The 288,358-nt window shown below is 44.1% G+C and overlaps 2 protein-coding genes and 1 long non-coding RNA gene across 4 annotated transcripts; 1 reads left to right on the top strand and 2 right to left on the bottom strand.

The window, feature by feature from the left end:
* Positions 1 to 16,813: 16,813 nt before the first annotated feature.
* POU4F2 (POU class 4 homeobox 2) lies at positions 16,814 to 18,967 on the bottom strand. Its single transcript, XM_028521962.2, has 2 exons — positions 18,421 to 18,967; positions 16,814 to 17,991 (listed from the first exon to the last, which is right to left on the bottom strand). The coding sequence occupies exons 1-2, from the start codon at positions 18,703 to 18,705 to the stop codon at positions 17,050 to 17,052; spliced, it is 1,227 nt and encodes a 408-aa protein (XP_028377763.1). The 5' UTR covers positions 18,706 to 18,967; the 3' UTR covers positions 16,814 to 17,049.
* A 69,802-nt stretch (positions 18,968 to 88,769) lies between these two features.
* On the top strand, positions 88,770 to 284,231 carry SLC10A7 (solute carrier family 10 member 7). Of its 2 annotated transcripts, XM_028521974.2 has the most exons (12): positions 88,866 to 89,230; positions 95,804 to 95,886; positions 102,043 to 102,179; positions 106,319 to 106,394; positions 148,548 to 148,586; positions 228,858 to 228,893; positions 242,546 to 242,629; positions 250,157 to 250,322; positions 251,524 to 251,575; positions 259,003 to 259,076; positions 279,277 to 279,422; positions 281,743 to 284,231. In XM_028521974.2, exons 1-12 carry the CDS (start codon positions 89,131 to 89,133, stop codon positions 281,770 to 281,772), a joined length of 1,023 nt encoding a protein of 340 aa, XP_028377775.1. In that variant the 5' UTR covers positions 88,866 to 89,130; the 3' UTR covers positions 281,773 to 284,231. The 2 variants fall into 2 exon arrangements, with proteins under 2 accessions (XP_035887752.1, XP_028377775.1); XM_036031859.1 differs by lacking the exons at positions 102,043 to 102,179; positions 148,548 to 148,586; positions 228,858 to 228,893; ... (4 more) ...; positions 279,277 to 279,422; positions 281,743 to 284,231 and having other exon boundaries at positions 88,770 to 89,230; positions 106,319 to 106,393.
* Positions 193,621 to 210,153, bottom strand: LOC118501930. The gene is made up of 3 exons (XR_004904582.1): positions 210,143 to 210,153; positions 200,648 to 200,654; positions 193,621 to 194,455 (listed from the first exon to the last, which is right to left on the bottom strand). It is a non-coding gene; the product is annotated as an uncharacterized LOC118501930 (long non-coding RNA).
* Positions 284,232 to 288,358: the final 4,127 nt, after the last annotated feature.

Below are 288,358 nucleotides of genomic sequence, written 5' to 3'. Positions count from 1 at the left end.
AACGCACAGGGTGAAGTACTTGTTGCTCTGTGGTCCAGTATAAACATACAGATACAGATAAAGCTAAAAAGTTTCATGAAACAAAGCTTGTTTTCACATGTGGTCTACAGTGATTTTTTTTTCATTCATTTTTTAAAAATATATCTTGTTATGCTGGTCAAGGCCTACTAAATGAAGTTTGTTACCCACGAATGAGTCACAAGCTGACATTCAAAGTGTCTGTGACGAAGGGTTTGTGCACACAGGAAAGGCTCTTTGCAATGTTGAGAAGAAAGCAGGAAGAACTTCTCCCCTCCTGCAAAGGCAGTCCCAGCCCACGTGACCTCTGCCTCCTTCTCCTCATTTCTAGTCATTTCTAGTCACACACTGCCTCATCGGGAGGGAGTCACAACCAGAATGTGGCTGCACCACTCACGTACTTAAAATTGAGCCTTCTCCAAGGCATTGGCCCCGCCCCTGTCTTCTACCGCCACCAGCGGCAGGGCGCCTGCACCAATGTGAGTGAAGACCTCTATCAAAAGTATGACTAGGCCAAATTCCAGGCCAGATGTACATTTCAGGGCCTGAGGCTCCACGTAAACGGAGAGTTCACCCATTTGTTCAGTATATTTCTTCCTAAGCACAAGCTTTAGGCCCAATTCGGTTTTCCGAGGTCAGTCCCTTTACACATTGATCAGACTTCAGTTACTGGAGACCAAAAAGCATGTAGCATGCAGAGTAGGCGACCACTTTCCCTAAATTCTACAGTGACCCCTCACCAACACCCACTGATGTTAATAAAGGTTGCATCCAGAAGACAGATCTTTCTCTTTCATCACGCCTACCTGCAATACTTATTTTCATGATGTATAGAGCTAATGAAAGCCAAAAACAAACAAACAAACAAACAAAAAACCCCAAAACCACCCTGGCTATAGATTTGACCTAAGATTCTAAGAGGAATAGTTCCTGTCATTGCTAGCTTCATATTCCATAGACATTCCCAAGGTTTGTGGGTTTTTTTTAAATATTTTATTTATTTATTTTTTAGAGAGGGAAGGGAGGGAGATAGAGAGAGAGAGAGAAACATCAATGTGCGGTTGCTGGGGGTTATGGCCTGCAACCTAGGAATGTACCCTGGCTGGGAATCGAACCTGGGACACTTTAGTTCCCAGCCCGCGCTCAATCCACTGAGCTATGCCAGCCAGGGATTGTGTTTTTTTTTTTTTAAGGAAAAGATGGTTGTTTAAAAATGAAATGTTAGCTCAAACAAAATAATGATCAGTTTGAGTCAGGCATGGAACGGGTTAAGAAATGCACCCAGTGCATTCTATTGGTACAAATAATAAATATATATTTATTGATCACACACTAGAAATGAAAACCAACACTGATAAACATGTATTTCTCATTTTGCCCTGCTCATTTACAGGCCCCCCTTTAAAAACCTGGAGGAATGGTTCTCTTCCCCCCACCAACAGGCATCACTAATGTTGATAATCCGGGGAGTACCAGAGGAATCCCTCAGTGACGTATGTGTCCCCGTGTTTCACAAGCACCTGCTAACCCCCCCAGTGCCGACATCACAGGGGAGATTAGAGCTGCCTCCCAGCCTTGCCTGGCCCACTTTGGGGTTTTTTTTGTTTGTTTGATGTGTACTGATCTGAAGATCACTGATGCTAAAAAAAAAAAGAAAGAAAGAAAAGAAAAAAAAGAAGCTTTTGATGCTCTGAGGCTAAAATAGAAAGGCGAAGCATGGTCATTTCTGTCTAGTCGTAACCACATCCACTCCCTATGGTAGCCGTATTTCTAGAATTGACATTTTCCTATAAAAAAAAGGAAACATCAAACCCCCAAAAGTCCGAAGTTTAGGACAGTGGCCGCTCTAAGGACAAATAAGAGGGGCTTTCAGATCATGAAAGTTATCTATGGGGTGTTAGAGATTCAGGGACCTGTCGTGAGTTTTGAATCAGGTCTGATGGCGTTCTTTAATGTCAAAGCTAGTGCTTAATGTAAGTACAAGAGCATTTACATTTTTAAACTTCCAAACAGCAAGCTGAGACCAGGCTGCTCTGCCTGTTTAAATGGTTGGGAAGGAAATAAGGCTCATTTATGAATTATTATATTGGTTCTCTGGCCTGCTGGTAGTTGATAGGTCAGGGCTGGAAAGAAGAAATGCTACTGTTACATCTTTCTGTCAAAAGGCACCGTGAGTTGCTTTCTCTGGTCTGCCTGGGGTACCTTGTAAAAAATGCAAGCTGAAAAGCTGGATTCCTGGGGTGGCCTCGGATGGGAGGTCAAATGAAGCCCAATGGTGCACTCTCAGCGTGTGGTTCACGGGAGGCAGAGGGCACTGGGGACTCCCGGGGACTCGGGCCTCACTGCCTTGGGCTTCTCGGGCTTTTAGTACGAGGCTGTGCAGCCAGCGGAGGTGCCAAGGGCGGGCCCCGGCTTCTTCAGCCAACGTGCGCCTTGAAGGCACCTCGGGTTGAGGGTGGTGCAGGGTGGTCTCTTTACTCTGGTTTAGGGGCGGGGGAAGGGCGACAAAGGCCTGAAGGCCCCTGGAAGGTTGGGAGGAAGAAGTGGCACTGGGGGCGGGGACAGCAGTGCCCTGAGAGGCCCAGGACCCGGGAGGGGCCCCGAGAGGACCCATTGCCCGCCTGGTGACTGCCTGGGGGGTGGGGGCGAGCCTGTGGCTCCGGAGGCTCCGGACGCCTGAGACCGCAGCCGCGCTGCGACTCCCGAATGCAATTTTGACCTGTGTGTCCCGGGCCTGTGGCCTAAGGCCACACAGCCGGGAGGGAAGAGGCGGAAAGAGAAAAAGGGATGGGGTGGGGGAGGGGATCGGAGCGAGGAAGCGGTGTCATTTCCACCAACTGGGCTCTTTCCTGACCCAGCCGCTCATCTGTCACCGCTGTCTCATTCCTGTTATTTACATCTGTCTTTAGCATTCTAATTACTCGCTTTATTACTTTAGCCTGGAGGAATCCTGTAAAAAACAACGGAGATGAAGATCCTACCACACAATAAAACTGCCCAAAATCCCCACTGCACATTATACAGAGCACTTGAGAATATTTGTGCTGTTATATGACCTCAATATGTCCTTAGATTGATCTTATTATATCTTTCTTTCTCCCTTCTCTTTCTCCGCCTGTGTAATGAACTCTTTAAGGTGTGGAGTGCAAGAATAAACTGTCCAGAGAATGATGAAAATAAGATTGTCCTTTGAGCTGGAGGTAAAGGGGGAGGGGTTCGAATTGACTTTGAGTATTTGCACCGCCTGGACCCACACCAGTTCCTGAACTCTTGGTTTTATTTTTTATTTTACTTCAATCTGATCAAGTAGAGCCATCTGCACACACAAGCTTCTGAGGCTGAAAGAATCTTAGAAATTTAGAGGAGAGAATAAAATGCCTAATGTCTTTAATTATCTTGCATTCATCTCCAAGTGCCCAGAAGGCCTCAAGAGGGGAAGTGAATGTAGAGTAGGGAGAGAAATGGGGTTCAAAATTCATGGTGGTTTCAATGTTTTTCTTAGAATGTGAGATTTAGAAGTGCAGGGGGAGCGCACAAAAATCTTCCTGAAACCTCAATAGCAGGACTCACAGACAGGCCCAGGAACTCAGAGCAGAAGGAGGCTGATACAACCTCTGAGAAAGTCCAGGACAAAACGCAGCTTTCTAACTGTTATTTATTCCTGCCCGTGGAATTATTGTTGCACTCAGTTGCAATTTTCTGGCTGTGCTAATGGTTTCCTTTATTATGTTACACTAACATAATCTCCTCCAGAAAGAAAATGACAAAATATATGGATTTTTAGATAAATAACTGAGGTAATTTATTGGCCTTTATGCTCTTCTGATGGGGTGGTTGATAGATAATGTAATAATATGTACATAATTAAGCGGGTCTACTGTACCTCCGTCAAAATCTGGTCAAGGGCAGGATCCCTGTCTTTAGGCCTGAGGTTTTCTCAATGGATATTTACCTCTTCCACCCTGTGGAATAAAGGGCCTACCTAAGAAAGGAAATAGCTAGGCACTAAGTAAGGGGTGGAGGCGCAACCAAAAATTAAAGCAAAGAAAACAGGTAAATTCTCTCGTAAAGATCCCTAGATTAGGGCTCATTTATCTATACTTCCCATCCCTTCCCATGAGGTCCAGGGAGTCACAATAAATATGACTTGACAAGGAAAAAAAAAAGGAAACATTGAAGACAAGCCCAGGCCTTCCCAGAGAAACGAATGACTTCCACCCAGGCCAAGGAGTGGGCCTTCACAAACAGCTGGGCAGGACCCAAGCACGACCTGCTGTCAAGGAAGCTCAAAGGCTTCTGGGACATCGGTCCTAGCAAACTGAGTCACCAAATGCCCCCTTGCCCCGTCTTCTGGAGGTTGCCCATTCAAGGCATGGTGTACTTGCTCTTCCAAACTCATCTAAATTACATCAATAACAGAGGGCACTCTTTAATGAGCTCTCAACTTTAAAGACTTGAAGGATATTAACAAGCCGCTTGACAAATGGTGCTTAGAAGCACATTAAAGACGCTGCTAATGGAGCGCATAATGACGGCTAATTTTCGATCAGATATAAATTAGAGCCCCAACAGTTATTTGCCTTAAGGACTTTATGTAAATGATTCTGTTCTGTATAAACTGAAAAGCGAAGAGAGCCCTGCCATTTTGGCAATCCTTGCGGATATGATTAATAGATCTGCAGCAGAACCGGGCAGAGACAGCGGATGGCATTTCCCTCTGCAAATCCGTGTGTTTGGGTAGTAAATATGGTATCTTCCACCGTCGGTGTGTGCTTTCTTCTTCAACCGGAAGAGTAAAAATGTCCTTGGCCTCTCCTCCACAGGCTTAAAGAGGTTCACAGAAGAAGGGCACCCAGGCTCAACTCCCTTAGATCTGTATCTCGCAGCCACCCACATACATAGGACAACCACAACTCCATCCCTCACTAGGACCCAAATCTGCCTGGCGCACTCCCTCACCACCTATCCCTGCATCACCCTCAAAGACACGGATGCCACTGGGATCTATGCTCTACTGACCACTCTCTAGTAAAGGGGGAAAGATTTATACAACCTGAAGAGCAACCAGAGTGTTGTTGACCACTCTTTAGAATCCTCTCACTGAGAAATAGCTTGAGCTCTCATTCCTAGCTTTGTCTGCAACTCGGGTTCTGCTAGAGAGTGTTCCAAAGGGGAAGGGACTGGGAGAAGGAAAGGGAGAAGGAGGAGGGGAAGAAGAAAGATGATGGTAGTTAGTGGCGAGTGGAGAAGAAGAGTAGAAAAGAATGAGAGCAGGAGTTGAGGTAGGAAAGGTTAGAGGAATTCTAATACCTACCCAATTTAAAGTGGAGGAGACACTTTAAATTGCTTTTTCCCCCCCTCTATGCCTACCACTTAAGTGCTAAGTCTCAAGTTATGAGCATGTATGAAAGGGTTTGGAGATTGATTCTTAAGAGTGATTCTCTTCCAACCTGCTCTGATGGTTCCTGGGAAGCCTGGAAGAGGAGTCACCCTGAGATGGTGTTACCTGTTTCCGGTTTCTGCTTTATCACTTCTCGTGGAACCCGCTGGGGCAAATGCCCTGGGTGACAGATTGCTTAGAGCTGCACCTGGATGTTGCTTCAGACGCAGCATCCTCTCCTGGATAAGGGGAAAGAGTTTGTGGAAGAGTCAGTTTTCAAAACCTGAAAAACCACCCCACTCTAGCTTGTCAGTGGCTTATTAGGAGTTACAGACAAACAACAATTCAGCCTTTCTGCTGCAGGAAAGCCAAGCATTACCGAATCTCAGGGCGGTGTTCTCTACCTCACACATGCAAGATAAACATGGATTTGGGGGGATCATTTTTTACAAGCAATTCATGGGCAGTGTTCAAGTTGGTGCAGAAATCCTGCCTCAATAAGAGAGCTGTTTCTGCCGGAGACACCACCTTCTAGGATTTCCTTGTCCGAGACATTGGAGAGATGAGAGGAATGAGAAGAGGGGGGGAGGAATGGAAGAGTGAGGGGCTGAGCATTAAAGAGATTTCTCCCAGGCTGATGGAATCATTTTCTCCTTCAGTAACTGATACCTACTGGCCAGGATTTCAATGCTGAAGAGTAAGAAGCTTCTTGCCACTATTACTGAGTCATGAAGTAATGTTAAATTGGGGTACAAGAAATCCTATTGTTCTCATCTTCATTAATTTTGTCTACAACTCCCTCCGACCCTCCTCCCCAATCACACGCACTTCTGGTGCCAAAGGGACACCCGGGAAACAGCTGGACTTGTCTTCCACCCGCCAGGCCAGCGGAGGACGCCATAGCAGTGGGAGCACGTAGAAAGAGCAGCCCCAGCTCTCGTTGTGTTTGACCACAGAATCCTGCCCCGTCTGCTTTCCACTGGCTCTTCCTTTATGCTCCGTGCTGATGCCAGAATCGGATGGTAAAAACTACTATTGAAAAATAAAAACTTAGAGTTACGTTATGAACAAAATAACAAAACTGGAGAATTCTGGTCTCAGCTGGTTTTCAAAGGAAGCATTTTAAGGGGGCACTTCAGAGAAGGAGAAGCAGTATTCACCGTATCTCCAGTAAGAGAGCTTCAGTTGGTTGCCCTTCCACTTTTTCCCCCCACCCAGAGTGTATGGCTCACACCACCTTCAGGGAAGTTTGCGGCTGTGATCACAGCGCATGGGCGCCTGTCACCAAGACTCTTTAGCAGGTATCCAGGTGCTTCTCACAACAGACTGAGAATACCTGGCGACATGGGGCTGGGCTGGCTCCCCTCGGGGAGCCCTTCCTGTTTCCTCATAGCTCCTCTTTCTCTTACACATCCACACTGCCTAAGACACGGAGAGGGCAGGCGTGGTCACTCTGCATTTCCTCCTCTCCCTGGGGAAAGGTAGCGGCCGCTCTCCTATTAACCACCCGTCTCCCCATCACACTCCCCCCTTTTCCTCGTTCACCTCTCAAACTCTGAATGAATCCCAGGGGGTAGGGTAAGTCTTACTGAAAAGGAAAGCAGCATGAGAAAAAAAAATCAATGAAATGACTTAGGAAATGGAAGGATGGGCCCCTCTGACAATACTGTAATTAAAAGCTCTCAGGGCTGCAAAGTGAAAAGTTGATGAAAAAAAAAGTGCAAGTTGCCAATCTAGTCTGACCTAAGCCATTTAGGATTCCTTTACAGAAGTTAGAGGCTCGCTAGAAAGCTGTGAGCCCTCCCCTCCCCCAAAAGGACATTTCTCTCAGAAGGATCCCAGGTCCCAGCTGAGCAGCCAGCGTCTGGGTTCTCTTCCCTACTCACCCCACCCCCAAAGTCCCCGCAGGTGGAGAGGAGAACTGTTGCCTTCCTTCTGGTTCTGGGTGAAGAAGTGATCACTTCCAGGTACTGAGATGGAAAGTCAGCCAGCTGTGGCCTTGTGAGTCAGAACCTCAGAGTTGCTATCGAAGTGGGACTTAAAACCAATAGCCAGGCCACCCCCTCTGGAAGTTACCAGGAAGTGTGGGAGTCACAGAGCCTGAAGCACTGTATCCTGATTCCCCCGGGGACCCCTGGATCTAATTCTGGCCCCTCATCCTTGCTGCAGGCCTGGGCCCCAGGTCTCTCTGGGAGTCAGACTGCTTCCACCCATGTGTGGGCGCTGTGGGAAGACAGGAAGGACACCTGTGGCAAACAGAGGTGAGAAGGCAGTCAGGTGCATCGGGACAACATAGAATGAAGGTGAGTCTCATGCACCCTTCCAGGTGAGTCAGCCGTCTTGGCTGGACACAGGAGAGATTTCCAGTGAGTTTGAAAAGTTTCACCATGGCATCCCAGCCCCAGGAACTGGCTCTGAGCATGTGTCTGTGTGCCTTTGCGTGTGCTACCCACGTGACAAGATGCGAGGAAAATGGCAGAATGAGTTAGAGGATCTCTGCTTCTCTCCCACTGGTGATGGCTTCAGGTTGAGCCCACGAGCACGGGGGCAGCTGTAGCCCGAGGTGCGCCTCCTCCACGCTGTCCAGCAGTTGGGTTCAGGCCGGTTCTTAGCACACCTGTTTAAAACACAGACCTTGCTTTCGCTACATTGAGGGCCCTCTGCTCTCAGATGGCCAGCTATCTCCGCAAAGGGAAAGAGCCTCACCTCCCACCCCCAGTGCAAGGAACAGAAAGCCCACGGGTTTACAACTAGGAAAGCAAGAGACTAGGGTTGGAGCAGAAAAGATGGCTGTTCTGGGCAAGTTGTGGACTTTCTCGGGAAATCTCACCCTTCCACATCTTGGCCCCAGACTGCTGTGGAAGTTGGAGCAAAGGTGACTGTTTTTTCCAAAGGGATGCCCTCCCTCCCCGAACGAACCCCGAACTCATCATCTCACAAACCCAGACCTACTCTGTCTCCTGCAGTCAGGGAATCTCCACCCGGTTCGACCAAAACGCACAGAGATGCACACTGCCATTGCGCAGAGCCTCAGGGCCCCCCTGGGAAAGCAGTGGCCCTGTGTGGGTTGACCCTCCGTCTCCTGGTGAGCACTCCAACCTCAGGGTCGCTGGGCCTCTTCAAGGATGCAAACACCGTCCCTGTCACTCAGGCACAGGGTGTTGGTTTAAGCCTTTCCATCACTTACAACCCCATCAGGAACTTGTTCTTTCAAATCAATCCCTTTGATTTAACAGGACTTCTTGGCGTCCTACAAGAATTTCAGAAGCCAGCTGACATCTTTCAAAAAAAATCGGATACATACTTTTCATTTTCTTGTCGCCTCGCGTTACTCAGGGAAACCCAGAAGCTACAAGACAACACTCCCTCCCCCGCAAAGGGGGAAAAAACACTTAACTAATCTACACAAATAAGACTTTGAATAAGCTTCCAGGGTCCCGAAAATGGGAAGCTTAGGGGAAATAAGAAGGTGGAAATACTGTATTTCTGAAAATTTATAACAGAAATTTAAGAACCACGACCCAGACACCACGGGAGGGCAAGTGGGCGCAGGCTTCTGTTAGCTACAGCAAAGTCTGGGGGTGGGGGAGGGCTCTTGCTTTCCGCCGAATGACAGCTGGAGTAATGGCCGCAGACCCGGAGTGGGGGCGGAGGTGGGGGCGGGCGAGGCTGGGGTGGGGGTGGGGGCCAGTAATTACCAGCCTGGCTCACCCGCCTCCCGACTTGAGAGAGCACGCATTCTTCTCGCGCCTCCAGCTGCGCGTCCGTCTTGCCGCTCGGCCTCGGGGCATCTCGGAGCCTGAACGAGGGCGGGATGGAGTGTGCTGGAGAACTTTAAATCGAGGTTCCTAAAAGGATTCTGAACTAGAATGTCCCCAGGGTCCCAACCTTGCAGGGCTGTGGAGCAAAGGCAGGCTGGGCCGAGACTGCTGCACGCCCAGCAGCCCCCCAACCACTGGGCCCGCATTAGGGACTTGCCATAAAGGCGCGGGGGGCGGGGGGCGATGCCGAAGGGGGTGGCAGCCCGGGAAACGGTGATCCGTCAGATCTGGCTGCGCCGGACGGAAATGCTTCCGCGAGGGCTGAAGGGAAAGCCAGGCCAGGTCCCAGCGTACTCCCTCCAACTCCCCTCCTGGCCTACGGAAACGCAAACGCTCAGAAGGCGCACAGGTTCCCTTGGGCCCCAGAACCCTGAAGTTAAGTGTTCGCCAAGGGACCCACGCTGGGAAGGACAGGGACAAGGGGCGAGGGATAGGGGCTAGGTTCTCCACCTCCTCCCACCGCCTCCCGCCTCCCTCCTCCCTCCCGCAGGCTGGAAGCCTCACGTAGACTGGGATTTTTTCAGAATAATTGATGGGTCCAGTTCTCCAGAGCTTTCCCAGGGAGAGCGCGGCAGACCGCGCTAGAATTTAAATAGACGTGATTAGTAAAATGCAAGGGGGCGACGCGCCCGGGCCTCTCTTTCTCGCGGGTTTCTGGCTGCGTGCCTGGCGAGGCGCCTGCTTCCCCAGGCTCCAGGGGCCACGCGGGTCCAGCGCAAGCTCGTCCAGCCAGCGCGGATGCGCGGGTCTGCTCCCCACCCCCACCCTCAACCCTATGGACTCCAACCCTCACCCCTCCCCACTAGCCTCTCACCAGCGTGCACCCCACTCTGGAGGACCGGAGAGTTGGGGCTGGCAGGCGACCCAAAGCCGGAGGGTGCAAAGTGCTGTTAAGCTAGAAGGCGGGTGCAAGAATCTGGTGGTGGCGCAAAGCATCAGCCTTGAAAATCAAGGAAAGCCTCTCAGTGATACTGTCCCCGCGCCCTGCTTCTCACGCTGTTCCCTTTCCGTACCTCCGCCCTCACCCGCGGTCCCCTCTCCCGGCTGCCGACCCAGTGCAGCCAGAGCCTCGGAGATCACTGCGCCCCTTCACTTACCCAAAGTGCTAAGAAGGCTCCCTGCACAAAGAAGTGACCTAGGCTGGGGAAAAGCCTCGCCTTTGCGCTCTCTAGCATCCCTATCTCATTGATTTGTTCCTGGAAAGGGGGCTGTGCATTCTTATAACGTCTACAGCCAATTAATATTGCATTAACTCTATTTAAAAAAAAAAGCACCAGAATATTGCGCCCTATCAAAGCCATCTATTATTCACAGAAATGTAATTGGAGACCTCAGATATGTGCGTTATGGGCCAGTGGAGGAACACAGAGTCACGACAATATTTCAGAAAGGAAGGGGATCGGGGATCGGAGGGTATCTAATATTTAATTTCAAGTCTGTGGTTTTCTAATTCGAGATTAAAAGCAGTCACGTCTTTGAAGCCAGACAGTTGGTATAAATGTACAGTTAAAATATTCTATTCCACGGTCCCTAGACAGAGCGCTCTGCTCGTCCCAGGCTTCATTAAATTTTTATTATCATCCCAGACTAGAGCAGGGAATGAGCGGAAAGACTGTCCATCTAATTGCAATTGATAAAAAAAAAAAAAAGCTTTTAGATCCCCCCCCCTCATTTTAATATATTAACAGCCGTTTTCTTCCTCTGTCCAGTTTTTCCCAGCCCTGTGATACACATAATCACTTTATCACACAGATGCATTTTCTGCTTTCCAACAGGCACGGGGCAGGGCTTCTCCTCTGCCCTTTGAGAGGGCCTGGGGGTGGGGGGAGGTTGTGGGAGGGGAGGCTAGGTACTGCTGGAGCCTGGCTTCACAAAGTAAAGCTATATGAAAAAAAAAAAAAGGAAAATGTGACATCGGTTCTTGAAGCATCTGGCGAAAGACCAACAAGAGACAACATTTGCACTGAGCTGGCTCCTCCTGTAGCAAGATGAAAGCATATTGTTACCCAAACAAAACAAACAGATTATTAGACCAGGCTGCAACTTTTTGAGAGTCTCTCCACTGTGGGGGATGAAAGCAGAGTAATATTTTCATTTCACTTCTTTCTTTCTCACTGCCCCCCCCATCACAGCCCCTCCCCCCCCATAAAGTGTGCTCTTTTTGAGCCTTCATGTGCTGCTAATCTGTCACACCAAAGAACTACTGACTATAGCCGTGTGTGTGTGTGTGTGTGTGTGTGTGTGTGTGTGTGTGTTCAGGGAGCCTGTCTCAACAAGGGCGCTTTACATTTTTTTTTTGAAACTGGTGTAAATAAAGCTTTTCATCTCCAGGCATTGAAAGTACAGAATAAAACCCACAGTTTGCTTTCCGAGCAGCTTCCTATTATCACATCGCTACTTAATTTTATTTCTATTCTCTCCAAGTTAAATAGAAAGACTGGCTCACGAGGGAGCTGCCATGTGCCTACAGACTGGGGATGTCAAGCAGAGAGACTCACTGTGCAAAGTTAATTTCAATTCCCGAGGAGGATTTCACATTCCGGCTGGCTCTGACCCACAGTAATTAGCTGAGATAACTAATGATTACTTACTTATTCCTTGTAATTATCTGGATTTAATAATTTGCTGTGTAATTTATTAATTCGCTCATAATAGCCTTTCAGTACTGGGAATGGCTCCCTTAAAGGGGCAAAGCAGGAAAAATTTAGTGATTTTTTTTCCCCATTGCCATAAATCTGTCTCCTGACAAATGTAGACTTCAGGAGCATTTCTATCATCATAATCATCAGAAACCTTTGTCTTCCTTTTGTCCTATCGGGATACCAATCCAACTTTTTTTTTCCCCCTTCTGTTGTAGCCCCTCCCTACAAGGCCAACTGAAATGTTACGTGCAGTTTTGAGTTCTAATGCAGACCATTTACCTAGAGATAGAAATTGCTTTCACCAAACAGTTGAAAAGATTAATTTCTAAACTTACTAGCATGGCTTTCCTAGAAAATTGTGAGCTTCTTTTCTTGTAAATAACATGCTTATTAAAATCAAGTAAAAATTTTAATGCTCTTTTCACCATCTCAAGAGCCTCCCCAATAGATACATCAAAAGTAATTGATTCATTTTAAGTTTGAAATAAAGCATTTTACCCCCCCCCCCCCCCCGCAAATTCTAATTCCCTTGGCAAAGAGAAGTCTCAGTGTGGCCTTGATAGAGAAAAGACTTAGTTATGTTTTGTTATTTATTTTAAAATATATTTTATAGAAACACAGGAGAGTAGTACTCTGAATGTAAATCTTACTTCATTTGCTTTTTCCTATTTCCATATTTCCCAAGCTATGAGTCAATGAAACTAAACCTGATAAAAGAGTTGGCCAACTGACTTAATGTCTAGAAAACCACATTTTCTAGGTCCTATTATAATCCAACTGGTGTGGAGAGTACTTAGATATTAACCAGGACTTACACGATGTTTGCTGTCTGTCATTTATTATTCCATTCTGATTGAGATTTAGGTAATCACACTGAACACAGAGATTGGATCATTTGCCTTCAGAGAAGTTTAAAAAATGAATTTCATAGTTCTGACTTGTCAAGTTGTAGATGACTGGGTACGTTGCTAAGTCAATATATAAAATATCTCTTACCAATAAAACAGTAATTGTGGACCTCAAGGAAATAAAATCAGAAAATGAGTCATGAATGCCAGCTCTTCGTCATGATTGATTTGACAAAAAGGTCTTCAGCCTCAATTTGCTACTTATCCATTTGAGTATTTTGAAAGTCAATACCAAATAGCTATTTCTCAACAATTTGTGTGTGATTCATTCTACTCTTACCTTCAATTTCTTCTTTAAGATCAATCCTCTTCTCTGCAAATGTCTTTGGTTTGTTTTGGTATGCCCCTGTAACTCTCATTAATAAAAACTTTCAGAATATCTTTATTCACAAAATTCTGCTTTCCCCGCAAAACAAACACATTTAAGCAGGCTCAAGTGGTGACTATAATCTCCATCTTGTAGGCAAGAAAGGGGATTTTTTTGCCCTTATAACAACATAGAGAAGGTGCACATAAAATGTGATAGTTTTAAAAGTCCAGGAACATGGGAGACAAAGAACACTTGGTGAGTGAAGGAGAAAAACACAGGCCTCCACACTCAACTGTGCAAGTACATGGATGGTTGCTATTGTGTTACTTTCCTCGAGAAATCTTGGGCAAATATACCTACAGGCAAGCTATTATGTGCTTCAAAGGGCACCAAAGAGGACACCTATTTTATTTCTGTTCAATATATTTCTCAATTTACACCACTTCCGTGGGATTTCTCTCTTTATTTGAAGATGTCACATGTGTAGAGAGAAAGCGAGCACACCTGTCTTCCCCCTAACTGACTCCCCTCTCTCTTAATGCACACACATATCCTAGACTGACACATCACAGCCACATATGGGAAGGAGGAGGTGTTGCTTACTGAAGATAATTTTTATCCTGGGTCAGCAAACCTGACTTGCTACATACTCAATTCATTTAATCCATTTTCCCCACCCTGGAAAAAGTCAGCAAGCAGGAAGTTCTCCAGGTGGCTAGACCTGCCTGGTCAAACGTGCAGGAGGAGGGCTGAGTCATGTGGTTGCTGTCCGTGGTGCTGAAATCAGTACTCAGCATGGAGAAATTGGGGGCTGGCTGTTGGAAAAAGACTTTCAGGAAAACTGACTCGAAGAATACGGGGGTGGGGGGGATGAAAACAAAGACCTTCAACTTCCAAAACGAGGGGATAAAATTAAATCATCAATGTCACTATATATGAATTCACAATTGTTTCTTTTAAATCCCTACAACTTTCAGTTATCTTAGGCATCTACCCAATGTATCCCATTATTTTCAAATAGACACGTGGGTTTTGTTTCTTCAAGTGTCTTGTTATTTCACTTATAGGAAGAGAAATATTCTACCCATTATCCATCCAACTTTTACAACTCTTCCTGTTACATTTGAAAATCACAATCAATTTTCCAACAACATTTAACCTAAACTTCAATCACTGTAACAATTTTCATTGACTCATAGGATATTCCCCTAAGCTCATCCTCAAAATAAGAAACATCACCAGAAAGTTCCACATTAAAAGGGCCAGAGCTCAGGTGAGCAGAATTACCCCTGGAGGATGATCTGGTCCCTTCCTCTTGTTGGATCTATAGATTAACATGATGTTCTCATCACTAATAATGCAAATATCTAAATCAGAGCTTTTCTGAAAAAAAAAAAAAACAACAACAACAACTTGAAACCCTGATATATTGCTCAATTGTTGTAGGAAGTCTAAAAATTATTAAAATGGATAAGAAAATACCTTTAAACTAGGATGAAAAAAGTCTGTGTGTCAAATGTACAAAATTTGTTTGTGTCAGACCGCCATTACATAGACTTCCAGCAACTGTGCTATCTGCGTGAGTCATAGAAAGAGGGCGATAATTTGCTCCTTCTAACCATCCAGGATTTCTTCCTCAATCCCACCCCACCGATTCTGCCTATTATTTGAGAATGTGAGTTTTCTTAAAGGTGAGGGTGAAGAGATAAACAGATAGAAAGATGGAGAGATAGATAGATAGATAGATAGATAGATAGATAGATACTTTACTTCCTGCTCTGGCTTTGGGGCACTGCTTCCCATGTGTGATGACTGACCTGAGAACTGTGGTGGGCCAGTCCCTAGGCCTCAGCCAGGGTGTCCCACACCCCAACTACGTCTTGACTCTTGCCACACCCAGTCTCCCAGTGCCACTGAAAACTGACCTAAGTTTCTTACTTCCTTTTACCCATGCAATACCTCTGAGCACAAAGATTCCCTTTGCAGTATTATTGCATATCTGGGGAAAGGACTGCAAGGGAGGCATTTAGAGCCAAATATCACAATCTCAACTGGGCAGAGAAAGCAAAGCATCTGGTGAGATGAGCCCTGGCTACCAGAAAGACATTAAAAACCTTGTTCTTTTATATTGTCCTAGAGAAACCCCACTACTAAATCCAAGTCAGACTTTGATTTAAAAAGAAAAAAAAAAACTCCATAATAAACCATCAAAATGTGTTCCTGCTGTTAAAAAAAAAACCATCAAAATAATTCCAATGTAAGTGATTTAAAACAGCATCATATTCAAAAGCTATTTGATTTTAATAGCATATTTTAATGAAAAAGCAGCATACTTTGCCAATAAAACATTAAAATCATCTCTTCAATGAAAGACAATCAACAACACCAAAAATAATACATTACCATAGTAAATAAGCCATCTATTAACAAAAACAAGAAACCAGGTCATATACAGAACTCAAGACTTCAGAGAGCCTCAAATGGAACAGCAATACAGCAAAATTTGTAAGAATATATCTATATGTGCATCATTTTGAATGAAATATTTACAATAGATAAGGTACCAGTCACCGTGTACCTAAATTTTTTGTTCCAAAAGAATTCTACCAAACAATGTGAATTTACAAGCAGTGCACTGTCTTTCTTATAGTTCAAATTAGTTTTTCTACAAACAAACCTCTAAAAGGAAAAACCGAAGGAATCCTGTAAATGTTAAAATGTAGTCAACAAAGCAATTGAAAACTAGAAGACTGAAGTACCTTGGTGGAATCTTAGAATCTGGAAGAACAAACACCAAGTGGCAAATGCATCTAAAGCCAGAAAATGATGCATTATAGTCATGCTTCCAACTGCTTCATTTCTCTTCCATTAGAGGTGTGTGTGTGTGTGTGTGTGTGTGTAAAAGGGTGAGAGCGGGTGTGTATCAGGGACAATGTGGGAATCCCCATTAAATATGTAACAAAGTAAACAATACTTTGGACAGTGAATCAGGTCTACACGATTAAGACATCCATTACTGCGTGTCGACTCACAAATCAGAACACTACCAGGAAAAACAAAGAAAAAAGTCTTCATTCAAAGTGAGAATATACAAATGGGCCAAAAGAAACACAGGGTAAGAGGGGAGCTGTAAAAATTCAGTAAACTCATCAAACATAACATTTTTAACGCCACTAGTTCATACATTTCCCCCGTTTTTATCAATAAAGAAGTTTAATTAATTAGAATGTGCACAAATTAAGTTGCTAGAGAGATAAATTAATAATTTACAGAGGGTTGTTCGGCAATAATCTAATAATAGCTTTTAAGATCAGTGAACACAGCAGGCGAAACTCCTTTCTTAAGCATGAACACTTCAGAGAAGGAAGAAGGGGGTAAGAACCACAATAAAAATATATATATAATATACAGTGTAAATGCAGAAAATCTGCCATCTTCTTTTAAAATTCAAAATACTTTAGAGATGTCTCTATCACATTAAGCATCAACTCTAGTTTAAAGTTTCAGTCCTGAATCAATTTCTATTTCTGAAAAATAGCTGCAAAGTGTACTTTTAAGCTTGAACAAGGATGATGTCTTTAGGAATAAAAACGAATCTTACTTGATCATTCTGGGGGCCTTTCAGAAGGCTGTCTCGTCTGCCTTCCTCCTAACAGCCAGCTCCGGACTTCTCTGAAGAAGCAGAGGTGCTTTTTCCGGGGCGGGGTGGGGTTAATAGGGACAACTTGGCTACGACTTGATAAATCCCTTCTTTTATTTTTCTTTCCTTGGAGGAGTCGTGTCACGTTCTCATTTGGGCTCGGGGCGCATTTCCTCGCTCTTTCGCTCTTCGGTCCCTACTTTCTCTGGATTCACATTTACTGGAATTATTTCTGGTCGCCAAAAGTGGAAAGAAAAGAGGCAAGGAAAAGGGGGGGGGGGGGGGGGGGGGGATGAGGAGGGGGCTGTCCCTGGAGAGGCCAAAGGTCTCCTAAATGCCCGCGGAATATTTCATTCTTTTCTGTTTCTGCCTTTGGTTGCAGAACCAGACGCGCACCACGTTTTTCTTAAGGTCCAGCTTCTCCGCGATGGCCGCAATCTTCTCCGAGGAGGGCCGAGGCTGGATGGCGAAGTAGGCTTCCAGCGAGCGCTTCTCGGGAGCCGCGATAGACGTGCGCTTGCGCTTCTTTTCCGCGCCGTTGAAGAGCTCGGGCTTGGTGAGCTTCTCGCGGTGGGACTTCTCGGCCTCCTCGAGCCAGGCTTGCAAGATAGGTTTGAGCGCGATCATATTGTTGTGCGACAACGTAAGGGACTCGAACCTGCAGATGGTGCTCTGGCTAAGCGAGCCCACGCCGGGGATCTTGAGGTTGGCCAGCGCAGAGCCCACATCGGCCTGGGTCACTCCCAGCTTGATGCGTCGCTGCTTGAAGCGCTCCGCGAATGCTTCCAGGTCCCGGGGGTCGGCGTCCACGTCGCTCATGCAGCCCATGTGTGAGGGCAGCCCGTGCGCGTGGGCCATGCTGAGGGCTGCCTGGTGCATGGGGTTCATGGTAGCCATGTGCGGCGCGTGAGCTGGCGTGGATACCACGGCACCGTCGGGGCCCGCCATGGCACCCAGGGCCAGCCCGGGGCTCAGGTGCTCCAGCAGCTCTCCCTCAAGCGCCTGATGCGGCTGGTGGTGGTGGTGGTGGTGGTGATGGTGGTGGTGGTGCGTGCCCGCGAGCGCCGACGGGTGCGAGATGGGCACCGACGACGAGGAGGCAGCTGACGTGCACGGGATGGTGTTCATAGTGTGGTAGGTGGCGTCCGGCTTGAAGGGGCTGTGGTGGGGCGGATGGTGGTGATGGCTCTTGCTCTGGGAGACGATGTCCACGGCCGCCAGAGCCTCAGCGCGGGCCAGCAGACTCTCATCCAGCCCGCCGAATATATTGCTCTGCAATTGCAAGTAAAAGGCACACATTACGCTCAGCAGGGAATTGTGCGCGCTCTCTCCGGAAGCCCTGGCCCTTCGCTCCACACCGCGGCCGCGCCTACCACATTCCCAGAATGTTAAAATAATAATAATTAATAGTACTAATAATAATCCTGAAAATAACAGGTGCGGAGGAGCCACCCAGAGAAACCGAGAGCACACGAGGAGGAGGAAAGTGAGCCTGCAAACAACACACAACACGCGCACAGGCAACATCCCAGGTCATAAAATTAATATGAAAGGGAAGACCCGCTGAATACATAAGAGAGAGGGGGGGAAATTGGTTGGAGGTGTGGGGTGATTTGCTGTGCAGACATGAAAAAAACATCAAGCAGATAAAGGGGGCTGTCAAAATGTGCCTTTAAGCGGTGATTATGCAGAAATACGCACCGGTGGGGTTGGAAGACACGCTCTTCGCATCGCCTCGGAGCCCCCGCCGCTGCCGCCGCTGCTACCACTGCTGCTGGAGCTACTGCTCCGGCCTCCACCGCCCCCACCACCGCTGCCGCCGCCGCCAGCGTTGCTGGAGCTGCTCGGAGAGCTGGCCGGGGGCGCTGCGGGAGCGGAGGAGCCTGGCGAGGCGCTGTGCAGGGCCGAGTACTTGGGCTCCACGTGCAGGCTGCCGCCGTGCGGCATGCTGAATGCCTGCTTGCTGTTCAGGGACATCATCATCATCTTCCCGACACTCCTGGGCGCTTCTCCGAAAGCGCACGCACTGACGCCGGCTGCCGGGACTCTCCGGAGAAGTGCTGGGCGGGAGCCGCAGCCGGGAAGGGCTGTGAAAAGTTGCGCTCAACCGCTGCAGCTCAGCTCCGCGCGCCTTGCACCGACTGCGCGTTCCTCCGCTGGCTGCGGCGTAAGTCTGAGAGGATGCTGTGCTCCGCTTGGCGCTGGCAGCAGACCTGGGCGCCCGAAACTGCCCCCGCGCCTCGCGGCCGCCGAGTTATACTCCCCTCTCCCCGCGCCTGCCCCCGCACCCCCGCCCGCCCTCCCTTCCTCCCTCCCTCCCTCCCGCGCGCCTCCTCCCTCCCCTGCCAGGAAACGTCGGTCTCTCCAGCTCGGATTCTAGCGTAGCCCCTTCTCCTTTTTTGCTCCCTCTAGTCTGGGGCCCTTTCCAATCTCCAGATACGCGCCTCTCGCTCCCGCGCGGCGCCCTCCACCTCCCCTTCCTGCCCCCTGCCTACGCTCAGGTGCCAACGCCCCTTCCCGGCTCCCCGAAGCCCTCACTTACCTTAATGCTCCCACTCCACCCCACCCCCCTGGCCAGGTCTACACTCCACTCGCGGGGCAGCTCCTACTTAGGAGCCAGCCTGCAACCCCTTCAGCTCCCCTCTCTCCGCCCCCGCCTCGGTGGGAAAAGAAACTCCTAAATAAAGTTGCGCGACCGAGGCAGCCTCCGGTGAGGTTTTCCCTCGACAACTAGGAACGCCTCTTACCTGGCTGCCTCCCCCGCCCCCTGTTTACCGCTGTGTTCCAAGCCTCCCACTCGTCCCGCCCCACCCCGCAGCTCAGGTGACCCGGATCCCAGGCTCCCCGCCACCGCGGTGGACGCCAACGCTGACGCTTCCCAGGTTTTTCCGAGCTGCTCTGCGCTGCGGTCCTGTGCGCTGGGCGGTTGGTGATGTGCTCTGCGCCCCCTCGGCCCGGCGGGTGCCTGGTGCCGAAGAGACATGGGGTCGACAGGGCTGCAGGGCTTTCTCTCACTCGGTTTCTCGAAGCTCTCAGCGGATTGGACAGCCGCGGAGCCGGCCCGGGTCGCCTGTGCGCATGCGACTCCCCCCCCCCCCCCCCCCCCCCTGTCCCCTTGTACTCCCTCCGCACCACCACAGACACACACTCCTCTCCACCCTCTGTTCTCTTCACCCGCATCGTTCTCCTTCTCCTCCCTGTATCCAGTTCCGTGTGAGTTGGGCCTTGGACAGATCCACGGACAAACCCCGCTACTGGATTTATTATTCTTCATTAGCTACAATCAAAGGAGGAAGGGGCAACTGACAGAAGGAGAGGCAGGGCCAGAGATCACAGAGCGCATGTGCTACTGAACACCCCCCCCCCCCATACACACACGCCCTGGGGTTGGCACAAGTCCCACGTATCTTCGTTCCCACAGCCACTCGGCGCAGAGACAGCCTATTTTTAGCCAATACTTTGCTCGCACTTTTGTCCCAGTGGGGACCACTTTTCTTAGAAGTGGACACACAGAGTTCCAGTTGTAAAAGAAGGGGATAACCTCGCCTGCGCACACACAGTCTTCCTCTCCTCCCTGCTGCGGTGTCATCTACTCCCCTCAGCGCTGGGGGCTGCCGTCACCTTTCCAGAGTGAGGAACGAACGGGGTGCAGGTGAGGGTGAGAAGGCCCCGAGACCCAAACGCTGGAGCCCGCGGGTGGCCCCACCCGGACGGGGGTAGCTGGGAGCAGGTGCAGACACCGGGTGCCTGGGGAAGGCGAGCAGGTGCGAGAGCAGGCGGCAGGCCTGAGAGGCGCTGGCGCTCGCTGGGACAAAACAAAGTGGGAAGGAGCATGGCGAAGGAGGGTCCTCGAGTGGTCAGCACCCGGAAGCCCCCAGGTAGCAGCAAGAAGGGGCCGCCGGTTCACCCCTGACCTCAGCGGGGACCGAGGGCAGGTTCAAGTTGGGAGCGTAGTACGCGCTAAGTCGCCAGAGTACTGGGAGGACCGCAGCAAACTGCGTGCGGCGGGCTCTGTCCATGGTGCTTAACACCCATGCGCTGTCCTGCGCTGTCCTGCGCTACTCCCGGGTTTGCCTATCTCCTCCCTTCTGTGGAGGAACAAGTAAATAGTGGCCCAAGGGGGTTCCTGCCAGTAGTGCTGAGAAGCCTGGACACGGAAATGGAGAGAGGGTGTTGACGTGAATAAATGTGGCTTGGGCCGGACGGTTGTGGTAAATGCTTAGGTGTTTAATTTCTGTATCAACAACAGCCAGGGTAATTTTCAAGGAAATACAAAAAAATGACATTGTACAGCTTTCCCTGTCTCCAGCTTCAAGAAATGAAATAAATCAAAGTTAAAAGCTTGAGTATCATTTAATTATAGTGCGAATAGCGCTTTGAAAGAAGTAGAGCAACATCTCTAAACAAATTATGACTGGGCCAGGAAGGAATTATTAGATTGAAATTTCATTTAGGCTCGGGAGACACCGCGCTTCACTGTGTAACCTGCTATGCCTCATCTGATTTGTATGCTTAATTCAGCTTGACGAATTTATTAGTTTTCATAATAGTGAAAAAATTGAGCAGCACTATGGGCTAATGCATTGCGTGCACTATAAATTGTATGTCATCGCGGAAAGGCTGGAGTCTATAGAAATCTTTTATTAATGCCGGTGTAGGAGAAAGGATTTTTGTGCAAGCCCTGGAGAGGTTCACACCAAACTGTGTGGTGGCTGTGTCTCACTGGTCCATTCACATATCATCATACTAATTAGACTACTTCATCAGTGATATAATTTCAAACTTCAAATTATGTTCTAATTAACAAGGGGTGTCCAATTTGCTTAATCTTCAAAAGGCTTTGGATGGTCTAATTAGTGTAAACGGTTGAGCATCTCTAAAACCTAATAAAATCCGTTAAAAGATTTTGGGTATGTTTTTCCTATCAGTTCTGTGTAAGGGCAACAAGGGTGATGAGAGTGGCAGGGTGGCAGCAACTGGGAGACAAATGTCTATGTTGACCTAACCTCCCCAGGTTCCAGTACTAAGTGAGCCCCAGGAGAGACTCTGGGTATCGCATTCCTAAAGAGTTTGTTTATGTGTTTAAATAAAGACATAAGAATATTAAGGAGACTCAACACCAAAAAAAAATCCAACATTAAAAAATGGACAAAAGACCTGAATAGGCACTTCTCCAAAGAGGATCCAGAGATGGCCAATGAGCATATGAAGAGATGCACAACATCATTAAGTCGTCAGAGAAATGTAAATTAAAATCACAATGAGATATCACCTCACACCTGTCAGAATCACTATCATCAATAAATCAACAAACAACAAGTGCTGGAGAGAGTGTGGAGGAAAGGGAACCCTAGTGCACTGTTGGTGGGGATGCAGACTGGGGTAGCCATTGTGGAAAGCAGTATGGAGTTGCCTCAAAAATTAACTATGACACTGCCCGATGACCCAGGGATTCCACATCTGGGAATATATCTAAAGAAACCCCAAACACTGGTTTGAAAGAATATATGCACCGTCAAGTTTATTGCAGTGCTATTTACAATAGCCAACAGTTGGAAGCAGCCCAAGTGTCCACCAGTAGATGAGTGGATAAAAAAACTGTGGTACATTTACACAATGGAATACTACTTAGCCATAAAAAGGACGGACTCTTAACTTTTGGGACAGCATGGAAGGATCTGGAGAGTATTACGCTATGTGAAATGAGTTAATCAGAGAAAGATAAGTACCATATGATTTCACCTATGGATGGAATGTAATAAACAAAATAAACTTAGAAACAAAATACAAAAAGACTCATAGATACAGAGAACAGACTCACAGCTGTTAGAAGGGTGAGGGTTGGGGGCTGGGTGAACAAGGTGAAGGGAGTAAATAAAAAGCACCTTTAAAAAAACTATCAGGGAGAAAAACCACAGGGGGAAAAATTCTTCTCTTTCATTAGGTGCCTAATTAGATGTAAAGTGAAAAGCAACCCTGAGGAGTTTCCGGAGCATTATTGTGGCAACAGTCTGCTGAACTTGGACTGCAAAATCAACTATTTGGGGGTGTTTCGAACCTCTTCCTGTCCCCTCCTCCTTTATTGAGCTTAATTACTTGCAATAGTTGTTTTAATGTATGTTGTCACCTGGGAGTATTGAGAAATGCATATCGTTAATATGAATTAATCTTGACTTTAATAGCGACTGACAACTGATCTCCAAAATGCTAAACACTTGTCACCACTTCATATGGTAAATAAGGTTGTATAATAAATTCATGAAATAAAGAGGGCACTGTTAAAATAACTGGAAAAAAAACTTTGTTTGATGTGGAGTTTATTGACTGAAACTATTTTAAGCAGGACAACTTCCAAAAGAATATTTTCTCGATGGCTAAAATCTACAGAGCCTTAAATTAATTTCATTATAACTTTTTAAAATCTCGCAGATACTTCTCAGTGATATCTCTAATCCCAGACAGGAAAAAAAAGAAGCCCTTTATGCTCGCAATCACGTTGAGATGAAATTAACCTGTAGTTACAGAGCAGTCCAAGAGTTTATTCCCTTTCCCTAGAAAATATGTATATATTTTAAGAGTCTCAGAGTTAGATATCCCCTTTTCTCAGTTAAAGTGAAAAATGAACAGCAGTAATTGTGTTGCCTTAGTGGGAAAACGCAATTCTTCATCACCACGGCTCGCAATCTTGCAATAGTTCCTTTCAGAAGTGTCCAGACTAAGAACGTCTTTGCGGTGATATCAATAAAACCCATTTCGAATTTGCCCACAGGCATTGCTGCAAAGTGCTCCAGCAAGTGTGGACGCTGCTCATGGAGGAAGAAAGGCTCCACCCCCACCCCCACCCCCACCGCGGCCGTAGTAGAGGCCATCACGAGAATTGGAAAGTTGGGAGTAAATCCAAGGGGTGGAAGGAAATGGCCCAATATCCAAAATCGGCTTCATATGACCTCAACATCCACTGTTATGCCCAAGCACCTGTCCGTGCTGGCACCTCTGGACACCGACGGATCTACCTAATCTGCAGAAAACAAAGAAGTGACTTTTAAAAGCAGAGAAATGAAAAATGGATCAACTGTGTCACCACATGGAGGAACGCCTTTCTTCTTGCCAAGCCCCTTTGTTTGACAATAGCTTCTGTCCCATCCGCTGCCAGATGCGGACAGATGTCACCAGCTTCCCTCCAGGCGGGTGATGAGTCGCTGGAGTCTCCACCCAAACTCCTGGCAGCAGGATCCCTGCTGCAGCCGCCCCCTCACCCCGAAATCCAGCGGCCCACAGCCATCCCCAGGGGACAGATCATTGTCTTGTCTCTTCCCCTAGGTCTGGGTCCTAATTTACTATTAAAATTTTAAGCAGTGCATTCATATTTTACCGGACCTAATGTGTTTTATTAAATTTTAATCCAGTAAGGGCAGTGCGATTTCTTTGTATTTCAAACACAATTGAGTTGGACTGCAAGGGAGATTTCTTAAAGGACAGATCTGACCCTATTCGTGCACCATTTCGATCTCTGGTAGACAGGGCTTGGGGGTGGACAGAGGGAAAGGGTAGGTCCCCACCTCAACAGCGCCCCCGCCCCCCACACAGGCACAACTCGTCTCCTCGAGGATTCTTAATCGAATCAGACCCCCTGAGCTCTCTCTGGACTTGTAGCTTGGGGCTGAAGTGTAGGAGGTGATTAAACTCCTCCATGGCCTCACCTGTTCCAGGGAAGGGGGAAAAAAGGAGGGAATTATCCCCCAAATTGAGACTTCTGGGAACGCTCAGAGCTGGCCGCAAAGCAACATGCAGGGAAGGAGAGGTCTCCCGGGTTTCTTACGGCCTGTGAGGGGGCTCGTTCCAGGAGCGATAGGCGTGCATTGTGCTCCAACGTCTTTCCTCTTCCAAGCGGTCCACCAACGCTTCTTCTGTGTTTGTCTCTAATGTCCCCTCTCCACTGGCTCTCTCTGAGCCCCAGGTCTCTCCCCCTTCGCCCAAAGATGCCCAGCACCGTCTCTGCCCGATGGCACAGCCTCCTCTCAGTGCCTTCCTGGCTAACTCTCCCTCTCAACCTCCCACTGCAAGCAGCCAGCCGGCGCCTCCGGAAACCTCGGCCTCCGGCAGTTTCAGGCCCTTCTAGATCGAAATTCGGGCTTGCAATCTCCATCCCTTCTACCAAGGCCAGGCGGGGCGAACCCCGGGAAGCAAAAGCAAGGGCTGTTGGCGCTCTGGGGGCAGGGCGGGGGGGCACGCTTTGGGGAATGGGGACAGACTTGCGCCAGGGCCGAGGTTCTGTCTTCGCCGGAGAAGCCCCGTGGCTCTCTCTAGGTAATTCTGGGCTGAGGAAAGGGGTCCGGCCGGGGACAGGGGCTGAGCGGAGTCACGGTAGGAAGGAAAGCAACGGTTCCCTCTTTTCGCAGACGGAGGAAAGGAGCAGCGTTCAATTTCAAATAAAGCAGACTGGGAGGAGGGGAACGCAGGACGCAGCCAGCCCAGGCCGGCTGCATGCCCGCGGGGCTCCTGGACGCCCTCACGATCCCCCCTGGTGGCTTTGCCGTAGCTGTGTGTGGCGAGGAGCCCGCACGCGGGGCACAGCTGATTGGACCCACTGGAGTCGACCAACCTTGGGAGCAAACACAGCAGGCGCCGAGAAATTAAAATCTGCCGCAGGGAAGGACTCGGTCCTCGGTACCCAACTCCGCAAGCCCCAGAGCGCAGGGGTGCGGGGGCGGGGAGCAGATTCACACACTGACGCACTGGGCACACTCACAGACGCGCTCACAGACCCACGCACGCAGGCACACACGTGCTAACACTCACGCACACTCACTCGGAGGCTCCCCACCCTGCTCCCCACCGTGGCTCCGCGCGCCGCTCTGGGGGGCGGGGACAGACCTCACTGCTCCATTCACAAGCACTTACCCCTGTGTTTACCTGCCGCGACGGAACTGTTGTTTTTCGTGGCAGTAAATTCCCCTGGTCAGTGTGTTTACCTCTCCCCAAAGTTAAGTCCAGTCACGCCATCAAACTTAAGGCCTCGGAACAATCAATGAAGACTTTGCAATCCATGGCGCCTCGCGCTTCCTGGAACTAAAATAAATGCAAGAAATCGAAACTTAATTACTTGAAAGAAATCCAGAAATCCCTCTGCATAATGCATCCAGTCCTTTCCAGGAGCGTCTGTGTTCAGTGCAGTGTTTGTTAACTCTGTACTTTTGGCTGAGATCTGGCCCCCTGCCTGCGCTCCTTGGGAGTCGCCGCGCCCCACCTCGGCGGGGAGTGTTGCCCCGCACTAGGCTCCCCTCCTCCCGCTGCTCACCGCCGACGTAGTGGCATTTCTCTTCAAAAGTCGCCAACGGTAATGGCGCAAAAATCCCTGGGGCTGAGTGTTGTGTGTAGGTAAAAAAAAAAAAAAAAAAAAAAAAAAAAAACCTCACCGGCTCCCTCTTCTTTTAGCTCACTGGGGCTATTATTATTTGCATTATTTGAATGGGTGTGAGTTGCGTAGTACTGGATCTGACACCAGGCCCCTTAGTCCAGCAAGCAGGGACCATTTCTCCGAGGGAGAGGTGCACCATCAACAAGCGCCATTCTGCTGGTGATGGAAAATCGATGACTTCTCCCGCTTCTCTCCAGGGAAGTTCTTTCTGCCCCCAAGTGTCATCTTCCTAAGGCCCAGTACTAGGATATTTGTTCTGCCTACACTGTTCTTCAAGGCATTTAGCTGGACCACAAACCCTGGACACGAGTTCCTTCCTCTGATATCTGTTCCTTTGGAACTCACTCATTGCCCCCTCCTTTGCTCGCTAATTCATTAAGAATCTTCATATCTATAAAGTGCCAAGAGACCTTCATCTGGCACCACTAAATAAAACAGATGTTCCGCATTCAGCTTAGAGTTGCTGGTTAAGGTCAAATAACTTGTGTATATATACATCGTGACTCCAATGTTGGGTACCTCTGGGAGTTTAGAAATTTGGTGAGGAGTGGTGTGGTGGCGTGGCCAGTGAATCTGCAGCCCACGATAGTCCCTGAATCTATTAGCATGGTCAGGGTGACTCCAGAAAGACAAGCTTTCTCCTAGACACCTTATAGAAATCTGAAGTAATGTTATGAAAGAATGAAAAATACATTGGGGAACAGCTTGGCAACTGAAGTACATTTTGATTTAACTTACATTAACAGAAACGTAATGTAAAAGTGAAAGGATCTAACAAAACCATTAATAATTAAAAAATAATTACAGATAGTCTGTCCTTACTATTCATAACCACTCAACACTTTAGACAAAGAAAACGGACTATTCTTAATGGAAATGAGATGTGAGCAGACTGCTAATGAGAAGTTAACCAAGAGCGGAGCGTCGGTGAGAGGAGTGAGTTTGCTGGTTTTGCACTGTGTGGTTGTGAAAGGAGAGGGTTCCCAGGCTCCCGCCACCTGCATACTTTAACTGTCTCTGAGTTGGTTTGGACCTTACTCTTCCAGCAGCATATACACCAAGTGTCAAGAGTTTATACAACAGAAATCTCCTGAGCAATAACAATACCGACCTTATTGAATTCTGAAGATCAGGGGCACCAGCTGGCTTGTCTATTAACCAACCATCCTCACTGACAAATATTTATAGGTGCCTAGGAGATTCATGCCTCTGTAATAGATTTTGGTTGGACAATCTCTTCCCACAAGGGTTTCACCAAACAATGACCCTCTAAAGACAATGGTTTGTTCCCTTTCCCTATTTGTGGTCATTAAAAAAAAAGATTCATCATTCTTTATGGATTCAGTGTCAACTGTTTTTCTATACCCTTCACCAAAGGAGTTGCATCTCAGTATAAAAAAGGTGTAAGGGTATTTTTCCATCACCTAAATTGCATTTGTTTTCTTTCCAGGATGCATTTTTCAATGTCCGAAGTCATTAGAGAAGTACTCTATGCACAACCATGCAGTAAACCTGCGATCATATACTAGGCCTTCACAGGGGGTGTTGGAAGGGAGACACAGTCACTCCATTCTGATTTCCACTGCACAGTCTTCTTCATTTTGTTTCAGAGACACGTGGAGCTGCCCCTAGAGCGCTCTGCTGGTGTTGGGAGGCACTGGGAGGAAGTCAAAGTGGCCTGGTGCAAAGCAGACGTCACTGCCTCTTTTCAGAAATAAAGGGAAGTCTTACAAAAGGAGAGATCTGCAGACAAACAGCTGGAATTCGATGAAGTCATGGCTGAGGCATCTGCTGGGAAGCCACCAGGAAGTGGAGACCTACTGCCTGTGTCAAATCTTGTGCATCTGAGGAATTTGAAGCCTCCTTCCTTTCCTCCCCACCCTTAGATGAACTAGGAACAACACAGCATGACTTTTGTAGGAAACGACTACAATAAAAAATAAGGGAAATGCTAATAGATTGACTGCAAAGCTTATAAATACTTTTCAGCTGCACAAATATGAGTTGCATGCAAAGAAACATGTTAGATTCCTTGTAGATATCCACTCAATTCTTTTTAATGCAGCAGAAGAACAACAGTGACAACAAACTTACTCTAAACCTTTATATTTTTTTGAAATTTTACATATGGCCTATGATTTGCCTGTAAATCTCATATATACAAAGATGTGCATGTCAGTCATCAAAGTAGAATATTTGTACCCCAATATATGTTTTCATCTCCCTCTTTCTTTCTCTCTTTTATATGTATAGACAGATGGTCCAGACAGCACACGTTCAGCTAACATGTGCTATGGAAGATGCTAGAGCTTTGTGCCTCAACTATTTTTTCCTAATATGCACCTGCTGTTAAACTGACCAAGCGTCATGACCAGCATGCTTCATTCTAAAACATTAAGATCTCTCTTCTTCAAAACATAAATCCTATACTTTGTGATACCATGTGCTCATTGTACTTCTTCTTTGCCTTTCAAGGTAAGGCTGTAATAGGCATGATCATCACTGGGCTTATCTGGAATATTTATTTCTCTTTTTTTCATAGGATTGAATTATTTTATTGCTAAATTAATTTTTTAATTTCAATTTTTTAAAGATTTTATTTATGTATTTTTAGAGAGGGAAGGGAGGGAGAGAGAGAGAGAGAGAGAAACATCAATGTGCGGTTGCTGGGGGCTGTGGCCTGCAACTCAGGCATGTGCCCTGACTGGGAATCGAACCTGGAATGCTTTGGTTCACAGCCTGCACTCAATCCACTGAGCTACGCCAGCCAGGGCTCAAATTTTTAAATTACAAAATATTTCAGGATTATAAAAACTATACACATACATACACAGTCAGAATATCAAAAATACAGAATAACACAACAACATGTATTTGTCAGTAATGAATGGGTAAAGATGAGGTGGAATGTATACCATGGAATATTATTCAGCTATTAAAAAGGAAACCTTCCCATTTGCAACAACATGGATGGACCGTGAGGGCACCATGCCACATTAAATAAGTCAGACAAGAAGAAATACTGTATGATCTCCTTTATAAATGAGATCTAAAATAGCTGGAAAAAAGGAATTCTGTATTAACGATGTCTTTTTATTCTATATTTTTGATGTTTTGACATCTTGGGGTCTTGACTGGGGAGAACCTGACCATCCTAGAGTCAGCTAATTCCAAGAGATAGAAAACAACTTGCCTGGAAGTGCTGTTTCCATGTGCACCCCAAGTAACCCAGAGCCCCCATGCCCAGCAATCTCCTTTATGGACCTCTCACACTCCGGGCCACTCACCCCTGCCCCAGTGACCCCAGGGCCAGGTGCCAGACAACCAGGGCCAGTCCCTGTGCCCCAGAAGAGGCTGCAGTCATTCCAACTAGCCTACCTTAAGCCTTCTTTTCTGCTTCGCCGGTGGTTTTCCTGTGGAAACCACAATGAGCAATCCCCCTCATCCTCTGTGTCTCCTGACTGACCCTGGGGCCTTGCCTTGGCCACCAGGTGGCCCCCATAGCAAGGTGTGCCCCTTGCCCTTGGGAATAGAGAACAAAGTTATCATTTCAACGGCAGTGGTGTCCTGACTCGTTGGTCTTGCTATCCCTGAATAATAATAAACTTTTGTCTTATTAAAATATTTTAGTTATTTATTTTTAGACAGAGGGGAAGGGAAGCAGAAAGAGGGGAGAGAAACATCAATGTGTGGTTGCGTCTCACATGCCCCCTACTGGGGACCTGGCCCACAACCCAGGCATGTGCTCTGACTGGGAATTGAACTAGCAACTGTTTTGTTCGCAAGCCCGTGCTCAGTGCACTGAGAAACACCAGCCAGGGCTAAACTTTTACTTTAAAACAGACTCCTTCACTCATTATTTTCACTCGAACTCTCAATGGGGCGTTCATTGTCCGGCATTTTTCAGTCATCCATGCTGCTTGTTCCTCCTCCATTCCTGCAGTTAATTAAGAACTGATCATCATGGTTTTCTCCTGCTCCGCCGGGACAAATTTTAGATGTAGGGCACCTGACTCCAGCTGAGGTTCCCTTTCTCTGCCATGGGGATGGGAAGCTGGAAGGGGTGCCCCGCTGTGCGGACTTCCACTGGATGTTTCACTTTCTACTGGAACCTCCACCCCTTGACTATGGATCAGGTTGTTACTGATTGGGTGAAGAAGGTGTGGGTGGGCTAAGCAGGGAGTGGCCCACTCCAGGGAGGTGTGACAAAAGTCACTGTGACATGGGCGAGCTGAAGGGTGTCTGTCCCTGAGTCCGCTGACCACCCTGACTACTGGACTTCAGAGCCAGGTAGGGAAAGAACCAGCGGGAAACTGTTGTTCGCCTTTGTCTTATGCAAACAGAACGTGTTATGCAATCCTTGGGCCTATTTTCCCAGCTGAAGTCCACACGCTGTTTCTTGGTGAGGCAGGTTCTCCAGATATAATGGAACCAGTCCACAGTGTATGTCCCACGGACCTGTGTTCAGTGTTGCTCTCATGAGCTGGGGCGTTTGAGCAGGTGTGTTGATGAGAAGCTGAGTCGTTTTCTTTCTCTTTTTGTTTCCCCTCCTCGGTCTCCTCCCCCTCCTCCTTCCTCCTTCAGATCTAAACTCTCCCTTTATGTAAACCTCCTCTCAAGACTTTTGAACGCACGAAGTGTTCTATCAGTTTAATCTCCTTGACAAAACTTCTATTGGAATGTCTGACATGCTTCAGGCTGAGCTAGGTGACAGCTCTCATCCTGGCATCTCCTTCGCCATCATCCTAAGGATGCCCTTTGAAGTTAAGTCCCGTTTCCCAGAATCTACATCTGCTCTTCAGGTTGACACCCCATGCCTCCTGAGAAAGAGTGTGATGAGGCGGATCTTTTGAAAACCGCCGAGCCTAAGAATGTCTCTATGCTATTCTTATACTTAAATGGTTATTTGATCAGTTATAGATTTCTAGGTTGGAACAGTTTTCCCTGAGAGCGTTCTGAAGAGATTGTCCCCTTGTCTTCTAGTATTCGGTGTTTCTTTTGAAAAGATCGAGACAATTCTCATTCTTGATTTTTGCAGGAAACCTGTTTGTTTGTTGTTGTCTTAATCCCTGGAAGCTTATAAGGTAGCATATTTTTGTTTACTTTGCTGAGCATTTTCAATCTGAAATTCATAACTTTCATTCTGGAAAATGTTCTTGCACTATTCCTTTGAGGATTTATGGGTTTTTTCCTCCCATATTCCCATCTTCTGAAATGCCTGTTGTTTTAAGATTGGGCCATCTGGATCAATTCTCTGATTTACTATTTCTCTATTGTTTTTCTTTTAGTCTTTTGGTTCTTTTGTGATGTTGTCATAAATTTTATATTTCAACCCTTCTATTTAGTTTTTTTCATTTCTCCTATCATTAAAATCAATCCTAACAGATCTTTTTAGTCTCCAAATTATAGGAAAATCTTTTTTTTTATTATAGTATCTTTTTAGTTTTATCTTTGAGTTCTGTTCAGTAATTTCTAGTACTACTAAAGGTTTCTTCTCAATTTCTTTCTTGCTCAAAGTATTTGGAGAAAACTTTTTCTCCAAAGCTTTCTTTTTAATATGACTGTTTTGGTCTCTGCCCCTTGTATGGGATACTGTTTGGTTAACTGGGTAAAAAGTTGATTGGAGGGGAGTGGAGGAATTTTTTAAAAAGTTGATTGAAAGCTCCATGCACCTGAGTTTGCCTTCAGTGCTTTGGATTCCTATTTGGGTTGACCTGGCCGAGCTGTGTCCTTGGCAGTGAAACTAGTGGCAGCTGTGTTGTCATTTTCGTTCCTCACCTGGTCGACTGATTCCCAGACAGGAATCTCTCACACAGAAGCTGGTCCCTTGGGTAACATCCAAAAGGCTGGAATGTTGGACAGATGCTCCACTTCTTCCCCTCCTCAGTGAGAAGCCAGAATTTGGGTCTTTTTCTTACTTAGTCTGTGCCCACTTGGGGAAAAGTTGACGGCCAGTGAGTGCGTGCTGGTCCAAACCATAATCTTTGTTCTCCGTGGCTCCCAACCTGGTTATTTTCCACTAGGACTCAGGCAAGACAGAAGCAGTCCCTCAGGCAGCCCCTCAAAATGTTAGAAGGTTGACTCATGGACCAGTTCTTCCCTGATTCTGTGGTGCCGAAGTTGGGGAGAGGTTGTGGTGAGCTGGTGCCATGCATTTCTCTGCCTGCTCTGATGCAGCTGGACTCCTGCTCGATTGGGGTGCAGGAGCCTCTCAGCTGGCCTCTGAGTTTTTTTCCAGAGGGAATTGATCCATGCATTGTTGTTGAAATGGTGTGTCCGTGTGGGAAGAAAGAAGGCTGGACTTTCTATTCCACCATCTTTCTGACGTTAGCCCATATCTTCTCCTTGTTATCTGAGGAAACAGGCCATGTAGGTTTAGAGCCCACACTAATGTCCTAATTCCAATTTAATTACCTCTCTGACCCTATCTGTCATGTTCTGAGGTGCTGGGGTTATGATTTCGCCATATGCATTTTGAGGGGATATATGTAATTCAGCCAATAACAATGCTACCATGTGGGTAAACCTCTACAACCTGATGCTAAGTGAAGGAATTTAAACAGAAAAGGTTACATGTTGTATGAGTCTATCATGGAGACACAATAGATTGGTTGTTGCCAGAGGCTGGGAGGCAGTAACGGTGCGTGACTGCTGAATAAGTATACAGGCTCCTTTGGGGTGAGCAAATGTTTTGAAACTACATAGGGGTGACAATTGCACAACATTGTGAAACTACTAAATGCTACTCAGTTGTGCACTTGAAAATGGTTAATTTTATGTTATGTGAATTTCATGCATTTAAATGAATGTGGGCATTCGATGGTATGTAAAAATGTGTATTTGTGTGTTTATGTGACTATAAACATAAAGCCATGTGGCAAAAGAATAACAACCAGTAAGGTACATGGATGTTCCTTCACCTTTTCTGTAGATTTAAAGTTTTTCCAGTGAAAACTTAGAAAAACTGAGAAAAGAGCATTTTTAAAGGCATTCTCATCATTTTAAGCTTATCACTTCTAAAGGCAAAGGGTGATGGCTCGTCGACATAAAAGATGTTAAGTCAATTCTTAAAAAAACAAGTGGAAGTGCATGATTAAAGAAAAACATGGGTATATTCTGCAGACTTTCTCTCTCATTAAACTCTCCCCAGTAGAATGCAGAGGCTGTTAGTGATAATGCCCAATCTTCATACAATGAGAGTATCTCTCAATACAATGTTTCCTGGACCATGGTACATGGGAAATGTTTATAGTCACACTAAGCTAAAAACAAGATTCTAAATAAAATAATGCATAGAAAGAGTGTTCCAAATAATAACAAAAGAGTGTGTGTCTCAGATAAAGTGGGTGCTAAGAGAGGTTATCGTCACATCACACTCAATGTGACTCACTCCTTGCTGTTGTGTTGTCCTGACCTGATTTCCTCGGGTCTTCTACATTTTGGCCAAAGCCAAGGTTAATGTTCTACAATGAGTCCTCCAAAAGTTGAGAAAGTGAAGTAAATCTTGGAGAAGGAAGCAGTGGAGGAAAAGTAGGGTCTCGTACCAAACAACTGTTGACAATTTGCGGTCAACAGGAAGCAATGTTTCATACCCTAACATGATGGTTTGCTGCTGACACATCTGCCTTTTACTGATTTTAGCTGCATTTCAGGAAATGCAGCTAAATTAGTTGAGAGTTCTGGCTTGATGTATAATACAACCATTCCCATTTCAAATAATTAAATATAGAGTCCCAATCCACAGTTTTACATGCAGCTGATTTTTAGGAGTGGATAACAACATTAAGCAGTAGATAAATGAAGTGAGAGAATGTTAGTGTGGCTAGCACACGGAAATGGCAAAAACCCTGAAGACGGTAGGCAAAAGATTGGTATTTGAGGCACATCTAGAGCACTAACCCTTCCTTTGTCATCGTTTACTCCTCCCTTTTTCTTTAGAACAAAATACCTCACCACAAATAACTTTAGTCATGGCTTATTCCTATACCTGTCCTTTCTTCCATCCACCCTTCCACCTGCCCATCCATCTGTCTTTGCAGCAAGTCAACATGGTCGCTGTTGAGAATCCAAGACCCTCTGCCCACTTCTTTATATCTTGATTTTTCTTCCTACACTCCTGTCTGTTTCAACCCTTCCTGTTTAATAAACATTAGTGTGTCCATATGCCTTGGGAACCAGTTATACAGAAATAAATAATAGCAGTTTCCTTGCCATCAAACAACACATGGCCAATGGCAGTATTACTAAAAGTGTGGACCCTGAATTTGTATTTGGCCCTTGATGAGTAAAGGACCTTGGAATGTACCATGAATCAACACCACTAAGCTTGAGTTCAACCTAAATTTCTTTCTGAGCAAGATTTTCTCACTAAAGGAAGAAACGTGTTCAATCACTTTCTGGTACAAATTCCTTATCTCAATGCAAACTGTCACCACTGCTCTGAGCACTAGTCTAGAGTCTGCTTGGAAGTAGATTTTATGACAAATGTCAAATCCAAGAAGGTCTATCTGCATGGTGTGCTGAGTTGAAAAGCTCCACCTAGGCTCAGAGGTAGAAAAAGCTAAGATTGATTACTAGTGTCTGCCATGGGCTCAGCAGCAGAGAATGATGGCATGGTGCAGGAATTTATGGATAGTTACATACTTTATATCAGATCCTTAGCATATGTCACTTTTTAGTCCTGCTTTCACTCTCGTTCCCCCTTGTGACCACCTGTCTGATTCAACTTCAGCGTGAGCAGCACTCTGGGTAATTCACTCAGCCTAGGCCTTGCCTGTGACTTCCTGCAGTGGGCTACTGTTCAGTGTAGCCTGGCTCTCTGGTCTCTGCCCTTACCCCTGTCTCTGAGTCTGGTATATTTCTATCCTCATATTTCATTGGTTTCTCCTGGCCCCCATTGACTAGTCTAGCCCACATGCTCAATCATGTCTACAGCCATTTCTATAGACACCTTGATCTCTTTGCTCCCTAACCTTTCCCATATGAAACTACCCGTTTTTCTCTACCTTTGCCTATAGACTGCTGATATCCCTGGAGATAGTAAGAAGAACGGGCTAGATTTCTCTTTAAATTATAATTTGCTATATACTTACACTATCTATCTGTAATATATTACATATTATATATCATAATACATATATTAATATTACATATATGTATATATCTTCAATAGCTTGGCATCCAACATCCCATGCAACCTCCTTCAGTTGTCTCTTTCTGGTCCACTGCAGTCTGTGAAGCTGAAAGCTACATTTCCTAGACCTTCTTAGAGTTCAAGTGCTGGCTGTGAATAAGAGGCAGAGGTGGATCATTTATTCACTATTGGTGTGAATCTAAGAGGACTGGTTCTTCTTTAGGGGCAACAGTTGGGGGCCACTAAGCTGATGTGTTTCTGAACTTTATCATCCCACCTGTGCCCTTCTCATTCCCCTCCTTCCACTTGTGGAAGAGCTCACAGCTTCTCTAGCAAGCTGGTTCTGCACTGTGGGTCCAGGAGTGACTGCTGCAGTTCAGCCCAGAGTCTGCTACTTCAGCCCTCCCAAAGATTTGTAGGCATCCACCTGTATTAAATCTCTTTCTGCCTAAAATAGATGAAGTAGTTTCCATTACTTGCAGCTAACCCTGACTGATACTCCAGCCTTAACATTATTTTCTTTGCTGCTCCCATATCCTTTTCACTCATCTTTAATTCACTCGCTATCTCATCCCCTACAGAATTTATTGCAAACATTCTCCACTTCTGCCATCATGACTTTGAGCAAATAACCTCACCTCACAGTTTACTAAGAAAATAATGGACTATCACACATTCCCTTAAGTTTTCTGCCACTTAGCCATTTTTTTCCTGTATTTTCACCCCACATCTCCTCCTTTGATTCCATAAGGGTTAACCTCTTCTTTCAAGTTCATCCTTTAATGTGCTCATGATTTCTTACCCTCTTACCTTCTTCAAAACTTTGGTATATCAATTTACTCTTTTTCTTCAGATTTTCCTCTCCAGTCTATCTCTTCTTACCCTACAAATATATTCAATATGCTTTGGGCATAAAATTTATTAAGAAAAACTTTCTTTAAATTTCTTTTCTCCAATATCTCTTCCTTTCACCATTAAATTTCAGAAATGGTAGTTGCATTTTACTGCTTCTACATTCCCATCACACAACCACTACTTAGCTCTGGAAAGATTACTTCTATCCTTAACTCTCTATAGATGGTATTCCCTCTCAGGATATAACTGACCTTTTAGTTTACACATTCAGTGGTTCTTTTCCCAAAAGCATGGGCTTCAAACTTGGAATTTTGTGTTGACTCTGTAAGTTGTTGATTCCAATTCTCATTTTGCCCCTCTGAAAAATGTGGATAATAGTAGCATATTCTTCCCCCAGATTACTGAATGGATGAAATGGCATATTGTATGTAAAAGGCTTAGCATATTTTTGTATGTAATGAGCCTTAATAAATATTTAATGATAATACAACAATATCAGTGGTAAGCTCTGCAGCAATTCTCTCGTTCTTGAAATGGATTGGCTAAAAGCAACCTGACAGTCTTTAGTAAAAATGACCATACAAATACCCTCTAGCCCACCAAATATGCTGCTGGGTTGTACTTCAAAGAATTTATTTTACAGATCCAAAAGGTGATATATTTGAAGATCTTTCTATCAGTGCTGTTTACAATTACAGAGAGGTAGAGGCAGCAGAAAGAAGCAGTGACTCTTATGGCAATATAAAAAGGACTTAAAAACTGATTGAAAATTAAGCCATGTCTGCAATATAATGCCATTTATATATACATGAGCAAAAAATAGCTCCTTATTTTTCTTCAAAGAGATAACTATATCCAAAGACATAGTCAACTCATTCAAGTAAGTTCCACTGGATGGTAGGACTATAACTGGGAAATACATTGATGGAGACATATCAAGGGCCCTAAAAGAGTTCACTTCTTCCCATGAATCTTACTTCCAGGAATGTCTCTTAAGGAAATAATAAAAAATGTACACAACGATGAAAGGGAGCTTTTATAAGAGTGAAAACAGGAGGCATCTAAATGTCCAATGACAGAGAAATAGTTTAATGAACTGTTGTACAACCATATTATTAAATAGTATTCAGCCACCATAATCATGTTTTTAGAGAATTTTTAATGACATGGTAAAATATGCTATTTATGAAAAAACAAACATAACACAAAACAAAAACTCTTTTTGTTTAAAAGAAGTGTATAGGTGCACAGAAAGCACTGATAAAAAGTATTTCATTTTAGGTATTGCCTTGTGAGATGCAGTGCATCTCACGTTGTCTGCAATGAGCTTTAATTTTCCAAGTTGTCTATGATGAGCTTTTATTCCTTGTATCACCAGAATTATATGTATGTATAAACTCAGATATAGTTATAGATAAAACTTTTCCAGGTTGCATACTTCTTCATATAAGATTCATTGTATCTCTTATTTAAATGCAATAACTTAGTGATCCATTAGCTGAACCATCGGCTGAACTCATTCACTGTCACTAACTGTAGAGAATATTTATACATTGAAAATGTTATATAATTGACTTGAGAAAGATATATTTTTGCCATCTAAATTTTGTGGCACATCTCTGAAATGGGGAAAATCTCACATAGAGTAGCCAGTCTTAACCATCACACACTTAGCTGGGGAGCCCAGAGAATGATCCTCTAAACATGGCCTAAATCATTTCTACTGTCATCCACATTGCTTCTCTTTGCCTAGAGCTGAACCAACAGGTTCCCCAGGGAGCCGTGAGACAGGACAAGAAGGGGTATATTATCAGACTCCTTGTTTTCACCCTTTCCAATACTTTACTAGTGAAAAGTATGCCTATTTGATTAGTTTAATGGTGGGGGGGAATGCTTTATTAGGAAAGTTAAAACAGCATCTCTATTCCCAGAAGCAGGATCCATTGTACTGTCTACCTTGGGTTTCCTAGATGATATGTATTTGCAGACCATTTGTAAACTAGTTGCTGTTATTTTTACTTGAAAAGATAGCACACAGTGATGGCTGGATCTATGCTGAAGATGGTGGGGTAACTTCAATCTTTGATCACGTCATTAGCTGCAAACACGTACCAAAGTTTGATAAACATGAAGAAAAGAAAACCCCATAGCTATATGGTGAGGAAGGAAGATCAGTGGTCCCATCCTACATCCTAGTAACAGGGAGAGAGCAAAGTAGTTACCCACAGGTACCCAGGAGGTCAGCTTCTGGTTCTTTGATTGGAAAATTGGCTTCAATTACCCGCATATCACATCACATCTCATGGCAAACATTCAAGTGCAAACTGGTGTTATTATGTGGGTTTAAACTCTCAACCAATAGTGAATACTTAGTGAACCGTACACATAAGGTTGGCTGGTTGTTGGTTTTAATCTAAGGCAGGAGTAACGTAATCTATATTTTTCTCCTTTTTGTCTCTTAGTATCCTTTCTTTAAGAATTCACTACAAGTTGCTAGTCTAAGTTCAAATACTTCTTCATTTGGAACTCATCATGGAAGATCCTGAAGGCCCAGAAATTCTCCTTCCTGATGCTACTCAGAACCAAATGGTCACAGGGAATCTCTGGTGAAAAGAAAATGCAGGGCTGACTAACCCTATTGCAAAAATGAATTTGTAATGAAATTTGGTGAGTTAACACAATGGTTTTCCCAAGTTATTGATTTAATTAAGTAAATTATTAGTTCTACATGGTTGGTCCACCAACATCATTTTATATTGATTCTAGAAAGGCAGCTGTTCAAATGGAAACCAAATACGTTAAGGGCAGATAAAATACAAAACAAAATTCAGGCACCGGTGAAATTTAATTTCATTATCATACATTTAGCTTAATGGTGAACTGAGTTTCTTGGTTCATCTCAATTGTTTCCCCAGCAAGGCTTTACTGAGTGCATGGCTAGCTTGAGAGAAAATACGTTTATGCCTGGACACTGTGAAGGTAGCCTGCTATGCTCAGGTTCGGGGAGGGGGGCAGGTTCCTAAAGAATCACTCAGGGCTATGTACAGAGACACAAGAAAAGAAGGATATCTTGTCCTTGGCTGGGTACTTGCTAAGCTTCAGAATTTTTAGGCCCCAATTGGAAGTTATGGTGAGGGGGATTTTGGAAAACTTTCTGATGGTGGTTGGGGTACTTGAACATTAAGACCAGTGACTGTTCTTATCTGGCAGCTTCAGAAGGTGGGATGCTTGTTGGAGGGGCCTGTGGGGGTAGTTTGTGGGAGAATATTGATGGTATGTCTGAATCTAACTTCTTAAGGTTCTCCAAAATCCTCAGTTGGGCAGCCCTTTGCTCCCATGGCAACAACAAGAAAAATTACAAAAATGGAAATTTGAAAATATTGGAGCACTATGGAGGCAATGAAATTTGGAAGAATGAAAAATTCCAGATAAGAACATGGCCCTTCCTAGCTGAACTACCTTTTACTGAGGAGGAACCTGAGGCCCAGGGGTGCCAACTAACCTTCCCCAAGTCTTGCAGTGAGTGAACAGCAAAACTGGCCAGTTTAGCTACGGGGCTAACGTTATGATTGAGCAGGCTAGTAACAACTACTGTGCAGTCCACAGGAAAACACTAGCACGTGATGGGAAGGATCTTGCCCCTGAAGGCCAGAGGTCAGGACCATCAGGATGTGAAGCAGCCTAACCAAGCTCCAGCTTCCAGCAAGAATCCTTGGCCCTTGGCTCTATCATTGATATCGCACTAATCAAGGCTGTTGACTAGCCATGTCTAGCTGTAGCTCAGAACCCATTTTCCTTGATCAAATGTCAATTTTTTCAGTTTTCAAGAAAGGCCATTTCTTGGAAATCTGTTGTCTCTTGAGTTGGATTTTAAGACAATCCAGTCAACTGTGTGTACCATGTCTACAATCTTACAGGCAGGTGTGGGTCAACTGCTTACAGCCCGTCCAGCCCCTAAATGTCTTACAGCTATTGGCCCAGATCAACCTGACCTAGGAATTTTGTAAAGATGCAGCCTATGCTTCTACTAGCAAAATTTTCTGTGTGTATGTTTCTAAGAAAATAACAACTACATAATTGTTTCTTGCTCAAATTTCAGGGCTAACATCTTTACTAGCTAGTATGTATTGTTTAGATGTTTATCAAAGATCCATATACAAATGGTCATTTTTAGAAGTTTTTAATGTTTTATATTTCTCAATAATTTTATAGAAAAAAATGGTATCACTGAGATGTACAAGTTGCAAATAACTATAGGTATGAATGCCAGCTTGATCTTAATTTTTTTCCAGAAAAAAAGCAGATGAAAGAAAACATTTAAATTAACCATTAATGATAGCATAATGCAGTGAATTTTTACTTGAGATTTAAATGTTGGATTAGTATTTTATGTATCATCATTTCAACTGAAATATATTGCCTGACACACATGAAGAATTTAGACATGATAAAATGTGTTCTAGTAGAAGTTCCACCATGCAAAGTCTAGGGTAGAGACTATTTCCAGGGTCCATTTTACCAACACACTTAAATATGTTCAGCAGTACCTTTATGTTTTTATTTATTTCTTCCTGAAAGGTATTTTGGCTCTTAAACAGGTGCTGTATTTTCCATTATTAAAATGTAAATAAATAAAATATAAATGTAAAATACTAGTGCTATATTTTACCATAGTATTTTGAAAAGAAATAATTCTGAAAACAAGTACGATAGCATCAGAATAGCAGTGTAGAGAAACACGTTTTCCCTTAAATCTCCCCTCTTTTTGTGCAAGAATGGAACCTCCAAGTAGACCACTTAGGTGCTGTGAAACCATTAAGTGGCTGAAGCTTCATCACAGTGAACACACGCACAAGGGGAGTCTGGTGCCAGTTGGCACTAGATGTTTAGGTGCAAGTTTAACATTTCCTTCCCCTTCCAGATAGGTTGTTAGAAAGTCCCAGGTGGTGAATTCGTTTTAATTTTGCTTGTTTTCCATCTTCACTCCTCTGGCAACTTCAGTCTCCTGCCAAATAACCGTTCCTGCCATTTGGCCCGGTTGTTTTCTGGCAACACAACAAGGGAGTGGAAACCACTGGAGGTGTTCTTCCTAAGACCAAACATGTGGGGTTGTCGCCATCGGCAGCTTGCGATTCCTCTCCGCTGATGCAGGCTCTCAAAGGGGTTTCGGGGGGCGCACACCGTGCTCACTGAAGATCCCCCTATAAACCCATTTTCAGGAAGAAAATGGCCTGAATGCCTCTTTAAAAGAACTGTCTGGGTCCTCTGCCTGTTGTCAATCTTTCTCCTGATCGCTCCATTGCCTCTGGTTCCCAGGGACCCCCCACCCCCCGCTGCCATTCCATCTGACCCTCCTTCCAACCAGCTCTCAAGACAGGCTCCGACACATTCATTCCCATTAAGGTGTAATGGACTTACCACTGTATTTAGTAGTATCGAGAGTCACCTTTTAGGGGGAAATCTACATTTTGATAGAGTTCCTTAAAATGACTCTCTAGCTGCAGGGTGTCCAACATTAGCAAGGAGACAGTGGAGACGTGGAGAAGTGGCCCTGAAATCACATATGCAAGTTGGCACTCATTCTTCTTCGTTGTTAGGTTGGGCATGACAAAAAGAAGCTCAGCTGCTTAGGCCTGCTACATAAAAACCAGCAGAGAGCTGACCTACTGTCCATTGGACTTAAGCCCGTGGACAGGCAATATGTGAAATTGAAGACAATGTCGAAGAATTGTCTCAACACACTTGCAAAAGAAAGTATGTTTATGGGGGAGGGGTTATAAGGGGACTAAACAGTAATGGAAAAATACAATAAAGATTAAATTAAAATATATTTAAAGTACCTAAGTATCTCATGCAAATAAGATTTATGACAGACAACACTTGCAAAAGGAAATATTTATTTAAATGTTTTCCATGTTGGCTTTACTCATTCAATTACTCTTTGCCATTTTAATGCATGAACAATGGAGCTGAGAGAAAAAAAAGGGCTTTAAAATGTTGAAAAAATAGGAGGAATATACTGGAATTCTTTGTTTAAAAAAGTGCTTTTACTCTTGTGCAGCTTGAAATGGCAGCGGTTAGTTTCTTAGGGTGATGCAATCACTTGCACAGGGAGAAAACATATCATTTTAGATCAAATCAGCATTTGATTTGATCAGCAAATTCCTAATTTGAAGAAAAAAAAATAGCTTCAGGGCCTGGGAGGGCTGGAGTAGTGAACCTCGCATGTAAAATGTGAGCCTTTGATTAGGAATTTAAATAATTATTAGCTTATACCATGTGATGCTTCTCTTTTTTTCCTCACTCGCTCTATATCTGCAGGGTATTTTATACAATTTAACTATGGGGAAGAGGGCAAGCGTGACACGGGGCCCTGGTCCTTGCTTACCTCTAGATAACTCCAGATGCCTTGCTTACATGCAGGTACCTGTGGCCAGAAGGTAAGAAAAGTCATAAGTGGCAGCAGTAGACAGAATACAGCAACATTTTGAAGATTCTAAGATATCTTGTTTCTGGTTCCTTCTTTCTAAAATGACAACTAATTATACATTCAAAAACTAAATATGGATATATTCCATTTTAGGTAATCGTGCTTTCATGCGAAAATTACTACTGGGATTGTGCAGACTTTTTTCCTAGACTTTTTATTTATGGAATTATTTTTAATCAAGTAATTCTTATTCCTCTCCAGTGATATAAAGCAATGCTGCTATCTCCATTTCTTAGTAAAAGAAAATCAGAGTATATTTTGTCTCAACATTGTTTTGAGAACCAAAACACTGAAATTTGATGGTGGGACTTTTCTGATGTCAGAAATATATTCTATACTTAAGTTTGAAGAAACTCTGCCTAGCTATGGAGACATACAATGTAAGGTAGGAAGTTTGGTAGGAAAATTGTTCAGAAAAATCCATTATGTCCCTTCAGTCTGTTCCCTTTCCTGAGAGTCCAACTACCTCAGGTGCACAGTTGACTGTGCACAATCGATGCACAGGTGCACAATCGATGAGATGGAGTGGAGGGTTAGAGAGCCATTCTACATGGAGGATGGCTGTCTCTGCATATCTAAGGTCTCAATTGTCCAACCAGACCTCCCAGCTCAGCTCACTAACACCTGAAGGAGTTGAGTTTGCTCAGTTCTTCCCTGAGACGACAGATGGGTAAAATGACTGCACCCCTATGGACGAGCGGTCATCTGAACAAAGCATGGGCAGTGATGCCCAGTGAGGATGGCAGTTTACCTCCAAGCCCTGGTCTTGCCGGAATGGTGATTTCTGGACCGGCACCAGTCGGGGTCTCCTTCAGGGCTCATTGTCCTGGTTCTGTGTCTCAGACTCACCATTTATTCCCCCATTTCCTCCAACCCAATGTGGCCACTTTCAAATCCGAGTATTTCTTCAGTAACGGTAGAGAATTTGCCTCACTTTGTCTGCCACATTCTAAGTTCCTTTCTGAGAGTAGAGGCTTTCTGTTTCTCGGCAGAGTTTTTCCCTTCTCTGTTTTCTCATCCTGGCCCTGATTTTCATTGTCTAAATGCATACAATGAAGCCGCACAAGAGGAAGACTCTCTTGGTTTATGCTTTCTCCATGATTTTTTCCTCTTCTCATATGTTTCCTGAATCTTAGAGAGGATTTTACAGTCTGTGATGGATATAGAAAGGAAGAGAAAGAAATCTTTAAAATCAGAACTGTGTGGAACACGTTTCCTATCATTCAGAATATTGGGTTCTTCCCGTGGACGTTCAAAGTCTGCAATGCTGAGGAAGAGCTTCCTCAATGAAGAGAATTTGGTAGGTCTATGTATAGAAATGATAATTAGTAACACAATCCATGTTCTTTAGGAAAAAATCTTGTATTTCACAAGTAGCATGCATATTTAGGGGGTTCAACTTCAGATGCATAACATGGAGGGTTTTGGCGTGTAGATGCTTTTTAAAGACCAAGATCATTTCCTTATGTTTTAAGACAGTGTGTGGCCTGCACTGGAGGGAAGATAAAAATGAAGGTTTTAAAGTATTATATGTTCTTCATGCCAATCATTCAATTGTGCACACCAGAGTTGTCTTAAAATCAGTCATCAACCAACAGCATCGTGAAGTATGTCAAGAGAGCAGTATAGAGATTGGGCTATAGAAAGGTTGTTAAAGGGCCAGCCACCACCATTTCTGGCCATGCCTGGGTTAAAACAAGGAAACCTATCGAGCAATAGGTGCTGCATGGCACGCAGCACCAGGGCACCTTCCGGGAGTATTAGGAAAGCCAGTCGATCACCTAAGGGAATCCTCACCTGAGCAGGATGGGAGAGCTGTCCCTGCGCTTCCTGGTGCCCCGGTGCACTGACTTGCAGGCCCAGAACGCTTCCTCTCAGCCTCTACGTGAGGCTCGTCTGCTCTGCTCTGCACCCATCTGGTACTGTCTGCTTTGGGTTTTGTAATTTTTAACTTCATGAGCAGCCAATGATGATGACTAGGTCTTGCATGGGAGAAGTTTAGACTAATTCTGAGTTTTAGACTTCTTATGTGTTCATTAACTAAAGGATATTAATGGTGTTCTTCAAGTCTTATTTGTTTGCTAATTTTTCATCATTTTACCTGTCAGTCATTAGGAGAGAGGTGTTGAAATCTTTCATTATAACTGTGTATTTATCAGTTTCTCCTCCAGTTTCATACATTTTAGAAATCTATCTTGAGGTCAATTTATTATTGGAGTCACATATTTGACAACTGTTGTATGTTTCATTATTATGGAATGAACGTCTTATCATTATATAATGACATCTCTTATCCTTAAAAATGATTTTTAAGATAAAGTCTGTTTTGTGTGATATTAATATAGAGATGCTAGCTTTCCTCTGGTTTCACTTTTAGTTTCTAAAAATTGATTTTAATTTTTTTCTGTTTCTTTGTTTTCTCATTTCATTATTTACTCCATTTCTATTCTTTTAGGCATAATCCTTGAAATTTTACCCTGGTTATTTAACAACTTGAAAAAGCTTAAAGTTAATCAATATATTAACCCCTCTTCTAGAAAATAGAAGCAACTTAGAACAAATTTATTCCAATTTTCCCCTCCCAAAATTATACCGATTTGTTTTTACCATGGTAATTGTGGCCCCCATGTGGAGAAGGGAGGATAGGAAGGGCAAACATGGATATGTAGAAACCAGCTGGGAGGCCTTGGCTCCGGCCCAGTGGCAGCAGGGACAGCAGTTCAGGTGGGTGGACTGGGTGCAGGGTGACAATTAGGTGCCGTTGCTTCCCAGCGCAGGATAGGACAGAGTGCCATCGTCTATAATGCAGCTGGTTTCAACATGTGTTACAATAAAGGATAGCTAATGTTAATTGAGGGCCTGCATGGGCCAGGGCCCTGCAGTGGCACTGAACATGGATTTCTTCTTTAAGTCTCACAAACGTCCTGTGAGATAGGTTTGCTGCTGTACCCAGAGAGAGACCCAAGGTTGCCCACTAAGTGCTCGGCCACCCTGACACACGAGGGAGGTAAGAGGTCCGCCCACGGTGTGGACCGCTGAGCTAACGAGCCATAGAAAACCATCCCCTTAAGAACCAGCGACCTCAAATCACCTGCTTTTTTCAAAGTAGAAGTCAATATCCATGTTTTTCCCTTGAAACTACAAAGTATGTTGGAGAATTGGAATAACTGTGATAATAGAGATTCTTGTTAATTCCTCTTTTCTACTGTATTCAAGTTGAAAATAAATATTTGATTTTTCTCTGAATATACTTTACTGTTGCATAAAGTATGTACCTCTATCTGTCTATCTATCTATCTATCTAGTATCTATTTTGTATTTCATGATCACCTCTAAGTTAATAGTTTTTAAAAACCATCTTTTACATTAAAAAGATGTAAAAGGCTGTCTGTCTCACAGTAAAAAGTATTTGGTCAACAAATATTGTTTAGAAGTGATAAAAGTTTAATAAGATGTTGATTATAGGTAGTCCCAATGCATAAAGTAGTGTTCAAAAATTTATATAAAATCTCATTTGCATTTCCATGTAAGACAAAAATTATAGCCAGCATTTATAAAGTACTTACTATGTATTGGGTACTTTACAAATATAATTTGTTAGTTCTAGAGAATACTGCAAAGTATGTAAATTACTCCCATTTTACAGATGAGGAAACTGAAGCTGAAAGAAGTTAAGTCATTTGCTGAAAGCCGTACAGCTCATAAATAGCATAGGAGATTTGGGACTTTAACCCAGGGCACCTCCAAGTCTTGGCCTCATCACACCATTCTTGGCAAGCTCAAGAAGTGTAGCGCACAATGCAATATACAGATGCTCTATCATAGAACCATACACTTGAAACCTACATAATCTTATATCACCCAATACATTTAATTAAAAAATCTATTGAAGTCATAAATGCAGCTTCAATATCACTCCGGAGAAATCAGGGTTGGCCTATTCCCTCTGTGCTTTCCCAAACCCTGAGTACTGATTGGGCTATGAATCTTTTTCAGTCCAGAGCCCAATTCCCTGTGAGATTGGAGCAGCCCCCAAGCTAGAATCTCTCAAACCCCAGATGAGATGTAAAGCAGGATCAGGGCTGTGAACTGGCATCTGGCAGCCAGCTATGGGTCAAGAGAAGGCTCCAGTAACATCTGGAAGAAGTGAGAAGCCTGGTCCAGGGGTTTACATCTCGGGTGTGGGAGGTGGAGGCAGGGACTTAGGTCCCCGAAGACCTGTGACAGGTACTGGCTGAAAAGGACTCCGTTTACAATTGCCATAAGAAGGATGTTGGGGAGATATTCTGTGTCAGAAGAACACAGCAGTTTCCCTTCGATTCCAGTTTTAGGTTGGGGAATTATCTGTATGTTTTTCCTTTCCTTCTCCTTCTCAAGATAGCCTATTGGGAAATACATGTATTTTAGCAAAATGAAAAATAAACAAATTTGGTAAAATTATTTATAACTAGGCCTCCCTTCCTCATAGCAATAAGATTTTGTTTCTACTATTCTTGTGGCCCTAGATTGTACAGAGAGACAAGGTCTAATGTACATATGTATTTTTTTAAAAGAAATTTATCTATTCACTTATAGAGGGGAAGGGAGAGAGAAAGAGAGGGAGAGAAACATCAATGTGCAGCTGCCTCTTGCACACCCCCTACTGGGGACCTGGCCTGCTACCCAGGCACATGCCCCGACCAGGAATTGAACCAGTGACCCTTTGGTTCACAGGCTGGTACCCAATCCACTGAGCCACACCAGCCAGGACTGCATTTGTAGTTTCTATCATGACCCCGACATAATAGGTGTTCCATAAGCATATGATGAAGGTAATTGAGTTGAATTCTTGACAACCAACACGATAAAATCAGAAACACACTTTCCTAATAGACTGGATTGAAAATGTTTGGAGACAGAATTACACAGGTAGACAGCACTGTAATACATTAGCAAGGCTGTGTCTGCTGGGTTTTCAAGCAAAATGTTTCCAACAACTTTTAAAAATCATCAATAATTTTACCATCTTTCTGCTAAAGTATTGGTTGCTGTGGCCTACTTAGCTCAGCAAGGTTTGGTCTCTTACTTTAGCTTTCAGTCTTCTTTCTTATTGTGGCTTCTGCTCCAACCTGTCAGCAGACTCCATGGCTTTACTCCTGCTGTCCACATCCTCCATTAACCGCGATGAAATCCGAGGTGAGCTTGTGGATCTTGCACAGGTGAACAGGGACCTCTGATTTCAGCCACAGAATGGCCTTGAGTTGAAAGAACTTCATCACAGCAATGAATTTCAAAATTCTGGGTATGAATTTGCAGTTGGTGTGAAATGAAACAGAAATCTGATTTAGGACCTCACAAAGCATCTATTTTGGTGGGGCCAGTGTACTTCAAGTCCTGTGCTTGGCCATGTAGGTCCCGAAATGGGATTTTTTTCAGTTTACCCCAATGTAATCATCAGGTATAGGGGTCCTAAGTCACACTAGCCAAGCAGAGAGGAGCGGATGCATTCATTTAAGAAATCTATTACAGGGGCTAGAACATTCGCTAAGAGAGACTACTCTGCTTTCACAGGACTATCTACATGGGAAGTCGGGTTATAACAAAGGGCTATCTAGTGAGTGTGACATCGGAGCTAGGAATATTCTTAATGGTTAGTCGTGAGTTGTGATAGGTTAATTTATCCACTTTGAATAGAATTAATTTGATTCCGTAATTGTCTGTTGAGCATCCTCCAAAGCCCTGCGAGGAGAACCCAGCAACGGTGGCAGCCTGTGTGCGCAGCCGCTTCCCCAGACAGCTGGGGGATGAGGACAGGTGCTCCGTCCCCAACTCTCGCTCTCTGGCCTCCTGCTGCCACACCACTGAAGGTCCCTTCCTGGGGCCGCTCAGGGTGCAACGTTAGGCTAAACCTTTCTGGATTGCATTCCAGGCATGTCTTCATGTGATGTGTGTCCATGTCACCCAAGCAGAACGCATATCCCCAAATCTCCTTATGCACGCCTTTCAGTCTTTTAGATTTCTACTATAGGTGGTAATTTTATGGGTTATGTTGATTTACTCCTTTAAAATCAAATGATTATTCTTGAAAATCAACTTTCAGCATATGTAATACAGGCACATAGTATAAAATTCAATAATACAAAAGAATGTACAGTAAAAATCTCCACTTACCTTCCACCTCTCATTTTATTTAAACCTCCTTTCAAGTTTTTTATTCCAGTTGCAGAAGCCTGGGGAGGGTGCTTAGAAAACACATTCTAAATTAGATTCTTCTCATGCATGTTCTCCCAGCACCCCACGTTTCCCTACCACTAGCACTTAATTTCTTGTTTCCTTGGTTCCTCTATTACAGATTGCCAGCTCCTTGAGGAATGGAATAGTCCGCTTTATTTCCAGCACCTAGCACAGTGACTATGCCTTAGTATATGGAACAATAGATATTTGTTGAATGAATGAATATTATTGGTGGTAACTGACATTGACTAAGTGTTGACAATAAAATGGAATAAGACATTGTATTAAGATCATTATTTGTTGTGGTATATGGATATGAGTCAGTGCCCCACCCATATTCCCCTTGCCCTTACTATTCCAGTGCACACAGGCCCAACCTGTAAATGCATTTCTTTGCCTGAGGGCTTTCTCTGACCACCAGAGTCCAAAATGCAACAGAATTAATGAACCCTTCCCACCACCACCAGTAACCCTCAACCAATGAGTGATGGGAAGTAGGATGTAAATACCCAGTTTCTTTCCCCCTAGACTGGGATAATTCTGAGGTATGCCTCTTACATATGCTCCCAGGATTTCAAAGCGAGATTAAACCTCATTTACCTGTAATGGTAAATTGTTTGAAAAAGTGCTAGCTGACACCAGTGTCCTAAAATTAACACTGTTGTCCCTAATTGGCCTAACTTCCGTCATGTGACCACCTGCACGGTCACTATCCTTGCTCTGATTGGCCAGACTTGGGTCACATGTCCATCTTTGGCCTTTAGGGTTGGAATAAATTTCACCAGAATCACAAGGATTGAGAATGAGGACGAAAAGAAAATCGGAGGCCCTTTTTAGGAAATATTGCGATGAGAGGCGGAACAGCCGAAGAACAACTGTGTTCCATCACAGACAGAGGCCTGAGACTCACTGGGAAGAAAAAACTTTTTTCATTAAGATTTATAGCTGGTCTGAATTATTTATCAGACCTTCTAAGGAAAATAATATTTCTCTATTTTAAACTTCCTGAGAGCCTAAAATGAAAGATTCTCGTGATAAGTAAGATAGATATTTTTCTTTTGGGGGGTGGGGGCATGATATTAATATCTACCCCCAGTAAGTCCACAGGTCAAGCATTTGGCTTTGACAAACATATCAAAATATTATTCACCTCTGCAAACACATCTGAATTTTTTAAAAAATAATATTTGAGGGGTTTTCATAAAGAGATAACTATGTTGAGCATCTGGCCATAGAAAGTCTGAGGTGTCAGAAATTCAACACACTTGAAGTTTCTCGCATGAAAACACCTAAACCCTTTGAGCTTTCCTCCCTAAAGTATCACTTATTTGCTATCAGTTAATTCCTCAAACTCACAGGATTAACCTTCTCACTGGACATTCTTGTTGTTTTACTCTCCTACCTTCTACTGTCCCAGGAATGCTAAATTTACCAATACAACATTTTTAAAAGATTTTATTTATTTATTTTTTAGAGAGGGGAAGGGAGAGAGAAAGAGAGAAAAACATCAATGTGTGGTTGCCTCTCACATGGCCCCCACTGGGGACCTGGCCCGCAACCCAGGCATGTGCCCTGACTGGGAATCGAACCTGTGACCCTTTGGTTTGCAGCCCATGCTCAATCCACTGAGCTACACCAGTCAGGGTCCAATACAACATTTTAAAATATAAGAATAATAATATCCCCCATCTTCAATTTAGAGTCTAATTGGTTATGGAATCTCTGGCTCTGTGGGATGGATGGGGAGCTCGGTTTTCCCTCAACACGGGCTGTTTGGTCCGGCGTCTCTGCAGTCAAGATGCCTGACAGGGGTCTGCCCTCTGAACACATGCCCCAGGTGTCTTTCTCTCAAGTGTCGCAAAGGGGAACCCCATCTACGCTGTCCCTGTAAAGCTCAGAGAGCAGACAGTTCAGGCCTGCCAGACTCCTGTTGCATCAGTGTGAAGGAGAATTGCTTTTTAACAGAAAGAAAACACTTTGTGGGGCTAGTCATTGTTGGAATGAAATTCCAGCCTGGCATCTGTTCCAGATTCACCTGCAGCTGTCACTTATACCTCCACAGGGGCAGCTGGTGGCATGGCACAACACGAGATGCGTGAGAGGAGGAGCCAGGAGAATGGAACCTCTCCCTGGCCCCCGCCCCAGCTGAGTTACGTTGGGGGTCACACAATCACTCTCTCTACAGCAGTGTTCTTGACTTGGCTTGCATGCGAGAATCACTTGGGAGCTTTAAAAATCCTAACATCCAATCTACGCCTGAGACCTCTAAGAATCTCTATGAGTGAGCCCCAGCCATTAATAGTTTCAAGGCTCCAAGGTGATTACGTTGTGCAGTTAAGGACACAAACCCCTGCCTAGAAGGCTAGAATTTTTGCCTCACCACTGGTGGGAGTTACAAAGGACAGAAAAGGCTGACAGGAAGGACAGGAGCATCTGGGAAAAGGCATGGGTGCAGCGCAGAACGAAGGGGCTACATTTTCTGATATAGAGGACACAGACATTTGGGAAAACACTGGAGTTAAGAAACATTGACCTCTGGGGAAAATATGGGAAAATGATGCCACAATTGGAAAAAACCTTAGATGTGTTTCAACCATCTACAGGAATAGTCTACATGAAGCTTGAATCCAGTCTCTACTCTAACACCAACAGTGCGAGGTCCGCCATCAGCACCTTCCTCAGAAAGGTCTTCCTGGTATCAGTCTAACACATCTCCCTTCCTGATAAATTATATCCATGTTTCCAGTTCTGCCCTTTAAAACAATTCAGAATAAATCCAATTCTCTTCAACCTAACAGCCCTTTGAACAAAAGACAGTAATTTTCTGCCCAGACTCACATATACTCTACGTTCCAATTAATGCAAATGTAATATGCAACTCACAGTTATAAAAAGCCTTTCAGATCTATTATGTCATTTGGTCCCCGCTCTGTCTCTGCAAAGTAGGCATTCATTTATCGTTTCCATTTTACAGACCATAAATGTGAGGTTCAGAGAAGTTGATGCTTGACCGAAATCATACCAGTAAGTGCCAGAGTCACAACTGGAACCCAGGCCTTCTTACTAAATCTGTGCCCTTTTTACCATGTTTGTTACAGACCCCGTACTTTTGTTAATGCACCTAAGATGCCATTAGGTTTTTTAATAGCACCTTTATTGAGGTATAACTCATAAATCTTGAAATTTGCCCTTTTAAAATGTACAGGTCAGTAGTTTTTAGTATATTCGTAGAATTAGGCATCTGTTGCAGCAATCTGATTTTCGAACATCTTCATCACTCCAAAAGGAAACCCCATGTCCCATTAGCAGTCACTGTCCGTCACCTCCACCCTCCAACCTCTGGGAAGATGTGTTAAAATGTATCATCTTAACCATTTTTCAGTGTACAGTGCAGTGGCATCAAGCACATTTACGATGTTGTACAGCCATCATCCCCATCCACCTCCAGAACTTTTTCATCACTCTGAACTGAAACTCTGTCCTCATTAAATCATACCTCTCCATTCGCTCCACCTGCAGCCCTTGGCAATGACCATTCCACTTCCTGTCTCTACGAACGTGGCTGTTCTGGGTCCCGCACGTCAGTGGAGTCATACTTTATTCATCCTTTGTCTTCTGGAGTATGACAGTTGTTATGACAGTTTCACAATTCTAGAACAATGCCAAGTTTATCCATGTTGTAGCAGTTGTCAGAACTTCTTTCCTTTTAAGGCTGAGTAATGTTCATGTATATATTACATTTATTTATATAACATTTTTTAAATGTATTAATCTGTCAGTGGACACTTGGGTTGCTTCCATATTTTGCCTGCTGTGAATAATGCTGCTACCATCCGTGTATAAATGTCACAAGCATCTCTGAGATCCTGCTTTCAGTGCTTTGAGGAATATGCCCCAAAGTAGGACCCCTGGGTCACACGGTGCTTCTGTCTTTAATTTTTTTCAGGAAAAAGCACACTCCTGCCCTTCACTGTTGTAAGCAGTCCCAGGAACTCACTGCACACGAAAGCTTCAACCCTCCCTACCACTCGCATGGAGCTGGCCAAGGCTCCCTGCCCATCCACTCCAGGCTCCCAAACAAGGAGGCGAGGTACCGGAACCCCCCACTGCATTTCATAAACAATCAAGAAATAAAATGTCTCGTTAAAAAAAAAACTCAGTGATGCAAACTGATTTTGTTCTGTTTATTGTCCATTGAGAAAAAAATCTGAAACTTCAGTACTTCATTTTTAATAACCCTGCGAGTCCAACCTTCCTCGCTGCCCATGGGTGTTGAGAGATAAGCCCATGTATGGAGCGGTGGCTTCTGCATGTGGCCCAAACAGTACGTTAGGCACTGAATTTTATCCAGGGAGGATTCAATTTGCATCCCCTAATGGTTTAGTTGCAGTCATGCCTCAAGGCATAGGAATACACTGGATTTTGTATCGCTTTATTTTTCTGACTCAGGAGGGAAAAGGCAGATTGAAGCAGTTTACGGTTTCTGATTTGGAAAGGAGAGAAGTATTGCCCTTTCTCCCTTACCCTCAAGTGCTTTCTTTTTTCCCTCCTAAATGTCACTCTCCCTGGGGAAAAAAAAAGATATTCATAGCATTAAATTCCTCAACTTATCACTAACATTTTCTTTGCAGAAGCAATGGATAGAAAACTGCCAGGCGGAGAATCCAAGATGGTGGTGTAGTCAGTGGAAGCCACACTCACCACCTCCCAGGACCAAACTGCAATTACAGTTCATATATAGAGCCATCAACCTGAATAACCAACTGAAGACTAGCTGAAGAAAAGTCTTATAACCAAGGCATTACAGAAGCCATATCGTGACTGGTAGGGAGGGCAGAGATGTAAAAAGGGCTGGCCCCACCCCACAGGCAGCAGCTGAGATTCTAGAGGGATATCTCAGCTCAGCCACAAGCCAAGCTCCCCAACCCAGACCACCAGAGGCAGGAGGAGGTGCCCACATACTATCTGGCTACGAAAGTCTGCAAGGCTTCTGTCCATCAGGGAGAGACACGCACAAAATCTCATTCTCAGCCACTCTCCCTGGGCTCCGGCAGACGGAGGGCTGAGCAGACCAGTTCTGTGAGGAGAGACTGGGGTTTGTGGCTCTGGCGAGAGAGCTGAAGGGACAGGTGCCAGGACCCCTGTGCTCAGTCCCTCTCCCACACCCCAGATGCCATCTAACTTAGGTGGAACACCCCCTATATATGGTATGAGCCTGGGGGAAAGCAATAGCCCCACCCTCTGGACTTCCTTGCTGCCCCATCCTGTGCAGCTTGCACCCTGCCGAAGAGTCAGGTGCCTGGGCCAGGGTGTGAGGGTCTATGCAGACTCATGGGATGTCAGTGGCTGAGTGGTGTGGCTTCAGGATGGGGCCATTCCCCAAGTTTCCTGTGAATCTGACTGGTGCCTCCTCTTCATGGGAGATCCACTGGCCCCACTCTCTGGGCTCTCTCTGGTGGCCCCACCTCCTAATTCTTGGAGGCTCCACCCTGCTGAGGTCTGGGCAGAATCCAGGACAGATTGAGTTGTGAGGCTCTGGGGTGGGGGGCAATTACCTCATATTTCTCCAAGCCTAGCTGGCACCCCCACCCCTTATGGGAGATCCTCTAGCTCCATCCTCCTGATGCCCAGTGGGCCTGTCCTGCTGACATCAGAATCTAGGACAGACTGCCTTGTGTGCCTCTAGAATGAGGGCCATTTTCCTCTCACATGTCTTACCAGTGCAGAGCCCTCCTTTCACATGTCCAAATCTTGGTTGCTTTGGGCCTAATAAATTTGGCTGGCCTAACCCTGATGATTCCCTGAGACCCCGCCCTACTATAAAGGTGTGCAAGCATCTAGCTGGTGGCAGCTAGACTTGGCACACCCTGGGACATTTGCTGAGGAGCCTCAGACCCAGCACTGGCACCACGTATGAACCTGTATCAGTCTGGTGAACAGCACTCACCCCTACCTGGTGACTCACTGAGTAACCTACCCCACGAAACTCACATACTGGAAGAAGCTCTTTCACTGACTGAGCTTAACAAGCAGCAGGCAGCCAGAGGCAAGCAAATCTCAGGATCCCTTGAAACTTTTCCTGACCTGTGCCTGGGCCGGGTATAGGTCAAAGGCAGTCTTGGTGCATGGCTTGGTCCTTCATGCACATCCAGGCCCAGCAGAGGCAGCCACAAGTTGTAGATCACTTCATAGCTCCAAACCGGTTGCCCAGGGCCAGTCACAGGCAGTATCTGACATTGGTCTGTACCAGAGTCCCTCCCAAGAGGCCCCAAAGCCAATACACTCCGTGGACAGCTTCAGACAACATCAAAGCAGGATCCAACTAGCTTAACAAGTGGGCCTTGTAGGTGATAGTGATGAGAAGCCTTTGAAGTTCCTGCTGTAAGTTTTTTAAGGTAATGCTGGCCACTATCCTGAGAATAGATTGCAGAGGTAAAAAAATGATGATGAGAGATGAGTGGTTTGGGCCAAAGAGATGGTAAAGCAGGTGGTTAGAAGTGGCCTTTTCTAGATATATTTTATAGGTAGAGCTACCAAGTTCTGTGAATGGACTTGTGTGAGTTTGGAAAATAAAGGAGTCAAAGATGACACCAGAGTGACTGACCTGAGCAAATGCCGGGGAGGGAATTGTCGGAGGCTGAGGTGGCAAAGGCTGCAGGACAAGGTGAGTTTGGAAGACCTATCAGGAATCCAGTTTCACAGATGTTTAGATCAAAATGCCTGTCACACATGTATCTAGTTAGAATGTCGAGTATCTGTCAGGTATGTGATTCTGGGTGGGTTTTGGACATTAAGTGCTGATTGGTATAAATGGTTTTGTTTTTGTAAATCACTGTTTGTGATACAAAGAAAAGGTTGGAGGTGTTCTATGCCAGTCATAACAACCCATGAAGTACTCCGGGGTGTTAGAAGCTCACACAATTACTGACAATGAGTGAGGCCAGGACAAATTTTCAGGACATCCAGAAACATAGGAATCAGGGAAGCACATTGATGATCTGGGGTGAGTGCTACACATTTTATTTTATTTTTTAAAGGTTTTTTTAAAATTTATTTTTTAGAGAGAGGGAAGGGAGGGAGAAAGAGAGGAACAGAAACATCAATGTACAAGAGGTTGCCTCTCGCAGGCCCCCTACTGGAGACCTGGCCCACAACCCAGGCATGTGCCCTGGCTGGGAATTGAACCAGTGAAAGGTCATAGGCCAGCACTCAATCCATTGAGTCACACCAGCCAGGGCAGAGTTCCAGGAATTTTAAACAAATCCTGTCCATGACTTTGTACACTGTGATAAGCCTGCAGGCTTGAACTGCTAGTGTAGAAACAGCTCCAGAGAGTGAGTGGTGCCCTCAGTGGGTGCTAGGAGCAGCTACCACCAAAGAGCAGGCTTGGGAAGCAACAGCTCACTCAAATATCCGAGAGAAAACAGTTGTATGACCACAGCATGCTGAAGATCTCCATTATTTTAGAATGAATCATCCTTCAGTAAAAAATAGGTTGGGGGCTGCTCTCTATGTAAGAGCTGGGAAGATGTGGCCCTCTGTTGTAAGTCTTTTTAAAAAAATATTCTATTTAATTGTTTTTAGAGAGAAAGGAAGGAAGGGAGAAAGAGAGGGAGAGAAACACTGGTGTGAGAGAAACATCAGTCAGTTGCCTCTGGCACGTGTCCCGGTTGGGGCCTGGCCAGCAGCCCAGGCGCGTGGACCAAGAGTCAGACCTGCAGCCCTTCTCTCTGTGGAGCGATGCCCAACACACTGAGACACACTGGTCAGGGCCTGTGGTTCTCAATTAAGAGAAGAAATAACCATTTTCTCTAGCAAATTTCCTACAGTTTGGCTTATAAATCTGACCTTTGAATATTTTACAAACTTTAAAGTAATATCCTGGCCCTCAAATGCCTAACCAGGATGGTGTGTCCACGAGAAACTCAGAATATATACATTTTTCCCAGGGCTAGTATTATTAACTTTTGAGCATATTAGCCCAAATAGAAGATGTGGCAGCGATGATCATATGGCCTTTTTAAATTGCAAATAAGTACCGAGCAAATCAACTTTATGTGATAGTGAAAGATATTTTTCTTAACACTACTGATTTCATTATAAAGGGGTTTTTGTGTTGTTTTTTTTTTATTTGCCCTCAAGAATTGTTTCATCAAGGTGTAACTGTACTAATATTAAAGAAGCATTTCAACCATTTAATAAAACCATGTCAAAAATACATGCTATATTTTTCTGAAAATTTAAAAAATCCTCATTACTAGCAACCACTTAACCACCCTTAACTATTCGGCTCAATCAATTAAATTAATCCCATGAAATAAAATGTGCCACAGAGATGACATATGAAATCATTTTTATTCATGGTTAGAGACTCTGAAGATGCTTTTGACAAGCCCTTAAAAATCTAGTGGGTGATGTCGGAAACTCCCGTGCACAAGGGCTCATTCAGTTTTAGGGGAGAAGCCTTCTGATGTGATGACTCAGTTCTTCGAGGAGAAGACGAGAAGGGCAAACCCCCAAGCTACACAAAGGCTGCTAGTGTTGCCCCCTGCTCATTGCCGGAATTTTCTAGCTCCAAACCACCCAGAAATATGAATATGCAAAGCTCACAGACTCTGATCGGCGGGCTGCCTCTCTCAGCTTCTTCCTGCGGAGGAACTCGCGGGTGCCTCTGGCGTTCTAAGCTCTGTGTTCTGTATCCCCAGAGCAGGCAGGAAAAGAGAGAGCTAGGGGGCGCGATTTTTGTTTGTTTTTATAGTGAACACTGAATTTGCCTTTCACAGACTAGCTCTGTGTTTTCAGATAACTATCAGAGCTGAACCCTGGACTTGTCACACATTTGCCCACCAGGATTTGCGCAAGGAGAAACCCCAGGGGCTGGACATGCTCAGTGATCTTGAGTGGTCTGCAAGTTCTTGCAGTGTTCACCTCTTTCTCTGTTCCTGATTTTTTTTTTCATCCAGAAAATAAAAAGCCACATCACCATCATTTGCACTTTATGTATTTCCATACTTGTCTCTATGCTCAAGTTTCTTTAAAAGTCCCAGTTCTTTCTGACAATTAATGCTGGCTTGTCCATTCTAAGAAACATTTATTTTGCATAAGGATGATTAATCCAAAAACAGAAATCTAAGTCTACCAGCCTCCTTTACATTTTATCTAGTGGCGGAAGCTGTCACCCTCATACCTGATTAGTAACTTTTCCTTCCTTGCCCCACTGGGCCAAACAGCAACCAAACTATCCTGGGCCAACAGTACCACCTACTGGCCATGGTGGTAAATTATCTAATGAAATGGCTTTAGCGCATGTACCAGCCACAGCCTTCCACTTTCTCTGTACTGGAAACTCAGTAAATTGTTTTGGAAATTTCTCTTCAGTTGCAAATTGCATGCATCCATGCTATCTCAGTCACCAAAAGAAGCCCCAACACCACTCATCATTTTAAGTCGCATGCCCATACAGCCCTGCTCATCCCGTTGTAGGACCCAATCCATATTCTCCCCCAAACACAAGCCCTTCCACTACACTCTTTGGAACTCATCGACATCAGCAAAATTCCTATGTCCTCAAAATCTTCTCCACACTAACCCCACCTCTTTGTTCTAGAAGGAACCCCTTCTTCCTGCAGCTGTGGCACTTGCTGCCAGTTCAAGGTGGTCCCCCGTTCCTTCTCCCAGAACATTCCCTTAAAGCTCAGCCATTGGTCATGCACGGCTCCACATGTCAGTCACCTACAGACTCTGCACTCACTTCTCGTCATTCCTTGAAGAGTCTCATGTTCATTCTGTCACTCTCTCCATCACTACTCTTCTCATAATTTGGGGGGACTTCCATATCATGGAGAAGGTCTTCGTGATAATGTCACCTCTTGGGCTCTGGATGTCCTCTTCTCCCATGATCTTGCCCTTGACTTCACTCCACTCCAACTACCTGTTCTTACCGCCATGCCCTAGATGTGATCATCCTCAGTAACTGAACCTCCTTCGAAAATCCAGACGTCCCACATTCCCACCCCTACCTCCCATCTTTCCATCTTAACTTCGTCATTTTTCAGCACCAGTGGAAACACCTACCCGTTGAGCTTAGTAGTTGTCCCTCACTTCCCCAAACCATAATTTACCTCTCTCCTCAATTAAGACTCAATGGTTCAACTTGATCATCTTTGCCATGGCTACATCCCAATTCCCATGTTCTCTCCCACTATCAGCTTGTTCCTAGTTCAGTCCAAATTTTTACCTACCCACTTCTGGTCGCTGAACTATTGAAGGTGGCTGAGTGAAAACACATGCTTATGCTGACAGGTCTTACTTCAATCCCTGACTATTAATCTCAAGTGAATTCTTATTTCTTCATTCTTTTCTGTTTGGTTGTTTCTTTCTTCCTTCTGGTCCACTCCATTGATTTGAGTCCCAGTTTTCTTCCCATCACTATTGGTTCCCTGTACATTTTCCTTTATTTCACTTTGCGTAGCCTTCATTTTTTCATCTAATTTGTGACCAAATTCAACCAGTTCTGTGAGCATCCTGATCACCAGTGCTTTGAACTGTGCATCTGATAGGTTGGCTAGCTCTTCATCGCTTAGTTGTATTTGTTCTGGAAAGCTTTCATTTAGAATGGAAGAGCAGATAAAGCGCTTCTCAGATACGGTCAAGTTAAAGGAGTTCATCATCACCAACACCTTATTATATGAAATGTTAAAGGGACTTATCTAAGAAAAAGAAGATAAAAGACACGTAATGTAAAATGACAGCAAACTCACAATTATTAACAACCACACCTAAAACAAAAACAAACTAAGCAAACAACTAGAACAGGAATAGAACCACAGAAATGGAGATCACATGGAGGGTTAGCAACAGGGAAGTGGGAGGAGGAGAGAGCGGGAAAAGTACAGAGAATCAGTAGCATAGATGGTAGGTAGAAAATAGACGGGGGATGGTAATAATAGTATGGGAAATGTAGAAGCTAAAGAACTTATGACACATGGACATGAACTAAAGAGGGGGAATGTGGGTGGGACAGGGTGTGCAGGGTGGAGGGGAGTGAAGGGGGGGAATGGGACAACTGTAATAGCATAGTCAATAAAATATATTTTTAGAAAATCTCAAGTGGACTCTTACTGTTGCCAGGGAATTCTCCTGCCTTCGATAAGTTGCTTTCCTCTGGTACTCTCCTAGACAACTATTCTGCACCTTTTTTTTCTCCTCAAACCTGCAGCACTTCATCCTTTACTGTCACTCTTACTTTTAATGACCTTGCTCTTCTTTTTACTAAGAAAATAGGGGTCATTAGAAGGAACTCCATATGCTCCCACAAACTTCACTTCTTCCCTGCCCCCTCCCACCTTCTCTCTGTTACACAGCGTAAATTGCCTCTGCGTCTACATAAGGACAACCCCTTCACGTACACAATGGATGTCCTCTTCCACCCAAGACCAACCTTCCCAAAGACGTTTGTCTTCTCTGCCTCATTGGTATTTCCTTCCTCAATTGGATCACTTTCATCTTTAAAGATGAAACCCAACCTTGAACACACATGCCCCTCCCGATGCTCCCCTGTCCCTCCGCTCCCCTTCATGGCAAAAATCTTCAAAACGGTGAGCTACATGTACTTTCTGAGTTTCTTCTAATATTTCCTGATTGAATTCCAATGAGGCTGGCGTGCTCTGCCACTCAAAGATCCATGCTGATTTCCACGTTGCCAAGCTAATGGTTATTCCTCAGTTCTCATCATCCTCTACTATCAGGAGCGTTTGGGTCAGTCGATCACACCCTCCTTCTTAAAATATTTTCTTTACTTGGCCCATTTTGTCTTCCTATTTCTCTGGTCATTCCCCCTGGAGGAAATCCTTGCTGGTTCCTCCTCACATTCCAGACCTCCAAACTTGAGAGTGCCAAAGTGTTCAATCCTCAGATCTTTTCTCTGTCATTCAATTCACTCGTCACATCTCATGTCATCCTTTCTCTAACTTAAATAGCAACTATCTGTAGATAACTCCAAATGTATGTCTCTTCAGGCCTCTCCCTTGAATTGTAGGCTCATATGTTCAACTCCCTACTTGGCATCGTCATATGAGAGTCTAACAGACCTCTCAAATTTGACATATCCTAGGCTGAACTCATGGGCGCACACCCTCAGATAGGTTCCTCTCCCTGGGTTTGCTAGTAAAAGTAAATGGAACTCCATTCTCCGAGCTTCTCGAGCCCAACATCTGGAGTCATCCTTGCTCTCTCTCCCTTTACTTTTGTTATGGACATTTTTCAACACACACAAAAGCAGGGTGAACCTGGACTCCATGGTTCTGGCTCACACTCCACATGTAATCCATCAACAAATTCTACTTGTTCTACCTTCAAAGAATATACAGACCACTTCTCAGCACCCCATAGTTATGTCTGCAAGAGCCTCCTAACTCTTCTGCTCCCATCTGCCCTTGCCTCTATACTTTCAACACAAAAACCAGATCACTCTTTTGAAATTCATGCAAGATCCTGTCACTACTCTGCTCAAAACACTTTTCATCTTCAGAGGAAACTCCAAAGTTCTTGAGATAGCTGTGCCCTACCACCTATCTCATCGCTTCCCTGCTCATGCCTTCCTTCTACTACTGGCCTGGCCTACTTTCTCCTCTAAGTTGCTGTCCCTGCTCTGGCCCCAGGGCCTTTGCACTTCCCATCCCTCTGTCCGGAATGCTGCTCCCTTCAGTGCTCCGAACCTCTGCTCAGATGTAATCTTGTCAGCAAGTCCTTCCCTGAGCATTCTACCTTGTGGCATCTTTTTCTCTCTTTATCCTGCCACCGTCACTTGTATCTCTTACTTGGCTTTATTTCTCTTCATGTTTCTCATCTTCTCTGACAAGGCTTACGTGTTTCATAGTTCTTCCCTCTAGAATATAAACTCCGTGAGAGTAGAGACTTTATTGTATTGTTTCCCACCTAATCTTTTGAACAGTACACAGTGCATGATAGGAACTAAATAGATGTTTGCCATACAAATCTCCCTTTTCTTTCTCTAACCCTTACACTTCCATCTCTCCTCTCCTGGTCTTCTGTCTTTCAGTGTTTTGTTTTGTTTTGTTTTTTAACATTCCTGAGTTCTAAAGTAACATCATCCAGGGCCAAAAATAAAATAAAATAAAATAAAAAACCACACACACATTCAGGACCGAATTACACAACAAACGTGTGAAGCGCCTGGGTATAGAAATGCAGGTCTGATGAAGCGTGTTTCCCCCATCCAAGATTGTTCAAATCCAAATAGAAACATTCGAACAATGCATTTCTAAGGCTGCTTTGGCCTGCAGGCCCCATGTTTGCCATCCTTGAAAGATTCCGTAACTTTTGAAATTAAATTTGACAAAATCCAAATACATAGTAGTCACTTTCAGAATTTCCTCAGGTTTCTCTCCAACACTTCACCCACATTAAACTAAACTTCCTTTTCCTCCAGTTCTCACATGTGAGGTTCAACCATTTTCTTGCATTTTTACTAATAAAATAAAACTGCTTTTCTACTATTCTCATGTGAATTTTAGTGTTTAGTATATAGTATTTTATAGGCCCATAACGAGGCCTCAGATTCCTAACACAATCATGTAGAGACTCTTCTTAAGGGAAGCAAATGGGATGGGTGAACCGTGACCAGGGTCCATTTCCCCTGAGCAAGGGAGCCCAAAATCTGTGTGCCACTCTCTGGAAGGCAGCTCACAAGAAAGGCAACCAAATCATGTCTGAAAGTCCTCTGCTGAAGGCTCTTTTATGTAAAGAAAAAAAACCTCCCTCATCTCTTTCTATATTGCTATAGGAATGCAGAACTATTAGTGCCACGGTGTCCCCAGACGGGCTGAGAAGGCTGTGCTGGATGTGCGCACGGGTCGGGATTTCTGCCCTGATTAACTATTAAAGACTCAGAACCCAGCCCCTGCCCCACCTCTTCACCTGCTCTCTACGATCAACACCCAGCTATGCAAACAAGTCATGAATCACCCTCTATTGTTCCTCCAAGGCTGAGGCCTCTCTCTGTCGTGCACCCCTCCCACCAGGGGAGAATGCCCTCCACAGGCCCAGGGTGGCTCAGGGTGGGACCATCCGCTTCCTCCTCAGCACCGCATTGGACGAGGAATAAAGGACAGGGCTCAACTTGTTGGGAGACTTTTCCGTTCCCCTGAAACCTTTAAAACGCTTGCAGACTCCACACTGCCTGCTTCATTTACTAACTAGTACCTTCAACACCCCAGCCACCTTTGTTTGCATTTTGGCCTTTGATTTTGAACGCTGTCTTCATTGAAAAATGAGGTCCAAAGCAGCCAATTAATAAAGAAGTGAACTTCTGGAACGCCATTCAAGTATAAATCGGGAGTACTGTTTCTTCTCAGGCAGGGCCAGTTAGACACACGAAAGTTGTAGTCAGGCGGAGTTGCTACAAATGAAGGAGAGGGTAGCGGAGCCCTCCTCTGGAGGCCAGCCGAGTGGGCAGCACCTCCGCCCCCCACTCAGTGCTTATGGAACACGTGGGGGCTTTCTTTTCCTTCATAAGCACAGTTTGATGTTTGATGCCAGAGACAGAGACATTTTGCAGGAGGAGCCAGATAACTCGAGTGGGTCATGGAGATGATTATACAAGCACGTCACTCCAGAATGCTCCCTGCAAGAATGGGGTTTGGATGCCAAGTCCTAGTGAGGAACGAGGCCCAGCTGCGAACCGTGCTGGCAAGGAGTTCGGGAGTTCGCTTGCTTTGGGCTCCGGCGGCTGCTGGCTCAGCTGGGAGACTGTCTACTTCCTAGCGGGGTCCTAAGACGCAAAGGGGTGAGTCAAACTCTATGGCTAACAGGAAATTGTGTGTTCTCAGAGGTCAGATTTGCTGAAACTTTTGAATAAGGTACAAAAGGGCAGAAGGACCGAAGACACTGGTGAAACCAGGCCCCTGTCCCCTGAAGCCAATGACTGAGTGGAAAAATAATTTCATATCCTCATGCCTGGGTCTGAAGTGCAGAAAGCAATAGACAGCAGCAAAAATGTGGGACATAAATTTAATAAAGTTTTATGAGATGGAGCACCACGAGCTTCCCTAATTACACCTTATCTGCACGTTGGGGTTGTTCTCATCCTTCTGAGACCAGCCTATCCTTGATTTCTGAACTTCCCGCCATTCTTTTTATTGGCAAACAATTATTTCCGCTAAAACCAGTGGACAAAGCTCATAAAGTGACATTGTTTTGCCCTCACTCTGCGTCATTGCAAGATGTGAAGAATAAGTGGGCACTTTTGGAGGGGACAGAAATTGCCCAAGCATTACTCACCGTGGTTGATTGTGCCTCTGATTATATAATTTTAAACTAGATTTTCTGCATGAAGATTGGGAAAATATCCCTTGTAATGGGAGAAAACCATGTTTGCTTTTGGAGACATGATACCGAATAGATTTTGGATGAAAACACTAACACCTAGGACCAAAGGAAGATGCCCTCACAGCTGCTTAAATACATTCTCTCTGGTCAGGAAGCCACCTACACTCGATCAGACTATTTCATGAGATCACCTGAAAGGGACTTGCCAGCATCCTCAGCTAAAACTGCTGTCTGCAACTGTACCTGCAGGAAGAACAAGGTTATGATGCAAGTTACTGCAAACTTTCACTATAAAAGTATACATCAAGTTTCCTCCTTCAATAGCCTTCTCAGCTGGGGAAAAGTCAGCCAGTTGCACCCCGAGCACTGTGTACTGGGGAAGTACCAGTGCCAAGTAGAATTTCATGATTTAAGGCAACACCCACATGAAAACAGTCTTGGTGACAAACTTTCACACATCACTTGCTTTATTATATTGGGCTAACTTTTAACTAAGATGATAGATGACAGACAGATAGACAGACAGACAGACATAGATTTAGGAGAAAGTTGAGAATAATAAGCTCCAGTCCCTTAAAAAATAGTTGTGATTTGTGGGAGGGGATGGGACAGATAATACCGTTGGGTGCAGTTTGCTGTCTCTTTAAGATAAAAGGCCCTCAGCTATGAGTAGAGTGATATATCATACCGCAGTCTTTCAAGTCACTATTTCTCAAGAGATCAGTGCATTCCACCTGCTAGGAGTCCATAAGAAACTCCCCATGGTGCTGGCGATAGCCTCGGATGATTTCCTTTGAAAAAGTAAGGATGATTCTGACCTACGGACCACCAGATGCTGTATGAGGTGCAGTTGTTGTAATGGGAGCCCAAGCACTTCGGAGCTGCTTGTCCAAGAGGAATTCATAGCGGGGCCCCTGTGAGACTGGTTTGCTTTCATTATCCCATTGTTTTTCATGAAAAAACAAGCTTCCCAGGGTTTTGCCTTCGTGAAGAAGGCGGGAAGCTGTGCAGTGGGGGAAGTGGAGGTAAAACAAGGGGGTAAACAGAAGAAAAGAGTCCGAAGAAAGGGACTCTACTCATTACCATTATAATTTTCCCCAAAATTAAAAAAATTGAATATAAACATAAACATGGGCAGACTATTTGCTGTGGGCCATGCTAAATAGAACCTAAATAAAAGGGTGCCAAGCGTTGATTGAATCCGTATCTGTCAGCACCACGATACAGGCTTTCTTCATTCCCAAAAGCAGAATAGGAAGCTCAAAGAAGCTACCCAGTGTTCAGGAATATTTTACTTACTATTTTAAAATACCTTTGTTTATGCCTAGAGGTGCCATTAAATTACCAGCCAGACATTAATACGCAGCTCACTGGGGACTGGCGTGTTCCCGGCGATCACTGCTGGGCATTTCACTAGGGGCGCGCTCGCTGCTCAGCTTAGACACAGCTACTGGGCAGGGATTAAAAAAATAGTCTGTGCTTTCTTTCTACCCCAAGACTGTTTTCCTGGAATACTTGAGGAGGAATAGCTATTAATGAGCTGGATCAAATAACCACAATAGCAGGCTCTTAAAACTGTTTGAGACATCTTTAGACAATTTTGTCTCTGTGATTATAGTGGAAGACAATTTAATTTTTTTTTTATTTGGAGCCGTGGCTGAAAATAGGGTGGCTGATGCTGAAGAGTGGGTTTTGACCTTTTCCACACTAGGTTCAAGGCTTGGCGCGAGAGGGAAATGTTCAGTGACCGCTGTACCTGGGGGTCACCCAGGGTCACCTGGGTGGGGGGTCACCTGCAGGAGACACCAGTTTCCACCTGTGCAAACCAGGCCAATTACTATGTGTTTCAGAAAATCAATCAGAACATTGCATGAAACGAGAGTCTGAATGTGTTTGGTACGTTAACACTAATTATACAATAATAATTAGATGATAAATAATTCATCACGTATCAGTACAACGTGTTCACGGCATTACGTTTCTTTGATGGGTGATCTCGATTTTTTTCCCCCAGCACTTAAAAAATAAGAATGCGACCAAGAAGCTAAGACTGAAAGCTCTGAATTCTTTTTTCTTTAGGTTCATAATGTGAATTGGCACATAGGAATTCTATTCAATGATTTAAAATGCATTTTCATACTATTTTTAGGTGCTGGAAGCAAATATCGTAGCAGCAGGATAAAAATAAAAAAGCAATGCCGTGGAAATGGGGCTGTTTTTCTCTGCTAAATGGAACACAGAGAGCATTCCCGATTTCACAGACTGGGGGAACTCCGAGACCTGCCTCCGTGGCTCTCAGGGCTGCGGCCCTCCTGCCCACTGTGTGGCTGCCTGGCAGAGCTTTCAAAACACGCTCTGGGAGGCCTGTTTCACTTATTTTTTAAATGCAGATAACGAGATCCAAGAGCCAGGTAAAACTTGAGTCATGACTGAATTTTGTTTTAGCATGGCTAATAGCATAATGAGTCTACAGTAATTTCCCCCGATGTAGCGTAGGGAGTATAAGCACTAAATATAAACATTGGATAAAACACAAAAGGGCGTGGGCACTGAACATATTTTGAGAATGGGATTCTAGACTTATCTATTAAGATTAAAACCACACAAATACCCTGTCCTAGCAATTTTATAAAATTTTATAAAAATGAAAATACCAGCCCATAAGGTTGCATGTGCAAGGGTGTTTGCAGTAGCTTTGCTTACAATGGCAAAAAAAAAAATTAAAAAACACTCAAACCAGACACAAATGGATGCTCATCACCAGGGATGTGGATAAGTAAACTGTGGTTCATCCATGCCACAGGTGGCAAATACAAGGCCCGAGGGCCGAATCCAGCCCTCCACTTTGTTTTATCCAGCCTGGCACCTTATTTCTATCGAGCAGCAGCGCCGAACTCCCTGCCCCTAGTTAAGGAGTAGTTACATGTATACAGTCCGAAAATTACATTCAGTCCTTTGAAGGCAACTGCAAGGCTGATGTGGCCCCTGGTGACAATGAATTTGATACTCCTGGTCTACACAACAGGATGTTTGCTGAAGAAAACGTGTCAGTTTCTTATTGGTTGATTTGGACTGATTTTTTACACTATGTGTTCAAGTGAGAAAAAAGTTTTCCAACATTTTTTCATGGTAGTGGTGAGGAGAAATGGATAAAAGAGGGGGAAAAAAGAGGTAAGTGGTTTAACAAAATGTTTTTTAAAATATTCTCAATAAAATACATGTATATTGTGATCCCTTTATTCAAAATTTTATATGTGTATGTAAAATTTTAAACCTCCATACATAAGCCTGCAGAGATGCATTAAAGAATAGATACTAAGTGTTAAGAGTTGGTTATCTCAGGTGATTTTTAGTTTCTTACTTAATTTTTTCTGTTCTGGATGACTAGAATATAGCATATTTAATTTGTGTAATGAGATAAAAAGAGACAAAGAGTTGTCAGTAAAATAGCAACTTCAGTATTATAAAAACATTTTGAAAAGCTTTAAAAATCTGTAAAAATACAGAACACATAAACAGGTTTTTGCAAGTTCAAAAACTAATATATATTTTCAAATATGTTTATTCTCCAGCCAACTAGTACAATTTTTTTTTAATTTGACAGATTTTCTAAAATTTCCATAAAGGATTTATATTATGTCCATCTACTATAACCCAAATGTAAAAAGTAGACCATTTGCAAACTCTAATTGTATCCAACAGCCCTTCACACCAACTAGAATATCTGTCTCAATTGGATGTTCAGGCTTTGAAGTGTTAGGTTTTGATAAAGGAAGTCAGAATGTACAGCACAAGCTGTTCCACCGTGGGCAGAAGTGAAGTCCGTTTCCTTCCAAGGGCTGGAAGAAGCAGGAAAGCCCAAAGTCTCCAATAACCACCCCCTGCCCCAAAAGTCATCTAGAGATACGGACGCATCACAACACCGCGGACTGGTCTCAGGTTGAGTACCGCGGAATGTGTCTCTTGCTTGCCATCCATGGAAATCGCAATGTCTACTGTAGCAGAGGAAAAATATCTTGTCCTTTACCCCTTATGTTCCCAGCCCTGGTCCCTGTGACAAGGGACAGAGCACGGAGAGAAGCATGCAAATTTATTTAATACGCGTTTTACGCGACACAGGAGCTTCATAGCAGTTAAGCCCCTGCGTTCTCACGCTGGGTCTGACGAAGAGAGGAGGGTCCGGGAAAACGAGGTGAGACAAATGACCACGACAATGACCGAAGACACCACCAGAAAGGGTCTGAGCCAAGTGCCTGCTGCTCGAGATTCCTCTCGGTGTCCGCCTGTCCTTGGAATTATTGATGCTCTCTTTTAGGGAGACACCGCTCGTGTGAGGGTTGTATGACCTTCAGAGAAAGGTCAGAGGGCCCTTCCTGCGCCTCTCATTTCTCGAATTCCTTCCGCTTGAAGTATTTAATATGTCAAGGTGTGGAGTTTGGGGTGGCCTGCGTCCTGAAGGAACCCTGTCACTGCCGTTTTCTGATCATGGAGGTTGTGCACTGAGGTAGGTACTTTCTACACATCATCTACTTTATTTAATTTTTTAAAAGATTTAATTTATTTTACTTTTAGAGAGGGAAGGGAAGGAGAAAGAGAGAGAGAGGGAGAGAGAAACATCAATGCACGGTTGCTGGGGGCCGTGGCCTGCAACCTAGGCATGTACCCTGACTGGGAATCGAACCTGCGATGCCTGGTTCTCAGCCCGAGCTCCATCCACTGAGCTACTTTATTTAATTTTTAAAAAATTTTATTTATTTATTTTTAGAGAGAGGGGAGGGGGGGAGAGAGAGAGAGAGAGGGAGAGAAATGTCCATGTGGAAGAGATACATTGATTGGTAGCCTCTCATAGTCCCTAAGTGGGGACCTGGCCTGCAACCCAAGCATGTGCCCTGACTGGGAATTGAACTGGCGACCTTTCTGTTCGCAGGCCGGTGCTCAATCCACTGAGCCACACCAGCCAGGGCCTTGAGCTACTTCAATGTTTCCATGACAGGTAGGCATGTTATCTCTGCACGGCTTCCTTTCTCACTTCACTCAGGACTCAAATGGTTACCCTCAGCTCCCCAGTTACCCTCACTAAGTCAGTAAACCCGGTCCTGGGCCAGGAGCAGGGCCGTGGTGGTTTTGGCCCAGAGCTCGGTCCAGAACTTCTTAGATGCTCAGTAAATATTTGTTAAATACATGAATTATTCCCCCCTGTCAAATAAGGCCATAAACCTCCACTTCTTTGTTTCCTTTGCTTTTTCATTTATTAACTCAACAAATATTTATTAAGCACCAACTATATTCCAGGTCTCGTCCAGGCTTTCAGAATATGCCAGTGAACAAAAGACTAAATTCCTGCTTCCTTGGAGCTTACCTTTTAATCATTAAAATCTTAAGTACTTCCCCCCCACCCACATAGTTTCACTGGTTGCTATAAAAGTCATGTAAATGTAAATACTGCTAATTTCCTTCTGTGGAAATGTATGCATGCTTCTTTCAGAAATTACAGAAATCAGGCAAAACCTTTACATTTCATTTTTTGGTAAATATTCAATTCTGTGTACCTGAGTAGATGGCTGAAGAAGTCCAATGAACTTATTGTAAACTAATGACAGAAATGACTATTTAATAAAGCCATTGTTCTTATATAAGATCGTGATTTAAAAAATCAAGGCAGAATTAGTTTTGAACCCAGTTTTTCCTATTCCTCAGTTGCATCAATAGATTTGAGCACTTAAAATATGGTGTTACAAGCCTAAAATACCTTATCCCATGTCATTCCTTCTAAGGGAAAAAAAAATGCTCTGCAACTGCCTGTGCACTAGCTCTAAGCAGACCTCAGGTGACTTGATTTGTCTGTTTGTTCTTAACCCAGTGCTGATCCTGAGTGAATGGGTTCTGAGTCGGAAACCACGTGAGCTTCCTTCTCAGTACAATGGGGGTAACAACACCTCTGTTGGTGCTCCGAACTGTGAGAAATGAATCCCTGTGGGTTTAATAATTGAAAACTGCCACATAGAACTGTGTATACAGTCTAATTTTTACTTGGTACAATTTTAAGAATAGAAAAATGGAGCCTCTTAGGATTTGACACGTATGTAAATAGTTATAGAATGAGAAAAATTAAATTTGGCGATAATATCCAAATACACTCCACCATAATGAAGTGAACGTAAGACTCTAAGAATAGCCAATTTCAAGGCTGCATTGGTCTTAAAGAACAAGAGGAACTCAGGAATTCACTTCGCGGCCATATCAAATGTATAGTTCTTCTAGAATGCCAAAAGACAAGCTCAAGCTGCTAGGAAATTCCAGTTCTTTTGGTATTTTCCCCTTGATAATTTAAGTGGGTAGATTAACATCAATACAAAAAGTAAAGTGTTGTTCAATGGAGGTAAAGAGAAGATTAGGCTACGATAGCACAAGATTAAAAGTGACCTTGGCATTTGTGGAGTACTACTCTGCATCTCCCAGCTGGGCTTTTTCCTGTTTCCCATACCAAGGGCTCTGCTGGACCCCACAGCTGTCTTGGGTGCCGGTCCAGCACCCCTTGCCCACCCATCTGTTGACGTGCTGGCAAATTCTCTTTGGCTTCTTTGCACGGGGCTTTCCACAGACTGCACACCAGGTGTGTGCTGGGGCGGGAGACCCCAGGGGCATCAGGGGTTCTTCCTAAAGGAGGAAACCTAAAGTGGGTCCCGACAGAGGAGCAGAAATTGTGCGGAAGAGCAAACCTACAGGGGGAAAAGACAACTTGCATCTATAAAAACAGGAAGGGATCCAGGTGACAGAGGCCTCGTGTTCCACGTCCAGGAGTTTGGATTCGGTCTAGCAGACCTAGAGCGCCTTGGATGGTTTCAAGTAGAGCAGTTCCAGATGGAGATTTGGATTCTCCCTGAATAAGATAACTCCCCAGATTTGAGAAGGGCCAGCGGTGACGTTGGGTGGGTAAACAAGGAGCCCTGTGGGGAGGCTCCGAGATAGTTCCGTGTTTTACCATTGACCTCAGCAGCTACAGGCAGATCAGCAAATTCATTTCCACAACATGCATCGGAGAAGCCTTTCAGCTTTGAGAATAGCCTGTTATCATGCAGCAAAGGACAGGAAGTGAGAGAGAACATTTTCAGTCTCCTTTCCAACTCGGTCAGAATCCCAGCAAGTGACATGGTGTGGTGCCCAGGGCAGGGATGCAGGCAAGTGCGGAGCTGGCTCTAGTGGTGCCTGGCCGACTGAGATGAAGGGGCTGGAGTGCAAACCCCTGTGGCGATGGGACAAGGGCCTGGAGGGTTGGAAGTGGGTGGTGAGGAAGAGTCCTGGACGGCCTCCGGGTTGGTGATGTGGGGTGAATGGGAAGGCAGTGCTATTGGGAATGCTTAGGTTGGCGTTTCTCCAATTAAAGCTTTCCTTAGGAAGTGAGAGCAAGGGGAAGCAAGAGCATGAAAGCACACAATGTGAACTTCTGAATCAGCATTGAGATCTAGCCGTTCATTGAAAGGTTTATTGGCTAGTAAGGTTCTCATGCTGGTCTCTCTTCTGTTTGGGGACCCTTCCTTGGGTATTTCTCTTCCTGAGGCTTCAGGACTTCTCATTCTCGGGGAGAGTTAGGCTCAGGATAGGGCCCCTCAGATTGGTAGGAATATGTGTAATTGATCAGCTGATATGATTCCCAGATTAGAGAGTGAAAGCTCTATAGGAGATCCCATGTTCTCCTCTAAAGCTTTCAGGACCGTAGAGCTGATTGGCTGGTGAATTGAAAAAGGCGGTTAGAGCAGGGATATATGTTAAACTACCTTTTCAAAGTTGAAGTTTATATATACCTTATATATGTGGGTGTATGTTTGTGTAAATGGATATACACACCAAACATATAAATGTCTGTTCACTTTTATTTTTTCTTTTCTTTTATTGTTGTTCAAATATACTTGTCTCCATTTTCCTGCCACCATTTTCCCCTGCCCAACCCACCCCCACCTCCCACCCTCAATCCTACCCCCTTTGGCTTGTCCATGAGTCCTTTAAACATGTTTCTTGACGACTCTTCCCCTATTTTTCCTCATTATCCCCCTCTTCCCCCTCCTTTCTGGTTACTGTCAGTTTGTTCTTTATTTCAATGTCTCTGGTTGTATTTTGCTCACTTGTTTGTTTTATTGATTAGGTTCCACTTATAGGTGAGATCATGTGGTATTGGTCTTTCACCACCTGGCTTATTTCACTTAGCATAATGTCTATTCATTTTTACAACCTTTTGATGTAAGGCTAATTTCTCCAAATTTACATAATCTTTTCTGAATAATCACAGCCACACACAGCATCTACAATTTTCAGTTTCCATTTTTTTGAGGTCAATAAGAATCGTGAAATAATCTCAGTGTGGAACCCTAGATTTTTATAATTTTTCCTGATAGTTTTGTGGTGTCTCACCCACATACAGAGGACAGTAATTTTTAAGCAGTGTTTCCAAAGCATTCTAGTTAGTCTTCATAAAACAATACACCTCTTTCTTTTGTATTCATGTTTTATTAGTCTAGGTAACATTACACTAAATAATATAGTTTAAATACCAAGAACAAAGGATGAAAACTGGTTTGGGGACAAGTACAACTGACTCTTGGTAAGAGAATTTCTGCTATATTCTTGAGTAGCTTCTCATTAGCATACAAGAACAACTCCCGAGCAGCTTTGAACAGGAATTTAGGAATTAGAAAGGCCTGGGTTAAATGCACACTCTGTCATTTACTTTCTAGCTGCATCAGTGGTTTACCCAGTAAGTTGTTCATTCTTCCTGAGCCCTGGTGTCTTTGAGAGCAGCCTGGTAGTCATAACTCCCAAATGTCAGGTTTCAGCGACTGGCGCAGATGAGCCAGTGTCAGAGAGCCCGCGGTACCCGGCACGCGTTTGGTCCGTGCTCATTTCCTCACTTCCTGGGGAAACAGAGAGATGCATTTCCATCATCAGAGCCTCTGCCAACTCTTTTTGTCAATGTAAGGCCTAGTTGTCCAAACTTCTAAAATAGTCGAATCAAGCTGATTTGATCCAGGAAATAAAGGCTCTTAGGACATGCTTAATGGGTTATCCCAGTCAGTGGAAAGTTCCACAGAATAAAAATCAATGGGTCTCTGATCTAGAACACAGGTGAATATTTAAAGGCAAGTAACGGGGTTAATATTCACGGGTTCACCTATGAGGTTGCTCCATTCCTCCCCTCCACACCCTTCTGCAGTGACGATAATTTCTGGTAACTGGGGAACAAGAGAAAGAGGGGGACAGAGAGGAAGGAGCTTCAACACCACAGGCTTATTCTGTAGCTTTCTCTTTCTCTAGCCCATGTGAAAGGGTATTCTCTTGGGGTGATAAAATTGTGCCCCCCGACCCTTGGCCAGAGCCTGAATATTCATGTACCACCTCAACAGGCCTGTCTCTGGGTCCAGTGTGAGTTCTATTCTGATCCTCCCAACACCCTCTGTGTTGGGCTTTGCCTGTTTTCATTCCAATGCTGGGGCTGGTGATGATGGAGGAGGGTAATATGGGCTATTTTCCCTCACAGAGATATTATAAGGATAAATGAAATGATATTCATACAGCACTTTAGGGTGTTCTTATAAAATGCACCTTTGTAAATATGAAGTATTCTAAAAGGCCAGTGACTGCAACTTCTATTTAAAATAAAAATTGCTGACAATGATTGCAGCCCTAGAAAGTAAACGCATCAGCTTGAAATTGAAGTGCACTTTGCCACGTCGCAGGATGCTGATCGCATATCTGGGCCTTTACTGCAAATAAGGCAAAATGTTCGCAGGGATCGCTGCGCACAGCTCATCCTGCTCTGCTCTGTGGCATCTAAACTCAACGGCCTGGGTGCATGTTCTTTGTGGTCCAGGGACATCTGAAAGTGTGGCTCAGTCTTACAGCGTCAAAGGGCACTGCAGCCTGTCTCGAGACAGCGAAGATGAGCGGCCTCTTGAGCATATTGATCTGCAGCAGGATCCAAGCCTGCTCTTGTGATTAGCTCCAGTCCCTTGGGCCACATTAAAGCCATCTCATTGGGATTACTCCCAAACCAGATCACAGTGGCTCTGGAAAAGCTTCAACCTGATGACTGGAGGGATTCTGTCTCATCCCTCAGGTGGCCATGGTCTGAGAACGGGGACATGTTTCTGGAACATGTTTGGAGCTGTGTATACACAAACGTATATCACCCACTGAGAGCATACTAGGGGATGTTCTAACCCTAGGACAGGGCACTGATGTGTTTTACACTCTATGCAGCAGACGATGGCCAGGACTACCAGAGATCCCACGTGCGGTGCACACTGGGTGCAGAGCGCAGTGACTGGTGGTGGTGAAGCCCTTGTGTTTTGACAGAGCACCAAGCCAGCAAGTGCAGGAGGGAGAAGTGGCAAGAAAACGAGTCTAGGGGAGTACTGCCCTGCTAGATAGCCGGGCAGCTGTGCAAGGGAGCCCTAGCTGTGGAGTCGCATGGAATAAAGCTTCACAGACTCAGCACTGGAAACACAGATGTTTCAGTAAGAGGCAGAGGTTGGTGATGTTAACCCCCTGAATCAAAACAGCCATGGCCACAGAAGCTGCAGGGCCCTTGTCCCCTCGCTCTCCGCTGTGCGGTTTTCCTTAGGCCCCGTGTGCCTTCCCGATCTAACTGTGTCGTGGGCTCTCTTTAAAAGTTTACAGAAGAAAAATGCAACCTAAAAATAACTGGTGATTTTACTATTAGTTGAGGATATGCCTACAAATGCACTGAATAATATCTCAGGAATAATGTGCTTGTTTTTACTTTTAGTTTTTTTAAATCTTCACCTGAGGACATTTTGTTTTCATTGCTTTTTTGCAGAGGGGGGGGACAGAAACATTGATGGTAGAAAGGAGCATTGATTTGCTGTCTCCTGCACAAGCCTGGACAGGGATCATATGTACCTAGACTGGGGATCCCACCCACAACCCAGGTATGTGCCTTGATAAGAAATTGAACTCCCAGCCTTTAGGTTATGGAACAATGCTCCAGCCAACAGAGCCACACTAACCAGGGCTGTGCTGGTTTTTAAAATTTTGAATTGCAAACTTGGAGATTTGGTATTCTTTTTGGATCTATTCCTAGGCAACTTCAGAGAAGGTGCTAACATTTTGGTGCTTCTACATCTATGGTTTTAAAATGAGAAAAATTGTAGGTATTTGCCCTGTCCGAAGATTCTAGAAAAGCACTAGATGTCTTGCCATCATTGTATGTTTTTTGCTAAAAGAAAAAAAAAAAACTGAGACTTTCATCCTATTCTATTCCTAACTCTACTCCACAAATTTAATGTTTAAGGTTATTGTTAACTTTTCTCCTCATTTAGAACAGGAAGAAGGACAAGGGGAGAGAATCAACATTTCCTGACCATTAACTCTACTGCTAGGTGCTTTACCTGTATCTAACTCTCATGACAACCCGATGAAGTAGGTATTATTAACCATGGCATGTTTCATCAGGGAGCGGAAGGGTCATTTGCTTCTCAATGAGATAGCATAAGGTTTTTATGGAATTCTTAAAACTAACAACAAAATCATGACTTCCCTGTCATTTCTGAGAATTCAGTTTTGCTAGATATTAACCCTGCTCTTCACCTTTTCTGTCCTATCAGTGGAGAAGCAGACCTGTAACTGTGGTTAGGTCATTTACTCAAATGGTGGACTCCAGGTTCGAAGCCTCCAGGTTTTCGCTTTCTTGCATTCTTGAGTGTTTTAAAGTAAGGCGTGTCAGACCGATGTCAGAAGTGCATTCATCTTCTAAGTAGTAAACTCCTTAGCCTTCGCAATACATCTTTAGGTGGGTGACTAAAATGCTCATGAGAAAGTCATAAAGCGTGCAAGTGGAATCATTTAAAACATGTTTATCCTGTCCTTCCTTATTTTTTTGAGAGTGTTTGTTTTCAGGAAATTCAACAACTAGGAATAATACTACGACATGTGGTAGACCTCAGCCGTTTGCAATGTGGTACCAAGTGAGGGGACATAGAATTTCAAGAAAAGGGGAGACAAACAGACTTGGCAAAAATACCTTTTTATTGCTTTTGCCTATGTTCTTCTAGAAAGCAATACAAAAACAGATTTATCTTGTTTTTTGGTTAGTTTATTTCCTAAAGTCTCAGGGTTTATGCTTTACTGCTTGGGTTCGGTCCTTGGGGAGTTTAGGCAGGTTTCCTGTAGCATCTGCTTCCAGGATAGGGGCCCCAGCTGTGAAGAGATCAAAATGTCTGTCAGACTTCCCAGCTCTTCACAAAGTTAACTCCGTGAAGAAATGACACATAACCAGAGGAAACTAGCATCTTATTCTTAAAAAAAAAATCTGGTCATCCTATAAGCCGATCAGAGCAAAGAACCAGATATTGCTTTTTTAAAAAGACGTTTCAGTTTAAAACACAGCATTGACAAATCCAGCCTCAAAACCCTCTGGGGTTTGTCTACCAAGCACTGATATATCACAGAAACATTTGTTTTATAAGTAATGTTCATGGTATTCTCAGAGCTCTGTGTTTCCTGTTTAACGCGGCTCCCATGTATCAGTGACTAATGACCAATAAACAGAGCCCCTTGCCTTTACGCTGGCTGCCAGTCAGTGTTTGTGGAGCAGCCCCATTCGTCTCCTTTGAAAGCCGCTGGGACAATGCTGCTGGTGCCCACCAGAAGAAGAGATGCAAAACAAATATTATCTGCTGCTCGCGTAAAGAGAAAGAAGTGAACTTGTGAGGAGCATGTGCTACTACAGCCACAAAGTGGCATTTACATATAAGTACTATTATGACCTAAGTAGTGTCCCCAAGTATCTGACAGCATGGCTCACCTTTGTGTACCAGCTTCTGTCTCTAGCAGATTTGATACTCTCCAGTGTGGGTCCAGGACAGACTCTGGGAATAGGGTGACAGAGGTCACTTTCAGGAAAACAAGTGTGAAGGCATTTAAGAATGGAGAAATGAAGGCATGATAAGGACATTTAATTACTGAAAGTACAGGGCAAAAGGAAGCTGACACACAATTCAGAGAAAAATACATCAGAAACACGAAATGATTAAAATGCTCAAAATTGTTTTTATTACTTGGTTTGCCACGAGAGGAAGGAGGGAATGTATTAGTGGCATTTTCCTCTTTTCTAATCTTAATCTGAAGATAGATCTGAGTTATCAAAGTACTGTTACATTACATTCATTTAACCAGCACGTGTTTCCTTAAGGATTGACTTTAGTGCACTGTCTGGGTAGTTCAGTTGGTTACAGCGTTGTCCTGATAGTCCAAGGCCATGGTTTCCATCCCTGGTCAGAACACACATGAGAATCAACCAATGAATGCATAAATAAGTGGAACAACAAAAACAATGTCTCTCTCTCTCTCTCTCTCAAATCAATTAATTTTTTAAAATTAAAAAAAAAATTGACTTAATCTTTCAGAAGAAGCCTTGAAGACTTATCGTCCAATTGCTTAAGACAACTCTAAATCTCTAAAGATTTGACACTTTCTTCCCTCAAACTGAGTTCTGTCCCTAATAATACTCACCTCTCAGACAACTTTTCTGGGAGGGGAGGTCCCCGTGTGGTGTGCTGAGAGAGAGCTCTGTGATTCAGAACCAGGACTGCTTGTCCCAGCTTTGACACCGCGTGGCGTGCGATTTTTTAGGAGACACCCAATGGGCTCTCGTTGTTATCATGGGCATGTTGGAGTAGAATTCTTTTAAAGTTCACCTTCCATTTTAAATTTCTGAAACTCCACACGGACCAGTCCAAACGGAATTTATTCTCTACCAGTCATTTTCAGCTAAGCGCTCGTGGCGGAAACGTGAACAACCTTCATCTGAAAGTGGATGACTTGACCAGGAAAGTGTCCCCGATCCCCTTATCCGAATTACTCCTGCCTGCCTGGGTACATCGGCTCACGCTGCCTTCCCTCTGCACTATTTTAAAATGGGCCCAGGCCTCTTTAACTTTTCTTATTTCCCTGAGCCATACATCTGTCTGCTGAACCTTTGTTCAACGTGTGTGCCTTTGCTCTTCTGCTGGCTCCATGTCCTCTCCACTTCCCCTGCGTTCCAGAAAGGGACACGAACTGGGTCGTGACCACCTCTGGGTACCCAGGACAGAACTTTCTAGATGGAGATGCTAAGTTCCACTGAGACACGTCTTTGGCTTCAGGTCTTTAGATTGCATTTTCAGGAAAGTGCTGCTTGCTTAGGGTTGATAGAGGCAAATGTACTAGAGAAATTTAATAATAAATTCCCATAGCAAAGCAGGCAAGCTGCACCCAGTAGACAGATCCAGGTAACAAGTTATTTTAAGGTGACAAGGATTTAAAGTAAAAAAGGAAGGCTAAAAACCTTAATTTTTTCTTATGTAAGGTAGTATAATATACATTGAGAGAGGACAGCAAACATTTTTCCCAGGGGCAAACCTCTGTAACAGCCAGAAAATAAGTGTGTTTGTCTTTCCTAGGTGAGGTGATCACAGTTTCAGCTACTTGGCTCTACTGTTCAGCAAAAACAGCCATCAGTGATACCAAACAAGTGGGCATAGCTGTGGCTGGGTTTCAGTAAAACTTTATTGACAAAAACAGAATTTGTTTTCACTTACAAAACCAAGGGCTTTAGTTTTCCCACCTCTGGAACAGGACACATACTAGGCTGGTAATTTGGAGGTGTGAATTCAAGAGCTTTGAGTTTTATAAACTGTGTGGATTAAGAAATGGCATTGGACCCAGTTACTTAGATTTTTCTTTCTAGGGGAACACAACTGCAGCGGCCCTTGAAGCAGAAGAAAGTGATACTTCTCGTTGGGAATGGCGGTGGTACTTGTTTTCTTCCTCGTGGTTCAAGCGTTTCAGCCCAAGGACCCAAGGCCACTTAGAATTCAGGAGACAACCTCATGATTGATGCTAGCAGATGCAGGGTTTCCACAATTAATATTTATAGTGGCCTGGATGGTATGGCTCTAACGTGTCTTCAGATACACTTTCTGGCTAGACTGTTCTTTCTTCAAATATGCACAAACTGAATTTATCAAGACAAGTAGGCCAATCAGAACAGCAAACTCCAGGTTTTGTTTTCTACTTAATCGGTCACCTGATCATGGAACCTGCCAAGGCACGAAGGTGCATGGGGTGCAGTCAGCTGTGACAGCCAGGTGGGGATGGGGGCTTTGAGGTGCAACAAAGCCTATGAGTTTTGAAGGTGTGTGAAGGTCGTAGTGATACATGTGTTCCAAGAACTTGTTGTAGAGGGTAGCTGTGAAAACACCACTAGGATGGCAGCTGCACATAACCAGCATATGAGTGTTTCAATGACCGGTCAGGTCCTCAGCTGTGTTTAGAAATTCTTCATGGTCTCACGTGTTGCCTGAAATGTTTTGGAAGGAAAAATGAAGAGTTGCTCAAGGAGACAGATGAGGAGAAGGAAGTGATGAAAAGTAGTATTTTATTTGACATCGATAACCTCACAGTAAATTAGAAAACTAAAAGCAAAACAAAATGATTCATCTATCACCAAGGATTTTGTTTCTGCTATGTGTAGTCTCAGAAGATTTTATGAATTAGAGCAATCAGTTGGATATTAGTCGAGCTTAGCAATTCACTTTTTGGATCACTCTTTAGATCAAGAGATTGCTGCTTACCTTCTAGTTTTCAAAAATGCATAGCATGTTAACTAAGATTAGGTTTGGCTACAAGTAATAGAAAACTCAAAGTAGCAGTGGGCAACAAGATGGAAGCTCGCTTCTCTCTCACACACACACAGTCTAGAGGCAGGGCATCGAGAGCTGGTGAGGCAGCTCCAGGATGCGCTGCTAGTCTTGGTGGAAAATGGCTGCTGGGATCTAGGCCTTTGTGTCTGTGTGCCAGCCAGCAAGAAGAAGAAGGGTATAAAGAGGTGACTGCCCCTTCCTGTAAGGATCTGTCTAGAAATCAGGCACTTCCTACTAGAATCCATTCCTGGAACTGAGGCACACGCTCACTCGCTAGCTGCAAGGGAAGCTGTGATCTTTACTCGGCCGCCATGTGCCCTACCACTAGGACACAGGGAGAACGTGGCCAGGGGGAGGCTGTCAGCAGCTCTGACTACCCGTTCTAATCACACAGCCCTGAAATCGGTCGGTCCAGTCTCTCTGAAACGGGCAGCTTTGGGGAGCTCCCCAAACCTAGTGCAAGGTATCCATGGCCCCAGATCACAGACCTAAAGCTCCCCCGATGCCCTTCAGATCTTTGCTCTTCCTTGCATTGGATTTAGAACTCCAGCTGATGCCTGGCCTTAGAGGACAGTCAGAGATGGAGCTGTGGGTACTTTTCCAGGAGGAGACAAATATGCCTTCTGGGGCTTCTAATGTGTGTGGCATTTTTCTTGGGAGTGGGAAGTGGGCAGCCGTGCTGCAAATTATCTTTGACCTGCCCTAGGGGGGTGCAGGCAGCTACCTTTTCCCTGGAAACCATCATTAAAAAAATTACACGGGCAATTATTACATACTAATTGTTTCTAATAATGTGAGGTAAAATTATATGCTTAATTTATTTTAAACAAAAAATTGATACTATTCGTGCTATTTCCCCTGCCTACCTGCTTTTGACTTTCCCTTTTATCTCATTCTTTCTCCATGAGTGGTGTCAAGCTTGTCTTTGTTTTTAGCTTAGCTAGTTTTTCCGAGTGCTTCTGTGACACTGTTATACATAGAGTTGGCTTTATTTCTTTTACTCTTTCTACCCTTCATCACTTATTAATGATACAGATTGTGTGATGAAGGGTTGTCAACATTACCATTTGTCTATATTTGCAGGTATAATAACTGCATTGAAGTGGATTTGTCACCTAATAGCCTTAAATGATCCCTCTCTCCCGGGCTGCATTTCCCTCCATTATTTACTGTGCCTCCCAATAGCTTATCATCCACTGCTGTCTACTCTTCTCTTTGTCCTTAATTTCCCGAGACAGATTTCCACTTAAGAGACTGAGAAACTGTTAGATGGAGAGTTGCCACAGACCACGGGAACGTAAGGTCTCCTACAAAGAGACGTGTTTGCCCACCCTGGATTAAAGAAAGAAAGTAGCACTACCCCCTCCCCTGCACCGCCCCACCCCCCCTCTCACAAACCCTGTTGCCCAGTTGTTGTCAATGTGAAGAGGGAATAATCGCATTTGAATCAAGGGAATCTGCATGCATAACTCTCATTAACTCAAATACAGTAGAAGCTAAGTGCCTAAATTCCTGTGCAGAGACAAGAAAAGTGGTTATATTTCCTAATCTAATGTAAGACGTGGCCTCCTATATTTGAGTGAGAATTTTCATAACCGCTTAATATTAGTGTGTGAGTTGTTCTGGGGAGAACCAATATCAAGGCAGAAAGTAGCTCTCTATCTCCGTAAAGCATTTTAGCAACGTGGAGAGAAGCAGACGACCAGATATTTCTTCTGGAAATGAGCTAGCTAGCTACAGTATGTTTACAAATTATGTGTTTATTGGTAGGATACTGTTGTAATTGCCAAGGCCACTATATATCTTTATCTTTGCTCTATTTTGAATACAGGAGAATAAGTCAACATTTCCTTTCATGGCAATATTTTAGAGCTAACAATATTCACTGGTATAAAAAGCATTCTTTGATCAAAACAGTTGTTCTTAATATGTCTGTTCAAGGATTACATGACATGGCAATGATCATGTACTTAAGTGTCTTTGCACTTAATTCGTAATTACTTCAAGTAACTAAAAAGAATATGAATGGTCTATTTAACTTCTGAAGACAAGAATATAAGTAATATCACATGGCCTATATAATTTCCACAAATTATCCACCCAGTGAGAAATAAGTTACCTGGGTTTGATTATTGAACCAAACACTACCACCTAAAATGTTTCTGTGCATACCCAGGTCACTTTTGATTTAACGTGTCTAAATGGAGTTTTGAATGTCTAGCCTCCTTGTAAGCACATGGAAGACAAGACATTCTTGATGGAGGGTGTGGGAGTTGATTGAATTAGCAGCATCCACAGGACACAAATGTGTTGGTAAGGTTTGGGTAAATTATTACAGCATAAGTAGCGAACTAGAAACATGTGGCAACACTTACTTGTTTGATTGTGAACCTAAGAATTATTAGAGACTAAATTTTAAACTTTGGTTTTTTTTATCTATCACTCACTTCATGTTATCAGGTATTTGTTAGGTGCAGAGACTCATGTGCCTGCTACGCACTCTGTTACTCACGCCCATGCTCACATCACCGTGGGAGATATTGTGCTGTGTCAACGCTGGACACTCATGCATACGTGGCCCACACATGTGCTTGGGCTGTATCCACACTCAGGATACATGCTACCAAACAAGTGAATTGACAGCATGATGGAAAACTGAAACAAATAAATTGACCCAGGAATATTTTAACTTGTGACACAGAACAACTACCAACACAGAACAAACATGGCCAACAGTAATTCCGTCACCAACACCTGTTTATGTTTTTAAATGAAAGACTCCTCAATTTCTTTCTTTGTTTTTTTTTTTTAGATTTTTCTTTATTTATTTTTAGAGAGGGATGGGAGGAAGAGAGAGAGAGAGAAACATCAATGTGTGGTTGCTGGGGGTCATGGCCTGCAACCCAGGCATGTGCCCTGACTGGAAATCGAACCTGCGACACTTTGGTTCGCAGCCCGCGCTCAATCCACTAAGCTATGCCAGCCAGGGCTCCAACACCCATTTTTAAGCATGCCCTCATGCCAGGCTAAATATAATATTTCACATAGGCCTTGGGGGCACACAGCTCTCTGAGGCACTTTTTTACCATGTCACAGAGAGGTGACATGACTTGCCAAAAGTAAACGGCTAGGAAATGACACTGCCGAAATTTGAAAGCAGTTGCATAGTTGTTGACTTACTTGAATAAATGAGACAATCAGAAAACAATTTAAAGCTCTCATTTCTCAACCCTACCTGATCATTCTGGGTTTACCACCAAGCCCTGATTAGGCAGTAAGGAGAAATCTGAATGCACAAACACATCAGGTTTATTTATTATTCGAGTCCTTTTGAATGGGTAGGGAAGTGACTCATTGGACAGTCTCAGCTCATGAGGGCGGGGTCATGGCTAGAACACAGGCTTTCCTGACTCCTGGTCCCAGTGTAGCTTCCATCCACTACCTCTTCCCTTCCGTCCTGCGACAGCTCTTCCAGTGCAACAGGCACCATCTTCTGGGGTCCCCTCCAACCATCGAGACCGAGAGTACAGTTCAAGGATCATAGAGCACACCTTCCGTATCCCCCATCCTAAGCTACATCTTGCTGTCTTTCTTCTCTCTGCATTGCAAGTCTGGTTCCACATCAGCTCTTCAAGTCAATGAACATTTATCAAGAATTTATTTTATCTCCTGGTACTATCCTGGTTGGTGTGGATGGCGGTAATGAAAAAACCCACAGTTCTTATTCTAGAGAATCTTCCAATCTAGCATAGTGAAGTATGCACACAAATAACTTTGTGGTAATTACAGCCAAGGAGGAAACACTGAAGAGGAAAAGATTATTATTTCTGGCTCAAGGGGACAGAAGAAGCTTTCATAAATGATGTGAGGTTTTATGTGGGTCAAAATATGAGAAAGGTGGTATCACAATATTTTTGACACTGGCCATGTTTCTGATACATTTACTCATCATAACAGCCCATAAGAGGTAATAACCCCCAGCCCCCATTTCAGATGTGGGAACTGAGACTGTATCCGGTGACTTTCCCAGAGCCACATGAACATTGCAATGAGTAGCAGAGTCAGGATTTTAGCTTGACGAGTCTAATGCTTGGAAATAAACTCACTAGGGTACAATGCCCGGGTACCTCAGCCCGGTGTTCTGTGGTCACGCTTACCTAGGCTTGAAGCCTAATTCTGCCACTTACTAATCATGGGGAAAACTTTTACCTTATCTTCCTTCATCTGCATTTCTGTAAAATGAGGAAAATAACACTTATTGTGGTCTGAATGGCCAGCTACACTTGGGGAGTTGCTGAGAGAGAAGACCACCTGGCTGGCCACTAAGAAGACGCTGGGCTCACTGCCGCTCAGGGGCTGCTTCCCTGCCAGCATCCCAGAGCCAGGCAAACTTGGGTTGACTCTCCCACAAGCACAAAACCTACGGGGTCCAGGCACCACCCTGGGAAGACCTCAAATATTGCTGGGCTACTGCTGACTTGGAAGATGAAGGGAGCAGAAAACCAAGGCATGGAGGCCGCCCCTAGAAGCAGGGAAAGGAAAGGAAATAGATTCGCTCTGGAGACCTAGAAAGAATGCAGACCTGTTCACATGGTTTTAGCCCAGTGAGACCCATTTTGGATTTCTGAGCCCCAGAACTGTAAGAAGACAACTTGTGTTGTTTTAATGCCACTAAGCAGAGATAATCTGTTATAGCAACAACAGGAAACTCACACGCATGCTGGGATCATTCCCACCCTAGGGCATTTATGCAGGCTGCTCACCACTGGTACCCTCTGGTCATCTCTGATATATTAGCATCGTGGATATATCCCCCATCATGAGGTCCAGATGGGGTCTCTGTTTCAATTGCACCCCTTTAGAAAGACTTTCCCAGACCACTCAAAGGAGCCTCCTTGTTACTTGATCATGTGACCTGTTTTATTTTTATCATGACAATTATCCCTTCTTGTTACTTTCCTTTTTATGCCATCATTGTACTACACAAAGAAGGCTGGTCTTGTCACTCATTTCTCCTGGTAGCCCTAGTATCTAGAAGAATGCCCAGCACAAAGCAGGAGTTCAATGTATGTTTGTTGAGTAATTAACTGAGCGTTGGTTCCCAGCGAGGCAATGCACATACACTGTCCCACTGAATCTTTTCAACAGCCTGATGAGATAGAATTCCTACTGCCATTGTGCTAAACATAAAGTTCACGAAAGCAATCACAAGGTGTACTGTGTTCTTGGAAGATAGTAAACATTCATAAATATGGGAAGCAAATGAGCCACATTCAAAGAGATTGAGTCACCAACATAAGGAGCACAACTTAGAAGTAAGTAAATATTTGCTACATTAATGCCTGTGGTTTTCCTCATCTAGTGCTGAAGAATCCCGGAGCTCCAGCATCTCTGTCCCCATGAGCTCAAGCCTCCATTCACCTGCCTTCTGGACACCTCTGTCACACGCCCCGCTGGCCTGGGACACAAGGGGTAAACTGAATGTGTTGTCTCCTTCCCAAATCTACTTTGCAAAGATCCCCCTGGCTGAGCCCGTGGCACTAGCACCTCGGACACGTTCTGGGAGTCATTTGGGCTGCTTCACCATTGCCCTAAAGATGACTCATCTATTTTTGGTTCTTCCTATTTTACAGTTCTTGTACTAATTGCCTTTCTTGCTCCGTTGACTTAATACTTCTTCCTGGACTATTTGTTCCTCTGTTTCCGAAGTAATCTTTCCAGAAAAACAAGATGTGTCATCACTAGCTCGTTTAGAATCCTTCAGCCGCGTCCTCCCACCCTCTAAGCCCTTTACAACAAAGTGGAAGGTCACACACAATCTGTTCCCTGCCTGGGTCTCCTCCCTCCCCACATCCCTGCCCCTTCACCGACTGGTGTAGCTAACCTGGCCTTTGAATTCCACCGTGTCAAGCTTTTCTCTGCCGAGCAATAACTTTTTCCCACCTGCCTGTCATCTTGTACATCTCAGGGAGACCACCTGGAACCTAGATTATTTGCAACACCCCATTCTTTCCCTATTCCAGTTTGTAACCACACACTTGTTTACATCCGTCTCCTCTGCAAGACTGTAAGCTCCTGAGGGCAAGGTTTTGGTGTCTTTTTTTTTGGTCACAACTGAATGAGCAGCAGGGAGACATGACTGGCACGCAGTGGAGGCACATTAAATATTTGTTCGACAAGCAAATATAATCTTTATTAAATAAACTCTTCCTGTGTCTTTTGAAGAAGCATGCTGGCACAGCGTGTTTGGGATGATGTCGGGTGCAGTGGCATGGGTGACAGAGAAAATATGAGGTGAAGAGGCAAGGGAAAGGACAAAATGACAGGAAAAAATGAGACAGAAGTGATAGAATCATTAAAGAAAGGGAGTAATGGAAAAAGGAGAAGGTGGGCAGGGCCTGGTGGTGGGTTGAATGGTGGCCACACCAATGACAGGCCTGCTCCAATCTTGGGAAGCTGTGAATGGTCTTGTGTAAGACTCCCAGGGTTGCCTTTCCAAAGTACCACAGACCAGATGGCTTGAAACAGAACTTTATTATCCCAAAATTCTGAAATCAGGGTGTCAGCAGCATTGGCTCCTTTTGGAGGCCCCGACGGAGAATCTGCTCCATGCCTCCCTCCCAGCTTCTGGCACTTGTTTCCGGGTTGAACCCTTGGCGTACTCGGGCCTGTAGACACATCACTCGAATCTCGGCTTCCAGGTTCACAGGACTTTCCCCTCTTTTGTCTCTTTTGTGAATCTTCACATGGCCAATCCCTGTATTTAGGGCCCATCCTAATCCAGTGTTACGTCATCTTAACTAATTACACCTGCACGACTTGATTTCCAAATAAGGTCACATTCGGAGGTTCCAGGTAGACACAAATACCTGGGGGACTATAATTAATACAGTAGTTTCCTAATTTGGAAGGACATTTGCACATAAATTAAGGAGCTTTTAAAATGAGATAATTCTGGGTTATCTGAGTGGGCCCTAAATCCAATGACAAATGTCTTCACGAGATACACACAGAGAAAGAGAAGACTGGACGGACAAGAAGAGGAGGCACTATGAAGACAGAAGCAGAGACTGGAGTGACGTGGTCATAAGCCAAGGAAATCCAGTATTGCTGAAGAACCACAAGAAGCTGGAAGAAGCAGGAAAGGATTCTCTCCCTAGAGTCTCCAGAGGAAGGTGGCCTTGCTGACACCTTGACTTTGGACTTCTGGCTTTCAGAACTATGAGAGAATAAATTTTTGTTATGTGAAGGCTAACGGTGTTCATTACAGCAGCCATGGGAAAGTAATACAAGCCTCAGGGTAACAGAATTCACAGTGCCCTGTATTGTTTTCCTTTGAGTGCCATTAAAAAAACAAACAAATAAAAAAACTTTTCCATGAGTTAGATTTTGCTCTAAACAGAGCAAAGAGTACTTGCTTGGTAAATGGGAATTTGTGAACAGCCATAAAGTTAAGCTAGCTCAATTTCTGGAAGCATAACGTTTAATGATCTTTTAATACAAGGGCATACCTTCAATCACTGAGATTTATGGCTCTTTAAACCTAGTAGGAAATTACTCTAGGAAACTAATTGTGTTTTAAACTATCTTTTCATGTATCTCCACTTATCTTGTGACTGCCCCATAATTAACATCAAATTTTATCACACCTCATGTGCTTTCTCTTTTTAAATTATTTAATGTTACCGTGTTTCCCTATTAAGCTTTTTATCTTGGTATTCACTTTTTGCTATTCTGCGTTTTGTATAATTAGATAACACTGCGTGCTGTGCAACCTTCACCTGGTAACACAACTCATGAGTTGGCTTAGTTTCTGCACAAGTCATGTCATCAAGATAAAAGCTAAATTAATAGAGAAAAATACCGGATGATCTCATTCAATCTTTGAATGAATTCAGAATTAAAGTCTGGCATCACTGAACGATCCCAGAAGCCCCCTCCCAACCTTAAGTTCCATCCATTGTTAACTATTGAACTATTTTTAAAGACTAGACTACTAAAATGTCACGCAGTATTCTATCTGTTTATTTGGGTGAGTATTGGGGAGGCGTTGATGATCCTGCAAGCTCTAGGGGTAGGAAGTCCGGTCGCGAAACTATCAATGTCTCTTGGTTGCCAGAAAACACCCGAAGGGAGAAACTAGGGTTTGGATCGACTCTAACACGTGGGCAATGGAAGGCAGGGGACCCCCTCTATTTGGCCTGCCCCTCACCACTTTTGCCTTGGGGTCCCTGACCCCTTTCGCCAGTTGTCCTACTGCCCCAGAAGAAGATTTGGTCCCCACCTCTTGCAATCCTCCCCAGTCCCCGCAGGTGTAGGCAAGGGTGCTCCAGGCAGAGCGCCGGCCGCAGGCGCCCGCCTTAGCAGGCTGCAGCGGACGTTGGAAGACTGGGGTCCTGAGGACTTGAGCATCGGATCGGCGTCCAATTTTCACCCCGTCGGGGCTACGGAACCCCCTCCGCCCCGCAATGAGGGAACCGCTTTTCTTAGTGGATTTGGGAGCACGTCTAACTCCAGCTGCTGTGGCCAGGAACTAAGTGACTAGGAGTGGCCTCCCCTCCCCCCTGCACACGTCACCGCCGGCGTCGGGGAAGCTCTGTCAAGCACCGAAGAAACGCGCACGTGAAAAAAACCTGCACCCCGCCGCACCTGCGGACAGAGATGTTTCAACCACGCTTACGGCTATCCCTTCTTGCCGTCTCGTGGCGACGCCAAAGAGAACCTCTCCGTAAATGATCTCCAGGGTCGCGGGCGGCTGCACCTAAAGGTTTGTCGGAGAGGGACCCTTAATAAGGGTAGATGGCGGTGGCGCCTCACTTTCCCCCCCCGCAACAGTCATCCCTAAGGTCCGGCAGGTCCTGAAGTGGCGAGTTTGTCAGCCCCACCCGGCGGCTAGCCTTCTTTTCTCCAACGCCTGCGCTGGCCAGCCTGGCCCAGTTAATTGTCCGCTTCAGAGCATTAGCGCTTGGGAGCGGCCGCCGGAGTGGCTCCGATCTTGTGCGCGTCTATTAGGAGGCGCACGGTAGTGATGGCGGCGCTCAGTGAGGCTTTCCTGTCACTTGATACTACTACTCCCAGCCCTCCTAGAAGCCGCCGGAGCAAACCCCTGGTCTTTCGTTTACAAGTAGCAATTTGACTTGCTCTGCTGCATGTCAAGAGAGACCGTGGAAAGTGTGGAGACGCCCCGGGAATTAAGCGATCGCGGCTTAAAAAGAAAAAAAGCCAAACAAACAAACAAAACCCACCCACCCTAACAAACATGAGGCTGCTGGAGAGAATGAGGAAAGAATGGTTCATGATTGGAATAGTGCTGGCGATCGCCGGAGCTAAGCTGGAGCCGTCCATAGGGGTGAACGGCGGTAAGTCTGCACCTCCGCACGCTCCACCCCGATTCCCACTTGAGAACTAATTTGCGAGTCTTGGAAAGGAGGGGAGACCGTAGCTGGGAAGTGTCTGTCTCTCTCGGGCACGCTGACCAGCTCAGGGTGTCCTTTGGCCCTTTCGCTGATGCCTTAATTTGCCAACCCCAGAGGTTGGTTTGTAACTAGGAACGGGTCAAGCGACTTTGAACGCAGGTTTCTTTTTTCGCGAACAGCCAGCAAGTATCCTTAGTGTCAAGGAGTGAGGTTACTGAGAATGAAATGAAACTTAATTTCTCTTCCCTTCAAAGTAGCATCCTACCCCAGGGGATGCTAGGTTGCCAGGAGTTCCTTTTCTCTCTTGGAGTGGACACTGCTATGTTGTCCTCGTCCATTTCCACCCCGCGTTTAAGAAAAAGTTGGGTGAGAAAACGAACAAGGGACACCCCTCCCTCCTCCAGCTCAGATTTTGCGGCCCCCACGTGGGAGAGTGATGATTCGCCGCGGTCGCTACTGCCCTAGAAACTCCCCAGCTGGCTGACACGTTGCACATTTTCATTACAGGACACTACTTCCGTGTGCTGCCGGGACTCAGTTGCTACACTTCGCAGCAGTCCCAACAGATACAGGCTGTGTGAGAGACACCGTGCTGTGTGTGTTTTGGCAAGGAAATGTAGGCGGACTAAAATCACACTCAGAGCCTGAATAGAGGAAGCCTTGTAACGTGGGGATGGCCATTGGTGGGCAGGACTGGAAACGTCATTAGGCTTTTATAGCTCCCCTCCCCCAGACAATCGTGTCCTACTTTTCATAAACATTCATTGAGTTTCTTTAATGTATTGTCTTTTTCACCTTGTCTGTCAGTCTCCACGCTTATTGACAGGTTTAATACATCAGGGGTACAACAGGGACAGATAAAGGAGAGAAGTGAGCACAGGTGATCTTTTTCATGTGAGGAAGCGCTGTGGAGGATATTTGAAGTTATTTGTGCCTTGTTGTTAAAACATGATGGGAGTGAATGCAACAGTCGCTCAGGAGGACAGTGGTTGTTCCTTCTACCCTCTCCCTGCTACACCTCCACTGACAGGCTGCTTCAGGGAACATTTAAAAGGAATTACTTGAACTAAGATTGTGGGAATTACACCGTTTTTGTTTATTTTATTTTATTTTATTTTTCTATATTCAGCTTAGTACAAAATGTGTGGGGTTTATAATTGAGAATAAAGATGTTACTCGTGGTGGTTTCTCCCCCTGAAGGCACCGTTTCTTCTTTGACATAGCTTCCCAGTGAGCTCTGGGGAAACTTGGGAATGTTGGTATTTCAGGTTCTGTCAAACAAGCCCCCCCTCGCCCACCCCAGCAGCTAGTTGGGTAGTGAGAATAAAGTTACAGTGTCTTTGAGGCGATGTGGAATGCACACTTTACTAGCTTCACTAGTGCACTGTATAGCTTCTGGCGTTAGTTCTTTTCATTTGCTCTGTTAAGGTGAAGTTACAGGTGATATGTAATCTTTAAGTTGAGACCTGCAGGGCCTGGGTTTGGTAAAATACCTGTTACATGACATTTCCGGGGTGCCCCGTGGGAAGAAGGGGTGTTGAATGCTGAATCATTTCCCCAGGGCTCCCAGTGGAGTGTGTGAGGCGGATTGTCATCTTATTTCTTCCCTTGGACTCCACTTCTTGAAGTTTTGGTACATTACTGTACCTTAGAAATACTGTTTCCCATTTTCACTAGTCCTCATGCTGTGGATCTAGGATAATTCATTTCTTTGTTTAATTTTTATAAGAGTAGAACGTTAAGGGCCAAAAGGGATTTTTTTAAAAGTATTTTCACCTGACAGGCTGCTTTTACAGCTGAAGGTACTGAGACCAGAGGGCAGGTGACTGACCCGGGGTCACGTTAGCTGGGGGAGTCGGGGGAGAGGAAGGACTGGAGACCAGGACCCCCCCTCATTTCATACCAGTTGCAAAATCCATACACCTTTCCTTGGTGAAAAATGATGAAAAATGAATGACTATTAACAAGAAGGGCTCTCTGTAGTAGATATTTTCTGTGCCCCGATTTTTGGCCCAAAGGAGCAGAGCAGAATCTGCCAACGTCAGACAACGGTAAACTCATGATTTCTTTGGTAGCTAGCTGTCCATCTGTACAAACAAAAGCTAGGCAGGCAATTCTTCGGAATTTCTTAGACAGGCTGTCAGGCTAAGTGCTTGATGTTTCTGTTGAGCTTTGCACTGACCTTAACACCTCTTAAATAAAAACAAAACTCGAGAAATTGCCAAGCCACACATTCGTTCTACTACTTCATCCAACAGAAATCTAGGAACAAGGAAAGGAGTGGTTGCCGAAAATGTTTCTGTCCTAGGCTGCTCTTTAGAATGGTCTAAAGCACCTTTTTGCTTGCTTCTCACTTTTAGTCAGAGTTTCCATTTATGAGCTCTGTACATTGAGATTGTGATTTTTAACACATTCACATCGGCTGAACAGATTTCAGTAGAACAATTTTCTAGACATTCTTTTGAATAGGAAGAGTTTTGGTACTCTTCCGCTCGTTAAGATGCTCCCTTCACCTTTCCTTGAATCAGGGCCTCAATGACTATGCTCTTTATTTTTAAGTGTAAGACTTCTACACTTAAAGTATCACAACTATGAGCTGACCTCCTTTTTAAAAAAAATCTTCACAGCCAGTTGGTGAGTGGTGCGTGGCAGGAAATTTGCAGATGTGGGAACCCTTAAACTAGAGAAGTTGAATGACTTTCCAGATGGGAAAGAGTACAATAGGTCCTAGCCTAGATGATTTGATTCTTAGTTCACTTTTCTTTTTCCTCCCTTACATTTCACTTTTCTATAAACAAAAGAAGGTTGGAACTAAAGAGCCAGAGTAGATGTAAATGTACATATGTTCTGAGATGCCGTTAATCTCTTCCACCGAGACTCAGGGGAGCCCTGCGTTGGGCACACCTTAGAGTTTCCGTGTTTTCAACACTGTCATTTATTCTTGGTAAGAGAAAGGTTTACTTCATTGGCAGTAGAGTAACTCCTTCATGTCTACCTGCATCTTAACTTAAATTGTTGCCATGAACAATACATTAACCCTAAAAAGGAAACGGCTTCATCTTTCCAGTGGAAAAAAAATAACCAGAAACATGCTATCAGTCTAAGAATATCGGCATGAATATCTTAGATTAGGTTCAGAAGTGAAATTTACTTTGGTGATGAGTAGATCTTATGAGATAATAATAGTTCATTGCATTCTTAAGCATTTCAAATCATTTTCTTTTCCCTTCATTAAAAAGCACGAGTTCTGGAGACCCAAAATTGCTTCACTTTTTTTTTTTTTGGCCAACTTTTCTTTTGACTGTGCTACCTCATTTCACTTGCACTGATAAACACTTGTTGCTTTTGTTTAGAGGAAAAGTTAAAACTTACATTTCTACTTTAGCTTTACAGCCATTTTCAGATCTAAGTCTGGTTATTTTGGTGAGCTGGAGGATATAATCAGTACCTTGGAGCAGACCAGGTATCATTTTAAAATGGTAGTTTCAACTCTCACCTCTGTGCAAATATTTACCAAGCTTTTACTGCAGCCCTGGGCGACCTCTAATTTTGCATTCAAACGTTGAGCTGTCTGTTGGCACCTCTGTGGTCCTGTCTCAAATGGGCCTTAGGTTTCTCCAAATCAGAATGATTTCCTCCTTTCCCTTTTAACGGTATCTTGTAGGTAGCCCTGGAATACCCACCATGTCCTTTCACGGTGTAGAGTTATTTAGAGATGCATCTAATTTTAAAAAACAGTATAACCTGTTTTTACAATTTAAAACACTGAAAGTCAAGAATCATTTCACTGATTTATGCCAATTCGTTGATCATTGTCATGTGTATTTATGTGTGTATGTGAGTTGTGGGAAGAGTTCTGTAAAAAGTCGGTTGTTGGCCAACTAAGGTAGGTGCTCTAGCTGCCCCAGAGAAACACGGAATCTAAGCAAATGCCATATGCTTGCTAGGGAGACGCACCTGTGGCCGTGTCCCCTAGTTGTCACTTGTGAACACATTGCTCACTCTGACCCATCCTAGATGGAAATTCTGGAGGAGCCACCATGGGCAGAACAAGAATAAGGTCTGATAAAAAAAAAAAATAGGAGATTGGAGGAAAATAAAAATGATACGAGTTTTAAGAAACTGCATTTAAAATTCCCGGGAGGCACCTATTTTCAAAACAAGCCAGACTCCTTGACTCTAAAATCTGTTTCGGAATCACCTTCCTCAGTTGTTGGGGACACATTATTTCTAAGTGTGAGCTGCTGAGAAGAGTGAGCTTCTGTTCACTCACAAGTGTAATGATAACGTGCCTCCTCTTAAGTGTGTGAGCAGCCTTTACTGCCCCGATACGAGATGCTGTTTACACTCACTTTCTCCCTTTCACTCCCTTTTCTCAAATCTCAGCAAAATGATCTATAAGTTCCAGGTAGATGAAAGAATTCATAGCATTGTTTGAGGAGAGAATTGTCATATTTTATTAACAGTTGTACTACAAATGCCTAAAATATCATAGTCGCTCAATAAATATTCGTTGACAGAATGAATGTTGGTTATTCCTGCGCTTGGAACTCATTAATCTCCGTAGGTGTGGTGGGGAGTTGGGGAAGGGAGGAGCCGTGACTGCGGTGCTGTTGTTTTGCTTAACGGTGTGTCAGTGTTTTAGGACTGCCACAACTAATGGCCACAAACTGGGTGGCTTAAAACAGACACTTGTTTAGCCGCAGTTCTGGAGGCTGAAGTCTGATCAGACGCCAGCAGCGTCACGCTTCCACTGGAGGCTCCAGAGAAGAGCCTTTCCTTGTTTGCTGTGGCCGGTGGTGGCTGCCAGCTCTCCGTGTTCCTCGGTAACAGGGCTCCAGGCTCTGCCTCTGTCTTCACGTGGCCATCATCTCTCTGTGCGCGACAGAGTCCAAGTTTCCCTCTTTTTATAAGAATACCAGTCATGGAGCCCTGGCTGGTGTGGCTCAGTGGATTCAGTGCTGGCCTGCAAACCAAAGGGTCGCCAGTTCGATTCCCGGGCAGTGCACATGCCTGGGTTGCAGGCCAGTTCCCCAAAAGGGGACGTGGGAGAAGCAACCACACGTTGTTGTTTCTCTCCCTCTCCTTCCCCATCCCTTTCTCTAAAAATAAATAAAATCTTAAAACAAGAAAAAAAGAATACCAGTCATTGGATTAGGGCCCATGGTAATCAAATACAACCTCATCTTAATTTGATCCCCCATATTTTGCTATGTATAATGTGCACTCACATTTAACACTCATTATACACGGGATTCATTGTTATGTCCATGGTGTATAATCATTACACCCATGTATAATGCACATCCTTATTTTTTCCCTCAAAAACTTGGGCAAAAAAAGTGCACATTATACATGGCAAAATACGGTACATCTGTAAAGACCCCACTTCCAAATAAGGTCACATTCACAGGTTCTGGGCGGATACAAATTTTGGAGGGGACACTACTCAGCCCAGCACAAGAGGCCTGGATGGAATGTCAGCTATGAGAGAATCTCGGATTTCAAACTGTTCTCAGGGTTTCTCAGCCACAGCACTACTGCTGGCTGGAGGCCTGCCCTGAGCCTCCCACGGTGCGGAGCAGGGTTCCCGATCTCTGTCCACTAGATGCCAGTCATACCTCCTGGTGCCTGAGTTAACTCAACCGAGAAATGTCTAAATGTCGCCCGATGTCGGCTGCCCCTGCCAGAGAATCACTTGTATGCAGGTATAAAGCGGTATTTTCTCAGACTATGTCTTTTAAAAGAATGTTATCCATTGGTTAGCACATTAGGTCTTTAAGCCAATTGTGTACAAACCACAAAAATGAATAAAGGTTAGGGCCTCCCCGATCATACTCACAACGTTAAAGCCCCTAGGATGATGCCAGCCCAGCTTCGGAGAGGATTTTTCTGGAGGGCAAAGATCAGGCCTGTCCGTTTCACTGCAGTGTGCCCGGGGCTAGGCACACATTCATGCTGTTTACAGTCTGGGCAGCAGATGGTTGAGCGCTCTCTTGCTCTGTCTGCATTGTCTCCATCACACAGCGAGTGCCCAGTCAACAGTCGTAGGTTGAATACTCTTGGGGAGAACTGGATGTGTGCATGAATACAAGCGTTTCTTTCTGGTGTGCTGGAAGAAATAACATGCTGTTTGCTAAGGACATGTAGCTGCTTCCGTTGATTCCCTCCCTCTGGTGTGGGGAATGTCCGTTGCTATGTGAGCACTGACACGGCGGTGGACACCGGGCGGGCCCATGTTGGAGGGTGGTCACTGTGTGCGGGCCCGTGGGGAGCAGAGTTCACCTTTGTTTCTGTGCTCGAAGGACGCTGTGCTGCACTGGCCAGCCATGGCCCTTCCGTCTGGAAACTCCTCCCTGGAATTAGACCGTGTCACAGCAAATGCCTAACTCTGTGAGGACAGCAGTATCAACACTGAGGTCCCGAGTACTGTTTGTTCTTCTCCGGGGGATTTGTCTCTCTCACTCAGGAAGGCTAGAAATGCCCATCTAACAGTAACTCATTTTCTCTCTTCAGGACCGCTGAAGCCAGAAATAACTGTCTCCTACATCGCTGTGGCAACAATATTCTTCAACAGCGGACTCTCATTAAAAACGGAGGTACTGTCACCTATGGGGCACAGGCAAACCAGGGAGAAAAATTGAATTTGTACTTCCTATTTTGAAATGTCAGAATCCTTTTGTAAATGTGTGTGTACCAGTAGCCCAAAGGCCTCACTCACTGAGACAGAAGCTAACCTGGACTTCGTCATAGGACTTGTGCTTTGTACCTGCAGAGTCTAGAGACTTTGTAGGTGAGCAGCATGGACCCTGAGGATGTGCTTATGATCCATAGGCTTACAACACAGCCACCAGCCACCGAAGTGAAGCGGCTCTTTCTAGTCTCCCCTGCTGGGTGCCTTTAGGCTGTTCATGTTTGTTTGGGTTTCCATAACTTGGTGGACCTGTGGATGTTCCCAGGACTGAGGCTGCTCAAGCGATACTTGTAATGACTTTTAACTAATTTGTATTTTTTAAAAGATTTTTATTTATTTATTTTTAGAGAGAGAAGAGAGGGAGAGAGAGAGAGAGAGAGAGAGAGAGAGAAACATCAATGTGCAGTTGCTAGGGGTCATGGCCTGCAACCCAGGCATGTACCCTGACTGGGAATCAAAACTGCGACACTTTGGTTTGCAGCCCGCACTCAATCCACTGAGCTACGCCAGCCAGGGCTAATTTGTATTTTTTAAAGTATATTCTTTGCTAGCATGTCTGTATTTACTTTGCTACAGCTGTATTTAATACCATATCTTGCCTCTACTTAAAGTTTTTTTCTTTTAAATGTGATTTGAATGAAGATCAAATTTACCTCCTTCCTTTTGATCATCCCAGTAGCAACATGGGGAAAAAAATGTGGTTTTCCTAAATTTATGTATTCTGTAGTTAGCAGGTCGGTATAAATTGTGTCTCCAGAATGCTAAATACTCTTACGGACTGCTGGTCTTCTGAGAATAGCTTACATGGGTGGGATTTCCTAAATATGTCAAATTCCAGTTTCTGTCAATTTTATTGACACAAAAGGACTATGATTAGTACTTAGAGGGCATAGGGTTTCTTCTGTCAACACCAGAGTTCCATTGGTCCGCCACTGTGGGACACAGTGGTCTGGAGAGGCACATGCTGCTCCCATGGTGCTGGTCTGGCCTCCCTTGGGGGTCTTCCTGAGGGCCTGGGCTGGTGCTCTTTGTGAGGCAGCTCCCTGGCCCACGCCCCTTACTTTGGACGCTGCTCTAACAACATCCCCCGATGGTTGTGTAATGGCTACAACTGTATTTAATGCCATGGGGAACCTGGCAAGAGACTTGATTCTTACCTTAGCTTCTTGCTTAATGCAATTCTGTAAAGCAGCCAATTTCAGGGGATGCAGGAGTTGAAGAAGGAATGCCACAGTTATTGGTGTTTCCCTAAGGACCAAGTTCTTCTGTAAACCTCTCTAAGAAGCCTTCAGAGTCATCCAGCTAATTGGGATCTAATGAGGAAATGCCTTGATCCCTGTGTATTCTCATGGTACCTAAGTGGCCATCAAAGCTGTTTCCTCCATAAAAGATCCTTTTGAAACTAATACAGCATTAATTCATTTTCAAGATCCATTTAACTTAAGATGCCCTAGATCAATTGCATCCTTGTGTAATGTTAAACCACCTCTAGGCCCTGCTAATTTCCCAGGCAACCAAAGAGCTCTAAGTTAGAAGGTCGCAACCTAGTTGTTAGTTGTCTTCTAGTTAATAACCTTAAATTAATTTTAGCTGGGACAGTTGTATTTTATATCCTGTTAGGTCTTAGAATAGTGCATTTTTTGCACATAGAAGGTGAGTTATTATTTATTTGAGTTTATTTGAAAGGTTTACAGTGGTCTCATTCAAGTTTGATTCATATCGAACATTTCATGTAGTATTACTCATACACTGATATAATATGTGTATTCTAAAATTTGTTTGTTAAAATTATAAAGAACTCTGTGTTAATACTTCATGTTAAAAAGGTTCAATGCTAAATCTTCAGTTTTATAACTATCGATTTCTAGTTTTTGAAATACCTGTTGAATGGTTTCTGAAATTTTACTGTACTGCAGTGTAATAAGGTCCCATTTGAAGTATGTGTGTATTTGATATAAAGCTAACTCCAAACCTACAGTTTCAGAGGACTTTTCAGTTAGACGGTGGCAGCCCCAAAGTCATTTAGACAAATAGCCTGGGAAGCGCCTCTCGCTGCAAGGTGCTGTGCCTGGGGCTGGGGCGGAAACAGAGATGAGCGGGAAGGAAGCCCAGGGCCCGACAAGGGTCCCGAGGAGAGCAGAATATGCAGGGTGTCCTTATTTTCCTAAGCGGATTATTTTTTAAAGTCCCATTTGCTCAGAAGTAGATATAGCAAATCTCAAACTTGAGGGTCATGCTGCTTGTTTCCATCCCAGAGCCATGAGGCTGACCTGCACAAATCAGATAAAGGATATGTATATTTCCGTAGAAGGGTTAGAAGGGAAGTTGGTATGTAATGAAAATATTTCTGCATCTCAGTTGGAGTTGTTGATTTTAAGCCATTCTTGATGCTGTCGGTGAGACTCTAGTATAATCAGTATGCGGAGCGTCTTCTTAACTTTACTTCAATGGAATTTGACCTGTATTACATGTGCAAAAACAAAATGTCATGCAGAATCAACTTTTCAGTCATTCGCAATGACATCTATTTGAATATGTGGCCCCAGATTCCACATGGACATATATGGAATAATGCTACTTTGGATTTTATGATGTTACTTGCTTTTTCTTTTCCCGTGTCATCTTATTTCTGTTTGACACTGTAGGAAAATCTAGAAAATACATAACACTAGGTTTTTGTGACAGTCTTGAAAATTTTTCTTAGGAGCACCTCATGTCTGTTAATCTCCCTGTTGTTAAGAGGCCTCTTATGACCCTGCACACTAGGTCCTTTGATTCATTCACTGGGTCCCTCACTGTTCCGTTGTTCTGACGTGATATCCGTTGTTTCTAACTGTCATTTACTAGGTCAGCCAGTATCCTTGAACTGTATTTTATTTTTTATAGCTCTTCTGATTTCAGAGGTGGTATTTCCCAATTGTACAAAGATTAGAAAGAGCAAAAATAACTGTTATAACATCTGTCTGTTTTTAAGTTCTTTTTCCTTAAACATATTTTACATATAGAAGATTTTTAAATGAAACATTTTTTAAATTATACATATATATTTAAGTATGTACATAGGTCTACACATGTTTGCATACATCTACCCACATACACATGCATATACGATCCTATTTTTTCCATGTGACCTTGTATAATAATAACTTTCATATACTTTAGTACTTTCTAATTTTTCTTCACTTATATATTACTTACATTTTGTTTACCTTTATGTACGTAAGTCAAGAGGTACAAAAATACAGATGGTGAGAAGTCTTCTTTTCACCCTCTCCCAGCGGTCCATCCAGTTCTCTGCTCTGGAGACAACCAATGCGAACAGTTTCTGTGTATCTTTCCGGAGATACTGTATGCTAAGGGGAGATGCATACGCGAACCCCCCTTTAAACTGTAGCGTTTTATACTGTTTGCCTCCTTACCTTATTTAACTCAAAAACATATCATGGAGATTATTTTATATCAACATATAAAGGACTTCTTATTTCTTTTTGTGAGCTGGAAAGTATTCCAGTTTATGAATGTATCATGATATATTTCCTTGGGCCCTTGTTGATGGACAGTTAGGTAATACACAAGGTTTCGCTCTTATAAACTCGCTACAAAAGATAACCTAAACATATGCCATTCCCCATCTTTGGGAGCGTATGTGAAGGGTTAACTCCTGGAAGTGGCGTGGCTAGGTCAAGTGCTATGTGCAGTGTAAGTTGGGGGAGGTGGACCAAGCGCCTGGAGAGGTGGCGGGTGCTCATTATCTGTCCAGTGAAGGAATGAGATGCCAGACTATGGTCCATGGGGTGTGCTGGTTTGCCTGCTGGCTAAGTGGGGGAGACCCCATCCTCCTACGTCCTTGTCGACAGTTTTCACATGGTTTATAATAGCTCTTACGCTGTTTAATTCTTAAGTTATATTTAGCTGTTCTCCCATCTTTGGACGCTGAAGTTGTTTCCAGGTTGCTGGGGTGTACAACTCACAGCCCACAGGCTGCACGCAGCCCAGGATGGCTATGAATATGGCCTAACACAAAATCGTACATTTACATAAAACCTTTTTTTATGCTCATCAGTTTTTGTTAGTGTTTGTGTATTTAATGGGTGGCCCAAGATGACTCTCCTTCCAGTGCGGCCCTGAGACGCCCAAAGGTTGGATGCCCCTGGGTGGACCCATTGCCCTGATGGATAATGCTCTGTGTATGAATGCTTGTAACCATTTTTTTATACTGTTGGGATAAATGTCTAAACATAAAGCTCTGAGATCCAAAAATAGAAGTTGTAGTATAGTCCTTGATATATATTCCCAAGTTACTTTTCAGAAAAGTCATACCATTTTATATTCCTATGAGAAGTATATGCAAATGCCTTAATCCCTGCATTCTGGCTCATCATTTTATTACAATGAAAAAATCAAAACACTAATATTTACCTGGTACTTATTGAACGTGTCTGAGTGTCTCCAGGTGAGACTCAGTTTCAGTTCTGCTGAGATTCTCAGGTGCCGAGCACCCGAGATGCGGGTGCTCGGGCTTCTCTGTGGTGAGACTTCCCATGCAGTGTGTGGAGGCCCCTTTCCTCGTAGCTCTGATCCGTGGACTGGAGCAAGGACGGCTTCTGGTCTGTCCAGTGCTGCCCACTTGCCCTCCATCAGTCCCCGATTGCCAGAAGTCCCTTGGATGTCATTAAGGACATCTCTCGATGGAAATGGAACTGCTGTGTGTCTTCACACAGGGACATAAATCACGGGAGCCGATGAGACAGATCCTAGAAGTGGTGATCAGGGAATGAGGCGGCCTTGGTCTACCATTTATTAACTATGCACTCTGGCTAATGCCTCTGAAGCTGAGGGTCTTTCAAAGGTCTGGATTGAACTGGGGATGGTGGGGATATTGTTACCATGCTGTGCTTATAACCAGTGACTCTGGCATCTCTGAATGAGCTCTAATGACTGCCTGAATGTTTTGTGCAAATTTTTTACTACTTTCTGAATTTGTTTTACTTCCACAGAATAACCACCTAATTCAAACAAATTCCAATGCAAATGCTTGTTAATTAGTATATATTCAAAAGCCCAAATTTAACTGCGTATTTTTCCTTTCGCTGTGAGACTCATAACAAGTGCCTGGTTTGTTCCATTTTCTGGGACTTTCTGCCCTCCTGGGCATCAGTGGGACACAGTGGAAGAAGCAGGCAGACTTTTCTTAGGTTCGGTGCTGAGCTTCCCTGGGTAGCAGCTCTCAACCTCAACTTCTTCATCAGTAAAACAGGAACCATAATCCCCACCTAAGGGGGTCGATTTGAGGGTTCAGTGAGGGAACACACATGTAGGGGCAAGCTCAGAGAATAGCATGTAACTGCTCCTCAGTAAGTGCTAATACAGAAAGCTAGAGAGCAGATGTTGTGGAAAAAGTGATTTTGAATTCTAGAATGTTGTTGGGAGAGCATTTTTTAAAATTATGATCTGCATGTAGATTTAGTAACTTCTTGCCAAATTGAGGCCTTTCTAGGTCTGGCATAATTAACAGAGGTTAATTACTACATTTAATTAAAATGGGATAGATCCTGCTACAATTTTTAAACAAGATTTCTTTTTTTTAGATAAACATATGTGTTTCTTTACAGTGGCAACACTTCTCAGATACACTAGTACAAAGGTAGTTAGCTTAGTCCTGGTCCAGAATTGCATAAATACCACAATTATTGTGGTATGTTATATATTTGAAAACAATTAGAGTATTTCAAAAATTTTATACAAAAATCATAATCTTCATGGAAAACATCATAGCCATCATTAATAATGTTTTCTTAAAGTTTGGCCCTTGTGCATATGTTTATAGGTAAAAATTTTAGCTGTGAAGTAACTCCAAATTGATGGATGTAACTAGACTTATTGCAGTGATCATTTTGAAATACAAATATTGAATCATCATGTTATACACCTGAAACTAATGTAATAGTATATGTCAATTATATCTTAATTAAAAAAACTAATTTATTCAACGTTATTTTAGTAGCAGTCTCTCTTCAGAAGCAGTTTTCTGACTTTTTAAATTTCATGTCTATTTTTGCAGGAGCTGACCGGTGCTTTGGTGCATATAAGATTGCATCTTTTCATTCAGATCTTTACACTTGCATTCTTCCCAGCAACGATATGGCTTTTTCTTCAGCTTCTATCAATCACACCAATCAATGAATGGCTTTTAAAAGGGTATGTTGAAGTATTTTGAACAGTTCGTTTTTAATGGGACATTTTTAGTGACATTCTTGTCTCTGTAGCAACTATATATAAAAGGGCCTATGTGTAGTAGCTTATAAGAAAACAAAAACACTTTTAACATTATTAACAACCTTTAAAATGAGTGTTTCATCAGTGGAGGTCCATTAAAGAATTTTATAACAGAATCTTAAAATAACACCCATATGCTTAGCAGTAATTTTCTGCAGGGACACTTTCCTGGGAATTTAAAAGCGTTGTGTTGGGAGAAAAATAGAAGGGACCAGAGCAGGGTGTCAAAGTCATTTTCACTGGGGGCTACATCAGCCTCATGGTTGCCTTCAAAAGCCTGAAGTAATTTTAGGACTATATAAATGTAACTACTCCTTAACTGTTAAGGAGTTGAAATTACATTCAGCCCTTTGAAGGTAACCTCGAGGCTGATGTGGCCCCTGGTGAACATGAGTTTGACACCCCTGGACTAGAGGATGTATGATGGGTGTGAATGCATAAGTGTAGGCTGTCAGTCGGGCGCTTTAGCTTTTGAATTCTATCTTGCCAAATGTATACAGATGATGGCTGGGGGTAATGTGCTTTTAAAATGTACAGGGAGGATAAAATATATACAGGGGACAAGCATTTAACTTTTTACTTCTGTTACATGTTTGGTCGGACAGTTGAATTAACAATAGATTTTCAGTAGAAATTCTCCCATTAAAAATATGGCCATGTTAATGAAGAGAATTTAATGATTTTTAAGGAGTATTTGAATCAGTTTAAATCTGACTGTATGGCTCGAAGAAGGCACGCTGACCCTGTCCCTAACTGGCTGTTTGCCTTTGAGAAAGGCATTTAATAGTTTTGAAACTCAGTTTCCCAGTTTATAAAATGAGGATAATCCTGCTTTTACTGCCTGCTTAGCAACAGGGTCAGGGATGTCAATTAAGTCATTCATTTAGCGCCTGTGTGCCAGGAATCAGTAGAGGTACTGGAAAACCAACAGTGAACAAGATTGGCCAAGAGCCAGTTAGTTTTGCGCATCGAAGAGACTGGGTGTGATTTTCAGTACACAAGCAACTAGATGATCAAAGTGATGCGGAGTGAGACACTGGATACGGTTGAAAGTGTTCGGGTGCAGGGGCCAGTGATTACATTAGATTGTTTCTTCTGGGGGCAGAGTGTTCCAGGCAAAGGAAGCAGAATGTGCAAGGGCTCCAAGGCAGGAACAGGCCTGGGGTGTTCTGGGGTCAGGAAAGCAACTAGAGCCTGGTGATACGGAGAATGAATCCTATGAGTCAGAGTCGCAAAGGCGGGCAGGAGCCAGTCACTCGGGGCATTGTAGGCTTTGGGGAAGCAGTCAGGTTTTATTCTGAGTGCTGCAGGAAACTGCTGCAGCTGGAGTTACATGAGAAAGTGGTGTTGTTGTCTGATTAATATTTGCAAGTGATTCTCTTGGCCACTCTGCAGAGAATAGACAGTAGAAGGGCCCGAGAGAAAGCCAGGAGACCGGCTCAGAGGCTAGTACAGTGTAGCAGCACAGGAGGGAGAAATTGGTGTGTAAAGGATGGATTCCAAAATCAGCATTCTCAGAATGCATAGATGGATAGGATAGGGAGAGAGGAGGACAGGGAGGAATCGAGGATAACTTCTGGATTTGGGGTATGAGACACTGGGTAACTGGTAATATCCTCTACTTAGCTGGAGAGAAGTAAGTTAGGACAAGAGGGGGAAATTAGGAGTTCTAGTTTGGTCAAATTGAATTTGAGAGGATGATCATAAAATTTTCCTGGAAAGCATAAATGCCATAAATACGATGACATCATTTTAGAGCAAAATGTACAGAGTGGGCAAAAGTGGCTTTATAGTTGTCATATAAATAAATAATATAATAATTAATAATATAAGAATAGACTCTGTTTCATGTACACACAGCTGTAAACATACTTTTGCTCACCTCTGTAGAATGTATATTCTGAACCAATAGTTATTCAGTATCTGCCATGTATAGAGCACTAAGAAATAGGAAGATATTAACTCATTTTTCTTGTTTCAGGGAACTTCCAATTTAGTTAGGTATGTAGGACATATATATAAAATAGTAACCAACCAAAATGGGGCAGCAAATGGTATGTCAGGTGAGTGGTGTAATCGGATAAAGAGTAAGAGGTTCTGCAAGGGTTGTGTACACCTACAGCAGAGAATTCAAACAGAATTCACTCAGTAGAGACATTAGTGGGAGAAAAGGTAAAAAGTTTCATTTGGGCCAACTTGCAGGAGACCAGAACTACTGAATCTGCAGATGATGGAGCGTGCTTAAGTGTGCTAAACGAGAGAACAGCATGCCAAGAAGTGGTCATTAAGGAGGACTAATCCGCTAGCATCGCGCAGGGTATATAGACAGCATAGAGGAGGGCTTGCACTCTCACTCACTCTGCTGAGTAAAATGGGCACACACCTCTCACCTCCAAACACTAAGCTTAAAGGAGCATGAACTTAGCCTAACATAATCAGGGAATGCACTTCTTAGCTTATTTTTTCCCCTCCCTCACCCCAATTTGAGATATATACTAAGTATGTTAACTTTAAGGACTTGCAGACTCCTATGTCAGGATCGTGTTTAAGTCATTGAAATAAATATATTCTGAGCACATAGTCCTTATGTTGTTGCTGTGTTGAAGGGGAAGACTGGAGGTAGAGAGAGCATTCCGTAGGTGTTTGCATGTGTCCAGACTTGGGGGAAACTCATCTGAAGGGGGATGATGGCAACGGTCATGGAAGAGTGGCAAGTTGTTGTGGTGAATGATTGATGAGGAGTGAGTGGAGCCTCACATAAAGCCAGTTTCAAACTGAACCATAAGGAAAATGCTATCCCATTGACAAAAATAGGTCAATTAAGAATATAATAAAAAAAGATTTATTTATTTACTTATTTTTAGAGAGAGAAGGGAGGGAGGGAGGGAGGGAGAGAGAGAGAGAGAGAGAGAAACATCGATGTGCGGTTGGTGGGGGCCATGGCCTGCAACCCAGGCATGTGCCCTGACTGGGAATCAAACCTGCGATACTTTGGTTTGCAGCCCATGCTCAGTCCACTGAGCTATGCCAGCCAGGGCAAGAATATAATTTTTTTAAAGAAAATACATAAATCTGGCCCCGGCTGGGTAGCCCAGTTGGTTAGAGCATCCCCCCAATACACCAAGGTTGTGAGTTCAATCCCTCATCAGGGCACATACAAGAATCAACCAATGAATGCATAAAAAATTTTAAAAAAAGAAAATACATAAATTTAACAATAGGCATGTTTAGTTTAAGGTAGCAATTATAGGCAGGTACAAATTAAGGAATGGAACTTAGGAATAGAAATGTAAGTTTGAAAGTATCCCTACAGCTTCAAATGTGGACATAAGATTGTGAAGAAGGAAGGAAAGACAGCAAAAAACTAAAATGAGCTGGTTTGAAAGATAGGAGATAAATTAGATTGATGAGGTACCATGGTAACCAAGGGAATAGAGCGCATTGAGAAACAAGAAAGAAAGAATGAATACGGGGAAACTGATATTGGATTTGGTGGGTAGGAGATGCCTGGTTAAGGAAGTTACTTAAGATGACTTTCACTAGTAGCAGGGGCGTAAGTCTGATCCCAGGGGAGTAAAGAGAGAATGGGCTTTTGGGTCATGGGGGTGGAGTGCATGTGAAGGTCGATGGGGAGTTGCAGTGAAAAAGTAGGATTATGTCTTGAGGAAAAAAAAATTTATCAAAAAAAAATGTGCAGAAAAAATACCTGAAAATAACCTCAGATCAAAAATTATATACTCTGACCAAACAATTAACCATTTTGTTTTCCATTGACTATGCTTACTATAACTTGATTGTTTTTTTAATTATATAATAAGAGCTTAAATAATTTTAAGAATAAAACCTCCTGGGCTTGGGAATGGAATGAGAGCTTCCCCATGCGTTTGCAGCGTCTTCTGAGCCATGTTGCCTCATACAGAATTGTCTGCACTCAACAGGGCATGTGCAGGAAGAATCTCTCTCCTATTTTCACTTACTCAGCTCTGCTGTTTTGGAATGAGTGTAGTGAAAACTGTTTTTGGTTTAAAAAACACTATTTATAATTGTATCTTCTTTTTCAGTTTGCAGACTGTAGGCTGCATGCCTCCCCCTGTGTCTTCTGCAGTGATTCTAACCAAGGCGGTCGGTGGAAATGAGGTGAGTCATAGGGCTAACTCTATTTCAGTAGAAATGGGTGCTGCGCTTTTCTTTTTATATTCTATTTTATGACGAAGGGGCCATGTCACATGCATCACCATAGCAGCTTATGACAGAAGCGAGCGTATTTATATATTAGGATGATGCTAAAATTGACTATGATGAGTAGAATTGGGGATTTCAAAGAGAAGAGCAAGGGAGGTGAGTGAAGTAGGGATGGTGATTTTTCTGCCTCGGGGGAAACCGGGAGATGAGACGTGGAATCCAAGGAGAGTGACGTCTCACCCAAGACTCTTGAACTGAGGACATCCATGAACTGAGGACACCTGCCACAGCCATCCCTTAGTTCTTAAAAAAAAGTTGTAACAAATTACATTCATGGAGAAAGGGCCAGTAGAAGTTTAATGGTTAGTGAAAATGATATACAAAGGAGAAATAAGGCCAGATTTTTAAGATAAGTTCAAAGAAATTACCCAGCTGCTAGGGGACTGTGGCATAAGAAGATGGCTTGTGTATTGGGACAGCAGTTGTCCATTTCAGGAGCTACTGGCAGGTGGTTCTTCCGGGTTGAAAGGCATACAACTTCATACCAGGGACTTCGCTTCATAGTAGTCTACCCCTCCTTTTTCACTTACACCCCACCATTCAGGAAAGGGTACTATTGAATAAGTGATGATAAGACATCAGGGGTTGCCACCTCAGTTCTTTCTTAGGATTTTGTTTTTTCTGCATCTTTTTTTATTGTCATCCACTTTATTCATTCCCAAAATATTTCTTGATCACTTGCTACATCCTTTTTAACAACAGGTTTATTAAAGTATTATTGACATACAATTAACTGCACAAATGTAAACACTTTAATGTTTTGACACACGTCTGTATCTGTGAAACCTTCACTGCAATGAAGACAGTGACTGTGTCCAGCACCCTCAGAGGTCTCCTTGCATCCCTGATAATCCCCCCGCCCGTCCTTCCAGGCCTCCCCCTTCTCCCGGCAACCACGCACCTGTTTTCCGTTGCTGTGCATTAGTTTGCATTTTCTAGACTCTTATGTAATGAAATCATACAATGTGTACTCTTTATTTTTTCTTTTTACTCAACATATTTGAAGATTCATCTATATTGTGTGTATCAATAATTCATTCCTTTTTATCGCTGAGTTGTATTATTTTGTACAGATACGCCAAAATTTGTTTATCCATTCACTTGTTGATGGACATTTGGGCAGTTTTGACTTTGGGACTTTGAACATTTATGTACAAATAAGTGGACACATACTTTCAATTCTCTTGGGAATATTTAGTGCAATGGCTGGATCATCTAGTAGGTGTGTGTTTTAGCACTTTCAACCAAGGCAAGAAGCACAAATAAATAGTTATAAATCATCTGTAAATAGCTTCTGCAGTGAACCATTTCTATTACTTTATGGGCACTTTCCTTGTTACCAAAAGTGCATGTTTAACTTTTTAAGAAATTGCCAAAGTATTTTCTAAAGCGGTTGCACATTCTACATTTCAAGCAGTTGTATCTGAGAGTTCAGCGCCCATATTGCACCAGCTCTTGGTTCTGTCGGTCGTTTTAATCTTAGCCGTTCTAGTATGTGTGTAGTGGTATCTTGCTGTGGCTTTCATTTAGTTGGCATGTCCCAGTGACTAGTAAAGGTGAGCGTTATGAACTTTCCATGTGCTTATTTGCTGTCCAAGTTTTTTTTTTGATAAAATGTCTATGAAATCTTTTGCTTTTTTAAAAAATAGATGGAGTATTTTTGGCCCTGGCTGGCGTAGCTCAGTGGATTGAGCGCAGGCTGGGAACCAAAGTGTCCCAGGTTCGATTCCCAGCCAGGGTACATGCCTGGGTTGCAGGCCATAACCCCCAGCAACCTCACATTGATGTTTCTCTCTCTCTCTCTGTCTATCTCCCTCCCTTCCCTCTCTAAAAAAAAATTAAATAAATAAAATCTTTAAAAAAAAATAGATGGAGTATTTTGTTTTCCTATTGATGAGATTTGAGCATTTTCTATATTCTGGATACAAGTCCCCTTTATCAGATATATGCTTTTTAAGTGTTTTCTCCTAGTGTATGGCTTGTTTTTTTTGTTTGTTTTTTTGTTTGTTTTTTTCAATTTCCTGCCAGTGTCTTTCTGAAGAGCAGGATGGTAGTGGAGGCACGGAAATGTGGTCGGATTCCTGATGTATTTTGCAGGCACTGGGTGTGCTAATGAATTGGGCGTGGGGTGTGAGAGAAGTAGAGGCATGAAGAATGACTTCAAGGATTTTAACTGAGCAGCTGAAAGGCCGGAGTTGCCGATGGGGAGATGAGTACCATGTGAGAGTAGGTTTGGGAGTATCGGCCTGGGTGAGAACTAAGAATGCCAAAGTCTTGATGGCTGACCATATGGGTTCATTTCATGCTCTTGGTACATGTCCCCTGTGGGTCTCTTGGAAGGTCTTTGCCATCACTAAGGAAGCCTCGTTAGTGGAGGCCCCATGTCTTGAAGGTGAACCATTTGGCCAGAACACAGAGCATTTTCAGTTGCCGCAGAGGGAAAGAGAGAGATTGAGAGTCACAAACGCTTTCCACCAACCAGGCGGGAAGTGATACATGGCACTTCTGCTCACATTAAAAAGGCCGGGACAAGTCATGTGGCTTCACCATGTGTTGTCGTTGATGTGCCCTAAAGGAGAAGGGAACTGGGTACCCGTGAACGCTTGTCATGCCACCCATATGGGTAAAGATCAAGAGTTTGTGTTTTCGTTGTGTTAAGGTGCCTGTTACATATCCAAATGGACATGTCAGAAAGCAACTAGATACAGAGCTGAAGTTCAGGTCTAACCTGGAGATATGAATTAGGGAGCCATCAGTGCAGAAATGGCATTTGCAGCTGAGATTGGGTGAGATTACTTGGGGAGAGAGCACGGATAGAAAAGAGAGGCAGTTCAAGGACTGAGGTCTGCGGCCCTCCGACAATGAGGAGTCACAGCGAAGGCAATATAGAAAGCATAATTAGTGAAATGGAGAGAAAAATCAGAAAGTGTGTCATCCTGCAAGCCAAGTGATGGGAGCGTCTGAAGGGCAACAAGGGATCAGCTCCATCAAATTCTGCGGAAACGACTTGTGTAAGATGAATTCTGAGAATCCACCTTGAATTTGGCTACGTGGAGGTTCCTGGTAGCCTTGGCCGCAGTGGTTTTGGTGGAGTGTAGGGGCAAGTGCTTGTTTGGAGTATGTTCACGGAAGGGCAGGAGGAGAGGGGTTGGAGACCAGAGCACAGACGTCTGTTTTGAGGTCTTTTGTGTAAAAGGGAATAGAGAAATGGGGTTATATTTAGAGGGGAATGTGGGGTCAAGACTTTTTTTTTATTGCGGAAATGACCGCGTGTTTCTATTGTGATGGGAATTGTACAATAGAGAGGGAGCTGTCGATGTACAGGAGGGAGTGCTGGAGTCCTTTATTTGGGCAAGTCGGAGAGAACGGTGCTGGGTCATATGAGCTTCAGTAGGACTTGGATTGTGGATTCATACTAACGGGAGGGCAGGCAGAGTGTGTGCACACAGATCCCCATGGATGGGTGGAGGGGTGCACTTGGGAGTTCTGTTTATATGGTTATGTCTTCATCCCTATCGAGCATTGGGGAGTGAGATTCAATCTGTCATAAATATCAAAAATTGAGCTTCAGAAACAACACTCGCAAAATCCAGTTTGGTCATATCCTCTGCTGTGAAATGGAGAGACTGTTTTATATTTATGTCAGAATATGGAAGAAAATGATCTACAAGTAAAAATATTAGATAATTTTAAGTTTAATCTTTTCTAAAATAATGGTATAAGGTAACTGAATATAAGCTTCTGTTGAAGTAAATTTAAGAGAAGATTAATCTAGTCTGCAGACAGAGAGTGAATTTATTGGTTCATGTAAAAGAAAAGGTCCAAAAGCTGAATCCAGTGTCCCGTGCCGTTGGGTGAAAGTTCGAGCCTGCTTCTCTGAGGTTCTGCGTTCCGTGTGGCAGGCAGCGGCTTTGTACCCATGTGGGTTTCAACACGGTAGAAAAATCGCTGGGGTGCATTTCTGTGTCCTTTCAAACTGACTATTCTTGCAGTGTTTATGACATGTAAGAAACATTTTTTTTTCCAGACTTGTGTTGCTAAACTTCCAAATGTGCAGCTGATGCTCTCATATGTTTATATATACATCTTTAATGTATATGCATGTTTAGTGTATGCCCGCAGGTATGAAAGGACATCAGCGATCATGTAGCATATTTGTACTTAACAATTTGGGAGTTGCATGCAGATATAATAGTGGTATTTGAAATGATTCTCTTAGTTTTATTTTGCAAAGCTCTTATGTAACATAGGAAGAAATTTCTTTCTGTTACTAATATGCCTGTCTTTTTAAAGGCCTTTTCCGTAAAATTGTTGGTTACCAAAAGGTTTTGTCATGGACGGAAAGTTATTGCATCCTTTAAACTCACAGACTGTACTTGGGCGAGAAATAGCCTTATTACCTTTTGTTAAAGTTACGAAACAATTTTTGTTTTTATAACGTAGGCATTTTTGTTTCAGGGAGCCAACTAGGATTTACAAGAGGTTTTAGCAGCAGAAGGAACTCAGCGTGAGTGCATGACAGTGCACACGCGCTGGAAGGCTAGCATGCCCCTTAGGCGTGCAAGGGAGAGTGAGCAAACAAGCAAAACGGCGGCCGACGCATAGATGGAGAGCAGACGACAGCTATGGGCAGCGGGGGAGGGGGGTGGTGGTTGGGGGTGGAGGGACTGAGCAAAAAGGAAAGGGGACTCGTGGGCACGGACAGCAGTGTGGTGACTGCTGGGGGGAGGGCACATGAGGGGACTAATTAGTATTGAAAAAATACAATAAAGATTAAATTTTAGGAAAAAAGAGGGACTGTTTAGGGTCTTTCTGTTTACTGACAGTCTTACTTTGTGGCTTTAAAGTTTTCAACTACTTTTATTTAAATGTTGGGAACATGGTTAGGTTCTTTTTTGTGATTGTTAGTTACTCATTCCGGTGTTTCAAACAGAATTTCCAGAAGCGTGCCGGGGACACGGTCTGGCGGACGGCGGTGCTGCCAGTGCGTGTGCTGTGCGTGTGCGGCTTCGGTTCTGTCCGTAAATAACACAAAAGGAACGGCTGGGCGAGACCTCGTTTTAGTCCTAAGTGTAAGAAAGAAGGCAGATCACAGTGTTCTCTGTTTTATTGTAACATGGGAGATACAGGATACACACTTATTCTTTATTTGAAACTGTACATTTGTTACGTTTAAACTTCTGTTCCAAATATAAAGTTCTGTGGTAAAAAAAAAAAAAAAAAGATTATCTTTTGAAAGCCTTACAAAAGTTTTAACCCTCAGGGGTCTTGCTAAAAAAATCATTGTGCTAAAGTTCAAATAACTTCTGCCTTACAGTAACTACCACAAGGATTTCTTTTACAAAAGAGGGCTCTTTTTTAAACTGGAAAATCGTTTTCCTAAGTTTGGAGAGAAAGTGCTGTGCAGTTTTCATGTCGTTGTCACACAGGCGTTTCATGTCTCTGTCACGGGAGAGGAGCATGTCGTGCTAGGCTGTATGCTCTCTGTGTTGGAGGCTGAGCCTGGTGATTTGAATGATGGAAACAGGCATGTTGACCACCGACAGCAGTGTGCTGGTTACAGGCATGTTATTATACTGTTGGTGTGGGGGTTTTCATTTGTTTTTCTCAAAGTGGATTCTGTAGACCACCTACCCTGGCATGACCTGGGCTGGTCAGGAAAAGAACGTTCTTTTCTGTACCTTAGGCCTATCGAATTAGACTCGATGATGGATGGGCCTCGGGATTCTACTTCTTTTTAAAATGCTGAGAAGACAGATGTCCGAAAGATGTCCTAAAAATTCTTATAAGGTGAAATCTCTATTTCACGTTGTAAACCTCATAAAACTGTGCAAAACAGTGGAGTGGCTTTCTGTTGGCCCATGTTGTCAAATTATTGTTCTCCTTTGGTGCAGAAAAAACCTCAAATGCACCCCAAGTGAGTTCCGCCCCGTTCGGCAGTGTGGGACAGACAGCTGGAGTTTCAGTGTCGGGGTCAGGACGGGGCGTGCCTCCTGTACACCCTGGCCGCCCTCCCGCCTGGCATAGGGTGGGACCCTGTGCTTCTCTCAGTGTAAACACACGTCGCTGGCATTTCGATTAGATTTTACTTTTAGGACCCTCTGATAGTCGTGCAGAATTCCAGATACACGTTAGGGAAAGGTTTGGTTTCAGGGAGAGTAGAAGTGTAACGAGTTAAAAGAGTATGGTGTGTGTGTGTGTGTGTGAATTTCATCCAGGGGGTTAGTGCCCAAATCTCTTCAGAGACAAATTAAGAAATGCCTTCTGAGCAAAGAAAATTATCGCATGTGGTGAACTCTTTAAGTCATGGATGGAGGTCACGGCAGTGTGAGTGTATTTAAAAAAGCTTTCCTATCTGCTTGGAAAGCAAATGAGGCACTCATTACTAACTTTAAAGTTACAGCGGTGAGAGGATTTTTGCCAGAGGTGAAAGATCAAGATCATCACAGCCCAAGTGGAGACAAAAAGTTCTATTCCTGGCTTATCCGGGAGGCATGAAACATTTCAGGGTTATTTTGCATTATCAGTGGGGAGCTGATCTTGCTAATCCCATGCATGAAGATCAGATTCATTGAAACATTTATAAAGGCGTTTAGAGGAGATCTGATCAACCGAGAGAGAGAACTGGGAGTGAGATGGAAATCTGATCTGTCAGTCACTCGTCTCCGCCTCGGCAGTCACTTGGCCTTTCCGGGGCCTTGCCTTTCTCCTCTGTGAAATGGGGCCAGTTACCACTTCTGCTTGCAGCGGGAATTTAATGGTGTCTTGGAGGAATCTTACAGCTGACAAGAGCTGGCAGTGTTGATCCCTCTTGCAAGCTGGCTGGCAGATGTGCACTCCCCGCCCCACCCCCACCCCCCGCTAGGCTCCTGTGGGGTCTGGGAAATGGCAACAGTTTTTTTTGTCTTTGACAAGAGAAAGAGCAGAAGTAACAGTAGCGGCAGCAAGGCATTGCCTGTCCCTTCCCTTCTCTCTTCTTCCGTGTCTGCCGTTTAACTTCAGTTTCATCTCCTGAACTGAGCATTCTTAGGATTGCTAGAAAGAGCTGAGTGTGTTTGTTTCAAGCTGCTACAAAACCTGTGTGAAACATGCCTAGATTTCCCAAGATTTTTGCGTGTTAATGTAGAAGGCTTACATTTAATCCCTTTTAATGCCTCTCACATTGTCTTCCATTTCTACCACTTTAACCGAGGGGCTCTTCTTCACGCTTGGCAGTGCTTTCAGTCTCCGAATCCAGTGGCCAGTTCTCAGTTCTCATCCTCCGGGACCTAACTGTAGCCTTTGACACTGTGGCTACTCACCTCCTATGTCCCTTTGCTTCCCTGACACTTTTCTCCCAATTTTCTTGCCACCTGTCTCATCACTCCTCCTCCTGTCTGACTGCTTCCCCATCCCTGGGGGCGTGTCTTCCAGGGACTCGGTCTGAAACCCCGTGTTCAGTACGGCCAGACTTCTGTCTCCGAGTCCTTCTTCGCTCTGGAGTTGAAGTCATTTGACCCCTACCTGCGGGTCTCCCTCTGTCACAGACGTAAGGACCAGTCCTGATCCTGGATGAGAAGTATTTAAACAATGCCAGCTTATGGCACCGTGGCACAATACCACCACTTGCTGCCAGGCCGCCGGACCTTCAGCAAAGAGTACGCTTGCTGAAGAATCAAAGCAGGTGTTTGATGTCTGCTTGTACGACTGCTCACCTGTAGTCTGAGTGATCACCAGGTAGACCCTGGACCTCTCCGAGCGCTGGTTTCCTCATCGCAGGAACGATCCTGTTTGCATCCTTGTTTCATAGAATGGCTTGCAGGGATCTCATGCAAGAATGTGCAGAAGCCCTTGTACATTGTGAGGAAGCACACTGAGCAAGCATCAGTGTCCGAGTCGCTGCAGAGGTTTGCCGCTGGTGAAATCACCTGCCTTTCTGAGTCGTTATCATTGCATTCTTAAGGATCTGATCTTCTCAGTGCACTCATTGACTCGCTTCCTTCATTCACCTAAAAATGTAGCTGAGCACTTGCTGCAGCTTGCTCCTCAGTGTAGCGGCATGAGGTATACATCCCATCGCTGTGCAGTCGGCACCACCACCCACCCGTCTGCAGAGCTCCACCTTCCCCTAGGAAAACTCCCCGCCTGTCACGTAACAGTGCTCCAGGCTCCCCTCCCCCCAGCCCCCAGCAACCAGCTTCCTTATTCTCCGACTCTGTGAATTGGACTCCTCAACAAATGTCATATACATGACAGCATACGCTATTTGTCTTTTTGTGACTGGCTTATTTCTGTACCATAATTCTTTTGTTGGGAAATGCTTTACTTGGGAAATTATATAACCATAAATGAATTACGCTTGCCTGAGATTGCCTTTCTTGCTCGGACAGTTTTTATCTTCCGTGGAAGTTATAAGGGGTGTTAACAGAGCCTGTGGTGCTATGATAAAATTGGGAGTTGGAAGCGTTAACCTATGAAATACAGTACGAGACAGCAGTCACTCTGTCGCTGTGTGTTTTCAATATTGTGAAAACCGCCGAAACATAAAACAAAGACTTCCTGTTAATAGTAGGTATGAGATGACCGCATTAGGTGTTTTAGCAATCTGGTGAGTTTTCTATCCTGTATAAGAGTGTAAATATTACATTGTACTGTACCGTTTGGTTGAATATATTATCTGAATGTATTAGAAATAGATAAAATGCGACTCTAGGATAACATCTTAAAGTTCACAGATGAAGCAGATACCTACTTGGCTCATGTTCTCTTTGTGTAACGAAAGGTAAATGGTTCTTTTCTTGGAATGTGTAGATTTGGGGGATTGAACCATAGTCCCTAAAAAGGTATGAAGATGTTGTATTTGTTGATGATGTTGATGTATTTGTTGCCTTGGGAGTTATAGTTATGATCTTTGTCACTTCAAAAATAATATTTTGTCCTGACTGGAACTGTGTGTTTTGAAGCTTATTATCACTTCTCCTTGATCCTGCGTGGCTTCCTCAGAGGCACTTTGCAGAAGCACATGTTAGTAAAACCTTTCCAGCAAATTGGTAGCTACGATTCTTTCCGAAAAGCAGCAGCAGCACAGGGAGCCGGCATAAGGGGGGGCGCAGCTGTATCTGCAGCGCTCCGACCTCGTCCCAGGGTCTGGGTGTCGCCCTTCAGCCAACAATTAAAATCTTTGTTTTATCCGCCGTCACCCAACCCCAACAGATGGGTGCAGCATTAATCTGATTTGTATTTGTCCCCACAACTTTCTCCTCCACATTGTAATATTCTCTGATTAACATTCAGTGAATTTTTAAAGATGATTGATGGGCCTTAAAGATACAATATCCACATTCCATTTAAATTATGCGGGAGGAAAACCACAGAACAGAAGAGCTCCTCAGAGCCCTATAGAAATTTGAAGACAATTTTGATACTCTGGTCCACTGGAAAAGAAATCTGCTAATACCGTAATGTTTTTTTCCCTTGCCAGGACCCTCCTTGCCTGGTGTCATTTCTTGAGCTCTCCTGGGAGGAGATTAGTCTGAAACAACAAAGTAGCCAGATGTCTGGCTCCGAGAGCGTCCCAGAGGCCAGGCTCTGGTAGGCAACAGAAACCGCGTGGGGCTGGAGATCAAAGCTACCTGCGAGTTACTTATGAGCACATAGTATGTGTCGTTCCCATTATTAACAGTCTGAGAACATTTGTTTCTCCAATTAACCCTTTTGTTGGAGTAACCTTAAATTTTAGTGAGCGTATTTCTTTTTTGCTGTTTGTGTGTGTGTGTGTGATTTGGACAAGTGCACATTACCAAAAAAGAAATAGGAACAGGAACTCATGTGCATGACTGAAATCTCTATGCTGTTATTCGTATCCAAGATAGATGTGCTATCCGGTGTGTAATCTGCTGTCATGAAACAAGCGGACGTTATGGTTCTGAGTTAAACTTACAGATCCGTGTGTGCATGGCCTCTGTGTACCCGGAGCTGCTCTTAAAGTGCCAGCCCTTACTTTTCTAGTAGTAGTATTTCAACTGTTAACGGCGTCAGAGTGGAGATTTTTAGATGACACGTTCCTGGTCTTGAAATGAATTCAGAATAAATCCCAGTGGTGGGAAATCTGTACCTTATGAATACTTACCTCTTTCTTTTCACACTGGTATTATAATGAAAGGCTAATTAAAAATTCTTGCTATCCTTTACCTGTTTGCTTGCTAGGTCCAATTTTACGTTGTTCACGCACATAAAAATTTGGAAAATATGAATTCGTTTGCTCTTTTGAATTAGCCTTCACCCTAAAGTCTCTAAGAGCTTTTAGCTGAATGTATTCCAAAGGATGTGTAAAAAATCTGATTGTAACTCTCGATGGCTTGGCCTCTGGATGAGAGTATTGAAAGACAGAACAAAAGATTTGGTTGGCTTCGCCACTTGTTTCTGTTTCTGCTCCTGTTCAACATCACCATGTAACAAAATCGTGCGCCGGCCTCATTGCTGCTTTCCTGGAGAGACAAACATAAACCATTGTTATCGAGAGCGTGATGAGCCAGCTCCCGTGCTAAGTGCTACCACGCATTCTTTAACATCCCGTAATACAAACTTGGCATAGAAGCCGTAAAAACGTCTCTACGCCTAATTGGAGATATGTGTTAGCAACAGAGCGCAGGGATTTCGTGTCCTTTGTGTGGTGGTCAAGGCTTCAAGGTTTCACTCCTTGAGGAAAACGAAGCTCCTAGCGGCAGGTCCTAAGGATGAACCGATTTATTGCTTTGTTTCTAGATTCAGTATTGAAGCAAGAATAAAACTTGGCTTCTTGCACAAAGAACTGGAGAGGCAACTGGCTTTTCTTTTCAGAGCTGAATTTGTTGTGAGTTCAGTGACAGAGGGGAACTGCGTTCCCGTTACTGGCCACCCCATTGTGACAACAGTCTGCCGTCGGGTTGTCTGGTTTCCGTTTTGAATGCAAGTTGAGTCAGCCATGACCACGGTCCTGTACGTGTTTCTAGGCCCCAGCTGATGGCCTACTCTGAGCTCGTGGTATTTGGAGTCACAAAACGCCTCCTAGCACCACGGTATCGTTGTCATGACTCAAGCTGTGGGAAGGCGAGCTCGGGTTCCAGCACCAGCCGGGGCACCAGCAGCATCCCACTGGGTTGCGGTTCAGGCAGGCTCCTCACACGCCTGCCCTTCCCCTCACTCCCACAGCGCCCATCTCGTGCACACACACACAACGGAAACAGGGGTTTGCTCAGGACAAGGCCGAAAGGCGACTCCTCTCCGCATCCTTCAGTGGTCGCCAGTGTTGGGAGCACTGACCTGCACATGTGCATGTGTTTGGCTTGGCTTGCTTCTGCTTCGCTGGCTCTGGGCACTCTCTCCCCTGCCCGCCCCCTCTCCGCCCTCCCTCCTCCCCGCCTCCCGTTTACCTTCACGACCATTTCTGTGTCTGTCATCTCTTTGTGGGGCACTCCCCCACAACACTATGTACAGGGAAGCATTTATTGTGGTGTTTTTTTAATGGATATTATCAAATTTGAGGAGGTGAGCATTAGTTCCTCATGCTTTGTATTTATTGACTCTGTCTTCCTTACTCATAGATTTCTTTGTGTATCCTCTCCTCCTCTACCCTGTCGTATTTTATTTCTCTTTTTCATCTTGTGCTTCTTAATTCTGTTTCGGCATTCTATCCGTAGCTTGCCAGGATGGGTTCTGATTTGAAGTAAGAGCTAAGTGTAACAGGCAATTAAGATCTCTTTTTAGTAACTTAATGTATAATGATTTAGTACTTGAGTGGATATTGCGGTAGTAATCTATAAACATTTTTATGATGAAATTATGTGCTAAATAAAAATACTTGCAATATACATCAAGTGGGCTTTGTTAGAATGTGACGATTCAATATGCATTTAAATTTCTCTTAATTTTAAAAGCTTTGAGGTTAAGTGTATAATCTTAAACTTTAAAAAAATCTATGATGGTCTGAAAGATTTTAAGAGCTACTTATTTATTTACCTTTTTACTGGTTTGATAAATTTCTTTGGTTTTAATTTAAATTAATATTTATTTCCACCTGAAGTTTGGAGTGATAGCCGTGGAACATCTATTTCTGTTTAAAATGGTGGTCTCGGACTCTTCAGTCTCCTGTGAGTCTGAGGTTGCAAAGGGACAGGCTTAGATCTTGGCAGGTGGGAGGGGTTTCCCCAAGGGACAATGTGGGGTAGCATGCTGGTCGAGATGGCAGTATTGGTTATATTTTGAGTATGAAAAGGAACAGTTCTTTTTTTAAAAGATTCTTATTTATTTTTAGAGAGGGGAAAGGAAGAAGAAAGAGAGGGAGAGAAACATTAGTGAGTGGTCACCTCTTGCACACCCCCTACTGGGGACCTGGCCCACAACCCAGACTAGGCATCGAACTGGCAACCCTTGGGTTCACAGGTCAGCACTCAACCCACTGAGTCACACCAGCAGGGCAGGATCAATTCTTGAATCCTTGTGACTTCTAACTGTATTGCTTAAACAGTGAACAACATCTTAAAAAGAAGTAATAGGAAATTAAGTATTGTCATTGACTGCATCCAGTCTGAGCATCTGACAGATAAGTGTAGTATTTATTCTTTTTCAAGTAAGATTTACATGATTAAATATGAAATGAAACTACAGCCGAAAGATAATCAGATACCTCAGGATGATGTTTGGGAAGCTGGGTTTCCTGGAGATATGAGGCTTAGTTATTTTAGCCTGGGGATTTTGCCTGGGGAAAAATGTATGTGCCTCAAGAGCTGAAGGGCTATTCAGGAAGAAACAAAGTAAAATGGCATCTATGTTAACGTGTAATTTCTATATTTCATACTTAATCTCACCCGTGGCAGAAATGTCAAAATATACTCGCTGCAAACCATCTCTGAGGCCATATCTACACCACCAGATTGCACCGGGTACATAATGTCCTTCAGAATCAAATTGTTTCCGTGGGGAGAAGAGGGTCCTTCCTAGGTAACTCTCTGAAGGGAAGGGAATGCTCCGGTAGAATCACATTTGAAATGTGAATTTCAAATACGGGAAGATACAGCCGGAAGAGACCGCTGCGGGGGTTGGGGGCAGGCGTTCAAGTTGGTCTGTCAGCCTCACACGTCAGTTCAGGTCCTTTCGCATCATTTTCTATTCCTACTGACTGCCGTTTACATTTGAAATAACGCTGTCTCATTTATGTTTAGGTTTTGTTTTATTTTAACTTCATCCAAAATTCAGTAGCTGAGGCTAGAAATGGTAGTACAGTTCTGTCCTTTATTTCCTTCTCCGCCTTCCTTTAGAGATCCAGTCGTTCTAGCTGCATCAGTTCCTATGTAATTTCAAATCAAGTCCTTATTAATGGAATAGCTACATTTCTGTTTATATGAATGCCTTTGTTTTGTTTACCCTAGAGTGGAAGTAGGCCCCTAGAAGGAATTAAAATGGTAAAGTCTACCATTTATTCTGTCACCACATGGCTGTTGTTTATTGTTATTTAATCAAAAATCAAGTTTCCGTATTTAATGACTTGGAAGATGCATTACATTTTGTCAAAGTCTAAGAATTTATGAAGAATAAAGAGCCTTTGGAATCCCCCAAAGATCAAGAACAGGATGTGTACCATTTTGTGGTTTAATACACATATAAGCATCAATATTTATTATTGAGTTTAATATTTTGTATTTATACTTCCTTCAACATATACTACATTGTAGTGTATTGTTTGGAGACCATTCCATAGCTCAGGATTTAAAGAAAACTTTTTTTAGTATGGTTTTTCTCTTTCATTTGAATTTTCTCCAGGTTGTTTGGTAAAGAGCAAATAAATTTGTTCCCAATGAGGGCATTTATCTTATATAAAAACCTGTCTGGTGTGTGTGGAGGTAATCCACCAAGCTGACAGACTGCTGAATGGTAGCCATCATCTGTTAATGACGCACAAACTAGTACTGCTACAAGTGACAGAGGTAACCTTGACAGTGAAAATCAGCGTCACATGCAGATATGGCTTTGATACTTAATGATTAAAATGCATGTAAAGCCTATCGCGTTGCTTGGCTTAAATAATGGTATCAGTCCTCTAACATTTAAAATTCATAGAAATGTTAGATAAGTGCACTTTTGACTAGAAGATTAACTTTTTATTAAAATAGCCATTAAAAAAACAAAACATAACATTTCTAGAAACTTTTTTTTTAGTAATACTCGATCAGTTGAAAATGTTTCCCTAGTCAAATTGGTCACCTTATGCTCTTTTAAATAGCATTTACTTGGAATACTTCTGAAAGTATTTTTCCCCCAAGTGTCAAATTATGTACCTTTCTTGCCCGCTTTATAAGGGGAAATTTTATCACAGAATGAGACTATTGTGTTTAATTCACTGAAAAGAAGTATAATTTCAAACACCTATCTATGATGTTTTAAAGTTGATCTTCTATAGATCAACTATTACTTATAAAGATATAAGTAATATCTTTAATGGACTGTAGCCCTTGGCCTCTCTGTATTTGACAGGTATTGTGGCTTGCAAAGAAAGTCACACAACTGAGCAGCATTAAAATAAAACGTGCACTTCATACATTGTAAACAATCAAAAGCATACAGTTTTTTTTAAGTCTTCAATAATAATTTGAGATTTAAAAAAAAGTAATTTTGTCATGTCTCTGTGATTCTCCCCTCCTACAGCCAATTGTAGCGATCCATGTACTTTCCATAGGGAGAATCATGGTACACAAAGATATCCTTTGTGGGAACCTTAGAATATGTTTGGATTAGAATTTTCAAAACTGCTTTTCAGGAAGACATTGGGGTGTGGGACTTCCCCCGACCTTTGTCACCTGGGGGAAACAGCATTGGTTGCCATTCAGGTGTTCCGCACACCTCTGGTCCTCTGTGTGGGTGACGAATCCTCAGACAACTGGTGATCAAGCAGTTAGCTGTACTAACCTGGGCTTTTGTGTTTGAAATTTGGTTTGCAGTCTCATCACTGCCTACTGCAGCGACGGGGCCTTTAGACAAGACTTTCAAAAGTTAAAAGGCACTAAGCCGGTCCCCTGGAAACAATGCAGAAACCTCGATTCAAGCTGTAAATACAAAAATGCACTGAGTACATTAAACAGACATAGAAAAATGGATTTCTGTCTTTTGTAGTAAGGTAATTGGGCACCACTGCTTGGCAGGAGCTGGTGCTATTGAGCCGGCTGTGGCTGCCACAGGTTGATAGGCAGGTGATCAGGCAGCTTCCACCAGGGTCTGCACAGGAGGCCTACCTAATATGCTGTCTGCCCTAAGGGCCTATGGGAACACAGTTGGATTATTATGTTAATGCATGAGCCTGCTGCCCTCTTCCTATCCCAGCTGGGTTCCCTGTTGTTAGGAACTGCTTTGCACTGACAGTGGAGTAATATGCTTCATGATTGAAAGGGCAAAGGGGCTTGGAAGAAGAAAAAAAAAAAAGAATAGGCCTGCACAGATATGTAAATGAGGGAAGGAAATCTGTAGGAAAATTTTGCTTTGAGTAGAGAGAGAAAGTTTATTATAAAGTTCTTTTTCTCATAGCGTTCTATAAAACCACTCATTTCCTAATTACTTTTTGGACACGCTTTTCTCTCTAATACCCGTGTGGGGTACACGGCGACAGTTTCCAAAACAGGCATGCAGGTTGCTGTGTTTTCAGCTAAGATGCTCTAATGCAGTGGTACCCAGGAGGGGTGCTGACCGGAGGGCAGGTCTTTTTGCAGCACCTTCACTACTCCTTAATACCCGTCCCTCAGTTATTCCACTGTATTTTATTATTTAAAAAGTTAATTGTGAAGATACTGAAAGATTTATATTTTATGTTGACATCACTTTTATTGCTCTTTATTTTTGATACAGCTTAAATTGAGTACACCTGTCTTTTGGGAGTAGCTAGGGTGGAGGTAAGAGAATGGTCAGATGGAGTAGAGGGGTATTGGGGGGCGGATTCTGAGTCTGGTACGAATGGTGGTTCAAATTTCAGTAGTATTTCATTTTCAGTTGAGGATTTTAATGATACCATAGCATAGTGAAAAGAATATGGGTTTTGTTTGTTCGTTTGTTTACAAATCCTGGTTCACTAATAACTAGCTATCTAATTTTAGATAAATTACTTTTCTGCTTATCCACCTCACCTGTAAAATGGGTGTATTATTAATTTTAAATAAGAGGTGTTGGGAGCCGCCCTGCCTGGTTTCAGGAGCTGTAACCGCCCCCTCCCCCCCGCCCCCCCCCCCCCCCCCGCCCCAAGGCTAAGGATATGTGAGTGACCTTCGGACCATAAGCCACTAAGGAGACAAAGCTTATCTCCCTGGCAGGAGCGCTGTTTCTGCTCCCTTTTCCATAACTGGACCCCCATTGCTTGATCAGTTAACCAATGACGGGTAAGATTCCCCAAGGGGGGAACAACCTAAGATAGGCATGATCATGTGGAGGCCCCAGAGAAGGATTTGGGGGGCTATGGAGAAAGGGGGTAATGGACCCTCACCCCTCGGCTTTGACAAAGCCTGAGTCCTCATTCTGCACGTAAGAACTCTCCTAATCTCTTGTCTATCTTGCCTCCTCTGCCTGACTTAATCCTGAAACTATGACAGAGGTGGGTGCGGCCCTCTGCTGGAAAGGGCGGGTTCTCCCGGTAATCAGGCCTGAGAAAGAATACCTAAACTCCTGTGAAACCTGCTTTGCTAAGAGTGCTCTCAATTAAATGATAAGGGTCTGAGCAGGAAACGAGTTTGTTTCCCAAAGTTTTGTAGCCTTTTAGCTGATAGACCCTGACTCAAAATAAGCCCTTACAGTTCTTGGTATACTATCTATTGTTTGATCCCTACTGCCTGACAATGATTAATGAACTTTACCTGTATTCCTGTGCAATTTAAAAGTCAATAAAAACCTGTGAAAGGAAAGATGGGGGGGGGGCGATCCCCTCTTGAGAGAGTTTCCAGGCCTCTCTGAGGTGCCCTCCCCTTGAGAGGGTAGCTGTGCTGTCCCTTTCCTCCACAGGACTCGGTAGTCCGTGTGAATTTATCTCGTGTCTCATCCACAACACTGTGGACACTGCACGCTGGTGTCTGCGTCAGATAGCAAATATAAATCACTTGGTCTGATAGAGTAAGTACTCATAAATGCTTGCCATATTGACAATAATACTCAATTGCCTTAATAAATAACAGTTATAATTTTTAGTTATTAGACCATTATTTTAATATGTATGGCTATAAACATTTTCAGTGGATTTCAGTAGATAAAAGATTTTTATCTTTTTCTGCACAGTACCTATCTGCCTTTCTTCTCACCAAAACTCACCAAATGGAAGTGGTTTTACTGTCAGTCAGAATTTGAGACAAAAAAATATTCAGTTACGTATTATTTACCTTAAAGCATTAATGCTATGATATATTATTAAATAATAGGCAATACTTCAAATGCTGAAGGAAAAATTGAATAGAACAGAATATCTAGTTAGGTCAGTGTTTTAGATAGCTTTTGGAGATACTTCAGTATTTGCCTAAATTTGAGAAGTTTCTAAATATTTCTACATGTGTAACTGTTTCTAATATATTTGTCTATTTAAAGTAACTTAAAATGGCACTGCGTGATTGGGGACTATTTTAAATAGATCCCTGGTGTTCATCGCTTAGTCAGCCCCGCCCCTAGTGCCCAAGATGCCGTGTGGGGAGGGGATGTGTGCACAGTGCCTGGCGCACACTGAGGGATTGGGAAACAGTGGTCATTGTTATGTGCCTATGCACGTCCCCTACCAACAGCCCAGCCTGCACGGGCGATGCCTTGCAGATTTAAAAGGAGAAACTCCAGGGAGATTCTAATAGCCAGCAAATACTTAAAGTCTGAGTCCAGTATAGGCTCTATAAGCTAGTAGGATGGTTGCCACATATCTGGTGAAAAAGAATCCATATGATTCTATCTAATCATTTTAATATTCCAGCACAAACTTTATAAAGATTAGGCTACATACCTGTTACTTTAGAAAAGAGACTCCTTTCTGAGAAGGTAATTATGAATTTGACTTTATACATCTAGAACAAAGGGATAAAGAACCTATCTGTCTAAACAATCCCTCTTTATGGATACAGCAAATTTCTTTTATATGTCTCTGTATTACCTATTTAGTTAGTTGTGCATGTGGATGTGTGTGTGTATATGAATATTTATGTGGGTACATGAAAATGCATATGTATATATGTCTATAGCTATATATACTGTGTGCCTACATCTCAAAATCTGACGTATACCTAGGGGTTTTTCAGAGGAGATCTAGTCAAACACATACCTTAAAATTTCACTTGTACGTGGAATCTAATGAACAAACTGAACTAATGGAGTTAGTTCAAACAGAGACCAACTCATAGATAGCAGGATGATAGCTACTGGGGGACTTAGGGGGTAAAGAGATTGAACAAAAAGGAAAAAAGACACATGGATATGGACAACAGTGTGGTGATTGCTGTGAGGATGGGGTTATAAGGGGGTTAAATGCCAATGGAAGAATGTTTTTAATGGCATTTTAAAGAATGCATGAAGTTTGAACAGTGTTTGTTAAGTTGTTAGGACTTTGAAGAAAAGACTTTAGAGAAAGCCATAGACCATAAGTTATGTAGAGAAATAGCCAAGGATTGATTACACCTTTTTTTTACATCCTTGTTCTCCCACAAATAACAGTCTAAACCAGGGGTGTCAAACTGATTTTCACTGGGGGCTACATCAGCCTCTTGGTTGCCTTCAAAGGGCCAAATGTAATTTTAGGGCTGTATAAATGTAACTACTGCCTAACAGTTAAGCAAGAGCTGCACATTGCTGCTGGGCAGAAACAGGGTGCCAGGCCAGATAAAACAAGGTGGAGGGCTGGATTCAGTCTGCATGCCTTGTGTTTGCCACCTGTGGTCTAGACTGTATATACTACTATACATTGCTATACATCTGCCCCAAACATAGCCATTGTATATAGAAAGAAGCCCATCACAGAGTCAAAAGTAAACTTTGTTTTAAAGGAAGTCTACTTTGCATAGGAACCATGAAAAAGGACACCAAGAATACACTGGGAGGAATAAAAAGTAGGTTGGATGAAACAGAGGACTGAATTAGTGATTTGGTAGACAAGATAGAAGAGAACACCCAAAGAAGCAAAAAAAAAAAAAAAGAATTAAAAATAATGAGAATAGTTTAAGGGACCTTTGGGACTACATGAAGTATAACAACGTCTGCATCACAGGAGAACCAGAAGGAGAAGAGAGAGATCAAGGGACTAAGAACCTATTTGTAGAAATATTGACCAAAAACTTTCCTAACCTGGTGGAGGAAAAAGAAACACAAGTCCAAGAAGTGCAGAGAGTCCTGAGCAAGATGAATCCAGAGAGGCCTACACATTGTAATTAAAAATGCAAAGCTTAAAGACAAAGAGAGAATCTTAAAAAGCAGCAAGAGAAAAGCAGTTAATCACCTATGAGGGAACTCCCATAAGGCTGTCAGCTGACTTCTCAACAGAAACATTTCAGGCCAGAAGGAATTGGCACGAAATATTCAAAATGATGAAAAGCAAGGACCTACAACCAAGACTACTTTATCCAGCAAGGTTATCATTTAAAGGAAGTCTACTTTGAAGAAAATCTATGTTGTCTATTTGGTTTAAATAAACATTTGTCCATTGCTTGGTTTTCTTTAAAGTTAGCTTTGGATTTACCTCATTTAATTCTTACAACTACATACTAAACATTACACCCATTTTTTTATATGAGAAAACAAATTTGAAATGGTTAAATTAAACTTGTTGGAGGTCCTTTAGCTATGGAGCTGAATTCAGATCTAGGTAAGCCATCTAGCACCTTTAGTGCATGGCTGCATGTGGCTATTTTACCTGGAAAATTACATACTGAAACAGCCCTCTTCTCCCAGTCTCCCTCTAATCTCTGGGTTGTATCCTATCATTTTTGTGCAGAAGGTTGTATTATATTAGGCATAATTCTGTCATACAGAGCTACGAGATTGGATCAGAGATAGATGAGCAAAAAAACCATGACAAGAAGGTGTGTGTGTGTGTGTGTGTGTGTGTGTGTGTGTGTGCCCCAAACCCTGCCTTTTTGGGTTGACTGGCTAGGTAGCTTAGCAACTTGGTATTACCTCATACTGATGATTTCTAAGAACTGGTCTAACTACTAGTAAAACTTGGCTACAAAAGTTGTGTGAATAGTGAGTAATTAACAGGAAGCTGACAGTTCAAGGGAATAAAGGCCAGAACTTGAGTTTGCATTAGTTTCCTTAAAGAGAAACCTAAGCTTGGAGATGACCTGCTAAGTACACAAAAAGACCCTGAAGATAAAGAGAAAAGTTACCTAAAGGCAATTGGGCATACACTAGTAAATCAGATTTTTACTTCCCCATAAAGCCTGTCCTAACCACTGGACACTGATGCGAACATGGGGAGGTAAGCCTGGCTCTCAGCACACTCTTGGATTTTGCAGAGCCCTGAAAGCCCCAAGAATGAGATTTGAGCGGTTCCGTCCAAGCTGACCACGGGAGATGAAGGTGTCTTGCGCCCCGGAAATCCCAACAGCCTGCTGGAGTATACTGTAGCGAGAATGGACAATTAAAAGCAGGTGCTCTGCCCTAGGCTCCCCTCCTAAGGGCTCACGCTTATGACATTGTCCTTTTACAAGAAGGGGCTGGGGCTAAGAGTCCCAGTTTCAGCAATGATTCGTTTCACTTATTTCTCTCACGCACTGAACTTCCTGGGCCTTATTTTTCACACCTTTAAAATAGAATAAGACATACCTCATAGGGTAATGGAGAGACTTACATGAAATAACACATCGTTTAGCATACAAAAGATGCTTAATAAAAGTCAACATCTTTTTTTTTCTGCTTAGGAAATGCTAATTTGCAGGAAAAGTAAAGAAGTTAAGTCATTTCATTATAAAATTCCTGGGTCAGAAAGACAGGTTTTGTTTCTTGCTCCTGGAGAATTTTCTGCATCTCTCTCACTTAAGACTGTGAGCTCCTTGATCTAGGGGAAAAAAATGAAACTCAGTTTAATTAACGACAGGCCCTGGAAGGCAGTTTTTAAACTGTGTGGAAGCTAGGTTAAGTGGGAGCCAAGTGGGGCCATTCTGGGGTTTTGAAGGTGAAGCAATTTGTTTTGTACTTGTATCAGTGCTTTTACTCCTTTTAATCTCATTCCTAGTCCCTCAGGTTCCATAATGAAGTCTTCAGTACTATACATTTTTATTAAACATCTTTTTTGGACTCCAATTTGCATTTCAGATAATATAACAAAATGTATGTCTTTCAAATATTCACTGAATAACTGTGATTAGAACATGTAATCCCTCAAAAGATGTTAATTATAATTTAAATTCACCCTGAATTTAATTAAGCGAATTGGGGATTAGAAAGTAGATGTAAGGGGAGCAGTTAAGGGAATACATTTTTAAAAAGCAACTGTATTTTTTCTTAAAAAAAAAGTAAACCTTGTTTTAACTTTAAGATTAGAAAGATAAGGGAAATACAGAAGACAAGGGAGAAAGCAGGTTAAAGGACATGTTGGAAAAATCTTAAAACTATGTTCACAATTTGGATCTTGAATTTAAGCTAATTGTGGTTTAAAAAACAGGGCTGGTTGGAGTAACTTCCTCATTTATATTCTTGAAGAGTTTTTCAGTGCATGTTAGCTCACTTGGTGTCTAATAAAGACTTCAGTTGAGCTGCGATCTTTAAGAGCTGCAGAGAATGGTTGGGAAGTGGCAACAGAGGCCTTCCAATCCAGCTGTTAGCTCATGCTTCAATCTCCCTCACAGTATACTGGCCGAGGCGATGCTCTGTGAATAATTAGATGCAATAAGCACTTGGAGTATAGACAATTCACACTGAAGAGTGTTTTTTCATGGTAAGGTTTTTCTGTTAAATTTTCCTAGGAACATGTTTTAAATCAATTCAACCTGAGATGATCTAAACACAGTTTTAAATGCAAAGCTATCATTTTTATTTTAGGTCATCTCTTTATTTTCAAATGTGTCTAGAAGAAAATATTTATTTCATAAACCTATTTTGAAGAGTCATTCCATAAATGTGATGCACAAGCCACTTTAGATGGTATGTACGTGTGTGTGCGTGTGTTGTTAGTTATACACACTGGCTACCTAATAATTAACTGGACTCCATAAACAGATAATTTTTTTAAAAAAAGAAATTGCAAAGTCTTTCCAAATGTTCTCTTAATGGAAATATTTCAGGTAAAAATTCAGGTGGGAAGCTCTGTCTTTGCTTCATAAGAAATTGAGCTTCCTTAAAAAAGGACCATGAACCTGACTTTACATGTGAAATAGACCCTTCAACTTTGTACTGTTGTAAACAGTAGTTCAGGGTAAATAATAAACTCTGTTTTTACCTAAGATATTCTTTGTGGCTCTAAGTATTTAATCTCTCATTCATTTTGCCTGCAACCTAAGATCATTCCACATTGTCTTTATTTATCTTTAATTTAATCTTCCCCAAATGACTCCTTTGATAATGACTGTCTTGGGTTCTTTTCCTAATAACATAAAATTGTTGTTCTTAATGAAATGACTTTTTTGTGGAGGTAGGGATAGGTTCACATTGTCACGTCAACATAATTGTTGGCCAAGGTCATGTCCAGAGAAGGGCTTGCTCGTCTTCGTCATCCAGGGCCCTGTGTGGACACAGGCAGGCTTCCAGAATGACTGCAGGTAACTTCACGTTCTTGAACCACTTAAAATCTTTTTTAATAATTTGGGTTTCTTATTATAAAAGCTAGATCTGTTTTTAGTGAATAATCTAGAAAATATAGAGACAAAGAAACAGAGAAAAAGAAATAAAACAAAGGAAATACCATATCCCACCGGAAAGGCAAGAGTTGGAGAAATGATGGCCGACTGGGCTGAGAGACACGTGAGATAGTAAAGTGCATCTTCGAGACTCTTTTACCGGAACAGACGTTTAACAAGATGAAATCATATATTGCACACTGGTTTGGATTCCTGTTTGTGCACTTAATATATTGTGAGCATGTCTCCATAATGTTCTACAATGTTCTTTTCACACGCTTACTATTCTCATGTATGGGTGAGCAGTGATTTATTTCAGCCCTGAATAAGTTTGCTGTTAAAAAATAATGCTATGATGAAAATCTTTGTAACTAAATCTTTTCTTGGATCTGTATTATTTTCCTAAATAGATTTTTAAAAGTGTAATTGGCAGACCAAAGGGTATGTATGGACATTTTTAAGATTTTGCTGCTTATTGCATCACTGCCAGCAAGGTATAAAGGGTGTGCAAGGACCGTCCCTGGAACCCTCACCAATCAAAGGCATTGTTATCGTTTTTGTTTTTTTTTAAGATTTTATTTATTTATTTTTAGAGAGGGATGGGAGGGAGAAAGAGAGAGAGAGAAACATCAATGTGCGGTTGCTGGGGGTCGTGGCCTGCAACCCAGGCATGTACCCTGACTGGGAATCGAACCTGCAATGCTTTGGTTTGCAGCCCGTGCTCAATCTGCTGAGCTACACCAGCCAGGGCAGGCATTGTTATCGTTTTAAAGAACTTTTGCTCATGTGATCGCCTCTTCCCCACACTGCTCTTGTATTATCAGTTCCAGTTGGTCTCTGTTGTAAAGATGAGGAATCCACAGAATATTTTACAGAAATTTGTATTTAATAAACATTTTTATTTCATCTCCCCACCCCCAGTTTCTGCTGCTCATATTGAGAATAAAACATAGAGGAAAACTTTAGAAAGTTGCTCTGTTTATTTTACTTCAACCCAGAGAACTGCACACTGCGGTTGCTGAATTCGTTGTTTAACTAGATCTCTAACGGTGTTATAAATGGTGCCTGTAGAAGGGTCTGGGACAAGACCTTTAAGGTTTGTTTTTTTTTTTTTAATCACATCTGAAGATCTTGGAGACTCTGAACTATATAAGAGCATTTGGGCTACTGTTATTACAGTGAAACCTTCTGAGAGTATCTTCTCAGGTAATTTTTTTTAGAGAAAGTCACTTACAGATATAAAACGTTTGACTGGAAGAAAGCCTCAGGTTGTCAGAGTTACTTATACACTGTGGTTCAGCGGGGCCCCTTTATTAAATCATCTCTTGGCAGTCCATTAGTCGTGGTGCTACAGCTATCGCTTGGACCTCTAAGCTAATATACCTTCAATCACTGCAGAAGGGTAACCTTAATAACAACGTGAAGTCGATTTAGCGCTTCACTGCTCGCTGACGAGTGTTTCACGTTTTAGCGTGTCTACACAATGTCCACTCCGTGTATTTTTGATATTCACATGTATCCTATTTACATAGTATGTTAGAGTCCAATAAAGATTAATGGCCTAGAGAAGGAAGAGTGTTTGGAAGCTTTTCCTCCTAATCCTGACTCCGCTGCTACCAGGAATGGTGCGATGGTGAGCAAGTCACTTCGCACGCTGCGCTTCTGTCCAGTCGCTATTGGTAAATCAGGGAGCTGGGGAGGGGGCTCTAGTGTTTCTTCCCGTGTGACTGTTATTTGTAGAAAATTAAGTTATACTCTGCTGGGTGTGTAACATATTGAAACTTCTTTTTCAAACCTCAGTTATGCTTTTATAGGAGACGAGAAGAATTACTCTATTTGGCCCCCTAGAAAAATTTGAATAACTGGAATTTAAAAAGGAGAAAATCCATATTATTTAATGATAAATAATGCAGTAGAAATTTCACTTAAAATCAATTAACTTTAAAAGAGAATTAGTATGTTGTAGTAATTACTGAAAATATATGTTTAATTTTTATTTTAAAAAATGAAACTAAATTATGAAAATAAGCTTACTTTATAATTCAGTCAATAAAATTCTGATTATAGTATAACTATTTAGCAGTTCTTGGTGTGAATGAAGAAAGGCTCAATTATTGTTTTGGAGGGTGGCATATCATTGTAGTTTTCCCAGGAAAATTGTATGATCACATGATTTCTCAACTCTCCTGTTTATTTTTGCAAAACCATCAAATACACAAATTCAAAAAGAACGTAGGCATCATCAATTTTCACAGGTGCTCTCATTTAAAAATATATTCTAATTATTCTCCTTTTAACTACCTGTCTTGTCAGTTATTTGTCCTTACTTGTCATTGTCTTTGTTCTGATTTCATTGACTTAATGAAATCCTGCATCTCCTGTAAGACTTACAATTATATTTAGCAGCTTATTTGCCTTGTATTTGTGATGTATTATCAGGTGTCTGTATAATCTGTGAGGGTAAACCAGCCAAAACTAAAGTGCAGAGATAGATATTATTGTGAAATAGTTTGGGTGTGAGTGTGGGAGGGGAAAGTGTTTTCTTGGGAATCATGTTAGAAATGATTGGTTCATTAGTGAACCTTCCCCTCCCACAATGCCTTTTGTTTCCCTGCACACTCTAAGTTCTTCAGGGACTTGGAGCGTCAATGCTTGTACAGTTGACCCTTGAACAATGTGGGTGTTAGGGCACAGACTGCCCCTCCACCCCCTGCCATGCAGTTGACAATCCACATAAACCTTTTGACTCCCCCAAAACTTTACTAATAGCCCACTGTTGACTGGAAGGAAGCCTTACTGATAACATAAATAGTCAACACACATTTTGTATGTTATATGTATTACATACTGTATCCTGACAATAAAGTAAGCTAGAGAAAACAAAATGTTATTTAAAAAATCATAAGGATTTGTTGATGATAGCTGTCTGACAGGTGTGACATGGTACCTTATTGTGGTTTTAATTTGCATTTCTCTGACAATTAGTGACATTGAGCATCTTTTCATATGTCTCTATTGGCCATCTGTACGTTCCCTTTGGAGAAGTGTCTATTGAGGTCCTTTGCCCATTTTTAAATTGTATTTATTTTTTGGTGTTGAGTTTTATAAGTTCTTTATAAATTTTAGAGAATCCTTTATGAAATGTATCATTGATAAACATGTTCTCCTATTCCATGGGTTGCCTTTTTATTTTGTTGATGGTCTCCTTTGCAATACAAAAACTTTTTAGTCTGATGTGGTCCTATTTGTGTATTTTTTTTGTTTGTTTCCCTTGCCTGAAGTGATATATCAGAGAAATATTGCTACAAGAAATGTCTGAGATTTTACCGCCTGTGTTTGCCTTTAGGATTTTTATGGTTTAAAGTCTTATGTGTAGTTTTCTAATCCACTTTAAGTTATTTCTTGTTTATGGTATAAGAAGATGTCTAGTTCCTTTTTTTGCATTTAGCTGTCCAATTTTCCCATCCGCATTTATTGACTAGATTATCTTTATTCCATTGTACATTTTGCCTCCTTTGTCAAATATTAATTGACCATAAAGGCATGAGTTTATTTCTGGGCTCTCTATTCTGTTCCATTGATTTATATGTCTGTTTTTATGTCAGTGCCATACTGTTTTGATTACTATGACCCTGAAGTATTTTTCATATCAAGTTATGTGACTCCTCCAACTTTGTTCTTCTTTTTCAAGATTGTCGAGTCTATTTGGGGTCTTTTGTGGTTCCATATAAATTTTTGGAATATTTATTCTACTTCTGGGAAATTCATCATTGGTAAATCTTGATAGGAATTGCACTGAATCTATAGACTGCTTTGAGTAGCATGAACATTTTAATGATGTTAATTCTTCCTATCCATGAACACGGTATATGCTTCCATGTATTTGTGTCCGCTTCAATTTCTTCCTTCACTGTCTTAAAATTTTCCAAGTGCAGGTCTTTTACAGTATTGGTTGAACTTATTCCTATGATTTTTTATGCAATTGTAAATTAAATTTTTTCTTAGTTTCCCTTTCAGATAGTTCATTATTGGTGTATAAAAATGCAACTGATTTCTGAATATTTATTTTGTGTCCTACTACTTTACTAAATTTATTTATCAGTTTTAGTAGTTTTTTGTGGAATTTTTGGAATTTGTGGAATTCTCTCTCTATATATTATTATGTCATCTGCAAATAATGACTGTTCTACTTTTTACTTCACAATTTGTGTCTTTGAAGGAATTTATCCATTTTATCTAAGTTGTCAAATTTTGGAGCATAACATTGTTCACAATATTCTCATTCTTTAAATACCTGAAAAAAATTTAGGATGTCACATCTTTCATTTCTGATATTGGTCATTTCTCTCTCCTCTCTTTCTCCTAGAGCAGAGGTGGGCGGACTGGGGCTTGCAAGCTAAATCTGACTAGCTGCATGCTTTTATATAGTGAGTTAAGTAAGAATGGTTTATGCATTTTTCTAATGGTTAGAAAAAAATCCAAAGAATAAAATTTCATGATGTGTAAAACTTAAATGGAAATCAAATTTTCGTGTCATAGATAACGTTTTGCTGGAGCGCAACCACACGTGTTAGTTTGTGTAGTGCCTCTGGCTGCTTTTGTGCCACGATAACAGAGTTAAAAATCTGTGACCATGTGGGCTAGTGGCCACAAGGGCTAAGCAGCCTAAAATATTTACTGTGTTGCTATAGTGTAATAAAAAATATATGTAGTCTCTGTCCCCATTTTTTTGGCACAGAGCTTAAACCCCCTCAGAACTTCCTGCCTGATAAGAGTCTCTTTGTTGTACTAACGAGGTGACTCGTGATGGGCATCTTGGCAACTTCCGTGTGGGAACCAGTCACCAGAAAACCCAGGCATGTCATCAGAGGGTTGGAACTTTCAGCCACTCGACCTCTAGGGAGAGAGATGGGGCTGGGTATTGAGCTTAATCACATGGTCAGTGATTTAATCAATTATGCCTACATAATGAAACCCCAGTGAAAAACTCTGGACCCCGCAGCCCAGTGACACTCCCAGTCAGTGAGCACTGATGTGCTAGGAGAGTGACGTGCACTGACTTCATAGGACAGAGCGCGGGAGCCCCCAGGCCCCTCCTGATGCGCATCCCTTATCGTAGAACGGTAGATGTAAGTAGAGCATTTTCAGCGAGCTCTGGGAGTTGTCCTTTTGAATTATTGAACCAGAGGGTATCATGGGAACCCCCAAGTTTGTGACCAGTTGGTGAAGTATTGGTGGCCCCGGGGACTCCTGAAGTACACCTGTGGTCTGAAGTGAGAGTGGTGTGGGGGAGGCCTGAGCCTTCCACTAGTGGGGTTTGTGCCAACCCCAGGTGCTCGGTGTCAGGACCGCACTGCAGTGTGTTTAGTGGGCGTTAGACCAGGTGTGTTGAAATGGGGCAGCGATCTTTACAGAAACAGTTGACCACACCCGGTTCTAAAGGTGTATAAGTTTTATCACCGCCCCCCCCCACCAACTAAGGAGCCAGCTTTTGATTTCATTAATCTCTGTTGTCTTTCTGGTTTTGATTTTATTGGTTTCTGCTCATATCTTTATTTAATTTCCTTTCTATGCTTATATGCCTTGGAATTATGCAATCTCCTCCCATCTTGCTGTTCATGTTTACAGCTTAAAATTGGCCATGGTGGGAATATTTGCAGCACAAAAATGAGCAAATATTAAAAACTGGTGTTCTCACCCTGTGAGCCAGTTGTTAAATATTTATCAGGATCAGCATACTACTTGTAACAGCAATAACACAGCTTTTTAAAAAAATTTTTTTTCAAGTTAACTCTCTTTAATAAAATGCCTTTTCATGCTTCAATAGATTGGCATACACACAAATCATTGACATCACGAAGTGGTGGCAATACAAAATGACAATACAAACAGGGGACAACTGGAAATCTCATAAACTGATGATGATGGTGAAAAATATTATAATGTTAAATGTCAATTCAGCTACATCTCTCCTATGACCTAAAAGTACCCCTTTTTAGTCACTTAGCGAAGAGAAATGGAAACAATGGAAATGTGGTTTGCGTTTCAGAAGAGACGGTGTTGAAATGCTCGTGGCCACCTAGTTCACGGCACTGCCAGAGGAGACACAGCCCAAACGCACTTCAGCCCTACAACGTGTGAACACGTTGCCGTGTGTCCACACAATGAAACGGTGCTTCACGATCAGGAAAAGCGAAGAACTGCTGTGCACACGACAGCATAATAAATATAAAAACAACTTACTGAGGGAAATAAGCTAAAAGAAAAAAGGATGTATACTGTATGCTTCAGTGAAACAACCCCACAGTAACAGGAATCAGAATCGTGTTTTCCTGTCTTGGGAGACAAGGCAAGTTGTATGAGAGAACTTTTCAGAGTAATGGAAATAAGCATAATCAGATTTACATGTCGGCTGCATGAGTCCCTTCGTTTGTCAAAACGTATGAAATTGTACACCAAAGACTAAGCATTTTACTACATGTAAATTATTTCTCAAAACATACATAAAGTATATACAATATACTCTAGAAAAAATAATAGATACAGATCACATTCTCAGGCTCTGAACTCAGATCATTCAAGCACCTTCTGGCCATTGCCTTTACCTTAGATTTCCTGAAGTTCCAACTAGAAGGCTAGGTTTTGCACTGAGGATCACCGAAAGTTTGGCAGAGAGCCATGTCAGAGGTTCTAGCCAGCAATTGATTTGTAGGTATAATATTGGTGAGATTTATAGAAGATAAAATAAAGTGAGTGAGTGAGTGAGTGAGTGAGAAATAGACAAGTGGAAAGAGAAATTTTAAAAAGGGAGAGAAAAAGAAAATAGGGAACTATCCCACTTTAAAGGATCTTGAAACTTATATAACTATAAATAAGGAGGGTCACCCATAAAAAAAATATTCTCAGGGGACCTAACATAAAAAGATGATGTCCATGAAAAGTTAAGTCAGAAAAGGAATGTGCTTGATAATGAAAAATGTGATTCAAAAGGTAAATTTTAAATCCAGAATCGAAAAGAGATGGAGTAGTCTCGGATCCTGAAATCAGGAAGAATAGGAGAGGCTGGTGCCCTTTGTTAGTGTCCACAGTGTTTTGCTTTTTGAGGAAAAGTGCCTTGCGTAGTTGATCTGCAGAAGTCCCTTGCAGTTCTGTGGTGAGATTCTGCAGTACCTACGGCAAGTTATTCCCCAGAAGGTGGCAGGAAAGCTATTTTATTGCTAACGAAAAGCTGATGAAAGACTTATTGCTGAGGGATTGATCCACTGCCCCCTTAAGAAGCCCTGAGATTCCCAGTCCTAATGGATGGAAAGGAGCAGAAATAACAGAGGTAGGTAGCTGGAGTCTACAATTTGCAAGAAACATGAGATGGTTTGACATAGGTTGTCACTTAGGTTTTGTGGATGCCTTTCTCAACGAAGTGTTGTGGGAATTCTTGGCCAGTTTCTCTGTCGGCGTGCTGAGAGCTGGGTAGATGCGTTGTTGACATTAAATGGAGCTTCCATTAATTGATCAGAGAGGTGCTGGTTGTATATCACCAGAAGGTACTGAAAAAGGCCATTTTGAAGGAAATTTTAGTAGCTAATTCCTGTGCTGCCATAACACTTCGATCCCATTGACCTTGTGGCATAGCCATTAAGATGTCTGTCTCTTAGCCCTGTTCTCTGAGTGGTAGTCTGTGGTCCTTATTTTCACATTCTCCATGCTCGGCTTAATAAATTGTTTAATAAATTTGTATTGAATGAGTGAATGATTAAAGGGGTATTTCTTTTAGTCCTGTTAGACAGGAAATAGGAAACCCAAAAGACTGAAAAATAAACTTCAGGAATACCGAGAAATAGGCATTTTAAAAAGGATCTCATGTCAAGTAGTATGTAATATTTTACGTAAGTTTTATTCAGCTACATTACAAATATTTCTTTTCAATTTAATAATTGATACTCTGAGTTACACCCGTACCCACAGTTTGTTCCTCTGAGTATGCAGTGTTCATGTAACAAGTAAGACTATTTAGGTAGACTCTTCTTAGCTTTATCCTCAGTTTCATTTAATTGTAGTCGGACATTGACCGGGCACCTAACACACATGAAGCATTGTTCCCGAGCTGCCTGGAGATTAAAGGGAGAACCTCTAAAATATTAGGGATATTTAACATAGCATCTATTGTATACTTTTTTTTTTTTGCTAATAAACACATAATCAGCACAAAAGCCTTGACAATGAGGAAAAAGCATCCAGGAAAAAATATCCATAATCCCATTACCCCAACATAGCCACTATTAGTGTTTTGGTATATGCCTTTCTTGTATTGTTCATCTACAAATATCTTTTAAAAATAAAATGTAAAATGGGCAGTGGGTAAAACAGGGAAGGTACAGGGAGTATCTGGAGATGAGCTCTTTCTGGCTCTGCCATCAGCCGGTGTGACCTTGGGGATTTTCTTCACTCATGAAGGGCTTGTCATAGTATCTGAGGGCCCTTCTCACTTGAAAATTCCGATTTCATTGAAATTGAATACCTTTGAAGACTAAGATCTCACGAGAATGAAATCGAATGTGTTTGAGCCTGTATTCATCTCCATTATGGGACAGATTTTAAAATCGTGAACTACTATAAATATTTCTTGCTAATAGGTTTTCTTATGGTGAACCAGTTATATTTAAAATAAAAAAATTCTCCTGGAATAAGAGCCACAATCTGAATTAACGAAGTTATTTGGGTTTATAAATATGTTTTTAGGAAAATGTTAAAATAATTCTTGTAAGCCTTTAAGGTATGCTACTGGAATAAGAAATATAGGATTGCCTCTATTTTAAGTACATGATATTTTATATATTTTTTAAAAAGCATGCCAAGGAGAAAATCAAAGCAGCTATGTTACTTGATTCTTTGTGCGCCTGAAGAAAATTGATTTTGGCTTCCTTCCCCTACTCCGTGCATATTGTGGACATGTAGATTGGTATGCAAGAAGTATTGCGTATTGTGCACCAAAGCTTAAAAAATGTTCAAAGGTATCTGGTTTGTCTTAGAAGGATCAGTGTTCACATTAAACAATTTTTGTTGAACAGTTAAGATGTCCTATTACTTTTACCATTTCAAAGTAGGATTTTTTTGTATGCATTTTAACGGTTATTTAAGAGTCCCCGTGTGCTTAGAAAGGAATCTGAATATATGTGCCTTTAAAAGAAAGAAAAAAAAAAAGCTCAGCACATTGGAGGTTATTCCATCAACACCATCAAATGACTGAGAGCTGTAGTTGGAACAATATGTAAAAATACAGCTTGTGAAAGATTTCCTTTATTAACTGTCATCATCCGCAGAATATATGTTCAAATAAACGTTGTGTAATAACTAAATTTGAGATTAATAGGCCCCTTAAGAAACAGCGAAGTCATTCAGAACAGTCAGTGAAAAATAGGCTGTAAGACCGTTCCGTGCACATATTGTCCTGCTTACATGCTCTCTCCGGTGCCGTTCCCATTCATCACTGTCGGCAGGCTCCGTGCTCATTAAAACACTCTTGCACAAAAGCAACTTAATTTCCTTAAGAGGAGAAGACACCTGATTCAATTTAGTACCCAGAAACAGTAACTTGAATATATTTTTCCCGGCCTGAATTGAGATGAATAGTTATAAACAAGAATATCCATCCCTCGCTCACTCCAAGATTAAGGATATTAAATAATGTTTAACGTTGGTATCAGGAAAGGGACCTGTAGAAAGAGGCGAGAAATATAGCTCACTCGCAGAAAAGTGGCTGGATGTCGTTTACTCTGAACTTGCCTATACATGAACTCCCGTTCATTTCTGTGATGTTTTTAAAGCAAAGAGTTAAAGTGATTATTAAAATGGTGAATTTTAATGGTACATGTTCTAAAATTAGTCTTTCTTTTTTAAAAGATTTTATTTATTTATTTTTTAGAGAGGGAAGGGAGGGAGAAAGAGAGAGAGAGAGAGAGAAACATCAATGTGCGGTTGCTGGGGGCCATGGCTTGCAACCCAGGCATGTGTCCTGGCTGGGAATCGAGCCTGCAACTCAATCCACTGAGCTACACCAGCCAGCGCTTAATCTTTCTTTAAATTGGTGAATACCTTGTGGCAGTACTATAGTCTTCATTTAGATTTATTTGTTGAGAAGAAATGTTCAAAACTGATTTCAAAACAGTATTTTATTTCTTAGCCATTGCTGGCTAAAAAATACAGTAACAACCCTGACTGGTGTGGCTCATGGGGTTGGGTCTCATTCTGTGGACTGGAGGGTCACCAGTTTGAGTCCCAGTCAGGACGTGTACCTGGGTTATGGGCCGGATCCCCGGTTGGGGACGTGAGAGAGGCAACCGATCGATGTTTCTCTTGCACACTGATGTTTCTCTCCCTTTATGCCGCTTTCCCTCCCCCTTTCTCTACAAATAAGTAATTAAAATCTAAAAAATACAGGAACAAATAATGGAATCAAATAGAGAATGCCCCTTGAATGCTGAGCAGGGTGTATAAACTCGCATTTTAATGGGTGTCCTGTATGTTTACTTCTGTATTATGGTTTAGTAGTACTTAAATGTAGTGGAGAAATGTGTAATTCCAACTGTACTTGTTATGAGATTTGTACAGTGAAAATAGTGGTAATTAAATAGTCAATATTGAAATTAAAACTAAGATGTTTATCAGAAATCAGTTATAATTGGCTTTCAAAACAAACAGAATAAACTTTTCCCCAATTCTTTTATTTTTATTCTTCTTGCCTTTTATGGCACTTTGCAAAACACCTGGCAAGCAAAAAGAAAATATTTTGTGTTTCCCTATTTAATGGGAGCCCAAGGATTAGAATTTAATCCTTGATGTCTTTATCTTTCAAAGTAAACCTATGCTTGGAAAGGAAGTAAATATTACGGGCAGTTCTCCTCGTTAATCAGAGGCTGAAGCGAAATAAGTTCACGTGACTGAGGATGGTTCCCAGGGTAAGACAGGGAGCTCAGATCTCCCATGACTGTCTCCAGCAGTCAGTTTTCCCCTCTTTGTGTGTTATGCCACATGCGATGGGAACAAGGGCCAGTGCTAAATGACGCTTCATCGGCCTACCTCGGGGAAGCGCTGCCTGGCTAGTCCTTTATTATTCTCTACCTTGTTTAGGAGCACGGTTGTATCTGTTAGGCTTCAGAGAGTAGAAAATCAGACTGCAAGTAGCTTAGCCAGGCAAGGACTCATTTTCTCATTTACCAAGATGCCTGTAGGTAGGGAGTGCTGGCATTTGTTCTGGGGCGCACTAGAGTGGCTATCTCTGCATTACTCTGGTCTTTCTTTGCTGGTCACAAAACAGCTGTCACTGCACTAGGCGGGAAGAAGGGAGGAAAGGCAGCGCCAGAACCTAACCTCGCTGCTCCCCGACCCCGTGAAGCACGTGTATCAGTTTATATCTCATTAGTCAGAACTTCGTTGCGGGGCAACCCTAGCTTCCCCTTTTCATATGTACTTTTTGCATCTTAAAATCTTACTTTAAAGAATTGTTTCCTTTTCTAACAGCATAAAGATAGTCTCTCATGGTTTGTTCTAAAACTTTTAAAGTTTTGCCTTCCAAATAAAGGTCTTTAATTTATCCAGTATTTTCTTCTTCAGTATGTTGTGAAAAACCCAGTGTCTCCTCTGGCCTTTGATCCACCTTCTCTTTTCTCTGACTTAATCATGACTTGGGGGTTCTTGAATCACTTGGGTAGTGTAACTTCAGCCCCTTGCCCACCCTGGAGGCCGGCCTTGCATGACTTTCCTGACCTTGTCAGCCGAGCTTTCTAGCTGCCCCTCTGCAGTGGTGCAGTCCTCTCCGTTCTGCTCTGCCTGCTGCCTGCGGGTGGCCCTCCCGCCTCCCACCCTTCTTTGCAGGACACGCCCTGGGTTCCGCCTTGCTCCACGTCACAGTCAGGGTTCCTGGGAGATCACAGTCAGGGTTCCCGGGAGAGCGCAGCGTCCACTGGCGTGCTTTACCCGTCTGGTTTGGACTAACGTCTGTGTCTCATACCTGGTGTTTTTTATTTGTTTGTTTGTTTGTTTTAGTTCATATATGCACTTAAAATATTGTGCTATTATAACCTCTTTATTGGATGGTGTGAATGTGAGGATCATATACTGCATGAGATGCCATCGCACGGACTCAATTCCCCAGCCCCACCCTCTCCTTCGACGGCATCTCTGGCACATCTCCTGGTTTTCTAGTCACTCTTGGTTACAAACATGGACTTGGTGATGAGGATTCGCTTTCTGGTGTTAAACAATCCAGACCAGTCTAGTTTAAAGCTCCAAATTCTCAGCTTTCCCATCCTAGGCTTAACTTGTTTATTTCAAACACAGAAATTTGTACTTTTTTTCTTAATGAATATATATATATGTGTGTGTGTGTGTGTGTGTGTATATATATGATAGCAATTGTGAATGGGATTCTTCTCTTAATTTCTCTTTCCGATAGTTCATTGTTTGCATATAAAATTGCAAATGGTTTCAGGATGTTAATGTTGTATCCTGCTAGTTTACTGAAATCATTGGTCAGTTCTAGTAGTTTCTTGGTGGAATTTGTAGGGTTCTATATGTACAGTGTCATGTTATCTGCAAATAATGACGGTTTTACTTCTTCCTTTTCAATTTGGATGCCTTTTATTTCTTCTTCTTGTCTGGTGGCGGTGGCTGGCACTGCTAGGACTGTGTTGAATACGAGGGGTGAAAGCAGACACCCCTCTCTTGTTTTCAGTCTTAAGGGGAATGCTTGTAGTTTGTGTCTGTTGAGTATGATGTATAAAAATGTAAAATAAGGTAAGCAGGACCACTGGAGAAGAGAGCCTGGACTGTTCTACTGTTTTTCTACCTTCTCACCTTCCCTACTTCCAGTCTCTTTAGAGCCAAGGGGAGAGTAAGAATAGATGCATTAGAGACCATGGGACGGTCTTTTCTTACTGGTGCTCTTGTGGTCTGACCCTCCGTGCCCTCTGTCATAGCAGGTGTCCACAGGCTAGCTATTTTCGCCGGACAGGTTAGGGGAGGGAGTTCTTTAGCGTACACCTCCACCCTTGCCCCTAAACAGGTCCCTTGGGCTCTTACTGCTGGATTCTCTTCCCCTGGAATGCTGCTGCTGTTTTGGATCTCTCCAGACAACTCAGGTTGGATGGCAGTCCTCTGAGGCATCTACTTGGCACACATGGAATTGACAGAACCTGACCCCATCACAGAACTGACGAATGCTTGGCCCGGTTTATCCTCTCCTTGCCCCACCATGGTGGTCCATTCTAGGCAGCTTCCCTACCTGTCTCTGTTCACGTACACATCCTCCCTAGCCCACCGCCCATCCAGCTCGAGGGGATACACACACCGGGATGTTTCCCAGAACTCTCCTGGAGCGCACTTGGCTCCTTGGCCGCCTTGTAAGCACCTTCTTCCCCCAGTAAACTTCCAGACGGGACAGCAATACCATTCTTGCTTTCTCCCAATTTCTCCTATCCCCACTGTTGGTTCTTGTGAATATATTGTCCCTTCCCCAACTTGGGAGGTGTGTGGGCAGTGAGCTCTCTCCCCTAGAGGAGGAGAAAAGAGTCGAAAGACGCTCTATTCCTGGACATTTTCTCTTATTAATCTCCTCGGGAATTTCTGGTTTGTTATTATCGGGCCTGCGTGTAAAATGGTCCCTGACCTAGTTTTCATGTCTTTTAAGAAGTACTGCGTAGATACATATCCTACTTTAGAACAGATACTTGCCACACATTTCCCACTTGGAGCATTGTCAGGGGTTCTGAAACAACCGTAAGTGCCCCATTTTGACATTTTGGCAAACATTTCTGTATGCATTGACTGGGGAAGCAGAGTATGTGACAGTGAAAACTGGAAGTTTCATAAATTGACTTGCAATAGATTATCTACACTCAGTATAAACAACGGGCTTCATTTTTTAATTCAGTACACTGATGAGGGAAAGGAAAGAGGGATGGTGCACTGGCATTGTGCAAGCGTTAGATGTGGCATTACGAGAGAAGACGTGGGAAGGACCCAGCCTCGCTCATGTATTTGAAGTGGAGTCATGTAAACAGGGGTTACAAATCTGCGCATCCCTAGGGCGTAGAGCATGGTCAGTGCGTGGCAGTGAGGAAGGTTAGGGTTTGGGGCTCGCCAGAAGGTAGAACTTCATAACGTTTAAAAGCATTCACCTTTTAATGGGAAAACTTACTTTTATGAGTCAGAGGGACTCTCTGTCTTCATTGTTTTCAGGTTTTTTTAAAAAAAATTCCTTTTTATTTCAAATAATTCCAAAGTTATGAAGAAATTAATTCATTATGGAACTTGCTCAATTTTCCAAAAATAATTTAATAAAGACAAGCTGTATAATATATAATGAAACAATAGTAAAATACCATATATTGGGTAAAATTAAGCTGATACTAAAAGCAATATATTATCTAAAAATGTGTAATATAAAGGAAGCCAATCTACACAGTATTAAAAAATCACCTCAATATGGACTTTTTTTTCCAGTTAGCATTGATCTAATTATCCTTCAAATGTGATTATACCAAAGCATACACTTTGCAGATGGGTTTCATGAATTCATTAATAAAAACATTACGGTGTAGGCCATTCAGTTAGCACAAGAAGTATTCATTCATTTATTCATTTATTAATGTTTATTGAGGGTCTACTACGAGCCAGGTACCCTCCTAGGTGCTGAGCACACAATTCTGTACAAATCAGACCGAATTCCTGCGGTAAAACAGTCTCATAGAACGCAGCGTTCTAGGCAGGGAGTGGGTAAGTAAATTGTCTCTAGCAAAAGAGACGAGTGAAATGCCGTATCTGACAATCAGTGAGCTGTCTCGGGTGTATGGCTCCTAGCCGGCCGAGGCGAAGAAACTCATGCCCAGAGAGAGTCTGCTCGTACAGCCCGAAGGCTTCCACCTGCAGAGCAAGCTGTCTTTGGTGCTTCGTGTTCGGTCTCGATTTGTAAGGTTCGTATTTTCCTTAGCCATGTTTGTTTCAATGCAAAAGTAATAGTGGATTTGGGGGTTATTTTCAAAACCACATATTCACACCCCAGAGATACCCCTGCAAGATGCCCTCTGTCCGTCCTGTGGCGTCCCCCCGCCCCCCGCCCAGGGACGCGTGCAGAGGGCGGCCATCCTCCAGCTTGTCGGGTGGCAGGCAAGAGATGCCGCTAATGTACCAAGTGGGGATTGAAATCTTAATTTCATTTTTTAAAAGTATTTTATTTACTTTTGGACAGAAGGGAAGAGAGGGAGGAAGAGAGGGGGAGAAACATCAATGTGTGGTTGCCTCTTGCACACCCCGCACCAGGGAACCTGGCCAGCAACCCAGGCCTGTGCCCTGACTGGGAACCGAAGCAGCAACCCTTTGGTTCGCAGGCCCGAGCTCAATCCACTGAGCCACACCAGCCAGGGCCTTAATTTCATTTTAAAATGAAATATTTATTACATTTTAATACAAAGGAATTTAAAATGCAAACAGTAAGTAAGTGAACGTCTCCCTGGCCAGATACTTCTTGTGAAATATAGAAAAGCAACATGTTAAAAACAAAAGCCAAACAGTATAGAAAGAGAGCAAAATGAAAAATAAAAACAACCCTCACCCAATCGCATTCAACAAATTTAACCATGGTTAGAAGTTCTTTTTGTAACCCCTTTTAGAAAAAAATGTTAGTGTTTTCTTACACATACCTGTACCTACATATAGGTAGGTACACACAGGTACCTACCTCCAGGTAGGTACATATATATTGTACATACATATGTATGTGTGTAAATATGAACACAATCAGAATGTGATACTGTGATTTATAATAAGAAATATGTATCTGGTGCACTTGGAGAGGACAGAGGGCTCTGACCCCTTTCCCATGCCCTGCCCTGTGCATCTCTTTTATCCAGCTGTTCCAGGGCTATGCCCTCCATAACACAGCAGTGATCTAGTGAGCAAACTGGTATCCCGAGTCCTGTGAGCTGCTCCAGCAAATGAAACTCAAGAATGGGGTTGTGGGAACCTTTGATTTATAGCCAGTTGGCCAGGAGCACAGGAGACAGCTTGGACTTATGATTGACATCCAAATTGTGGACAGTTTTGTGGGGCAGCGCCCTTAACTAGTGGGATCTGACACTTGTTTCAGGCAGATAGTGGCAAAATTGAGTTGAACAGTAGCATACCTAGCAGGTGCGTGAGGATTGCTTATGGTGGACAAGGACACATTGAAGGGATTATAGACAGTGTTCCAAAACTTGCTTTTTTTTAATTAAAAGATCAACATGTTTTCTTATCAGTATATAGAGGATACTGATAATGAAAAGAGGATTATTAAAAAATCATTCTCTTTTTAATGGCTGCATTGTATTTCTTGATAATTCTATATTTTACTTAACTAACCTGATTGCTTTATGGCAGTGGTAACTTTTAAAACGTTATTTATGTTGAGCATATTTATGTCACTGGATCACAATCGGGAGGTTATGGGAAGTAAAACAAGATGTCAGAGACGCTTCTATCGGGTGGGAGACTGGAGTCTAAATCTGCCATTGCTGTTGCCCAGTGTGGCTGGGGCAGGCCCAGCCCTCTGTGTCTCCCAGTCCCTGGATTCTGCCGGACACAGAGAGTAACTGAGGCAGTGAGGTAGACTTCGAACGTCTCTGGGGCTCTCCTTATTCCAGCAATCCTTAACAAACATGCAGGTACTTAGGATGGGCTTCATCAGATTCCTTCCATAGAAGTCTTTGGTCTGCAGTGGGACAGGTAGCCATGCAGATGGGTCATTTCCATAGTGTGGCCAGTGCCGTGGCCTCGGTGTGCTCGGGGTGCTGTGGCAGCAGGCGTGGGGACACCGAGTCCACTTGGCAGTGTCAGTGTGTGTGTGTGTGTGTGTGTGTGTGTGTGGTGATTGAAATCTTCTTGGAGGAATAGTGCCCGAGCGGAGTTGCTGAGGTCAGCGGTAAAGGAAGGGAAAGTGGGAGAGAAGGGTACCTCAGGCCGGGGAAGAGAGGGGTAAGAAGCAGCATGGCGAGTTTGGAGAATTGTCAGAATATAAAACTTGAGGCAGGAGATGAGGTCTCTCTCCAGAGAGGGACCTGTTTATGGAGAGCCTTGTATGTCATGCCAAGGAGTTGGGAATTCCTCATTAAGTCAGAAGACACCCATGTCCCTTGTGTATCAGTTAAATACTCTATGAATATCATCACTCGTGGGAACTCTGGAAAACATAATTCCTTCCTCTGCTACAAGTGTAGGAGTGAGCCAACTATGAAATTAATTATCTATTGATATTGAGCCCTAGATTCTTGGTGTAGTGTCTGATTTTACACGAGTCTGCAGAGTACGCAAAGCTCTCACCGATGGCTGCCTGATCTCACTGCATGGGAGGGCTGAGGGTGGTGTAGGTGAGCGAGTTCAAATCCATCACCTCTGTCAGAAAAACAGCTTACAATAAGTTGGCCTGCAGCATCTTTGGGCACCTAAGCTGTCACTGTCATTTTATAAAATGCAGAAACATAGCCAATCATACGAAACATATTCCCTGTGACTGGGCTTAAAAAGAGAACTAGATGAAGTGTGAGTGTGGTGAGTTGGTCTGATGAGTAGTAATTGATATTTAATTTACTTGGTTTCTAGGCCTTTTTATTTCTAACCATCCATTTTTTTTAATGTTAAGCTAAACTGTTAGTTATCTAGTATAAGGTTGGTGAAAGGCACTGGCAGGAAGCAAATTTGGAAGAGAGGAGTTCAAAGGGGAAGACTTCATTCCTTTGCTAAAAATAGAGATCAGTCAATTTTAAGCACAACACGGGATCGGAAAATGAACACTGTGTGTGGGGAAGGTGCATTTTTGTAGAAAGAAAGGCGGCATTCCTCATTGATACCAGCACGGCTCATTTATGTTTACTGTTTTACTTATTTTTCTCCTAAAGTTTTTTTCACATAAAACTTTTTTCCTGACTTATCCAGAATGGGATTCCAGGAAGATCTGTTTATGTTGCTGTAGTTTGCAGTTGTCATCTGCAATGTCTTATGTAGCCGGATCTTCGTTTTTTCTCACTGCTCCCTGCACAACGTGGAACATCATATGCCGTCACCCCTGTCGGGAAGCAAAGGTTTCCCTGGTCTGTGCCTGTGTTTGTGCCACAGAGGAGGTGTGGTCCAGTGCCATCTTTTATTGATGGGGCCAGCGAAGGAGACATCTAATGAAATTATCAAAGCTTTGAATTAATTATGAACTTGAACAGGAGAGCTAAGCTCTCTGGAGCCGAGGATCTCATTACCCATGCACTCTCACTGCATCCTCTTCGGGAGCAGAAGGCATTTTCGGCGACAGCTCTTAGCTTGGCTTTGGGCTCGGTTCATACTTGCTAAACTGACATCGTCTTCTTACTACGATGTGGCTGCTGATGTCCACGATGATCAGCTTAACTCTGCTCTGGGTCTGCAGGCGATGTCAGTAGGGTTTCTCTACCCCTCCTTTTGCCTTTTACTGTTTTTTTTTTTCTTTCCTTTTCCTTTCTTGCATCACATGGGATGTTATACAAGTTCCTATCCTTTTTGAATAATGCGAGACGCTTTTAGGACTCGAGTGTAGCTTCTTGGAATACAGAGATTGGTTTAAAGTTAAGAGCTGTGTTACTTCTACTGTGTATTCCCTGGATACCTAGGTAAGCAAAGTCAAATCCTTCTTCTCTGAACTTTGAACACCCAAGAAGTGGTTCTTGCTTGTTTCTACTGTAGAACGAATGGAGTAAGAATGATTCCCATGGTCTGAAAACACTGTTCATAATTTTAAAGGGTGCTGTATGGGAACCACCGATCCCACTTTCTGGGGCTCTCCTAGGACTTGGGCTCCCTGAAAGAGAGTAGTGAATGTTTTCTAAACAATTCTGGGTTTCCTTTCCCAGGAATATGAAATTTTTTATGAGTACATCACCCTCTGATTGTCTTAACTTCAGCAGCAAAATCAGTAACAACAAGGCTTCAGTTTCCTGTCGGTCACAGCTCTTTGGTGCTGTCAGGAAGGTTCAGAGTCTCATAGCAAGCCTTCTCTGCCTGCTGTGGAGACCCGGTATCTGAGCTCCCCAGCTGCAGCTCGTCCATCTCAGTAAACTACAGGCCGCTGGCAGTGTTTGCAGGCAGTGACTAACTTTGCTTTGCAGCATCAATGTTTTAAGATTTTTGAATACTGGGGATGGGGCAATGATAATCTTGGCTTTTTCTTTTCCTATTCACCTTCAGCGAGTTTTCCCCCCATTTATTTTCTCTATAGGCAGCAGCAATATTTAACTCAGCCTTTGGAAGTTTTTTGGTAAGTAAACATGGTTTCACTTGTCTATTATATATAACTTTTGTTGTGACATTGTTTGTATGAAAGATTTAGTGATATTGGGCTTCTTTCCCTATATGGTTAAGTATAAGAGTTTTTATAGCTTTTATGATCCATTATCCATAACCTGGAGGAAAATAGTTAATAAATAAAAATTTTTTTCTCTTACAGTATAATTTGTAGACCTGGGTTTAATATTCCATTTAATGGATTCATGGAATCAATTAAAACACTATGTGTCTCTTTATAGAGGTTATGTCAATATATTGATCGTTTAGTGAGGTCCTTTAGATTATTATTATTTTGTATCATGGGGCTGAGGATGTTGAAAAGGAGACATGACCCAGCTGCTCAGACAGCGAATGCTCATTTACTTGTTGACATGCCATTTATTTCATACATTCCATTGTCAGAGAACCTACTGTCTTGGTGTCTTCTGAGAAACCTATGTGAAAAAAATTCAAAATGAGGAAATAACTAACAAGTAATTCACAAGAAAATGTAATATTTTTTTCAATAGGCGAACTATAAATCGAATGTAAAAAGATTAAAAATAGTTCAACTTTCATACATATAATTGCAATATGTTGTAATTAAAGGATAACAGTATTTTAGCATTTTTAATCATTTCAGAAATAGATGGTGTAACAAAAAATGTGATTTGTGTTATGAAGGAATGAGAAAGAAGCTGAATTTTCTGTTAGTTGAATATTTTTATGTACATCCTCCCTAAAACTTTGCTAAATTCACAAAAACAAATTAGAACGCTGGATTTGGGGTACATAACTTACTGGCAGATATGCGGTCCCAATAATTGAGAGTAGAATCAATGGAGTGTAAACTGGCTCACGTGTCTAGGCAAAATGTCAATTGCTTCTGTATAAAATGCTTTTGATGTTACTTGTTATTGTATGCATTTAAATGTAGTATTTATTACAGAGTGTGAATTCTACATACTTCTATACAGATTTTAATGTTTCAGTGTTACAGAGCTTCCACTTACAGAACTTCTGCAAAATATGTTTGGGATAGATCTTATTTTTAAAACAGTAATGTTATTCCTGGAGCGGTATTATTATTGGGTTTGAGAAGAGAGATAATAGAGTCTATTTAATGAAAATGATCTCTTGACCTACTTATGTTAGACTCAATAATATTTTAAGTCATTACTGCCTGCGTGTAAGTATCATTTTCTGTACGTTGTCACCATTGGCAGAATAATATGTTAAATATGATCTTGCTGGAAGCCAATTTTTTTATGTGGCTTGGAATCATATACATTCACTATCAAAACATGGGTTCCTAAGCTGGATCTCTGCGCTTTTAAATGTCCAAGGTCACTGAGAAACTGGGTTGAGACCATTGTCTGAGTAACTAAAGCGAAGTGCATTGTCCCTGTTTGGAAAACAAGCTCACTCGGCTTGGCTGCAGCTTCGCACTGACTCTGTGAACGCCAAATACATCGTGGTGTTTGCTCCACAAGGTCCCGCTCTCGGACAAAGTTCAGCGGAGTAAAACTTATCCTGGGCAATCTTCCTGGTTTTTATCATGTTTTTTTCACTTCTAAAAATTGCATTCTCACTTTTTAGTCTTCTGCTTTTCCCCCTCCCTTGATCTTCTGTCTTAATTCAGTTAATCAGTCAAAAGTATTTATTGACGTCCTGCCACACAGAGGTCGTTTTCCAGTAGCTATAGGGGGGTGCAAAGGAATATGAGGTGGGTCCCTCTAGGTTGTGAAATTGGCAGGGGCAAAAAGAAACATGGTGTAAAAGTGAAGAAGTCAAACAAAAGATGTTACTGTATGGTATGTTACTTTCAGATGGCAGAGGGCATGCGCACTCCCCATTCAAAGGTCAGACAGAAGCAGCTTCTCTGGGCTGGGCCTCAGAGTGTGTCCGGGCTTCGCTAGTTGAGAAGAGAGGAGAGGAGACAACAGAGCAATGCCAGGGAGGTGCTAGCGTGGGTCTGTTCTTTCCATTTTCCTTTCTACTTCATGCCCGTGCTTTTCCTTCCCCAAAGTTGAAAATTACCAGAGAGGGTTTGAGAATGAAAATTGTGATTGGAGATGTTTTGCTGAAGGGTTATAAAAGAAACAATTCCATTTCTTTTTTCTCCCTTCTCCATCTTCGTTTACAGTAAGCTTTGGATTATGAAATATGTATGAGTCTTAAAGAAATCAGTTAGAATTGGGTTCAGCTTATTTAACAAAAAGAATAAATAAAAGCAGCTTATACAAGGAAAAGGTTTATTTCTGTATTACGTATACAAGGAGGCTGTGCAAGGATGCTACAGTGGCCTCATGGTCTCAGTGTGGACTGAAGCGCCGCTCTCCCTCCTCCACCCTCCACAGCGTGAGCTTGCTTCCCTGAGGTTGCCTGGTGACCCAAGGTAGCTGCCGGCACTGCAGCCAGAAAGGTGCCTGGGTAGTAAGGCAAAGGGAAAGAGGACAGAAGGGCCCCCCTGAAAGCTCAGTCTGCCTGTTAAAAAGAGCATTCCTAGAATTCCAGCACCATACTTAGTAATATTTTATTGTAGAACTTAGTCATGTGATCATACCTGGCCACTGGAAGGGCAGGGACATTGCCCATTCGCTAAGAGCTGACGTCTGGGTTTCTGTTACTACGGGAGAGGAAAGTGGGTGGTAGCAGGCAGCTAGCACTTCCCGCACACGGACACCGTACAGCGGTGGTCAGGGGCTCGAAGAAGGAGATGAATCGCGGTGGAATGACATGAGAAATCTTCAGGGAGTAGTTGAGGCCTGAACTGAGCTTGGGAAAAGGACTTATTTTAATTCTGAATTATAAACTTCAGGTTATATTTTGTTATTCTTAAAGGGTGGTACTTGTTAGGGGTTTGGGGGAGTTTTCTTTATAAATGGAAAATATCTCCCTGTTCCTTTTTAAAAAAATGTTTTATTGTTCAAGTACAGTTGTCTGCATTCTCCCCCACCACGCCCACCCACCCAGCCATCCCCACCTCCCTCCCCTGATTCCACCCCCCCTTGGTTTTGTCCACGTGTCCTTTACAGTTGTTCCTGACAACCCTCCTCCCCTTACCCCCCATTATTCCCTTCCACCTCCTCTCTGGTTACTGTCAGAGCGTTCTTAATTCCAACGACTCCCTATTCTTAACATTTAGGATTATGGGTAGTCGTGTGGTTTCTGGTGTCAGACCTGTCTGGGTTTCTGTCCTTACTTGGCCGAACCCTGGCCTCACCACCCGCCTTCCCGGGCATGTGAAGTGAGATGAGGGTGGTGTCTGCACTGTGCAGTCGTGGTGAGGATTGAATAAGATAGGGTGCTCGCGCCGTGTCCGAGCTCTGCCGTGATTTGTGTGAGACCACGGACACACACACGAAACGGAACTGGTTCTCTCTGACCAACTCCTGTAGCGTTAAAATACACCGAGCCAGTGATTATTGTCTGGTGATGAGTGACCATTTCTTTTGTAGTTACATATTGGGATCTGAAAAGAGTATTTACTTTAGATTACCTTGCAACTTTGAATGAAAGGCTTTTATTAGAGGAATTTTTGAAGAAAGAACTCTGAAGGCATTCTTGTTGATTTTCGGACTTCTGGGTATACCAAATAAAATAGCATACATATTTATTTATAGCTAGTTTAATAATGTCCAAGGTATAATTAAAACATTGTTTTAAAGAGCTAATTGTTACAGAAAATTATTTGTTTGTTTTTTAATGTAGCTAGGCTGGTAATAACCAAAGATAGATGAATTCAATTTACATAAATTTCAGAACAAGAGAATATTTTAAAATCATGCCACAGAGGATTGCTTTAAGTTAAGAAGTTAATGTCATTATCTCCTCCTCTTATTTAAATTGTTTGGTTAACAATAATTGTAGAGCATAATAAGTATTTTGAGATTTCCCTTGATGAGGTTTTAATATAGTTTGATAGTCAACCACACAGAATAACTAAAATACCATTAAAATTATATATTTTTCTATGTAAAAGCATGTCTTTCATGTTCAGATACCTCATATGTTGCTTCCTCATCAAAGGGAAGATTTCTAAAAAGAAATATCAGTGACTTTTTTAAAAATTTCATCTGAAAAATTCTTTCATTTGAAAACATTCAACTGTATTGAAAAAACCTTCAGTCACATGATTTGTTAGACCTGTGGCATTTTGGGGTTGGAGGCTGAATTTGGTATTTCCATGTCTTCAAGATCATAGGCTAAAATGTAAAAGGTAAAGGTAGAACTTTTTCTTTTTAGACTCCTCAGCCAGTGTACTGGTTTAGGTAACCCCTGACCTTAGAGGAAAACCCTATGAGTAGCTAAGTTGATCATCCGAATAGAATTTCTAATAACCACGTTATACAACATCATAGGGACTCATGGCACCATACATGTAAGGGTTTCTGAAACAGCCACAAAGAATGACAAACACAGTTAAGTCATCTTAGTGAATGCAGTAATGCCGAGTCTGAAGAAGATCGGTAAGAGTCACTATAGACGCAGAAAGAGAACTTCCTACATCTCCTCTTCATTTAAAGTATTGGGAATGGTTCTTTTCTTCACATAAGTCTTCTCTTAAAATAGTAATCGCTGCAACCAGAAGAAGCTATTATCTCCCGAGATTAATAATTTTGTTTCTTTTCACATGAGACCAGGTGTTCAAGGAGCTCCGTGCCTTGAGCCGAAGAACTGACCGTCCGTCTGTCTGTCTTTCCTCTTCGAGCTGGCTGGGCCACCTGTGCTCCCCAGCTTTGCAGAAAGATTCGAAGAGCTGACTGATGCTATTGTAGGCGCTGAAAGAAAGAAACCCCAAACACGAATGGCATTGTTTAATAACCTGGGGTGTAACTTCTTTTGTTCTTCCTTTCCCATATAGAACACGTGCTCAAGCGCACTGAGAGTGGTCAGAGCGCATTTACTTGGTTATTCCTGGTGGCTGGGCGGCCCTGCTTTTTAACAATCAGAGCGAGAGTCTCAATGACCAGTGTAGGTGATCAAGGATGGCGCCAGATATGACTCAATTGTCAATTTGGTTTTCCTTTCACCTAAATCTAGGATGTCAATTTTTAATGTAGCTTGTTTATGAAATATCCATTTTGGGCAATACTGAAAACTGTGCTGATGTTTTCCCTTAATTTGCTTAAAAACCAACCTAAATTATTCACTGGAGATCTTGATTCTCGCCGCCCCCCCTGAAAGTTCATGATTTGTTCAGAAAACAGGTTTTTATTTTCACTAAGTTTAAATGCCAGAGCAAACAAACAAATGAATTTTTAAGCAGTATTCAGTACTATGCTACCTTGTAAGATGTTATTTTAAGTTCATCCTTTTTACTGGTAAGGACTCAGTAGAACTGGGATGTAAAATAACCTGTCTTAGGCTTCAAAATATCCTCTGCACTGTGTTCAGGCCACAGGAAGATGGTTTCCACCCTTGTAAAATGGAGCCCACCATCCGCTGTGCATTTCATGTTCTCACATCTTCGGGCAAATGAACATCATACAAGTTCGATTGTGAGAAAAGACTGCTTTCTCTTTAAAGATACAATTGGGTTCATCAGCACTGTGGCACAGAATAAGAAAATAGGATATAAAATTAACATATAAGTACTGAGTCTATTCGATTCAAGGCACTTTTCTAGATACTGAAGCAAATACATAAGGTATAAATACATGAAGAAATAAATAACAATAAAAGATTTAAGAAAGAGAGGAGACAGGAACTGCCTGTAAAGCAATGTCTTCCAAATTTCAGGCGCCTTTATGACTCTTGCCTTGCCAATACAATATTTGTATTGTTAGATTAAATAAAACTCACCTGTTAAATTTAAATTTATTTTCATGCAAAACTTTGTGTCAACACCATAAATTAAAAGTAGCAATCTTGTCGTGAATAGAAGGTTACTGAAATGAAAGCAAATGAAAAAAGAGCTAGTATTATTGTACAGCTCAACTCTGCTGCCTCTACAAGGCTCTGAGTCTGAGCCTGTCCTCCTGTGGGTAAAATGTGAAGCTCGAACACGTCTCACACTGAGAACTGTTCCTCCTGCAGTCTGAGTTTCCTTGCAAAGAAGTAAATGTAGTCTCTACTGCTCCGTCCCTGCATCCTCTCCATCCCTTTGCTCTGCCTCGCGCTGGGACAGCCCTGTTCTCCGACATCCCTCTCCATCCCATCCCCCAAAGGGAGAACGAAAACCCTCTGGACAGCTCAGGTGAGGAGCCCCCAGAACCAAGGACTCTGGTAACCAGAACGTGTCCGTGTTTCTTTCCTCACAGCGTTTTCCACGCATCACTTCTCCCCGAAAGCGGAATGCGTGTGTGCCCAGCACGCCCGTAGAGTTAAAAATGTGCCACTGTGATGCTGGTGTGAGAAAAGCCCCGTGAGAGCTGCATTCGGGTTTGCTTCTAAAGCAAACTCTTATCTGAAGTACAGTCACCGTAAATAAAAAAATGGTCTTTGTTCCTTAATAAAAATGTATAGAATCCTTCCCTACTCCATTTTTGCAGCATAATGCTCTCTGCTGCCTGACAGGACTTGTGTAGCAAGTAAATGCATTAGTCACAGTGACCATTTTTCTTGCAAATTTGTGACATAGATTTAATTATAGGAATGACCAGCAACTTACAAATCTAATTTTGGTGGAGGCTGAGGCAACTTTTTTTTTTTAATTTTAATAATGATGGATTTTTTTTAAAAGCAGTGATTTCATTACTATTTAAAGAAATCTACTGGTTTAGAACTAGCCAATTGACTGAAGTTATTTTATTACCCTTTAACAAATGCCATGTACTTTCATTTTCATTTTTATCAATTTTTAAAATGTCATCATTCTCAAACTGGAAAAGTACTTGCTCCTGTACCCATTTAGGTACAAGGAAAAAGAACTCCTGGGCGTGGACAACAGTGTGGTGATTGCAAGGGGGTGGAGGGTATAAGGGGGCTGAACGGTAATGGAAAAAAATGCAATACAAAAATAAAAAATATATAAATGCATTTGGGGGGGCACGAGATCTTTGTAAAGGGCCCCCTAAGAAACATGATCCTAGTCTTTGGTTAAAACCGAGACTACATTTCCTTAATTTGAATCCGATGTGCTGCAGAACTGCCTAGTGTGTGGCCTTTGGTAGGAGATTCCCAATAACTGCCAACTGATGATAATGTGGCAGGCAGTTCTCGTTTCCCTGCTTCGGTTTCTCCAAACCAAAAATTGTTCATGACTCATCTATTTATTAAGCTGATATTGGGGGGAGCTGGGGATAATGGTGTGGTGAGCCGAACAGTTAAGTTTCCTGTCTTCATCTGCATCACCAGTTCTTAAGGTGAGAACATCAAGTCATATGGCAGGGGGTGGAGCGGGGGAGGAGGTAATAATTTCCCCATTACTAGTATATTCGCTTCATTGATTCAGGCCTCACTGCCATTCCAAAATACATCTGCACATGTGGAAAGAACCGTATAAATTTGTGGATGCCACCAACCAAAGAGAACCTTTCCTTGAACTCCTGGTCTTTGCGCTGAAAGCGGTGCTACCCATCCAGACCCCACTGTGGACTGAGGTTCTCGGGTGACCGTTCAGCACTCCTGGAAGCCACGGTCAGTGCCATTGGCAATGGCAGGTTTTCGTTTGACTGGAAATGTCAAGCATCAAGATAATTTTCAGCTCTGATTCACTGCATATTGCAGTTTGACCTTATATTGATTTCATTAATGAAACATTTGTGGACTTCTGCTAGATTCTAGAACTAAAACAAACTAACAAACAAAAGAATAATAAATGATTCCTAGCACCCTGGATTTAAATGGCGTTTTTCACAGTGTGATTCACCAGACAAGCTGATTCTTAATTTCCCTCCAGTGATGGTAGATGATATGGTCCAACATAGTTTAAGAACTAATTATTTTAACTATAAAATTTCAAGTAAAATAATAGATTATTATCTCCAATTTATTTTTTAAAAACTCTCCCATTTTTATTGTACTTTCAAATAAAACTGGATTTTTTTTTAAAGATTTTACTTATTTACTTTTTAGAGAAGGAAGGGAGAAAGAGAGAAAGAGAGAAACATCAATGTGCAGTTGCTGGGGGCCGTGGCCTGCAACCCAGGCATGTGCCCTGACTGGTAATCGAACCTGCGACACTTTGGTTGGCAGCCCGTGCTCAATCCACTGAGCTACGCCAGCCAAGGTGGATTTTTTTTAAGTTTGTGTGTCTGCCAACCTGGATGTTTTTAAAAAGCTGTCAGGTACCAGATGTCGTTTTTAAGTACATCAAAAGCTGACTTATAAAAGTGCCTTACCATATATAACTGTGGGAATATTGGGTTAAAAATTAACTTTTACAAGTCTATCACAATTGATGTATGTGCTCATTGTAGAAGTTCCAAAAAATACCGACAGAACTAGATGTGGCTGCTGTTCACCTTCTGGCACATGCCCCATGTGTTAGTGTGTGTTGGTACAAACATGCTCATACTTGGTGTCTGTGCTTTGTACAGACACCTTGTCTTCTGCTCCCCCCCCCTTTTTTTTGTTTTTAGATTTTATTTACTTATTTTCAGAGAAGGAAAGGGGGAGAGAGAGAGAGACAGAGAGAAACATCAGTGTGCGGTTGCTGGGGGTCATGGCCTGCAACCCAGGTATGTACCCTGACTGGGAATCGAACCTGTGACACTTTGGTTTGCAGCCCATGCTCAATCCACTGAGCTACGCCCACCAGGGCATTGCTTTTTCTCCTTTAAAAACATGTGTGAACATTTCCTCATATTCTTACTTCTACCCCAACTTGATTTGCCTTATATAATGGATATCACATTTAATGTTCTTTTGAATGGAGTGTTGCTATTTATTTAGTCATTTCCCCATTGGTAGACAGTTGGGTTGTTTATACTGGTTTGGTGTTATTTTTTTGAAAGCTGCCACAACATTTTTGTGCATAAATCTATGGTTTTCTCTTTTATTTATTCTTTTTAGAAAAAATTCCTAAAAGAGGAATAACTGGGCAAATTCTCCAAACTTTTAAAAGATCCTTAATATTGCCAAGTTGCCCTCCTGAAATGCAGAGCCGAATTCCCATTCTAACGAGAGTGTATGGGCATGTGTATTTCCTTTCTTCCCACCAATGCTGACTGTCGTTTTTTAAAACATTTTAACAAACTGATATTTTACCTCAATTATAATTTTTTGATTGAGAAGTTGATCTTTTGTTATTAGTGTATTGATCATTTGAGGTTCTTCTTATACATAATTTGTTCATATGGTTTGCTTGTTTTTCTTATTAGGATGCTGATTTGGGTTTCAAACAGGTCTTTATGTATTGAAGATATGACTACTCTGTTACATATACTGCAAACATTTTCCCCTGTCCATCTTTAACCTTTTAGATTTTGAGTGTGTGAGTGAGAGGGGATGATTTTTGATCGACGGAACATTAAAATTTCCTTGAGTCAGATTTACTGAGATACAATTATACACAGAAAAATTCACCACTTCCAGCAGTGCAGTTCTGCGAGTCTGACAGATGTACACAGTCACCTCACCACTGCCTCACGCAGGACAAAGGATATTCCGTCCTCTCAGGAAGTGCCTTCTTGCCCTTTCGTAGTCGGTCCCCTCCCCCCGTCTCCAGCCCTTGGCGACCACTGAGGTGTTTTGTTTTCTGCTCTCATACTTTTGCCTTTTCCAAAAGGTCATAAGAATGGAATCCATGGTATGTAGCCTTTTGAATCTGGATTATTTCACGTTGCCTATGTTTTTATGAGTCATCAGTGTTGTATGTACCTATCAGTAGCTCATTCGTTCCAACTGCTAAATAGTGCCACTTACCAGCTTACCAGTCGATGAACTTTGGATTGTTTCCTGTGTTTGGTGATTATGAATAAAAGCCCTGTGAGTTTTGTGTGTAAGCATGTTTAGGAGTATACAAAACCTCCAAACCATTTTCCAAAGCGGTCGTACCGTTTTGTATTCTCACCAGGCACGTGTGAGAAATTCAGTTGCACCTAAGCCTGGCCAGCCCTTGGTATTAGCAGTATTTTTTATTCTAGTAATTTTAATAGGTATGTCATCATAGCTTTAACTTACATTTCTGTAAATGTCTAATGATGTTGGACATTTTTTTTATGTGCTTATTTGCCCATTTGTCAGTCTTCTTGTGGGAGTGTCTGTTCAAATCTCTTGCCCATTTTTTTAAACTGGATTTTCTTATAATTGAATTCTGAAATTTTAAGTATGTTTTAGATGCCAGTCATTTATCAGATAGGTATTTTGTGTTTCCTCTCACTTCCTTAATAGTGTCTTTCAAAGAGCGGAAGTTTTAAATTTTTATTAATTTATCTCTTTTTTTCTTGTATATTTCATGGTGTTTTGTGTCCTAAGAAAACCTCATTTAACCCAAAGTAACAAAGGTTGTTCTTCTCTGTTTTCTTCTGGAAGTTTTATAGTTTTTCTTTTTAATTTAAGGTCTGTCATCTTTTTTGAGTTAACATTTGCATATAGTACTCTGCAATATTCATTGCTATGCATATTGTTGTAAAATTTTAAAGTTTTATGTCTGTCCCATGTATCCACCTTTTTCATATGGATTTTTCCCATGGGCTTTATACTTAGAAAGGCCTTCCCTGTCACAGTGTCAGATAAAATTTCACACATACTGTCTTTTAGTTTTGTAGTTAAAATGCATATCTAATATATTTTTTAAAAGCAAAGCTTATTATAAGAGGGTTCAGTGAATACAAATCACGGTTTGAAAGCACTTCGCCTATGATATCATTTGTAAAGGAGTCAATTTCTGTTTTCGCTGTCCCTGCTGGTTCATTTCCCTCCTGTAAGTCCAGGTGTGTCGTGTTACTCTTATGTCTACATAGTGACGTATGTGCTCACTCCGGAAGATAATTAGATCAGTATTCATGGCTGTTAAAAATTGTTTCTCTATCTTAGGATATTACACATGACATTAATATAATTACTTAAGATAAAATTATTTGTTTGAAGTGTAAAACGGAGATGTACATGGAATAGTGATCGGAAATTATAGAAACCTCATTTGATCTCTATCCATTTAATTTACAAGGATTCACACAAATTAGCAGTAAGGTGTGTCTGTTTTGGGGATTATGGAGCAAGGTGAATAGCTCTCTTAATAAAAGAGTTGAGGATAATAGAGGACTGGTTCTATTGGTCGATATTTGTGGTTTGGCTTTTGTTTTAATCATTCGGGCAATTCTATGTAGTCATTTTCTAAAAGATTTCTAGATTTTCACTTGAATGCTCATGTTATTCTTTTTATCCATCCATTTAGGAGGGATTATGTTTGTAAACACTATTTTGCTTTTGGTAACTTCCCAGAGCCAAGGCAGTGCATCCTGTCTGCTTTCCCACTGCCCTGCACATTGGTGTGAGATAAATTATCTTCACACACTTCTCCTGCACATCACTCCCATGCCCAGTGCCTTCAGTGCCTCTTAATTGCCCACCACCTCATGGGCCATGTGGGGGGTCCTCCCAGAGCAGCCCCAGCCTCTGCCTCTTCGTGCTGTTCTTTCACGCCCATATTCACTGTGGAGCCACTCACTCTTCTCCTCCTCCAGCTCCTGGAGCACTTTCCTGCCCCCACCTCCTGGCTGGCACCATTCTCTCCCTGTCCACGTTCTATCCATTCCTCACAAGCCTGTCTGCCCCTCGAAGCAATTTCTCTAGCTTTTCTTTTACAGTGGTTTGGCCCTTGCGATGACTTTCCATCTAGATTGTACCTGGGTAGTATAGATTGTAACTAATTAGTTTAAAATTCTGACCTTCTCTCCCATCTCCAGCACTGCCTGCCATCTTGCTCTATTTTTTTTCCTAGAATGCTTGTCTTCTAACATTTTATTTATTTATGTATTATATTCATTTTATTGTCTGTTTCCCCCTATTTAAATGCAAGCTCCAAGAGGGCAAATATTTGTTGGTTTGGTGTGGTTCACAGCACCTATTTTATCTAGCCTATGGCAAGCATCCAAAATATATTTATTAAATGAATAAATAGAATTCACTCAATGAATGTTAGTATAAAATGTCGTGTATTTGGTATGCTTCTAAAATGCATGCTAATTATTGCAATCATATTTGAATTAGTTTCACAATGCAGTGTCACATTCATGATTATCCACCAAATTTTTCTTGCTAATGTTAAAGTGATTTTGAACTGTAAGCTTTTGCTCTCAATAAAACACATGTTACAGCCCTAAGAAATTTATATTGCTTTATAGTCACAGTATAGATTTAGAATTCATTAGAAACTCATTCTCACAGCTAACCTATTAGGGTGATCTGTAAGGTTTTTCTTGTTTCAATAACCCTTCATGAACAGGTTAGGGCAGACTATCCCTATATAATGGGTTACCACCCATATGCTGTTATCTTTGAAATAACTGACTTTATATACCAGAAAGTTTTCCATGAAAAATAACTCCAAATGTGATTTGTACATATATTTAAAGGGCTGAAATTTTTTGAATAAAGACATATAAATGGTCGCCATTATATGGCATTGTAGAGAATTGTTGCACTGTTACTATTAAAGAAATATATTTTATCATTAAAGTTTATCCTCTAACAACCTGTGAAGTATATAATTAAATTGACGAGTAAGAACTGAAATCTAGACATTGGTGAAAAAGAAATTGTACCATATCTTAGAGAAGAGGTGAAAATACAAGTCTGAAAAACAGAAGAACCAATTCAATGATGTATAAAAATAGTTCAAATTAATATCTGAGAGGCATTGTAAGTACTTGTAGAAATGACCAAATAAGAAAGATAAAGAAAAGATAAAAGGACAAAAAGCCAAGGTGATAATGAGGAAGCAGATCACTTGAACTTGCAATGTGATACGACAGCCAGGGAAAGCCGCACAGTTCCTTCTTCAGAAGCATCACGTTACAGCCCTCTGCACTTGAGTCTGGTGGTTCATAATTCACAGTATCGCTTTGATTTGGGTCTGGTCACCTTCTCAAAGGTTAAAATGTGTTAAATGAGATACAGAAAATAATAAAGGTGTGACTTGGGCTACAGGAGCTGTGGAGAACAACATCTATCCCCAAATAGTGGAGAAAAGAAGAGACAGAACTTTAAGATACTAAAAGAAGAGATGTGGAATCAGACATGATTTCTTAATGGAAAGTTGGTTCCATTTTCTTACGATAACCTAAAAAAACAGCTGTGCTGACTGTATTTGTCATAGCAACCTAATAAGCCATTCAGAAAGCCTGATCAGTAGCCACTAACATATATACATTTGGAAAAGAACAGTTTTTCAATCTTTTTAATAATTAAAACTGCAACACGAAAGGTTATTTCTTGCTTAACTGCCAAAAGTAGATTTACATGTTACTCTTCCTCTTTTCTTCATTTACTTCTACCTGTTTAAACTGAAGAGGAAAAAAGTGAATAATGATCGTAAAAACATTAGAGATATGTATGGGCTTCCTGTCTCTTACCAATTCACAGGCATTTTCCCTCAAAGACAGTTGAACCCTGATTCTGTATCATTAAATGTCTTTAGAATTTTGGATCCTTATCTAATGTAGTTTTAAGACAAACAATTTGTTGACGTCCAAATGCTAAATTTTCATCTCTAAAAAAAATTAAAAGGAAACTTCCTCTAATGCACACAAGTGGTTAAAAAAAACCACTGTATCAGTATCAGTATCAGTTAAAAAAAAACATTGTATCAGTAGAAAATAATCTAGATTAGAAATAATGCTTCCTCTTTTAACAGAAGGCAATTGCTCTTTTGTATGAATTTTCAAGATATGTTTGAAAAAGAGCATCAAGATCTCCATAGGAGCAATCTCAACAAGCGATCTTTAGTCTTCTTTAAATATACTTTATTGATTATGCTATTACAGTTGTCACAGTTTTCCCCCTTGTCCCCCTCCAACCAGGAAACCCAGTCCGCCAGAAATCCCCCCATTAGTTCATGTCCATGGGTCATGCATATAAGTTCTTTGGCTTCTCCATTTCCTATACTGTTCTTAACATCCCCCTGACTGTCCTATAGCTAGAAATTTGTACTTCTCAATCCCTGCACCTTTTCCCCCATTCTTTTCTTCCCCCTCCCAACTGATAACCCTCCAAATGATCTCTGTATCTATGATTCTGTTTCTGTTCTGCTTCTTTGCTTAGTTTGTTTTTTAGATTCAATTGTTGATAGTTGTCAACATAATTTATTGCCATTTTAATGTTCATAGTTTTGATCTTCTTTTACTGAAGTGAGTTCCTTTAACATTTCATAAAATAATGGCTTGGTGAGGATGAACTCCTTTAGCTTTACCTTGTTCGGGAAACACTTTATCTGCCCTTCCATTGTAAATGATAGCTCTGCTGGACAGAGTCATCTAGGTTGCAGGTCCTTGCTTTCCATCACTTTGAATACGTCCTGCCAGTTCCTTCTAGCCTGCAAAGTTTCTTTTGAGAAATCATCTGACAGTCTTACGGGAACTCCTTTGTAGGTAACTCTCTTTTCTCTTGCTGCTCTTAAGATCTTGTCTTTATCCTTAACTTTTGGCATTTTAATGATGATGTGTCTTGGTGAGGTCCTCTTTGTGTCCATCTTGTTTGGGATTCTCTGTGCTTCCTGCACTTGTATGTCTATTTCCTTTACCAAATTAGGGGAGTTTTCTTTCATTATTTTTTCAAATAAGTTTTCAATTCCTTGCTCTTTCTATTCTCCTTCAGGCACCCCTATGATTTGAATGTTGGTACATTTGAAGTTTTGCCAGAGGCTCCTTGTTCTACCCTTGTTTCTTTTGAAATCTTTCTTCTTGCTGTTCTTATTGAATGCTTTTTTCTTCCTTATGTTCCAAATCATTAATTTGACGCTTGGCTTCATCCACTCCATTGTTGGTTCCCTGTACATTTTTTTCTTTCATTTAGTGTAGCCTTCATTTCTGCCTGGGTCTTTTTTTATGCTGTTGAAGTATGCAGTGAGTTCCTTGAGCATCCTAACAACCAGTGGTTTGAACTCCGCATCAGATAGATTGCTTATCTCCATTTTGTTTACTTCTTTTTCTGAAGTTTTGTTCTGTTTTTTCATTTGAGCCATATTTCTTCATCTCCTCATTTTGCCAGCCCTGTGTTTGCTTCTATGTATTAGGTAGAACTACTTTGCCTCCCTGTCTTAGTAGTGTAACATATTATAGAAGAGCACACTGGTAAGTTGGATGGGGTAGAGTCTTAGGCAGCTATCAGGGCAGGGCAACTGGTGTACCAGGTTGATGGAGTCTCCAGGATGGTATCACTGCTCTCTGGCTCTGTGTGGGGGAGGGCTCAGAAGAGAGACAATGCCACTGCCTGTCTTCTGGAGTTTTGTCCAGAAGGAAGCTGTCCCCAGCACTCACCCTAATACCAGACACTTCAGTTTCTCCCCATATGCCACTGGTGCGTTTCCAGCTGCCACCCCGGTACTAGAGCCCAGAGGGAGTTAGTCTACGTAAGTCCAAAGTCTGTTGCAGGCCTTTTAAGATATGATGCCTGAATATCCCACAGTTTCTTCCACCATCCCAATCCCCATGGGTTTTTATAGCCCGAAGTTATGGGGACTTACCTTCTTGGCACTGGAACCCTGGGCTAGGTGGTCTGGTGTGGGGCTGCAATCCCTCACTCCCGAGGTATCCGTCCCAATTTTTATCTACCACCAACCATACACATAGTTATGGGTGTGGGACAGCCCATTCCAGGTCTCTGCACATCTCTGCTCCTCCTTCCTGTCTGGATGGATGCGACTTCTTTAATTACTCGGTTGTTGGACTTCCATACAGATCAGTTTTCTGGCTATTCTGGGTGATATAGTTGTTTTGTAGTTTAGTTGTAATTATTGATGTGGTTGTGCGAGGAGGTGAGCTGTGTCTACCTATGCCTACATCTTGACCGACAATCTTAGTCTTGAAACAAGTCTTCAATCATGTCAGGTTTCTTTTTTCAGATTCTATAACCTGGTGCCATAGACACTAAGGGTTTTCTAGTGACGAAAATATCATAAACTAATGAAAATCTCAAATAGCATTGTGCATCTCTATATTAGTTTTCCTAGATGTTGCTAGCCTTTCATTTGTATATGGGAACTGTAAGTAGTGAGTCACCTGAAGTATGTGGTTTGATATGTGTTTTTGTAAAATGGGAAGTGGAAGAGGAAGTTTTCCTTCTTAAAGTAGATGTTGGGTGTCACATAGTTTTTAATGGAGTTTTTCTTTCTCTGGTGAAAATCACTCTTGATATCTCAAAGATCTGAGACCTCTTTTGCCTGGCATGTCATTTCTAGTAATATTACTTGTTTTTTTCTTTGTCTACTTGAACCATCCATTTTTAAGATGTCAAACTCCTCATTGACAATGACATAGGTGGCATATACTCTGTAAATGTACTAGCTGATGTTTCAGAAATATTAATCATACTCATAGCTAATGATACATAAAGCAATTGTCAGTTTTTTTAATTGACAGGAAATAATTATGAGAGACAGTTAGACACTTAGGTTGATGCATTCTCTTCTCATCCTTAAATTCACTTGAGAAGATATTTTAACACGAAGTTTATTTTGAGGGGAATGGAATTAGAGGAAAGAGAGGCAGAGAGATAATTCCCAAGTTTGATGCTATCAGGTGTTGTAAGTGAAGGTGTCTGGCTCCACAAGAAGGGGGTGTTGCCCTTGGAAACAGACAGGTCCATCATTTAGGCCTGAGATCTTCTTTCCTAGATGATTAGATAGGTATCCTGAGTAGTTGCTCTCAGGTACTTTCTTACTGCATCTGTTGCTGGCTGGTTTTCCCTTTTATTGACCACCACACCTGAGAGTGAAGTTGTGCTGACATTGCAACCTTTCTAATGTTCGAAAGTGATTTTGCATTTCCTTGGTTTCCAGGCTCAGAGACAGTGGGGATATATTGGTATTTTATTTTGTATTATATAGCTGATCTGAGCAATGTGGTAGCCACAAGCCACATGTGGTTATTTAAATTTTAATTAATTAAAATTAAATATAATTAATCAGCTCCTCAGTCACACTGACCACAGTTAAGTTAGTCAGTAACCACAGTGCAGAATGTCGAACACTTTCATCATCGCAGAAAATTCTATCGGGCGTCCCTGAAGAAAGATGTTTAATTGACAAACTATTTTGCAATTATCTACTTGAATGTAATTTAGTGTCTAATATTTTCATATGTCTTGATTTTTGTATATTTCAGATAATAGGCCAACTTACTGTTGCAATCTTCTCTGGTGAATTTGATGTCAATCATGTATATGTGCTCAGCCGGACGGGGACTTTATTGCTGTTAAAATACTAGTTGGTTAGGGACTGCCACTTAAGCATTTTGCTTCTTAAAAAGTGCTCATAAATTTCATTTGCAAATCTGAGAGGACTCTTTGTTTACTTTGGGGTATTAGAAAAAAACTCTAGTATACAACCACATTTTTTAATGGTTTTATTATAATTTTCATAATTTCGACTTCTCATAATGGTAGATTCTTTTTTTTCCTGATTGTGCTATTTTGATAAATTAACAACACTCCTTCAGAAATGCTGACAGTGCCAGGGAAATAAATGCAGCCACAGATGCATAAGAGATGATCTTTGGAAAATAGTATAATGTTCTAGCTAGAAGTGCTTGAGAGTCAGTTCATTGTCAGAGTCTCAATATGATTTTATTTTTAACTTGAGTGCCTTCTTCTGGCTTTAACGACTGTTCTCATGGGACTATTATTTTTTTTTTAATCTGCTTCAATCCCCTTCACACTTGGAAGATGAGATTTTCAGTGAATCTGGTCTTTTTTGCATGGTAGTTTGACTCGGTTGGTGATTTTCTAACATTTGGATTTCACTGATCAGTAAAATTTGAAAAGAAGTTTGGGGGAGTTTCTAATGTTTTTAAAGTTTTTACTTTGCTAAGTAAGACCTACCATGCATTATCATCATTTTGTGAAACCCCAAAGGATGTATTTCAGGTACCCTTGAATAAATTTAACTTTATGATAGTTGTACTACATTGTTCTTATTTTTCCCATTTTTTCCTGCTTTTGACTAGTCCCAAGCCCAAGCTCTTTACTGTTGAAATTACCAGCTTCTGTTTGTTGAGTTCTCCTTCCTCGCTGACCTTTCCTCAACTCTATTTGGTGGCTCGAACTGTAATTTTGATTTAGAGTCTATGCTATTACTTAGGCAAAGACTGTCTCCATTCAAGAAAATCCGGTAATACAGTTGAGCCAGCGAGAACATTTGGTAAGTTATCAAAACATTAATCAACAGTCTTCACCATGCCAGCTGTTAACTAAATTTTCATTTGTCTAACTCTTACTCTTTCTTAAGTTTGTCGAAGTTATACTCTGTAGGGACTAGGAAAAATGGGTATCTCTTTCAGAACTGGAGGAAGCTTAAAAACAAAGGAATAAAGACAAAATAACTTGTTAAATAGACCTAAGAATTCACTTTCAAAGAAAGGTCTACTTGGGGAATATTTGGATTATAGAATTCGTTTGTCAGGAACTTATCATTTTCAGAAAAAAATATGTTACTTAGAAAAATATGTTTTTTAAGGTAATGTTTAAAAATATATATACACTTAATTTTACTTGCAGAATTTTTATATCCTGGGTGGACTTGTGGAAGGACCCCTTGGAGTATGTTTATGTGTGTACTCGGTTATATATTTAGTCATCCGTTTTCCTACGTGCAAATCTTCTTCTCATTAGAAAACCTCCCTTTCTACTGAGCAGATGGTCCCAGCACAGATCCTGTTCAGTTCACAGAGCTCCCTCGGTCATTATTAAACACACACAAAAGTACATGTATGAGAATGGCTCCAGTATGGACAGAATTTGGGAAAATAGCGATGCTCATTTCAGACTGAGGCTCAGGGGGGAATCTTACTATTAGTGATTGTGCTAAAGTCTGTCTAGGGGGCTTAGTTTTTGATGAGTTATAAAGTTAGTGTCTTGTAAACAAGATCTGATATAACCCAAAGTAATAATCGAAAAAGGACAAGTAATGCATAACAGGAGGCCTGGTCTAATATTTACCATGAAAAGCCTGCCAATTCATTTTTAGACTTTTTGGTTACATTTTTACACATGATTTTTTTAGGTCAATGTAAAAAAAATGTGTGTGTGTGTATAATTAATCTTTGTACCTGTTGAAAAATAATTTTTCTTTTTAAAAAGTTAACTAAGTAAAGATTTCATTTACTTTTATCAATAGTATTGACATCTTAGCAGAGCCCTATTAAATTTGGCCTATGGTATGGTCTCTGAATTATGTTCTATAAAATATAAGAATTAAAGAAAGATGCTGATGTTTTATAGAACTTCTAAAATATTATATATCTGATCGGGAGACATTTATACCATACAGGAGAAATTTTCCCTTTTGTTCCCTGTTCTCTTTCCATTTATGGGACTCTATCTTTCGTATACCTAGTCCTTCCCTAGAGATTTTTATATGTCTATTTTCAAAGATAAATTAGACCTTGGTCTATTGCTTGTTTTACTTAGTATTCTAAAACTCTTTTCAACACTGGAAGTTAGTTAAGGCCATGCTGCATACATATCATTGCATTCAATTGAGTTACATTGGTTAAGTGATGAAGAGAAATATAAGACACAATTTCTGTCTTAGATACTTAGTGTAATTGAGGACATGAGTTATGCATAAATAAAACACTTGGGAAAATAACGGGAACGAATATAATCAAGTACTTAGATGTATGGTGACATCGTTAAGAAAGGGAGAGCAAAGAGAATAAAGCGTCCAGAAAGGGATTTCTGGAGGATGTTAAATGTGAGATCCGGAAAATTGAGAGCAACCCAAGTGGAGAAAGCCAGTTTGGGAGTGCATATGGCCCAACAAGGGCAGGGACCATGCCTGTGATGCTCACTGTCGCCTCGCTGTATATGGAGATGCAGCAGCAAATACAGTGCTTGGTACATAGGAGATGATCAATGTATGATGGTTAAGTGAATGAATGGGCAGCTACAGGCAAGAGACAGTGAAAAAGGGATGTTTACTAGAGTAAGCCAGTTCTTGTTGGTTTATGGAAATTATGTGAGACATCATTACAAAGAGCCTTGAATGGGAGACTTAACTTGAACTTGATACCAAAAAAAAAAAAAAAAAAAGGTGTTACTGAAGAGTTTTCAGGGAGTATATAACTCCATAAGTAGCATCATAGATGAAGTTCATTTATCAAAGGGGCAGATAAATAAATGCCACTGGTTCCTGAAATTCAAATAAAACCAAAAATTCATAGCTTTCGAAATATCCCTGCCCATTTCACTTTCAATAAGAGTATAAACAATTTAGCTTCTAGGCTGAAACAGAGACCCTAGAACAGACCAGAGAACACTGTTCTTCCTGATGTGTGGGTGTCGTCACATTATTGCTAATTTGGGTTGTGCATGTTCATCAAGCACAAAACTCAGGCTCATTTTAGCACCTGATTTAAGCCTCCGGCAGACCTTCCCATTAGAATTATAAACCCTAAAAAATTAGAGATTTGTTTAAAAAGTAGAAAAATGTATGGCTAGGAGCTACTTCAGTTTTATGAGACACTCATAATTATTAGCGGTGGGATCCATTCTGTTAACACTGGGCACTGTTTGAATGTTCTGTGATAATTTATAGGGTTGATTACTCCAGCCTCAAGTGGAACCTTAGGAAGGAGAGCAGCAAATGGTAAATCTTCGTGACGGTCCCTGGAGCTGCATTTCAGTTTGAGCCTCTGAGTTATGTGGGTCTCAACCTCTTTCCCTCTCCTAGCCCTTTCTGTAGCTCATCGTCATCATCATCATCTGTTCAGATAATGCCTTTTCAGAAATCACAGGTCCCCAGGGAGGAGAGAGGGGGGAAGAGTCCTGTTATAAGCACACTCGCTGCAAACCTTTCACCTTGCTGTCAAGGTGACAAATGTTTGTCCTTAAGGGAACACTGGAGGTTAAATCACTACTGTTTCTCTCACTTATCTTCTTTCCCATACTACCAAACCTCTTAGCCAAATTTATAGCAAAAAGGATCTCAGAAAATGAGGCTACTCCTAACCTTTATGGGCCTTGTTCAAAGATATGTTTTGTGCAAGCTCAGAGTACTGACTACATCATATGCGGTCTGTCCAGAAGGTATCCAGCCATGTAATATGAAAAATAGAGACATTTATTGCAGAAGATACAAGAAACATTGTACACAGAACAATGACACCTCAGTCCCCTTCAAAGTAGGCACCTGCAGACTTCACACAGTTTTCCCAGTCACCATCAGCTGCCCCATTATATTTTCCTGAATCTCATGGACAGTTTGAAATCTCTTCCCTTTCAAAGGTGATTTTAGTTTTGGGAAAAGCCAGAAGTCACAGGGCACCAAATCTGGGCTGTAGGGGGACTGAGTCACCTGGGTGATTTGATGTTTTGCCAAAAACTCTGCATGAGACATTATGCATGAGTTGGCTTGTTGTCGTGATGAAGCTGCCAATCACCAGTTACCCATAGCTGCGGCCTTCTGAACCATCTGAATAGTTTCCTCAGAGGAATGTTCAAACAACACAAAATTTAATTCAGATTCATTGCTCTACTTGCTCAGTCATTTTGAATGCGGCAGTCACACAGTATACATGCTCACTCAACAGTGCCTACCACCCCCACTGACTAGTACAGTGAGGTTGTCCTTGTTCATGCATGTGCATGCCAGTCCACTCTCCTACGCTGCCAGGTTACTACAATGTCATGCAAACCATTCTCATTATATTAATCATGGCTGGACTTTTTCTGGACAGGCCTTGTATTCTGGGGTCTAAGTTATTAGAATTTGCTGAAGGTAATTTTATAAATACATTTTCATTTCAGGGCTTATTCAGAAGGGAAAGATTTAGAAAAGAAACATTTCAATTCTGAGAGATAGTATCGGGGACAAACAGAAGTGTAATAAGGCAAGCAATGACCTATTTGACATCAGGGTGTGTGGTGCCATTCTCACATAGAGAGACACCAAAACTTGCATTAACCCCAGAGATGGAAGTCACCCCGGATTTCTGCATCTCTTTTTTTGGCCCATTCCATTCCATTCTCCTTTTAACAGTGGGAATGATCCTGAAAGGTGTAAATTGATCATGTCATTTTCCTAATTAAAATGCTTCGGTGTCTGCTGGGGTAAGCACCAAAATCCCTTGCAGATGGCCTGTGGGGCCCTCCTTGGCCTGCCTTCCTCTCCAGCCGTGGCCCGTGCCGCCTGCCTCGTCGCCCACAAGGCAGCTGCCATGTCAGCGCACTCGCAGCTTCTCCAGTTCATTCCTTCATTCAACAAGTACCCCATGGAGCTCCCGTAGAAATGCATGAAACAGACAAAAACTCGTGGAGCTTACATTCTTGTGAAGGGATATAACAACTAAAATGTATAGGTTTCTAGTTAAAATATATGTAGCATATATCAAATACATGTAGCAGATGGAAAAATGGAGAAAAATGTGGCAGGACAGGGAAGAAGCTGGGGGGTGCAGCTAGAGGGGTCTTGATCTTTACAAAGGTGGTAGGTGACAATCACACTTAGAGTGTTTGAGCAGAGACTTGAAGCAAGTGAGGGAACAAGCCACAAGGATATCTGGGGAAATCGTGTTCAATGTAAAGAGAACCCAAAGCACAAAGTGCTGGAGCAGGAGAAGGGCCGGAACAGGCGGGTGATAACGAATTCAGGTGTGTGCCAAGGGGCCGGATTATATAGTTAGGGCCTCGTGAACCACTGAAAGGCCTTCGGGTTAAAACTGAGTGAGAAGCTGTATGATCCAATCTGAGCTATCATAACAAAATGCCCCAGGCTGGGTGGATTAAAAACAGAAATGTATTCCTCTTTGCTCTGGAGACTGAAAAGTCCAACATCAAGGTACCAGCCCACTCGGGTCCTGGTGAGAGATCTCTTCCTTGTCGACAGCGGCCTTCTCGCTGTGTCCTTACCCAGGAGAGAAGTTGGGAAATGGGGGGAGAGGGAAGATACCTGGTGTTTCTTCCTCTTCTATGATAAGGCACCGGCTCTTTGGACTAGGGCCCCATCCTTATGACCTCATTTAATCCTGTTGCCCACTAAAGGCCCTGTCTGTACGCACAGTCACGGTGGGAGTTAGAGCTCCAATATATGAATTTGGGGGGTTCAGTCCACAGCAGACACGAAGACACCTGAGCTGAGCAGTAACCTGCTCTCACCTGATGACCACTCTGTTGAGAACGGACTGGGGTTAAGGGCCCGGTCAGGGAGACGATTTAGGGTGTGGTTCCACGAGTTCAGCCAGGAGGCAACCTGGGCTCTAACTGGGGTAGTAGCTACAGCCATGCTCACTCCCGCCTCGGGGCAGCCCACAGGCTGTTCCCTGGATCGCTTCTGTGTGTACAGCATCTTACGGGTTCCAAAGCTCTTTTATAGACAGTTTTTTTTTGTTAGGTGGACAGAGTACAGATAAAAGACAAGCATAGAGATAAGAGCCTTCTTCACAGCTGACTGAAGCAGGTGTTGGAAATGCAGATGAGCTGCGCTGACTAAAGACTATACAAATTTGAAGTGAAAGTGCCGCTGGTCTGCACGCAGCGCTCCACACGCGTGAAGTTTCAGGGAGCTCAATTATTCATGCTATTGTGTGAGCCAGTTCAGGAGTTCAGGGAAAGGTGTCTTTTGCATTTAAACCGCTTCCCCTTCTTCCTCTTATCTGTACTTGACAAGCAAAACGAACTTCGTTTTGTAAGTTTTATTCCAGCAAGTGAATGACTTACATCTCTGAATGAAAAAAAAAAATGCATCTAGGAACAGATAACTCACAGGTTTAAGTGACACTATAAAGCAGTTGAAACTAGAAGTGATTTTTCTTCCTCACTCTTGTTAATGGCAAAAGTCACTAAAGACAAATAAACGTGAAGGTAGCTGCCTGGTCATCATCACCACCAACCTCATCAGGAAATATTTCTCAAGGGCCTGCATGTGCATTATTTTGTGCTGGGTAAAAAGATTTTTAAAAAATAAGCCACTCCTTCTATAATCTTACAATTAAGACTTCTAATTTTTTAAAGGTAATACTGAGATTTTTCAAAGCATTTCATATGTCATTTTATTTTATTTTTTAAAAAATTTATTTATTTACTTTTAGAGAGGGAAAGGGAAGGAGAAAGAGAGGGAGAGAAACATGAATGTGTGGTTGCCTCTCGCATACCCCCCGCTGGGGACCCAGCCTGCAACCCAGGCATGTGCCCTCACTGGGACTCAAACTGGCGACCCTTTGGTTTGCAGACCGGCACTCAATCCACTGAGCCACACCAGCCAGGGCTCATATGTAATTTTAAAGTAGAGTTACATTTTAAGGGACATGTCACAATTCCTGGAATTATTTCTACTTTTATTTTGGTTCATTTTGCTTTTTGGTCTCAAGGACTGGCTGACCTTGCTACAGGATACCGTACTGGTACCTGCAGGTTGGCACTAGAATCTAAAGAAACACCTGCTCTCAGTGGACTTGAGTCATCATTTCAGGAAACCCAGAGAAGTTTTACATATGTCTAGGAGGAAAGCATAAGCACCTAACCCTCATTTTATGGTGAAGAAGCTGTGAACAAGGTTCATTCATTCATTCATTTAATATATTTACTTGCTTACTTATTACTTATTTGTTGGGATTCAAAGTTTTGGAACTACTGAAATTTTGACTCAGTCTTTGCAAATGTGTAGGTTTCCACACTATCTTTCTTTTGGCTCCTAAGACAAAGGGCTTCAACCTCCCACAGACCTGGATTAGAATCTTTTTTACATCCATCCCCTATAAATGGTGTAACTCTGGCAGCTAAATCAACATCTTTTGATTCAAATTCTTGAGGTGTAAAATGGAGATAATAATAACAGCTACTGGAGATTGTTGTAAGATTGAATGTGAAACAGGGGGCCTGGTGGGCTGTCACCCTAAGTTTCCTTGTGCCCCTTGGGAGGCATTGCTTCCACCACCCTCCCAGCACCTGGCAACTGCTTCTTCTGTGCCTATAATTCTGACTTTTCCAGAATACTGCGTGCATTGAATTGTACATTAGGCAGTGCTTTGGATTGGACAAATGTGGCATTTTTGTCCATGTACCATTTTTAAATACCATGGTTTTTCTATTTAGAAATAAAAATGTTATTGCATTTATTTTTTGAAAGAAGTTTCCAAAATTCCATTTTTGGAGTGTGCTTTTCATTTATTCGGAAACTCTGGTTGATATTTCATCTCAGACCTATACATGGGTTGAAAGGACTTAAATATTCCCGAGTCTTTGCCTGTACATACATACCCACTTAAAAGTTCCTCTGTCTGTGCATGTATTTCTAAAAAATTATTAAATTATCTCTCAGAATGTATGAAAATATATTTTCTCCTGAGCTTTCAGTTGAAGGATTTTTCATTTCTTCATTTTTTTAAAAATAACCTAACCCAAGCCCAGTGTTCTGGCATGAATTGTGTTCCCACTCCCAGGGTTCTAGGCTCCAGTCCTAATCCCTGGTGTGACTGTATTTGGAGGTTGGGCCCTTAAGAGGTAACTGAGGTTAAGTGCGGTCATGAGGGTGGGGCCCTGACCCTGTGGGACTGGCGTCCTTCTGTGAGGGGGAAGAGACACCAGGGTGTGTGCGCCCAGGGGAAGGGCTGTGTGAGGGTCAGTGGGAAGGCAGCTCTCTGTAGCCCCAGGAGGGCGGCCGCTGCAGAAACCCACTGTGCTGCCCAACTGATCCCATCTTTCCAGTCTCCAAAATGCAGGAAATACATGTCTATTGTTCAAGCCACCCAGTCTGTGACATTTTGTTCTGCCAGCTTGAGTGGACTAATTCACCCAAAATGTAAGAATTTGTCATGGCTATAGGCATTTCCATACAGCTGCAGAATTATACAGTACTGCCATACTATATTAAAATTTCTAGAACACTTTGAGTTCTGAGCTGTGAAGCATGCAATAGAAATTAATAGCATTAAAGCTCAGATCACCCTAGTAATAAGGCTCAAAGTGGTGGAGCCATTAAGAGATAATAAGACATTAGATAAGCTGGGAGGACCAAGAAGGCTGGTAGTCCTACAAAGCTAAGAACTATAGGAACTTCAGGGGGAAAATTGACTTAAAACTCTCTCATTCAGTGGTGTGCGTCAGCCAACTTTAAGCAACATGGACATTTGTAATTCCCATTGATAAGAAGGTAGGGAGTATACGGGTGCTGACCTTGAGCCTGACGTTCCACGGCGCAGCCAAGTCCAAGGCTCTCTCCATCTCTCTGCCCCACTTCACTGCTGGTGTTTATTCTTTATATACAGTACTTCTTTTTTATTTCTTTTTTTTTAAGATTTTATTTATTTATTTTTAGAGAGGGAAGGGAGGGAGATAGAGAGAGAGAGAGAGAGAGAGAGAAACATCAATGTGTAGTTGCTGGGGGTTATGGCCTGCAACCCAGGCATGTAACCCAGCTGGGAATCGAACCTGGGGCACTTTGGTTCCCAGCCCGTGCTCAATCCACTGAGCTACGCCAGCCAGGCCTTTCTTTTTTGTTTCTTAATGAGAACTTTATTTAAAAAATAGTATATGGTCCTTATTTTTAAAGTGTAATCAAAATAGAAAGTTACAAAGAGGAAAGTAAAAAACACAAAAATCTCACCACTGAGAATCACCATTTTCAGTGTATGGCTGTATCCGTCCAGATTTCCTTTTCTTGTATATGTGTAACTTTTTAAAAAATATGTATACATTTATTAGACTTTTTCCATTATTATTTAGTCCCTTTATACCTCCTCCCCCCAGCAATCACCACACCGTTGTCCATGTCCATGAGTCTTTTAGACAGTATTTTTAGACCATGTTTAATTCTCTCTTATTTTTTAGACAATGATTAAATTTGCATAGACTCTGAAGTTTTTGTTTTTACAATTAATACAAGGTTGTGTTTTTTTTCCCTAAGTTTTTTTTTCGTTGTTCAAGAACAGTTGTCTCCGTTTTCCCTCTACCCTGCCCCCCCACCCCAGCCGTCACCACCTCCCACCCTTGATCCGACCCCTCTTTAGCTTTGTCCATGTGCCCTTTGTACATGTTCCTTTTATCCTCATGGTGCGTTGCCTCGTGGTGACAGCATGGCTGCTGTGGCTTCAGGCAGTGTGCCCTTATTCAAGGTGGGTTGGAAGGGGAAAGACATTACTAGAAAGCTTTCCTCTCCGTACATAAGAACACAAATTCCCAAGAGGCTCTCAGCAGACTTGCTCTGATATTTTATTGGCCAGAACTCAGTCCCAGGGTTCCTGCTGGCTGAAAGGAAAAGAGAGTTGAGTAGGCTTTGAAAGCCTACGTATCAAAGGGAACAGACTTAGGCTTAGAACCATGCTTCTTCCCTTCTTCCTGTGGCTCGGATAGGAAATGCTGATGATTGTTGTGCACCCTGGGTGTAAACAGAATGCTCCTGCTGCTCCAGGCCCTGCCCGGAGGGCTCCGCAGGATCAATATCTTGGCTTTCTATGGTGCATGTGAGGCTCACGTTCATTGGAAATGACTGGTTTAGACTGGTCAGGAGTCATACCATAGATTGGACACATCGTTGCCCCAAAGAAAACAGGGTTCTGTTAGCATATGAGAACATGAGAATGCCTGATAGGTAGGCAATTAACAGAGTCTAGTGCAGTAGCTGTTTAATAAATTATACTTGTTCTTGAAATGTGCTGCATTTGGATTTGAAGAGATTCTCAGAAATGACTTTTCCCCCCTTTAATAGTGAAACTATTAAATACCATGAAAGAGGCTTAGAAATGAAGAGCTGATTTCTTCTTTCAGGCATACTCTCATCCTCACTTGTGGCAGCCTGACGCCTGCGTACATTGAGTTATCTGGTAGCTTGTAAGGGGGAGATGGAGTGGCAGGAAACGATCCATTACCAGAGTGAATTGGTTTATATACGAGAGGCCAGAAATGCACAGTAAACTCATCAGGAAGGATCCTAGAAGTCAGGCATCAAGCAGATTGGTGGTAGTTTGGCTTCTTATATGACACACTGTTGGGAGCCTGGCATCCAGGATAGTCAGTCGGGAGGCTCGCTGGGAGTTGTCTGGGGCAGAGAGTGCAGATCAGGCGGGAGCTGCAGCTGCAGCGAGTTTTAGGGACTGACAAGGCTTTACTCTGCAAAGCATTGTGAAGGGCTTGCGGATGGGGACATGAAATTACGGCCTTTCCACACTGTGCAATAAACAGATGAAGCGTCTAAGGTAGAAACAGGAGATTAACTCACACACTAGGCATTTCGTGAGTCTTAAAAACCAAATTTCTTCCAGAGCAAGAGTCCTTCAGTCTGGAGGTGTAGAATTTTAGTACATTCTGAAAATTTATATTTAAAATTTATTCTGTAATTTTGGATGGATTTTTATAGAGAGGAAGTCCAGAGTTTCTATCTGATTTTTAAAAATTAAGTTGGAGGGCAGAGGGTCTGCTGAATGCTTAAATAACCCAGATGTGACGCAGTTTTCCATGTATCAGTACAGTTATTTTACGAGAACTGCTGCTTCTAATTGTTCTATGACCTGATACTCTGTTTAAACGGCAATTTTCCTTTGCTGTATAGGTGCTTTACAGTATGTGCAGGATATGGCATAATTGGCTTTATGGGAAATGTGGGCTTTTCTTCAAAATATTCATTAGTGTCAAGTCCACAAAATTCCGTTTTTCTCTCAAGGAAGATAAAATACGCCGTGTGAGATGACGACACTCACACCTGGTTTTTGTGAGCGGTGTAGCAAAAGAGCCGTGACGTTCTCCTTCTGCCTCCAAGATTGTATAGAACTGAGGGTGAAGTGGTATAATCATCAAATGCTTAATATTTACTAGCCCACCCAGAATCTGAATACCCACAGTACTTGGATATTTACCTAGTTAAACTTTTAATCATAGCAAAATAGTGATAGATAAATATAGCAATATAGCAGTAGATCAAAGGAACTACTTTTCTCTATAACAAAACAATTCTTGGTTCTCCATGCCTTCAGAGTCACTCCTTTCCTTTAGATGTGTGTGTTGTTTACATAATTTTCCCCCTGTGGATGAAGCTGACAGCATTTTTCAAATTGATTTTCTATCTGTAATATCCCAACCATATCTCAAACCTCATTAAAGCCCTTTTCATCATGGCTGTGACTTCATTATTTATGGCAGCATCTCCAAATTTAGTTTTCTCAGTAAATTTCATTATTGTGGTTACCAATTCATTATAAAATGATCAGAGGAGTAGGCGGGAGGGAAGAGGAATTGACATACGAGGACAAAGTGAAAGATTAGGCCTCTTTGGCCTGGAAAGTAGGAATCTATCAAATCACGAATGGCGCGGGTAAAGAAGCATCCGCCAACGTGGCAGACCTGGAAACAGAAAAATGAAAGGGCACTCTTGAAACTCTCCTGAAAAATAAGAAGTGGAGCTACTTAATCAGGAAAGAAAAGTCATTTTTTAAAGCTTTGGGTGAATTTATTTCAGGACCACAGGAAAAGGGCTGTGTCCCTGGCCTTTTGTTCAGATTTGGCCTCCCTCCTGTATCCGAGTCTCACCTTTATTCCTGTAATTAAGTCATCCATCATCATCTAGACAAACCAAGCCAGACGGTGATCATAATTCGGAGGGAGGAGGGCTTGGAGCACAGAGGGATGCAAGGATTGCCAGAGCACCGAGGGTTACTAGGGGACCAGTAGCCAGCGTGAAGTCAGGAGGGTGGGCTAGAGGAGGTCTTTCCAACCTGCAGGCAATTATCGTGTGCTGTGAGAGTAGCTCACGCTCTCTGAGAAAAACCCTGACCATTGCTAAAAGACTCTCCGATGCTCCGCTCTGACTCCTTGCTCAGCAGGCAAATCATAGCTGTTCTGAGTTTTGGGGTCATTCAGGGTTTGCAACTTCTTTCCTCTCATTGATAGCTTCATTTTTTTCTTTGCTCTATTAATATTTTGGGTATTTTTCTTATTGCTAATCTTCTTTACACTTTTATATATAAGTATATAGTCTCTAAATGTCAACATACATGTTATGCAATCTTTATTACAAGTTAGTTCACTTCTATTTCTTTTGTCTCCTCCTCCTCCTTCCTCCTCTTCTTTCCTCTTCTTCTCCTCCTCTTTCTCCTCCTCCTTCTTCATTGTCTTCTTCTTCATGTTCTTCTTCTTTACATATCTGCAGGGGCAGACCCACTCGTATTGCATGTGTGTGGAGATTAGGAGCTCTGTCCATTCATCCGTCTGTCATTTCCTATGAACTACAGTAAGCCCAGTGAAGCCAAAGCTTACCCCAATTTTTTTGGTTCCCTGGAACCAAAAAAACTTGTGGAAAAATTCCCCAAATCTAGGACTAGGGTTCCACCCCCTTAGGAAGAGATGAAGTGCTGAAATTTTGAGCCCATGTCTTTAGTTCTCTTACAATAAGTGTTTATTGTGTCAGTGACTCCGTAAGTAATGGAAGATCCTGCTTTCTATCCCAGATATTCATACTAAGGCCTAGAATGAGGTTGAACATGAGCCTGTAGTCCAGCCACCCAGCACTCTTGAACTTGACTCTGCTCTTACCACTGTCACCAGTGACCTTTGGTTCTTGCCAAAGCCAGCGGTGGATTCTCTGTCCTTGTCTCACACGGACACTGAGCAGTCCTAGACATAATCGGTTTCTCCCTCCTTGAAAAATGTTTTCCTCTTCATTCCCACAATACTTCCTTCTCCTGGGGTTTCCATCTACTTCACCTACTGCTCCTTCTCAATTCCCTGTGTGGGTTCTCACACGGTACTTCTAAATGTTAGAGTGTCTCAGGGCTGGGTCATGGAAGCTGGTCTTTTCTCTGTCCACAATAATTCCCTAGAAAAGTCCATCCAATCCAATGGTTTTATGTAGCATCAAAATGTGTCTGCTACTAATTGATATCTTCAATTCTAACGTCTCCCCCAAATGCCTGACTCATCTATCAGAATACCTACTTGCTGTCTCCTCTTGGATCTCTAAGAGGCATCTCAAGCTTACCGTGTGCAAACCAGAATCCTGATTCCTCCATCCTCAAACTGCTTGTCCCTCAGTCTCCCTCAGCTCAGTGACTGGCTCCTGCCTATTATTCGGATTTAAGGATGTTTCTTGATTTATCTTTCTCCCCCTCCCCATATCTAACTCATGGTCAAAACCTTTTGGATCTACCTTCGAAATGTATCTTGAGTTCACCAACTTCTCTTCATCTTCACTGTCACGACCCAAATCCAAGATGCCACCCAGTCCTGACTGTTATGCCACAATTATTCCCAGCTGGTTCCCCTGCTTCTCTGGCCTTTCTGAAATTCTAACTTCACACATCAGCTAAGGTTATCTTTTTAGAATATACACCACACACTGTACCATACTCTCTCTGCTCTCCCGTTTTCACACCCCTGGTGTCTTCTGTTGCCCTTAAGATAAAATTCTAGATTCTTTATCCCAACCAGTAAGTTCCAATTATCTAGCCCTGCCTCCTGCCTTGGGCCCATCGATACCAGACCCCACACTCAGAACGCTTCAGCAGCACAGATACGTCAAGCCTGTTTTTACCTCGGGGCCTTTGCAGGAGCCATCACTTCTCTCTGGAACATTCTTTCCTCAGGTGGTCATTGGATCAGCTGCTTGTCACTCAGATGTCAGCTCAAATGGCACTGCCTCAATGGCCTTTCCTGAGCCACCCACACCCCCAACCCAGTACTTTCTACTATATCAACCTGTTTTATTTTACCCAAAGCCCATTATCATGATCAATATCTTTATCAAGTCATTATCAAATATCTTGTTCACTCATCTATTGTGTGTCACTATCCACTAGAGTGTAAGCTCTGAGAGAGCAGGGTCCTCGTCTGCCTTTTTCACTCCAATGTCCCTGCATCTTACCAGCGCCTGGCACCCAGCATGTGCTCAATGGCCGTAGAATAAATGAACCATTTTCCAGGACTCGGCAGAGCAAAAGGCCTGGGGACCTGTGAGCCCGATCAGGTCATGGTCTGTGATCCACATTCACGTGCAAGCTGGCGCTCTTTCCATCTCGGCCATTCTCTCTGTTCTTTTCTCCTCCTTCGGGATGGACTTGTCTTTTGTTCCCATCTCTAAACAGTCTTTATGAAGCCCCATTTCCTCCTCCTTGGCTTTTTACATCACCCGGGGATTATTTTGTGAAGGAAAGGAATGCCAGCATGCCGCAGCCTATAAAGCTATTTCTTATTATATCAAACTGAAGGACTCCCTGATCACCCGTCCAAGGCCTGTCCACTGACTCCAAATGCTCCACTGCTGTTGCAACACTATCACCGTGGACAACTCCTCCTTCGGAGGGTCTGGTTCTCTTGACCTTCCTTTGTCTTCTCTGACCTCTTTTGGATGAATCTTTTTGGTACCTCTTCTCTTACTATATCTATATAGATGAGTATGTCTTTAACCAGACAGATAACCACATGTCTAAGCTTTAGCAGGTGCCACGTATTCAGGGTGTGTCTGTATAACTGTATGTAACTATTACCATATTCACATGGTTTTTCTCTATGTCCTAATTGATGTTTCATTGCCAAAACAATATCAAATTATAGGATACTCATTTACATAAAGAAACTTATCTATTATTTTCAGTACAGAATAGAATCTATTTTTAATTGGGAGATTCCAGCAGAAAAGGGGTTCTGCCCGTTCACTGGCATTTGCTCGTGCACACACATATTCATAGTCGTCCAGACATCTCTGTGTTCTGCTTACATGATGCTGCAGAAAACACCCATGCTCCATGGAGAGCACTGTGAACAGTTGTGACATCATATCTCTCGGCACCGCCTGAAGAGCTAACTGTGCTTTACAAATCCACCTCTTAAACCCCGGTCCCCGGAGTCTCTGCCCAAAACAAATAACTTCTTTTGTTATTGCTTTATCCTGGTGGGGTTTTTTTTCCCTCTGCTTTCGTTTCCACTCTTGTTTTGTATTGTTAAATTGGACTCCAGAGGATTCCTGAAGGTGTCTCCTCTGTTCTCCTGTCTTGAAGCTACCTCAGACCCCCTGTTTACACAAGGACTGCATCCGTGGGTTTCCCGCTGTGATCTTTCGTTTGCTCTGGAACAGCCCGCAGACTGGTATTTCAGCCCTGCTTCAGCATGCGCGGGCCAGCCTTACTAAGGGACTTCCGTTGGGTGATCTCACTCTGAGACCTGAAGTCCAGGGGTGGCGTTATGAGAAGCCCCATGAAGCAGGGTGTGAAGGAAAGGTCAAGGTAATTGCTGAGGATCCCAGGCTGCTGAGAAAATTCTTCCTGGTGACAACCCAAACACAGCCATGGCTTTTTCTGGCTGCTGGCTATGGTCCCACAGCTATGCCAGTCAAGTTCCCTGGGATTGATCGTACGTGTTTTTGGAGTTGTGTTTCAAAAACAGACCTGTCTTATTCCGAAATTCCTGGGTGACTTTGATGTTGCTTGTAGCTGTTAGGTCGGAAGTAGGTCCCAGATGTCTGAAAATTTTTCTGACATTATTTTAGTTGACAAATAAGCGTGTAAGTGGATCTATTTTTAAATGAGTATTATTCAGTCCACATTAAACCATCTTTTAGTTCTTACATCCATCTTAACTTTATTAAAGTCAAAAGTAATGTTTAGGGAGGGTAAAAATCATAAATATGACTCATAAATACTTAAACAAACAATAACAGAGCTCCTAGTTGAATAGAAATCTCACTTAGAATTGTAGTTTATCTTTGAAAGAAAAACTTCTGGGATTGAGAGTAAACCAGTTTTGGAAAAGAAATCAAATATTATGGAATTTGAAAATCTAATTTGGCATATATTAGATTAATGCCCTGTAAAACCCTAAAGTCTGAATTCAGTTTGCAAAGTGTTTGACTTAATTCTCTCGTTGCTTTTCCTCTTTTTTTCTTCTTGTTATTTATGTTTAAATCTTGGTGACTTTGTTTTTTATAGGTTTAAACATTTAGGACTGAATTTCTAAAGGGCAGGTCCCTCCCTGCTTTTTTCAGTAATTTGTGTGTGTGTGCAAAATGAATATATACATAATCCCACAATTTCACCAATGTGCATAGTTTTTGCTTGAAAATAAGTAGTTATTTTAAAATTTGGTGCATAAAGAGCAAGGTTGATGAAGACCTTTTCATATATTCATATCCTAATATGTTTGTATTTTTTAAAACTATGCTGCAGCTGATTGAACTAAATTTGATTTCGACTTACGCCACACAACTGTAATTCCTTCAAACACATATCAATGTGCAGGATATTTAAGATGATGTCAGCAACAATTCTTTCTTTATTTAGAGTAATGTAATCTACAGCTATCAACCCTTTCTACTTTCATGAGTTTTTGACTTTCCTACCATAATGCATGAAATAATAAGTTTTATTTAAAGCTTTTGGTAAAATGTCCATCACTGGAGGGAACATTTTTATTTAAATATGCTCCTTCCATTGAAATAAGCTTTTCTTATGCTAGTATCTGTGTGTTTCAGTATTGTAAGCCCTTTGAATTAGTTTAGTTTAATTGGTTACCTCTTCTGTAAACATTAGCATGATGATCCCCCTTTGTGGGCAAGAACTGGACAAAGCAGGATGGTTAAACTGGGGGACAAAGTAGTCGATGATATCAGTCTACTTTCCTTACCAATTCTCTTCAGGCAGACATGAATAAGCAACCTGTTGGATAGTTGATCTGGGTCGAGAAAAGAAGAAATAAATTAATATTAAAAGGGTGTGGAGGGAAAAAACTCCGTGGGTTGACCTAGAATGAGAACCATCCACAATGCACAACAAAGAGAAACTCATTTGATCAGTGTCTCACATTCAAGAGCCAGCTTGGCTTACTTATATGAACACATCTTACTGATTTTTATGATTGGTAAGTTCTATAATAGTCCTAACTGAACAGAGAAAAACAAATGACGTATATGCTTATCTTCAAGTACAGGGTGGGGCTGGGGACCTCAGGAGAGAAAAAAATACATTGAAATATTGAATGACCAAAGTGGTAACACTGCTCTAGCAAGATATTCATGCTATGCAATATAAGCATGCTTGTTTTGTTTTCCACTTAAGTCATTACATGTTAGTACTAAAGCGTACGCCTGATGCTAGCATATGTTAGGGGCACATGTACATTAGCCCCTCGCTCTACTCCACCCACAGACAGCCACGTGTGTTTACTCGTGAAGCGAACTGTCCTATCTGTTATGGGCATCCATTATAAAAAGTGTTGGGGTGGGAGGCAGCCTTTAATCAAATGAAGGACCTGCCCTAAATGAGCTGCTTCTTTAAAAGGGGGGCATGCACATATAAATATATCAAATACAAGTTGGTAGAAACTTGGTGCTTCCACAGGGAAGCAGGTAACAGAGAGACAGCCGACATGGTGACACGGAGTGGAGCTTGGTGACTTAGCGGGGAGACGGGAGTGAGAGCGAAGGCTTCGCACAAGTAGAGGTGTTGCTCACAGACCCCCTTTTAACTTTCCTGAGAGCTGAGCCAAGTCCGTGTGTGTCTGGTAAGGCATGGGTTTTGAAAAATGCATTCATTTAATGCTCTCATGAATGAGAATATGGAAGAGTATGATCCCATGGATAAGGAAAGAGACTTAGAAGGAAGATTTCTTTGAATCTTCCCCAGGTCTTCCATATTTCCACTTGTCCATGTGCATCGCATTTACTGAGTGCACACGTGGTGGACTCCGCAAGCTCTGTGGACAGACAGTTGGCTGAAGATAAGGCTACAGACTCTTGTCTCGGTGTCCTCACACAAATGCTGACCTGGAATAATTGGCCTTTATAGTGTGTGGCTTAAAGTATGATTTGGGCACCCCTTGAAACTGTGTCTAGGCAAGCTGCTCCCCATCCCCCGCCTTCGGCCGTGTCTGTACTCACCTGCCCCTTCGTGGTAGGAAGGTAGGAAGGGAGACTGAAACGAGACTATTTATTTTGTTCTTCAAAATAAAGTGAAAGAGTGAAAGATCTAATGAAGTAGGGGGTTGAAATAAAGACTTAAATAAGGTTTTCATTCATGTTATAACCATGGATTATGAGAATTTCAAATTTAGGCCTGACCTTGACCAGTCCCAGAGTCAGTGGAATTGGCCTCACTTACTAGGCTCAGGACAATTTAACAACCATTTGATTAGATTTCCCAACATAATACAGAGTAACATTGCCCATTTAGATGCAAGAATTAGACCCATCGTCAATGAGTCTTTGAAACAATTTTCCCTTAATTATACATAATTTTCAACGTGATTTTCAATGTGTTTATGCTTTTGGAGTTGAGAGCTATCAAGCAAACTGTGAATGCTAGGGAGAGCTGAATTTTCAAAAAGCGCCCTGAGTAAATTGCTCGGACTGGTGGGGTTCCGTACAGAGTTAGTTGTACACACTGTGTTGCTTTTCCCTGAAGACGTGCTTTTCCCTAAAGACGTGCCTCCTGCATTTCCTGTTCAGATTGTATTTACTATCGACTCAACTGGGCTTCATATAGCAGTTTGTAACAAGTTGTGCTTATTTCACCTTTCCAAATCCAGCACTTGAATTCAATAGGTAGCAACATATCATGAGTATTTTTAGTTAGCCTTTTTCTTTGTGTTAGAAATACCTCCGTGTGTCATGCACTCATTCATTCAGCGTTGGCTCACCTCTGTTCCCATCACCAGTGCAGTACCTTAGTGAACGAGGTAGACATGCTTTCTGCCTTTAAGGAGGTTGCATTCTAGCGTGGAAAGCAAATATTAAGCAACTGATTATGTGGTGCTAACCGAAGAGTGTAGGGAGTGGAGAGAATACTTCAGAGTATCATCTCAGTGAGTTCCTCTCCCATCATTTACAAGCTTTGTAACCTTACATGTATTTCTTAATCTTCCTGGGACTGTTTTCATATCTTTAAATGGAGATAAGAGCACTAACTTTATGGGTCTGGTGTGAAACAATGAAAAAAATGCATGTACAAAGTTGGGCACAGTCCCTGACATATAATAATATTTAGTAATTAGTATATATTAGTTTTTTTGCAGGGGTTGGGGGGCGGAGAGTCAGGGAAGGCTTCTCTGAGCAATTGACTTATAAGCTGAGATCTGAAATGTGGTAGAAATTCGCTAAGTGGAGACATCTTATAAGAGGGAACACCAGGTTCAAAGGCCCTAAGGCAGGATTACTCATGATTTTTCAACAAAGGCTGTTGTGCCTGGAGCTCAGAAAATGAAGAGGAGGATGGCTTTCCAGGAGGCTGAGGCAGGCTTGGGTCGTGAGAGGATGCAGTGTCTCGTGGGACTTGTTAAGGAGGATTTAGGGCTTTATTCTAAGGGCAAAAGGAAGAATTTCCACAGGGGAATGACAGAATTAGATTTGAGTTTACAAAGATTGTCCTGGCTTTACTATTCAGAAGGATTCAAAGTCTTTCAACAAGAATGAGGGTCTGGCTTATCTCTAAAGGGGACTCTTGGGGAAAATATTGGGGGATAGTTTTGCTGACATCACCTCCTTGGGTGTTGGTCTCTAGAAAAACAGTCAGTGACATAACTGACATTGTCAATTCCCAGTTCTTCAGTGATCTGGGGTCATAAGTATATGAGTGCATGCAGACATGGGCGCATACAACTATACATGTATATGCAAATGTATAAACACACTATGAGTGTATGAGTGTGTGTTCATGTGCACATGCATGTACAAATATCCACACATGCATATATGCATGTACACATACATACACACTATCACATTCTGTCTCCCCATGGTGAGCGAGATCGACAAGTTTTTGTCTCCTATTTTCTGCCTCTGACCATTCACTATCGGTGTTTTCTGAGTTACGGCATATGTGATTAAGAGATGAGGGAAAGAAAATAGATTTACCGATGTCTCTAATCTATAAGGTATAATGACATATCGAGATGATTACTCTTCATGTGAGACTGGAAATGTATTGTGCTATGCAGAAGGGCTTTATAACATGGATTCCAAAATTTCAGAAATTGTAGAGATAGAAAAGAATCTGTGTTGTCCCTGTGACGAATGCAGCAGTTACGTGTGTACATGAGGATAGATCATACTGAGCATCCCCCAAGCCCCGTTTGCAGACAAGTCATATCTCCACCCCGACAAAATTCCCACAAGGTTTTGAATTATTAATGTCTTGGATCTGCGGGATTCGGCAGATATATTCAGGGTTATGGATGGCAGCAAACTTTCTCTTCTGTTTCCAAGATACATAGGAAATAGGGAGTCCCTCAAATAACCACAGTTTGTGTTTAGGCTAATTTTGTAGGGGCCAGTGGGCTTTTGCCATTATGTGTATACACAGGGTTTTTCTCTCGCACGGCAGAGTGCCTGGTAGGTGGAGGGAGCATGAGCTGGCACTGATTTATGAGCCCTTGCAGCCTTCTCGGTGCAGTTCACCCCGTGAGGGCAGGGTGCTCTGATTACACTCACTTCACCTACCGCGAGCTACTGACTTTCAGGAGAGAGGACTTCACCTGCCTCCTGTGTAGCTCAGTCCTTCACAACTGACCAGCTGCTCAGTGAAATCCAGCTCTGTGGCCCCCGATATTTGAGTGGAGTGGGAACCGAGGGGCTCAGGTACACTTTATTTCTCAACTCAAATTAGGTCAAAGAGTTCAACAGTTCTGTTTGCTTTTAGCAGTGTTTTTACTTTATGCTTTTTTTGTCCTTGGTGATGGTCACGTAGGCTGTTTTTCTTTTTGGTAACAAGAATAACCCATAGCCCAGACCGCTCTTTTCAGAGACATTGATTCGCAGCGTCACAAATGGATACCCGACATTGTTTTCCTCTTAACACGTTTGCAGTGTTTGGACTTGGCGGAGAGGGGGCAGCATTTAAAAGCTCTGGTATAATTGAATGACAAAATATACTTTATTAATAAAGGTTAAAAAAGAAAGAATTTCTAATCATTGTACCAAGGGCATGGGTTTATATGGTCTATATGTCCTTTAATGAGAAAAGCACAGATTGTCTTGGAGTCAAGTGGACATAGTATGTGTGTGTCATCACTGTGTAGACGATTAGAAATTTCAATGACACAGCACGTCAACATTTAACTAGCAGGATGCCCGAGCCCTTTCTAGCTTCAGTATCTGTCTTTCTCGCTGCTGAAATAGATCAATAAAGTAGATCAAGCTTTGTTTACTTTTCTGGTTTTTTCCCTTTCAAGGTGCTCTGAGCATTAGTGTCTCCTACAGCCCCTCTTGCTTTCATGTTCTCTCTCTTTACAACTCGTTATTTCCAGTTTGAATTTCCTGTCTTTGTGTGTGCTAAGCCTGAAGTTAGAATTTAAAACAAAAAGTACTTGCAATGCAGGCAAGTTTAAACTCAGTAAATTTCAATAACTTACAAGTAATAGAACTAGTAAAGTAGGAAATAGTTCATATTTTCTTCATTCCGGCCCAGAACCTTCCCAGTTCTGGGATTCTGATTTAAGTGACTGTCTTTTACGTATTCTGTATCTTTCCCCCACAAGTCCCCAATGTGTAGCATACTTTAAGTCCTTAATAACTATTAGCTTTAGGAGTACTACAACCGGTAATTGAAACCATAAAACACTGAAATTGCCTTTGCCAATTTCAGTACAGTTTCTTGTGAACGGTTATGTTTATAACCAAAAATCCCATTTTCAGTCATGTACTCATTTATTCAGTCAATGAACACACACATTTGTAGATCCATTCTTCTGGGGAAAGTATAAAATATGAGTAACAATAATCCTTCAAAATAGCAGAGTCTAGGATGTATTCAACAAATTTCACTACTAAAAGATTACAACTTGTGCTTGCTGGTGTGGCTCATTTGGTTGGAGTATCATCCCATAAAAGTAGACTGAAGGCATGCAGGTTTGATTCCCCATCAGGGCACATACCCAGGTTGCTGGTTCAATCCACCATCAAGGTACTTACAAGAAGGCAACCAGTTGATGTGTCTCACATAGATGTTTCTCTCTCTCTCTCCAAGCAATGAAAAAATGTCCTCAGATGAGGATTAAAAAAAAAAAAAAGATTGCAACTCAGAGACACTTTAGTAATGTCATGTACTATTGCACTTTCATTATCATAACCCCTAAAGAATATGTTTTGAGTTCCCATAGGTTGCATTCAGCTAACATGTATTGCATTTATTAAGGTAGGTAGGTAACTGTGCTAAGTGCTTTCACATCCATTATCTGGCGAGGTCTCACGGCTGCCTGTGGAAGAGTGGTCATCTGCATCTCATAGCCGAGGACACTGAGGATCACAGATGCTAAGGGAGTGATTTTCCAGGGTCGCAGAGCCAGGAAGCTAACCCACCAACCCACCAGGCCTCCTGATTTCAAATCTGGAGTTTGTATCTACACAGCAGCCCCCTCCACTGCCCCTCCCACTGCCCCCCCCCATTATATCAGAATCTGACTCCCCAGCCTCGGCCATTAAAGACACTGACTGAGATTGGACCACAGAGACTGAAGGTCATTTGGGGGTGGTGGGAAGAAGGGCGGTTGGTCTACTACACGCTATCTCAGCACTACACACTGCTTTTAAGAGTTAATAGACTCATGGAGAGTATATGTTCAAAACTAAAACACAGCAGTGGTTTGGGAGAACATCTATATAATTCAGGGAAATGAACTTTGATTAAAATTATTCTATGCACTAACTTTTTTTTTGTTTCCATTTAAGAGCAAAGCCTATCAGTGACTTAGGCGTCAGACTTGAAGGGAACTGAAACGATAGCTCAATTACTTCAGGTTCCACCGTCCTGATCAGCCAGGAAGGCGGTGCTTGGCTCACCGACTCAGCCCTGTGAGAGCCGGGAGCCAGATCCCCGTTCGATAACAAAGGCCCTGACACTGTACTCCTGGCCTGAGCTTTTCCCAAGGCAATGCAAAGCGTTTAATGGAGAGTTCACAGATTCCCATCTGAGGGGTTTTGGTGGAATTGCCAGTTATAAAGGCAGAACTAAAATGACCTAGCCCGTCACCAGAACCCCTACAAGAAAAAGGCCCTTAATTTTGAATGTGCCTCACATATAAATAACTGCGGAGCCAGGAGGAAAGCAATAGTGGTATAAAAACAGGCAAAGGCCACAGCAGGAGGATGCAGAAGGGAAGGCTTCCCGATTTAAAGGACATAGGAGTGGGGCCCCTCAAGTACGGGTGAGATTTGTATGCCTGGAAAGTAGCAGAGGCATATTCCAAGGAGAGGAAACAGTAAACGCACATACACAAAGTGGTGGGAAATCGCGCTAGAGAAAGACTCTGAAGGGTCAGCACAGCAGGCAGCATTCAGAGGCATAGACGCATGCTGGAGTATTGAAATGAGAAGTGTCACAGCACCTGCAAGTGAGGGCGGATTGGGAGGGTAGAGGGTGGGAGGCGAGGTGCCAAAGTCTTAAAATTGGTAATTAGTGCAGCTAGGGATGGATGCATGGGTGTTCATTTCACTTCGCAACTTTTCTGAAGGTTTGAATTTTTTTTTAAGTTGAGGGGAAAAATAAAAATATATAGGAACCTCTTTTTTTTAAAAAAAGATTTTATTTATTTATTCTTAGAAAGGGAAGGGAAGGAGAAAGAGGGAGAGAGAGAAACATCAATGTGCGGTTGCTGGGGGCCGTGGCCTGCAACTCAGGTATGTGACCTGATTGGGAATCTAACCTGCGACACTCTGGTTTGCAGCCCGTGCTCAATCCACTGAGCTACGCCAGTCAGGGCTAGAACCTCGTATAATCAATAAACAAAGGACAGACTTACCTAGTTGAAAAAATGGGCAAAATATATGGCTGGAAATGCTAAAGGAGAATATAAGAATAGTCAATACATAAATAAAAATATGTTCAGTGGATTAGGAGTCAGAGAAGCGTAATTTCAATCAATGGGAGAATACACGTAAACTCCCTGGAACCCGCCCAGCACCTGAAACGGCTCCCATGGCATTTGCTGTTGCCACCGTGCTGTTGTCATCAGCAACATTGGGGCGTCCTTATTCACAAAGAACACAGGTTCTGGAGCCAAGCTGAGGTCGAATCTCAGTGGCGCTGGCTGTCAGCTGTTATCCTTTCTAAGCCTCAGGTTTCTCAGCTATCTGGGGGGACAATAATGGAACCCATCCGGTAAGGAGTTGAGTGGAATAGTTTTGTTGTTTTTTTTTAAATATTCAAAGCACTTGGAGCAGTATTTGTATAACAATAATCCTTATGCAAACATGTACCATTATTGTTATAGAATCACTCAGACTCATATCGGCTTGAGCCAGTTAATCTTATCTAGTTGCTTCCCATCGCTGCCTGGATGTCTGGGTTCAAGATTGTACGTTCAGTCCAAAGCAATCACTGAAACAGTCAGACTGCTCGCTTGCACTGTGAGATGCGGGCGCAGGGCACAGGAGATGAGGGACGGACACAGCAGTCCCCGGTTCCAGAGGTCTGCGTGCAGAAAGAGAATGCGAGGGCCGTGCAAGGGTGTGGGGGGGTGCTGGGGGCACCTCAGCAGGCACCAGGGAAACTTTTCTTAATATTTATTAGATTTGATTCTCCTCTTGTCCTCCCCCCAACACTGGTATAATTTTGTCTTGAGATAGCCTGGGTTCATAATAGAGGAGAGTTTCATAAGTCAAGACTGCGTGTTGTATTTTTCTCATGTACAAAAATAGCAAGATTATGAAAGTGAGGATATAAGGTGACAATCATAAGAAATTTGAAATAAATGATAGAATTTTAAGCACATCTGGAATATATTTCATCTCTTGGTTTTGAAATGTCTGGAAGCAGACATTGCTGTATATTAAAAATGGCTCCATACTTAGGACTGCCTGGGTCCACGGAGAACATCTTTTTCCCAGCTCTTTATAAAGTAGCTTTATTATTTGGTTTTCAATGTGCCATGTTAATTCCTGAAATATTGAGCTCCCTGCCATTCCCATTTAACTGAGCACAATTGAAAGTCAATTTTTAAAATTGTAGGTCTCACCATTTAATATTACCCGGTCTGTGACTCTGCTTCAGCAAGTCCGCTCACTGAGAGCCCACCATGGGTCAGCCCTCTCTACTCCCCACTCAATTTATGGAGCTGGAAACTGCCCCTGTGCGCCCCCTCCCACACCCACCCCCGGGAGCTCACAGTCTGTTGGGTGAACCAGTGATGGGAACAAGCAATTGCTGCAGGATGTAAATGCTGTGATGGCCTAACCCCGGCAAGTGCACAGAGGAGGGGTGAGTGGTCAGAAATAGACCCCTACACACAGGGCTCAGGCAAGTTTAATTCTTCTGCAGGAGCATAAACAATGCCAGAGTGCCAAGGTGACTAGAAACCTTTATCCACTCACAGGTGTTATTTTATACTAACGCTGTAATTGGAGGATGAATGTCATCTCCGTATCTTGATAACAGAACTCAGACTACTTAGATTTTTGGCAGAGGTAAAAACACAACCTTTGCAACCAAGCCTTTTGTTAAGAGAGAATTTTATCTCATTGCGTGAATTTGGAGAGATTGAATGCCTTCTGTGAGGGAGGCATTACTCTTTCTGGGGTTAGAAGTCATTATTTTTCTATGTAGTCTTCTGTAAGCTCCTGATACCATGCATGCTTCTAAAAGAGTCATTAGTGTCTCCTTTTGCAGATTGTAGACTCTGGGGCTGAGCAGTCTTCTTATGGCACATGGAGAGCAGGCAGAGAAAAGGGTATAAGTGCTGTCTAGGTGATTGATAATCCGGTTGTCTGTCTCAGGGGCTAGCTTCTGGAAAGGGCCATGCAAGGCTAGTTTTAAGAACAATTGCCTAGGGCTGTCTTGGGCTGAGTGTGTGGTAGAAAGGGAACTTGCTCCTTTAGGGGGAGGGAAGAGAAGGCCTCTCGTCCCAGAAGACTTCCACCTCCTCTTTGTCTAAGGCACGAGTGGCAGTGACAGAGTACAGGGTGGATGATCACAAATCTCACTTGTCTGCAGTGAAGATTTTTCTTTAGCAGGGTGGAGGGATTCGGATTGCGAGGTCTATTTGGGATGAGTTATCTGCAATCTCTCCCTCTCCCTGGAGAGAATGGGAATGACTAATTGAAGCATCCCCTAACAGTAATTGAGACAGATTGAAAGGGGAAATGAGTGATTAACCTTGAGCCTCCTCCTGATGGCTGTGCATGGTAATGTTCAAGCAGGTTTCTGGGGGTGCCTTAGGAGCTCATTTCCACAAAAGTCCACATCACTCCTATAATTGCATTTCAGAGAAACATGTTTCCGCCCCAACTTTAATTTCAGACACTTGTTGCTCTGTTTTGCGTCATGTCAGTAATGAAGGCTCGTTATTGATGCCTGAAAACCAGAGACAGATTTGCTCAGAAGCTCATGAAAACTTCAGCTTTTGGGCCTTTCACTTGCGTGGGCCTCTTCTAAGGCCATGGAGCTAACTTGGCATATTCCTTTCTTAAAGAAGAGCCCCTGAATTGTATAGACTTTGGGTCCCACAAAGCCTGGATCTGTCCCTGCCAGTCAAGTTTCAGTTTGTGTAAATGGGTGATCTGGCACAGGCTGGAAGGTTCTCCGAAAGGAAGGTCAGCATTTCTTCGCTCCCCAGGGACTCCGGAACTGTTTAAATTTCATAAACTCTTAGATCTCTATCTGCTTCCTCTAAATGATCTTGTTTTTGAAATCCTGGGAGGTGAGATGAGGAAGGCACTAACTAGTTACATGTTTTTGTGAGTATAGTGATTATTTTCCCCATTTTCTTTCCTTTGAATAGTTTTCTTCCCAGTGAGTATCAACTTTTGCTCCCATTGCTGTCTAAGACAGAGGAACTCTCTTTTCCTAGCCCGCCCGTGCTCCCATATGCATCCACACAGCACATACACACAGGCAGTTATTTGGCCAGCGGACATTTGTATATGAATGACTGAGTGAACTCTGAAGTGAATAATTTGTCAAGAGCCCCAGCCGTTCTTCAAGCAATCAGGGATTTTACACCTCTCCACTAGGAGTACCTATCTGATTGAACAGCTACTGGTGGGGTGGTCTAGAGATACTCGGTGAAAGAGTAGTTCCTTGGAGGGAATAAAAACTATAGGAGGGAATACACTGATTTCGAACAAAGAACCCTCACATATCAAAATTTTAATTTTTTTCTTATGACGAAGGATTTCTCAATATTGGGGTTTTCGTTTCTGAAGATGCTCATTTATCACTTTGCTGATCACTTCTCAGCTGTTCAGGCAGTTTCACAGGCAATTCAATGAGATAAAATATTTGTTTCATTTTAGACCAGCTGTCCTAGTTTGGAATCTACATTTATTCCACCAGCAACAGCAGTTACAATATTCAGGTAACCAGTAACTTTTCACTGGAGGTCACGTTTCCCAGTGCCTTGTGTTGGTGATCTTGCTGAATGAAGCTCCCGATAAATCTGCATCAATAAAAGATGCTGTATTCATCGATTAAAGCATGCAGCTGAAGCTGCAAACACACGTGTTAAAGTAAGGATTGTCACTTCTGATACGAGGAAGGGATAAGTAATTGTCAAGAACACCGTAGCCATCTGGGTGACAGAGACTGTTTGGAGCTGTTGGACCGGCGTGCGTCTGAACAAACAGGACCCTGTGCTGTTGGGAGCTGGAAGGTAGAATGCAAGCAATTTGGGCGGCTTCCTCAGTCTGCAGTTCCGTTAGGCCAGTTCAGACACTCTCCACAGGAAGCAGACACCGAGGTCAAAAGTTGGGTCAAAGCCTTTTAATTGTGAGCCTCCATGATGCCTCTGGGCTCAGGTCAGCAACCCGAAAAGCTCTGTTTGTGAGCTGAGGAAGGGTATATTATGGGGGCTCAGGTGGCCTACTAGACTGTTCTAATACTCCATTGTAAGAAGCAGATTATCTGTTTTGCAGATTATCTGATCTTCTATCATCAGCCTTCCCGTTGGGCTTTCTGTTGCTGAGGACGGGGCTGAGTGTGGAGTGCGGGAAGTTAGGCACAGTGTGCACTGCGTGCAGTCCCGTTACGGAGCCACATGTAAATCAGTCAACAGGCACAGCTTTGTTAAATCACTTCAGGCTTGTTCGGTTTGGCATTTTCTCGATCTTAATCTGTATTCTCTAGAGTTGCCTAAACCCCATTTATTTTACTCTTATCTCCTAGAAATCTTCAGCCTAGAAAAAACAGATCATGAACAAAGGAATTACTAAAATACCTTTTCCTCTTCCATGTTCTCTATAATGTAGGTATAGCATTACAATGTAATTTAATTTCCTCTCTGGAAATTCATGAAGTCATTCCAGCCTAGGCTGTCCTCGCTGCCCTGGTCATCTTTCTTGATTGTGTCCCTCAAGGCAGCTGTGGTTCAGTCAAAAGAAAGATTGGTTTATCTCTGAGAGTCACAATTTCTGTGGATCAGGAAATCAAGCAGGATTGTGAATTATATTTCTATCAAAGGCCAGAAAATCATCAACATGCTCCTATTTTTTCTGAAGCAAAGAGAGATGGACAGACAGAAGGAGGAAGGAGGGGAGAAAACTAACCCAAATGCTTGCCAGAAATAAATTACTGTAACCTTTTCCACGGTTAGGCAGGTAGTATCCGTGTATATTGTTGATTGGGCTTTGCATGCCCTTCTTTGCTGTAGGAAAGCTTCCCAACATGCTTAGAAGCAAAAGGGCAGACTCCTAAATCCTGATCTTCACTCTCATGCCCAGAGCCAGCCTTTCCCCTAAAACACGTAGCCTTTAGTCCTTGCACAGACGCTGTGAGGATAGCGGTAACAATGATTAGCAGCAGTGAACAAGCGTTTATTTTGTTTCAACATCCCCTTCACCTCTCCTTTTTTAAAAATTAGTTTTGATGACTTGGTTTGTATTTATAACATGCTTACTTACAGTAAACTGAAATGGTACACTTGCTTCAATACATACCTGTGAATTTTGAATTTTGTCTGCAGTTTTAAAATCTTTTCTTATTCAACAGTTACTCATTTCATACTGACTGTGTGCTGGGCACTGTTCTAGGAACTTGGCATAAGATAACAAATTAATAAAATAGTCTTAGACCTCTGTCATCATGGAGTGGACATCTTAATGGGAGGAGACAAATGATAAAAAATAAAATAAGTAAGTAAATTACACAGTTTGTTAAAAAAAGATAAGTGCTAAGGAAAAAGGAAATAAAACCATGAGTCGGATAGGTTAAAGGGGGCCGAAGTGCTGGGGCAGGGTGGGGAGGCTGCCATCTAAGCAGGCGATCAGCTTGTCCTTGTTCGGGAGGAGCCAACGCTTGAGAGCCACAGAGGGTCCTGTCATGACGATTTCTGCAGAAGAGCATCCCAGGTGAAGGGAACGGCCAGTGCAAAGGCCCTGCCTAGGGGACAGGGTCCTGCCACGCATTCAGTGTCCCCGTTCGTATAAACTGAAACCAGAGTGCTTTTCCTAAGACCAGCCTTTCATTCTCAAGCTCCCGCCTGTCTTGTCTGTGTTTGAAATAACAGTATTAGAAGCCGATGGTTTCTCTTATCATATCTGTGTTTCCAGAAATGACAGTGCGCTATTTTCCAACATGCCAAGATGTCCTTTTAAAACGTCTTGCACCTTCTGAGAAGTAGCAGTCATAGTATTTGTTAAGTACTATATCGAAATAATTTTATGTATGGAGACGAATTTAGTTCTCTTAGCCATTTAAGTGAGCACGCCTTCCTTTTCATAGCGGCGACACCCGGCGTGGCTGCGCTGCAGCAAGACGGACGGGGAAAACGCGTGTCAAGCCCCATTTACACGACAGGCAGCGCACTAGGTCCTGTAGAAGTGTTCTCCCATGGAATCTCTGTACTGCCTCTTTGAAGGAGTTATGATTGTCCCCATTCTGTGCGGGGTTCAGAGAAATCATATAATTTACCCAAAGACTCAAAATAGAAAACGCAGAATCCAGATCCAAATCCGGGTCCGTTGGAGTTCAAGGCCAATGAATGGCACTGCAGTTGGCCTGTTTTCCCGGGACGAACCTCGTGATAGTGTCTGCTTCGTGCCTTTCTCTCACTTCCCATCCTGCCGACGTAAAACCCTGCTGATTCTGTAACTGAGTGTCTGTCGCTCCACAGACAACTGTTACTGGCGTTGCTCCACCTCCGCCACCAGGGTCCTAGTTCAGCATCATCTCTCCTCGCCCTGCACCCCTCCTGGCCTCCAGTCCGAGCAGCACTGCTCAGTCCTGCCTGTTCATTGAAATAACGTGGGTGGTTTTGGAAAAATTGCTGTTGTGTCGGCCCCACTCTAAACCAATAAAATCAGCACTCTGGTGTGTGGGAGTTAGACATCGATACTTTCTTTTTTTAAGTTCCTGGGTGATTTTAATATGTATTCAGGGTCGAGAGCTACTATATTAGACCTTTTTATCGTGTAAGGTTTACCGTTAAAATTCCTGAGTAGCTCCCCCTTCCTCTCAGGATACAACCCAACCTTTTAGTATGGCATTTCTCGGCCCAGGCCCTGGGCTCCCCTGGCCAGGTCTTGTATCTTGTCCTGCCCTGAATTTGTTCATGAATCACACAAATTTGTTTTCACATTGTAACAAATTCACAGATTTGTTTTCACATCCACATAAGGGATGTAGGTGCACTGGGGAATTCTAAAGGACCTTAGTAAACAATTTGGGAAGCAGCTAGGGCTGTGATGCGGCTGACTGGTGTTACTGCAGACCCTCCAGGAGAGCAGACAGACCGGCGCATCAGAATGTCCATCTTCCCAGTAACGGTTCCTTGAAACTGGGGTGGATGACTTGGTTTTCTCATTCCATCATTTGCATTGCTAAGTGTAACTGAGCTGGAGTAAGTAATGGTGAAACAACTAATTTTGGCAGTGTCATGATGTTTAGTCTGAGAAAAAAAACTTTTTTTTAAAGTTAACTTGCCTCCCTCTCATTGCTTCCTCTTTTACGTCATCGTCCTGGCAGAATGCTCCAGGAACCAATTAAGAAGGAAGTTATAATCTTCTTAACGGCTCCTTGAAATGAATCAGAGCGTCTATGTAAGATTAAAAATAAAAAGGAAGCCAGTGCTTCTCTGAATGCACTTCTGTTGGATAAGCGAGACGTAACTTTGTTCGGCGGGCAGTAAAAGCAAAACGTGCTGACGTGGCCTCCAAGCAGGCTGCAGCCAAAGCCTCCCGATTTAGCTGTTGGTCAGAATCGCCCAGGGAGGTTTTTAAAAAGTGAAGCGTTCTCAGCTCCGCCTTAAATGTATTGAATAAGAATCTTTAGGTCTAGACCCAAGAGCCTCTGTTTTGTGTGGGGTCCCCAGAGGATGCTGATGCACAGCCAGGACAAGGACCCACTGAACCCGAGTACATCTGGCAATGGGAGGCAGTAACCCATCCACCCATTCAAGGTGAAATGCTGCTTTCAGAGTGCTAAGCAATCCGTTTTGCCCAGGAGTCAGAAGGCAGGATGAGCAATACCACTCGGATAACCTGCCCCTCCCCCGTTGTCCTGACACGTGAGCCCTCCCCACGGTCAGACTCCAGCCGTCGCCAGGGATGGGGGTCTAGTCATAACAGCCCCAGCAAAGGAGCAGTAACACGCACTACACACGAGGCCCACTGAACTCTGAATGCCCCTATGACTTGGGTGCTGTTATTAGGTGGGCAAAGCCTGAGGAAAGTGGGGAGCTGAACAGGCAAGCTACTTACCCCAAGTCACCCCAAGTAAGCATCAGGCCCCCAGGAGACCCCATAGCTCAACTACACTGCCCTGCTGCCTCTAAACAGACATGTGATTTTTTTAACTGTGTACCGTGCACTACTCCATTTTTTCCTGGAGATGCTCCCTCCACTAAGGGCCCCTGTTTCCCAACTTCTCTGCTGGCATCCTGCTCATTCTACAGAGCCCAGTCTCAGCTCGGCTCGTTCTTTGGCCCTTTCTCCGGTGGTCAGCCTCACCGCCTTCACACCAAATGAATTATCCTTGACTTTGCACACAAGGAGGAAAGGAAACTAGTATTTACTTACTCTCTCCCAAGGGCACTGTGGTAGAAAATTATGTCTGTGTTAGATGAGGGTGGAATGAAGGTCAAGAACATGGGCGCCATCTCCAAAAATGACCGGCGTGTGCAGGGAGACAGCTGGAACCCCGGTCTAGCTCCCGTGCCCTTTGTGCCACACACAGCGTGCCGTTCTGTCCTGTGATGTGTTGTTCATGTCATACATGTCACAGCACATGCCGTGCTGTCATACAATGAGCTGCGAATTCCCGAGGACAAGCAGATTGTGCCCATCTTTGAGACCCTAGTTCAGGAAAAGTGCTGTGTGTGTAATGTGTGCTCGGGAAAGCATCTGACAAGTGGATTTTGAGGTTCTCCCAATAAAGCATATCTGGGGAATTTTTAAGGTGTAAGCATAAAAGTTGGCAAATGTGCTTAATTTTACTTTCTCCTTCTTCGAAGTATGCAGATTACTTCACTAGCCATCAGGAACACGCCAAATTTATCTCTTAGGGGAGTTTCTAGGTCCTATTTCTCTGGCCATGCTGTGATTTAGTGGTTTTGTGTGCCTTATAATTTCCCTATTTTTGAAGGAACCATTGGAAAAAATACATAAAGATGAAAGAAAGGAAGAAGAAAACATGAAAAGTAGGAAGAATGGTTTAAAATATTTTTTTATTTACAAAGCCAGGTTTTTTTTTTCCCATGAAAAGTCCCTCTGATCCCTGAGGGGAGGAGAGACAAGAGCAGGAAAGGTTGAACGTCGAAATTTGTTCCTCGTGCTGGAGAACTCTCCGTTCTTCCTCTCCTCCTGCCCTGCAGTTGTGACACGGAAGCAGACCACTTGGACTTGGCCTTCAGTGCCTTGCCAGTGTGTGCGGGGCCTTCCCTCCAGGAATGTAAGCCGACACCACCTGGCCTGGGCGTCTTTCGGTCGGTAACACGGCGGGTGCACATGATACCAATGGGCAGAGCGATAAGGAGTAAAAGCGTATCTGTTGGTATAAATGGAGCGATAAGTGGGCTGGTTTCTGTCCAAGGACTTTGAAGGGGAAATCAAGGAGGGAAAAAGATGCCCAAATGTGAATGTGTAGCAAATTAATTTTTTTTTCTAAGGGATGGCATCCCTTTCCCTACTATGTGCAGAAAAAAATGGCCGCGTTGCCCTAGGCCTAAAAGAACTGTTTGACTCAGATTCTTGGGACAGGTCTCTTGGAAGTGTGCCTTTTGTGACTGTAAATCTACAGTAGCAAAATTGTGTTAATCTGACTGACTAGAAATATCAACCACGTTATATCAAATCACTGCCAGAAATAATTCTCCACCATGCCCTGTGACTTTATTTTAATTGATTTTTTTTTGCTTTCGGCTTCTGTGATTTGTGTTTATTCTGATACATGTTTATTAAATGCGTGAGGAAAATTGTTTTGCAAGTTATTTTCAGTGTTGTAATCTTGTTCACATCGGTGGGTTAACTGTTTTTCTTCAGAATCCCAGCCTCTTCTAGTTTCAGACGTGACATGCTGAGGCAGCTCCCGGGCCCACTAATGGTGCCACTGTCAGCATCAGCAGTCTATGCAATTAAGCCGTATGCTTAGCGGTATCATTTGGTGTTTCCAAAAGATTTGAGAGTCAAAATTGAATATGATCGATTGCCATGAGATACATTAATATTGGGGTTCCCGAGCTGTGTTAGAGCATAAATCATTCACTGTAGTAACAAAGATAACACCTCAAACATCACTTATTTCTTGTCCTCTCGGTAATCAGGCCTTAGGAATAAGCCTCATCTGTCTGCGACGGAGCCCTCCTATGACACGAATCACAAGGTGAATCGTCCTAAAACATCGTGTGTGATAGTAGAATTTACTTGTCAATAGGGCCAGCAAAGGTATATTCAAAAGAGGATAACCTCATTTTCTTTATGAGCTTTCTTCTATTTACCTTGGTATCTGATATTTATCAGTGAAGCTTTTTTTTTCAGTTTTTAAACTCTATTTGTTTTAAAAAAGTAATAATGATCATTTAGGTAACCAACAGTTTTTGAATGCTTACTAAGTGCCAGGAACTATACTGTGCATTTAGCATGTATGAGTTTATTTAATCCTCACAGTAACACTAATGTACATCGGTACTGTGGTTATCTCTATTTTACTGGGGAAGCTGAGACCCAGACAGGCTAGATAACTTTCCTAAGGTCACACAGTCAAGGGACAGAGCAGGGTTTGAGCCCAGGACATCTGGACCCAGGACCCATGCTCTCACTAACAGAACGTGCCTGCCGGAGGAATCTGCATGTGAGCGATGTAGCTGCTGCCCAAGGTGGCTTGCTTTCTCATTTCTCTGATACAATCTTGTTTCCAAAAATTGGGTAAAGCCTTACAAAAGACAGACTACTGAGTAGCAGAGCAAGTACCTCCTGATAGATGCTGCAGGTTTTCAAGAAAAGACCCAGGATAGTATATGCTAGGCAGCTTTCAAAGTAACTTAGAGCTGAGATTCCTACGAAAAGCTTTAAAATTCCAAAACACTGAGATTAATTCTAGAAGTAATTTCACAGACTGGAGTATCTTTATTTTCCCATTTGATTCTTCATACTGGTGGGTGTTCTCTCTTACCTCCTTTACTGATTCTAATTTACTCCCAGATTATTTTGAATATTCATATTTGGGGGGAACCTGCCTATTTGTAGATCTCTTGCCTGTGTCATAAATTGAATTTATATTTTGCAAAAATGTTACACAACACCAATTTACTATCTAGTGGGAAAAATTACTCACGAAGGAAGGAAGGGCCACACGCTGTATCCTTTGATGGTCGTTTAAGTCTTCCTTCTGTGGGCTGGCCAGAACGACCCTCTTCACCCTCAGTCAGTCCAGTGTGTGCAGGGTCCCTGCCTGTGTAAAAGCAGGAACTTGCTAGTTTGGTGCCAAAGCCTAGAGAGAATTAACTTCACATCATTGGTTGTCAACAGCTTTGGAGATGTCTGGCAGTTCTGGTTAAGTAACGTGCTCCGTAACAGTTCCATCCACAGAACGTTTGCACCATTACGCCTTCAAACTCTTGGCTGTCGGTGATACCTGGGCGCTTCCTGGAGCCACCCTGGCTCCCGCTGCGCACTGCCTGCAGCTCGCCGGAAGCTCAACTTTTACTAAACGGGTTGATCTCTTCTCCGGCCCTTGTTCTCGTTCAACCTGCTTCAAGTCTGCCTTTTCTTCTGAAAGGTGCACAGGCGGGTATCATCTCTTAAAGCATCGTGATGTGGAGGCAGGGGCTCCAGAGAGATGCTGGGCATCAGAGAATAACTAGTTCGAAAGCAGTCCGACAGTGTTAATTGTGAGCCGCAGCATAATGAACGCTGAATCAGAGCTTTCTGGGTGCTTCCAAAAACTGGGTAAAGATTTTAATACTGAACAGCAGTGTGAGTGTACCAAGGTAGAATTTAAAGGTTTTTTTTTTAACTGTGATAGATTTTTAATTGGCTTTTGTCACTTGCCACAGTTCTTTGACTGAAGGCTCATTTGTTATTGACTATGCATTGTTTAGTTGCTTGTTTTGTTTTGTTTTTAATGTTTCTCTGCCTGAAGCCACTTTGGGGATATTTACTTATGAGACGTAATGGGCAACGGAGGGTGGATAGAACAGTCTAAAGAATGAGAGGATGTAGATAAGCACAGATGTGGGGTGAAGCCATGAATTCTTAGCCAGCTACTGCCAGCATAGCACAATGGACCGGAGAGTGCCATTCTCAGAGGCTCTGGCACTTGGATCTCCAGTGACTCTTCTCGAGCCACAGTGTAGAAAAGAGCTCCCAGATTTCGTCACACGGATAACATCACAACTAATTTTAAAACAGAAGTGGCCTCCAGTGTCTCTGTTGAAACGGACTGCATAAACCGTCAGAGTTTTGTGGACCGGCACTGATACATTAGTAACTAACCACATGTGGCTAATTGAATTTAAATGTAAAATTAATTAGAAAATTAAATAAAATGAAAAATCTAGGTCCTTAGCCACATTTCAAGTGCTTACTAGCTCCATGTGACTCGTGGCTATTGTGTTGGGCAGTGCCCACTGTGGGCCGTCTCCCTGGTTACAGAAAGTCCTGCTGGGCAGCGCTGTGCCGGACAGCAACAGGGAAAGGCATTGGGTTTCTCATTGCACAGCTGACGGTTCACAAAATGTTTTGCCAACATCTTTTTAAACTAATATTGGTTGAGTGCCTACTAAAAGTCAGGCATTTTGTGAGTGCCACAGGAACAGTAATAGTCGAGATAGAACTCCCCACCCCCCACAGAATTTGCATCTGGTGGAGGAGACCATTAAACATGTATTAAAGTAAAACGTGAGGGGGGCTGCTACAGGAGCACACAGGGGGCTGTGGGAGTGCAGGCAGAGACTCGAACCCAGCCTGGGCGCCTCCAGACTGCTGACGCCTGAAAGGTGTGGTGTCAGCGGGGGGAAGGGGTGTGGGGAGGGGTGCAGAGCAGCAGAAATGTCCCAGGCAGAGGGAGCAGCGCAGAGAAAACCTGGCTCATCTGATGAACTTCTAGGGAAGTGGGGTGAGCGATCTGATCAGATTTATAGGCTCTTTCCTTCCTCAGTGACCGTGGCCAAGTTACTTTTCCTCTTTAAGCTTCAGTGACCCCCTAGGAAAAGAAAGAGGAATACAGTACCACCCTCTTAAGGTTGTTGTAAATATTAAATGAGATCGTGATTGTGAAGTACCAAGCACCAGGGAAGTGCTGTAAAAACTTAGTCATTATTAACTAGAGGGGCCCGCTTCATTGCGTGTGGCAAGTGGATTGGAGCAGGGCATCACTGGAGGTGTGGAGACTGATTAGGGGGCTGGTACGGTGGCGGTGCAATGGGAAAAGAACAGTGGCCTGGAGGAGTGGAGGAGTGGCGGTGGGAATGTTGAGAAGTGAATCTGTATGGGAAAGTTACTTGAGACGCAGAATAGAGTCCTCAGTGAGAGTGGTTGTAGCAGGTGAGCAGAGGAATTAAGGATGTTCCCTAGCTTTGGACCATTGGGTGGGTACAGAAAGACAGGTTTGAAATCCAAATCCAACCTTGTAAAATTATGGGAAATCAATTATGGTTATGGATAAGCTGTTGCTAGGTAGCCAGTGACCAAGTGGGCTAGAGACACTTCCTTTTTTTTAAGACTTTACTTATTTATTTTTAGAAAGAGAGGAAGGGAGAGAGAAAGAGGGAGAAACACCAATGTGTGGTTGCCTCTCGTGCACCCCCTATTGGGGACCTGGCCTGCAACCCAGGCATGTGTCCAGACTGGGAATTGAACTGGTGACCCTTTGGTTCACAGGCTAGCACTGAATCCACTGAGCCACATCAGCCAGGACAGAAACGCTTCTGAATTCCTGCCCAGTATCTTTTCAGTACATCACACAAACTCTATAGCAAATACCATTTCTAAGAAAATCAAATTATAAGAGAAGTACATCTCTGTGTGGATTGCCCCAGGGCACTTGATATATATTCAGTGATGGAAAGTCTTCTGATTCTGTGTAACTATGTCATATCTATAATAAACTTAGCGAATAAATCAGGAGTGTCTCATACACTCACCAGGAGGATTGTCCATTAAAACAAAAGACATGATATACTCCTCAAATGAATCTTCCCAGTCAAGCCAAGTATAACTGACTCATTAAATGAGCGAGGCAGGCTCTCTCCAGTGCGAGCAGAGAGCAATACTGCTGTCACTCACTCACGCCCTTTCACGCTCGCTCTGTGTAATCCTTCTTTCCCCTTTTTGGGTGAAATTTCAGGAGGAACCCACAGTTTTTCTGTTCACTTGCATGCATTAAAAAGCTCACTCCACTAGAAAAAAGCACAAGGGAACATCTTCCTAAGTCACAAAAACATAACTCTATGTGAAATTGTTGATCAGTTGGGCTTCATGAAAGTGAAAACATCCGTTCGACAGCAGCCAACATTAGGGGGATAAAAGGCGAGCTACAGAGTCAGGGAAGATGTTTAGATACGCATCACATTTGTTACATAGCCAACAAAAGACATGTATTCAAACTACTTAAATAGCTTATACAAATAAAAAATATAGAAGTGACAGAATTAAAAATAGGCAAAGATTTAAATGAAAGATTTCATAAAAGATGATATACAGATCTTCAATACACATACAAAAAAAGACTCAACATCATTAGTGATCAGGAAAATGCAAATTAAAGCCACAGTGAGATGCCACCACATGCCTCAGAATGGCTCAGATACTTAGAGATGGTCAGTGTCAAGTATTGGTGCAGGTGTGCAGTAACTGACATTCTCACGCATTGGCAGTGGGAGTGGACAATGGCCCAAGTACTTTGGGAAGCTGTAAGGCAATACCCGTTAATGCTAAACATATGCCTGAACTGACTCAGCAGTCCCACTCTCAGATGTATGTCCACCAGAAGACATGTTTAGGAAGGTGTATAGCAACTTTCTTAATAAGCCAAAATGGAAGAAATTCAAATGTCCGTCATAAGGAGAATGGATAAGTAAGTGGTGATGTAGTCATACAATGGCACACGAAACACGAATGGAAAGGTTGAGCTATCCTCCACCCAAAAACATGGTTGACTCTCACAGACCTAATGTTGAGCAAGTGAAGCCAGACACAAATGAGTTCATGTTTCTGAGTGAAATGTACATGAGGTTTGAGATAAGAAGAATTAACCCACGGTGATGACCTTGGCAGGGTGGGTATCGACTGGGGCAAGCATGAGGGATCACTCCAGATTAATAGAAATGTTTTATATTTGGATCTGTGTGGTGATGACTCACCTGTGTGGTATGTTCGTATATGTATGTATGCATATATACACACACATATAAGATGTATATAAAACTATGCTCTTTGTTATACTTCTGTAAACAAAAAAAAGCTTAGTCTAGTCTTATGGCAAACTTCAGTTGTATGCAACTGAAAGCTTCCCCCCTTGTTTTGCACTCCCCCCAGGCAGGTCACGACCAGTAGTCTGCAGTAGGGAAGGGCAACAGGTTTCTTCTCACGCTCGGTGCACCACCTTTCCCATTCCTGAGCCACTGCTGTGGTCTCCCCTAGGGTCAGGCACACTGTGGAGATGGACAAGGGCTGATGTGTCTCGGCGGTAATCTGGCTTTGAAGCCCTCTATGCCACACTGGCCAAGGGAGGCTAGTGCTTTCTCTTGTGGGGGTGCTTCTGTGGGGTTCTTTCCCATTGCTTTTAGAGAGAGAGGAAAGGAGAGAAACATCAGTATGAGAGGGAAGCATCAGTTGGTTGCCTCCTGTACGTGCTCTGACCAGGGATCATACGTGCCAGGACCAGGGATTGAACCTGCAACCTAGGCCCATGCCCTGACCAGGAATCAAAACTGCAACCTTTCGGTTATGTGGTGACGTTCCAACTAACTGGGCAACACCACCAGGGCCTTCTGTGTTGTGGGTTTTTTTAATTACACTTATTGGGCTGATGTTGGTTAATAAGATTGTATAGGTTTCGAGTGCACATCTCTACGACACACCACCTGTGTATTGCACTGTGTGCCCACCTCCCAAAGTCGCATCTTCTCCTGTCACCATGTGTGTGAGTTTCCTACTGCCCCTGCTTCCCTGGGAGCATCCAAACACAGCGTGGCCTCACAGGGACAATGATCTCCGTACGACTCCAGCCACAGCCCTTGACTTTTAGTGATCTCCTTGTCGGAGTGACTCAAGCTCAGTTCTCTTCCTGGGATCACTTGGCCCGTAGGAGAACTGGGGCGTCTTTGCCTGGCCAGCAAAGAACTTGCCGTTTGCTCCCCTTGTGGCCTCCCTCCTTTTTCAGCCTCTCGGCTTCAAGCTTCTCCAGGAGGGAACCGGGTCCCACTCACTGGCGTCCCTTTGCCCGCCCATCACCCAAACTGCAGGGGTGCAGTTTCTCCAAGTGGTTCTCTGACGCTCCCCTCACTGACCTTGGGTGGGAACCCTCTTGAAGAGGGAGCAGATAGCTACATGGTCCAATGACAACTCTCCCCAGAGAAGTTCCTTCTACCAGACGTGGCTCCTGCCTTCCATGCATAGCATGGAAGTGCACGGTGAGCCTATGGCAGAACATAATTATTGTTTTAAGCTAAAGGGCAAATGAATAGTTCCTGCCCAAAAGGGAGGTAATCATTTTATGTGCTCCACCTTCTTTGCTAGCTACTTGAGGATTGTATGAATGAAAAGAACCATTCTGGAGTATTAAATACTGTGCAATTGTTTCTGTTGTTTCAGCATTCTGAAAAACCTACTTCAGGTAGAAAAGGCATGTTTCATCAATACAGGTTTTATCATGTACACACATATTCCTATGCGCAAAGATTATTGGGACTTCCTGGGTGACTGGGAATACCTCTGGGAACCTCTGTGTTCACACCTAAAAGTAAGCGATAAATGTTACCTGCTCTGTATTATTGCCATGAGAGTAAAAGAGAAAGGAATTATACATATGCAGAAACAGACACATGCAAATATGCATACGTGCATATACATATGTATATTGTATGCATATTACTCAGAACAAAGTAAGCACACAATAATGTTAGCTCTTCTTTCTTCCTAGGCTGGGCAACCTCTCACCCCTTTGTTTCTGCAAAGCAGCCTTCTTCAGTTACAGGTTTTGGGTAGAGAAGAGAGTACAGGGCTCTAGGGTTCATTCTAAAGAATGTGAGTTTACTATTTGGAAACTTTTAATAAAGGTGCACTGTTCTTACAATTAAACCAGATGTGGTAAAGTAGGCATAGGCCTAGAGTTAGAAAGACCTGAGTTCAAATCCTAACCCCACGACTTCCAGCCATTCATTTACTGAACACATGTGTTGAGGCTTATCCGTGCCAGGCTATGTTGCAGTTACTGAGACTGCAGGGGAAAGAGACAAACAAGACCCAACCTTGTGGATCCCAGCCTTGTTCAGTTTTCTTGGAGCAGAGGTGGGTGAACAGCAAGGGAGGCAGACGATGAGCAAATAACTAAATATAATGGCAAGTGGGGATAAGTTTTGTGAACAAAAATAATGCAAGAATAAGGACTAGAAAGAGGTTGAGGAGGGGAGATGGGTGTGTGTGTATGTGTGTGTGCGCACGCGCAAGCGTTTATAGAGAGGGTGGTCAGGGGAGATCTTACAGGAGACCTGAATTTAGTGAGAGGGCAGATCTAGGAGGAGAAGGTAAAAGAGGAGTTTGTAATATTCCAGAAGCCAAAGGAATAAACTATTTCAAGAATGAGACAATCATGTGCTATTGGTGATGGGGCACTTCGAGCAGCCATGTGACCCCTACATGAGGTATTTACCTTCTTGGGGTGATAGTCAGTGACGTATTTCTCAGGATTAAGTGAGATTGTTTATGTAAAGCACCTCTCACGTAGTAGACAGGTGACTGCAGGTTTCCTTCACATTTCACGTGTGTAATAAAATATGAATTTAAAATTTACTGTGAAAGATAATCTTCAATGGTCACAATTCAGTTTCTCACTGTGTTTGCAAAGTGTTCAATTAACAGTATATGTAAGCCAAATACGGAAGTCAGTAAGTTAAACTATAATAGTTGTGAAACTGTGGCTTTATCTCCCTTAACAGACTATGTTAGTAACATGTAGCTCATTTGAAGTATGTTGTGTGCTTTGTGTCATGTGAAGTGCAACATGCTTAAATATGTTGTAATTTGTCACATTCTAACTGGCAGAAATCATTTGTCTAAAAAACAGGAACTGAGAAAATCAAATATTTCAGCATTCATTGGGATCTATTTTGCTAAATTATAGTTTGTATGAATGATCAGAAAATTATTTTCATCTTCAATCTAAGTAAGAAGGACATTGACTTGGTTTTCATCAGTTTCAGGCATTCCCTAATGTTTCCACACTGATTTTTTAAATATGCTTTTGATTTTACAGAATTTGGCCGAATAATAGGTCACATGATCCAGCCTGTGTAGAAATGACAGCATGAGACTGGTACACAGTCGTTAAATGCAACGTAAAGTCATGACATCTGCGTGTGGCTGCTTTACAGTGTTCATGTATCACCTCAATTATTTTATGAAACTGGGCATTAAAAATTCTACCCAGAAAGTGTTGAAGAATGAGGGTAAACTTCCAAGCTTGTGCGTTTACATTTACATAAATTTAAATGATATGCTTTTATACACTTAGCTTCTTCCCGAAGAAATCTGTATGCTTTTCAAAAACATGACTCTTACTCTTAAAAAAAAAAGTGTACCCAATACCTTACAGGAAAGGAAATAAAGTCATTTTACTTAAAGTAAATCATTTTTCCAAATTTTCTCAAGCGCATTTATGTAGGTACCGAGCGAGAACGAGAGTTCTTTTTCCCATTTTAAATACAAAACACACCAGCTGCTGCCCCCGCTATCCACTGGAGAAACGGAGAATAACTAAATTTCCGCAGCAACGCGCAGAACTCAGTCTATTGAAATCCCAGTGAAAGCTTTTGTTGTGTTTGGTATAATAGGGCAAATTCCATCAGATACCTTAGATTGCATTTTCTTCATGGAAATCTTCCGAGCGCATGTGCTCCCCGCTCAGTCTGCAAACGCACCTCATTCATTTAGAAGGGAAACTCACACGGCGGAAGCCGGCCAGGTTTGGGGATTACAAGACATTTTATTTCACATTATGTGATTACTCCGTGTCGTAAACACACTGAACTTACTGAATTTGGTTCGGAGAGGTTGGAGCTCGGTGACCCCCATTAGTTCTTTTCCCTCAGATATAAGAGGAGTGAATTTGTGTTCGCAAGTGTGTGGTTTTGATGGCCCGAAGTCAGCCTTTCTCGTATCTGTTCCTGTGGCTGTTTTCCCTAGTGATATTTCTGGTTTCATTTTAAGTACTTTTTTTTTAACAAATTCATTTTTCATTTATTATAAGAAGTCAATATATATATGGAGGATGACTCATTTTTTCTTTTGAAGAGCTCCCTCTTTTTCACCTCATCTGTGTTTTCTAAAGGAAGACACAACCCCGTGTTTTTGTTCCTCTTAAGAAGCCCCTGACGGGCCAGGCCCTGGCTAGGGCGGGAGCTGCGCGTTTCTATGCATAATTGATGGCCGGGGCCCCGCGGACAGCACCGGCTCACGAGCCGTATAGATTACCGTGCAGTCGGGGCGTTTAGGTCTCCGAGTTCCCCATTTCCGAATGGAAATAACTCCTTGCTAAATAACAAAAATTCCAGAAGGAGTAAGTTTACTATAGCAATAAATATCCTTCAGAGAACAAAGCATTTGCCAGGATTGAAGATGCAGACGGTCTTAAGAGCCTAACTTTATTCCCCTGTCCTCCACCCCCACCATCTCTCAGCTTAGCAGTGCTGGTCGTGTTTGGTTTTGCTGACATTTTGGTAATAATATATGTTTTTAAAGTTTTAGTGCGAAGGAAAGTTAAATTCCAAATGGCACTTTTTGAGTTATTCCTCAATCTGATTTCCCCTCCTATTTCTTTGATTTACTAGAAGATGAGCAGCCTAGTAGATACTAGTGGTTATCTCTCCAGGAGGGATCTGAGAGACTCCTGCCGCGGGGGGAGCATCCGTTATGTCCCGTTTACTGCGCCTGTCTTCCTGTTCTCCGCTGAACACCACGAGCACACTTCCTCACCTTTGGGCCTTTGTCTGTCCCATTTTCCTCCTTCGCAGACCCTCTTGGGTTCCCTTCACCTGCACCCATTTCTGCTCATCACTGTGGCCACAGTGTAGATGCCCCCTCCTCAGGAACCCCTCACTCAGTTAGGGGAGGTAAGCAGCCTTTCCTCACTCCATGACATGGCCTTTGCCTTTGTACTTTGCCCCAACTAGACAGTAATGTCTGTTAAGGTGGCGACCCGACCACCTTTGTCATCGTTTCCCAGCCTCGAGGGTATTCCTGAGATAGAGGGCATGTCCCATAATTATTCACTGAATGAAACTACAAAGACTCCCTGGCTGGTGTGGCTCAGTGGATTGAGCTCTGGCCTGTGAACCAAGGGGTCGCTGGTTCGAATCCCAGTCGGGGCACATGCCTGGGTTGCTGGCTGGGCCCCCCCCAGTGGGGCATGCATGAGAGGCAACCACACATTGATGTTTCTCTCCCTCTCTTTCTCCCTCCCTTCCTCTCTGTCTAAAAATAAATAAACTACAAAGGTACTAATATCAAATTAACTGAAACATGATTATATGAATTGTTATTTTTTATGGTAAATTGTTAGAATTTGTGGTAATCTTAGATTTTTATTTTGTTTTTCTTATAGTGATATATGTTCTTAAGAATATGATGGATAATAACAGAAAAAATAGATTTGGATTACAATTATACTTTGCATTTAAAGACTCATGAGACTAATTTGTAATTTCAAATGAGCAAGTCAATAGAAATAAAACCTGTCAGTTAAGAAATAAACATACCTGAAAATTTTTAATTCAAATTAAGTTAAACTGGGAAGAGGGGACATACATATTTTTTTAATTTTGAGAGCTTAGGCTCATTGCTTTCTTTTGATTCACTTCCTTTTAAAAATATGTAATTTCTCAAATGGAAAGTATTTTTTTTTTCTGAGTCCTAACATGTGCTCTGTCTTTCTGGATATCTGGAAGAGTACTTCATTTTTGTCATTATTTCTTGAGTTGCCTTTACACTTTCAGAAAACAGAATGCACAAATGAAACACAGAAGGGCACTAAAATACTAATGGTAAAGTGACTCTATGGTTTATCTTTAATACTTTCAAATTTCAGAGCGTGTTCCAGTTTCCCATCAGAGTCACTCATCAGTCTGCAAATTAGCTTCCCAAAGTTTGTAAATCCACTGTTGCTTTCCACGGGGCATAATTTTGAACTAGGCCCATGTACCCCAGTATTGTGTTATGAGCTGTACAATCACACTGTGTGAGTTCATATTCTAACCTCAGAAATAACTGTTTGACCTTGGGCAAATTAGCTAACCTCCATGTACCCTGATTTCTTCATCTACAAGTGGATGCCATAATCATACTTCTCCATGGGCTTGTTTTCAGAGTTATGTTTCACTTGCACAGTACATAGAATGGTGTCTGGTGGGTATGCTCGATAAATACTGCCTGGTATTGTTACTATAATTATTAAACAGTCCTAGAAGCAACAAATCATTTAGTCCTTCATTCAGAAACATTAATTGAGCCCCTACTGTGCCCCAGCCAGTTTACTAGGTACAAGGAACATGGGATGGAGGAAAAGTAAGCGTGGTCCCTTCTTCGTAAAGCTTACAGACCCACGGAGGAGACACAGGTATTCATTACAAATCACACAAGTACTTGTAAAGTTGCAACTGTAGTACGTGCCACAAAGGAGACCCGTGATGTCATGAGAGTGCATATTCGGGGGAAACTGATGGTGACCGGAAGGCTTCCTAGTGACAGGAAGGAAACTAACATCTGCAGGTAGAAGGGAACATGGCCCCGCCCAGGAAGTGGACTGAGGGCGCAGGGGCTGGAGCCTGGGCAGCCGGATGGGGAGCGAGGAGAGACAGAGATGGGGAGACAGGCAGGAGCACACCCCGCAGGACACAGCAGACCGAGACTGCTCTTAGAGACCAGTGAGAAGCCAACAGGGGATTGCGTTTCAGTGCGCAGGATGGGTTGGGGCCTGCCACAATATGAAAGGCAAAAGAAAAAGATCCCTGTGCAGATGTCACGTTGCTCCCAGGCTAACTTTTAAGTCAAACCTTTTGCCACCTCTTGGCTCCCTCTCTATTGCCTCTCGGACCTGGGTCGCTTCACCGAAGCCCGTGGCTCCCATGCTGCCATGCACCCCCCTGCACCGAGGCAATGGGGCCCACCTGGTCTGCATAAGTGCTTTCTCCCACACGGCTTCCAGCAAAGCCTCCTACTGACCGAGGTTTCAGACTCTCCCAGAGCACACTGGGAGAGTGGGGGTAGACTCAGATGTGAGCGGCTTCCCTCGAGACAGTGTCCTCGCACTTTTGGACCCCTTCACATTCTTAAAATTTGTTGAGGACCACAGAAAGCTTTCATTTGTGTAAGTTATATCTATCTGTGTTTAGCACATTTGAAATTAAAGCTGGGAAAGTATTTATTCTTTTAAAAATAATAAAAACTCCATGATATGTAAACATGCACAATTTTGTGAAAAATAACTATATTTTCTAAAACCCAGTGAGAAGAGTATCATTGTTTTACCTTTTGCAAATCTCTGCAATGTGTGGCTTAATACTAGGCGGCTGGGACTGCGCATCTGTTCCTGTTCAAATCCTTCAGGGTCACAGGTGATGTGGCCTGTGGAAAACGCCACTGTTCGTTGTGAGAGAACGAGGGTGAAAAAGGCAAATAATGTTTCAGTGTTACCAAAACAGTGGTTTTTATCTTGCCAGGCCCCCACACAGTCTTAGGGACCCCCTGGGTCCCCAGGCCACACTGTGAGAACTGCTGCTCTCAAAGATGATGTGCAATTTAAAAAACAAGATGCTTGTTAAGTCAAAAAAAAAAAACCCTCCCCCCTGAGGTGCTCTTTCAGGCGGTCTAAGAAGTAGAAAGAATTCAGGCAGCTCTAAATCTATTTCTGCTTTTCATCACTTCTTCCATATGTCTTGTTCAAACCCATTAAATTCTCTAAAAAGTCCAAATAACTTTTAGTGTTAGCAGAGACTCTTGTGGGTGTTCAGACAATATTAAAAATCCCTGAAACAGGGTATTTTTGCTGTGGTCACTGGCATAAGGCTCATTCCCCATTCAAAGAAAATGATGATTCTCTCCTGGGTTCCTGTGCACATCAGGTCTCTTAGCTTCTGTGACCCAGCCTCGTCTAGAGACTGAGGCTGCACCAGGCTTATCTTTCAGTGAGAACTCGTGTGTGGGGTGCAGCTAAAGTAACAAGAGGCTTATTCATCTCTGTGGGCTCTCCCATTCACAAATGACACGATTTTACATTATTTTCTTATGTGGCACACAAGCTCTTTCTGAAGACAGCTAAAAAATTTCGGAATGATGCATCATTTAAAAATGAGTTTGGGTTCCCTTGCCCTGGCCCATGTGATTTGGTCGTTTGGAGCATTGTCCTGTGAACCGAAAGGTCATGTGTTTGATTCCCAGTCACGGCGTATACCTGGGTTGTGGGTTGGTCCCCTCTCAGGGGAGACAGCCAAGAGACAGCCGATTGATGTTTCTCTTTCACAACAATGTCTCTCTCCCTTTCTTTCTCCCTCCCTTCCTCTCTCCTTTAAGTCAATGGGCATGTCCTCAGGTGAGGATGAAGAAAAAGAAAAACGAATTTGTCCTTTCTCAATGACAGACTTGAAGAACAGCATTCCTTTAGATGAGTTTTGTTGCATTTGTCAGAAGTTCATTTTCAGCACACCTTGTACCTATAATGTACGTTTCACCATCACTATCAGTGAGGATAAATTCTGCTCTTTCTTCGTTTATGTTAATCATGTATTTCTGTCCATTCCCCGTTACATACTTCATCCCCACCCCCCACAATCATAAAAGTACTTGCAGGGGGGAAAGACCATGAAGATGGTAAAAAGCTGCTAAATTTATGCTTTTCTTCAGACCGGTGGGTACCTCATCATGGAGAATTAATGCTATTGGCCACCGCTGTCCATCGCCTCCTGAGTCATTAGTGATTTCCGTCTGAAGGAAGGACACACATATGTGATAGAAAAAAAGTTCTGAAAGGACAGCGGAACTGTCATTTGCATTTCTTCATTTGAACTGAAGTTCTTGGGTTCCTTTTAACATGTGCCACTCATAATAAATGGTTCGGGACCTGCTGGGCCTCGTCAGAGGCCACCAGTGAGTGGCCCACAGGCCGCAGGCAGGCACAGATGTGTTTCCTTGGGCCTGCAGAGGTGTGCGCACACGTGTTTGTGTGTCTGGGTGTTGTTTTTTATCTGAATGTGAATGCAGATGCTGTAGGTTCTTTCTAGGTGACCCTGCTCCCTATTATCCTTGCACGTGACCTGATGCGTACCTTTACCTTGTCAGCTTGGCCGCTGTCAGCACTTGAACTAACAGCTCCACATCATGGGAGAAGAGAAAAATACAAAAACATAGAGTCCAAGATGATTATACCAGAAGTTACCTAATCAAATTACTTGACAACAATACATAAATGCTGATTCTTTTCACCGTCGGACATATGAAAAATAACTTCAAAGATGAGTAAAAAATTACACTTTATTGAGAAGCATGCCTCAAATATGGCATTCATTATATTTATATAAAGATGGTTTTAATAGCTTATCAGAGGAATTAGGGTATGCAATTAAGAGAGGGGGCCATGTCTTCCCTAAGGAGGTCATCTACAAACACTTTGCTTTTGCGCTGTTACTTTTATTATTAACAAGGCAGTGGTTTATCTAGAAAGAAATATTCAATGTACATTTAAATATACAAAATCAGCCACACGACTAATTCATCAAATGCAGAACTTTCCCGCGTTGGTTTACGTGGAAGGTCCCACAGCGCCACCTAGTGACCCGCACTTTATTCTGCATAATATTTTTGTAAATTAGAACATTCGGATCACATTTTGATTATCAAACATGGCACTGAAATAGATGGTTTAAGGAGTATTATAAATATCAGTAGAATGAGATAAAGTAATTCTTACAAGTTTATTGAAAATTATGAGTGGAACTAAAAAATGTTGATTATAAAAATTTACTGATAAAAAATTACTAATATTTCTAATTCACAACCAAAGATACCCTTTAGAAGATAGTTGCATTGTATGTGATCTCATGGAGTTTTGGTAAGTTTTTTTAATGCAAAACAGGAGCTCATTCTTTTACTTCTTTATTTGCTGCTTTAAAATTAAATGTCATTTTTCTAGTCTTCTTTTTGAAGTCCATGAATTTCCCATCTTTATCGATTAAACTACACTTATTAACACCACATACCACAGCTCTCATAAATTTCAGATAAAATTGTATAACCATTTTTAAAACTAGAATTTTAAGGTATTTGGAGATGGAATGCTATAAAATACTTATACGTTAAAAATAAAATGAGTCAAATAAAAGAATGAGGGCACACTTATGTATTTTTTATGAAAAGTGCTCCAAGAAATATGGTGAAGTGAGAAAAAATAAAGCCGTGTGCAGAATTACTGTGTATATCATGATTCTCTTCAGGAAACTGAGTTCATTTGGATAATTTAAGAAGACCAGAAGGACGGGCACGGGGGGTGAAGGGACGGATGGATGCTGGTGTATGATGTGCTTTTCTGGACGGGGTCACAGGGAACTACTTCCGTCTCCGGAGACAGTGGGGTGCTAGAAAACATCACTTTTCATTTTTACTCTTCTATACAATTAAAAATGTTTTGATCAAGTTTATGGATTACTTTATTTAAAGTCAGCAAGCATTCTTTAAGTGTTAAGATTATGAGCTATTTCACTTTTCCTTGTCATATTTCTCTGTATTTAAAAAACAGCCTAATTTTTTAAAATATAATAGAAGCTAGCGTTATGAAACATGGTAAGCATCTATTTTATAGCCCTATCCTTTCGGAAGCCTTTATGATATGTTATTTTTTATTTTGGAGTATGTAAGCTCCAAGAAGGCACAGGATTTTGTCATATTTGTCACACTGTGTTCTTGACTTGTAGAATAGTACCTGGCACATAATTAATGCTCAACAAATAAAAACTGTTTAATGAGTGAATGAATAAGAACATAATGCATTGTGTCCAGATCTGTATTGTAATGAGGTACATTATGGTATTTTACTGTTTGTATACACATTTAGATTCTTATATGTGATGTCATTTAAAACATGAACACTGATAAGTATTACTTCAAAGTTATAATAACAAGGACATTTAATTATATTTCGAGATGTTTGTGTTATGGCTCCCACCCTCTTTTCTGGCCTGCTCTGAGTAAGACGTTATGCGTTCACGTTAGCTACACTTGGAACTGGGCCGTAACGCAGCTCAGTCCAAATGTTTACTAAAGATCAGTACCCCCATCATTTACCTTCCGTATTTCACCTACTGATAATTCTGTCATCGTGACCTAAACGGTTGCTACTTTACAGTTCCTGCAATCACTTCTATTAATCATAAAATGCTAATTTACTCATTATTAAATATACTCAATTCCTAATTACATATTTAAAATTTCATGACATTTTCGCTAACTACCTGTTAGTGAAAATCATTTACAGGTATAAACTGCGTTGTTTTATTTTAAACGTACAGTGGTTCTTACTGATAGGGTGTGCATAGATTTATTTCTTTAACTGTCAAAGTGTGTAGAAGTTGCCCTCTACTGGGGAACTAGAAAAATTATGCTGGCATCGATTTTGAGTTTCTTTCAAGACTCTTGGTAACACTCACTGGTGTGATTTGCCAGAGGACCCCTGCTTGCTCTCCAACACTTCTAACTTCCAAAGACAGGGGAGGGGTCAGCAGAGCACATATAAAAATAAGTATCTGTATGACTATGTCTACAGCCATTTCTGAGGGGAAATGTTGGCCATTCCTTCTGAAAATCTCCTTAGTGACGACCCCCAAGGGTGTGGATCCTGAAGTAATTGCGTAGGAAAGAGTCTTTGCTGAAATGTTAAGGGGAAGTCGCTGTCTGTAATTATACAACCGAAAAGGAGTCAGGACAGTGTTTAGAACTTCATCGTGGGGATTTCAGAATAAAAGTCCAAGCACTAACAATTGTTTTAGCTAGCTCCTTTGCATTTTGGGGCACCTCAAGGTAACATTTGATTATGTAGAAATGGTTTACTTGTATTAATTATTTAACTTTTTAATACCATAAAATCACGTGGTTATAAACAGCAGTGTGTGTTCACCGGTTCTAATAAACTGGTAGACATTGCTCCTCCTCACCACGTGAATGCTCTTCCTCCTGCCTCCAGGCGTTGTGAGGCCTTGGGTAGCACTGCCCTGGAGAGGCCCACTGACACTTAATGAAAACAAATACCTTATTAAGGAGACATCGTTTAAAATAGACATTGATGGTGGCTGGGGCGGGGGGTGGGGGGGGGGGAGGGCAGTCAGGAAGGCAGGCTCACAAGCATTAGCCTGAACACACAGGACCCCCGCGGCCCCTGCCTGGGTGACGTGGGCGGTATGTGGCTCCATGTGCCCCCCTGAGGAGCAGACCTCCCGAGGACCGTCGGTTGATCCATGTCCCTTCATCTAACCCCACTGAAACCTCTGTGAGTCCCCAGGTTCAGGGCCCGTTTTCTAAGCTGTAGGAATGGCTTTGGCTAAGGTGTATTATTGAAACCAGGGTAAATCAGACCGCTGATATATGAGACGAGGCAAGCGGAGTGCAGCTGTCTCCATTCATTTTGTCCGTCTTCACCCTGTGTATTGATCGTCGGGGGAGGTCTGACAGCCGTGTGCTGCCGTCTGGACACACCCGAGAGGAGCGGGTGGGCTGCACCGGACCCCTTCGCTGCTTCCAGGGTGTGCGCATGCAGTCTCGGTGTTTGGGTTGGTTGTTTATGGTAAGGGTCTGGTAGGAGTTTGAACACTAGCTTTGATTAAGGCATTAGTTTGAATGTCTCGTCTATAAGAAAATCATTTTACAACTTTCCATAAGTTTATTTAACATCTAGAGGCCTGCGTGAAACACCCCGGCCCCTAACCTCCCACAAACCGCCTCTGTCTCTGGGGGGGGGGGGGGGGCCCTCCCCCTCGCCCACCTCTGCCCCAGCTCCGCCTTGCTTCTGTGGAAGTTTGCAAAAATCCACCCCCCCCCCCCCCCGCGCCAGGCTTCCAGGCAATTCATGAGCCTTTTTGTGGGGAAGGGAGCACCTGTTTCATGATTTGATTTTGTTAAAAAAAAACAAACACTTCTATACTCTGCTCTAACTTTATTATCTATGTCATTTTTTTTTCTTTTTGCTTTATCCATACCACAAGTAACAGTGCTAAGTAATAATAGCTTCCGGGTCTCCAGGTGTGTGTGTCGCTCCGCTCACCTGGGTTACGGGAGGCAGTGCGGGGTCGGAAATGACGAGTCGGGCAGGGAATTTGAGACGCTGTGCTCGTCTCAGTGTCCTCACTGCCTCTGCGGCTGTGTGTGAGGGACCCCTCCCGCCCGGGCCTCAGCGGTGCGGTCTGTAAAGTGAGATGGCAAAGTACCCCTAAATCCCTTTCGGCTAGGATTCTCTCTTATCTCTGGACTCGCGAAGAGCTCTTCTCCGCTGTGCACGCACTGGCTGGTGAAGAGACCGTGGGTTCCGCGAACCAGCCTGCGGGGCCTGCTCCCCATTCTCCCACTTAGCGCGCGGGGATTGTGTGTCATTCTTGTGTCCGCACCCTCAGTTTTCTCCTCCACAAAATGGGAATCATGATGGCACCCTTCCCCCAGGTCTGCTGAAAGGATGAAGAGCACAGAACAATCCCTGACACATAATGGAGAAGGCATTCAGTAAATGTCAACTAGTCGCATCATTATTATAAAATGCAAGGGTTTTAAAGCATCTCTGAAAAGGTGTGTTTCTCATCAAAGCCTCTGCGGCTTCCTGAGGGAAATATCTGTGGGCGCACAGTCAGGCATTCGAACATTTACTGAGTGCCTACTATGTGCCAGGAACCAATCTGTTACAGGCATCAATGAGAAAGATGGCAGACACGTGTCCGATCTTTTGGCCAGCCGGTAATAAACACGCAGTGATACTGTAGTGGCCTGGGCGAGCTACTTGGTGCATCCTTTTCATATATTCCTACGCCACTGGCAGATCGTCTTGTGATCTTTGACCCTGGTTTAAATTTCTATTACGTTTTGTATTGATTTCCTACATTCCATTTCCTGAATATCTTTTTAAGTTTCCTATTGCCTCCTTTGCTCTTTTTTTTTCCTCCCTAACAACTTTTCTTCCCTTTGGACCATCTCTTGACCTCTCAACTTTTGTTTTTGTTCCTTTGGCTGGGGTTCTGCTCCAGGCAGTTCCTGCAGCTCAGCTGAGGTCTATAAGCCTCTCTTTCCTCAACTGTGAAATTGGGATAACCTGGCTCATTGGAATTCTAAACTAGATAATGTGTTCAAAGCATGTAGCACAATTCCTGGCATATACTACACCTTAGTAAATATTGGCTATTGTTAGGATGCTGCTGTTTGGTATCACCGAAGCAATGATTGTGAAGCAAGAAACACTACAAGCTTCTATGTATAAGATTCAGGCGCTGGGGAACTTGGGGGGCCATTGGGTTACGTGGAACCATTCTCTTGATACTTTAAGAGAGCTGTGCTTCCTGTGTATAATGCCTGTTGTGCTACTAACAATCCTTGATAGCCTGCCACATGTATTCCCAGGGAAAATAAAATGGCAACATATGAGCTTGCAGCCATGTGCCCACAGTGGAGACGAGCTGGCCGAAATGAACCCTGGGAAATATTTCCTCAGCCATAAAAGCTATGTCACCAAAAAAGAAATTTTGCCTTAATTCCTTTTGCTGCCTCTTTGGTCTCATAAGTACTCTACAGACAAACATTCCTAAGAAGCTTCTTTGGAAAATTATTTATTGCATGTTAAATCTATACACTTAGAAGACATTTATGTGAAAGATTCTTCGAAAATTCAGAAAAATCCTGTATCAGTCTTGCTTTGGGCTTTCATGAATTTTGAATTGCTCTTATCACTCTTAATCTAAATAGAAAAAAAACACAGTTGTTAGTAGTTTTAATACAGGTCTGTGGGCTTACATAGTCTGAAAAGGTTCACTTTTTCAGTTGAAAAGTCATGAGTTTCAACCCTGTTTTCTAGCCTTAACGTGTCACTGTATTAGCTCCGACTGGTAACATACATGAGATTCCTCTTTCATGGTCTTGCATTTGTCCTTTTTCTGTTACGCAGCTCTGGGTGTTAGGAGCCTGCACTCCCTACCTTCTGCCTGCTACTCACCAACCTTCATGTCCCCTCCGCATGGAAGCTTCCCTTTGCTTCCATCCTCTTTGGCAGAGAGAACCGTCTTCAGATTCAAAATAGTCAATATTGGCAAAAGAAAAGCAGACTCAAAATAAGCACACTCTAGCCACTGGCCCACACAGATTACTTTGTAGGGTCCCGAGAAAACTACTCTTTGAGATTGCCGAATGGCTCTGTCTGACAATTCATAAAGAAAAGGAGTAGAATCAGCAGCTGGGCACGTGCAAATGTTACCGCAAATATCAACAAGAGGAAGAAAGCAGATTTTACACACTATTAACTGGTGATTTGGTTTTGGTCAGAGAAAAATTGAAGAATGGGTAATTAAGAAGTGGAGTTATAAGCAGTTACAAAGGAACACACTGATGTTTAGAAGCCAGCAGGCATTCACTAGAAACCAAGTCACTGCAAATAAAAGTTTGTTAGACCAACATTTCTTATTTAAATATAATTGCTAATCCAAAACAGTACTTTAGAGCCAGGTTTGAACCACAGCCCCCAGGCCAAACTGGACTAAGAGCATTTGTTTACGTCTTGTCTTGGGCTGCTTTCCTGCCAGCAGAGGTGAGTAATTGCAAAGGGCAGTGCAGCCCGCAAAGCCCAGGATCATTACCTGGCCCTGTGTAGAACAGGTTTGTCTGCTGCTGCTCTAGGGTCTGAATCAGTTCTTTGGGGATTTTAAAGAGGCTACAGATCACCTGGAAATCCTCTTGAAAGTGTAGATAATGATGCAGTCGGTCTGGGCGGGGTCTGAGACTCAGCAGCTCCCAACAAGCTCCCGGGTGAGGCCAGTGCTGCTGGGCCGCAACCACAGTTCAGTCCAGTGAGGATCTGGATTCCAAAAGGACATGCGCACATGGAATTCCTCCCAAGAGAAGGGGTGGGGGGGTGGAGAATTACGAGTGGGAAGTCAGTTTAATTGGTTAGACTCTTATCTGAACCACAGTATCTGAGGAGTGTTAGAGGACCATTGTCACGTTGGAGAGAGATTTTCTGGGTCATTTAGAAATGATTATCTAATTATCATTTTCTTGTATAAGCATGTTGGCTCAGTGATGGTATTTGAAGGGACTAATAATGAACTTGATAGCTCAAATGTTTAGATGACCAGTTTTAGCAGGGCATTGTGCCCTGCTAAATGACACATCTGCTGGGCATTCCCCCTGTTGGAAGACAGTTCTCCATGTGTCTCTCACATTTCTGTACACCTTGTGAGCAGGCACTGATGGTCCATGGTTCCCAAACACTTTCTCAAGGATGTTTGTATAGTAAACAGCCTTGAAAGATAGAAATAGCACCTCCCTCCAGAGCAAAGGGCAGCCATCCTTTCTGCCCATCACAAAAGATTTGGGTTTCCTAAGCTCCATACTCCCTTCCCGTGATGCAGCCCACCACATGTGCAGCCTCTCTCTGAGCCCATGTGCACCAGCCCGCCCAGGGCCAGGCCACCCGAGACCCACATCATGCTGAGGCTGCTGGCTCTGCTGTGAGTCGTAAAGTCCTTTGGCCCTGACCCGGGGGCCTCGTGTCTTCTTCCAGCTCCCTTGGTAGACGGTCCCTCAGCACCGTCACGGCTTTAGAGATGCTCTCGCAGTGGTCACAGCAGAGGCTTCCAATCGCTGGCTCTCCGCTTTCTCTGAGTCTGTCAGCCCCTCATTTTAGTAAAGTGCTTCACTTTGTACTTACTGTGGGAAATAGAAGCTCTTACACGAGTGTGCCTCCTGCTTTCCACTATCTGGCACACACGTCTGTCTCATCTCGCCCTAATCTACCCTTTCTCTCCTTGTTCAACGAAGAGGCATCAGACCCTGGGCTGTGCGCTGGATCTCCTTCCGCTGCCCCCTCGGGTGGAGTAGGTACAATCCCTTCCCTAAGTCTCCACTCTCCTGCCCTCTCTTGACCCCTTTCTGTGAATTGTTAAAATCCTCAAGGTTCTCCTTTTAAAACAAAGCAAACAAACAATAATATATTTTCGAAGACAACCCCAGGACTTCATAGAAACTTTTCTGAAGTTTTGTGTGCTTAGGAGACCTTAGAATTCTTTCCCCCTGAGCACCCATGATGTCTGATACCGAGTTTGCACTCAGTAAATGCTTGTTTAATTCCACAGATGTCACTGAGAGAGGCCGGCTTCCATTCCCGCAGTGGGGCCACCACCGTCCGGGAAGAGAGTCCCGGCTTTTCAGGCTCAGGGACCCATGTCAGTAGCACCCCCAGCAGTTCTTCCTGGGAAATGGTGTCAACTGCTCAGGGCGCGCTCCGCAGCTCCAGAAATCCTCCTTGGAAAACAGAAGTATCATTCAACATTTTCTTGGCGAGCACAGACCGAGACTAGAGAGAACTAACAGGACGTTTTCAGCGGCGGGTGTTGCCCAGCCCCGGCAGTCTGATGCAGCTGTCTTTACTGCCGATCACGGCGCCTGGTATGTGAGCAGAAGCTCGGTCAGCTCCTCTGTCCCTGGCGGAGCCATGAACATGCTGACAAATGCTCCATTTGGGGATGTCAGGGCACTCACTCTGTGAGGGCCCAGTTCTGAAGAGGAAAATACAGAGGAAGGGGAGGTGGTCCTCACCCTCCAATCAGCCACCGCTTCCTTTCCAACCGCCCTTCCCTAGGCCCCTTCTTTCTCCCATAAAGTTGACTCGTTATATTTTGACGTCCATGTGCATCAGGGCATATTCTCCGAGCCCATATACCCTGATGGTTTTGTTTCATTTTAGGTGTCTCCAAAATACCCCATACCACCCTTTCTAATTTATTGCCTGGGCTGTGCGGACAATCTCACTCATTACTTGTTGGTTTGACATGATTTCGTTCTTGAGGAATAAACTTTTCTCCGACTTTTTAAGATGCCACTATATACTGACTACAGGACAAAATGTGAAGACAGCCTGGGAGTTTTAGTTAGCATTCCTCTTCTTTTTCTTCTTTTGCAAAGGGATCTTAGCACTGAATATAAATACAAGGTTCCGAGTAAAGGAATTGTCAAAGTATAATTTTCAAAAGTTGGAAACACGACTTTCTCACAAACACAGAGTGAACTCATGTTCAGGGGATGGTAGAAATGGGCCATCTGGTCCACCAGGAAAGCACCCCAGCCAGTCTGGCCTACAGAGTGACAGGGCTATGGTTTCTGTGGCTGCTTCTGCTACTAAGCAGAAATAATTACTATCCTAACAGGGCAAAACTTTGTACGTAAACATGAAATTTCATAGTCTGGGCCCTAATCAATAGTAAATACAAGTCAAACGAACATATATCCCTGCAGGTAATTACCATATTTTGCCATGTATAATGCACATCCACATTTTTGGCCCAAGCTTTCAGGAAAAAAAACTTTTCCTGAATTTTAATTTTTTACTTATTATATTTAGGTACTTGTTTTTTGTTATTATAAAGGAAATGTAGCATTTACTTTCGAACATATTATGGTACAAGAAATTTTACATAACACACAATTACAAAACACAAGAACAGATACAAGGCGTTTCAGGCACCACCCATGTATAATGTGAATCCTTATTTTTCCTTCAAAACTTTGGGCAAAAAAATGTTCACTGTACACAGCAAAATACGGTAAACAACCCTTGGCCCCGCCTCTCAGACCATGCTCCAGGATGACGATAAAAGGACTTGAGTCCTGGTTTGGCCTTACTTCCGAGTTTCCGGTCGGTTTTTATTAAGCTAGTGCTGCGTGAGCTAAAGTCTGAGAGAAGGCTCGGCGCCCTCCCCGGGAGCAGCGGTGGGAGGGCCCGGACTTTCAGCCTGGAGAAGACTTAGTGTGGGCACCCAAAGGCTCACTTCTCCGTTATTCTTAAATGTAGCCCCGAAAAATGCAGTACAGTTTTAGAGTGCAGAGAGTTTATTTACACTATGGAAAAGCAGCAGTTAAAGGGCTATCTAAAGAACCAAAAAAAAAAAAAAAAAAAAGGAAAAACAAAACAGAAACAGACTCACAGATACAGAGATCAGACTGATTGTTGCCAGAGAGGGGGCTGGGGGCGGGTTGGGGATCAAGAAGTACAAACGGATAGTTGTCCTGTGTGAAACTCTGCGAGGTGCCAGGTGGGTACTTGAGGGATCGGGGAGGTCACTTTGTACAATATATGGTTGTCTTGGCGCTATGCTGTACATCCGAAACTAATATAAAATGATACTGAAAGTCAACTGCAATTGAAGAATAAAATTTGAAAAGAAAAGCCATCACAAGGTAGGAGAGGGCGAGACAGCCCTGTGTGGCTCTCGGAGGAGAAGACAGGGCAGCCGGGGCAGACGGGGCTTTGGCGTCAGCAGAAGAAAGAGCTCCCGCCTTGTCAGAGCGCCAGCCAGGGGGGCAGTGCACGTCGCCTGACGAGCAAGCACACAGTCTTCCCCGGGGAGCTCTGCAACGGGACAGCCGTCACACCCACACAGAGCAAGGGAGGGACACAGGCAAAGGGCACCACACGTCCCGTGAGGGCTGGACCAGGGTCGGTCTGAGATCCCTGGCAAAACTGAGATTCCGTCACTCTGCAGAAGTGGGGTTCGTGAAAAACTGCAGAGCGCCTCTCCCAAGGCTCCCCCGTCAGCACCCCGGAGACCCAGGCCTAGGGGGTCGGTTTTTCTTCTGTGTCATCGCAACGGTTGCTGCGGCAAAACCTCTTGATAATGTTTTCTGTTGAAAAGAAAGTTACAATTCACTTCAGTTTTGCCTTCCTTTACAATTCCTGCCGTTGAGAGAAGTGCATTCACAGTTCTGTTGTTGTTCTTGTTATCTGGGGGGAAGGGTTTGGTGGACGTTTTAATGTGACTAAGTCCCAGTGTCTCACATCTGACACTTCCCCCTCTCCACTAAAGTCATTGAAATATATTCACCCAGTCATTCACATCAGAGGTGTAAATGGGTTTCCTGAAGGTTTTCTAAGAGACGATCAAAGCCCATCACTTTGTGACGTGACTTCAGGTGTTGCAGTCAGAAAGCGTACCGTACCATCCCGACTGCAAGGATGCTAAAACTATGTCTTGACCTTGAATCTGCAAGGAGGGAGGTAGTACCTTTTGCTAGAAGTACTCGCCCACCACCTCTTGGTTTTAGCCATTTGTATAGAATTTGCCTCGGAAAGAGAAGAAGAAGGAATCAGATTGAACCTTTAGAGCCCTAGAGAAAATCACATTTATTTGACTTAGCACCTTCCAAAGATTGTTGCTGTTACAGTTTAAATTTTTAGGTCACTCTTTTTATCCTTGATATTTGTAAAAACCTGATTTAAAAAAAAAACCATAACAGCCATGCCATGCAAAGGCTTATTTCTCAATTTGTCTCATGTCGTCAAAAAGATGTACTGAGTTTAAAGCTCCTCTCTGGTTCACTCTTAAAATATAACCCTGAGGAAACAGAGTAAGATGGTGAAGATGTTATTTATACCGTCCAGGAGCCCAGGCTCCAGAGTCGGGAGCCAGAGATTGGATTTCCAGCATTGTCTCTCTTTGTTTCACTCAGTGTCCCTGAGTCCCAGTTTCCTTCCCTAATGGCTGGAGAAATACTAGTGCCTGGCTCACGGGGTTGTAGTGAAGACTCTGTAAGGTAATGTGCATTCGGTCCTCAGCACATCATCTGACAGAAGTACTCCATAAGTGTTAGCTGTTATTATTTTAGTATTAACTCTAATGACTTCACCAAAACATAATTATGGAGATCTTGTCTGGGTTCATGGCATTGGGGCTGACTCATGTCCTAATACAACTGCAAAGCCAATCTCGGCATTATGCAACAATTCATTCTTAGTTAATGAACCTGAACAGCCATTTTTTGAGAAAATAATGAGAAATCTTGAATCCAGTATTAGAAAATGCATCCTATTGGCTAGGAAATTTTTACCATTTTAGGAACAAATATCGTAAGTCCTTGGAAGAACTGCAAAGAAACTGCCGTGCATTGGTGACTCTGCACTTGAACTATTCAGGCAGGAGAACCCACAGCTCCCAGTGTTCCTCCTGCGAGCATAAGGGCCTCTCTAAGGATTGGTTGTCAACTTGAGAGCAAGGTCATACAGCAGCTAAGCCCTACATGTGTGCCTGAGCAGGACTCTGTAGCACACTGCACCGGCTGCTGAGATCCGCCACCCGGGACCAGGGGTTCAGTGGGGTCAGTCCTGGATTCTCGGTCACACGAAGCAGGCTCGAGGCCAGGCTTTGCTATTTATATTTGATGAGACTTTGGTCTGGTTGCTTGGCTTTTCTAAACCCCCGTTTCCTTGTCTGTAAAATATCGTGGCTATTGCATAACCTAACTCCTTCAAGAGGGGAGTGTCAAATTTTAAAATATGCATAAAAGTGCTGAAACAAAATACCATTAACAGTATTGGCATTGTTACTATCATTACTACTGTGCCACTCTCGCTAAGGAAAATAAATGGGGACCAGGAAGAATGTGGGTTCCTATGTACTATATGTGAAACCTGTATGACTTCAAATCCTCAGGTATAAGACAAGTGTCCCCAGAGCGGTGATGAGGCCCAGCCTCCTTCCTGGGTGAAAATCCTTATCCTATCTATCACAGATAATAGACATCATTAGTGTTACTGATATTCCAAAATCAACATTAAAATAAGTTGCTACTTTGTTAATCCGAATTCAGGTGAGTTGATAGATAACCAAGGTAAAACTGCTCAGGTGGCAACCTAAGCAAATCCGTTTTCCATGCACCGAATTGTTGACCGACTCGTCACGCCCTGGCGTTAGGTTCTCCAGCAGCCGCCACCCCGACAGCCCAACTCCAGACCCCTCTCCTGGCCTGCAGGGCCTCCGCCGGTCTGCTCTCCGATCCTCCATGTCCTAGTTGACTTCCCATCCTGCTCAACTTCTGCAGTTTCTCGGATGCCCTCCCCGCCTCCTGGAATGGCCTCACCCCCTTTCCGCTGGACCGGTCTCCGTTGCTTCAAGTAATTCCTGGAACAGGGCCTGGCGTAGAAGTGGGTGTTCAATAGATGTTCAAACAAACTGCCTTGAAGTCAGGCGGCCCCCACAGCGGCTGAAACAGCCAGATATTTTTGTCCCCACGTGGCCTTGTAAAGCCTGGGGTTCCTGCGAAGGTCTGAGTATATCCCATGTCATTAAAAGACAATAACTCTTATAAATTATTTTGGTGTTTCGTACATTTAGCTCCCCTAAACGTGCTGATGAGAACCTGTTTCATAGACACCACTAGAGTTGAAAAGCCACAATACAAATTTTAATAAATAGATTTAAAATATAGCACAAATTAAGATGTTGTATTCCTGCTGTCCAGTACAAAAGTTTGCACAACAAAGAAGCATTTGGTCTATTATTTAGCAATAGAACAGGCCCGTGTGTGAATACTCACAGGAGTATATTCCCAAGAAACTCCTAAGAGCAATGTTCATATATGAAGTAAGCCAGTCCCTCTTGGGTCACGTCAAAAAGAATTTAGTAACTGTAATGACAACAGACTCCCTGAAGGACTTCTCTCCCAGAAGTGATGGAGTGGCACCACACACAGACCCTGGCCGGAGTCTCCTCTGTCTGTCTGTCTTACTCTCGCTCACTCCCAGACTCTTTGGAATTTTAAAGTTCCTCGTAGAATTCATTAATAGAAACAGGAAGTACTTTTTCTTGTATAAATCATAAGGAGGTGCGGCGAGGAAAAGGGAGAACTAAAGGGGACATCGTCATCTCCAGCTCTACACCGAACCCTGTCAACGCCCAACTCAGGCACCTCGTTTAAAAGATTTACCTTCGAGAAACCTGAAAGTTTGTTTCCTGCCTCATCGACAGCAGCCTCAAACTGCTCCTTGTCATCTCAGAAAACAAATCTTTTGCTCCTTCCTGCCTAGGGGAGGCAGAGGGACTGAGGTGGTCCTCTGTGGCCGAATTAGATGAAAGACTTGCCTTCCACCATGGAGACGTGGAGTCTAATCAAGTGAAATGAGTTTTGAGATCCCAGCTCATTTCCTAGGGGAGATCGGTTCGCATTAAAAAATCACGACATCTCATTCATCACAACTGACGTGGTCTTTGCTCAGGAGAGGACCCCAACTGGGACTGAACCACCTGTCTTCCCTTGAAAAGAGGCACTTTATCCAAGTTCCAGTGGAAAGCCTTGGAGTGAGAAAGCTTGCCAGCTCCCACCCGAATGATACATATGCAACATGGAAGGCGACTTAAGTTTCACAAAGGGAAGGGGAGTTTAAGGAAGATTGGTGGTTGCGGTTTTAAAGCTGCTGCATACGAATAACTGTAATAGAGATGCTAAGGCAGTATGGGGTGGGGGGAGCCAAGATTGGGGCTCCCTCTTCTTTATCTCGCTGGTTTTATTAAATGCAAGTGCAAGGGATAAGCATTTCCATGCATCAGAGTTTAAAATGGCAAAGCAAGTGTCCTGATTTCCATGCTGATAAATGACCTTCATCTCCTTTATTTCTTTCAGGGCATCATTGTCACACCCCTGCTTCTGCTGCTGTTTGTGAGTATTTTCACGTTGTCTCTCATGTTTTTTATTAAAAGCCATCTACAACCCTTGAAGAAAGGGCCATTAAGAGAAAATCGAAATTTGAATCCTTTGCATGCCTTTGTGCCACATTTTGAACTGTTCTTCGAGTTGAGGTGTACCTAGTGATACCATGTGGACCCAGAGGACCTCTGTGGTCTCGTGATCCAAGGCCAGCATCAGGACCCAGTTGTGAAACCTCCAACTGCTGCCTAAGCCATTATTGTTACAAATTAGTGACCTGGGACATAGGTCACAAATGTGCGGCTCCTTATTTTCTCATTTGTAAAACTGAAATGATTGCTAGTGACCCAGTGTTTGATAGAAAGAGCCTTGGACCTGGGGACCAGAGGAAACTTACGTCCCAAGCTGATAATCATTGGCTTCCTCACTTTGGTGAAAACGGCCTCAAGTTTTTCATCCGCAGGATGGGGAACAACACCACCTACCCCAATCTGCCTCTCAGGGATAATGAAATGTGCTTTAGAAAGAAAAGATACAAGCTACTGGTTAACTACACAAAACATTGTTCAGAAAATAAGAATGCTAATTAACTGTCTTATTTCTTTGGATACTAAGCATATGAGAAGTTAGATGAAAAATTATAATAGAAATTAATGTTATCTCGTGCTGAGAAAAGCATATGTAATCATGAATGATACCTAAAATATTTTATGAACTGTGCATTTTTCATACACACATCACCCAACTACAAATCACTCCACTCATCACTGAAATGGAGTGGGGATGCGTTTTGGGGAGTGAAATGTAGCTGTTTAAGTAGCACTATTTGTCAGTGAATTAAAACTATGGGGAAAATTTATTTAATTATGGTGTAATTACCCAAGCTGGAATTCAATTAGAGGAGCGGAGTGAGGGACTTCATTTCCTACAAGCTGTGCAGGAAGTGGAGAGGGAGGGTGTACTGCTAACAGTTGGGTTCTGCATCATTCATGAAAGACATCACCTTCAAGTACGAAGCCTCAGCCTTTCCCTCCCTCCTGAAATGCCAGCTTCGTTCTGACAAGGTAACAAGAGCCAAGCAATCAGACGATTTCCCTCAACATCACAAACATCATTCACTGGGACCTCACCGATTCAGAATTTGCAGCGAGTCTGCTTGAAACTAAAGTGAATGTTGATTTGCATTCGTTTGAAATGCTAGACTTGGCGTGTACCTGCCTGCTCACTAGACGCAAGGAACTGGGATCGTCCCTGGGTGTTGTTTCCCAGACCTGGGCTCACAGTTTCCCGGGGGTAGCGCTCCACACGCGCGGGGTGCAGGCCAGGCTGAGGTCCCCACTGCGGTGGGTCAGAGGACCAGATAGAGCCAGGGACCTAGGAAGTGTGCGGTACATGGCTGTACAGCCTAGGTTTCCCCCCTCGAGAGGAAGTGAAAAGTAGCACCTCCTGCTCATGTGACTTGTTTAAGAAAGTCAGGGAGACGCCGGAGCCCCAGCTCGAGGGCTGGGACCCGGAGCAGCCCTGCTCAGAGGCTGCCTCTCTGGGGCCCTGTGGCTCATGACTAAAGGGCTAGATGAGTACGTTTCCCCCTCTCCTTCCCATCTCCGTGCCGCAGCGGTTTTCTCAGCCGATCAGTATTATGGCATCATGGGATGGCTGACTTCCCCCCACTCTTGGACCCATAGGCTTGTGAGCTTTTGTTGGTTCAACATTTTAAAATAACAGAGCAACAAGAATAGTGAAAGAGACCCCAAGACCCTTAAATTAAAAGTTCAGTGCTTCCCTCTGAGCCAACCAGGCTGTTCCAATAGGTTCAATGGCGCCATCACACACTATGAATAGGTACTTTTATGTCATATGACTTTAAATGACATGCACAGTATATAGCACTTCCTGCCTCCTCGTGTTGTCATCTGTTTCACCAACAATGGGCTTTGCTGATGCACTTGGGTTACTGGGCCTCGTTCACCGAGCAGGGTGAAAACCCAAGCAACTTGAAATATGAACACATACCGTAAAAGATGGGGGACTTTTTAATCCATACCCTGTTATGGGTCAAGTTGTGTCCCTCAGAAAGATAAGTTTCTGAGGTCTAGCCCCAAGTGCCCCAGAATGTGACCTTATTTGAAAATAGGGTCGTTGCCGCTGTAATCAGGATGAGGTCATAGTGGTGTAGAGTGAACCCTTGCTCCACTATGACTGGTGTCCTTTCAAGAGGAGAAGTCAGAGACATGCAGGAGAATGGCGGGTTGTGGTGGGGGCAGAGAAGACAGTGATGCACCTGCAACTCGAGGAACTCTGAGGGTGGCCGCACACTTCAGGAGCCAGACGGGATGGGGAAGGATTCTCCCCTGCGGATTTCACGGGGAGCACAGCCTTATTGATTTCAGACCTAATAGCTTCCAGAGCCGTGAAACAATATACTTCCCCTGTTTTAAGCCACACAGCGTTTGTGGTGTTATAACGTTACAGAAGCCAAAGACACTAAAACAACACCTGAAAATGGAATGGTGTGTTTTTTTTTAATCATATTTTGAAAATGGAAATTCCTGGATATCCAGCTGCAGTAGCTAGTAAAGGCCATGGAATGGCCTTTTTGTTGATGGAATCTCCGTTCCCTGTGTTATTAACCTCTGCTCAGAGTGTGCCCTTTCCTGTCCTGGTCCGGCTGAAACCCGTCTTCTGGCTCATGTCTCTGCTGCAGGCGCCTTTCCTGTCACTGGGCCTTGGAATGGAGTGAACGTGTCTGTCTTGCCCCTCATCACCCATTCTAGATCATTTCCCATGACTTCTCCATACAGTCCCCTAATTCCTTTCAAGGCTGTTGCCAACACACCTGTACTCCCTGCCGCTGCTCCCTGTGTAATGATCAGAAGAACACTAGGTCACTTTCCAGGAGTTCAGGAAATGTTAGCACCCATTGTCTTCTCCTCAACAGTCCCCTAATTCTTAATGTTTTCCGTATTCACACAGTTGATCTCCCTGGTACCCTGGCCTCTAAAATCTTGACTTCTTCTCCAATAAAATTGCCTGCCAGTGTATTTCGGCCAACACCGCTATAGTCAGACCCTTGACCTTGTTACTGCCAGTAACTGCATCCTTCCATAATCCTGTTTTCAAGTGTGTTCTCTTACCCGTAACTTCGATCTTTGTGACTTATTCCCCAAATTCAAAATTCTTCAGACTTGCTCGGCTGGCCAACTTATTTACCTTATCACCTTAACAATGCCTCAGAGTAACCCACCCTGCCTTCACCCCTTCTTACCCTCACATCCCGTCTTGCCTAGGCCAGATCTCATGGTCCATCATCACAATCACTTCACTGCATACACCATCAACAAGCAGCCTCCTCATCTGTTACTGCTCCGTATTTGCCTGCACAATTCCAAGCCTGCTTCCATCCAACCCCACAACTTTCTGTGTGTGCACCTGAACACGCTGGGGCATACCTCAGCCCGGTCTCACTTGAAATTCATGACAACTAACTGTCAGCGGGCCAGACAATCCCACTACTTTCCCCTAATTAATGCCACACTCCCACTGTCTAGAAAATTACTTCACACCTTCTCCTCGCCTCTCAATTCTCCAGTGCTGCTTCTCTTCTTTCATCCCAACTGATGCAGAAAGGAATTGAGCTAGTAACGAAATTAGGAGCAGTCAGAGAAATTATACAAAGTCCCACCTTCCTGTGTCTGCATTCTTCACCTCCTCCTCTGTTTCTGTAGATAAACTGTCCTTTCTCCTATCTAAGGCCAGTCCTCCCAGTGATGCCTTCCAGCCTTACTGCTCACTTAACACTGTGAGGCACACAGATCTCCCTCTTTCCCCTGTATTTCCTATCTCTACTGGACATTTCTATTAGCATATAAGTGTCCTGTAATATTACATATCTTAAAAATTAAATCTCACCTTATCCTACCCACACTCCATTTCTGTACTCTGTTTTCTAGCAGAACTCCTCAAAGAGGTATTTGGAACTTCCTTGTCGCTCGTTCAGTAATATGTGTTGACTTCTTTCTCCCAGGCCCTTTCCTGGGTGCAAGATTATAGCAACAAGCAGCACAGAAACATCTTTGCTCTAATGGAGGTTATGTGCTAGTGGAGAAAAAAAAACAAGCAACAAATAAGTAACAATACAGTGTGTAAGATGGGTGGCATGTGCTAAAAGGAAAGTAAAATCAGGAGGAGGAACAAGAAGAGCCAGAGTGGGAGATTGCTATTTTCAATAAGGAGGCTAAGGTTGGACTTGCTGAGAAAATTATATTGGCACAAAGGCCTGGAGGAGATAAAGGAGTGACCCCGTTGGGGGGAGAGTGTTCTGGGCGGGAGGAACGGCAGTGCAAAGGCCCTGAGAGTGCGCCCAGTGTTGTCGGGGAACAGCAGGCGGGTCTGGAACGGAGTGAGCAAGGGGAGACATAGGTGGAGATGAGGTTGGAGAAAATGAGATAGGACCTTGCAGTCCTCTGTAAAGACTTTGGATTTGAATTTGAGAGAGACAGGGAACCATTAAAAGAGTTTTGATCAAGGAAATGGCATGTGTGTTCTGGCATATTTTTTTGATAGGTTGATTCCGGACACTGGGCTGAGAGTAGATTGTAAGGGGACCATGTTGGAGATGGAAAGGCCCGTTAGGAAGCCAGTGCAGTGTCAGGGCAAGAGACACCGTTAGCCAGGTGGGGTGGTTGGGTGAATCTGACGGGAAGCAGTTGAGTGTAGAATTTGGAAAAACTGAGAGACTGAATGAAGGTTGTGGGGGAAAGATCGGCATCGAGGATGACTCCAAGCCTGTGCAACGGGAAGGATGGTGCTGGCGTTCACTAAGATACAGAAGACCGTGGGGCAGAGCAGGTTGAAGGGACTCATAAAGGGTTTAGTGTGGGACATGTCTGGGTTAAGGTGCCTGTTAGACATTTGAGTAGAGACATCAAGTAAGCAGTGGACTCTATGAGTCTGCACCTCAGGGGAGATGTCTGGAGTAGAGATTCATAATCGGGCAGCATAGAAAGGGATTTTAAGTTAGACTGGGAGGGTTCACCAGGAGAGTGAGACTAGAGAAGGAAAGGTATCCGTGGTTGACAAAGAAGACCAAGGAATGTGCACTGCGCTTAGGAGGAAGACCCAGAGGATCTGGCGTGCCAGAAGACTCAGAGAATGCATTTCAAAAAGAGGAAGTGGTCAACTACTGGAAATGCTGGTAGTAGTTCAGACACCGTCAAGTCTGACAGTGACCACTGGTTTTCACACGGCAGAGGCCACTGGGGACCTTCACAGGAGCTGTTTCAGCAGCGTTGTGGGGGTGAGAGCTGATTGGAACTGGGGAAGGAAGGGAGGGAGGGAGGAAGGAAGGAAGGAAGGAGGGAGGGAGGGAGGGGGGAAGGGAGGAAGAGGAGATAAATACATTGATCATCAATAACCCTTTTGAGGAATTTTGCTCTAAAGAGTGCAGAAAATGAGGCAGCAACCAAGTTGGGAAAATTATTAGCATATTTGTATTGATGGATTAATCCAGTTAGAGAAGGAAAAACTGATACAGAAATTCATGCACCCGTGTCCTTGAGTAGGAGAAAGGGGGTGAGTTCTAGTTCATAAAGGGAGCTGTGGCCTCCTAAGCACAGAGAGCCCACCCACAGTAATGGGAGGGGAGAGGTGGAACAATTTTCATTGAGTAGAGATAATGTGCACTTATTACATAATCCCATGTGACGAGCATGACTGCCTTTAGGGGTGGGTATTACCCTCACATTATATTAAAAAAAACTTAGGTTCAAAGAGTTTCCTTAACTCATTTGAGACGACAGCACTCCTAGGAAGGAGCACCGGGCATGTTCAGCCAGGATCCGCCTCCCCTCGAGGGTTCCTTCCCGGTTATCTCCCAAAGCCTGCCTCCTCGGAGACAGTTGGTGTTAAGACATATTGTCAGCACTCAGTTACTACCTCTTGAATGGTTATAGTCTAGGTAGCATAGGAAAGACAAAAAAGAATAAGACATAATTAGTGCCCTGAAGAAACCTCAAGCATATTTGGGTAAACGAGAGAAAAGAACAGGGAAGAGATCTCGAAGAAAAAGTAACTGCCCCACTGTGTTCTTCAGAGTGAGTGTCATGGGAATTCATAGAAGAGAGAAGTCCAGGTCAGGGAGAGAGACCCCCAGGGGCCTTGGAGGCTGCCGTCACGACAGTTTTCCCAGTAGTTGCTACCTGTGATGAAATTCATCAACGTTCGATGCCCCTGGGGTGAGCAAGAGCAGTGCACACAGCCATGACTGCCATACACACTTCTCTGTTTCTGTCATGTTCCCAATGATGACTGCGTAGTTGATGGTCCCATGTGCCGTGTGTGAACTGATGATAAAACACGTAAAGAGCGGCTACCCATCTGATGGCCCCAGTGGTCTTACGCTGAGCCGGTCTCCCCACCGTGTGCTGAGGAGTATTCGTCTGTAACTTGAGTGAAGAACAACCGTCTCTCGAACCTGGGAGTAGCCTGTCTCCCACCCATGTACGTACATCACAGGGAGATGGTTCTCACACCAGGAGGGCTTGGTGAGGTAGGAAAACATGGAGTCTTTGGTAAATGCCCATATCGGGGCTCCCCAAAACTATTTGAACTGTAAAGGACTAGGGGGAGCACCTGGCGTGCCATTGCCAGGGCTGTAGGGGTGACGTTGATAAACTCCTTCTGCTCTGAGGACCTCTGACCCGGGAGGCCAGTTCCGCTGCTGGTCTGGGACTGCTGGGGCTTGACAGAGGGGCAGTGTCACTGGGGGAGCTCAGGCCCACGCTGCCTCACAGGCCTCGCCCTCGCCCCTGGGCTCCCTGCCGACACCAGCTGCCGCTGGTGCTCCCCGCGCAGGTGGGTCTGGATGGGGAGAGAAGGTCACTGCTGCCTTGTGCTGCCCTTCCTGTGGGTCCCCAAGTTCAGAGAGCTCTTCTGGAGGCGCGTAAAGGTTTGCTCTGCTGAAGGGACTCTTTAGTTAGCAACAGTAGCACTTTGGTTCCTGATCCAGACACGTACTGACAAAGCCATATCCTGTGGTCAGGGGATTAGAAGCCAAGTTTGTTTCTAGATGCTTCTATCTCTGCCTCCAGCCCTCCGTGCCCTGAAAGCCCGTCTCCTCATGGCTGTCCTCTGTGGCTATAGGCCCGTGTACCATCCACTCAGGCACACCTGACTAAGATCTCAGTGTAGTTCGAATACCTAGAACTTACAGTCGAACATACTTTCCATCAGTGATTGGAAGGTAATCGTTTCATCTTGGGTTTGAAATTAGTATATAATAAAAAGAAATACTTTTACATACTTATTGTTTTATCTTCCAAAATCACTTGAAGCCTGCTTTGCTCTTTACTTCTCAAAGAAGGAAACACACCGTGTGTCTGGATAGAAAAAGGATCCCTTCCTCTACTAAACCTGTACTTTCCACGCATAGCCCGGTTCGAGTTTGATACACGCATCTGAACCAGCATGGCTGTTTAACAATCATATTCTTAATCTGGATAAGAGTCACAGGCATTTTTGCATCGAGCCCATCAGCGGGCGCACACTTACCGCACCAGTGCTGTGTAAGGATGTAATGTCATTTGCACGTTTCCCTGTGCAAGAAGGAGCAGCAGGGGCGAGGCTCACCTGGAGTTCCTGGGGGGAGATGAAATCAAGAAGGGTCTGGGGACAGGGACACGCTCCTTCTGAGTACTCCCCTGTGTGAAGGGAAGGAGACAGGTGTGTAGAGAGTGTCTGTGTGGGCGCTGGAAGGTGAGGTGCCATAGGAGACAGTCCCTTCTTTCTCTCCCTCCCCCCGGGACAGCGCTCTGGGCGAGCGATGGGTGAGGGCGGACACCAAGCAGGAAGTGAGCAAACCCTGTGTCTGATTTTCTGGCCAAAGAGAAGATCTCTTCTCTTCTCACATTGGCCATTCTACAGCATAAACTGTAAATATCTGTTCTTATTGTCCCTGAACATGGTGCTAATGACAGCAGAGACCAATCATCAAGGGTGAATTATTTAATGCAATAATGTTTTAATAGCTGAGAAGAGACACAAATAGTGAAGATGCCTGTGGCTAATGGATTTCCCTGGTAGGAGATAAAAGGCTGATTACACAGCAGAGCCAGGGAGGACCTGGTGCATTAATGACAATTTACAGGTCAGCTCACTTACAGGAGTGATTTAAAACGCGCCATCTGTTCTCTAGCCGCGTGTGGGTCGGTAACTGTGATTCTAAGAGACAGTCCGTGCCCCTTTGTCAAGAGCTGCTGCCGGTTTGTCTTTCTGAGGCTCGTTGGTTTGGCCCCATCATATTTTACAGACTGGACCCCCAGATTCTTTCCAGATCAAATTGTTTCTAAACTGAATGGATTGATAGCACTCACCCCTGCTTTTACTCCTCCTTCTCCCGCCAAGTGAGAGAATTGAGTCCCAGTGCCCTAAAGCATCCACTGTGCATGGACTGGGTTAGCTCCTGATGCATCAGCCCTGGAACTAGTTTTGTGCACCATCCGGGAGAGAGTCGAGAAAATGGTCACTCAGACCATTTTCTGAGTCCTGGGACTGAAATCCAGAGCCCCAGTTGCAGAGGGCATCAGCCGGTGCCCGCACTCACCGTTCCTTTCCTTTCCTTTCCCCCTCTCCGCGCCTCTGCCTGCCCTCAGCGCCCCTCTCCATGCAGCTCCATCCCCTCCCGCCACAGGCAAAGGCGCCTCCCCTCCTTCTCTCCTGGGGGCAAGGACAGGGAGCCCACCCCGACCCTTCCCCATTTCACGGCTTCTATAATTAATATGCGGCACAGTGCGAGGCCGAAGTGTAAGGATGTGGAGCAACACTTCCGGGCTTAGATCCTGGCTCCATGGCCTCCTAGCTGCAGTGCCCTCGACCGAGTGGCTGGACCGTTCGCTGCCACTCTCACGTCCCATGAAAATCAGGGCACTGGGAAGACCTCCCTCCAGGGGTTGCTGCATTAAATTATTCAACACACATTAAGCATTTAGAGCAGTGTCTGGCACACAGAAACTGCACAATCAGTGTTGCCATTCCTATAATTATGAGGCAGTTGTGTGGGAGGCCAGGCTACTGATCCTTTCTTGGGTCCGTGAATTGACGAGGGCTTTGTAACCCACCCCACAGTGGAAGGAGGGAAAGAAAACATGGCCGGGCCTCTTTTCCTACCTCTGTGTTGTGCTCATTCAGGAACTGAACCCCTGTTTGTTGAGCACCTACTACGTACCCGCTTGGTGCTTCTCAAAGTGTGAGCCCCAGCTCTGCAGCACCAGCCTCTGCCGGGGCCTTTTTAGAAATGCAGATTGTCACCATCCTCCACCCTTTCATCCTTCTCCCCGGATGTTCCGAATCAGAAACTCTGAGGGGGGCACCAAGCAATCTGTGTTTTAACAAACCCTGCGGGGGCTTCTGATAAACAAAAGTGTAAGAGCCCCTTCCCTGGACGGAAAACGTGGTCCCTGCTGGGCCCCGGGGAGCTTGAATAAGACCCTGCCCCTGACCTCCGGGAACACAGAGACTCCTGGAGAGACAGATCTGTGAACACGGGCAACCAGGCATCCTGAGATGCACAGTGGAGCCACGAAGGAAAGGCAGCCCGGTCTGCATGCTGGGAGGAGGGTTGGAGAGACTTCCTAAAGAAGCAATGCTTGCACTGAGTCCAAGAGAAAGGCTGGAACTTCTCAAGCTCCACATGGGGAGGGAGAAGATATTCACAGGAAGGAGCGTGTGTGCCCTGGTGCTGGGCGGACCTGCACACAGAACTCAGCTTTTGAACATCAAGTCCCGAGAGGAAGGGCTTGTGTGTAATTCCCCTGTCTAAGCGTGCTGTGGCCCGCAGGAGACTCCAGTAGCTATTTGAATGATTGGACACAAAGGTCCTACATTCCCACATACTTAACTTTCACTGAATCCCTTCTTTTTAGCATAAGATAGTAAAACAAACAAACTACTTGTAGGTAAAGAGAACTTGTAAAGTGGTCTGCTTCACAGCACTACACTCCTGGAGGGAATTCGCCAGTGACTGGACTGCTGAACAGGCTGTGCCTTAAAGCGTGGATGGGCAGGAGGGGACCTGTTACCGCTAAATCTACCTGGGTAGCGCAGGGAGGCCCAGAGCACTTGCTTGGTGCCAGGTTTCCCTGAACCTGCAAGTTTATCCGACTGTGCACGCTGTGGCTGCGTCAGAACCACACTGGCCTTTACAGGAGACACCGTGGCAGGTTCCTTATGAAGACGTGGAGAACCAGATGTGTCAGCGCGTTTCCTCCTGCTTTAGTCTCGACCGACTCTGCATGCCGAATGACTGGGTCTCGGCCTCTCCCCGCCCTGGGCTCGGAGGCTGCCCTGTGCCAGATGCTCGTTCTCCTTTCTTCTGGATGCCAGGGCAGGCTGCACAGGGCCTGGGACTCCTCCCCCCACCGGGCACCTCTGCGTCTTCACATTGACCCCGGCGATGGGCCCAGGGGCCAATTCAAAAGCGAGGACGTCTGCCAAATTAGACCCCCGTGCTGAGGTTTCCTGCCTTCGGAGCTACTTCTAAGGGAGCCGTCCTGCGGGACTTCCCCCGGCTTCCCCGCTGCTGCTGTGCCCAGTCTGGCTCTGTGCAACCCAGCTAATTACAGCCCGGGCCAGCTTGCCCTGGCCTCTGAGCTGACAGAGTCTCCGGGGAGGGCTGTTCTCGCCCGTGTTCCTCGTCTCATGGAGCAAAAATCACAGGCACTTCAGAGGAAGGGGGCCCTGGAGGCCACGGGCCACTCCCCTCACCCCGCAGCCCCGTCCACTGTCTTCTAGGAGCACGCGCCTCCCAAACACCCGCATGCAAATGATGGACGGACAGACGGGGACCGACATACGTACTGTTCTTAGAACCGAAGTGGTGCTGCATTTGCCTTGACTTCTCTCATCAAATCTGATCTTTTGGGTAGAATCGAGATTTTCAATCTTGAACATAACCCCCCAGATTAACTTAGTAAGCGAGGTTGTGTTTTAACTTTTCTCTCCGTTTGATCTCTGGGTTCACTGCTCTGCAGTCGTACTGAGGAGTAAGCAAACCGGACCCCCCAGCGCGGGAGAGCTGTCATCACAGAGCAGGCGTGGCTGCAGGGCGGCTGCCTGGGTTGTAGATTTCAGCGTAGCCAATTTCCTATCACAGTGGAGGCATTAGAGATGTTCCTTGCAAGTCGCTTCTTTCCGGACCACAGTTTTCATTTCTTGAAAAAGAGGGAGTGGAACGGGGCTCCGAGCCTCTGCCAGGGTTGAGGTTCTGTCTGTGTTAGGTCTTCCCCTGCCGAGCAGCAGGAAGGATCCGGGCGGGTGAGGGAGCGCTGAGGATGGAGAACAGGCCCTGGCTCTGCTCTGCACACACACACACACACACACACACACACTCACAGAGACACGCATGCACTCACAGAAACACATACACACTCACAGAGACAGACACACACATGCACTCACAGAGACACATACACACACACAGGAACACGCACACTCATAGACTCACAGTCACACAGACATATGCACAGAGACACACACAAACACACTCTCATCCTTTCTTCACGTGGATCTTGCACGACTAGATGCCCTTTGTTTCTAGGTGCACGTTAGAATGAATAGTGTTACTGGTGGTAAAGGAGCAGAGGAGAAAATAATACCATGTAATTTTTATAATACCACATGCTTGTCACTTTGTAACACCTCATGTACAAATTCCTCCATTTGCTCATCCTGCACAGGCTTATTCTTCTGCAAACATGCTCTCTGTGCCAGTTCCTGGGGTAAGCACTGGGATGACAGACAGACGGACTGCAGCTTGTTACATGGTTATCGTTAACATATCTTGAAAACAGTAACTAACTCAGTGAAGTTGAAATAGAAAGTGGAACAGGGCTACATAAGATCATCCCTAAGATTCCAGACAAGAATCGTCCCTTTTTAACAGAAGGTCTCTGCCCGGAATCCGACTGCCTCTCCCCAACACACCGTAAACCTCACGGGCAGAGCACTGAGCTGCTTATTTCTGAACTCGAAAACTTTTTGTTCTTTAAACTGGTTTTTTTTTCTGTTCAGCTTCAATTTCCTGTAAGATCCATTTTTCTTTATTTCGGTCCTTGCCCCGGGGATATCCTTGGAATTAATATTTGTGAAGAGAATATATTTGTTAGGTACCTTGTGTCTCAAGGACATAGTTGCCCTAAAATAGGCTGAGATGATTAGTTTTTACTACTTTGGCTTTGCATAGAAAGAAACACCCAACAGCCACATAGCACTGAATACACCAGGGATCTGTCTGTTCCCCACCAGCTCCTCGTTTCCCACTTCACTCTCTTCGTGCCCCAGAATGCCTTGGTCCTGGAGGGAAAGGCTGCAGTCGTGTGTGCGGGTTACACTGGCAGCCGGTGGTCAGTGTCGAAGGTGGCCTTGAATGCCTGCGGGCCTGGTGGGCAGGACACGCATTCTCGGCATTCTGAGTGCCCCCAGACTGGGGCTGAGGCTAGGGCACAGAATCTTATAAAACACGCCAGGGTGAGGAACGACTTTGGTAAGCCAGTTCACACAGAAATCAGTGAACACACTGATCCCACATCATTTCATCCTGAGCTCTTGACTTCATTTATCTAAATATTTGATGGATTTTTTTTAACATTCCATGCCCTCAGTCATCACTTCCTCAATATAGTATATAAATGTTATTTTCCCAAAGGTATTTGCAAGTGGAACCAAACTTAGGTAAATATGGAGACTGAGGTTTGGTCTGCAGGGGAGGGGGAAAGTAAGTGCCAGGGGCCGGGGAGCTCGCTGGTGATGGTTCGAGAGAGCCTGGTTGCAAAAGGGAGTCATAAACTCCAAAGGGAAAGAAACTCCTATGGAACAGGCTAGTGTTGGCCAGGTTTGAAAACCAGAAGGACTTCAGAGGAAAGACAGCATCAGGTTCAAAGGGAAACCATTCAGGGTCGTAGGAAGACAGCAGTTCCTGGTGGCTGACACTAATGTGAGTGCGCGACTGTGTTCACAGACACCATCGTGCGCTGCTGCCAATCAAATCTTCCTGCAGCGGAGACTGCAGTAATCAGCAAAAAGAACCAACCAAAACAGGACTCATGAACGGTGTTGAGACATGCGCATTTAGGAGGGCTGTACTGAACTTTAATAATGAGTCATGCTTTAGGATTTCCCATTTGCTAGATTTCGTGTAAGAAAATAATTTAAAGAATATGAAATTCATTGCCTTTGTTTTGAAAAAGTGGGAAAGTTAGAAACTACTTCATTTGCCTCCTGATGAGAAAATACTAGAATATACTTGTTAGTTTTAGGTACGTGATAGGTGAAATAACAATCACATAAGCCATGACGATAGGTGAACTACCATGGATTTAATCATTAATATTTGGGTGATTCCTTATCCAAATATTAATCTATAATCAAGTTAATTATCAAACAACATAGTTATCATTTCCTTCAATCTTACTGTCCCAGTCAAAACTGTATATTAAACTCCTTAACAGGTTATTTTGTGTTAAGTTTAGAAAATTAAAAATCACTTGCTTTTTGTGTACAGCTACCAAATTTTTGGTGCGCATGAGAGAGTCACTTATTGCATGATTTAGTTAACAGCAAAGTTTGCAAACGGATTCCGAGTAACTCTAACTCCTTCTATTCTTGTTTTACAGCTCGGCTCATCCTCGTCTGTGCCTTTTACATCTATTTTTTCCCAGCTTTTTATGACTGTTGTGGTTCCTCTCGTTATCGGACAGGTAAGGTCTCTAATGCGGTCTGCTCTTTTCTTTACAGATCAAATTGTAAGTTCTTGCAAAGTGTCAGGAGAGTTAAGGAAAGAGACGGAGGAAGAGACAGTCTAATGAAACACAGCTTGTACCAATCACAACAGTCTCTCTCTCTCTCTTTCTTTAGTTAATAACAATATGCTTTACAGACAGGGACACCTGCACAGAATCTTGATTTCATTTTACATTTATTTCCCTTCTTTATAGCTGTGCAGCTAGCTTGGGAATGAACATGTTGCAAGCCATTACCTTACTCTGTGACTTCCATTGTGGTCTCAGTGTTTAGGACCATTGCTGAGAATGAGCATCTGTCTCTGGTTGGCTGCTTCCTAGACACCTCCAGCATCAGTTATCAGATTCGTGGTACCGTAATTAATAAAATAAACATTGAATTCTATTAGCTCTTAAATTGGATCCTAGAAAATTTAGTTTCCTTTATCATTCTTGTTGAAGTGGATAATGGAATACATTCTTATATTTCAATTTCATTTAACAAGGTAATAATAAGCATGTAATTTAATTATCAGCATACAAATTTTAAAGCAAGGTTTTTTTTTTAACTCATAGGTAGCCAGAGTAAAGAAGTAAAGAATGTAACATGCCACCAAATGAGCAAGTCTTAGGAAACAGTATATTTGGATGATTAAGAGCATAGACATGAGTTTAAGAGCAACTAGACTCTAGACTTAGTTCTACCTGGTATTTATTGTGTGACCTTTGACAAATCATTTGATCTCCTTAGCTCTAGATGCGTAATTTATTAACCCGTGTAATAGTAATAATGCCCATGTTAAAGGGTGGTTGTAAGGACTAAAGGAAATATGGATGCATAGGAAGGTTTTGTCATCATAGAGCCCGACACAGGCAGTCACACCACCATTGTCAGATTCCCTACAAAGGCTGAACAGAGGGCCACTCTTTGGAGTATGAACTATAAAAATGATGTACGTGTAGACAGGTAGTATTTACATGCGGTCTTAGGTTGGGCTTCCTGGGAAATGCACTCTGGGACTGAGGTCTCCCCTTTGGAAGTACCCTTGGGCTCCACACCTCTGGGAGACTGGAGAAAGGACAACGGGGAGGAGGGAGGAGGTGACCGCAGTGCAGCCATGCAGTGGCCTCCACACACCCTAGGGCAGGGCCCGGCGTGGGGGGCACCCTTAGACTTGTCCTGCCCACGGCAAGAGTGCCTGTCCTTACCCTCCCGCCTCCCTCCCACTCCCATGAGAGGGGTGACCTCGGCTGGACCTGCTCTCTCAGCAGCAGCTCCTGCAGAAATGCGGCTGCGATCTTTCTGTCCAACCCGCACAGCCCTGGGATCCGGGGACAGCACCGTGTTCCTGGAGGGCTGGGTCCCGGTGGCAGCTCCCCGCATCCGCTGCACATGCACTACTCTCTTTATTTTACTTCCACTTAGTGCTTAGAGAAGGGACCAAGTTTAGGATAAGGAGGAAGGATTCTAAAGCACTCAACAAATGCCATTTAATTAAATGTAGAGTCATACTTGAAAAAAAGACTTCTCCCACCCTGCTAATCACAGAGCAGGTACTCTGAATAAATATTCTGCACCCCCACCCCCACCTCCCCGACCTCTTGGCCACACTTCCTGCACTCTAGCCTCCCTGGCTCTCTCTCGATCCCTGCTTAACTTCTCTGTTTGGTGTGTCTTCCCCGGCCACCCTCCCACCCTGGCTCATGGCTCATTTGACTCTTTAATTCGTGTCTTCTTTGAACCACCCACCTATCGCCTATCCAAGGATTCCCGGTTATCTTTATTGCAGCACTTTGTTCAATTCCTTTCGTGTCCTTTTTCATTATTTCGTACCATTGGTTCCCTGGTTAACTGTTGGTCTCCCCCTTCAAACTGGAACGAGTACAGGAACCACATTTGTTGTGCTTACCATACCCAGAGCACAGGCCCCCAGTAAATGTGTGTTGAATGAATGAGTGAATGAGTGAATGGCAGAAGGAGTGAATGAGTGAGAGTTCTATGATCAGTGACAGAAATGTTGCATCTTAAAGAGACATAATAGCCACCTGCCCTTCTCAGCTCTAGACGGGTTATGCTGTGGGAAGTATAAACCCGTACTTACTTCCTTGGATCTGAAAATAATTTCATGTACTAGCCAAGGCTCATGCATTTCTTCCTTAGTGGATCTTGGAAGTATGTCTATTAATGGTAAGTGTTTGGCTTAAAACATATGGACAAAGAAAAGATCTTTGCCTCAGTCATTCAATAGGTTTTTTAAGGTATAGGGCTATAGAATTTATATAATTAAGAATATTCATCCAGGAGGATTATGAATTGTTCAATTGCTTATCCTCTACAGGCCCAGCAGTAAAGTATTACAGTAAGTTATAAGTAAAGGTAGCCAAAAAGTAGTATAAGTGTTGTTGTTTTTTCAAAGTACTCTAGGTACCAGAGTGCTTTAATGGTTTTTTCCAAAGAGGAAACCTATATATTTACATCCACCACCCCACCACCCTATAGTGCAGGGCAGGAATTACCAGTCGCAGCCCAGTCTCCACCTACAGAAACCGCCTTGCCTCCTCCCTCCCCTTGCCCCCTTCCTTACAGGCAGGGAGTCAGCAACCGCCACTATTTCTGCCCCAGAAACCGTTCCTACCTGGCATCCTCAGGTCACACTGCCGGAGAGGATGCCATGCCGTCGCCGTCGCTTGTCTCGATCACTGCACCTCCCAAACCTGCCTCTCTGCTGTCTGCCTCTTCCCATTCCTCACCAGTGTCTTCACTGCTCCAGGGTCATCCTGAGAAACCAGCCAGGCTCTCCTTAAAAATGTCCTTAGTGGTTTCCTGTTGCCCATTCCTGCGTGGCCCACAGAGCCATTCATCATTCGGCCCCAAACTGCCTCTCCAGTGTCACCCCACCACCCTTCTTTCAGGCTCCCGACCTGCCCTGCTGTCTGCACCCCACTCCCGCCCCCACCAGGCCCCCCACTGCTCCATGCCTTTCACCCGCCATCCCATCCTTTCTGCCAGCAAACCCCCGTTCCTTCCCTCAAACTCAGCACAGAGACACTCTCTGACGCCTAGCGGACCTGCTCGGACACCCAGCAGGGACTGAGCTCCGGTGGCTCTCCCAGGGGCTTGATTCCACATGTATGGGGGTGGGGGACTATAATTTATCTGCAAGCTTCCTAGAAGCAGAGACTCTATCACACTGCAATAAGTGCAGTTAACAGCAAACGCCACCGCAGGGAATGAGCTGTATGAGAAGACTGGCTGAAGAAAGGTCCGAATCCACTGCCACGGAGCCCCCAGCAGCCATTTCCCGAGATCCCCAGCTTTGCTGGAGAGAAATGCGTACCGGGTCTCACCTTGCTTCACATTCAGGAGCCCAGATGTGAAATGTTGTGTCGCACTTCCCAGCAACCTCACTCTGCTCCTTACAGGCTTGCTTCTCCCCTTAAGGTCCCTCTCACCTCCCCAACCCTCTCCAGCTCGCCATTGCCTTCCGGGCTCGCTGGCTCTGCCTGCCTGTCACATGTGCTGGCCTGGCCCCTGCCTGAGACACTTTGCACCGGTGGGTCCCTGTGCTCAGGACACGCCTCACCTCCCCCTCCTCACCCACCTCCAGGAGGCTCGCTGTCACCCCCTCCAGTTTAAGCCAGTACTTAGTAGGATCATTATCTGCTTTTTGTTTGTTTGCTGTTTTTGCTTTTTACTTCTCTCCTCCACCTGGAAGGTGAGCTCCAGGAGCCAGGGGCCCCTCAGGAAGTAGGAGTCCAATTCCTGTTCGTCCAGCTAAACCAGCATCTTGACCTCTTACATAACTCACTCATGCGGGCTCTGCGTTGTCAGCTTCAGCCGGAGCAGGAGACTCATGTCTGTGTGAGGTTTCTGCCGAGAACGAGAGGGAGTTACAGTGGGAATAATGTCCAGAGTGTTAAGTAGATGATGGGCGCCTATCGTGTTCATTCACAGTGGTTGCTTTTACTTTTTTACCAAGCATACTGTATCACTTTGAATCTACTCAATATTTAACACAAAATATTTTAAAAGAAAAATGTTTTATGAATTGGATTTGATTTTATATCCCTGACTATCCATTCCCACGGAATTTTAATGAAGAAACAAAGCACCTTATGAAAATTGATGGATTCGATGGAATAGTAGATAGAAACTGAAGAAACAATCTGAAGCCACCTTGAAGAAAAATAAATTTTTAAAATTCAGACTTAGCATGAAAAATTATCTATCATACATTCCCCACTCAAAAATCAGTTAAAATACCCTGAAAAAAAAAAAAAAAACGGAAACTGAAATGATAGCTGTTACATTTCTCAGTTTTCTCGGTATATGGACATGCGTCATCTGGGATGTGTGGGTTTTCCCAGTCTCCGCCTTGCAGGTCGTGCAGTGACGGACATGTGTCCCAGCTTGTTAGAAGCCCGAGGCCAGATTCAAGTCTCCCTTTTACCTTTACTGATGCTTCATTTAAAATAGAGAAAATCAAAATGTAGGAAGTGAGACAATAAAATAAGAGGCTGTGGGAGATTTTTTTCCAGCTCTGTAGGAAAAAGCTAACAAGTAAATGAGAATTTGTCACTAGACTTGGAATGCCTGAGCTTCTCCGAGCTACGAGAGCACGTGCAGGAGTGTGGATTCTGGAGGCAGACGCACTGGCGACCTCACCAGCATGTGCCTGTCCCCCCTCATCTTGGCTGTTTATTGTTCCCCACGAGGGACTTCTGAGGTGTCAATCTGGTTGTGTCGATGCATCTCGAGAAGAACCTCATTTTCTATAAGAGTTTAAACATTTCTATAAGGCGAAGAAGCTTGGGGCATTAAAAAATGGCATGGATGCCTGACAAACGGAGAATGACCGCGTGAGCCGTGTGAGTGGCCGAACTAAGAGAAGACGAGGCTTCCCGGGGTTGACGCCCGAAGCACATCTTTCAGGTGGATGAACTCTGCTTCCCCCAGTCGTTTATGAAACACTCGAACACTTTTCCAGCTACACAGTGCAAACACAGCTGCTTTGTGAATTTAATTTTAAAGGAAGATGGAGAAGCTCCATTGAGCCTGGCAAGGTATAAAATGATTTACTTAGAAAACACAGATAAATATCACTGTAAGACTAAAAGACAGTGAAAGACAATCTCTTTTCCTCTAGGGTTATTGTTTCACTTGTCACTCTATCCAATTCCCAACTTTCTAGTCATTTTCTTTATAGAGATTAAGTGTCCAGATTAGGGCACTGATGTGTTTAGAAGAAACAGATTTTAGCCGGGAGGATGCAGGGCGCAGGAGCCCCCGGTACTGGCCGTGCTAGAAGAGCCCTGTGTACTGTGAGCCTCTGAGTGTGTGTCATGAAGAAAGAGATGATTGGGTTAGCTAAGTCAGTTGCTGACCAGAGATTTGCCTGGCTTTTGAAAATGGACTTGACTTTCAAGTCACACCTAATTTCCATGTACTTGTTTATTTGGTCAGAGGGGATGGTGGTATGGGAGAGAAAGACACTTTCACTTTTAGAATTAGAATCATACATTCTGTAACCTATTACAGAGGGAAGACCTTTGTGTTTTTAACAATTTTACAGGAAGACCACATCGATTTCAATAACTCCATGTAATTTCCATTTAGTTTTATTATACTTCCTAAATGAGTTGAGTTGTATTAAATTTGGGTAAACTGCCAGGTTCATGCTACCAAACACAACAGATTACCAAATGACCTTTTACATGAAGTCCCTCTACAGAGGGACTTATTAGCCTTCTAATAAGCAGCCCCCCCACCATGACATATGTGAACATGGGCCATCCGGGCACTCTGAGTGCCGTTATCCAAAACTTATAATATTCTAACACATCCGTGCATATGCTGTGTAAGGGGCTGCTCTTCTTCCTCTGCACGTCACTACATTTTAACTTTAAAGAAAGAAGGGAACATTAGACAATTACTATGGTTTAGAATTACTTCCCCCCCCCAAAAAAGCCATAATTTTTAATAAGTTCAGCTGTAACTTTATTTTTTTTTAAGATTCTATTTATTTTTAGAGAGAGGGGAAGGGAAAAAGAAGGAGGGAAAGAAACATCAATGTGTGGTTGTCTCTCTCACGCCCCCTACTGGGGACTTGTCCTGCAACTGAGGCATGTGCCCTGACTGGGATTCGAACCAGAGACCCTTTGGTTTGCAGGCTGGCACTGAATCCACTGAGCCACACCAGCCGCATCAACTGTAACTTTAATTACAAGATCTACTTTTTAAAAATATGAACCACTCTTTATCTGTGCATACATGATACTCTTTCCCCTTCATTCCACCCCACCTGAGCTTCAAAGTGTTGTCCCTATATCTTTCTTGTACCAACTGCTCTGCTTTCTGCCAGGACTCTTTCTACTAACAACTTACTCGGTCTTTCAGAAAGGATGAAGTTGATTCAACAGCCATTTGTTCAAAGGTACCCTTGAGAGTAGTTTGTTTTGTTCTGGAGTGTCTGTGAAGGTGTGCTCCATTGCAAATTAAGGCTTTTTAGTGACAGAGCAGAAGATGACAGAGCCCCATCAGCCTTGTCAGAAGTTCCCTGACCTCATTATTGTTCATGGATCATGCTAATTCAGCCTGTTGTGAGATCTCATGTTCAATTATGCAGGATAATGAGTGGCTCAGAACTTAATATGTCTCAACTGTACTCCCTTGTTCGGCTTCTTTCAAAGTGAAAGGTTTTAAATAGAGTGGCTCACTCTTACATCCAAATAAAAGTTATCCCCAATATTCAGCCTGTCCTGATTTTAAATATCTGATTTGGTTTTAAAATCTGAGAGGACTGCCGTATAACTTTATATTTCACTGGTCCCTGTGTAGGAAAATTAGGACAGATTGATTCATTTTTAATTGTTAATTCTGGAATTCTAAAAGCATGCAAATGGCATTTGTCTTTGGATTCACAAAAACTCTCGATATTCAGAGTGTGAATTATTCAAGCTCCCACAACACATGCACTTTTGCTTTTCAAGCATGAGTTATAATTTAATTAAAAACTTCTGGTGCATTGCTAGCATTTTAAATATTAATATGTTCCATGGATCACTTCCGATTATCTACTGTCTTGAAATTCTTGAAGCTGTCAGATTTTTAAGATTCCCAAAGTTGCACTTGGAATTGTCTGTCGAGGCAAAGGGGACTGTGGTAATTACGCACATCCATTAGGATGAGCAGAGGAGATAAACTTTGGGGACGCTTAATGGGCATGTCTCAGTGACAGCCAGCAAAGAGCATTTGGGAAGATGAAGGATGGATTTGAATGCAGTTGAAAATACACTCTCATTACGGACACCGGTGGAAGCTGCATTACCAATGTAAAGTTCCCCAGAAGAAGAGTGGCGTGGCAGAGAAGCTTTGAAATCCGCCATGGCCACCATCCAAGTCATTCCCTTCCCTTTACATCTTCCTGCTGTCAGAGTCACTGTGAGGTGCCCTGTTGCACCCCTGCGTCTCTGCAGAGGGGCCACCTGTCGCTCCCTGTGTTTCAGATTGTCCGGAGGTACATCAAGGACTGGCTTGAGAGGACGAAGCCCCCGTTTGGCGCTGTCAGCAGCAGCGTGCTCCTCATGATCATCTACACCACGTTCTGCGGCACGTTCTCCAACCCGAACATCGACCTGGACAGACTCAGCCTTGTCGTCATCCTGTTCATCAGTAAGTCGCCGTCCCCTCGGCCTCCTCAGCGCCAGAGGGCAGCCACTTGTGTGTCCTGAGTTCATTTCGAATGTTAACTTGGTTAGAAAAGGAGACTGCGTTTCATACTCTCGTATGTGCTCAGTGACTCGATCCCACGCACCTGTTTCTCAGAAAGACACCAGTCGTGGCCTCTGTCTTTTTATGTCTGATTTGCAGTGGTTGAGGCCAGCTGGAAGAAACCATGGTACCTGTCAAATTCAAATGTTAGATTGGGCACTTTTTTGCCAACTTATATTACTATAACTAATCTTGTTCTTTATCGTGAATGAAAAGTAGGATTTCTCCCATATGATACTACTTTTTAATCACAGGTGGTTAAAATGTGAATATTTACGTCACCTTTCTATACTCAAAGTAATGCAATTTCATTGTAAGAAGTAGCAGACTGTAAAACCAAGTGCCAGCTCAATGGTAATGTATTATCTACCGCGGCTTCCGAGGAGGAGGCAGAGCTGCAGAGTTGCCGTAGAGACCACACGGCCCGCAAGCCTGACACGTGTTTGATGTGGCCCTGTGAGTAAACTCTGCTGACCTCTGCTCCAGAACAGAGGCGGCAAGGACAGAGGGGTGTCCCCGGCAGGCAGCCGGGACCACGGAAGAGGCCAGTCTGGGCATAGAAGTCGCTTGGTCCTGGCTCCTCAGTCTCCTCAGGCTGAAGGCAGAGCTCAGGACAATCGTTTTAAATGTGATAAGTAACTAAAACATTCGTTGTTAACAAAAAAAAATCTTTTGTTCTATTTATCCTGTATTTTGGGTAATTGCCCTATCGAATTATCTTATGTTATTAAAATCAAAATGAGTTACTCCAAAATATTTATTATAGCCTGCTGTATTTATGCTGTTTGCTGGAAATCCTCAGTATAAACCAGCCCTCTCTAAACTGAACAAATGAAATAACCAAATCTTAAACCAAAGAGGGTTTTAGATCTGTTGTGAGTAGTAGACCTCATAGATTTTATTTGAGGATATTGTCAATAAGAATGGGTTAAGTCCCCCTAATTTAAATGATTTTATCATTCCAGCAATTTATGCTTATTTATTCACTTGTTTTTCTATTTGAGTTCTCATAGATTTCAGATCAAATGAAGCATTCCAGTAAATATGCTACAGATACTGTTCTTATAGGCCTAATTTAGATTCAATCTTTTCTCTTTTTCAGTATTTTCTATTCAGCTGAGTTTCATGCTTTTAACCTTCATCTTTTCAACACGGTAAGTGATTTGGTATTTCTCGCTGTGACTGGTTTTCTAAATGAGGACCCGTGCCCTTGACTTAACCTCTCTGTCACCACACTGTTCTCGTCTCTCTCCCGTCCGCCTGGCCTTCCCTTCTGGCTCCTGCCACCCTCCAGTCGGAGACATTCTGAAAGGGTCTGTCCTCGGCCCTTGTCTCACATGGGCACATCGTGTGCTTCGGCAGCCCCTGCTTTCTGCTGGCTTGAGCTGTCAGCTGTCAGCTGTCAGCTGGTGATTGGCAAGCCCGGCCCTGAGTTCCAGCTGGACTGACTGCTTTAGCGCTCGCCGTTTAGGCGGTCTCAGTCGTCTCCTGGCCGTCTCAGTCAGACCCTGCACTCAAGGTACTCAGAACGGAATCCATCTTTTTCCCTGACGCTTTCTTCCTCTCATTTGTTTGCTTACTGTCAATGGAACCACTGTCCATAGAGTTACTCAGACCAGCATCCTTCACATCATTCGTTTTTCAAAACCTCTTGACTCTGCCTCTGTAGTATTTGTTGTGCTTCCGAAGCCTCATCTTGCTCCAGACTATTGCGATGGCTGTCTTACTGGTGTTTCCACTTCGAGGTCCAACTTGTTTATGCATTTCATGCTGCTTCCAACGACTCAAAGTTCTGAGGGCAGTGCTCGCGTGCAGAGATCTGCCCTGGGTGTCCAGTATCTGCAGAGTGAAGGTCACTTTGGGGGCAAAGGGCAACATCCGCCTCATGAACCACTACTAGCAATCACGCCGTCTAAGCCTGTGGTGGAGGTAGAGTCTTTGCCGTTCCCTGAAAGATCCCACGTTCTCATTCCTGTCCTTCGCTAAGGCTCTCCCTGTGTCACGGTTGGTCTCCACATCCTGCTTCATCTTTTCTGGCCTTAAAGACTCACCTCCAATGCAACTTCTTCCACCGGTATTAATATACTCAACAGACACTACTTGAGCCTTCGGCATGAGAAGGTCTCCATAGCTAATGTTAGAAGTAAGAGGTAATTTCGGTCCTGCACGAGCGTATAGACTAGATGTACACATTGATAACTGAGTGTCCCCGGAGTGGTACAGAGAGCCAGCCTGTGGTGGGTTCAAACAAGGAAGCCCTTCCCAAGAACGTGGTAGGGCAAGGCTTCCTGGCAGAGAAGGGGTTTCCCGTGAGTCATTAAGATGGCCAACGACTCCGCAAAGAAAGAGGCAAAGAGGGGGCCCTGGTGGGAGAAGAGACAATGACACAAATGGGGGCGCACACACACACAACACGCTGGGACAAGGGGAGCGGAGGGAGGACCTGGACAGGGGAGCTTGGGACCAACCGCCAGACCCTCGGATGCCAGGTAGTGGCGACGCCTGGGTCATTTATGAGGCCCGACGCTGTCGGGGTGGCGACCCTTATGGCACGTGGTCGAACAGGAGTCTGATCAATAAAAACTCATTGATCGGTGTAATCTGAAGCATTTTCACCACACCTGTGGCCATGATTTTTTGAGTAAGAGTAAAGCCTAGAGCCGCCGAGTGACAGAGAAAATGTGACTGACTTGGGTAAGTCTGAGAGTAGGAGCTATTTGCAAGGCTTTTTCGGTAAACGGCTTGTTAGGTCACCTTGGAAATGATGGTTTGCCTTTCACCAGCTCTTGGTTTACTGGTCCTGGAGGCCGAGTGATCATCTGCCCCCCCCCCCCACCCCGTCCTGTCAGACAAGGTCAGCTGCAGGGTCCCGTCAGTGCCCGGAAAACTCCTGACACTCCCAGAGCGGCCCCTGCCGGGGCTGCTGAAGGAGAGAGGGCGGTATCGCAGCTGCTGAATTAAAATCGGGAATCACATCCTGAAGGAGCCTGGACTTCCACAAGGCCTCCTGGTGTCGAGACCCTTTTGCTGTACCTTCCCCTGCCTCCGCCGAAGCACTGCTGCGTTTCGAACTCACCTGGCCCGACGTCAGACGCACCGTCCTTCCACGAACACCAGAACGTGGGGTGGCTGTCATCCGCTCCCTGCTCACGGGTGTGCAGCCACCAGGTAGTCCGTCAACAGCCGGGGATTTCCCAGTGGGCCCAAATTTGGAAGATGGTTTTCACTTTGTTTCCGTGCCGAGAGACCTTATAGCACCTTGGGATTCTGCTGGAGGAATGGCCAGCACTTAGCGAACCTGCCCCATGCCGGGCATCGTGCTGGGGCGCCTGCACCTGCTGTTTCTCATAGTCTGGCAGCAACGACCGCGATACTACGCGTGTTGCAATTTTGCACATGAGGTTCCACGCTCAGAGCAGTTTAGTTTAGCCACTTGCCTAAAGTCAGATTTTAGTAGTTTAGTGACTTGCCCCACGTCAGATGGCAAATAGCGCACCTAGAACTGAAGTCCACTCCCATCTGCTGTTTCCCAGAGTGCTGACCCGTGCTGCTTCTACTGCCTGGAACTCCCTCAGCTACCGTTAAAATTCATAATGCTTGTTTGCTTAGGGAGTTTATAGAGAATGTTTAACTGGATTCTTCAAGTTCACACAGAAACACGAATTAATCAGAGATACCAAGAGTTGGAGCAAGGACCCATTGGTTTACGTGCTGTTTAATTTCGTTTTCTTGCCCTACTTTTTGTTCCTTCCTATTTAAAATTGGTGAAATTGGCCTGTGGGTTTCTCTCATCTTTTTTTTTTTTTACCAATTCAGTAAATGTAAAACCAATCCAAATATCAAGACACAAAAGTCACAGCATGGAAATCTATCTTTTTTGTACGGCACGCCTGCCACCCTCCCATGAAGGAAGTTTAGCATAACCCAGGGGAGACCCAGCCTGGAAAATTCAACTCTCCTGCAGCACCCTGCTTACCCAGTTCACAGTTCTTAGATTGACTGACGGGCATGTTGTCATTCTAGTGTCTGGCACGTGAACTTCTTCTACTCGGAGTATTTAAAATACACTGGAGGGTGATTATGCTGTGCTCTCACTGCTGTAGCTGTAGGGCAGTGTTCAGGTTATAAATCCCACTTCTGGAGCCCAGCGGACTTGAGTTTCAGTCCTGTTTAATAACTTTGTAACTTCCGTCACTTTCCTCATTTATAAAACGGAGACAGTAGTGGTACCCATTAGCATTTCCAACTTTGTAAAACATTCTTTTTGACGTTTCTTTGTCACAGTTGCTAGGAAATGAGAGTTGATTCATCAAACCAAGAGTCAGCCATCCACAGTGACCGAAGCTTTCTACAACTTTGAGAAGCTGTCAGAGTTAAAAAAAAATGTTGAAAAAGCTTAGAAAGAGAAAGCAGTCATTGGGAGCCTTTTAAAAATATATAAAAGACAGTTTGATAAGCAGATAACAGAGTCATAGGAACCAAGAATGTCACTAGAGTGACAAAAGAAACCATTAACAAGGGAAAAGGAAGAAAACAAATATTCAAATATTTGTGTAGGCCTTTTAATCCTTATCAGCACGCTTTCCCTGTGCTGTCTCCGGGGCCCCTCACCGTAGCCCTGGGAGGGAGGAGGGGGGAGGAGGAGGGGAGGGAGTGGAGGAAGCCCACATTGCTGCTAAGGGTGAGGACAGTTGTTTGAGTGCCACTTTGAATTATAAAGAATTATAAAAACAGGATAAAAAGAAAATCAATATTAAAAAGAGATAAAGTAGAATTAGAAAATAAATAGTAATGTGATTCCTTTCGAAAATGCGAGCAGACACAACAGAGATGCTAATCACTGAAATAATTATAGTCGTTACCGTTTCAGGGCCACGCACAGCACTCCTCGTTTTTCTGGGTCTTTCGACCATCGCGCCCTCCCTCTCCCCCAAGAGTGTGGCTGAGGGAAGGGCACTGAACACAATAGGTGCTCTCACCTACTACATTTCACGGTGCTTTTTTGGTTTTTGGTGTTGTTTTTTTTTAAATAATTTTCTCCTCCGAGGCAACCTTACCTCCAAGGTTTGGGGCAGCCTACTGGCTGGTTGTGAGACTTGAAGGAAGGTGTTGAACCCTCCTGTGCTTCATGTTCCCTGTGTGGGAAAAGCAGGGCAACCCGCCCCGGACTGTGCAGGGAAGGAGGACGTACGGGCAGCAAAGGGCTTAGAAAGCAGCCGGTGTTCCCTGCTGTGGTTATCCAGCCCCATGCATCCTCTTCGTGAACGGAGGGCTAAGTGAGCGTCTGCCGCTCTGTGGGCTTCCCCGAGGTCCACGACGTGAGGCGGCCTGCTACTTGATAAGTAGAGTGTGATTCAGCCCTGTTTAAGGGGAATGTTGTTTTTAACCTTAAACACTCCATTTTCATTTGCTGGTCCTTGCCCCCGACTGACAGACTCTGTCAGTAGAACTGTGGGGCCCACCACCTCCCAGGGTGGGCCTGGCTTCGGTCTCCTTCCCTGAAACCGAGGACAGTTAAGCGTGTCCACAGATACCCTCTTCGGCCGTGCTGCACGCTGCTCTAACCAGCGGCAGCCGGTTAAATCAGAGCCTTCTTGACCAGAGAGGTTTGGGCACGTTGGAAATGTGCTGTCATCTGGGAAAGAGTAAATAGGAAGCAGAACAAAGTTCCCCAAAGGAGACGTGTATTGCCAGGGTCTCTCAGGGGGAAATCCAGGGGCACGAATCCAGATGCGGCCACCATTGGTTCTGCACCAGGGTGGCAGGAGACGAGAAAGCGATACTCGTGAATACACGCCTTCATCATGTTGCGGGCACCGCTGGAGAACAGTCCGGAACTAGCCCGGTAGTCATGCTGCGTGCTGCACAGTCTCGGGTGGGCATCCCCTCCTCTTCGAGTTCTGTGCTGGTTGTGAACTGACCGTGTATCCTAGTCCCCAGTCTGCCTCCTGCACGCTTTGCTAATTTCTTAGGTTCCCAGGCCTCAGAGTTAGCTCCGAAAGAAAGTAAAAATCCCTGGTATACATCGCCTCCACTTTCCCACTCTCTACCTGAAAATTTTCTGTACTTTTCACACACCGTGTCTTCCTTTGCTCACAGCTCTCAGGCGAGAGGACACACCCCTTCTCAGACTGACCCCCACCCCCAGTCTTGCCCGCTAGGGCCTCCGAGAGGACCTGGCTCCACTGTGGTTTCTGCCCGCTGCATCCTTACTCTCCTGGGATAATCACGTCAGACCTCCCATGACCCTCTTCTTCTCTTCCCCGGGTTTCTGGAAAGCACCATTCTTCTCACAACAATGCTGTGCACAGTCTCAATGTGTGCAAAGCTTTCAGTTTCTCTTTACTCCCTCCCCCTTTGACAAAGCATCATGAACAGTAAAATAACTAGCGTGCATTAAACATTCGCAGTGGGCCAGATTCTTAACAAACATGGGCATGTATCCCGACAGTGACCTTCAGAGGCAGTCAGAGAGGTGGTCTGGATTTAAATTCTGATGCATTTGCCCCAAAAGTCCGTGCTCTTGAGCTGTCAGGAGGGAGCGTGTATTTCACGGAGGCCAACACTTGACAAGTTCTCTCCATTCTGTCTTCGTGTCTCTCGCCGTGGTTCTCCCTGCCTGGTCTCATCATCCTCAGGCATTTATCACACCTCGCGCTTCTCCTCTTTAACCTCCTTGTCCCATCTTGCCAAGTCCACACTCCTTGTCACAAGCCAGTGTCCCCGCACACAAGGCGCCTGAAGAACTGTCTGCCCGTGGCCCCCGCACGCCCGCACGTCAGTCTCTCTCTCCCTGACCTGGAGCGCACGCCCGCGAGTGTCGAAACCCGTTCTTTCAAGGCCAATCAACTGTCCTCGCCCTCAGGAGGCTCTCTGGGTGCCCCGTCATTCCCCCCCCCCCACGCTGAGCCCCCTGCCAAGCTGGAGATCATCCTTCCGTGCAGTGCCCAGACTCACGCACGCTCCTTCCCCTCACTCGTCCTCAGTCCCTCTCTCTCTCAGAGTCCATGACTGTCTTCCTGTGCTCCTCGCATTCACAGAACCTCATGGAGTTCCTTTCACATCAGGCCTCCAGCACACGGTGAATGAAGAGGTCGGGGAATGCGTCGGCCGTGTCGTACGGTGTTGAAAAAATAAGAGTGGTGTCACAGTACAAACAGGAGAATAGAATGGGGGAGCAGTGAGGCAGGCTTGTTATATACTCAAGTGATGCACATCTACCATAGAGAATTCTCAGCTGAGGTGAGATGCCAGAAATGCCGTTTAGAAAGCTGTTATCAAAAAAAATGAGCCGGAGGTGAGGCTGTTCAGGAAGCGTGAGCCTATGCGACTTTTCAGGAGAAGACCAAAGGACAATGAGCTCTCTCTTACCGTGTCTCTAGGGGTGAGGAGGAGGCGGAGGAGGGGGCCCTTCTGCCCTGCAGTGAGTATATAACGAAGAAAGCAGTATGCGGGGCCCTGTTTAGAGAAGATTGTCTGCCAGCACAAGTTATGTATGAGGCTCGGGCTCCTAAGGGAATGGTGGGACCTCCCCCTTTAGAGGTCCTCAGAGGTTGGACCGATTGTTACGTCTGCGAGTACATACACGCAGTCAGGTTCCGGAGCGTTTTTCCCTTTGCTGACTCTTGCCTGAGTTCAGGGCGGGGAACCGATAGGCGCGCTGGGTCTCCAGGCCCTGATGCTGCAGGAAGCAATCGTTTCTAACAGACCAAGGACACAATAATAATAACTGCATTTCTAACCCTTGTCCGGGCTCCCTGAATCTTTATCCTCTAAACCAGGAAACCCGAGTACGATGTGCACCGTGACCCCTATAACATTTAATGGCTTTTGATTGAGTTTTTTTTAACACTGAACATCTTATATAGTAATCGTGGAAAGGGGTGGTGAAGAGCGCAGGCACCGGAGCCGGGCTCTATCGAAACCCTGGCTTTGTCACTCTCGGCCCCGGGGCCCTGGGTAACTTGCACAACTCCTGTGCCCCGAGGTTTTCTCGGCCCCGAGGAGGGCCACCAGACGCCCGTCCTACAGAATTGTTATGTTTACATGCAGAGAGCACTTGATACACGGTAACTGCTGAAAATGATTACATTTCTTTTACTGAAGCATATGATGTCGAATCTTTGTTCACGCCGTGTACTTCTCAAATGGGTCAGTTGGCTGCCAGGACATGTTGCTCCTTGCCTGAGCAGTTTGGAGATGCGCGGACCCTTTCCAGCCATGAGGGTGATGTCCCGTGGTAGCCGGTGCCTTAGCTGGCCGAGTCCCTGCTGCGTGATTCTCACGAAGTCCCGCACCATGAGTTGATGACAAGTGTGATCTTAGGAGACTTCTACCACACAATTTTAAAACTGTCTCCTTTTCAAGGATAAATGACTCAGAAATGATTCTCAAAAAAGAAATTCAGACACTTCTGTACATTGGGGCATAGAATTACTTCTGTCACCAAGATTGATTAAAGGGGTGTTAATGTGGAGGTAAGTACTACATTTGATTTAGGGTATGTTAAATAGGCTTTTCATAAAAGTATTCGTAAAGCACTTTCTTTTCTTTTTCTTTTTTTTTTTTTTTGTGCCCCTAGGAATAATTCAGGTTTCACACCAGCAGACACTGTAGCCATCATTTTCTGCTCTACACACAAATCCCTCACATTGGGTAAGTGAATCACGGACTTACAAACTAATTTACTATTACCTTCAGATAGTTACATCTTATGATTGTGAAATTCAAGCAACTCTTCAAATTAAATGGAATGGGGTTTTGTCCACTCTGTTAAAGAACACTAGCAAAGTGAGGTTGGATCGTTGCTTTGAAATATCCTTGTATGATTGAATCAATTTTCAAGGGCCTGAAAAATGTTTTCAATTCTCATAAAAGGTCAGTGTTAAAGGCTGGGGCCAGGGGCGCAATGGGCAAAAACTTGCTTTGGGAGGCTCTAGAGTTGCCCCTGGGAAGTGTTACCTTATTTCCTGAAAGCTTGGAGCAAGGTGGAAATCATGTTATTTCTCTAATTTGATATTCACATTAGTTTGAAGTTCATTTCAGAATGTTATGTTCCTTCTATAAAGAAACACAGTATCATTATTATTAACTCAATCTGATTAGCACCCAAAGTGAAATAAGTATTTATTTAATGGACAAAAAATAGACTGGGAAAAAAGATGCCGTTTTCAACTTAGTTTTATCCAGTTTAGTGGCGTTGTCCCAATAACGTGTCTAGACATCCAGAACCCATGTTTTCAGTCATTAAAAGTCGTGAAGTAATGAGAAACTGTATGAAACACATGGCATTCACAAACCCCTTGGGCTAGGAGGCACGCTGTGGTAGAAGCTCATTGTAAGAACTCCTTTACGCATCGGCACGTGACTCACTGTGGAGAAGGAGGAACGTGACGTCACTCTTAAGTCTGCTCATGGTAATGCGCTCAGCCTGAAACCAGAAAGCAAAGACATCCCGTAGTGTCTTTACCAGCCCCACACACATTTGTCTGCTCCAGTCTGTTGTCAGTCTCGCCAGGTTGGGGAAACAGTTTAGAAATGGGATAAACTCTTTAAGGAGCAGTTGCTACCTAGGGCTATAGCTTATTTGAATAAATTACCTGTGTATATATGCACATGTGCATATACATATATGTATATGTGTGTGTGTACTGTTCATATGTTGCTGTATGTTTGGTAGGTTTTCCTTATAATTGTCATCAAATTGAAGCTGAAGGAGCTTTCAAAGCCACATTCCCATCCTGATTTTGTGATCTTGGACAAATCACTTAACTTCCCTGAACCTTAGCTTTCTCATCTGTAAAATGGCGGGGGGTGGCGGTGGATATAATGCTCACTTTGCAAGGGGATTGTAAAGATTAAAAATAGAATCTGTTACGTGCCTAGCACAGTACTTGGTAGCTGGCTGTCGTAGTTGGTGGTCAGTCCATGCCAGAGTGTGTGTGCATTGCTGCCAATTAAAGGGGACAACCCACCGAAAGAGCTGGGCGTGCTGCCTGGTGCACAGCAGATGCTCTTTCAGCAGTAGCTGTTGTTACTAGTTATTTACTTGCTTCAGTACTTACGAGTCTGTTACCATGTCCAGGGTTCCCCTCTCCCGTTTTGTAGATTTTCATGTAACAGGTGTGGTTCAATCGCTGACCTCCAAGAAACCATCTTACACTGTTTTGTTATCATGATGTGATGTCTGGATGTCCTTCTGGGTCTCCTAAAAAGTAACAGGCTATTATAAAGGTAGCAAGTCCAGAGGCAGATGCCACCAGACGCCTCAGATGCCCCAACTAGGGATCCAGTGAGCCCGGGTCCTCAGGCGGGTGCTGAGCCATGGCCACAGCCAATGCCCTTGAGCATTTGTGCCGTGGGCTTCTGCACCCGCCCCGCCCCCGGGGGGTCCCCTTCATCAGGAAAACAAAATGGATTTTGGGGTCTCTCCCTGGCGGCCTGTGCTGGAGCTGGCCGTGCTGGACAAAGAGCTCCGCCCACAAGCACAGTCCTCCACTCTCGGAGTCTCTTCTCCTCTCTCAGCGAGACAGGTATTCGCTCTGCCCTTCCGTCTCTTCTTCTTCCTCATCCCGAAGCCGTCCTCTTCTGTTCTTGATGCTTCTCTGAAAGCTGAACTTCAGACAAACGGGTGCCTGAAAACCAGTCGCTGTTTTGGTAAAAAGGGTCGGGTCAGTTTGGATTTTGTTTGCCTCTGTCGCGTTCTCCCACATGATACTAGTGCAGTTATCTAAGTAACCATGTAGTGTAAATCCTTAGTTACTTCTGTAACAGGACAGACTCAGTCTCTCTTGAAACCATGAAACCTAAATACTCTTCCCGACTCCTCCTGTGACACCTCCCCAGGCATCGGTTCTGTAGCTCCCAGGTCAGGGACCGTTAGTTCTGACTCGACTGCTTTATCATGCCTTGGTCACACCTGGCTTCCCTCCCGCAGTCCCCTAGCCATAGCATGTCTAGAAACGGCCCCTTGGCTGTTTCCCTGTCTCAGAGAGGGGGCACGATGGCCCCTGTCCCAGGGCCCCCTTGGATTCACACAGAGCCAGGGCCCTACTGCTGGAGTGGCCTTGTTAAGCCCGTAAGTTTACGCTATCAGTTTTCACAAGATCCAGTACATGCTTCTGTCTCCCGGTGCCCTGACATTGCTGGTACAGAGGCGGTATCACGCACTGACCTGAGGCAACTTCTTGTCTGCATGGGTAAGAATGATCCTAATGCAACTTCTGATTCGCATAGAAATGAAAGAACATCACACTAAGTGTGATGAATACATATTTCAGAAAGGAGGGGAAAATTCAGATCATTCCACTTGGAGTTGTGCGTTCTCTCACCTCTCACGCACGGATGAAACACAACAGATTATACCTACTTGGAATTTAGAAAACATATCTGTCCCTTTTGCAATCACTGTCATAGTATTCTTCTAGTGGTTCTACACACACACACACACACACACAGCATCGCAAAGAGGATACTTGAGAAGTACCATTCACTATCCCATCCAGCATTTGGATTTAAGAATACATCACTGCAGGCCAAGAGGTGCCCACGTAACCACAGAACCGAAGATGCAAGCTCTTGCTGGAGAAGCCTGCTGAACATTCTCTTGTACATACTCTCTTAGTTTCTTTTATTGTTCTTGCTTCTGCTGCACCTCAGTCTCCTCCATGCACTTGCACCTACACACGTGCTGAATTTGATTCATTGCTTTTATTAGTGCATTTGCCATTGATTGATTAGTTTTTCGTATTAGTACTTTTTCTATTGATTGATTGCAGATGAAGTGACTATTTGACCTTTAATTATGAGGCTTCCTATTGAAAATGACATTGAGCTATGGCTCCACATAATCCATCTGGAAAGCCTGACGTGATGCCGTTCCCTGGAGTTCGTTCAGGAAGACAGAGGAGGCCTGCAGGAAGGGCAGAGCTGTCGCCGTGCTGGGCCGCCTCTGAAACAATGCGGCCAGCTCGTCCGCTGTGCCCCGTAGCTGCAGCTCGGGGCTGGAGAGGCTTGTGTATTACGTGAAGACAGCATCCCTTGCTGTGAGGTGCCTTAAAAGCCAGAGACTCCCCGAAAGTCATCCCTAGCTTGATGCTGGTATCGGTATGGTGATGGGAAGGTGTTCTACACAGCAGAGATGGAGGGGCAGGTCTGCCCTAGTTAACAATGCCTCAGTGCACCTGGGTCAATAGATCTCATCAGGAAAGAAATTCGATCCCAGACACCCTATGGAATTAGTGTCCTATGTTATTTATCTTTTTCTCTTGAGTATTCAAATCACTTTGCTTGTCCGGAGTTCTAACAGAAGTAGAAAAGTTTCTTACCCTACCTCGAAAGAGAATGTTTCAGGCTGTTTGAGATCCTTAAGTTCCATGTATGTATCAGTTTTTGATGTTTTGAAACAGCAGAGTGGAAGTGTGTGCCTTGAGAAGATGTCACCTGACTGTTAGGAGATCACTGGTGCGACTCCCGCTTCTTCTTTCCAGAAGCGTTTCTCAGTGGAAAGAATGCTGTCTAAACTTTAAGCGGAGTGTCATGATCAACCTCTATTAAAAGTCCACTCTGTGTCTTACCACTCACACACTCTTTTGCACAAACGCAAACCAAGCAGCCATTCCTCATGACCTTTACCCTTCGTTGCCATCTGTGGCTACACTGTGACAAGAAACTCGCATTGTGCAAAAAGAAGATAGCTTTTTTGTAGCCACCAGGTTCTGGAAAGAGTAGAAGGAACACAGACCTGATTCTAGTCAGCACTCAAGTTCCAGTTCTCTCCCGAGAAGGTGGACCTCGTCACAGAACTGGCGTTGCCTTGACTTCCTCAGCTTGGCTGTGACAGGAGCGGCGGACCGAACGGGGCTGCTGGCCCCTCCAGCTGCAGGTCTCCGTGCCCGGGGCTGACGTCTCCTCTCTAAGGCGGCAGCAGCCTCCCTGCTACACATGGAGAAAAGAACGTTCTTGGAAGGAAGGGTTCTGTAAATAATGTTACAATATTGCAGGACAGGAAACGGGGCTGTTGCTTCCTCCTGAAGAGATTAGAGACACATCGTGACACGCTCCAAAGATTTTCACAGAGAAACCAAGTCTGAAAAGGCTCCCGTGTTCGATTGTGCTTGGGAGCTTTGCAAGAATACTAAGCGATTACCTGCATCTTGGGCTGAAAGCATCATTTAATACCATCTACGTTATTTTCTCAAAAGGCAATGGAATTGAAATATGAACGTTTGCCATCCTGTTTTCCTTTTTTTCCTGAACTTTATCTGCAATGCCACTTGGCACGTGAAGACTAGTATGTTAACAAAACCACTCTGCCTACCATGGGAAGCACTTTGTAACAGCACTTAACCCATTGGGGCCTGTTACCTGAACCAGGTGGAATATCAAGTCAGTGGTTATCTTATTTTGCATGCAGAGAAATGAGAGCATAGAAGAAAGTTAAGAACTTATCCCAGATCGTGTAGAGACTGGATTCTGGGCCTGCAAACATGCAGCGATGCATTGGGTAATAGGATACAAAGCAGACCAGAAGACTAGAAAGCGCTCTGCTGACTCCAGCTATGGTAACTGTGCAGTCCCGAGTGGGTTTTGATTGTATTATCAATTGTTCAAAGAAGCAAGTCACTTCTGGTTGCATTGCTGGTTGTAAGGTGGTTTTGCCGACTGCACTGCCAGCGATAAGGTGCTTTTAAAGTGTTGTTCCCGTCAGCACAGACTGCCGTGTGGCCCGGCCACGCCCCGGCACCTGCTCCTTTTGCTTTCTCTATGAACAGAAAGCTGTGGGCTCTTTGATGTGAGCCTTGATGGGACAGCCCGTACCCTTGGTGAGGCCACACTGTGTGCGCCCCCTTCCTGCACACTGAGTGCCTCGGGCTGTCTGACAGTGAGCGGTTCAAGCGGAAACAGAAGTGCAGAGGGAAGGCCGCAGACAGGGGTGTGTCTTTGGGGCAGAGCCGCGACGGTTTCCGTCCTGCAGTCTGGCCGGGGCCACAGTTCTGTAGGGCATGGCCGTCTGGGGGCCCTGCAGATTTTGGCAGGTTTCTGACAGATTTCAAAGATGCCCCCGAAATGAATGACATGGCAGATGGAGCCTCGTGCCCAGGGGCAGCGGGCAGGGCCTATGGTTTGGTGCTATTTCCCGGTCCACAGAGAGAAGGGTAAGTCCTCTGACAAAGTGATACACTCCAGGTTCCTCTGAGGTTTCCGGAGTATTTTCTTTTGAACTTTGAGTCTGAGTTTGGTGTCTGAAAATCACTGCTGGTGCGTCTAGACTTGGTGATCAAACGTTAGGAAGTCCCCGGGTTCCGGGCAGCGAGTATGCAGTCCAAGGGAACACGCCTGAACACGCCTCCATGGGGGGCACCCAGGCCGGCCCTTGAGTGCCAGGCACTTCAGCGATGCATGGGGGGGCGATGCTCGCTTGGACGCCCACCCGCCCACACCCCGCCCCTCCTCACCCACGTTTCTGGGGCCGGATTGTGTCCTCGTCCTCGAACAGTTGCCGTGTGGGCCTGCGCCTCTGCTGCTGCCTTTTCCCTGAACCTGAGCCCAGACGTCCAATGCCGTGTAAGAACCGGAGGTAAAATACGACTCAGAATAATTCTTGGTTTGCAGTGAAAGATCACTTACGTTTAGACTTCATTAATTCAGCTTCTATAGCAGAGTTTCTATACCTTTTATTGATTTATTTTTTTAATTCTCTATTCATTATATTTTCAGTAGCAGGAATAATAACACCTGGCATTAGTTGAGCACTCAGTAGGCAAACACTGTGCTAAGTGCTTACTATACAAAGTAATTTACCTGCAAATACTGTGACGTTGACAGTGCACGGTCATGCTAGTCAGTTCAGCACCAGGGACGGGCAGCTGCTCAGGTGGGGCATTCCGCGCTGACCATGATGGGGGGAGCCCTGCCCAGGGTCCGGGGCTGCGGCCCGGCAGCTGGTGTCTGTGCCGTGGTCCCCTGACTGCGGCAGGTTCAGACTGGACAGTCAGCCTCCAGGTCCCTTCCAGTTCTAACGTCCCGCAGCGCTCTGACTTTGAAAGACTTAAGTGTTCGCTTCAGAATCTCAGGTCATTCAGAGGGACACCCTAGGGTGAGCATTTCTCAAAGGGCGCCCCCCCCCGCCCCACCCCCCCCACCCCCGAGCTCTAGCACATTGCTTCCTTAAAAAAAAAAAACAACTTAGATTCCTGGGCCTCACTTGAAGCCCACTGACTCAGAATTTTTAAGAATAAGACCCTGGAGACTGCTCTTTGTAATGCACTTGAGAAGAGAGTATCGTGCACATGACAGTTTGAGAGCCACCGCGTCACAAGCACCCACGGTCACCTCCAGCTCCCAGGGCCGCTGGCCCGGGGGCCCAGGTTCTCGGAGAGGCTTTCGACCCGGCAGAGCGTTCGGTCCGGTTTGACCAGGTACACTTTGTTGACAGGGGAGCAGTTTGAGTCAACCCGGCTTGTTAGTTTTGGGGTTTCTTAACTTGAGCCTGGCCATGGTGCACCCCACTTTTAGATATTTTTATCTCGTCATTAGCCAAAGGAGATACTTAGGACACAGATGTCCTCATGACACACTCCTGAGGACTATGACAAAGTTAAATAAACAATAGAATGTTTATAAAACAACTCCGGAGGCCGAGGCCCTGACGCCTGGGAACCACTCGTGTCCTCACCCCATGGCTCTGCGGTCGTGTCTGGGAGGGACCGGAACCTGCTCCCGTTGTCTGACTTGTAGCCACAGTCCCCACTCTGTGCCCGAGTTTCAGGTGTCCCCTTGCATTCCTCTTGTGCCCGTCCAGTCCAGCTGCAGACTCGGACATGCACGGGTGCCAGTGTCCACAGAGCAGGGCCTGATGGCGAGAAAACCGTCCGTTCGGGGCCTGCCGTGCCCAGCACCCAGAGGGAGGCTCAGCTCCTCGAACAAACACCGTGTCTTCCTGGCAGCCTGAGGGTAGAACACGTGTGTCTGTGTGTACACAAAATAATTCCACAAGGCCCACTGTTTGAGAGTTATCCTTTTATCAGTCCCTTTATGAAAGGAATGATACATGACTTAAAAAAAAAAAATCCCACAGTGCCATTGGTACTGTGGAAAGACCCAAGGAACCAAGACGGAATCACTGCTTTCCAGAAGCCAGCAAACCCGATAGACGCAGAAGCCCTCGTCAGTGAATCGTGGACAGGTGGGGGCCGGCGGAGGTCCGGGCGCCTCCCAGTAGGGAATTGCGGCGTCTGTGCTCGTCCGCAGGTGTCGCCATTCTCCGAAGGTCCAGGGAGATCAGCCCTTCCCCTGCCCGCCCTGTAGACCACATGCAGTACTGCATTTGAGCCCCAGGGTACTGTTTCGTAGTGCTCTTTCTAGTAGTGATAATAACAATGGCTGTCAATCGGGGGTGCTGGCTCTAGGCCTGGCACTGTACTAGGTCCTTCACACATACTGTCTCCCTGAAACCCCCAACCACCATCTCAAATAGCCTTTGCAGCCTCATTTTCGGCAGAGGTTGGAAACCAAGCATGTTAGGGTCAGTTCACCCAACCCCATAGCTGGTAGGTGGCACGGTTGGGGTTTAAACCCAGGTCTCTGGCATGAAATTCAAGGTCCTTCCCATCGCACCCGCAGTTCTCTAGAAATACCTAGGAGGGGTGTGATATCCGTGTGCTGCTCACTTGGTCTCAGAGACGCAGCAGGAGTGAGACAGGCCGCATGCATCCCCATCACGGCAGCCGAGCCCACCTCCGTGGCTCCCCTGCAGCCCAACAGCAAGGGGGCAGGAATGCCTTGCAAGGTATTCGGTGGCACCTCACACTGCAGACCGAGTCTTCATCCCGATGGCTTCCTACTGGCAGGTCTTGGTGTGCACGCTTTTAATCCATGGTTTCGTGTTTGCTTCAGAGTAAAAACCACCTTGGCATAGTTAGAAGTAGCTCTAAAGAGATTAGTTTTACACATTAATGATCATGCTTCCAAAAGGGAAATGCCACAGGAAGGGAGGGGATCACACCCTGTCGTTTTGGGGCCTGTCTTTTCTGACGAGGCCTGCGCCTCCTGCTGGAGATGTGCCAGCCCTTTCCTGGCGCCTCCTGTCTGTCTACATCCTGGCTGTCTGTGAGAGGGCTCCAGTTTGCATGACCATGATTCACACTGGAACGTGGGCCTCTGGCAGCGCTGAAATGTGTACCAGAGAACTACAGGTGTTTACTGTGAGTGGAGTGAGGGATCTCACCCCAGAGTTTGCCAGCAGAGAGGGACAAATGACAATTGTCATTTGAGAGCTGCATCACGCCAACTCTTGATTGGCTCGTGTCTCTTCCCAGAAGTTCCCGTAATGGAAGCAGACGCTGTAAGCCAGTTTGTGTGTATTTAATGAATAGGAAACAAATAGATGAACCTGCGGCTGCAAAGTGAGGGTGACACTGCCACCTCCCTGTCCCCATCTGCAGCCCACCCGAACAACTCCAGCCAGAAATTACAGTCGGCTGCCCAGTGTTTAAAGGTGTGGGGTAATCGTTAGGATTTGGAAAGTTACGCTGGGGATAGGAGATGTAAACTTGGGCAAAACTCAAAGATTTCCTAGAAACTGGGAAGCCAGCTCCTCTGGAGTATCACCTGTCCTGAAGCGGAGCACATTGATGACACTGTCGTAGTGACACTTTCCAAAGCTGCCTTTGCTGCACGTTTGCCCTATGCACTAGTGCTTGAGTACAATTCTCCTCGGGCACTAGTCCTCAAGTAGTGCTAGAGCAAACTTTCTAAAAATTAATTAATAGGAAACAAACCCCTCTGCACCTGAGAGCAAGTGCGGAAATGCACAGGAAGCAGTGGTGTCAATGAAAGGGGGCTTAAAAAAATAATTGACATGATTCATTCATTCATTCAACAAGTGTTTGTTTAGTGCCTGGTATGTGTCAGGCCCTGTTTTGACCCAACAGGGTACAGAAATGAACAAAACACAAAAAAGTCACCCCCCTTCTCTCGCTTCCGTTTGTAGTGTGGTTAAACAGACAAACACCTACACATGTGGCGCTCCCGATGGCGGTAAGCGTTGTGGAGAAAAGCGAAAGCAGGAGGGAGAATAAGGAGTGCCAGGGTGGAGGTGAAATGGTCTTAGGCTTAAGGGTGACATTGGATCCGAGACCTGAAGCCAAGAGGGAGCAAGCCGTGTGGGTGTTTCTGGGAAGGAGATACCAACCGAAGGGAAGAGTAGGGGCAAGGGCCTGAGGCAACAGTGTGCTTGGCAAGTTGAGAGGAGAGGAAGGGGCCAGTGTGCAGAGGGCAGGATGAGGGAGGGAGGGAGAGAGTTATGGGGTACGTGGTAAAAAGTAACGGAAGAGGGACGAGCAACATGGTATGAAACCCATTGACCCTGAAGAGGGGAGGCCATTAGGGGGTTTGGAGTAGCCGAGTAACCAGACGCAGCTTCCACTTTGAAAGGACCTCCATGGCTGCTGTGCTACACAGAGATGGTTTGGATGGGTGAAAGCATGCTGCAATGAGAAACAGACCCATTAAGAGGCTTGAATCCAGACAAAAAGCGATGTTGGTGGAATGGTGAGACATGCTGGATTCTGGACATATTCTGATCACAGAGCTAATGGACTTGCTGACGAACTGGATGTGTGTGTAAGAGGAAGAACTAAAGACTTTCCTAGGCTTTTGGCCTGAGGAGCTGGAAGGACAGAGTGGCCCTTCCCTGGACTGGGAAGGATCACAGGGGAGCAGGTTTGGGCTGTGGGGGCAGACCTCGAGGTTCAACATCCAGTGGAGACTTGGCTTTGTGAGCTTAGAATCTGGTCCAGGCTGGCGTTTTCAGCATATCACTGTTATTTAAAGCTCTGAGACTGGATGATGTCATGAAAGAGTCGGCAGATAGGGGGGAAAGAACTCCGAGATGGAGGCCTGAGGCATTCCAGGGGTGAGAGAGGGTGTGACGTTATTTTGATAATAAAATGATGTGAAATTCTAAATCAACTAGACACAGAGACATCCAAACTGGCAAGCCTATATTTCTCTCCTGTCTCACAAGGTTGAGGTGAACACTAAATCAGACAGTAGATGTAAGAACACTTTGGCGCATTAAAAACGGAAGGCTCTGGCACTCACTTGGTGCCTGCTGCATGCTGGGCACTGGATAAGGCCCATAAATTGCCTTGTCATCTCATTTATTCCTCACAACAACCCTGCACAATGGCCGTTATTGGTCACATTGTCCAAACTGGGAAACCGAGCCTGGAGAGGCCCAAGGACCCACCCCTGTTCGCATAGTGAGGAAACAGTGGAGCTGGCACACAGCAGCTCATCATCTCCTTCCAGAATCTTCCAGTGTCCTCTTGCTCCCCTGATTACCAATCTCAGCTCCTGGACCCGGCCGACCTGGCCCACGTTGGGGTCGCCCAGGAGCTGTCCAGCAGCAGTGGTGCTGGGCCCCTCACCACCCCGTTGACTCGGGGCCTCTCAGGACAGACCCAGATGTCCTGGCTTTTAAAAAGTCACCCAGGTGACCCCGGCGTGCAGTGGGGTTGGGCTGACAGCCACCGTGTTAGACTACTTCCTGTGCACGCGTTCCTGTTCTGCTGTGTCCCAACACGAACTCAAGGGAGGGTTATGCCTCCTTATTTGGCCTACGTATCAGTGCAAATCGGCCATTTGTTTGCGCTGATTTGGGGAATCCACAGTTCTCTGTGTTATGATTAGATGTGTTAAGTATTCAGAGGTTAAGGAGAACTGAGGAAATTAGGAAAACATCATTATTTCCAGAATTCCTCCCCTCCCGGTTTTCCTAATTTCTTCCTCTGCCTAAAAGTCTTCTACGTGAAGGTCTTACTCCTGAATTTTTGTACCTTTGAGAGTAAGTAAAGGGCAGGAGCGGGTTAGCAAGGCATCACCCAGTCGAGTTGCACCTCAGAAACCTGAGCCAGCCTTCTCAAGAGAGATGGATTTAAGGAGGAATAGCTGAGTTCTAGCCCCCAGATCAGAACTGCCTTGTTATTTTATCTCAGAAGGCATCTTTCCTGAGGTTCATGGTCATCATAAGCATGGAGCCATCAAGGAGAGAATTCCAGACAGAGGGGGATTGCTGGCCATGTTGCTAAAACAACAAAAAGTGTGTGTTACAAATAATTAATGTCCATGTGGGTCACAGCTGACTCACAGTGACCACTAAAGATTTTTGGAAGTCCCCCTGTCCACTGTCAAGAGGATTATGGATGCGGAGAACTTCAGGGAGGTGGTGGAATCGGTGAAAGTTCCTTCCCGCCCATCAGCAGCTCTTTAACTCAGACTCAAGGTCAAGTGCTTTCCTTCATTTGTGTTAAAACTCACGTAAGAAATTCTGTAACACTAGCCAGGCTTTGCGGAGCCGGGCAGCGGGGCCAGTTCTGTGGCAATGGCCACACTCCGCACATTCTGGTGGCTGCTTTATTTTTGTCGTATGCAATTCTCGTTCCTATTTTTGATGTTCTCACACCCTTGAGTGTGAACAGAAGCCAGATTTTCTCTTTAAGGAGACAAACAACTCTTCATTCACAGCCTAGAGAAGTAAAAAAAAAAATACTCTCACCGCACTTGCTGCCCAGCTTGTCTCCCGAAATATGGCGACTCCTCCCGGAAGACGCGGCATTCGAGCCAAGGCTCCGTGGCTCAGCCTCTAATGCATCCTTGAATTCCCTGCCTGCTAATTACTCCTGCAACGCTGTCAGACAGGTGAGGGTGTACCTAATCTTCCCAGGCGGACACCTTCAATTGGTGGAGTTAAATGTTTCATTTCAGCATCTGGTGAGCCGGCTCAGGCCATTCATTAAACATCTTTTCCAATCAGAACACGCCTGTTTCAAAACAGAAGTAACACCAGCTGCTCGTCTGGGTCTGTCTTGCATCTTTATTTACAGGAAACTCCCAGCGAAGTGGAGGGATCACAGCCCAGGTGACTGAAGGTGAGCACACAGGCCTTAATTCTCCCAGTGGGCCGAAAATGGTCCTCGACCAACCTCTGTTCCAAGTGCGTCAAAGGTCGGCCACATAGGCACCTTTGTTGAGAGGAGCGCCTCTCTTCCTGTCCGACCTTTCTTGCATAAATAGTATCATTCTTAGGTTTTTACCCCCCGTTATTCTGTGTCAGTGTTATCGAGCATCTCCTCCCCAGGGTCCCTGAGGACTCGGGTGTAGCATAGCACAGAGCCAGCCCGCCTGTCTTCACAGCCTGTCTCTGGCTGCGCGGGGCCTTGGGGATGTTTCTCCTCATCCACCGCCTCAGTCTCCTTACCTGAAGAACGGAGAGAAGAACGGTAGTCCTGCCCACATGGTAGATGTGTGTGAATGAGTGGATGTCTGCACATTCCGGGACGGTGCCTGGTGCGGAGGAAGCCCTGTGTAACTATTCCCTGCGGCCGCTCCGCCTCACCAGCGTGCACGCAAAGATGGGCGCCCCGGAGCTCCAGACAAGGCCTCAGGAGCCCTGTGTGGGCGTGATCGCCCAGACGCCCAGGCCAGAGCACTGCTTTCCGCCGTCCAGCCCACGATGGAGGGGAAGATCGTTGGTTTCTCTTAATAATGGCCCGAGAACCTTGTATTTGCTCATTTTCCTGCTCTTCCAGGCCTAAATCTCCCTTCTGGGTAAAGGGACATTTTTGAATTCTGGTTCTGAAATACGAAGGAAGGAGGCATCTCTCAAGGAAGTTCGATGTAAACATCTACTTCACATAACTGAAAAGCTTCCGACTACCCCAGGAAAGAAATCAGGCTTTAAAAGCTTCCCACCTAAGAGGGGAGGGGTGGTGGCAGCGCGTGGGAGCCCTTTGGGGACAACAGAGAGAATGTCCAGCGTGGACAGCGTGGTCACTGATGTCCCGTGTGTCACTAGTGAAGCTCTCTCTCTCCTGTGCTGTCCACAGAGGCGATAATGGGGCATTTTTCAGGCTCCAGAGGTTGGAAATTTAAATTCCACTGGAACCCATCTATTCAGGATAAATAGAGTATCTTGTTTGTCCGCCCGAGGTCTCGCCCAAGGGGTTGTCAGGCATCAGGAGCTGCTGCGGTCGCCTCTGCTCACCATTTGGAGATGCTCTAGGTCTGGGCGGTTCCCGGAACGCATCATCCCTGGGGTGCCAAGGAAGCTGCGGGAGAGCTCCTGTTGGCTTACATGGTTCGGTCGTACCTCGTTTTGGAGGATTCTTCGTTTAAAGAGGACAAAGGTGGTTTCTGTGTCTCGTAAGGCAGTCCCAGGGGTTCTGGTGCCGTGGTGGAGTGGCACTGAAGACCACACAGCGGCAGTTCTCAGGCAGAGACGGAAAGACATGAGAGAAACAGGGCAGTGAGTGGCATGCAGATCGGCGTAAGGCCATGTGGGGTGCCAAAGACCAGTCACTTAGATGGGCATGCCTGAGAGCAGGTCACCTGGTCCGTGACACCCTGTCCCTGTTCCCCGGGGGATCTGCAGGAGGCTGACTTGTCTGCCTGTGGAAGTTCCCTGAACAGGTCTGGGGAAGTCCCGGAATAGCCAGGACAACGAGCGGAGTGCACTTCTGGGGGCTGCACAGACTGCACCCCACCTGCCCCAAAGGCCACGGCCTGGGCAGCTGCGGACCGACCGAGCAGGCCTCGTGGGCAGCAAGCCAGGCCATGCCCCCGCCCTGGAAGCGGGTGGCCTTTCTCTGCACCCGCTGTAAGAGCGCGGCCAGCACGAGGGTTGGTCGAATCCGTTTTGCCTGATGACTTCTCTCTGGGTGGCAGTGCCGTGTCTCCTCCCCCTCCACCCCGTGCCCCGGTGTCATGGTGCTGGGCTCTGCTGTGTGCCTGGCTTCGGCCCTGTGCCCTCTGCCCCCTCTCCTGCGGAGTCTGCTGTGCTGGGCTCTGCTGTGTGCCTGGCTTCGGCCCCGTGCCCTCTGCCCCTCTCCTGCGGAGTCTGCTGTGCTGGGCTCTGCTGTGTGCCTGGCTTCGGCCCCGTGCCCTCCGCCCCTCTCTCCTGGAACGGGTGGGAGCACGAGCTGTGTGCAGACGGGGACTTGCCCGTTTGTTCACGGCACCGGCAACTGTGTCTGGCCCAGAGGGATTACGTCTCACTGCTTACACAACATTGTGTATTATTTTGGTCATTTGAAAAAAAAAACCTGCCAACTAGGTGTATTTTACAGATAGGGAAACCGAGGCCAAGTAACCTGCCCCGTGAAGAGGTGAGTGGGCAGAGGCCGGACGCCAGCCTAGAGCTCTCTGACTCGGGCACCAGCCTCCTCTGCCACCCCGTGCTGCCCCGTGCAGGCGCCGGCTCCCATGGGTTCCCAACCAACCGCTGGGTGAACCGGCAGCTGTGCCGCTGAGCATTAGCTGCTGGGACAGCCCCACCTGGAAGCCTCTCCTAACCAAAGTCCACAACTGCTGTTGGCCCCTCTCATGGCATCACTTCGGGCTCTGGGAAGGGCCTCCAATTGCCCCTCAGTTTAGTCACTGAGATATATCCGTGCCAGTGAATTTGATTCTCTGTGACCGTTCGTCCCCGGGAGAAAGACTCTGTGTGTGTGTGTGTGTGTGTGTGTGTGTGTATGAGTTGGGGAAGAGGACACACGCATTGGCGTTTAGTGACAGCAGGAAAGAGGGGCTGTGTTTCTCAGACACAGACTGCCTTCCTGGGTTACGTTGTGCCTGGGGAGACCATCTACCCCAAGGACTCTCACAGGCCAACGTGGGCTTTTCTGAGAGGTTCAGTAACGACGCAGAGAGAGGATTCAAAGAACACCGTGCGGGACATTTGGATAGTCAAGTTATGGATGTTTCTCACTGAGAACAAACTAAACAAAAGCGGGAAATCACCATGACAACTAAAGAGAGAAGCAACTGGATCCCAGATTCGCCAGCAGCCCCGTCCAGGACTCCGTGAAAAGGCTGAGAGAGCAGTCAAATGGGAAACAAGTCATGTGAAGTCAGGCGCGTGAATCTCTGAAAGACGGGAAATGGTCCCGGTGATTGGCGTCTCCTCTCTCCCAGCTAAGTGAGCAGTAAGTGCAGTGTGGGACTCCAGGAGACACAAAGGCTGTTTCTCAATGTATCCCCTCTCCCTCTCCACGGTTCCATCGTCCTTTCGAATCTTGTATTCCAAGGTCAGCTCAGTTTCTTACCTTCCTGCCATATCAAATACATTTTTATCCTACAAAAGACAATCCTCTCCCAGAGGGGCATGTGAACAATTCTCTTTACAGCCAAGTAAAGCAACTAGTATTTGTTCCACGGCCTGTCTTTTTCAATAGGAAACATTACTTTAGCACCTGTTCTTAAGTAATCAATTATTTATGTCGTGAATACCAGTCCTGGGCTTAAATACTGCAAGAGATGAAGAGCAAAAAATGTAATACTTTGCCTGTGTTCAGGGGAAAACAAAACCCTCACAAAAGAAAAATAATGGCAACATCAGCAAACCCTAAATTCTGTAATGCACCTGGGAAGAGGGCCTTCAGTCTTCAGAAGGAACCCATAGGGGCCCCCTTCTCGGGGAGGACAATGTACAGCTGAGGAACCCTTAGAAGAGAGGCACTTAGCAGGGCAGGGCAAGATCCGGGAGGGGCCCAGCTTCCACAGAGGCAGGAAAGGGCCAGGCCTGAACCGGTGACAGCGACTGGCAGCTGAAAGTTGGGTTGAACGGAGGTGACACAGCTTAGTGACTGAAAGTGAATGGACAGTGGCCTCTAAGTCTGCCTCTACCACCTGCCAGATGGGTGGTGGTAGGCAAGTCACGTAACCGCTCTAAACCTCGGGGTCCTCGTCTTTAAATGGGAACGCAGCCACCCCAGGGCCGTCGAAGGACTACATGAGACCATGCAGGCAAGGCGCTCGGCCTGCGGTCAGCGCTGCAAACTGGTGGGACTAGCAGTCGCTTTCCACTGAAGTCGAAGGGGTGGAGGGTTTGATGCATGGGCCCTGGGAAGTCAGCGTAGTTCTGGAGTGGGGTGTGGGCTGTAATTAATGCGGGTTTTAGGAAGGTGAGTCTGCCTGTGGCCTGCAGGATTGATGAAGGGAAGCGTCTGAAGACGGGGTCGTGTCAGGAGGCGGTGAGAGTCATCACGGCTTGATCTCGCGAGGAGCCGACTTGGGAAGGCGGCAGTGAGAGCCGAGAGGGAGGGAGAACGGTGGTTGGAGGAAAGGGTCTGGGGAGCCTGGAGACTTCACCGAGAGGTGGGGAAGACACAGGGGATCGGTCGCAGGGGATCCCCAGGATTTGAACTGTGGGAACTGGGTAAGCCAGGGACAGAGGGGCCTGCTCTCTTCCGCTCATTGGAGGAATGGGAGGTAGTCAGGGCCCCAGCAGGCAGGGGCCTTGTCTGTGTTCTCTTCTGTACATCCGAAGCCTGAGAGCAGTAACTCACGTACAGCAGACGCCCCGGAAAGTATTTGTTGAATCAATGAATGGACAGATGGATAGTCAGATAGAACATTGCATACCTACAAGCGAAATAAACTCTGAAATCATATAAAGTCAATAGTTTTTATACTGTAAACAATAAATCAGTCTCCAGTGGGAATTATATAAAGGTCCATATTTAATCTAGGAAGGAAAATATCTGTTTCTCAAGAAAAATGAAAAACAGTTCTTCCATTCCAATGTAGTCACTTAAAAGTCGAACACCAATACAAAGGGAATAGTCTAATTCAGAGAACATAAAATAAACATATTTAAAGTAAGGGGGGAGAAAACCTGGTCTGGTACGTATTGTTTTATCCTCCCCGTCCTGGGAAACAAAGAATAAAAGCCAAGGATGAAAGGAGCCCCTCACTGGCTCGTTAGCAGAAGAAAGCTCGCGCCCGAAGTTCCTACCGGGCAGATGCCAGTTGAAAGCCGCGCGTATGGAAGCCGCCGCAGTGTCAAACCCTGTTGGCTAATCTGAGACAAATGTGTCATGTGTGACACGGGAGGACGGCACGCCGTACATTAGTGATGTCCCCAGTGTTCGGAGCAGGTAGTAATGTGCTGGGAAAGTGCTCTTTCTCTCCCCACCCAGTGTACTTGCAGAGCAGAGGGGAGATGCTTTCGGTGGAAATTACTTTAGTCAGAAAAAGAATCCATTTACAATATGCGCCTTTCAGACATCTTTCAGACAATGCATTGTATTAAAGAGGCAGTTTTTGATTAATGTTTTATAAACATTTTTCAGCATGACAGCTTAAAGTCCCTGCAAGATTGTAAATGCGTGCCTGGTGTTCACTTGCATAAAGTCGAATGCCATCTCGCAAAGCCTCGTCGGCGCCTGTCAGCCACGGTGACACGGACTCGGTACCAGGGAACATTAAAATTAATTTCCTTCATTTATATTACTGCAGTGATCGCAGATGAAAAGAGTCCTACATTTAAATTTTACTTTTAAAAGGAAACTCTAGTAAGTTTGTTTGTGTTTTTTTTTTAAATCACTGCCCTTTTTTTTCTAGTTAACAAATGTAATAAAAATGGAGTCATAGCACAACCACTTTATGAAGAGATCTTGGGAAATACAAACCCATTCATTCAGCACTCTCCTTTGAGCACCTACTAAGTGCCCAGAGACAAAGGAAAAATAGTCTCTGACCCTAGGAAACATAACACTCAGTGAGGAAAACACAAACCTCAGACCGTGACACCAAGCGCCGGGACACTGGGCTGCATTGCCCGGAGCCAGGTGAGCGCAGAGTAGAAAGATCTAAAGGCCTTGTGACTTGGAGGGTGCCTTCCCAGGGCAGGCTACTTAAGAACTAAGGGCCAAAAGATTGAGCTGGTCAAGAAGTGGGTGACAGCCATTCGAGGCAAAAGGGGCTCAAGTGCAAAGGCCACAGGCGAGACAGAGCACGGTGCAGGGAGTGGGCCCGGCTGGTGGGCTAGGCCCGGCTGGTGGGGATGGGAGCACAGGTGTTCTTCTTGGCTGGAGCACAGAGGTGGAAGCGGCGAGGGTGATGAGACCTGCAGGGAGCAGGGGCCAGGTCACGAAGGTCCTTGTGCTGCATGGGGAACTCCTGTGTGAGTTGACAAAATCCAGTCTGTGCTCAACACTGGTCGCTCTGGTCACAGAGTGGGAAATGGCTGGGCCGGGACAAGCCTGTTCGGAGGCAGTGGGGGAACTGCCCCGGGGAGCTGACCGCGCTCCAGGCTCCCGGGGCTGCCATGGGCCTCAGTTCAGGTGACGTGGAGAGCACCCGACCGACCGCAGGTGACGTCTGGTCAGCACTCGCGACACTCTGACCGTCACTGCTGTTACTGCTGTCTCGTCGCATTCAGGTGGGTTTCTGATGTCACTCCCAGTAACACGCCTGTGTATCTTGCAGTCGATTTCTTGTTCGCTTCCTGGGCCAGCAGCCCCGTGACTGTCCCCCTGGCTTCTTCTCTGTGCCCGCATCAGCTGAGTGACGCAGGGCCCGAGCCTGACCCAAGAAAGGGTAACTGCGGGTGCTTCAGCAAGCAGCCACGGGCCTCGGGTTCCAGGGCAGAACCCCCGCTGTGATCAGTTTTAGGGACAGACGTCACCGTACTTCTATCATGTGCTCCCTGTAGCCCCACTTCTGTGTCACCCGCTGCTCCCCCAGCTCCTCAGTATCACCCTATCGGAGTCTTCCCCGGAAACAGGAGGAGTCCGTGTCTTCTCCTTTTCTCATCACAACAACTTTCCAGGACTAGGACATCAGGGGCTGCTTCTCAGCTATGAATGGATTAAGCATGCTGTTTTCTTTAAAGAAGAAACTCCTTTGTTTTTTACATCAGCGAGAAGACGGAAACTGTGCAGAAACCTAAGCGTGTGCTTCTGAAGCTGTGAGAGAGCCCTCGTTTGGGGAGAGTAACGTGTTTCAGTTCACGGCCGTGCTGTGCGAGGCTGTGAAAAAGGACACGGGCCAGGAAATACGTTTTTGCATAAAAGTTTGAAATTTATTAGAAGGTAAAAATAATTGCAAAAGCAGGGCTTTCCCTCACAGGGTTACAGTAAGTTATATATGTGTGATTGTTGTACGGGTTTAGGAGCTTGGGTCCTTTTCAGAGGCTGTTCTCAGAGAAACCAGAAGGAAGCTAAGCTGCTAAAGCCAGTTAGCTGAAAAAGCCGACACACACACGCAGCAGTTCTGACACCTGGGCCGTGGAAAAGCAGTCGGTACTAACAGTAAACTGCCGGGGTCTGAACTGCCTTACGGGGAGCTCAGTAGGCGCCCGCGGCACTCTGGCCCTTACGGAGCATGCGCGCCGCACCCTCGGCGCAATGGGGCGGCACAGTCAGGGAGGACACCCGTGTGCCACTGAACTGCAGCGTGGTGTTTGAGCGCTCCGCACTGATCGTACAGGTCAGCTGCCGTTCGCAAGGTCGCTTTGGGACCCTTGGCCAGATGGGAGCACCCAAAGCCTTTATTAACGTTCGTTCGGTGGAAGCAGCCGCCCCCTTACGGCAGCTTGTGCCGCCCGCCATCTGACCGTGACCTTCGGACTCGAAAGGGAACTCCGGGGCTGGGAAATGATGCCGGGCAGGCCTCGCTGATGGCCAGCAGACTGTTTTGTGACTAAACAAGGAAAGATTGGCTTCGAACTTCGGCCCCTCTGGTATTCTTCAGTCTCCTTGAAGGAACTTTATTCCACACTGTCTTCTCTCTCCTGGTTAGACAGTCTGCTAATTTGCAGCGAGTTATCAGGTGCCCTCAAACACTGGCCACCTTTTTAGCTTGGATCGGTTCTAGGTAGAGCTTAGAGCCTTATGTAGGGAAAAGAGGATGAACGGGTTTGATGAAGACCTTGCCTTTTCAGTTCTGGGAATACACATGGGAAACACGGCCAGGACCTAGTCCAAAGTACCGGTTTTAATGGAGAATGTGTTCCATTTGCTGACAGACTGAATTCGCCTCTCGATCCCCTGTCTTCTTTGTCCATCAGGAATTCCGATGCTGAAGATAGTGTTTGCCGGCCACGAGCACCTCTCCCTAATATCCGTGCCGCTGCTCATCTACCACCCCGTGCAGATCCTCCTGGGGAGCGTGCTGGTGCCCACCATCAAGTCCTGGATGGTGTCACGGCAGAAGGTGAGGCGCTAGAAAGATCTCATTTGAATCCAAATCAAGTCGAAATGCTATTTCTGCATCTCATCTGTTCGTGCCTTCTGACTTTTGCTGACATACTCTCATTCTCAAAGTACCGTATTTTTCAGACTTCTAAGAAGCACTTCCCACCCACCCACCCCCAAATTTGGGAGGAATAATGGTGGTTAATGCTGTTGTTGAGTTCTGTTTACATTTACATCAGTGAAATATTATATTATTTATGTTATTAACTATTTTACCATATTTTTTGCTTCAAAATTTTCCTATTTTCCTCCTCTAAAACTTAGGTGTACCTTATGGTCCGAAAAGTACAGTAATGTATTTTCTTAGTGAAACCAATAATGATGACACTTTGGTCCATTTCAACTTGAACAGGAGGGTTGAGAATTAAATGTTTTGTATTGCTATAAAAGTACAATTACTCTTAAAATACAGCCTGTAAAGCTCTTTTTCATTTGCTCATATTGAAGGGCATTCTGCCATGGGGAAAGGTGCAGGAAATACACTCAAAACGTACATGTCCCCCGCTCGGGCGCACACGCCATTTTCTCCCTTGACTTCTCCCATGTGTCCTGATTTTACCTGCTGCCTGATACGTATGCTAACTCCTGGCTTTCATTAGGATACCTATTTTATTTTTAAGTTTCTAGACACATCATAACATCTTCACACAGCAAAACTGCGTGTTTGGCATTAAGAAATAAAATTAGAGGAGCCCACGCGGTCTCGGCCCTAACCACGCCTGGCTCAGAGTCTTGTTACTGGTCTGATATCTGCGGATTCGGTTTCCTGAATTATCAGCCCCAGTAAAATAAGCAGGCCGATTCACAAGAAGTTGCGATGCTGCGTAGACCACGGATGCGCTCACAGAGCGGGCTTCTCCCCAGGGCTTGACTCACGGGGCCTCCTTCCTTTGGACACCGGTGTCAGTGTTACCAGGTGATGAGCGGGAAGGAGATACAGCCAGTGACAGAACGCCCTGTGCTGTGTCCTCAGCATCTTGAAAACAGAACAGCCACACCACCCCCTGCTGAGTCTGGGTCCCAACTGTTCCCTGGTCCAGCGTGTGGGCCCTCGAGCCACCCTGCCGGCTCTGCCTCCCTCTCACTGGCGGCCTTGGGCTCATCCCTGCTCTGTCCCTCAGTTTCTGCTGCACTAAGACTAGTGATAATACCTACTCCTGGGAGTTGTGCGAGGGTGTGTGGCAGGTGTTTGACGAAAGCTAGCTGCTGTGATTGTCGCAATTGTCACTGTTGTTCCTTAGTAGCTACGACCCTGTTTGCAGCCAGGTCTGCAGCCCTGTTGTAGGTCAGGGAAGAGGCTCAGAGCGCTGAGCGATTTGCGCAGGGTATGTGGGCGCCTCATCAGTGCCGGAGTTGGGGCTAGAGCCTGGTCTCTTCGGCCCCCAAGTCTTTCCCCTGTGCCACGAGGATGTCCAGACAGAGATACAACATTGCTTTCCCAAGGAGCTCCCTAGGGCCCCAGGGTCCTCCCTGAAAAGGTTACCTCATCCACCACCATCACTCACTTAGTTATTTAACAAAATGTTAGTGATTATTATTCTGTGCAGGGTCTGGCTCCAGGCTTGGGTCCTCCCACTCAGAGTTGGTAGAGGATAGTCTAGTACCTTTTTCTTTACTATCTATCCACTTTGAAAACCTTCACTGTATGCATGCTTATATTCATTTCTGTGTGTGTTTATAGACCAGAATTTGTACATATAAATTTGGATAAAGAATGAAGAAAATGATTTGAAAATCTTAATACCCCAGCAATAATGTGCAGTCATAGCAAACAGCGAATTAATCAGAGTGAAATTTTCTCCTAAATGTTGAAAATGCTGGGATTTATTCTACAGAGTAACAGAAGCATTTCCAAAGGGGAGACAGAATTGGACAACGCTGTTCATCTTCCCTTTGCATGGAAACCACTCCAGGGGGCCACTGTCTAATTAGCATAATCGAGAGGGTTTAGAATGCTGTCCATCCCATTCGAGCACAAAAATAAACACAAAGCACCCATCATGAGGGTCCCCACTATTGCTTTCCAAACAACACTGACGGAGACCCAGGGCCACCATCTGGTGCACAGCCAGGCCAGGCTGGGGGGGTGACAGTCTGCTGGCCAGGGAGGGGGGCCACTGGTCTGTGGGTCCCCAGAGGTTTGGATCAGTGGTTACCCACTGCCATCCGGGTGGGCCTCTTCTTCCTTCTAGTAGCATAAGTGATGTGGTGTTGATTGACACTTTCACTGGCTAATGGCCATTGTCCAACCCTAAACTGCATGTTCTCCTCTCTCGCAGGGAGTCAAGCTGACGAGGCCAACAGTATGATGAAGGGGGTGCCCGGTCTGCGGCAGTGTCTGCGCCTACGGGGTGCACGGACAGTCGGAGGACTTGTGCTTGTGAATGTTGCTCCAATACACATTTTATTTTTTTACACAAAAATGATATAACTGTCGAAGTGCCTTAAAAATGTATTTGACAAGAGCATTATTTCCAAAACCTACTTTGTTGGTTACTGCCAGAGGTGGTACAGCATTTTGGAGTTGTTTAATGTTTTTTTTTCCTAACGCAGGGAGCAGTCGTCGTACGTGACACAGCCCCGCCTTTGTGCAATGCAACTCTGTGCGAGTTACCGTACCGCTCGAAATGAGGTCACACCATCAGAAAAATGCTCTTCTGATGACAGCGAAAACTTCCAAAGTCTGACTCACAAGTCCTTTGATTTACTGCGAGATTTTTTTCTACAACTGTGACATGCCTCTTATCGCCCCAGCAGGGGTCATAGACTGAATCGATGCTGAAAAGCATAATCTCTCTGTGTTTCTCAGCATCATTTTTGTAGACATTCCTTCAGATGGTTTCCACCCAGCAGTTCCTCTGTTCCGTGATAAGAGATCGTGATACTTTATGTCTTAAATTTATTATAAGCTGCTTCAAAGAAGAGGCCTGGTATTTGAGTTAGGAGTAAATTAAGTGAAGTTTTGAGGTAAACTACAGGATTTTTAAAAAAATATCTTTCATGTGTTTTTTTTCTTTTTCCTTCCGTAATTTCTTTACTGCTTTCCACCACACTCGCAAACTCATAACAGCCAAATGTGAGACACTAAAATGTGATAATCAGTTTGAGCGCAGCAATTTAATGATAGATTATATGCACATTCCACAACTGAGAATAAAAAACTTTTCCTGTTACACAGATGTGCTGAGCACAAATTGCCCCTTTTAGCCAGAAGCGGCCTGTTACATCCTGGAATTAAGCACACTTAAGGCATTTGAGACAAGTTATTAATGAGAATTTCCTTGGCAGGTTTGACAAATGTTTGCGACATTTTTTTAAAAATTAAGTCATATTGCTCTCATGAATAAATGGAAATATAAAGGTCATAGATGCAAACAAATGTTACAGATCCACATGCTTTCTAGCCAAAAGGGGGAAAAAAATGGGCACAGAAAATGCAAAACCATTCATTAACCAAAATATCAAGTAAAATTAATTCCCAACTGGGCTTCTGTGTTCAAAAGAGTGTCCAGTGTTTGCTTCTGCTGCGGCTGGAGGAGCTCTCCCTGGACCCGGGCAGAGAATAAAGCAGCAGCACGGAGAAAGGGAAGGTTCTTCCCCGTTTCCCGCGTGCCGTCTGTCACATCTCCTCTCCGCGTCCCGTCCTGATGAGACAGACGACACCGGCATCCAGGGTCTCGCTGAGGCCACACTCTGCCCTCGGCAGCTGCATTGTCATCGTTCTGTCAGCAGAAGAAAAGGCATTCCTTAGAAAACTACCCACTTTATCGACAGTGCAGACTTGCACCTGGTCGCATCTCGGAGTTCTTCCGACTCTTTTCAACATCACTGAACTTCCTAAGAATTGTCCTCAGTGTCCGTTTTAAAGCTAGTGCCAGACCCTGCGAAAACGCTACGCTAACCAGGCTGTTCGCCAAGAATTTCTGTTGTCAACACTTTCACTCGTGTCTGAAACTACAATAATTTTTGCTTGATGCTTTGGATGCCTACCTATGGAGCATAGAAAAGGTTTTCATGTTTTGTTCCTGTCGATTTCTTTGAATTTCAGAGTTAATGAAGCTGTTATCATGAAAGCTGTCATTTGAATACCGATTTCCCCCAACTTATCTACCTCTGTCATCAAACACCTATCATAGGTGTGTGATTATGGGACAAAACTCAACTGGAAATACTATGGCATCTTTTGCTTTTAAAAATGCATTTTGTTTTCAAGTAATCTTCTTTATGTGGTGAATTTTGTTGGCTCTAGTGGTATGTTTATGCCTATTTTTTTTACACGAGTGCTGTGGCATATTTTTCCATAAAGAACAAAAAAACAAAATCAAAATTTATTTTTAATTCATGTTTATTGGGATTGAATTATTCGTGTCTTAAAATACTTCCCTATGTTTATGCACTGTCAACTGTCTGTTTGATGCATTTGTTTTGTTTAAATGTATTTATGAAAGAAATACATTAGATTATATTTATGTTTACCCATTTTTCACCAGATTTTTTTAATGGCTGTTATGAAATTTGATTTTTTTTAGTGGGCAATAATGTTAATCTATTCACATGTTCTTTTCTAAGTTTTAAAATGTTGTGGGTTTTTAAAAATTCTTTCCTATTCTATTTAAAACTAACACACCTCTGGCTAATGTTCAGTGTTTGTTTATGCTAAATACCAAATTTTTTCAAACAGATTGGGAAGGTAATGAAGTGGATTATTTATGATGAGTGGAAGATGAAAAGAATTCTATGATTAAACAAAGAGATGTTTCAGAAGTCACCAGAGAACCTGTGTCTTATTTTTAACCTGATTCCCGATGCACCCACAGTGCCTTCAAAAAGTGTCTATAGATTAATCTCGATTGGCCCGAACACTGCTTTGCCATTCGTGGTTAAGCAGATACAAGCTCCACAGCCTCCCTCGCCGTCCATCTCAGTACCTTCACCACAGCATCATTTTAAAATCCAGACCGGCCCCTCTCTTTTTTTGTTAGAAATATGTGTTCGGGGCATCGGAGCGGAGGACCAAAAGAGAAACATACCCAACAGAAGTGACAGATTTCAGGCGATCTGAACCGCGGTCACCCTTGTCGGTCTTTGGGGGGGTAGAAAAGCTGCAACCTTAGGACACCTCTCCCAAACCCCATGTTTGTGAGTGAGTTGCTTCATTCGAACTCCACATGTTGAGTCCGTGTTCTGCTGCCGCGGCTTACCCGTCCTCTGCTCCCGGAAAGCCTGAGCCACGTGGCTTTCCTGCTTCCCAGCCAGTGCCAGGCTGGCCCTGTGTCGTGCCCTTAGAAGGTGTCGCTTCGGTCTCCCGAGACCAAGCCCTTCTCACTGCCTGATGGTCACTTGACCTTCCCGTCTCCTCCAGCGTGGTCCTCATCTCTCTTCTTCTCCTGTGTCTCACTCGGTGCCCGGCTCAGAGCAGTAGCCACAGAAATCCGCTTTTCCAGATTGTTATCTTAATAGGTAGGACATGAACCGTCAAATTTCAAGAGCTCTGATTATAGATACAGACACCAAAAGTGGGATTGCTGGATGATGTGGTTCTATGTTTAATTTCTTGAGGAACCCCCATACCCTTTTCCATTGTGGGACTTTCTAAAACACACCCCCAAAAGCCTTTAGTAAAAAGTCCGCTTTCCACCAGAGGTTTCTTTCGGGGGGAAATGAAATAAAAGATTCAGCCTCCACCGAGAGGGGATACAGGGGAGAGAAAAGAAAACATTCCAGTAAGAAAGACACCGTGTCAGAGTGGGGAGGTTGTGCATGAGACGATGAGAAGAACGGGAGCTCCTGGAAACCTGGCGGGAGACGACTTCTCACGGGGCGTGGACTCCCTCCTTACACCACTGGGTCCGAATCGAAGTTCATGTGTATGCAGACAGACGGGGGGACCACGGCCTCGTAGCTCGCATTAAGTGCTCTGTGGTGTACACACACCCAGCCTGGGGACGTCAAGCTGGCAACATCCCGCTCCTAAAGGTGGAGTTAGGAAGGGATGTGCAGGGCTGGCTCTCGGGAGGTGACACCAGCCTGACCCCGGACGGGCTCTCGAGACATGACACCAGCGAGCCCAGCATGCCTCTGCACGAGGGGTTCTTCACAGAGATTTTCATCTGATTCTTTCAACAACCTTAGGAGGAGATGTATCGTTATTATCCCCATTGCACGGGTAAGGAAACTCAGGCCAGAAAGGTAGAGAGTGAGTGCAAGCCTCACTACTCCTGAGTGGTGCAGCTGGGATTTGGACGCAAACGTCCCTGACTCCGGAGCCCACAGGGCTGGCCGCTAAGCAGACTCCTCCACAACCCTAAAGCCCCGCGCTCCGTACAAGAGCTCCTGTCGTCACTGCCCAAAGTTCTGGACGCTGGCAATGCTTCCAAACTCTGATTTCTGCAGCTGAGGTTTTGATAAAGACATTTTCTCTACGTGCAGCAAATGAAAAACCCCCCATCTCAGAAATTCCAGACAGTTGGCAGGAAGGAGCCTCGAGTGCCTACCCTACTACGGGCCTCAGAGCCCAGCAGAGGACGAGACAGCAAGCCAAGGAGACAGCCCCTGGCCTCAGCCTCAGGACGCGGTCACTTCCCTGGTACTGGCTGTCCCAGACATGGGGTCCAGGCAACGGCGTCCATCTGGGCTCGCGGCCGGAAGCTCCGGAGTCTGGTTCTGTGGGTCATCGGCGTGGTGTCCTGGGCTGGCTTTGCCAACGTGGCTGGGACGAATCCCGCACCTTTTCCACCACTAAACATTTACCATGACTCCCCACCTTGTTGGGACCCACCGCCATTATCATCTCCTGTGCGGTGCATTCTGGAAATGCCCCTCCCTCTCCAAGGCCCCCCCAGCGCTCTACCTGAGAATTCCGTGTGCGTTGAAGACGGAGCAAAACATCAGGTGCACAGCTCACCTCTCTGCCCACAAAGCCGAAGTGAGAATTTCGTCGCATCCTAGGTTTGTTGTTAGGATCCAGTGAGAGAACCCTGCAAGCAGTTGGTCGCAGTGCCTGGCACTTGGTAATAACCCAGTGAGTGGCAGCCACTGCTGCTGCGGCTCAACACGGATAGGGCCTGGGGGAGCCACGGCGCATGTGTGGTGCCGGACACGTGCAGTCGGGCATCGAGGTCTGCTCTGCACGCTTTCTGATCTGTGCAAAAGATCTATTATGAGGTTCGTTACATGTCACTAATCAGGTCACAGAGTGACCAGGGCAAGAGTATCTATTCCATTGGTTAATGAAGACGCCTGGCTTTGAATGTTAAGATGGTTGCAGCATTCCCTGGCTTCCAGTATGGATTGCCAGGCCCTCCCAGCTCACCCCCGCTGCCCGGGCCTTGCCTTTTTCTGCTTACACCAAAGAGCTCCATGCAGTGATTTTGCCCAACTGCCCCCAAAGCCCCGAGTCTGCCTGAGAACTGTGACAAGGCAGCTGGCAGGCTGAGCTGCCCCCACACCGGTTCTGAGGTGCTAACACCTGTTGGAGGTGAGTCGGGCTGTGGGGCTGCTCCTGGAGCAGACAGTCTGTGGTCATGGCCCTCTCAGAGGGCCATTCCTTGAGTTCTGGCTGTGTCCAGGCTGAGATGCCCCCTTTCCACTCCATCAAGTGCCACCACGGCCCTGGAGTAGCTGGTTGTCCCCTCTGCTGTCCCCCCTTCCCTGTCAACCCTCTAGTGTCACATTTCCAGCAATTCTGGTCTCCAGTCTTTCTCCCTGCCCGCGGTGGGAGCTCCGGAGCACCTCCCACGGCAGCAGCCACCTTCCGTGACCCAGCGAGGACGCCCAGATCTGTGGTCCCGGCTCATGTTCGCAGCTTCATTGGGACATTCCCACTGAGTACCCGCAAGGCCCCTCTAACCCACATGCCCTAGAGGAAAAGTCAGTAACCTCTTTCCCTACACTCAGTCCTCCCCAAACCAGCTTCCTCTGTTGGCATAGCAACCTCCCCAAACCTGCTTCCTATGTTGACATAGCAACCAGGCCTGGCGTCCTCCCCCTCAGCCTCCACAGCTCACTTTTAATGTTCAGTTAGTCAGCAAATTCTCTTGATTCTATCTGCAAAACCGTTCCTTAACTCCTGCCTCCCCCTTCACCCCACTGCCACTGTCTCAAGAGGTGTCCCCCTTCCTCAGTGCTCTTTCCCCTCCAGACACGCCTTCTTCCAGCCAGGAGGCCCTGTGCTGACATCTGCCAATCACCTGCTGTGGGCTGGGCACGCTGCTGAATGCTTTCCATAAATTATCCTGTTTAACCCTTGTGACAATTCTGGACACTGCTGTAATTATTCCCATCTTACAGATGGAAAAATGGAGGCTCCGAGAGACCAAGTTCCAGGTGCCAGAGCTTCTACGTGGCAAAGTCTGGACTTCCACCTGGATGGCCGGCTCAGCCAGCACCTGGGCTCCCCTCCCGCCCTGCATTACTGACTCCTGATGCTCAAGTTCCCGACATACCCCCCACTTCCCTCTGCCCCCCTTGTGAGACACGGTCCTTGGTTTTCAATTGTATAATGAATGCCTTCACTTGCCAGTTTATCACTTACCAGGTTGTACCAAATTATCATCACCCACATGTCCCCCCGACCCCGAACAGTCAGTTTCTTCAGTGGGGACCTGTTCTGTGTGGCGTCGGCGATGCTGATGACTGGCAGAATGCGCGCCTTGTCACAGGAGCCTCAGTCACATTTATGCAGCCGTGGGTGAACCCTTGAGGCCCTCCAGGGCACTTTTCTGGTTTTGCAGGACAGGTGTCTTCAGATTATGAAACACTACTTTTAGAAAGTAGCACGTGACTCTTAATCATCACTCACTGAATGGGAATCATGCTCCAAAAGGACCTTCTTTATTTTTAATGAAAACACTCAGTAAAAACAATGATGACAACTTTGATGCCAGAGTAGTTGAG

Source organism: Phyllostomus discolor, chromosome 8 (genome assembly GCF_004126475.2).
Source record: "Phyllostomus discolor isolate MPI-MPIP mPhyDis1 chromosome 8, mPhyDis1.pri.v3, whole genome shotgun sequence".
NCBI lineage: Eukaryota > Metazoa > Chordata > Mammalia > Chiroptera > Phyllostomidae > Phyllostomus > Phyllostomus discolor.
This window is presented reverse-complemented; position numbering and strand designations above follow the sequence as displayed.

Coding starts and splice junctions, on each gene's coding strand:
- POU4F2 (XM_028521962.2), bottom strand. CDS start 18,705: ATGATGATGATGTCCCTGAACAGCAAGCAGGCATTCAGCATGCCGCAC. Junction 17,992..18,420: donor CGTGTCTTCCAACCCCACCG/GTGCGTATTTCT, acceptor TTGCAATTGCAG/AGCAATATATTCGGCGGGCT.
- SLC10A7 (XM_028521974.2), top strand. CDS start 89,131: ATGAGGCTGCTGGAGAGAATGAGGAAAGAATGGTTCATGATTGGAATA. Junction 102,180..106,318: donor AATGAATGGCTTTTAAAAGG/GTATGTTGAAGT, acceptor CTTCTTTTTCAG/TTTGCAGACTGTAGGCTGCA. Junction 228,894..242,545: donor CCCTGCTTCTGCTGCTGTTT/GTGAGTATTTTC, acceptor CTTGTTTTACAG/CTCGGCTCATCCTCGTCTGT.